Genomic DNA, 277,291 nt, shown 5'->3' with positions numbered 1-277,291 from the left:
ATATTTCAAATTTTACCAGATTATTACATTTGTTACAGTGATCTGTGACCAGTAATCACTGATGTTACTATTATAATCGTTGGGGGGGTGGTGCCAGAAACCACACCCATTTAAGATGGAGAACTTAACTGAGAAGTTCTCAATTGACTGACTGTTCCACTGGTCGTCTCCCCATCTCTCTCCTTCTTCTTGAGCCTCTTTTTCCTGGAGGCAGCAGTACTGAGGTTAGGCCAATTAATAACCCTACAATGAACTCTCAATGTTCAAGTGAAAGAAAGAGTCAGTCTCTCACTTTAACTCAAAAGCTCGCAATGACTGAGATTCGTGAGGAAGGCATGTCATAAAAGCTGAGACAAGCCATAAGCTAGGCCTCTTGTGCCAAATAGTCAAGCTGTGAATGCAAAGGAAAAGATGTACCAGATTCTTGGTACAACCAAGCCTCCAGAGGAAGATAGCCTCCTCTTTCTTTGCAGGGTAGTTAGAATGGAGGCTGATTATCTCAATCTGTTTAGAGATTGAGCTGGCTCAAGGCTGGACTGAAATTTTGGAAAGCCTTTTTCTACATCTGATTCAACCCTGGTGTTAAAGTGTAGACATTTAGGGTTCCAGCAGCCTTTTGGGTGAGATCGAGTATGGGGAATTGACTGGGCTCAAGGTGAGTCTTGAACTCTACCCTTGTCTGCTCAGCACTCCTAGACTGACACAAACTCTGTCGGGCTCATTAGAGCCCGTCTGCTTGGCTCCTTGACTTTGGTCAGCTTGAAAATTTGGCAAATGTCTTAAGGGCAGGATGTTGGTATACATTTTGCCCCTTCTTAGAGACACTCAGCCTTCCATTTTCTACTTTTCGTTTCTTCATTCCGAAGAAGTTTCTCTACCTTTTAGTAGAGGCCCGCTGCCCAAGTACTTCCCCTGGATTCTTGGGCTTTTTGACCCACACCCAGAATGAGTCATTGCCCAGAAAGAAAATGCAGCTACACACCGTGGGCTCATTTCTCTCTCAAATTCTCCCTTCTCTAAGATTTGATCTTTTCAAGACCTGATTTCTTCTCCATTATCTTCAAACAGTAGCTGCAATCTACTTCGTGGCAGGTCCCCATGTGGGAGTGGTGAGCAGCAGGCCCCCCGAACTGCTCTCCTCCAGCTCCGTCCTGGGACCTGCCTCTGTAAGGAACTTGCCCGGTATCTAAGTCCTGCTTCAATGACAGAGGGCTGACCTCTCTCCTTCCCTGCAACCTGCCAGTGTTGAGTTCCAGACCCCACACCAGCGTCCCTCTGCATCTCAGGCCAGAGTGAAACCACGTAGGCTTGCTTTGTTTTGTTTTGTTTTTTGTTTTCTGAAAAGTAGTATTGCCTGCCTTCTAAATCCTCCTCTCTCCCTGTTGATAATTCTGAAGTGCTTTGTCAGTTCCAAATCAGGCATGAAAGAAGGCTCATTTTGACATTCATAGATATATTTCCTTCTGTCTTTCCAATTATTCCTGAAATAAAAGCCTTCATAGCCCTTTTGTAGGTTGCATTCTCTTTTGTAAATTATAAATGAGTCAGTTTGTGACTGTTGGTAAGCAGGGTCAAAGATCTTTATTAAAAACGGAAATGGTAGCTATTTTATAGTTCTGAGACTTTGTGCTCCAGTTGCATGGGTATCAGGTGTTTTCTATGCCTGGTCTCATTTAACACAACAGCCCTGTTCACGGTAGGGCTGGGGGGATTACTGAATACACTTTGTCAGGAAATGAAGCTGAGAAATATTACATTGCTCATTAGTAAGTGGTAGAACTAAGATTCAAAGTCAAGTCTGAGTCCAAAGCCCTTACTCTTTCAAACACAGCTTTGCCCTCGGCCCCTAAATCTCAGTGTCTGATGTCACAAACAATTTCTAACCTCACCCCATTGTAGTCATCGGAATCACCCCCAAAGAGACTGTGGACGACACAGAACAGTCCATCACCCTGACTGAACAGTTAAAATGCAGTGACACACAGAACATTTGTAGTCGCTGATAACAAAATTTAGGACTATTACACCTAAGTACCAATTAGTGGCTGAGAACACACAAAGAAGATTGAGGCTTTTATGTACCTTGTTGTCTCTAAAAAAAAAAAAAAAAAAAGAACCCAGATTCTTGGTACAACCATTAGTGAGTTGCCTCTCCCCTATCCTTTCTGCATGCTGCACATCCCCTTCACACTGCCCATTTCCCACTGGAGCAGAGGGTCTATGTTCTATTTATCTTTGTATCCCTAGCACTTAACGTTCCATAAATTAATATGCACGGTCTTCCCAACCTTAATTTAAGTTTAATGATGGCAGAGACTGTCTCCTTTTATTTCAGTCCCCAGACTGTTGTTAATTACTCTCTGATTGCATAAACCAGAGATCTCACACTATCTCAAGTAGTGGGGGTTTACTGGAAAAAACTCATTGCAAGGATGGAGGCCGTTATCATTCAGGCTTCGAAGAATAGCACCATTCACAGTCTAAGCTAGCTCTAGGGGCCAGATTAGCACGTTTGCTCCTCCAGCAGGAATTGTTGGATCTAAGGATGCTAACCTAACATGCCGCCATTAATATGACTCCTATTTTATATTGGTTCTCTTTTATGTCTTGTCTACACCTGTTACCAATTAGCTGACTCTTTCTCATTCAACCACCTGAGGGAGAAAATCCAATTACCTTATTAATTATTCCTGTTAAGTAGAACGTTTTAAACCAAGACACTTCATAGGTTTCCAGGTGCCCACCTCTGTCCTAATTGGTGGTCTTCTTTAACACAAAAACAATCTAGCAAAAGCCTACTTCAGTTAGCTTGGGACTCTCAAGGAGGAAATATCTGTGGGCATGGCAGTCCCTGGGACTGGCATGTCCATTAAAGGCCTTACACGAAGTTCAAAATTTATGTTTATATAAGTTATCTGAAGGGAGAGCCAGAAGAATTTCATGACTGTGTATAATTTAATCCTGTGTAGTATATCCTGGATATTTGGTGGGGCCTTAACATTGAGCTAGTGTACAAATGTCCTTTTCTTTTATTTGTAGCTGTCATTGCCGTTTTGAGATTCTGGAAGAGTTTGTGAACCCGTCCCTTTCTTCACAGTTAGTTCCATGCTTTTGGCTAAAAAGCCAGCTCTTTCTGAGGTTAAACGTTTTTCCCTTTGGATCCTAGAGCTAAGACACTTTATTTTTAAATAACCATTTACCAGAGCAATATGTCCTTGTCTCTCTCTGAATCATTCAGTACAAAAATAAGCAAATTCATATTGTCCTGAATTGGCCTTTGAGTGTTATGTTTGCCTTATGTCTGTTTTTTAAAATTCAACGTTAATTTTTGTAGACATTTCGTATATCTATTAATATGCGACATACATTATTTGATGTAGTCCTCCTAATACCTGTGAGGTAGATATCATTATTATTTTAAAGATTAAGAAATTAGAGTTCAGGAAGCTTAAATAATTCGTCTCAGTTTATATAGCTGGCGAGTATGATGATAGAGGTGTAAAGCCCATAGCTGTCAATTAAGTCATTTCCCCCACCTACGTTTAGTCATTTTCCAGACTCTTTCAGAACACTGGACATTATCTGGAGGTCACAGAGAAGTAGAACCGCCTTCCAGCTCCTCTCTTCTTCATGCTCTCCGCTCTCCCCTCCGTGCTCTTCACCATCTGACGCAGCTGACTTGAGTTCTCTTTGGTTCTCGCTAGACAACAGGGTTTGGTGCCCAATATATGAAAACATTTCTTGGAAGCATAAACAAATATGTAAATTTAGATGACTTAATAAGTCACAAGACCAGATATAATCTGGGAGCTCTGGAGGGAATAAAAGGGGGGAAAAGAAATTTTTGGCAGAGAGACTAAGATGAAAGAGAAAATAAAGGAGCTAAATAATGTTACATCCTCAGTTTTTCCTAGATCTGGCTCTGTGTACATGATTCTCAGAGTGAAGGGTCCTTTTAAGAACTGATAGCCAAATTGAGACACTCTATAAAATAAGAAATACTGTTCAAAATATGATGGGCAAATCCTGGGGAGCCGCCGTGCTTGGCTTTGTAGTGAACACAAGAGGGCGCTAGGCTCCACAATGATCCACAGGGCCACTAAGGCCTGCATCTAGCATCGTGGCATACATACAAATAGCAGCTTTCAAGTGATATTTCTCTCTCTCTTTTTTAAAGATTTATTTGTTTATTTGAGAGAGAGAAAGAGAGATAGCAGGGGCTGGGGCAGAAGGAGAGGGAGAATCCTTGAGCAGACTCTCTGCTGAGTAGGGAGACTGAGGCAGCGTTTGATGCCAGGACCCTGAGATCATGACCTGAGCTGAAATCAAGACTCTGCCGCTTAACCAACTGAGCCACCAGGTGCCCCCCTCAAGTGTTATTTCTTAAAAGTTATATCAAGTGTTAAACAGGAACTTATATCTACCCCTAATTTAGTAGATGCCAGTCTCAGTTAATTTGTGATTTTTTTTAATGCCTGAATGACACTAATATTTCTAAGGAAATAAAAAAAGGTTTGGTGTGGCACAGGCACATAGAAAGATTGCAGAAGCGTTGGTGGGTATCACCTAAGCTTTCTCAGTGAAGAGGGAGGCTTAGCAAAGACTTCAAATGTTGCCGTCCCGTGAGAAGACCCAAATACTCACATCATCCTCGCTGAACACCATTAACTCTTCCAACCATCTAACCCCCATGCCCTAAGTCCCTGCTCACAAAGCAACCTCTGGAGATTATTTGGCTTCTCATGGGAGGTCAGTGTCCATATACGGATGCTCAAGGGCAAAACAAACTTTAAAAATTCTTATTTCTTATGGCAAAATGAAAGTGAAAATATTATAACTATTTGGTGGCAGTTGTATTTCTTGTTTTAGGAGGGTCACAGGACAAGGAAGATTTTAAAATAGTACCCCAAGTTTGAAGAGAACCATCAGCAGAAATAAAAAAGAGATGAGGGACTATAGCAGTTAAGGTTTTGCCATGAATTTGAGGTACAGACCATTTGTATAGGTGACAGCTGTCAACTACAAGTATTTGGAGATGAGGTCCTTTATGGTACCAGGAGAGATGAGGGAGAGAAATACAGGTTAAGGAACCACTGGCACGGGGTGCAGGGGGTTGGGGGGATATTGCATGCATAGGATTAGTAAGGACTAGTGTGGAGAAAGAAGAAATGAGGCCTGAGGACAGCCTTGGGGGGTTAGGAAGCAAGACCCAGAAAAGGCAATGCATCAAGATCCTGTGGCCTATCATAGGGGAGGAGAGATGTCTTTTGGAAAGGAAAGGAGTAGTGTCAAGCGCTGCAGAGAAGACCCAAACTGTAAGGACTGGATTTTCCTGTTTAAGATTACTGGTCACAGTCAAGAGAACAAAATAAGTTTAGGTAGAAGTCAAATTCCAAGAGTTTACCAGTAGGTGAGCCAGAAACATCTTGTCATACCAGAAAGCAAGAAAACTCAAGGATCTGGAAGCCAGTTTGAAAAGGTTAGTAACTGGCCAAAGACAAATCAATAGGAACATCAGTAAAGATGTATCAATAAGGATAGTAACTGTACTAGTTCTCTGTTGTTGCTATAACAAATTACCACACTTTAGTTGTTTGAAACAACACAAAGTTGCAGTTCTATAGGTTAGAAGCCCAACACATGTCTCACTGAGCTACAATCAGGACTGCATTCCTTTCTGGAAGTCTTAGGGGAAAATCTGTTTCTTTGCCTTTTCCAGCTTGTCTTTACTAGCATGACTTTCCAAGAAATGCAAGGGGGCTGCCTGCAGTCCTTGACTCATGACCCCCTTCCTCCATCTTTTTGAAGATGCAAATGCTGGGTCCTCAGATCCCATCACTCTTGACCTCCTCTTTCTTCCTCCCTCTTCCATGTCTAAGGACCCTTGTGAGTACACTGGGCCCACTCAAGTAATCCAGGATATCTCCCTATTTTAAGGTCAACTGGTTAGCAACCTTGATTCCATTTGCTGCTTTAATTTCTCCTTGCCATAAAATGGAACATATTCACAGGTCCTGGGGTCAGGATATGGAACATGGTCTACCACAATAACTACAATAGATTGAAACACATCAAATATGTTTAAACGCTGAGGTTCAAAATGATTCTAAGACAAACAGAGCTCACTGCCAGGAAACTGGCACAGTATTTTGAAGACAGATAAATAAAGGGAAATGATCAAGTATTCTGACCTTCTTGTACAAACTTTACCTTGGTAACCAAGAAGTGGTTAAAGGAAATTTTTTCTTTATAAAAGTATTCCAGCTATTACATTAAGGGAGAACTCCATCATTCCCCAATCCTCCGTGAATTAATGGATGTGGACAATAATGATCAATGACAACTAACATCACAAAAATGCAACAGACATCTGGATACTCCGTGCCTACTGACAAGAATACAGAGCACCACCTATGACTTCTTAAAGCAGCAGATCCTAAAACTGGTGAAGCCTCCACATCTAACCACCCATTCATTTATGGAAAAAACAGAGGACAAAGGAACACATTCAACAACTCCAAAAGATGCAGTAAACAAAATCCGAACTGTGGGAAACTCCACAGAACAAATGAACACAACATAAAACAAAACAACAGAATAAAACCAACCAACCAACCACCACCCACAACAAAACCTTATAAGAACAACAATGAAAGATGGAGGGAAACTTATTGTTAGAAGACTTAGAAACCTCAACGGGTTGTGATGGGTGGGTCTTATTTGGGTCCTAATTTATAGGCAATAGGAGAAATGCGAACAATAATGGCATAATCAATATTAAACAATTGTTACTTTTTTTTTTAGGTGCTACAGTACTGGTTTTTTAAAAAATTATTTCTTTTAGAGGTATACATTCGCAGATTAAATGATATGATGTCTGGATTTGCACCAAAATAGCCTAGGGGTAGGGCAAGGGTAGGTGGGGCAACAGAGGAAGCAAGCTTAGCCACAGCAGGTAACCGCTGAAGCCGGCTGTTGTGTACGTGGAGTCTTTCTTTATACCGTCCTCTCTCTTTTTAAAATGATGGGCAAAGAACCCAGGCTCTGTAGTCAGATGGCCTGGGCCAAATCCATCTACTGTGTAACTCATAGGATTAAAAGGAGATTTGAGTGAGAATATGTTTTTGTGGTACAATATGCATAATATAAAATTTACCCTTTAACCGTTTTTAAGAGTACAATGGAGTGGCATTAAGTACCTTCACCATAGTGTGCAGCCATCACCACTATCCGTCTCCAAAACTATTTTTAAGCATTCCAAACAGAACCTCTACTCATTAAACAAAACCTGCCCATTCCCCTTGCCCCAGCCCCTAGCAACCTCTCTTCTACTTTCTCTCTCTATGAATTTGCCTATTCCAGGCGCCTCGTATAAGTGGAATCTTTCCAAGTTTGTCCTTTTGTGTCTGGTTATTTCACTTAGCCTGATGTTTTCGGGGTCCATCCATGTCATAGCATGTGCCAGAATTGCTTTCCTTTTTTAAGGCTGAATGATATTCCTGTGTGTGTGTATCACATTTTATTTATTCATTCATCTGTTGAGAGAATATTTTATTTTTTAAAAGATTTTTATTTTTGGGGCGCCTGGGTGGCTCAGTGGGTTAAAGCCTCTGCCTTCAGCTCAGGTCACGATCCCAGAGTCCTGGGATCGAGCCCCACATCGGGCTCTCTGCTCAGCAGGGAGCCTGCTTCTCTCTCTCTCTCTCTGCCTGCCTCTCTGCCTACTTGTGATCTCTGTCTGTCAAATAAATAAATAAAATCTTTAAAAAAAAATAAAAGATTTTTATTTTTTTAGAGAGAGAACAGGGGGAGAGGGGCAGAGGGAGAGAGAGTATCTCAAGAAGACTCCCTGCTGGACATAGAGCCCTACACGAGGCTCGATCCCACAACTCTGAGATCGTGACCTGAGCTGAAACCAAGAGTCAGACGCTTAACCAAAGAGAATATTTTGAAAGCATTTTAAAAAGCATGTGGCCTGGGGCACCTGGGTGGCTCAGTCAGTTAAGTGTCTGCCTGTGGCTCAGGTCATGATCTCAGGGAGCTGGGATGGAGCCTCATGTCAGGCTCCTTATCCAGTGTGGAGTCTGCTCCTTTCTCTCCCCGGTTATGCTGTCTGTCTGTCTGTCTCTCTGTCTTTCTCAAATGAAATAAAATAATTTTTTAAAGTATTTGGCATATAAATGAGCATTCTGAATGCCCCAGTAATTATTTTTAAGGATTTTTTTTTTTTTAAGTAATCTCCACATCTAATGTGGAGCTTGAACTTACAACCCCAGGTCAAGAGTCGAATGCTCCACTGATTGGGCCAGCCAGATGCCCCTACCTAGTAATTAATATTGTTACAGGAAAAATGCTAGAAGAAACACACCAAACTTTTAACCATAATTGTAATAGAGCAGAGGAATTCTGTTTTCTTTTCTTTGTTTTTTCTATGTGCTTTGCATTTCTTGGTAATGTGGTTTGGTCAGTGAAGATTATTGTAAATACACATACACCCATTTTAGCTAGTCTTCATTCTTTCTACCAAACTATTTTTAAAAGGAGGTAGACATGTTGCCTTATCCATTTTTTTAATGGTCTTTTTTGAAAGTGTAGACTATAGTCCATTTTGCTCTGAGAAAGTGCTGCATTACACTTTGTGCCCAGTGGGTGGCAATATCCACACTTGAGTCCGTCTGCCACTTATTCGGTCATAACCAGAGCCCCTAGTAACAAACATTCTCGTGTGTTACCGTCCTAGAAATGAAGGCCAGTAGCTATCTACTTTTCACATACAGTCTTCTATACTGCCAACGTCAAGAACACCGGTTCCAGATTACATCTGTGCCTGTGAAGTCCCACCTTCCCTGATTCTAATCAGCTGCCTCCATGGCCCCCAACCGTGCCGGTCATGGAGTTGTCAGAGTCATGCTGGTGACTGGGAAAGCGGGGAGCAGAAGGTAAGCAAGGAAAGAAAGAAGCTGATTTTCCCTTCTTTCTTCAGTTGGGAAAGAGGAAAGACTTTAATATGAAATGAAGTTTAGCATTTTTCCTCATATAAGACATAAAGTTTTAATCATGGCTTGGCACAAGACATGACCAGTTGATTTTTTATGACTTAAGAATAAGGCTGATCCTGAGCTCGTCTACACCAAAAGGTCTGAACCAATCATCAAAATACATCAGTACTCCTGTACCAGATGGTGAACTTTCCAGCCTGAGCTCCTTCATGTACCTGCTACACTGTTACTTATAAACTTAAGCAAATCAACAAACACAACTACAAAATGAAGGAAATGAAAAATCAATGAGAGTCACAGACTATACGAGAAATCCACACAAATCAACTTTATAAACTTTATAAAACTAAGGAAATGAAAAATTAGTGAGAGTCACAGACTATATGAGAAATCCACACAAATAAACTTTATAAACTTTATAAAAATTCCATTCATAATAGTGAAAAAATGTTAATAACTAAAGACAGGAGATTTTGTCAAGGAAGTAATTTAAAAACTCTGGTAGTGATAAAAAGAATTAAAGCAAGACACATCAGTATGAATGGGGAGGTTTATGCCCTATTTAAGAAAACAACATTCAGGAAGATATTAGTTACCAGGTTCCTTTTTCTCAAAGTGTGCTCCTGAGGCCACCCACTCTACTAAGAACTCAAATGTGGTTATCACTTGCACTCCTCATAGCTGGGTAGCATCACCCATATTTACTAATGAGCAACAGAGGTTAGAGGGGTAAAGCGTTCAGCTCCTGAGGTTCCAGAGTTGCTGAGTAGAAGCACCAGAATTAAAACATAGGCCTGCTTTACTCCAAAGCCTATCTTCTCCACCAAACAAGGCTGCCCACCAAATAACAGGATGCTGGTAAGAATAATTTAATAATAATTTAATGTACTGCAGAAGCAGGCACCAAAAAATAATGTTGTAAACAGTACAAAGCTATAGCAGAAAAACCTGATTATTTAGTCTGGCCTGACTTAATCCTCTGCTTCGGAATGCCAGGAAGCTCCAGAGACTGACATGCTCTATTAGCACAACCTTAAATCACAGTTGTGGTTTTTGTTGTTGTTGTTGTTGTTGTTGTTGTTGTTGTTGTTTTTAAGTAGGCTTTAAGCCCAGCATGGAGTCCACTGTGGGACTCAAACTCATGACCCTGAGATCAGGACCTGAGCCCAAATCAAGAGCTGGATGCTGAATTGACTGCACCACGCAGGCACCTTTTCACTCACAGTATTTTTAGAGCAGGTACTTGGGCAGATTTGCCTGGCATTTGAGCAGTAAATGCAGTCCACACCCCATGGCCCATTGGATGGATCTCAGCGCAGAAAGGGAGAAGATCAGACAGCAGCACTGGAGGTGCTGGCGCTGAGAAGGAACACAAGTCTAATAAAGAACCCAGAGGAAGCTTCCGTGTGGATTCACCTGCTAGCTCCACTCCAGCCCCTACGTGTAGCTCTCCTGCCACGGCTCCTGTAACGCAGGTATCTCCAGCTGTGCGGCAGTACCCAGCACACCACTGTGAGGAAATTGCTACCTAAGCACAGGTTTTCGGTAACTGAACGTAATCTGGAGAGTATTTTTTAGGGAAAAAGGCAAAAAGTGAAAATAGCATTTGGCATTTGTTTTGCGGTGAGGCTTGTATCCTTCCCTGGGAGGCATGTCTGTGCAAGTGGCCGGGCTTTGACTGCGTCTGTGAGCATCTCTGCTTTATCTTGATTTGTTTTTTGCATCTGTTAGCAAGATGTGTCCTCAGGCATCAGAAAAACCTAAGAGGGGTTATGTTTTTGGTCTAGGAACGTTCAGTAAATTTACCATGTAAATTAATGGTAATAGTTTCTTCAATTTATGCCATTCCTGCTTTCTGAAGTTTTCATAAAAACACTCTAGTTGCAGGGGTGCGCTGGGTGGTTCAGTCATTAAGCACCTGCCTTTGGCTCAGGTCATGATCCCAGGCTCCTGGGATCAAGCCCCACATGGGCTTCCTGTTCAGCAGGAAGCCTGCTCTCTCGGCCGGCTTCTTCTCTCTCTCCCACTCCCCCTGCTCTCACTCTCTCTCTGTCTCTCAAATAAATAAATAAATACAATCTTTTTTTTAAAAAAAGAAAGAGAAAAAAAAAAAAGAACACTCTAGTTTCAGATAGCTAAGGAAACCTGTACTCTGACTGAGTCCCCTCTGCTCCTGGTGAAGAAGCACAGAGATACTCTAAGCTTTTCTTTGGTGGTTACATTAGGTGACGGTAAGAACTGCCCTGGGGAAAATCCTCCAGCCCGACGTGGTCAGTTCACTGACAACACCGAATCCCTCACCCTTGATTTTCTGCCATCGAGCGGGCGTTAATCAGCATTATGTAGACCAGTAACATGTTGTGGTTCTGCCAGTGTCCCAAATAAAAGTAACTCCTACAACAACAACAACAAATATATATATATTATATATATATAACATTTCCCTTATAACATTATAACATTTACATTTTTTATTAAAGATTTTTATTTATTTATTTGACAGAGATCACAAGTAGGCAGAGAGGCAAGCAGAGAGAAAGGAACGGAAACAGACTCCCTGCGGAGCAGAGAATCCAATGCAGGGCTTGATTCCAGGAGTCTGGGATCATGATCTGAGCAGAAGGCAGAGGCTTTAACATTTAGGCACCTAGCCTAACATTTAATATTTTATAGTTTAATGCATTTTAAAAGCAAACTTACGGAACAGCACAAAAGACAGACAACATTAAAAACATACTTGCATGTAGGACAACTCAGAAAAGTATAGCAAATGGGGGCGCCTGGGTGGCTCAGTGGGTTAAGCCTCTGCCTTCAGCTCAGGTCATGATCTCAGGGTCTTGGGTTCGAGTCCTCCATCTGGCTCTCTGCTAGGCAGGGCGCCTGCTTCCTCCTCTCTCTCTCTCTCTGCCTGCCTCTCTGCCTACTTGCGATCTCTCTGTCAAAAAAATAAAATCTTTGGGACGCCTGGGTGGCTCAGTTGGTTGGACGACTGCCTTCGGCTCAGGTCATGATCCTGGAGTCCCGGGATCGAGTCCCGCATCGCATTGGGCTCCCAGCTCCATGGGGAGTCTGCTTCTCTCTCTGACCTTCTCCTTGTTCATGCTCTCTCTCACTGTCTCTCTCTCAAGTAAATAAATAAAATCTTTAAAAATAAATAAATAAAATAAAAATAAAATCTTTTAAAGAAAAAAAAAGTATAGCGAATGGATAGATCTGCTGTATAATAAACGCTACAAACACCATTTAGTTGCTGTCAGTAAGAAATTGAGTTGTTTTTAAAAAAAAAAAAAAATCCAAATGTTGGCATTGTCCAGAAAAATTTAACAGATTTATTTATAATTGTTATAAAGATGAAGTGCTGAAACCTGCTCACTGGAACATTTTTATTTGCATTAATGCTTTATGTACCCGCATTCATATTAAAGATTCACACACAAACGAAAATGGAAAAACTGCTAATACCTGATTTCTGTCCCTTATTTTCCACTTGGAATCATATACTTAGGTACATTTTGACCCTGTGGGGAAAAATATCTGACGTTCAGAACTACCAATAATAGAGAGATTTTTTTTTTTAAAGAATGAAATATTTTCCACTATAGTGGATTTATTTTTTTCCACTATAGTGGATTCTTAAGCACGTTCTCCACCTACGCGGCATGCTAGCTGGACGTCTTCTGGCATAACTGTTACATGCTTGGCATGGAGAGCACACAGGCTGGTGTCTTCAAAGAGGACCTCGAGAGAGGCCTCGCTTGCCTCCTGCCAAGCGCCTACAGCTGCCCTCTGGAAGCACAGATCTGTTCTGAAGTCCTGAGCTACTTCTTGCGCCAGACGCTGGAGAGGAAGTCTGAGGATCAGTTCAGTGGACTTCTGCTAACGTCTCCTTTGGGCGGCGCGCCGCAGTACCGAGCCTGTAACGGCGAGGTTTCTTCATCTCTCCAGTAGAGGGCGCACTCTGGCAGGTGGCTTTTGTAGCCAGTTGCTTCCTCGGTGCTAATTTGCGGGCAGTCTGTGCCTTGTAGGAGCGATGGTAGGGAGACCTCCTTACCTACCCCCTTCTCCTTCGGCTGGAGGTCGGTGAGCTAGAGGAGGCGCGGCGGCCACTGCGAACACAACTGAAAGCATAACGTTTACTTTTAAAAATTACCCTAAGTAAAGCCATATGAGTTTAGCAACAAAAATTTCCACTTTTAAAAAATCCCGTGTTTTTTGCAAAATTGATCAAGATTTGCTACTCTTGCCTTTGCTCGGGACTGATATCCCCCAAAGCTCCCGGTTTCACTACCACAAATTATGAATGGTTTGTGGATGATTCTGCTGTTCCCCATTGGCATAAAGACAGGAAGGACTCCGGTCGAGAAGGCACATCTCAGATTTTTTATCCTTTTGTCCTTTGCTTTCTTTCATAAGTGTTTTTGCCTGTCATCCCAAGAGTTAGAAACTCTGGGGCACCTGGGTGGCTCAGTCGTTAAGTGCCTGCCTTCAGCTCAGGTCATGATCCCAGGGTCCTGGGATCCAGCCCCACACTGGGCTCTCTGCTCTTCAGGAATCCTGCTTCTCCCTCTCCCACTCTCCCTGCTAGTGTTCCCTCTCTTGCTCTAGTGGTAGAAGAAGTAACACCCACCTCCAGATTAACAATTAATTCAAAGCCACCCACTGAGTGAATCATGAGATTTCTAGCACTTTCACTCAATGGGGCTCCACCTCTGGCTTGAGCTATTAGCTGGAAGGGAGTCCAGGAAGATGAAGAAAGGAAAACAAGTTTTCCTTGCTTGCTTCTAGGGTCAATGCATCCTTAAATTGCACATTTAAAATAATTAGTATTCGAAGAGAAAAATGTCTGATTTTTCCTCTTTTTTACCATTCTGAAATTTTTAGTCTGTGCTCTTGATTTCTCTCCTTTTAGGTCCATGAAAGAGCGCACATTTATCCAGAGAAGGCTGGGGCCCGCGTCAGAGGCTGACCGCCTGTGCCTGGGATCTTAGCCAGCTGCTTGAGGTCAGATGCACCATCAGCAGGAGCAGCTTTGCCTGAAGTGAGAGGGGCATCTTCTGAATGAGAAACCAAGGTAAGATAATCTATTTTTCAGGGCCTCTTTCTGAGCGTACCCGAAATGTATGAAACAGGGATAGGCTCTGATGTTGTTAGGTTTAAGGCCCAGGTGCCATCTCTGGTCTCAAGGAGATCCTTAAAAACAGGCCATTAGTGGTGAGTGCTTGCAAGGCTCCAGCGGGAAAGGCACTCCAAGTAAAAAGGATTATGCTACTTAACAGGCACATTTTGCACATTCCAAGAGGCTGGGGGTGAGGAAGGAGCATTGATGAGTGCTTTGGTTGTGTATATTATGGCATAGGAATGTCACTATAGTCGGGTTACAGCAGCCAAAGCCTGAATTAGACCTGCACGCATTAGCCATTGGAATTGTTGGAGTCTCTTAGCAGAAAATAAAGCATTCCCTGGATGTATGGATGTTGGAAAGAGTGATGCGCGAAATCCATCCAAGGCTCAGAGTTGATGGGTGGAAAGGGTCCCTAACCTGTGGCAGATATAGTTAGGCTGCAGGTGGCACACTTTGGAGGGGGTGTTGCCCCATCCCACTCTGGGGAAGGCAGACTAGTGTATTTATAGCACTCAGCAAACCGTCAGGATCTCTTGTCTTCCTATTGTAGCAATTTTCTGTAGATGGTCTCCAGGGCTAAGACTGTCTGTATTTGAATTAAGGTTTCATTATTACAGCTTTTCTATCTCGGATAATGGAACAAGCTAGCTTCTTCATGTTGGTTTTGATAATGTGTTATTTGAACTTGCTCTGGCCTGGTTCAGCAAATGAAGCTTGCTTGCTGTCCTCTAGAAACACAATGAAATGCAACACTCACCTTAACAGCTTTGCCAAAGACTTGATCAAAAAGATGCAATGCTCTGTGACCTTGGTGAGTCTTTGAGCCTGTCTTGTTATAAGAATCATATTAATAATACTACACTTGTCATGATAATATGACAGGACTATATATTTTTAAAAATATTTTATTTATTTATTTGACAGAGAGATACAGAGAGAGGGGGAACAAAAACAGAAGGAGTGGGAGAGGGTGAAGCAGGCTTCCCGCTGAGCAAGGAGCTGGATATGGGGCTCAATCCCAGGAGCTTGGGATCATGACCTGACCCAAAGGCAGATGCTTAACGACTGAGCCACCCAGGCACCTCAGGACTATATTTTTTAAGCTAGGAAAAAAAATTGTCCTCTGGAAGTTCCTGGAAGTCTACTGTCTCTGGAAGTAGAGGAGTCATCAGTACACCTTCAGAGATTTCCTTTGTTTTGAGAAAAATACCAGAATGGACAAATTTAGTAATGAAAAGCAAATATCCAGTACAAATACATAAAACATTGCATGTACCAAAGCGCTTAATCTTCCTAACACTGGGAATATAAGTTCTAGTTAACAAATATTTATATAGGACTTACTATGTACCAGGTATTGATCTAAGTGCTTTGCAAATAGTAACCCCTTCAATCTTCGTAACAACTCACATGACAAGTGTGAACCAAAATTACTTGCTCAAAGTCACATGGCTAGTAGAGAGCAGAGCCAGGATCCATACTCAGGTAGTCTAGCATCAGAGTCTGTGCACTTAACCACTGTGCCAGGCCACTGACTCTGAGTGTGGTGTCTGCACCATAGCCTCGAGTCTAGGAAAGTGTCTGGGCCACAGCAGGTGATCAAATTTACCGAAAGGGTGGATATGAGCCTCACTGCCTGCACCATTCGAAAATACTATGCACAATGACAATTCAATCCTCTCAACAACCCTATAATATATAGGTACTATTATTAGAATGAGCATATAATGTATCACCAAAATCAGGACACTGTTACTAATTATAGCCAAATAACAAACATAAGCTAGAACTGTCCCAGATAAACCAGGACATACGATGACCTGAATAACAATAACAATAATAATAGTAATAGTAATTATTATTATTATTATTATACCAATGATGAAACTGAAGCATGGGGAAGTCAATTAAATTGTCCAAGATTGGATGAGCCTGGTGGTGGGTATTAAGGAGGGCACATATTGTGTGGAGCACTGGGTGTGGTGCATAAACCATGAATCTTGAACACTGAAAAAATAATTAAATTTAATTTTTAAAAAATTGTCCAAGATTACACATAGGTAAGTGATGGTGTCAGCCCTGGAAGCCCAATATTCAGATTCTAGAGTCTTCAGTAGTGACTCTGTACCAGGGAAGTGAGACAGAGGCGGAGTGTTTTCCTTAATGTCACACAGACAGTTAGTCCCAGAACCCATGCTATTTTTATTCATATACTTCCTCTTCTAAGATATTTGTACCAGAGATCATTCTTGAGTCTCGTTTGTCCTCCAAACCACCTTTGAAGGAAGAAGTTCTCTCCAGGAAACAAACATTCTCCTACATGGGGATCTGCTTTGCTAAAACTTTGGGAAAACACTCAGGTGATATTTATTAAATTTTCATTTATAGATTTTTGGATTTTCAGCCATCTTTCTGTTACCGATTTCTAGTTGAAGTCCATTATGGTCCCAGAGCATACTTGGTATGATTTCAATTCTTTCAAATGTGTTTTGTTTTCTGGCCCAGAAAATGGTTTATCTTGGTGAATGTTTCTTGTGCCCTCGAGTGTGTATTCTGTTAGGGTTGAGGGAGAGTTTTCTCTCTCCCGGTAATTTCATCCACCTTTGCTTTTTGCAATTGGAAGCCAGGTAATTAGGTACATACATAGTTATTGTTATGTTGTCTTGGTAAATTATGCTTTTATCATTGTATAATATCACTCCTGCCCTTGGTAGTATCCCTTGTTCTGAAATTTACTTTTTCTGATATCGGTCTAAGTTCCCAAGCTTTCTTTTGACTAGTGTTTGCATGGTATATCTTTAACCGTCCTTTACTTTTAACCTAGGTATGTGTCATATTTTAAAAGGGTTTCTCATAAATAGCATATAGTTAGGTCTTGTTGTTTACTCAATCTGACAATATCTATCTTTTAATTAGTATGTCCAGGCCTTTCCCATTTATATAATTGTTGACATTGTTGGATTTAAGTCTGCCCTTATATTATTTTGTTATCTGTTTCTTCCTTCTGTTTTTCATTTCTGTTTTCCTCTTTTCTGCCTTCTTTTGGATTATTAGAAACATTTTTTTTGTATTCCATTTTAACTTATCTGTTGGCTTTTTATATTGTATCTGTTCATACTTTCCCCTTTAATAATTATTTTAGACTATGTATACATTTTTAAACTTACACAATTTAGAGTTAATATTTACCAGTCTAAGTAAAATATAGAAGCCTTGCAGCTATGTATCTTTTATATATATATATACTTCCTTTAACTCCCCTATCCCTGAACTTGGCTATAGTTGTCATTTACAACACATGTATATATACTGAAAATCCCACCAGATAATAATTTTTGCTTTCAAAAGTCATACATATTCCAAAGTACTTAAGAAAAAAATAAACTTTTATGTTTATATACAATGTATTTCATATTTATATGAACAGATAGTTACCATTTCTGTTGCTTTTTTTACCCCGGCAGATACAGATTTCCTTCTGGGATTCCTTCTCTTCAGCCCAAAGGACTTCTTTTCACAATTCTTTTGGAGTGAGGCTGTTGGAAACAAATTCCATTAGTTTTCCTTCTTCAAGAATGTCTTTTATTTCACCTGCATTGTGGAAGGTAATTTTTTCAGGCTATAAAATTCTGGTTGACAATTCTTTTATCACTTTAAATATGTTCCTCCACAGTCTGTGGCTTCTGATGGGAAAAACTTCATGGTTTTCTGATGAGAATCCCATAGCAACCCCCTCGTATGTAATGTATCCTTTTTCTCTACCTGCCTTTAAGATTTTTTTTTTTCTTTTTTTACAGAAATTTGACTGAGGAGTGTCTAGGAATGGTTGTATGTTAATTTATCCTGTTTGGGGATGGTTGAGCTTGTGGTCTCTCTAAATGTATGTCTTTCACCAATTCTGAGAAATTTTCAGTTATCTTTTACCTTCAAAATTTTTGTCTATGCCACATTTTTCACCTCTCTTTCTGGGACTTCAAGGAAACTTGCGTTCAACCTTTTGGCAGGTTTCTGAATCTGTTAATTTTTTTTTTTTCAGTCTTTTCCCCTGCTCTTTAGAGTAGATACTTTCTATTAATGGGCTTTCAAGTTCACTGGTTCTTCTCTCCATCCTAACATGAAGCATATCCAGTGAAGTTTTAATTTCTGATACATATTTTTTAGTTCTGAGGTTTAATGGCTTCTTCTCTCTGCTGAGGACTTTTATCTTTCCATACATGTCAAGTATGTTTCCATATATGTCAAGTATTTGAAGAGAAAGAGAGAGAGAGTGCACAAGCAGGGGGAGCTGAAGAGAGAGAAGCAGGCTCTCCACTGAGCAGAGAGCCCAACTCAGGAACTCAATCCAGGAAACTTGTGATCATGACGGAGCTGAGGGCAAACACTTATCCCACTCAGGAGCTCCTCACAGACATTTAAAAACATTATTTATGGGGCACCTGGGTGGCTCAGTGGGTTAAAGCCTCTGCCTTCAGCTCAGGTCATGATCCCAGGGTTCTGGGATTTCTGGGATTGAGCCCCACATTGGGCTCTCTGCTCAGCGAGGAGCCTGCTTCTTCCTCTCTCTCTCTCTCTGCCTGCCTCTCTGCCTACTTGTGATCTCTGTCTGTCAAATAAATAAATAAAACCTTTAAAAAAAACATTATTTACTTTTCACACATCCTTTATGCAGACTCTTGGACAAATGTAATATTGGAAAAAATCATTGAGCCTCAATTTTTCCTTCTGTAAATTGGGACTAATACATTCTGCCCTACTTATCTCATAGGATCACGGCATTTCTAAGTATGATGTACAGTTTATGAAAGGCATTTGTAACATGGAACTGCTAAACAAAGATAAGATCTTAGTTTTTAGGGATGCCTGGGTGGCTTAGTCAGTTAAGTGTCTGCCTTCAACTCATGTCATGATCCCAGGTTCCTGGGATCAAGCCCCACATCTGGCTCCCTGGTCAGCAGGGAGTCTGCTTCTTATTTTACTTCTGCCCCTCACCCCAGCTTGTCCTCTCTCTCCCACCCACTCTCTCAAATAAATAAATAGAATCTTAAAAGAGAAAAAAGATGTTAGTTTTTAATTTTTTTAAGTTTTCTTTTTATTTAAGTAATCTCTATATACAAAATGGGGCTCAAAGTCATGACCCAGATATCAAGAGTCACATGCTCTTCCAACTGAGCCAGGTAGGCACCCTGAGACATTAGTTTCAAAAACAGTATTTCATTTTTATCAGGAAAATAAAAGTAAAAGAAAGAAAAAAAATCACCTAAATTTCTAACAAATACAACTCCCATTAATATTTAATTGAATTCCCTTATATTTTTTGATACATAGTGTTCTTAAAATAATTTTATCATATTCCATTTATAATTCTATATCCTGTTCACTTTTTTTATAATAAGCACTTACTATGACATTTATATAACTGTAAAAATTTTTATTATTTTTAAAAGATCTTATTTATTTGTTTGACACAGAGAGAGAGAGCACAAGCAGGCGAGCAGCAGGCAGAGGGAGAAGCAGACTCCTCGCTGAGCAGGGAGCCCAACATGGGGGTCAATCCCGGAACCCCAGGATCATGTCCAGAGCTGAAGGCAGCCACCAAGCGACTGAACCATCCAGGTGCCCCTAACTGTAAGAATTTCTAATAACCCTTTAGTATTTTCTTGAATAAGCAAATGCCCTTTTTCACTTAATCTATGTTAATTTTTCTTTCATTAATATGGATGATGATGCATAGAACATCTTAGTGCATAAACTTACCCCTCTTTATTTTTTTTTAAAGATTTTATTTATTTATTTGACAGAGAGAGATCACAAGTAGATGGAGAGGCAGACAGAGAGAGAGGGAAGCAGGCTCCCTGCTGAGCAGAGAGCCTGATGCAGGACTCGATTCCAGGGACCTGAGATCATGACCTGAGCCGAAGGCAGCAGCTTAACCCACTGAACCACCCAGGCACCACACTTACCCATCTTTAAAATGACTTCTTTGGGATAGAATTTTTTTCTTAAGATTTTATTTATTTGTTTGACGGAGAGAGCCCAAGTAGGCAGAGTGGCAGGCAGAAGGAGAAGGAGAAAGAGAAGCAGGCTCCCCACTGAGCAGGAGCATTGAGAGTTCAATGTGGGGCTCCATCCCAGGACTCTGGGATCATGACCTGATTGGAACGCAGACATCTAACCAACTGTTACCTACTTTTCTCAAGGGAAGTATTGTCAGCATCTGTGTGTACCTTTCCAGAACACAGACTATGAGTTTGTTCCTCAAAAGGGAATTTGGAATGTTTGCAATTTGCCTATGAAGAATGTCTCTATTAAAATACTGTACTGGTTGTTTAAAAAAATTATTTCTGTTAAGGAAAAAAAATCTCACCCGTCATTGTCTCTGAGAGTTAGGAAGGGGTGCTTCTAGTTCATATTTTCTGTCCCAAAGAAAGCACTGAAAGCCTTCAGAACACCTTCCCTTTTTGGAACAGTCACCTGCTCCCTTTGGCAGATTCGGTGGCCTGGAGTGGGGACAGCCCCATCCTGCATGACCCGCCCCACATGCCCAGGGTTCTGGTGCTCTGGACTATCTGGATAATTAAGACATACTCCTTCAGGCAGAGGTGCAGGACAGTACAGATGACCTCGGGGTCATGTTCAGTCTTGTATTTTATCAACAGAAAAAAGGAGAGTAGCTTCCTTTGTCCATCCTGTGTCTCAGTGTTGTCACACTTCAGTTTCCTTTTTTTTTCCTTAAGATTTTATTTATTTGAGAGAGAGTGAAAGCAAAAGAGAGAGAGAGAGAAAGTGCACAAATAGGGGAGGGAAAGGCAGAGGGAGAAGCAGGCTTCTTGCTAAGCAGGGATCCCGATGTGGAACTCAATGCAGAACTCAATCCCAGGACCCTGGAATCATGACCTGAGCCGAAGGCAGAGGCTTTAACCCACTGAGTCATCCAGGTGCCCCTGACACTTCACTTTCTTCATAAATAATGAAATGGTGATGACAACGATGAAGGGTCTGTCCCAGGCAATCCAAAACACCCTCAGTTTTGACAGATCATGAAACAGTCTTTTCTAGGGGCACCTGGGTGGCTCAGTGAGTTAAAGCCTCTGCCTCTGGCTTGGGTCATGATCCCAGGGGCCTGGGATTAAGCCCTGAATCATACTCTCTGCTCAGTGGGGAGCCTGCTTCCACCGCCCCACCCCCTCTGCCTACTTGTGATCTCTCTCTGTCAAATAAATAGATAAAATCTTAAAGAAAAAACAAACAGTCTTTTCTAAAACTACTAGGGTTTTTTTTTCTGCCTTGAGTTATACAGATGATTACAACACTCGCCAGTGGCAAGCTACTCCCTCCCTCACTTTTTCCCAGCTTCCTTGAGTCAGCATATATCACAAGTTTCCTCCATGAAGTTGATTACTCTGATTGGTTTCCCTCACTAACTGTTGTCACAGGAAGCATGGTTATCACAGGAAATTTCATAGCTGAAGTCTGTCCTCAAAAATTTATTTAAATCAAGGGGCGCCTGGGTGGCTCAGTGGGTTGAGCCGCTGCCTTCGGCTCAGGTCATGATCTCAGGGTCCTGGGATCGAGTCCCACATCGGGCTCTCTGCTCAGCAGGGAGCCTGCTTCCCTCTCTCTCTCTCTGCCTGCCTCTCTGCCTACTTGTGATCTCTCTCTGTCAAATAAATAAATAAAAAAAAAAAAAAAAAATTTATTTAAATCAAGAATTTGTGGTTTCTAGCACAAGCGGGGTAATCCTGGGTCTCCCCACCCAACCGCATCATGGTTTTAATGCCCTTTGTTCCAAATGGTGAAATCAGGCTGGTGGAGCATCCCAATGGCAAATTGGGGGATCAAATTCTGAATTTGGGGCTTGGCTAAGACATCACTGTCCCCTGGATCAACTGTATTTTATCAATCATACCCTCTTTAAAAATATATATATATATATATACCTTAAAAGATGATTAAAATGGCAAATTGTATATTACATATATATTTTTTACCGTAATAAAAAAAGTCATATCAGATAAAAAGCTTTACCCTGAACTTCCTGTTCCCAGATCAATAGAATACCAAAGAAAGAACTGTAGAGATCCCCTAAACATTTTGCTTGTTAAAAAAACAAGCAAACAGGGGCACCTGGGTGGCTCAGTTTGTCCAGCATCTGTCTTCAGTTCAGGTTATGATCTCAGAGTCCTGGGATCAAGCCCCATATCGAGCTCTCCGCTCAGCGGTGAGTCTGCTTCTCCTTCTCCCTCTGTGATCTCTCTCCTCTCTCAAATAAATAAATAAAATCTTTAAAAAAAAAAAAAAAGTAAGCCAACAAAATTTTTGGTTGTTAAGCACTTACTCTTTATTCATTTATGCCCTAACTTATTTCAGAAAGAGTTTGAGGCAACTTTAAAACTACATAAAATATAGTAAGGCAATATAAAACAGAAGTAACATAAGAACTTTTAGAAAAAAAGAAACGATGATAATTTTCAAGATAATTTGATAACTTCAAAAATGATGTTTTCAAAATAGGGTAGAATCATGACATAAATACAGATTTAAAGTGAAAATATATTATTTTACTCATGAAATTGGGTCACAACCAGTTTAAAAGAGAAGTTGAAAAAATGAGATATTTAAAGAGCAGGAATATTGAAATGAATGTACATTCATTAAGGAGAAGAAAGCCAACTGAACCTCTACTAGATGGGATGGAATTTGCATGTCTATACACAGGAATGAAGTCTGCATTGCTCTCAGTGAACTACAATTTACAAAGTTACATAATGGCTTCCAGGTCACTGGAATCACAGAACATCCAGAGGGGTGTCCTGTAGAGTATAAACAATGTATAATTTCCAACCCAACACACATTTTTTGTTACACAAAAAATGTTGATTTGCAAACCCAACCAATGAATCATATTTCTTTCCTAATCCCTGTAATAATCCCATATCTGTCACGATCTTTTATAATATTACTATGGTAAATACTTCAGAGTAGAAACATTTTTTTCAGCTGTGTGAGTTTCTCCCTTTATCATTTTGGATGTTTTCATCTATTTGCACAGTTTATTCTTTTCATTATTTAAAATGAAGACTGAGAATGTGATGTGCCCATGACACTAATGAACTTGCATGAGCTCTCACATCTGGGGAACTATAGATTCTTGGGACATTTTGGCAGCATCAAGCTATTAGCAAAAAAAAAAAAAAAAAAAAAGATGAAATTTAACGCTGTCTTTAAAATTGACTGTTGGCAGGGCACCTGAGTGGTTCAGTCAGTTAAGTGACCAACTCTTGATTTCAGTTCAGGTCATGATCTCAGGATCCTGGGATTGAGCCCTCAATGGAGCTCTCCCTGAGCCTGGAGCCTGCTTAAGTTTCTCTCTCTCCTCCTTGCTTTCCCTGCCCTGCTCCTGGTGTGCGTGTTCTCTCAAATACATAAATCTTTAAAAAATAATAATAATAAAATTGACTGTAGCCCTCCTTCAGGAGAAGTTATAAATTAAGTCAACCAAAATTCATGGGATGTGAACAAAGGTGACTGCCCTTACACCATAGTTCAAAGTCATAAGGTGAGACCTTCTATTGGCCAGAATCTACTCCAACTCTCCCTTCAGTTTATTTAGCAAAAGAATTGTGTAAGGTTTTTTTCCGGCGAGATAAACACAATACCAGGCAAAGTGGGTGCAAGGCAAGATTTATTAAAAACGCTCTCCGGCGAAGTTTCAGGGCTCAGGAGAAGGGGAGCCAGGAAAGTTGCGCCGGGAGGAGGTGGGCACCCTCGGGCGAGGTTCCGCCACTCTGGAAAGCAGAGTGGCGGAAGTCGCACCCAAGGCAGGGAGGAGGGGGCTTTTAAGGTGTCTCGGAGGAAGCTCAGGGGTCTTTTGGAAGTTTCCCTTATTTGGATATCCCGCCTGCTCATCGGGATCCCATTGGTCCACAGGAGCCCGGGGCGGGGGTCTCAGATTCCTGCTTGGGCCTTTGTTCTCCTGTCCGAGCTCAGGTCTTTTTTTTTTTTTTTTTTTTTTTTTTAAAGATTTTATTCATTTTATTTGACAGACAGAGATCACAAGTAGGCAGAGAGGCAGGCGGAGAGAGAGAGGAGGAAGCAGGCTCCCCGCTGAGCAGAGAGCCCGATGTGGGACTCGATCCCAGGACCCTGAGATCATGACCCGAGCCGAAGGCAGCGGCCTAACCCACTGAGCCACCCAGGCGCCCCCGAGCTCAGGTCTTGTGGCGGGAACTTTCGCCATCTTTGGTAGCCCCCTTCCTGCCAGCCCAACAAATTGTATGTATCAGCCCAAACCAGTCCTCAAAAAATTCAGATCAAGGGAGAACTGAACCCTTCAAATTACTCAGAGCATTTAAGCTGAGAAGATGAATAGTTTGTCCTTGTTACTCAAATTGTGTTACGACTCTAGACTCCAACCCTATCCACCAGGCAAGTAGATTTTTCCTTTTTCTGGAGACTTCTCTCCTTGGATCACTTCAAGAAACTTTAGAGATGTTTATTTAATACAAAGGGTCAGTCTCAGTTACTATTAGCCCGAGGTAGGAAAAAAGGGAAAACGGTTGGTCAGAAATTCAATTCTTTTCAGCTAGTGCTATTTACTGCCACTAGGTGTCGCTAATGAAACCTGAGTTATCTACCCCACAATGGTCCAGTTCGCTTGAGATTTTTTTAAAAAATAGATTGAAAAATATAAACACAAATGTAAAATCCCACCGTTAAATGTCAAGATATAACGAGGTAACAATTTACAAGAGAAATTTGAACAACCAAGTACGTGCATTACCTACTGTTGTCATCTATCTTCTCTAGATCTGGGCCCTTACCAATTTACACCCCAGGCATTAGTGGAGCAGATGAGGAAGGAAGGGCGCATACCTCCTGGAATCCAAAAGCTTTTGAGTAACTGGGCTATTTGTTTTGGGATTCATCTGGACTCTTGCATTATCACTTTTTTTTTTCCCTGTCCTACTGAATCATTCCTATCAGCAAACAAACATACTACAATATCTCCCACTTACAAAAAAAAAAAAAAAAGAAAGTCTACCTTTGGCCCCAGATCACCTCCAGTTTGTCTGATTTCTCTGCTTCTGTTCAGAGGAAGATTCAAGAGTTGATTATCCTTACTGTCTCTACTTTCTTTCCTCCCATTTTCTTTCCATCAGGTTTTATTCCCACTCTGTACCCTGAAAAACTCTTTTCCCTCCTGTTGCCAAATCCAATGCTCCATTGACTCACAGCCCTCATTGATCTCGATCTCTTGATTGTAATTGCCAGGGTTGGTCAGGCTCTACTTCCTACTGAAACCCACTCGCTTCTGGATTGCCCTCTCCTGACTTGGCTCTGACCTCTCTGGCCTCTTAGTCTTAGTTGACTCCCCATCACCTTCATGATCCACTCCCTACACGCAGCCCAGTGGCTTGGGATACCATCTGTAGAGTAGGATTCCCAAATTAATATCTCATTCCTGACCTTTCCCTCAGCCCCAGCCTCCATATCTAGCTGCCCGCTTGACATCTCCAGTGTCATCTAACAGTTGTTTCAAGCTTAGCCTATCAATAACTCACTTGCATCTTTCCCTTCAAAGCCTGTTCCTCCTCAAATCTTACCCATTTCTATAAAAAACATCTGTATTTACCCAGTTGCATAGGCGAAACACTGTAGAGTCATTCTACACTCTTTTCTCCCAGATTCCATCACCAAATCCAGTCCAACCCAACATCAACTCCTATTGGCTTCAGCTGCAAAACAGGTAATTTCTCATCATCTCTGATGTGGTTTTTTTGGAGTAGTGTTGGGGTCCAGAGCCAACAGCCAAGAAAGAATTCTTGAAATATCTGTGATGCAAAAAGGTGGTTTTATTTGAGCATGGAGACAGGACCTGTGGGCAGAAAGAGTGGCTGTCCAGGACTGTGAGGAGCATCTGATTATATCCTTTGGTGTTGGGGGAGTTAAAGATAAGGGAAATTGCAAAAGGATTTTCATATGCTAAAGAAGACTCACAGGATTATTGGAGGCCTGGCTATTGTCAAACAATTGTCTTTTCCTTTAGCAAGACATTAACATTAAGGTAGTTGGGAGTCTCCAGGAGAAACATTATATGCTGCCTACCTTAAGTATTTGTCAATGGGGGGCAGGTTATAAGGAAAGTTAATTTTAACCACATTTTCTTCTGCCTTTGTTTCCTATACCATTTCCACTCTCATACCTCCACAAGATGTGTCTCCACCATCTTACCCTGGTACCAGTCGCTCCTCCCTAACCTTACCCACGACATGCCAGCCGTTCTTTGCAGGCCAAACAGAAGGAACTGTTTCCAGAGAACTGATACAACAAAGTAAATCACATCAGGTCGCTCTCCCCTCTTCAAAATGTTCTAATGGCTTCCATTTCACAGAAGATAACATCCAAATGTCTTACCATGAGACATCACCTAGGTCTTACTTGACCTTCTTCTGGTTATCTTGTCCCCTATAGCTCTCGGGTATCTTTCTACCGCTCATCTCACTCCAGTCCCAGTGGTCCTAACAGCTCCAGGAGCCACCATGGGGCCTTTCTCTGGCCACCCAAGCTCAGAATCCTTTTCCTCCTTTAGGGACTGGCTCTCAGGGGGCCTCTTGAAAGATGCCTCCCCTGGTCATACTGTCTAAGATGACATGCCCCTCCCCACTGACCTGTTCTATTTCTCTCCTTAGGCCCCAACACCTCCTGACCTTAGGTTATATGTGAGCCTATTTGTTTATTATTTGCTTTGTTCTGCTACAAATAGAGGTTAGATTGAGGTCAGTGATGTAGGAAAGATATTAGGTTTCAAAGCCAGCGACCAAGAAAGAATTCTTGAGACATCTTTGGTACAAAAAGATGGTTTTATTAAAGCACAGGGACAGGACCTGTGGGCAGAAAGAGCTACCCTGGGTCATGAGAAGTGGCCCACTGCATACTTTCAAGTTGAGAGAGGGTTAGGGACAGAACAAACTTCCAAGGTATTTTGGAAACAAGGTTCCAAGGACCCTAGGAGCGTAGCTATTGCTAGGAAAGGTCATTTATTACTGTTTAGTAAACAAGTGGTCCTGAGACCCTACAGACGTCTCTCATGCTTGGAGGAGGACAGAGGAGGCCGATTCCTAACATGTCTCTTGAGGGTGCGGGAGATAAAGAAAAAGGGAGCTTCCAAAGGAATTTCTATATGTTAAAGTAGATTTACAGGATCCTGGAGGGTCGGGCTGAGATACCTTTGCCCTCAGCAAAGTCGAGGCATCTCTGAGTCCCTAGAGGAAGGTCACTCTGCCTATTTCAAGGACTTAGCACTGGGCTATAAGAAGTAAGGAAATTTAATAATTTTTCTTCTGCCTTTGTTTCCCGTATCAGGACTTTGCTGAGGGTTTTATCTCCAGACTAACAGCTGAGACAGATACTTACCATAGCAATGAATGGAAGTGCAGCTGGCTCTAAATGGGGACAGACTGTTGGAATTGAAATTCAAGGCTCCGTCAGGATACACTGATTTGGGCTGTTAACCAGAACTTACCCGGTGGTGAAGCCAGTCTCTGGGCCTCTGAAGCCAGTTATCTTATCTACTCCCCAGATGCTCCCTTAAAGCCACTCACAAACGTTTCCAACATACATTTATTTATTTATTTATTTATTTATTTTTAAAGATTTTATTTACTTATTTATTTGGCAGAAATCCCAAGTAGGCAGAGAGGCAGGCAGAGAGAGAGAGAGGAGGAACTAGGCTCCCTGTCAAGCAGAGAGCCCGATGCAGAACTCAATCCCAGGACCCTGAAATCATGACCTGAGCCAAAGGCAGAGGCTTAACCCACTGAGCCATCCAGGTGCCCTACTTATTTATTTTTAACATTTTGTTTTTATGTAATCTCTATACCCAACATGAGGCTTGAGCTTACAACCCCAAGGTCAAGAGTGTCATGCTCTACTGACTGAGCCAGCCAGGTGCCCCAAATGCTTCCAACATTTATTTATTTATTTTTAAAGATTTATGTATTTATTTATTTGAGAGAGAGGCATAAACATGATCGGGACAGGAGCTAAGGGAGAGAGACAAGCAGATTCCAAGGTGAGTCGGTTGCAGGGCTTGACCGCACAACCTTGAAATCATGACCTGAGCTGAAACCAAGAGTCGGAAGCCCAACCGACTGAGCCTGCCAGGCACCCCAAATATTTCCAACATTTAAATCGTCTCACACAGACTGACACTTCCAACAGCCAACCCACATCTATGGTTATGACAGCATCTTACAAAACATCCTTAGAAAATCAATGAAATTTTTTGTGTTCAAATATTTAGTTATTAATTGTCAATTGAAAACCATTTTAATTGGTTTTCTTATTAATACACAATTGTTTTTGGTACAATTTACAAACCCACTGATTAAAAAAAAAAACAAAAAAACAAAAAAGCCACTGATAATATCCCTTAAACTATCATCCCAAACATTTTCGAAGCTCCCTGTCTGAGGTAAAAATGATCCCTACAAATGGGCCAGACAGTCATCTGCTACCCTTTTTCCATCCACTATCAGATCATCTGTGGTGACAAGACTGATTTTGCCACAGATAGCTTTGACCCCAACGTCTGATACCATCTCTGGCCATCCAAGTAAAAAATTTTAATGAGCTGAACCGTTGATGAGCTCATAATTGCTGGTCTATCATCATGCGTCTGGGTCCTGGGTCACTCAGAAAAAGAAGTATATGTCCCTAGGCTCACTCTGGGTGCTCCAGGCCAACACCAGAGTCCTTTAATGACATAGCTCTTCAGGTGTAAATACACACATTTTCCCCAGAGACATCGCATCACAGCCAGGGTAGCTGGGCCCACAGAAGGTTACTGACCACAGCCTCAGAATGTCCTAAGGAGTCTTCTCTACCCTGACCTCTGCATCTTGGAGTTCACAGTTGGGGGAACGCTTTCTCTCTTCTCATCCTCAAGCCTAAGGCTGTTTTGTATCTATGGATGTGACCTTCCTTGGGGTAAGGGAACTTGCCCATTATTACATAACCATCAGTGGTTTTTAGGCAATATCAAATAAGCCAAAAAAGCAAACATGACAAAAAGTACAAACTGCTTTTACTTGTTTGAAGAGAGGGAGTCACCATTAACTGCAAATATGTAACTTTGAAGTAAGTGAGTAGGACCTCACAGCCAGAAGACAAGCAACAAAAATTAACTATTGTACCTGGCTTGTGCTGGAAAACAAGTAAATAAAAATGTAGGTGGTTCTTAATCTTTTAAATTATGTGCTAATTACACAGTTGTTCAAAGGGTAAGAGGAAAAAAAAATCTCCTGGGCCGTGAGTTTCCTGCCTGAGGTTTGGCGTGAGGTGGGGTGGGGGTGGAAAGCAGGGCTCGGTATATTGGCTAAAAGGTCAGGAAAAAGACCACTGTCATAAAATGACTCTGTGAAGGAGTTGGTGCAATTAAATGTCAATCTCGTGCTCTTCTGTTCCTGCCTAGGAAGTCTGTAGAAGTCCTTTCTATCATCTTGCTTTGAAACCTTTGCTCTGCTCCTTTCAGTTTTGCGCTGCAATATTTTTTAAAGACAGAAGGACAATTTGAAGGGAAGACTGATACCATGGTGTATGGTGACTTATGGTGGCTTATTTATGGTGAAAGCCCTCACAATTGCCTAAGGCTACTTTCCCTCACAGTGTTACCGGGATGAACACATATATGATAATTGTGATTATATCTTGATAACTCTAATAACTTTGATATTACAACTTCAAATCACATCTGAGTTCTTCAACTTTTTTTTTTTTCCAAAGTCATTCTTGTTATCTAGATCCTGTGTAGTTACATATCACCTTTGAAATCAGTTTGTAGATTTGATTGGGATTCTGTTGAAACTCTCGATAACTTGTAGAGAAATGATATGTCAGCATTAATGGGTGTTCACTGTATGAATATGGCATCTTCATTTATTTCAGGTTGATCACTTTATCTTAACAATATTGTAATTTTCAGAGTATAACTCTTACACATATTTTGTTTAATTTAATCCTAAGTATTTCATGTTTTTTTTAATGCACAAAGTATTGTTTTTTGTTTTTGTTGTTGTTTTTTAAGGATACTAGTGGGATAAATGACTGGTATTTAATTATTTACAAAGTACTGTGCCAAAACTTTTATTTGTTTTTCTTCAAAGCACCCTAATACTGACAGATGGGATAGTGTATAGAAAGATTTTAAGGCATAGATGTTAGTCAAATGACATTATTATATCATTTTACCATTATTCATCTTTATGTCACTGTTATGTCATAATGACTATGTCACCGTTAATCTTTTCAGAAAGCAGTTGTTGGAAAGCGATGGAATAGCTGAGACTTATCCGAGAAAAAGCTAGGAAATCGAGAACACAGGCATCTTCCTAAAACTGCTCCCTAACGACAATGTATAAGTTGTAAGACGACTGAGGAATCTCCTATAACCCGGCTTTAGTGAGCATCAGCACGCATGCGGTGCTGTGTGCAGGGACTCCATCCACTCCTAGTTTTGGGAAGGAGGAGGAAGAGGATCTGGAACGTTTTTCCATTGTAGGAATCTCTTTGTTGATGTCTGCTGAGTTGCCACTCATGGTCAGTTCATCACTAAATTCACCATTAACTTAATCATTTATGTCTTTATCAGTCAGGAACCAGCTCATTCCCCACACAGACTAGGTCCTTCGCAGAAATCATCTTCCTCTGGTGTCACCTGTTCTAATGACCCACGCAACCACTAATTGACCTAATTGGTGACTGACAACTTGTTATCTCTGTGGTGACACTCTCTTTTGCTTGGGTCACCCAAGCCTCAGTGTCTGCGACTTCCTGACTTCCTGACACCCCCACCCCACCCCCGCAACGCTGCTTCCTGGGGCAGTGACTGGCATTTAAACTATCAGACTGCTTTGGGCTGAACTGTTTAATATTTCACACCCTCTGCTCTGTGTGACTCATTCTATCCGAATAGGCAGCCTGAGCTTTGTTGTGCCTCTGGTTTCACTCTGAGCACACTCGAGGCCACCTGAGGGACCCCTGAATGCCATTCTCTAAGGCCCACACAGACCCCCCCCCCTTTGGTTGCAATGCCTTAGGGAGTCACGGAGCAGAAAAGGAAAAACATCTGCTACCTTGGGCACAGGAAACCAATCCCTGACCCCCATACATCCGAGAGGTAGCACCTCCAGCTGCTGAGGGCAGGGCAGAGAGCAGGAGTGCTGAGTCGTCCTCCTGCCTGCATTCCAGCCAGAGTCCCTCCTCTGCAGGGACAGAGAGGGGTTGGGGGCACTTGGGGGCAGCACAGCAGGGGCACTCCTCTTCTTTAGCCTGGGTGGAAGTACTTGCTGGGCACCTTCATGCTTTTTGACCCTAGCACTTGCTCTCTGGATCCTTTGGGCTGATATCAGGACTTGAAAGCACAGGAGCCTCAGGGCTGCATCTCTCACATGTTTCTAGAGTGAACACAAACTACTGTTGTGAAGATCCTTCCCTGGCCGGGACGCTGCGGCTAATCCTTCTGGTACTTTTTGTGAATTAGAAAAGGCAACCCTAGTCAGTGATATTGTAATAGCATCGTATGGGGACAGATGGTAGTTACACTTATAAGCATAGGAAAGTATATAGAGAAGTTGAGTCACTATGTTTTACACCTGAAACTAATTAATGTGCCAAAGAGACCCCCCCAAAAAAAATCCTTTCCCCAAGGCTCTAGACTGCCATCTATTGGAAGGTTGTTGTAATAGACACGAGCACGTACAGCCAAGGTGAGGAAGACTGGCTCTCTGGAGACCTGTGCCCTGTGGTCAGATGGATGGGCGAGGGGATAGCAGGTGAGGTACGGCTTCCGTGACTTCAGTGGCCTGGGTGAGCCCCACAGTCCTGCAGAACTGGCATGTGGGCAACAGCAGTGACAGAGCAAGCCCCATCCTGGGGAGCCCCCCGCAGATCACAGACATGGAGACCTCCAGAAGGTTGGGCGTGCGTGGTTCTGACGGAGGCGCGGCTCTGGGTTTGGCCCTAGTGCCACAGGCTTCACGGAGGCCGCCCGCATGTCAGCAGAGAAAGGAGGGAGGTGCCAGATGCGGGGGAGCGCAGGAGGGGTCTTCTGCTGCGGAGCAGCAGTTAGAAATGTGCTCTGCAGCAGAGATGGTGTGTGAGTAGCCCCAGGTCTCCACTGGAACCGAAAGGCTCCTGTGGGGATGGGGGTGAGGTCTGGAGGCCCTATAATTCCGCAGGCTGGGGCTAACGCCAGCTAACGCTAAATAATAGTTGCTATTATTTAGTTGCTATTATTGTGGCCAGTTGTGCTTTAGGACGACCACCTGAGAAAACACCTGTTAAGCCATGAATGAAAATGAAAGGGGCCACCTGCCCAGGAATGCAGGCAGCCTCCAGAAGCTGGAATGCAGCCCTGCTGCCATCTTGATTTTAACTCAGGGAGACCCATTTTGGACTTCGGACCTCCGGAAATGTAAATTCGTTTTAAGCCACCACAGTTGTTGATTTGTTAAGGCATCCATAAAAAAAACGATCAGAGTAGGTATACTTGTCTTCATTTAAAGGTGAGAAAACTGAACCTTGAGCCAGGATCAAAATCTAATTCTCTATTGCTTCGATGACCATACTTTCTCTATACTCCACTGATGCTCTCTTAAATTTTTATAGCTAATGTCCTTACTGAAATCATCATCAAATATTTAACTGCTGGGACAACTACTTTAGAAAGAATAGCTAATGGCATACTTCTGAATATATCTGCTTGCTACAAATGATTTGTCGACAGAAAATAAATCATCAGCTGAATCTTCCCTGGAGAGTTCATGAAAAGAAAACCAGAATGTCCAAATTTTCCCTTGGAAGCTCTCAATTCTAAGGAAACTTTAAAAAAAAATCATTCTTTAGCTTACTTATTCACTTGGTTGAATTTATAAATTGTTCTATGTACACGTGATAGTATATTGGTCATAATAAGATGGATGACATCATTAATTATTAGGGAAATATAAATTAAAACTGTAATGAAATAGCTCTATATATTCCTAGGATGGTTGAAATTGAAAAGACTGAGCATACAGGTGTTGGTGAGGTTGTGGAGAAACGGGAACTCTCATTATATATCTACCCTATTACCCACCAATTCAACTCTGAGAAATGTCTCTTAAGATGTATACATTTGTCAAAATTCATCAGAGCATTTGCTTAAAACCTTTATGAAATTTATATCTCAAGATTTGAAAAATGGGGATGGATGGGTGGCTCAGTCAGTTAAAGCATCACACTCTTGGTTTTGACTCCGGTCCTGATCTCATGGGTTGCAAGAACTGCCCCACTTTGGGCTCCTCGTTCAGCTCAGAGTCTACTTGGATTCTCTCCCTCTGCCTCTTCCCATGCTCAGATGCACGTGTGCTCTCTGTCTCTCTCTCAAATAAATAAATCTTAAAAAAAAAAAAAAAAGATTTAAAAAAAGAACTGGGAATTGAAACAAGAACCTCTCCTCCCCCACACCCCCACACTGGGATTCTTCAAATGATCAGTGTGAATAGAATCAAGACTTTTAAAATGGAGACAAGTGAAGTGGTGGAAAGAGGGCCAGGCAAGAACCAGAAGCTTCCTTGTGGTCTCAGTCCCTTCCCTGACTTAATTGTATACATAAACTTGTGGGATTCATTTTGTCTCTATGGGTCTCAGGGTCTTTATCTGTAAAATAAATGAACTGCCTTAGATGACCTCACAGTTACTTCTAGCTCTAAAATTCTATTATTTATCATTTTAAGTGGTGAATCAGATTGCCTTAGAAATTTCTACTTGATAGAACACTGCTTTTCCACCAAACTCTGATTCTAATCTGTGATTCAGTTGATACCAGGTCATTGGTAACATAACTCTCAGAGATTACATTTTTCTATGGGAAACTTGAATCCTCTTTATCAGATAGTTTCCAGGAATATATCTTTGAGAAAGAAAGCATGGGTAACATACATTCAGATTATGGGCATTTTCCATATTTAGATTTAGCTCACATGTATATATTAATAGAGATATGGGCTTTACTAAAGAACATGCTCTTTTTAAAGCTTTGAGGGAAAGGGTAATGTGACCGCAGTAAAAATACCACCAGACTAAAAGGCCTGTGGCTTCAGACAAGCCATTCACATGTTCAACGGACATGTGGATATCTGCGCCATCTGCTTGCCCGCAGTTGTTTAAGGATGACTTGAGGTCTCACCAGATAGGTAAAGCATGTTTTAACTTGCAAAATGTTATGCAAATATAAAGTGAGTTGTTCTTAGAGAATAAGAAGCAGGCAGAAACAAGTGCCTAGGAAGGGGCCATTCTACAAATGAGCTGAGGTCTGGTCAGTACCAGTACATCACTGCTCTGAGGAGATAATGAGACAGGCTTTTTAAGACAGAGGTCAAGGTATTTTAGGATTTCCTTGGTTTCAGGGACTCATAGTGATTTCAGATGCTTCCTGCGGTCCCTCAGCTCATCTCCAAATTGTGTCAGAAGAAGACCCAGCCTCACCCCATGTGCACAATGATGAGCCTTTGGTTTGCCAGATTGGATGGGGAAGACTCACAAGAGCTGACTGTCCACGGCTGGAGGTAGGGGAAGAGCCACAGACGGTTATTGGGGGAGCTGACTGCGTAAGGCTGCTGAGACTCTAACCACTGTGGAGAGAGGATGGAGGTGGAAGGGTTGGAAGGGAGGGTGGATTGGTGGAGGGATGACCCAGAGAAAGATTTACAGAAGGGGAAGGTTGTCAGGAAGGGGAAGGAGAGGGAGGAATGGCGAATGGCTCTCTTCCACAGAGCACAGACTCTTCCGATACACTCTTGATATCCAATGGTGTTATTTCTCTGCTGCTTTAGTTCCAAGACCTATAACGGTGTTAGCCATACAGGAATGCTTAGTAAGGGCTGGCTGAATGAACTGAATGGGTCCACAGCAAACAAGGATCAAAAGGCAGCACTGACAGCTCCTCTTTGTCCCCTCTGTGCCCGGAGAAGGAAAGTCTTGATTCCTTTCTCCGGTCCTGGGGGCAGGAATAAAGAAGGATTCCACAGACTAACACAGCCAGGCACCTCCCCTATTCAAAACATGCATCATTAATTCCCCTTTCCTGACTATCCAAACCTAAGAGGCATACTTGATTCTTTCATTTCCTCTACATCTAATAGCCACATCAGCAGCACCCCCGAAATGGTTTTTTGAATCTTTTCTGTCTTTGCTGTGGCTCTTTCCCCAAACCCCATCATCTCCCATTGGGACCCCTGCTCTGGTCTCCTAACAGGTCTCCCCGTGTCCTCTCTGCCCTCCCATCTGTGGTCTACCCAGCTGCCATATGATTGTTTATAAAGTCACTCCTCTGACTGAAATCATCTAGTTGTTTTGAACTGCATGTAGAACAGTACCCTAATTCCTAACCACAGCCTTCGAAGCCCTGTGAGAACTGACCTCCACTTTCCTTCTCTGCTGTGTTACCCACCCCTCTGCCTCACTCACTTTCCTATAGCCATGCTGGGCTTCCCTCTGTCCCACAAACTTGCCAACTCTGTCTGTGTCAGGATCTGTGCTAATTCCCCAGCCCCAGCTTATGTGGCTGGATTTTTCTTGTCATACTTTCCCAAATAACATGCCTTCCCTTGGTCACCCACTATACTCTATCTCCTCATATTGTTTTATTTTCCTTATAGGACTCTAATTTATATCTGGAGATAGCTTTAACTGTTGTTTACTTGTCTCTCTGTTCATCTTCCTTAGAAATGTGCCCCCTCCTTGAGGAGGCAATTTTAAGTGTTGTTGACAGCTGCAACCTCTGTTCCCAAATGTTTCTGGTACCCCTGGTAGGCACTAAGTAAATTTTTTAGAATGAATGCCTACTCACCAAGTGACCTTCTGACTCTAGGTTTCCAAATAGACTGCTTATAGAGAATGTGCCAGCCGGAGGCCAAGGATGTCCCCTGTTTCCTTTATTTTTCATATAAATAAATACATGCAGGTTTGCATTTATATACTTCAGCTTCTGTGAGATTAGTTAATATGAGTCTGTCCCTAATAGATGGATTCTGTCTTGAGGCACTAACAAATCAGGTGCCTGAGCTTGTAGACCTGAGAGTTGTGCTCCACTCTGAGAAGCATTACATGAGGAAAGGTACCCTGCTTGAGTGAGCACTGACCTTCCACGCATGACCTTTATAGCCTTACCATGAGTGTGCCCTGGGCTTCTTTTTGGGACTTCTCAAGGAACAGAGAAGAGCTTCTGATGGAGAAAAGTCTCCAAAAGGGAAACGAAGGCTGTATAAATATTCAACAGGTCCTTCATCTTAAGCATTTGTATTTGTGAAATCTTTCAATTCTATCCCAATGTCACTACCACATGGGACCCTCTTTTTCTCCTATTTTCCATAGCACAACTGAGATAAGCCTACATGACTGAAGAACAAGAAGGAAGACAAAGTAATAGCTACTGAGTGCTTTAGTATGTATCAGGCACAAGGGCTTTATAAATGTCTCACCTAAAGCAAGATTTTTAAAAACTAAGGGAAATGAAGATAATACAAACTATGTATAAGACTTGGATTTTCAGGATAACACAAAGGGTGAAGTTGTCAAATCAAACTCAGAGGAGATAGAGATCTTTCCCAGTAACAAGAGTTACTAATAATTTCAAGAATACAGGTTATTTGGGGCACCTGGGTGGCTCAGACAGTTAATCGTCTGCCTTCGGCTCAGGTCATGATCTCAGGGTCCTTGGATCAAGCCCCATGTCAGGCTCCTGGATCAACAGGGAGTTTGCTTCTTCCTTTCCCTCTGCTTCTCTACCTGCTCATACTTTCTCTCTGTATCTCTCTGATTCAGATGAATAAATTTTTTAAAATCTTTTTAAAAATATACAGGTAATTGTGAGGGACAGGTGAATGCTGGAAACTCTGGCCCATGAAAGCAGCTCTCTGGGTCCTTTCTTGCTACATTAGAATTTGCTCTGGTCCAGAATAACATATGAGATCTCTAAGTCATACGTGTTGTCATCACCAAAGCAAAAGAACAACTTGGGTCGTAAAACATCTCAGTTTTATACTCACATGGTTACGTAGTTTACATGTGGTTTTTCAGGGAACTATGCCCCATAAAGCCTTAGATTCCAGGTGCATTTTTCATAAGCCATCCTAGCCTGACCAGTCCATCCTGCTGAAAAGCTTTTCCCAGAGAAGTGCTCTCTCATTAGTAAGTATCCATTTGTTTCCTTTCCAGGAGGCATATCATTAATATATTTACAAGGAGATTTGATCCATTCAACTGACTTTATTTTCCTTCCTTTCTTCCTTTCTTTCCAGTGACTTCTCAGAGAGAAAGAGAATAGTCAGCTGCCAACCCTTTCTTTCCTCCAAAGAATAGGTTTTGGTTTTAAGAATTCCACTGAAAGCAGTGCGATAATTATTTTCCTATGTCCGCAAAGCCTTTCACCTCAAATGAACTCTTCCCCCATCCAGGGAGAATAGCACAGATTGGTAGCTTCTCTTTAACCAGCTTCCTTCCTGTTAAGCATCTGCCTTCAGCTCAGGTCATGAGCCCAGGGTCCTGGGATGGAGCCCCAAGTTGGAGTCCCTGCTCAGCCCGGGATCCTGCTTCTCCCTTTCCCTCTGCCCTTCCCCCTGCTCCTGCTCACTCTCTCTTTCTGTCTCTCCTCTCAAATAAAATTTTTAAAAAGTCTTAAAAAAAAAAAAGAATTTGTTTTTTGACCAGCTCTCTTTTTTAAAAAAATTATTTGAGAGAGAGCAAAAGCTGCATGAGTGGCAGAAGGAGAAGCAGACTCCCTGCTAAGCAGGGAGCCGGACACAGGGCTCAATCCCTGGGCTCCAAGATCTTGACCTGAAAGGCAGAGGCTTAACCAACTGCGCCACCCAGGCACCTCTGGACAGCTCTAAATAGCAATGTTTTGTTTCTTTTGTTCTGCTGATAGACATCTACCACCACCAACCCATAGGACCCGGGTGATGAAAGCAGTGTTAGCAAACTGAGTCCACGTTCTAGTCAAATGTTCTTGAAGCCTCCGCATGTGCCTGCTAGAGGATGAAAAAGATGTGGTCTCTGTCTTCAGGGAACTCACAGTCCACTGGGAAATGAAAACGTGTCTAGCCCCACATCCTCCGACGTTATGAAGTCACCTTGCCTTTAATATCTAAGTCAAAATGGCTTGTGCCCTCAGAGAGGACAGAAAGATTGTGCTCTCCCTAATGATATTCTGGAACCAATTTAAAACAATCATTTGTTCCTAATACACCAATAAATAAATAGTAGCAATGGAGAGTGTTTGGTACTGTAACAAGTGGAAGGAGGAAGTAAATAATAAGTTCTAACTGGAGATGTAAAAGAAGGCTTAAAGACTAGACAATGGTCAGATGAATGACTAGGAATTTGTCAAGTGGGGGAAGGGCACCCAAGCATCAGGCTTAACATATACACCAGAGAGAGGTATGAAAAGACAAAGACTACCTGGGACCTCCTGATGGTTTAGTATGACTCAAGCATTCTGTAAAAGAGAAGACTGAAAGGGGGCAAGGATGGTGTCCTACACCGAAGACAGCTTACTGTCAGCATTTGCTAAACCTAAAAGAAAGTCAGGGATACTGTCCTAAACAATCTAGGAGTATCCCAGACAGGGACAGCACTAAGGTCAGGCAGTTAAGGTATTTGTCTTGGTTATAAAATTTCAGGGGCCACCAAAGCCTCGGTCATCAGGATCACATTTTAACACAAAAGTTTAAATAAAGATAGGATCAGTGTTGAGTTTTCCTTCCTTTTACCTCAGGCTCTAATATGGCTCAGCAAGGCAGTTCTTTATCTAAAATTCTGGCATTTGTTCATAATGGATTTTTTGGGCACTGGTTTTGATTTTTTAAAAGATAGGGCACTAAAATATTATTTATCTTGATGACTGAAGGATTTTTGCAAGGGGGGGATTCTTTTAAAGTTTTTGCATCTGAGGTGAGTGCTTTACTCACTTCGTCCTAGTCCCAGTCCTGATTCCGGCCAAATTTTTATCTGTTACCTGGATCAAAGACCCTGCGTGTCACCCTGGCATAAGAACCCTAATTAGAAAGGATAAAATTCACAGCACGTGGTGGCTGATGGGATATGAAAATAAAAGGAAGGGAGGAGTCAAGAATTTCATCTTGGAGAAAATTATGCTCTTGGCAAATTTATAGATTACTGGGGATGATAAATTTGAAGAGAAATCAGGATCATATGATAAGATTTATAAAAGTAGATCAACAAAGGGCTCTGAGATATAGAGAAGCTATTCGCTTTCCCTTTGGAAAAAGAATTTGGAATCTAACATGTTAACAGCATCTGCATAAGTATGTGTCAGGAGCATACAGTCATCCACAATATAATATACTGAAGCTGGCAGAGCTGTTCTTTAACAGGAACAGAAGTGTTGGATATCTGGTTCTCCTCCCTCTGTTTGAAAGACAAGAACATCCCAAAAGCTGTCCATGGGGTCAGGAGTCAGGAGCAGGTGGAAGAAATGGAAAGACTTTCTTCTGCAGGGAACAGAGCCCCCCCCCCCCCCCCAGCTCGTCCTCTGCCCATCAACTGCAACTGAAATCAATTTTCCTAAAAGGAGACTTAAGGGGTGGCCACGGGCTCAGCTAAATGAAGGGAGAAGGGAGAGGTCAATCAGATTCTCATCAAAGAGCTCAACTAATCTATCTCATATTTGAATTACAGCCTCCCCTGAGCCTCCTTGGCAGGTACCAGCTATCATGCCAGTGTTTCATAATTGCAGGCCATTGAATAATTGGCACAGTTCACCTCTCTGGCAAGACTTGCCTGCCAGCTCTGTCCCCAGGAGCCTGCAAGGACCGGAGGCATCCTGGGGGGGTTGCTGCTCTCCGTCTCCCATCTCACACAACCCCCCCCCCCCGACTCCCCTCACTCCTGCGTCTTCAGCCTCCTCCTCTTTCTGGTTCCTTGCCTCCTGTGGAAAACATGCTGTCTCTCTCTCCCCCACTTCCAGCCACCCATCCAAGTTGGGCTACATGCTCCTTGGACAAGAGGCAGATGGCTGGAAGCAGAAAGGAAATATTTGTTCTGCTCAGATAAATACATAAATGGCAGCAAATGAATGTATAAATAAAACAATTCTTTCCTTGACCCTTTCGCCATCTATAGCCGCTCCCCTGTCTGTCCTTGTCTCATCTCCTAGCATTTGGTGCCTCCAAGTCGTTGGGTCAAACACTGGACCCGTTGTCTATCTCCACGTTGGTGAATGATCTCCCCAAACCACTCTGTCCCAGCCTCGCCATGCTACTTTGGTTGCAAGACTCAACATGCCTTTCTCCTCCTTGAGAACTTCATCTGTGCTGTTCTTCTACCCAGAACGTTCACCCTCTGCCTGCTGTCCATCGTGCCCACTTGCCTCCTGCTCAAGTGGGCACCATGGGCAGCAGGCAGAAGGTGAACGTTGTAGCTGGATTGTAGCTGAAATCTTAGATCCTTCAGGGAACATTTCCTGGCTCCTTAGCTCCTGGGGCCCCCTGCCTGCCCTTCTGTGCAGCACTGAACACATCTGTGTGCATTTGATCAACAGCTGGCTTCTGCTGGAGACAGCATGTTTCATGAGGGTAAACTGTGTCTGGCTTGTTGGCTGCTGCCTCCCTACCCAGTGCTGGCGTGGGAAGAGATGAACAGATATGTGTTGAATATTTGTTAAGACTCATCTTAGGGTTTAAAGTAGGCCTAAAAGAGATGATTTTTTTTTAATGATTTTATTTATTCATTTGAGACAGATACAGAGATAATAAGAGTGTTCATGAGCAGGGGGAAAGGCAGAGGAAGAAGCAGACTCTCCACTGAGCTAGGAGCCCAACGTGGGACTTGATCCCAGGACCCAGAGATCATGACCTGATCGAAGGCAGACGCTTAACCATCTGAGCCACTCAGGTAGGTGCCCCTAAGAGAGGTGATCTTATGTAGGGTTTTTTAAAAATTATTTTTGTTAACATATAATGTATTATATGTTTTTTTGCCCCAGGGGTACAGGTGTGTGAATCGTTAGGCTTACACAATTCACAGCACTCACCATAGCACATGCCGTCCCCAATGTTCGTAACCCAGCCACTCTATCCCTACCCTCCACCGCCCAGCAACCCTCAGTTTGTTTCCTGAGATTAAGAGTCTCTTACGATTTGTCTCCCTCCCGACCCCATCTTGTTTCATTTTATCCTTCCCTAGCCCCCAAAAATCCCCGCCCTGCCTCTCAAATTCCTCATATCAGGGAGATCATATGACAATTGCCTTTCTCTGATTCACTTTTTTCACTCAGTATAATACCCTCTAGTTCCATCCATATCGTTGCAAATGGCAAGATTTCATTTCTTTTGATCGCTGCATAGTATTCCATTGTGTGTGTGTGTGTGTGTGTGTGTGTGTGTGTGTGTACATCTTCTTCTTCTTCTTCTTTTTTAATACCACATCTTCTCTATCCATTCATCTGTTGATGGACATCTAGGTTCTTTCCATAGTTTGGCTATTGTGGACATTGATGCTATAAACATTTGGGTGCACATGCTCCTTTGGATCCCTACATTTGTATGTTTAGGGTAAAAACCCAGTAGTACGATTGTTGGGTTGTAGGGTAACTCTATTTTCAATTATGCAGGGTTTTTTTTTTTAAGATTTTATTTATTTATTTGACAGAGATCACAAGTAGGCAGAGAAGCAGGCAGAGAGAGAGAGGAGGTAGCAGGTTCCCCACCGAGCAGAGAGCCCGATGCAGGGCTTGATCCCAGGACCGCAGGATCATGACTCGAGCTAAAGGCAGAGGCTTTAACACACTGAGCCAACCAGATGACCCCAATTATGTAGGGTTTTTAACAAAGATTCTTAATTATTATTTATTTATTTATTTGAGAGAGAGACAGTGAGAGAGAACATGAGCGAGGAGAAGATCAGAGGGAGAAGCAGACTCCTCATGGAGCTGGGAGCCCGATGTGGGACTCGATCTCGGGACTCCAGGATCATGACCTGAGCCGAAGGCAGTCGTCCAACCAACTGAGCCACCCAGGCGCCCCCAGAGATTCTTAATTCTGATGTGTGAACATGTCCAGGGGGCATTTCTTTTCTCACAGTGATTGAGGGGTGCCTCTGCTAACTTAGTGGTCTGAGGCCAGACCTACCAGACATCCCTCAGTGCTCAGGACAGCTCCCTGGAGAAACATTTTGCAAAGATCTCTCTACCTGTGCAGGGGAAATGTGTGAAATATGGAGGAAGAAGAAGTGGAGGTTGAAATCAGAGTGACTCGTAGGAACACTATTGCGATCATTTCAAATCAGGAGCTGGCCAGGCAGCTGGGGAAGAAGCCTGCACTAACTTGGAAGGTGACAGGTTGAGAGGTAACTAAGAAATAGAAACAACAAACTCTGTGATCAGTGACATGAGTCCCACTTCAAGGAAAGAGAAGGGATGTAAACATGAAGGAAGGTAGACAGGTATAAATGTGAGACCTTGGGCAAGTTACCTAACCTCTTTGTGTCTAATTTCCTCATCTGTAAAACAAAGATAAAAATAATACATCACAGGGATGTGAAGATAGCAGGAACTGGGTTAATTCATATAAAGTGCATTGCCTGACATAGGGGAAGCACTAGGGAAGTATTTGACATTGTAGCTGTCGATGTATAGATAAATAGATATGTAGAAATATTAATAGATAAGTGGTGGGAAGGATACATGAGTGGATAAATGGAAGGATGGACAGACAGGTGGATGAATGGTTGGATGGATGGTAAAGAAATTGATAAATGAATTTTGAATGTGGAGGATGAAAGAGAGAGCATGATCCCTGCATTGTTTTTCCAGAAGCAGTTTTGAGCACAGATTTGAGCCATTCTACCAACAGTCTCTCCCTTCTTCCTTTATGTGCCACGACCAGGGTACCAAGGGGGCTTTGGTTTATGGAACAGAGTCATGACAAATGACAACTGACCCCGATGGGGCCACTGGAAGCATGCAGTAGGCAAGAGGCTGAATGACAGAAATGGGTCACAGATGTCCCCTGTCCTGGGCCATGTGCTATGTGAAGGAGCGAAGTCAGACAGTTCTTTGCCACTTTGGCTCAGGGTATCACAGCCTCACCATTCTCAGCTCTCGGGACGTTTTGTCACTCACCCGCTTTCTCTGTTCTGCTGTTTACAACATTCACCATCGAACAACACATCCAGTACATTACCTCAAAAGACATGGACCTGGGACTCAGAACACCTGTGCTCTAACATGGACAATAAAGCTAGTTTCTGGTCTTGAAACTAGTTGGTCATGTCACCTCTCTAGCTTCCGTTTGGGGATATGTAAAATAAATGGAGTGCACTAGAACGTGCCTAAAGTTTCTTATAGCTCTAACACGCATGCACCTGCAACCTGACTGGACCCTTCTCTCATTGTCCTTGTCCCTCAACTCAACACTCCTCTCTGTATCTTCACCATTTCCTTGGTGTGCAGTGCCCTCCTCTCCTTGTGCATCCACTAACCTCCTAGACAGGTGTCAAATGTCAGTGCTACCTTCCCTGTGAATCATTCCTTCACACCCTCCAGCTTAGATGCTTGCTCCTCTGTGTACCCAGCTACTGTGTAAAGCACCTGAATTACAGCAATATCCTCTGGGACTTGTCCACATGCCCCTCTTCCCCATAAGGTGGCATGCCTTTAATGCAGAAATTACATTTTGTATCACTCAGGGCTGGAGATCAGAGAAGAGAATCCACTCCAAACAGTTCAACCTGGAAAGGATTTACTGTAGCTATTATATGGCTTATGGAGTCATGCGGAGGGAAAAGTAAGCTCAAGATTAGGCTTTCAGGAACCACTCACAAAGCCACTCAGCAGATACAGAGCCCTTGCTACCTCTTCTGGTAACAGGAAATCTCCAGCTTCCCGACAGTACCATCTTTCTCTCTGCATCTATTTCATAGGCAAATTCTCAGAAAGAGCCCAAGAGTCTGTTAAGCCATCCCCATCCCTGTTTGGACAATGTTTTTTGTACCAGGGCCACCCCCTAAACTTCTGAGCGATCTGGAGATTGATGGCACTGGAGTCGGGAGCTGAGTGTGGTCCAAAGAACTGTAGCCAAAGGAAGTTCTGTTCATTGGACACAAACATGGTGGAAGGGTCTGCTGGGGAAGAGGGAATGGCCACTACGTTCCCTCTTTCCTTTGGCTGAGAGCAATTTTCCCTCTGCCAGTAGGCTTCTTAGTGATCTGTGACATGTCTGTCACCTGGCAGGGTATCAATTACATTTAAATCTGCTCTTACCTCTAGCAACCTTTTCAGCTTGTGTCTTATATAGAGCACCAACCACTCTCACAAAAATAGGCCAGGATCATAGAATCTGGGGCATCGGAAGAGGTTCAGGGGTCATAAAAATCCGGGAGTTACCAAATACTGCTTTGTAGCAGAAGGAGAAAAATCGGACATTGTATCTAGCTTTGTTTTATCTAAATGTATTCAATTTAAATACAAAATGGCCCGAGATTATCTTTGTCTTCCTATTTCTTTAGTGATAAATGGTATTTGTAGCTCATAGCTTTTTTCTGTTTGGGCTTTTCTTGGCAAAATAACAATGAGGATGTCGTTGTTAATCATCCCTCTGAGTTGCTTATTGATTTTTAATCTATTCTGATCACGTCCCTAGAGGTCTATACCCCCAGCTCCGCCATGACTTCTTTGTCCGTTTCATCCTTCATTCCTGATCATGTACCAGGATACAGACTTCAGGGTCTCAAGACACTGAACACGTACCCGGACGGGTGGTAGGACTTCAAGAGAGAGAGTCACACCTTCTTTGATTCTTTGTCACAGGCCCATCTCATGTCACATCACACAACTATTCTGACACTCTGCTGTTCTGAATAAGGCCCGGCTCACATGTGAGAAAGGAAGCTGTGTGTGTAGCTCATCTTGGTGTATTCTCTCTACTTCGGCCAAGGTTATTTCCCTCTTTCTCTTATCACTTAAAATATGTGTTCCACTTGTATCTATCCGAACTCCAGCTTTCTTTCTACCTGTATCTGTTACATTTCCAGGACTTCTCTTCCTCTAGTGCTTCTGATGATCTCATTTCTCTTAAATCCAAACTCACTCTTTATGATAAGGGACGGGAGTCTATGACCTCATCTATCTTTTGTTTGCAAGCAATTTGCTTATCAAAATACATGTTATTTCACTCAAGGCTGCTCTCCTGGGCCTGTAAGCCCTCGGAGCCACTTCCTTCACACCCACCCCCAGGGACACAGAGAGGTCTGCTCTGTGTCCCTGGGGGTGGGTGTACCCTGCAAGCTGAGCTCCTCAGACTCCTGTGTCTGCCATTTCCAGCTGGACTTGTTGGGTGGGAGGTGGGGCTAAGGGAAAGGGGGGAGCCTCAGGCTCTAGCACAAAGTGTTTCTCTTCTTGGTGGTCCCATCACTGCCCAACAGGTGCATCAAGCTCCCTGCTTCTATCAGGTGACCCTAGACCTTGGTCCTCTCCCCTATCTCCCCTCAGCCTAGGGAGCTCGAGAGGCTTCTTGATGATGATGCTCTGGGTCATCCCTGCCATAACCATTCAGAGAGATCTCTCTTTTCCAGGCTGGACCTCCGCTGATATAAGGATAAATTCTCAGAAGCAGGGGCACCTGAGTGGCTCAGTCCATTAGGCCTCTGCCTTTGCTCGGGTCATGATCTCAGGGTCCTGGGATTGAGCCCCACATTGGGCTCCCTGCAGCAGGGAGCCTGGTTCTCCCTCTGCCCCTCCCCCCTTCTCCAGATTGCGCTCTCTCACTCTCTTGCTCTATTTCAAATAAATGAATAAAATCTTTCAGAAAAATTCTCAGAAGCTGAATTATGAGGTCAAAACCAAGATTTTTAAAAGCAAAATTTAAAGACATTTCTTCCTGCTGTCTTTCTCTCCCGTAAGCCCTCCCCTCTACCTGTCGACCTCCATATGTAGCCAGGCCCTTCTCCTGTCACCCCATCTCTTTACATGTCTCAGCCTCTGGGCATTGGACTATCCCTCTGGTCACATGACACTTAAAAATTGATAAAACAAAGAGGTAAGGGGGAAAACCACCACTTCCTGGTGGTAATTGATATCTATGCTTTCAGAACATGCTCAGGCAAGTGGAAAGAATAAGCAATTATCTGGATCATTCAAGCAAACATTAACTCCCCTTTATCTGGCATGAGTGAGTGCTGAAAGAGAAGGAAAATTAGAATTAATTATTAACATCTTTAAAATCGCCAGAATCAGGTAGAGAGTAAATGAATTCACCACTTTTTTTTTCTTTTTTAAAGATTTGATTTATTTATTTGATGGGGAAAGAGGAAATATAAGCAGGGGGAGGGGCAGAGGGTGAAGGTAAAAGTAGGCTTCCCACTGAGCGGGGAGCCCGAGGTGGGCTTGATCCCAGGACCCTGAGCCACCCTGGCACCCCACCACTTCATTTTCTATGAGAGTCTCCTGAGGGAATGATGTCTGCTTGGCCGTTGCAACACCAGGTTTTTAACTTTGGTAGGAATCCACCAAGGAGTGAAGTGCCCTTTGCCATTTGTGGAACTGAGCCCGTTGGTGGCTTTGACTCCGCACTGCCGGGTAAGAGGGCTCGGGCACTGCCTCCCAGGCCGTAGAGATGGGTGCTGGGAAGCTGAGCCTGCTTCTTTGTATCGCATCAGCCTCGGCTCTCAGGAGAAACGAAGCCGTCACCCAAACTTGGGGAAATGTCTGACTTCGGGTTGTAATTTACCAATAAAAGCTATCAACTGTCTTTTTTTTTTGTTTTTTAAGATTTTATTTATTTGAGAGAGTGGGAGAGAGAGAATGAGCATGAGAAGTGGGAGGGTCAGGGGCGCCTGGGTGGCTCAGTGGGTTAAGGCCTCTGCCTTCGGCTCAGGTCATGATCCCAGGGTTCTGGGGTCAAGCCCTGCATCGGGCTCTCTGCTTGGCAGGGAGCCTGCTTCCCTTCCTCTTTCTCTCTGCATGCCTCTCTGCCTACATGTGATCTCTGTCTATCAAATAAATTAAAAAAAAAAAAAAAAGTGGGAGGGTCAGAGGGAGAAGCAGACTCCCTGCCGAGCAGGGAGCCCGATATGGGACTTGATCCTGGGACTCCAGGATCCTCACCTGAACCAAAGGCAGTCGCTTAACCAACTGAGCCACCCAGGCATCCCTATCAACTATCTTTTATAGGCTCCTGATTTATCTTCAGCTTTCTCAGGATTCGTGGCCCTTTAAAGACTCGGCTCACTTAGCAATACATCATAGCTATGAAAAATAGATTTTATAGCAAACCATTCTTTAAATGTAAAGGTAGAGAGGCAGTTGCAGGGGCAAGAGCCCTGATCTTGGAGTCTAGAGGTCTGAGTTTGAATTCTGGCCTTGCCACTAACTAGCTGAAGATTCGAAACCCCCCATTTAATCATGGTGAGTTTCTTACCTATGAAGAGCTGTGAACGTGAATACATTAAGGTCATTAAGAGTAACATACAGGTGCAAACTAATAAATAGATGAAATAACACACGTGTTAGGGTAACAAGGTCGGAGCCACCATTGACATTGGTGTATATATGAGGGATGGGGGACAGGATCTGAAGGCCATCACCAAAGGGACTCTCTGTTTGATGGTGTGCTTTCCCTATCAAACTATGAAAGAGCCTGGAGAGGCTTAGATGCGAGCATAGCCCGTGTCATCTGCCTCCTCCCTCATTTTCCAAGTGAGTTGCCAGCAGCTCTCCTCCCATAGGGCTGTAGGGGCAGGGCACCCTCAGCAAGCCAGAGCCTGTCTCGGCTGACAGGTAAGCTCGGGGGCAGGGAGCATGATAAATGCGAACCACCGTATGGAACGGAGCTGGAAAATAACATTATCCCAAGAGCAAAGTAGATGTCATTTGTCATTTAACATGTGGTACTACGGGAACAAGGCATTTTTACTGTCGTTGAAGCTTTGTTTTCCCAGCCAGAACACTCATTAGAAGAGAACATCTAGAAACAAATTTACCAGCTTGCGGTTTGGTTCTTATAAAAACCGGACTAGAGCAACCGGCCTCAGCCTGCCTCAGCCTCCTGCCTCCCTTCCGTCCCCTCGAATAGCCAGCAGACCTCCCCCTTCCCTCCGTGACGATGAGCCAAGAGTCACAGATGTCCCTCAGACAGCAGTTTCCTCCTTAATCTAGGAGGGTTTTTCCGAGTGGTTCTAGAATTATATCATCCACTGAGACCATGAAAATAGCATGGAAGTCAAAAACAGATTGGAGTTTAATGAACTGGTTAATGAAACAAGTATTTGTTGGGTGCCTTCCGTATGTCAAGTTCTCTTCTAGTCAGCATGCTGAAAATACGCCAGTGAACCAGAGTTGATCCTGACCCTCGAGGAGCTTATAGTCTGGTGGGGGCAGATAGATACCCATGGGACATAAATCATAATAAGACAGAAAAAGAGGTTGGAGAGTGACTGTTTCAGGTGAAGTTGTTAGGGAAGGTATCTCTGAAAGACATTTGAATCGAGACTTGAATGAGAGGAGGGAGAGGCTTACCTGTTCTGGGCAGGGGAGACAGATCCCACAAGGCAGGACACGATCTTGCTGTGTTTGTGGAATGGCACCCTCTCCCCAGCAAAGAGTGTGAGGGGGAGAGTGCATTGGAGAGTGTACCTCCGACCAGTGAGTAGCCTTAGAACTTCTCTCAACTAATTTAATCTCTAGGAACCCTATAGTCCTTGTAGTTATTAGTAATTCTGGTTACAGGGACACCCGGTGGTTCAGTTGGTTGAGCATCTGCCTTTGGCTTAGGTCAGGATCCTGAGCCCTGGGGTCGAGCCCCCGGTTGGGCTCTCTGCTCAGTAGGAAGCCTGCTTCTCCCTCTGCCTGCAGCAATCCCTATTTCTTCTCTCTCTCTCTCTCTCTCTTTCTTTCTGTCAAATAAATAAATAAAATTTTTAAAAAAGAAAGAAAGTACAGACAGGAAAGAACTAGAAGCAAGGCCTGGGAATAATAAAACACCATCACCCACAAAACCAGACTTGTTCTTGTCACTCACCTTGATTTCCCTCTTCGTGCCAGATTTCTTCTCTCTCTCCACAGCCAGGCTTTACCGGCTCCCTCTCCACATGGACCTTCCTGAGCCCTGGAGCTTACCCACTCAGCCCAAATGCTGGCTGTCTCCCTGTCCACTCCCTGGTCCTGTTTCACCCCTGACACCAGACTCAGCACTGCTCCAGAAACAGCCTGCTCTCTGGAAATCATGAGAGACTCAACCATGTTTAAGGTTCAAGGGAAGGACAAAACTGGGAGTACCCTGTGCACTGCCCGGCATGTTTTTCAAATCCTCCCTATGTTCTCGGACCTTCCGGGCAGCATGCCAATCAAGGGTTCTTCTCTTTTGTCCCTACATGTCATCCACTTTGTTCCACCCCACCTCCACCAGTCTTCTCCATCTCTCACCCTGTGCAAGCGGGAGCGCGAACTTTCTCCCAGCTTCCAGAGCTGACTGAAGTCTCAGCAGCACCCATCCACCCACGGCAGTCTTCCAACAGAGATCCTCCAGACACAGTACCCGCTCTCTGAGAGGGTGAATTGTCTTACGTTCCAATTCTGTCTCTGAATTGCAATTCCAAATTTCTGTGAAAGAATGTCTGATCGGCCCGCCTGTGTCATAGGCTCACAACTCTGGTCCAGTCAGCGTTGGCTGGGGAAGAAGTTCCCTTTGTGGACAGGGAATTTGACAGGACAATTCCTAGAGAACGCAGCGCTTCTTTGGAGACAGGTGAGCAGGTACACCAAATGTGTCTGTTACTGTCCTCACATGTAAAACGGAGACTGTGGCATATCCTTATCAGCTAAACAAAATAACATGTGATAGGGGGATAGGTGCATTCCGCCATCTCTTGCACTCAGTCAACGTGACTTGTTTCCTCTTTTCAAGAAACAAACCAACAAACACAAAAGATCTCTCCCTTGATTTTCCAGAATAATCTCAGCTTCAGTATGATGCCCGGTTATAGATTGTGCATATAAATTGCTCATCTGAAAAATATTAGTCATGCTAGGTATATTCAATGTGTACAAAATATATATATATGTGTATACACACACACACACATATACATATATTAGGCAGAAGTATCTAGATTTTGTCCCATCTCTCATGCCTTCTCCTCTCTTACTGGGTTTATTTTGGTGTTGTCTGATAAGATTGTGCCCCTTCCTCGTCTGCCCCTACTCCAAGGTTCTAAACTATATATCGCGGGCAATTCATTGGGAAGAACATAGAAGCAAGGGTGGCGATTGGCTTTGAAAAGGAGAAATTAAGGAGAGCCACAGGAAGAAAGGTGTTTGGCCAGATTTTTGAGAAGGGTAGGAAATGCAGAAGGCTTGGGAAAGAGCATTTGGAGAACTGTCACCACAGGCTATGATTTGGATCAGCTTTAATGGTATTTGAGAGATGCCAGTAAGATTGGAATTACTTCTAATTACTCTTGGCTGCTGGACTCAGACTGCAACTCCCTGTTGACACAGAGCCAGGTGGGTGCCTGGGATTTACTTGGTCTGCATATAGATAAAAGAATCCTTTTGTCCAGGAGATTGCCATATCTGGGGGACTCATGGCTTAAATGTTTAAATGAAGGTATGAAATGATTAAAACATAAAATAAGACAGTCTACCGAAATGTATGAACCTGAGTACAATCAAAGGTTTAAGCTCTATCCCAGGGAGGCAGAGGCAATCGTGAGTCACAAAATCTCCAACCAACTGCTGCTTTCTGGGCATGAAGAATATTTACAAAAATTATAGAGAGTCCTTTGACATTAAGACAAATAATCCATTCTGTGCAAAAAGCAAGCTTCCTCAAGGGAGTTTCCAAATAATAATTTTGCTTTTCCACGGTGCAAGCAGGAGTCTTTGTTGATGTGAAGGCAGCATGAGAACGCCTTCCAGATCGCTCATGCACCCTTTCACAAACCATCTTTGATGAAAAATTAAACAGAGACTAAAAGACTTCCTGCTTCATAGCTAATGAGCTATGTGAGGCAGGAACACATTCCGGAAACTTGAGTCACATTGAAATTTCGCATCTGAATTCCTTTAAAATAAAATAGGTGCTTTCTAAAATCTTGATTATAAAAATGATGTGTACTATGGAATACTAAGTGAGAAAGAATGAGGTAGCTATGTTGACATGCAAAAGTATTTATTATTTGGTGGTTTTTTTTTTTTTTTAAGAAACACTTTACAGAGCAGTATGTTAAAGGGATCATGGTGACACAGACAAACACTCAGGGAGGCCCAGCAGGTAATAGAAGTGTGAAGGGCCAGGTCCATGACAACAGATGCCACGCTGATGGGGTTGTAGAAAAGTACTATTTGGGTAGCTATACAACCTTTTAAATTATTGTGTGGGTCAAACCAAACACTGTACTGGGCGTATCCAGCTCCCCTAAGGCTATTTGTAAACAATAATTTAAAAAGCTAACTCTGCTATGTATATTCTCTTGTAGATGTGTGTGTGTGTGTGTGTTTATAAATACAAAATAAAATGCCTAGGAAGATACATATATAAATTTTTCTTGGGACATATCTTTGAGAAACCAAACTTGGGGAAGGGGGCTGGTGAGAGAATATGTTAAAGGAGACTTTTGATGTTTTGTTTTATCACTCTATTGTTTGACCTGTGCGATGGGGATGTATTATGCCTTACAGAAAATAAAAAGTAGAGGTGCCTGGCTGGCTCCGTTGGAAAAGCATGTGACCCTTGATCTTGGGGTCGTGAGTTTGAGTCCCACCCTGGGTATAGAGATTACTTAAATAAAGAAATATTTTAAGGGTACCTGGGTGGCTTAGTCAGTTAAGTGTCCAGCTCTTGGTTTTGGCTCAGGTCATGATCTCAGGATCCTGGGATTGAGCCCTGCACCAGGCTCTGCCATCTGAGGGGAGTCTGCTTGAAGTTCTCAGTCTCTTCTCTCCCTCTGCCCCTCCCCCAGCTCTGTGTCTCTTCTCCTTCAAAAATAAATAAATAAAATATTAAAAAAGAAGAGGCATTACAAAATAGAAATTAAAAAGTAATTCATAAAGATCATAATAGATATTTTGGGAAAAAAATGAATAGATGTGAAAAATCACTTATTATCTCATAAAGTCATTGTCTTTGTCTGCTTGGGACTGTCATAACAAAATACCAAAGCCTGGGGTAGCTTAAGCAGACATTTATTTCTCACAGTTCTAGAGGCCAGGAGCTTTCAAGATGCGGGTGCTAACATGGTCTGTTCTGGTGAGATCTCTCTTCTTGGCTTGTCCATAGCTGCTTTCTTACTGTATCCCTTTTTTATTTTATTTTTTTAAGATTTCTTATTTATTTGACAGAGACCCAGCCAGAGAGGGAACACAAGCAGGGGGAGTGAGAGAGGGAGAAGCAGGCCTCTCACCAAGCAGGGATCCCAATGCGGGGCTTGATCTTAGGACTCTGGGATCATGACAGAGCCAGAGGCAGATGCCTAACAACTGAGCCATCCAGGTGTCCCATTCTTACAGTATCTTCACATGACGGAGAGAAAGAGCTCTCACACCTCTTCCTCTTCTTTAAAGGGCGCTACTCATTTTGTGAGAGCCCCACCCTCATGACCTCATCTAAACCTAAGTACTTCCCAAAGGCCCCACCTCCAAACACCATCACAATAAGGATAGGGCTGTGGCACGTGAACATGCAGGTATGTGGGTAGGGGGACACAAGCAGGTGGGGGGACACAAGCGTTCAGCATACAACAATCATATTTTGGTATCATTCCTTCCAGTCTTTTCTTTTTGTTCCAAATATATTTAAAATAGTTGGGATTGTAGTGTATAGATAGTTTTAGACATAGTTTTATATCCTGTCATAAACCTTTTTCCTTGTCAGTTTTTAGCATGGATTATCACCTTAAGATAGTTTCATGTAGATGGAATTAATGGGTCAAAGAGCATAGACTTTAAAAAAATGTATGCATATTGTTAATGTGTTTTCCGGAAAGGTAGAATCAATTTACAGTTTTGCCAACAGTATATGAAAGTACTCATTTTCTGTTCCCTTGCCAACATTGAGAATTATCAATTAGAAATAATAAAGACTGCTATTTGATTGTTATTTTTAAATCTTTTACGGAAGCATAAAGATAGATACAGAAAAGTGTCTGATTATCACAAGGCAAGCACACCTGAGTACTGAGCATCCACAAGAAAGAGAATGTACTCTCCATCTTCAGAATCCCCCTGACGCCCCAACTCTGTTATTACTGTCACAAGAATAACTACCATTCTGACTTCTAACAACAATAGATTAGTCCCACTTTTTTTTTTTTTTTTTTTTTTTGGTGTAGGATTCTATTTTATAAACACAGTATATCACCATGTAGTTAACTATTCTGCTATTAATGAACGTCTGGTACTTTCTTGTTTGGGATTAAGAACACATTCTCTCCATTTCTTTTGGTGACTACACGTATGCATTTTTGAGAGGCCTGTCCCTGGAAGCAGAATTCCTGGACTATATGTTCTGCTTCAGTACATACTACAGAGAGCAATTTCCAGAATGGTTGTATCAATTTTGACTTCTACCAAGTGTGTTTAAGAGTACTAGCTTCTTCTAATTTTGGTTAATACTTAATATTATCAGTCTTTTTTCACCTTCGCTGCTTGGCTGGGCTGTGTAGTGATACATCATTGTGGCTTTAATTTGCATTTCTTGGTGATTCAGGAGGCAGAACAGCTTTTCAGTGTTTGGTGATCATTTGGAGTTGTCCTCTTTTGTAAATAGTCTGAGTATTTTGCCCATTTTTTTTTTTTTAAAGATTTATTTATTTATTTATTAAAAAGAGAGAGAGCACAAGCAACGAAGAGGGTCAGAGGGAGAGGGAGAAGCATACTTCCCACTGAGCAGGGAGCCTAACATGGGGCTAGATCCCAGAACCCTGAGATCATGACCTGAGCCAAAGGCAGACACTTAACCCATTCAGCCACCCAGGTGCCCCTTGCCCATTTTAAAATTAAGTTTTCTGTCTCATTGAATTATATAAACTATTTTTATATTCTAGGTTATAATCCTTTGTCAGGTATCAAATATCTTCTACTCTTTGGGTTGCCTTCTTCCTCTTTAATGGTATTTTGATGAATAAAGGATATATACTTTTTTCTTACCAATTTTTTTAAGTTAAAAAAAATTTTTTTCCCCTTTCTGTGATTTGGGCAGCAGCATATATTCAGTTTTTTTTTTTTTTAAAGATTTTATTTGTTTATTTGACAGCAGAGATCACAAGTAGGCAGAGAGGCAGTCAGAGAGAGAGAGAGGAGGAAGCAGGCTCTCTGCAGAGCGGGACTCGATCCCAGGACCCTGAAACTATGACCTAAGCAGAAGGCAGAGGCTTTAACCCACTGAGCCACCCAGGCGCCCACATATATTCAGTTTTGATTTTTTTTTTTTATCCAGGATAGTTAATGTACAGTATACTATTGGTTTCAGATATACAATACAATGACTGAATAATTGTGTACATTTCCCTGCACTCACCAGACAGGTGTGCTCTTAGTCCCCATCGCCTATTTCACCCATCCCCCCAACTGCCTCCCCTTTGGAAACCATCAGTTCTCCATAGGTCAGAGTCTGTTTTTGGGTAACTCTCTTTTTTAATTCATATTTTTTTTCTTATTTTTAATTGAAATATATTTGACATGTAACATTGTGTAAATTTAAGGTATAAAATATGTTAATTGATATATATAACGTAATAGGATTGCCATTGTAGTAATAATTAGCACCTCTATCATGTCACATAATTATCACTTCTTTTTAATGTTTGGAATAATTATAATCTAGGCTCAGCATATTTAATGATTATAGTATTATATTGTTGTCTGTATTCATTTTGCATTAGCAAAAGACATATATTTAATAGATTCCATTTATAGTTAATGTATGTTGTGTTCACTTAAACAAAATTTGTACAGTTGAAAGGCCTGAACATATTTTCCTCTTACTAAATTTTCAAATTTTCATCCTTTGATGCTCAGTGAGATTGAATTTTCTTCTTTTAAAGAAATTTCCTTTGGGGGCACCTGGCTGACTCAGTGGGTGGAGCATGAGACTCTTGATCTCGGGCTTGTGAGTTCAAGCCCCACTTTGGATGTGGAGATTACTTGAAAATATAATCTTAAAAATAAATTTCCTTTGGTCTTTTGGAATTAAATTGTCAGCCCTTATCTTTTGCTTATTTTTCTATAACTATATTACTGTTATCTTATTGATCTCTAGAAAATACTTACATATTAGAAAAAAATTGCATTTTTGCTCCTAGATATTTTTCATAACTTGTTAGCCTTGTGATTATTTGTAATATATTTTTAAATGATTTTATTTATTTATTTCACAGACAGAGATCACAAGTAGGCAAAAGGCAGGTATAGGGAAAGAGGGGGAAGCAGGCTCCCTGCTGAGCAGAGAGTTGGGCGGATACAGGGCTGGATCCTAGGACCTGGAGATCATGACCTGAGCCAAAGGCAGAGGCTTAACCCACTGAGCCACCCAGGTGCCCCTTTGTAATAGATATGATATCATATATATATATGTGTGTGTGTATTTTATATATATATATGTATATATGAATATATGTATATGATAGGATATAGATAGATAGGATATGTAATAGAAATGATAAATCTTTTATTTGTGATTATTTTCCATTTACTTTAAAACTCTGTGAGGAAAAATATTTTTCCTCTAATTTTGTGGTGTTTTGTTTTTATTTTGTTTTTTTTTTTTTTTTTTTACATCCAGTTCTTTGATTCATGTGGGACTTATTTGGATGATATTGTGAGATGAGAATCTAAACTGCTTTATTTCCCCCTAATACCTAAGTCAATTTCGCTGTTTATTAATGGGATGATTCTTCTTTATCTAGTTGATTTATAAAACTTCCTTTATAATAGAGTTGGTTTATATACTTTAGTTTGCTTTTTAGTTTCTCTTCTGATCTACTGATTTGTATGCCAGTTCTAATGCTGCGATAAAAAAATTTAAGTTTTAGGGCACTTGGGTGGCTCAGTGGGTTAAGCCGCTGCCTTCGGCTCAGGTCATGATCTCAGGGTCCTGGGATCGAGTTCCGCATCGGGCTCTCTGCTCAACAGGGAGCCTGCTTCCTCCTCTCTCTCTCTCTGCCTGCCTCTCTGCCTACTTGTGATCTCTCTCTGTCAAATAAATAAATAAATAAAATATTAAAAAAAAATTTAAGTTTTAAAGTCTTTGTGGGCTTTTGTCAGGGGCTAGGAATGTTTTTCCATCATTTTTCATCTTTTTCACCCATGATTTTGGCTATACTAGTTTGTTAGCTCTTCTGTGTGGGTTTTTTTTTTAAGATTTTGTTTTTATTTATTGATTTCACACACACACACACACACACACACACACAACGCAAGTAGGCAGAGAAGCAGGCAGAAGGGGAAGGAGCTGGGAGCCCAATGTGGGGGTCAATCCCAGGACCCTGGGATCATGCCCTGAGCCAAAGGCAGACACTTAATGAAATGAGCCACCCAGGCACCCCGTTTAGTCTTCTGGACAAACTTTAGAATCTCTTTGTTTTATTTTGTTCCAAAACAGTCCTTTGAGATTCTAGATTACAATATTTTAAACCTATAGGTTAACTTGTAAAGAGCTGTTTCTTTCTCTCTTTAACATTTTGTCTTCTAAATACATAATCTAAGAAGAAGTTAATAAAATTATTAAGGGGACTATTTTTTACAAATTTAATAAAGGAACTATGTAAAGGGCAAGGTGTAAGGAAGCCATTGAGAGAGTACAGTACCTCAAGGCTAGAAAGAGAGAGGGCCAGTTTTATCCCTACACATAAGGAGAAGAGAGGCAGGGTCCTCACCCAAACACATGGAGCATATCTTGTTGAGGCCAACCCAACAGGGTCTGCACCTTTTGTGAAGACTGATGTCACCATGCAGGTGAGAAGCTGGGAACACTAGTAACCCGTGCTCCGATGCCCCCTCCCTCTCACCTGCTGCATGTGCTTCCCAGCTGATGAAACCAACCTGAGTCCAGAGCGCGAGAGGGCCTGCTGATGAAGTCCAAGGGTTCTGGGGTTGGACCTGCATCAGAATCACCTGCGGGGCTCTTTGAAAAACAGACTTTGGATTCAATGGTGGTGGATGGGAGATGGATTTTAGGGTTCTAACATGTTCCCAAGTGTTGCTGATCTCGCTCATCAGAGGCCCACCCCGGGAGAACTGCCGATGACGTCTGGCACAAAGGAAGGTAGAGGATGGTGAGGAGTGGGTCTGAAGAGGTCAACAGAATATACCAGGTACACTCTCTAGTCTCATTAGTGGATCAAATAGAATATATGTTTAAAGTGCTTGTCATGCCATTGGTGATAAGTAAATGTCCCCTTCCCTTGACTTTGAACCCACAGATTGGGTCCAGAATGCTCTTAGACTCCTCCTGGCCTTTTTGGCTTCTTCATCTGCCTTGTTCAGAGCTCCAAGACCTGAAACAGGATTCACCAGGAGCTTGACTCTGAACTTGGCCTCAGCATTTAGTTTCTACAGCTTCTCACCAGCTCAGACCATTCCTGAGTCTGCCTCACACTTGCCCAAATTCTGACCCTGGGACGTGTTCTTCTCTGTGAGTCACTCTAATCCCAGTGTGCCAACACTCTCTCTAGTGTTGCTGACTGATGCTGAATCTCTCTTTGGTTCTGTGAAAATTAGTGGAAGGGAACCTTGTTTACAATAGAATTGGGAGGTCAGAATGGGGAGCTCTCAGGCCCTACCACTCCTTGCCAACTGCAGAACCAACAGGAAGAGACATACCTAGGAAGTCCCTAGCACGTTAGCTATTACTTTACTACCCCCAGCAGTTGGAAGGAAACTTCTCCCCTGACAACAGCGGAGCCAATGAAAACCCATAACACTTTTTTTTTTTTTTTTGAGCGAGCTCCACAACCAGTCTAGGGTCCAGAGCAGGGAGGGCTTGGATGCAGGACCCTGAGATCAAGAGTCCACCACTTTCAAGTCTCCCAGGGGTGCTAAAAGAAGCCACAATACTTTGAACTTCCAGTTTACCCCAACGGGCCTTCTGTTTATAACCACCCTCCCAGCTTCTCCCTTTCCTCTCTAGAAGAGTGATCCTCTCTTTTATCCTCTGCACTTGCCTATAGTTTTGCTGTTGCTGGCTTGTCCTGGATTGTAAGTGTCTGCTATTCCTGAAGAAAACCCATTTTTGTTGGTAAAATAATCGGCAGGTTTATTTTTAAGGTTAGTTATCTAGCCTTTTTTTTTTTTTTTTTTAAAGAATTTATGACCCAGCAATTGTGAGATTTTTTTGGAGAAAAAGAAAGTTGTCTATATGGATGTTTTCTTTTTTGGCTCCAAGTGGGTAAACAAATACAATGACTTTTTTGAGGGTATAGAAAATTTTTTTGTATTTCAGTGGAAAAATCTGCATTGTCTATAGCATACCATTTCAAATTTCTAGATTCTTGCCCGAGTCCTTGTGTTTGAGCTATTTTGAAACTCTTTGTAAATTGTTGGTAACTGATAGATGTATAAATTCCATCCTGTCAGGTAGTGATTTTAATGGACTTCCTCCCCTGTGTAGAAAAACTAGTTTGTATTTGCAATTATTGTGTGAGATAATAAATGTTTCTCATTATGTAAACTGGGTTTTCCATCACTTGCCGCTGAAGTCCTCCTGGGAGACATAGCCCTCCTAAATTGGGGTCAGTAAGACTTCCTGCCTATCCCACGGGGCTGTTCTTTGAAAGCACTTTGAAAGGTGTGTGACAGTTTTCTGAAGGATGATGTACAGTATGTGGGAGGTATGACGCGGAGGCCCCAAGGTGGCTGGACGCTCAAATACCCACTTCTCTGAGTCCAGAAATTAGAAAAGAAATTAGTTCATATACACTCCCTCTAGGCTTTAACATAGTTGCCGTGTTGGCTTTTGATAATAACTACAAAACCAGGTCTCACCTGTTTGCAGTAAATTGGAAAGCAGCTGTTGGAATTCAAGGGCAAATGGTCAAGTTGAAAGACCACCATGAAAAGCATAGTAATCAATATTCAAGGTTTAATTAACTCCTACTGCATTTCATTACCAGTGTGTCATCTGTGTTTGATTATCTGCCTCTGTCCTGCAGGTGGTTGAGTTTCTAGCTCATTGTAGAACTGAGTGCTGGTTTCCAGCAAGATATCTAAGGCCCCTTTGTCCTCTCTAAGGGGTACCACTTAGTTTGGGCAAGCTTTTAGCACACAAAAAAGTGATTGTTTATTAAATTCCCTTTGATGGTTGGTGTTCCTATAGAACCCTTCTTCCACTGCTCCCTCCCTCCAAAATAGTGGCAAGCACTTGGAAATTAGAGTCTAAATTCTTTTTTTGTTTGTCTGAGCATGTTCTGAAAATTGGGTTAGAGTTAGGCTTTATTAGCACTCGGTCTTTCATCCCTAATGTCCTCAGTCTCGGAGCAGCATCCGTCGAATGGACAGAGAGGAGGAGACATCATCAAAACAAGTTTGTTTTCTTTAGTGTTTGAAATCCTGTGATCAGAGTCATAGTTTGAGCCAGTAGGGGCTGGGCTCAGGCTAGCTAATCTTCGCTATGGTTCCCAATGATTTAATACTAAATCATTTTAAAAAGCCATTGCAGACTCCTCAGACCTTCTATTCCCAAGCACAAAACTCTAATCAACCAACATATCCATGGATGTATTGTGCTGTGCTTAAAGTTCTTTTTTAAAAGGGTGAATGTGTATTCTCTAGTTCCTTCTGATTTCAGATAATGTAGTATGTATGTTTGCTATTGATAAGACCTTCTCACTTCCTCTTCCTCTTCCACTGTTGTGTGTTTTAAAGCCAGTAGTGGTTCTCAACTCTGACTGCACACCAGAATCAGAAATATAATCAACGTATAATCAGTGTAAGAATTATTAACAATGTATCTCACTTTTTTTCCCACGCTGAGTCTTAAAATCCAGCGTGCATTTTATCCACAAAGCTTATCTCAGTTCAGACCAGCCACATTTTCAATGCTAATAGCTCTGTGAATCTACTGTGACCGTATGGGACAGGCCAGATCTAGACTAGGAGAATAAATGATTTTAAGAAAATAAAGAAGTAGGTGGGGAGTAAGAGCATTCTGAGAGTCTTGTCTTACTCTCAGGATTGGGTAGGTAGTAAGATACAGATCCTGACAAAAATATCAACCAGTCACCATGAACACAATGGATGAGTTCCAAAAGAGAGAAAAGTAGAACCGATCGAACAAAAGCAGGAAGTGAAAAGAGAATTCAAGAAAATAAACAAGAAATCATGGCTGATAGTTTTAAAAAGATCATAGTCTGGTCCAAACTTTGGAATACTGTATTATAACTTAAAAGAATAAGGTAGGTGGTCTCTGAGGGCCCCTGATGATCCCTGCCTACTGGCATTTATGTCCCTGTGTCATCCCTCGTCCCGGAGTGTGGCTAGACTTATTGATTCTCTCCTAATGAACAAAATAAGACAGAAGTGATGAGATGTCACTTCCAAGATTAGGTTATAAAAAGGATTTGGTTTCTGTCTCGGACGTAATGTCCCTCACTCTCTTAGATCACTGGCCCTGGGGAAAGCCAGCTGCCATGTCCTAAGGCAACCTTGCAGGGAGGCCTTGCAGGGAGGCAAAGGACTGAGGCCTGCCAACAACCGGAGTGAGGCTAGGGCTAGGGAAAGTTTGGTGACGGAGCATATCGGAGATCCCAGAGTGGCTTGAAAAGTGTAATACGTGCTGGGAATTAGGGCAACTTGAAAGGTTTTCAAGAAGTGGATACTATGAATGGAAATTTTTTTGGAAAAGATTTTATTTATTTGAGTGAGAGAAAAAGTATGTGCCCAGGGGGAGTGGGGGGAGAGAGAGAGAGAGAGAGAGAAAACCCCAAGCAGACTCCCCGCTGAGTGCGCACTCCCATACAGGACTCAGTCTCATGACCCTGAAATGATGGTGAGCCAAAATCAAGTTGGATGCTTAAATGACTGAGCCACCCAGGCTCCCCTTCCCTACTTCTACTAGCTACTCTTTGCCTCCTGCAAAGGAGCCAGAAGCCCATCCTTAATATCATATGACTAACCCTAATCCTAGTTTGAGAATTTCCCTATTTATTTATTTATTTGACAGAGACACAGCAGGAGAGGGAACACAAGCAGGGGGAGTAGGAGAGGAAGAAGCAGGCTCTACACCGAGCTTAGCTTAGCGACTGAGTAACCCAGGTGCCCCTCCTTTTCTTCTTTGAAGCTGTCATGGCAGGTCCGCTGTGTTTGTATCACACTTGACCAGGGGCGGGGGGTTGTTGGGGATGGTGGGGATGGTGGTGGTAGTAGGAGCGTGACGTCAGCCTTCAGATTCAGAGAGCCCCAGTACTTTTGTTTTTTGTTTTCCAGATTATTTATTTATTTATTTGACAGACAGAGATCACAAGTAGACAGAGGCAGGCGAGGGCAGGGGGCAGGGGGAAGCAGGCTCCCTGGTGAGCAGAGAGCCCAATGCAGGGCTTGATCCCAGGATCCTGGGATCATGACCTGAGCCAAAGGCAGAGGCTTAACCCACTGAGCCTCCCAGGTACCCTGAGAGCTGCAGTTTTAAATGCTTACTTTGTCATTTCCTATCTCTGTGATTAGACAGGCCATTGTCAGGAAACTGAGTCTCAGTTTCCTCAACTGTCAAATGAGAATAACAGTACATGTCAAACAGATGGGATATAATACACATGTAATAATTGACTGTTATTATTACTTACAACTGAGAATGTTATTTTCTATAAATCTGGATTCCTAAACCCAGGAAAATTGAGTGATATGTCCAGAGTTAGAGCCATATCTGCTATTTAAGTTAGAATTTTGAGGGACTCCTGTGTGGCTCAGCTGTTAAGTGTCTACCTTCGGCTCAGGTCATGATCCCAGGGTCCTGGGATGGAGTCTTGCATCCGGCTCCTTGCTCAGCAGCGAGCCTGCTTCTCTCTCTGCCTCTGCTGCTCATGCTCTCTCTCTCACTCTCTCTCTCTCAAATAAATAAATAAAATCTTTAAATAAATTAGAATTTTGTAAGTTATGCTCACAAAATCCTTCTCAGGATAAAATAAGTGTTGCAGGCTTGAAGACAGAAAAGCAATGGAAATATATATATCCACCAAAGACAAAGACAGGACCTTTGGTAGCTGCATTTATGGAGCCATCATTTTCTGTCAAAGAAACCCATTTGGATAAGAAGCTTCCAGCTAAAGCACTTTAGCTATTGGTTTGGCAGCAGTAAAGGGCATGGTGTTGGAAATTTTAAACACCCTAAGATTCTGAAAAGCTAGAGTCAGGATTTTTGTTCCTGGAAAAGTGATGTTAGATTGTTTGTCTGTTTATATCCAGTAAGACTATTAGCCACTGATGGCAATGCATCACTGCCGTCTGGAGATGTTTGGGCATTCTTCCTCCTGACTGCAACATTTTTTTTTTTTTTTTTTGGACACCTCAGCTTTATGTAAATGAACTAATTGTTGCCAATGAACAATTGTTGCCAATACAGTATTCTGATCAGTTCTCAGGGAGGAAGTTATGGGATATAGCTGAAAAGTCCAGGGAGCCCTATACCCAAGCTGGCGGCTTGGAGACACCTTGATGTAAGGGATAGTGTTTGATCCTCACTAACTATGCAACTTGACCTGGTCACCAACCTCTCTGAATGCCAACTTCTATATCTTGGTTTCCTGCGTCTGGCCCATAGTAGGTTCTTCATAAGTGTTTTAGGTGTTACTGTGCCTTAGGTTTTATTCTCCCCATTTTTCATGGAGGAGATTGAGTGAGGTTCAGAGGGGTTAAGCTCAAGGCCATGATAAAATGAGTGTTTAAACCAGGGTTTCTCAACCTCAGCAGTATTGACCACATAATTTTGGAGCAGATAATTCTCTGTTGTAGTGGCTGTCCTGTGGATTTAGGGTATTGAATAGCATTTCCAGAAGTCAATTTAAGGCTAATTGTGAAGTCAGAACATCTTGTCCTGAGTTTCCCTCTCTTGCTTTTAGGCCTCTTAATCTATTAGTGGTTCCCTCTTTGACTTCTAGCCACTCCCCACCCTGGTGCCCACTGATTTCATGGTCCTCCTTCCTCCATCAGAATCCTCCTCCTACCTTCAGATGGCTTGAAGTTGTAGCTATTAAAAGTTTGTTTGGCTGTTGTTTAGATCTGCCTTTTATTTTTTAAGACTGAGTCCAACATTTTGAATGAAAAGCATGGATGCCCCACCGGCGGTTCTCAACGGGGGCTGTCCATTCAGAGCACCTGTGGCATATTTAGAAATGACTCCCTAGATCTACGACTGGGGACTCTGATTCAGATGGGGAGGAGGTTGGGAGTTTTAAAAGCTGCTCCATTGATCCTAACAGGCTAAGTGCAGAGAGGCTCTTCAAAGGCATCAGAGATCACAGACTGCATTAATAGTGCGTGTCAGTCAGCATCACCAGGAGAATTTTGTTGACAAACAAACAAGATTTTATCAGAAGCAAGATTCATTAAGCCAGTAATTCTGGAGCTGGGTCCCCTGGTTCATCTTACCAAGTGATGGATGTGGTTCTGATATGAGGGGCCACAGATCACCTGTGTTGAAACACTGGCAGGAGCTAATTTTTTTGGAGGCATGCTGAGCACAGCCATGTGCAGAACGCAGGAGCTGGGGTAAGAGGCGATGCATCTGAACCCCAATTTTCTAGTCTGAGAAATGAGGATACATCGGGATGGATCTTGAAGAGTTTCCATGAGATGAGACCCTGGTAGAAAGCTTTGGCAAGTGTTGTGTTCATTCATATTATTCATGGATTAGAACCTCAAGCAATTTTGATGATTATTTTTACTAAGTTTTGGAGTTTTTTTGTTTTGTTTTGTTTCAGTTAAACCTAATGGTATAAGCTATTTACAGGTTGCCTTTTTGGGGACAGAGGGATCCTTCTGAAAACCAGACATAACCAAGTTGGGAGTTGCCGGGGTGCCAGACAGCAGGCGCTGTGTGTCTGTCTGCCTCTCTTGCCAGACTGAGGGCTCCTCCCCAGTGCCTAATCCTCTTCTGGGCCTTTGCAGGGCTCTGCACACCTTTGCTGAATTGGTTGACTGGTCCTCTGAGTTTGCTAGAGCTACCGTAACAAAGTACCACCAACGCAGGGGCTTCAACAACAGATATTTATTGCCTCCCAGTTCTGCAGGCCGGAAGTTTGAGATCAGTTTGTCAGCAGGGCTAGTCTCTGCTGAGAGCTGTGAAGGAGAATCTGTGTGAAATCTTTCTCCTAGCGTCTGGTGGTTTACTGGCAATCTCTGCCATTCCTTGGAGGCATATTACCCCAATCTCTGCCTTGATTTTCACATGGCAGTCTCCCTTTGTGTGTATCCATGTTCATATTTCCCTTTTTTGTAAGGACACTAGTTACATTGGATTAGGACTCATCATAATGACTTCATTTGAACTCGGTAAACGTCCTATCTCCAAATAAGGCCACAGCCTGAGGTACTGGGGGTTAGGACTTAAACACGTGAATTTTCAGGGACATGCTTCAATCCATAACAATGGTCCACTCAGTTGGGAATTGAAGACACCATGCAAAGCCAAGATATGGATTTTCCGTTGCAGAGTGAAGAACATTCGCCAATCTTGCCACTCCCAGCCTACAGTCTGAACAACACAAACCCATCATCATACTTGGGAAGATAAATCAAACCCACTACTACTTTGACGGAAAGTCTCCATATGATCGCTAGTGAGCATCCTCTTCCTAAACAGGGGGCAACACCTTCTACATCGATTTGGCCAAAGTCCCTGCCATAACACTGTGGGATGTCCCTACATGTTTGCTGACATTATGAGGTCTTCATTTCTCTACTGTGAACATTTATTGTGAATGTGATTTCTCCTTCTATTAGCCAAGGCTAATAGACTTTCTTACTTGCTTATCATTAAAATAAGGGTAAGTGCTTAAAAACGCATGACCACTTGGGTATATATTTCATGATGGCTAATGACACTGCAGGCAGACAAGAGGATGGGAGATGACGGATGTGAAGATTCTATATGCCATTGAAGGGTAAGGCTCTTAAAAAAAAAAAAAAAAAAAAAAAAAAAAAAGATCGTGAATACACGGACTTGTAATTACCTGATTTGAGCACAGCCTCACTAACCTGTCTTGGGTATTCTGTGAACAGCCATACAAGGGCTTCCATATTAGCTCCCTCAGTCTAACAATGCACGGGCCCAGCAAAATGTTGCTTTGTTTCCCTGAAAGCAGACATGTGGGTCCTGCCATGAATACACAGCCAAGACAGGAAAGAGAACCTTGGACATGCACCTGCCCAGCCCACTCTTAAGAACCAATAATACAGGTCATTATTTTAAGGAAATTTGTAGGTAGGCAAACCAGGCTTCAAGTGTAGAGAGGATGTGCAGAAGAGCGAAAGACAGCCTTCAGACTACTATCCCATGAGAGTCCTGCTCCCAAGATTGAGTGTTGCCTGGCATCTGGGCACTTAGACATAGGCAAGGTTCCCACAATTCCTTAACTGCTGAGTGGCTCACTGTGCCTGAAGTGTTTGTGCAAACAGTGCGGCTTATGGTGAACACCTGCTTGCCTTCTGGGAGTCTGGAGCTGTAGCATATGCTAGGCAGAGAGAGCCTGTGGAACCGGGCCCCAGGAAAAACCCCGAACACTTAGCCTCCCTAGTTAGCAGCACTTCACTGGGTTTTTGCAACACTTATAGTTGGAGAAATGAAACCTGTCTTGCCCTTTGTGACTCTGTGGGGATCCAGACCTCGCCCCATGCGCCTTTTCTTTTTGCTGGTTTTGTGTTGTATCCTTTTGCTGGAATAAATGATAGCCATGAGTATGACTGTGTGGCGAGTCCTGTGATCCTCCCAGTGAATCTTCCAACATGGAGGTGGTCTTGGGGGTCTGTGACAGAGAAGAGCAGCTGTTAGCTGAAAGACAAGACTCTTTAAGCCAAATGCTTATGAAACTTGATGCTTAACGTGGTTGGAACTTTTATATTATTTTTTTTAAGATTTTACTTATTTATTTGGCAGACAGAGATCACAAGCAGGCAGAGGCAGGCGGGGAGAGCAGGCTCCCTGATGAGCAGAGAGCCCGATTCGGGGCTTGATCCCAGGACCCTGAGATCATGACCTAAGTCGAAGGCAAAGGCTTAACCCACTGAGCCACACAGGTGCCCCTGGAACCTTTACATTATTAAGTGACAGCACTCTAGCTGAGACAACAATAGAATATAGTTTGCTATATAAAAAACAATTTCCTGGATTATTAGGAAAAGGCAATCAAATAAGCGGGAGACTCTTTTTTACCTTTCATGGAAAACAAGCCTAAGAAAACCATGAGGGAACTGGAAGTAGGGGCCAAGTGGCTGACATTAATTAGAAACCATTTCCCCCCCCCTTTCCTTAACCATTAATTGGCACCTAACCTCAGGTCATAATTTACTTGAAAAATTCAATTTTGTTTCGAAGACTTGGACCAAGTTTTGTTTTTTGTTTTGTTTTGTTTTGTTTTGTTTTTTTTTAATGCCGGAGGGACAGACACTGTAGAAATACAGACAACCATTCTCTGAAGCTTGAGGGCCATCCTGGACAAAACTTCAGAAGACTGTAATTTTAGACAGCCACAAAAAAGCCCTCTAAGAAAGGAAAGCAAAAATGAATAATGAACAATGAGCATGCAGAAAGCTGAGGATGAGTGTCCTCAGGGAATGGTTTGCTGGAGCTTTGATTTCTAATGTGCGGTTCTCAGATTCCTTTGAAGTGAGTCTCTCATCCAGCCTCGGTGTTTCAGAACTTGGAACTCGGTGCCACAGCTGGAGTCTCTCCAGGCACTTTTTACCAGAGGGATCATTGTCACGGTGCTCGGGGCAGACCCAGGAGGCAAACGACCTGCGGCCAGATATGCTCCTGAGGGAGCATTTCCCTTCATCTGTGGCAGAGCCCACCTGGCACTGAACCTGGTCGCTCCAGGCATCAGCATCAAGGGACAGTTCGCGCTGTTCAGCTATGGGAAGGACAACTCCAAAAGGCTCCTGGCTTTTGTGACTTGTTTGTTTTCACTATGGAGTGGGCAGAGAGCTGACTGCAGCTGTGTTAGCGCGGAGGGCAGATCCAAATGGGATAAATAGAAATGCGTTGCTGGCAACCTTTGGTATACACAGCATGGCCTAAGGAAGCAGAGACCAGTGGAGATAGGGAATCCATTCCTGGCCTCCAACCCGGGTACCACTGAAATGTACATACAAGAAATTTACCTAGAATGACAAACTGTGTATTCAAGGATTGGTTATCTAATAATCCCAACTTTCTGGAACCCAGGAAAAAAAACAAAAAACTTAAAAATTAAGCACAGAGGTCCCTGTACAGCACAGAGGTCCCTGTACAGTCAAAAAATTAAGCACAGAGGTCCCTGTACAGTCACAAAGTCAATATGCTTTCCTCATTGCTTAAAGTACATTTATTCTTGCTTTACATTTAAAAAAATTCTGTCTTTAGTCTCCACTAAACCTGTTCTCAGTGGACATCAAAACCTTCCTCAAGAAAATAACACTCTTTATTTTATGATTTGTTTCTCTATGTAGCTTTTATTTTTTTTAAAGATTTTATTTATTTGAGAACAAGCGAGCAAGTGAGAGAGCAAACCTGAGCCGGGGGTGGTGGGGGGCGTGGGGAAGGCAGAGGGAGAAGCTGACTCCCCACTGAGCAGGAGCTCCTGACCCAAGCTGAGCTGAAGGCAGAGGCTGAACCACAGAAGTTAAACTGACTGAGCCACCCAAGAGCCCCTCGAGGCAGCATTTTTTAAATGTTGACTCTTCTTTCCCTCTCCCTTGACTTAAAAAAGGTGGGGTGATTGAGGTGGGGTGTCTGGGTGACTCAGATTGAGGTGAAATTCACATAAAAAAAACCTAACCGTTTTAAGGTGAGCAATTCAGCGGCATTTAGAATACTCAGTGTTGTGCAACTATCATCTCTATCTATCTTCAAATCATTCCCATCAGTCCACAGTCAAAGCTCATACTCACTGAGCAGCTCCTCCCCATTGTGCGCCCCCCAGCCCCTCATAACCACAGAGCCGCACCCTCTGGATTTCTATGGATTGAGCAGGACATTCTGGACATTCCGTATAAGTGGAATCTTACAATTCTTCTGGGGGCCTTTTGTAAAAGGCTCCTTTCACTTAGCATAACATTTCATCAAGTTTCAACCACATTAGGCACATCAGTACTTCACTCTGTTTTATGCTTAATATTCCATTAGATAGATATCCCAAATTTTGTGTATCTATTCATCAGTTGAAAGACATCTGGGTTGTTTCCGCTTGTTGGCTGTTACGAATGATGCTGCCAGGAACATTCATGTGTCCCCTGACTTTTATCACTCTCCACAATGGCGATGAGAATAGTACCTATTTCCCAGGACTCTTAGGCTTAAATGAGAAGTAAACATTTAGAATAGTGCCTGAAACAGGGTCCAAGTTCAAGAAATCCTTGTTCTTCTTGTTTTAGTGTTTTTTAATACATGAGAACTCAAAAAGTATCAGGAGTCAGTTTGCATCAGGGCGGATAATTTTATACACCTCAGTAATTCTTGAGGTCTTCATTGTATCATGTCAATAATCACTGTAAGAAGTATGGCCCTGAATCATTAGGGGAAGTTTAACAGTGAAACTGTTTTCTGGGTAAGAAGGCAGGAATAATTATACCACACTGGTGCATTTCCATCCAAACTTAGCATTGGGTATGGGAAATAAATATGGCCTTACAGGGACCTGCAACAGAATATCTTTTTTAAAGTAATGAGCTATGAGTTTTCAGAGGATAAGTCAGGTAGTAAGGGCCTTTGAGGGCTATTTCTCAAGCTGTAGGTGGTGGGGGGGAGGGATGTAAAGGAACATTCCAGCATGTGTGAGCCCAGCAGATTTGCATGGAAGCACGAAGACCAGAATGGATATTTGTACTGGAATTGAGGTAATAGCCAGGGGCAAGGAAGATTCAGAACAAATGCCGTGAGCTCCGTGAAGGGAAGAGTGGTGACGCCATGGCAGGTGATTGGAGCGCTGGGAAGGCAGCTGCCTCAAGTGAGGGCGCAAGGGACTGCTTTGACACCCAGTGTCAGGTGTGTTGTGTCACTTCTATGTTCAGACAGGTTTTCCTTATCCTTCGGAATGAAAGGAGATACAGCAATGCTCTGGGCTGCTTTCTCCTACTGCTGTTAACAGTAGGAATGGGTTAAGGTATGCTATAGTAACAATTCCAAAATCTCAGTGATCCAACCTCAAATGTTTATATTTCACTCTTCAGCTCAGTTGGGTCCATACTACTGCATCATTATCTTCCTCACCCCCCCCCCCCCCCCCCCCCCGGAGGCAGGCAGAGGGAGCCGTTCTCTGACAGCAACAGTGCTGGTGCATGTGGTAGAGAGGATATTAGCAAAGCAAAGCAAGGACCGGCTCTTAAAGCTTCTGCTGTCATTTTATTGGCCCAAGTAGCCATATGACCAAGAACGACTTCAGTGGGTGGTGCGGATGGGGTTGTGGGTGGGAGGAAGGGGAGTATAATTCTCTCTTGGTGAAGGATAGAAGATGATGGCTAAAAGTAACACAGTCTACACTATTAGCTAATTGAACTCCAGCTTTTTGTTTTGTTTTGTTTTTCTGTATGAACCTGTGTCTCAGTCGATCATAGCTGACAGTTGGCTGGTAACTGCTTTAAGTGTGAATGGACATGTGCCCCAATTCTGGCCAATGAAACATGAAGACCACCAGGCTGGGGGACTTGTGGGAGAGGTTTCTTTACTTGCAGAATGTGACTCAAGGAAGGTATATTCTTTCCTGTCTCTGAACATGATGTTAGTAACTGCTGTATCTGTACCACATCCAGTCTGAGGAGGAAGCCCTCATTGGTGAACTTGGCAGAGAAGACAGACAGAACCTGAGTCTATCGCTGACATGCTTGAACTACTGAATGAACCAAGAGGGAAGTCACTAGGTCTGCAGAACTTCCTGTTATGTGAGATAATACGTCTCCTTGTTTAAGTGATTTTTAATTTATTTTCTCTTACTTGAAGCCAAAGTATTCTAGTAGACAAAAAGAACATACTTTCACCTTGCTAAATGAATTTTGATTGTAGTTTTGGGGAAAATATGTTTGTTTGTTTGTTGAATGAACAAGTGATAAAACATCTTTTGTGTGAGGAATACTGTGCTATGTGAAGGGAAGACATTCAAGAAGAATAAGAAAAAGTGTTTATAATTCAGAATGGAATATAAAATGAGCATCCAACTAAATATGGGCAAGAAATGATGGTGATTTAGATGGCAGTGCTGTTGCTGGTGGAGACTGAAATGGGAACTTAGGGGGATTGGTGAAGGACGAGGCCTTCTGGTTTACTCCATAACTACAGAAACACATCAAAGAGGATGTAACATATGAAGCTTTTTTCCTGCCAACACATTTGTTGGAGCTTTGAAGGAAAAGGCAGGGTGGGTGCCGAGGCTTGGCTCTATCAAATTCTAACCCAACCTCCTCCTAACGTGCCTTTCTGTTGAGGCTGAAGAGCTGAAAAGCACATTTCCCAGCCCTCCTTGTGCTAGATTAGTGAACGTGATTCGGAATGTACCAATCAGATTCGTTTATGTAAGGCATGAGCTGGGAAATGAGGTAACAGAGTTGGAGAAGCAGGATTCGAGGGATATGTTTTGTTGCTGTGGCTTGTGGAGGGAGGGGTGTGGTTCTGGCAGTCCTGCCAAGTCTTTCTGGTTTGACAGGTGGCCTCCTGATGGTGGCAGGAGTGACAGAAATCCTAGCACCCCGGCTCAGCAATGGCTGCTACCTAAATGCTTCATATGTGTGGGCTCTAATTATTATACTTAATATTTACCATAAGGAATACTATAGGGTGTCTGTGTGCTATGAAGAGAGTCCCTAAAGGATAATAGAATGTTCAGCCTTTTTTCTTTTCTTTCTTTTCTTTTTTTTTTTTTTTTTTAAGATTTATTTATTTACTATAGAGAGAGAGAGAGAGCACAAACAGGGGGAGCAGAAGGCAGAGGGAGAAGCAGGCTCCCTACTGAGTGAGGAGCCTGATGTGGGACTTGATCCCAGGACTCCGGGATCATGACCTGAGCTGAAGGCATACGCTCACCTGACTGAACTACCTAGGTGTCCCTCAGCCTGACTTCTGAGGTAGTTTCGTCCCGAAGGAAGTATTGTTTCATGGTTCATCATATAGGACATTAGTGTCCCTTCACTTCTGTTCCTTTCTTATAAATAGCCCGTACTCCCACAGCATATTGTGTAAAAAGACTGGTGCTGTCGAATGCTTGAGAGAAAGCTAGACTGTTGTCATTAAAGATGAGCTGTCTTCCTCTAGAACATCCCAGAAATTTTCAACATCTGATGAAGAATGCTAGGAGAGTGAGAATGATCTCTGACCTTTAGTTGCACTGATATTATCTGAATAAGGAACTGTGTCTAAACCAGGAAGCCTAACAGTGTTGCAACTCCCGCTACAAGGATAAGTTGATGGCGATAAATAAGAATTTTTGATCTGGAAAAAAAAATTTTTTTTGATCCAAAAGTTAAAAATGTCGACAAAGACATGCAGGAAGTGACTCTTTACTTTCCAATTCCCAAAATAATTTCACCCTTCTCTAAATACATTTTTGGTACCTCTCTCAGGACTTTTGTTTGTTTCTTTCTTTTCTTTTCTTTTCTTTTTTTTTTAAGATTTTCTTTGACAGAGAGAGAGAAAGAGCACACAAGCTGAGGGAGCAGCCGCTTAACTGACTGAGCCACTCAGACACTGCCGGAACATTTTCTATTTTTTAACTTTGTATTGGAGTTATTTATATCCATTTCTGATCTGCCCAATATATGACACTGTAAAAGCATTGAGGGCAGGGACACCCACTGATTCATCTTTGGATCTCTTAAGTGCCTGCTAAGAATGGATTCTTTTACAAAGGAGCCTGTCAATCTATATTTAATAGAGGAATTGGTGAGTTCTTATGCAGTCCTTAGCCATGAGGACTAATACTTCTGTGAATGAATGCTGACAAGGTGTTCCTATGTGACTACATACTTTGTTTCACATGCCAGATTAAGGAGAAAGAAAAATGGGTACAGGATGGGGAAGGTTGTATCAGTGCTTCAGACAAGGGTTTCCTCCACCTCGCATTCACAGTGACAGTGACAGAAAGAGGACACTTTAAGAAGGTAGGAGACCCACCTCTAATTACCCAGAGGCTATATGATTACAGATAAGATGCTAGAACAAACTCTCTCCTCCTCCCTCTTAAGAGGGATTGATGAGGTGATGAACTATAGTTCCTTCTCATCACATTTGTCTTGTAGTCACTATTCTAGAACAATGAAGCTCTAATCATATGATGATTTAAGATCTTTATCTTAAAGTGGCTTGAAGTTCATATAGCCCCCATAGTAATTCTGTATCACCTATCACCTACATGTTGATACCCATCTATCAGTAACAGCTTCCTTTTAAAAAAAAAAAAAAAAGATTTTATTTATTTGGCAGAGAGAGGGAAGGAGCACAAGTAGTGGGAGTTGCAGGCAGAGGGAGAAGCAGACTCCCCGCTGAGCGGGGAGCCTGATGTGGAGGTCCATTCCAGGACCCTAGGATCATGACCTGAGCTGAAGGTGGAGGCTTAACTGGCTGAGCCACCCCAGGCATCCCCAGTAATAGCTTCCGGAAGCACTGTGTTGAGAAGGATTCTGAGGCCCTATTTGGACTCAGTAGGAAAGACAGCCTTGACTTAATAGTGATGTCTGGCATGAGGCAGGGAGGGGAGTAGCAAATAAGCCAAGCTATGTCACTGCTGATCCAATCCAATGCCTTCACTTCACAGGAAGAAAATGAGAAAACAGAGAATGGTGCTCTCAGAATCAGGAAGTGGTCATGATGGGAGGGACAGGAACCCAGGTAGTCTGACTCGAGAGGCCTCTGGACTTCCCCATCATGACATACTATTACCATCAGCTTCTTTTACCATCTAAATATGTACATTTGAGAGACATTTGCTTACCAATTATGAATTTCAGAGGTTTAGAACATTCAGACAACTCTGAAAAATTCCCACTGTGGTGGGTATGTTTCCAAAGAGAAAAAGTATTTGTTCAACAGTTCAAAGAGGGTCTTCAGAAACTCCTACTATAGAACCATTGATCTCCACCAGAGTAGACATTCGGGTCCTTGATTTAAAATAAAACTCCGAGGAGAAAGCTAATTTAGGACATTAATGAGATTTCAAGAATAATTAGCTCTGCATGGGATTCAGCTTTCATTTTTTTTCCTCTTGTTTTTGGGAGCTCGTGAGCCTGGAAGCTTATTTAGGAGAAGAGGAAATGAAACTATGAAAAGGCACAGTACAATTCCTTTTTTCCTTGGAGGCAAAGCACAATATGAATATGAATAACTCTCACATCCCGTCAAATTAACCGCTTCAAGTACAAATAGAAAAAACAAATAGACGCACTTGGTTATTTGGAAGAAATTGAAGAAAAAGCCAAGAACCGGTTTGCTAGTTTCAACAATAAAATCCTATGCAAATAACTTCCTTTAGGATTAAAGGCTTGTCTCCTGCAGGAAAAAACAAACCAACCAACCCCACAACAAACCAAAGAATGCTAATGAAACAGGGTGAAGAGTGGGAGGTGGAGAGTGGAAATGAAAAAAAGAAAGAAAAAAGGGCTTGAAGGGGGAGGAAAGAGCGAGCTTCTCTCCTAGAGAAGAATTACCGAAAAATGGAAGGGTTGGGAAAACAAAGTCTGAGCTGCTCAGGCACTCCGGGCTGGGCGTGGGCAAGGTGCTTCCTTGAATTCATTTTGAGTGGTCCGGGCACCTCCCAGGCATGTTCGTCCAGCTGGCGTTCCTGGGGTGCGGGAGGGGTGACTGAAGAATTCTGGAGTCATTAGATTTTAGATCTTCTCCACTAAGTTTTTCCGTGTATGCGACGCGGGCAGCTTTCAGTGAGCTCATTCTGCAGCGTGTCCGGATCCTCCCGCCCTCGCTAAGCCGCCTGCCAGGTTCCAAACTACAGTCCCAGACATTCCGCGACAGGGATAGTTCCAGAAAGCAGAAGATGGAACGCGGTGAATTAAATGTGAATAGAGTGGCTCTGGCGGGAGACTTAGAAACCTCAATATGGGGCTAGCTGGGAGACTGGAAATGCCTCCAGTGCCACAAGTGATACGCGGCGCTGGAATTTAACATTTTGGAGCCTCTATTCTGTGGGGAGCACCAAGCCCAGCGAATCACACTCGTTGGGCAGCTGGGTCAGGTAGGTTAGTTGGGTCTTTGGGGAGGTTAAATACCTTGCATATTCCATTTCCTTTGCTTGGAACGCCTTTTTGGAGACTGAGGTGTGGTAGCTCCTTTCCCTGGTTCAGGAACCTGCACAGAAGCCACCTCCGCCAAGAGACCCTCAGAACACTTCGAAACTCCCAATGCCTACTTATGAAATGAAAACTCCGCACAGCAATTACCCCCGTGCTCATAGATCATCGCATTTACTCGTTTGTTTATATTTATGTATGTTCTTGTTTATGGTGTGCTTCCCCTTAAAAGCTCAGCTCCTTGAGAGCAGGAACCTGGTGTGCCTTCATCACTGAAGCGGAGCCCGCATCTGTTCCAGGCGCACACAGTAGGCGCCCAGTAGAGGTTAATTTCCTTTCCACCCAGCCACCTGCGGCCCTCGACACATCCGCAGTCTCCAAACTAGCCCCAGGTGATTAGCTGCTGCGTTCTTGGTAGGATCGAAGGAGGCGGAGGAGCGAGTGAGCAGTGAAGTCCGGTGGATTTCCTTGTCCCTCAAGGAGCTCCAGCAGTTTAACTATGATGCTCTTTCTCCCTTCCCTCTTGCACACGAACAGCCTAACAAAACGACCACACTCCCCTTAAGTCCTCTCCTGGCACCCCGGCACGAATCTGCACCCACTGCCTCTGGATGTTAGGGTCACAGTCTTGGGCGGGTGACCCACGCCGATTCTGTCCGTCGCCACCCGATGCCTGCAACCCTCCCTTCACTACGTCCCCCTGCCCTCCTTTGCCTCTGACTTCTCAAGAGGTCGAGTCCTCTTTGCCCGTTCGCACGTGTGTCCCCTGGAACCGTCTCCTTAGACCAGCCCCTCCCGCGCCGCCCTCGCTTCTCCCTGGCAATGCCACTCGAGGAACATTTATTAAGCTCCTACGGCTAGCCTGCCAGTAGCTCCTTTGCGACGCTGCTGCAGCTCTCCTCTCCCTCCTACTCTCCCATCTTGCCGGAAACCGGAGTCCCAACTGCCATGACGGCGTCATGGAATCCGCTCGCTCCTTCCCAGGGCGTCGCTCCACCTTCTTCCTCAGGGTCGACTCCTCATTGGTGAGATTGTGGTCACTCAGCCGCTCTCCCCGCCCCCCCAAGTGGCTCCGCCCCCAGGGCGGCCACAGGCTCCTCCTCCTCGTCCCCGCCCCTCGTGCAGCTCCTCGGGCTACTCTACTGGCGGCGCGCGAAGTTCTGGGCAAAGTACCGGGAACTGGCCGTGCGGCCGCAGCGCCTTCGAGCGAGGCAGCGCAGCGCAGGGGGGAACCCCAGCGCAAGGCGGCCAGTACGCGGCGCGGGCTCCGGCCCCGCTGTCCTTCCACGAGTGCCCATCCCCGCCTCGGTCTCCTGCGGCTGGCACGGGAACTGTCTGCTGCGCGTTGCCGGGGGGACGGGAGAAGCGGGCTTTGCCTCCTCCCGGGTCTGCGGACGAAGCCCGGAGCCGCACACCAGAGAACTAGGCGGTGTCCCCGGCGGCGGAGCGTGCAGGTGAGCGCTGGGACGCCCGGCAGAATGGTTCTGGGGTGGTGGGGGCCAAGGGCAGTGCGCTCTCCCAAGGGCTGCGATGTGGGGGGTGCCACCAGTCGCCGTGCGAGCAGGGTCTGTCTCCTGTCGCCCAGGGAAGAACCGGCTCCTGGGGCAGCCCCGAGCAGGGGAGATGGCTATCGCGGCCGGCGCCAGCTCCGGGGAGGTAGGACCGGGGTCCTGCTCCGAAGGGGACGGTTTGACCGGGACTGACGGTGAGAAGACGCGGAGCGCAGGAGCCTGAGTCCGGACGCCTGAGGGTTGGGAGAGGAGAGGTAGTCCTGGGCAGCCAAGAGGCGCGGCGCCGGGGCGAGAGGCACAGGAAACCTGTGTAAAATGGGCCGAGCGCAAGGCTTGGCCACATCCGCGGGATGGGGCGTGCTTGCAGGCGCCCGCTTGCCTGCATCCCCTTGCTCGGATTGCCCCACTCCCAGTTCTCCCCGCCAGGGGCACCCGCCCCTTGGGCGTCCCAGCGCCCGCCCTAGGAAACGTTTGCAGCCTCTGGAGTCTCTGCAGGGCATTGTGGTAGATCGTCCAGGTATTTATTTCTTACCGGGGCAAGCCGCCCTCCTTCGTTAATGCAACTTGCCGGCCACCTTGTGCACACTTTTACTCTTCCTTCTCCATCTCACAAAGCATCAGTCTCAGTCGGGACCCGGAGCTGAGGGGACTCTGAAGTTGTCGCTTTTGGCGTGTCTGGGAACTGTGCTAAGGCGCATCTGAAGCTCCCTCCATCACCCCCCTCCCCGATATTGCACCTACCCTCACAGTTTGAGAACTGGGTTGGGCGTTTATAAATATTTTAAGCTGCAGCTGTATCTTTACAGAGGTAAAGATGTAGGCCTGACTTCTGATCATTCCCACTCTATATCTAAGCCTCATACAAGGTGAGGTTCTCCCTTCTGGCCAAGGGACACCAATCAGGCAGGCCTGGGTTGAAATGCACCCTAGCTAAATGACTATTTTAAACACTCCCCCTCACCCCCTAGCGTGCTGGCACTCATCCTTTTTGGTGTTCCTCATAGCACTCCTTTCTCTCAGAAATTATCTCCTTGGGCTGTTTACTGTCTGCTTTCCTCCACTAGAATGGAAGTTCCAGGAAAGCAAACACCCTATCTGTCTTGTTCATCACTCCACCCCCCAAGTCAACAATAGTGCCTGACACACAGTAGATATGCAAGAAAAAATTATGAAATAAATGAATAAGAACTTCTGTGTAAAATATGAAGAAAGGTGACTTCATACCTGGGTTTGATTTTCATGGTCACTTATCCGGTATTTTTTTTTTTTTTTTTTTCCTATTTGGAAAATTAACAAATACCAGTAACTGCTATAGATTGAGTACTTAATAAGAAATCGATATGTGCTGGAACTTTATATAGATTAGCTCATTAAACATTATCATAGTCTTGTTATTAGCTAGTTTTTTTTTTTTTTAAGATTTTATTTGAGGGTGAGAGAGAGCATGAGGGGGAGAAGGTCAGAAGGAGAAGCAGACTCCTCATGGGGCAGGAAGCCTAGTGCAGGACTTGATTCCCAGACTCTGGGATCATGACCAGAGCCAAAGGCAGTGGCTTAACCAGCTGAGCCACACAGCACCCCTATTAGTTAGGTATTTCTAAGCAGATGGGAAATACCTGCTCTAGCAGGTTAGCCAATTTCCCCAAGATTATCCTGGCAGAACTAAAATTCAAGTTCATTTTCTGTTGTGCTGGACCACATCCAAGAAAGTAAAATACAGTTTTCACTATTACAACCAATAGATGTTTAGCTTTATTTATAATAAAAACTATTGCTTAGTCAAAAGAATATTTGGTGCTTTATCATTATTGAGATAGAGTTTCAATACTAGCTAGTAGTTACATTGTAGCTACACCCTAGCAAGCTGCCAAAGGTTGCGTTATCTCATTCAATCTTTACCATCATATAGGCAGTGTTTTGAGGTTGTCTCTGTTTTTCAGATCAAGAAACTGCAGCCTAGGTTCAAGAACTTGCCCCATCAATACTAAATTGCTGAGCTAGATTTTGTTAATAGTCTTTCTGACTCTGAATCTTAGCTCCTTCCATGATACGAAATCTCTACTGCTCCCATGATTTAATTAGTTGTTAACGATGGAGTCCAATGATGAGTTAAAAGCATGTGAGGTTGGGCTGTAAATTTACCGCTGCTGGTATCAAGTGTCTAGTTGTATAGTTTTCTGAATTGTTGAGACTCTTACTGCCATTGATTTTTGTGGTTGAGTTTATGGTTTGTGGGCTTGGTAGATGGGGGACTTTTAGTAAGGAGGAAAGGAAATAATTTCACTTACATTGAAACTTTTACCGAAATCTAAAGAGAAATCCGTTGGGTTTTACCCATTATGGTAAATGAATTCTGAATGCAGTAATGCTATATGTCCCTTAAGGAAAGTTCTGGAAAGCCAGCTAGTTGTTCTTTTTCCATGTGTAGAACTGAGGAGAATCAGAAACTACAGCTAATTCTAAATGCTTCTGCAGCAACCTTTTAGTAAAATAACTACGTTCCAGCTTTTTGTATTCTTGTAGGAAACTGAGGGCAAGGAGAAGTTAAATAAGAGTTTCATGGTTACCACCTAAAGGGCTAATGGCAAAATAGAGGTGGACAGGAATTTGTGATCCTTACCCCCCCCCCCACTTCTATTCCAGTTTTAGGGGGTAGTATAACGTTTTCCCCTTACATGAGGGTCTGAATAATCCAATTTTATTTATAATGTGCTTTTTTGAAGTGCTATGTTTTTAAATTGTTAATTCCATTTCAGGAGTACTCCAGGGAGGGTTGGGGAGCCCTCCAACCTAGAATACCCACAGAAGTAATGGGAGTGTGCGTACAGAGGAGGATGGAAGCTGTTCAGCTGAAAGAGCCTTCCATGGATAATTGAGAGTTGTTTGTAGTTCCCTGTAAATTTCTCTTCTGTCTGCATCTTATTCATTAGCTTCTGAGCTCTCTCTTCTGGAAAATTCCCTCTTGAGTTCCCGATCACTAGTGTTCAGGCCACGCTCATGTGTACCCCAATTCTTGGCACTATCCTCCTCAGCACCTTTCATATCGATCGATCCTTTCCTGTTGCCCCTGCACCATGATCGATACAGGGTCTTAGGGACATCTGCACACGGTGCTAACGTTATTTACAGGTGGATGCTCCTCTCTCAGGCTTTCCTGTATGTCACAGTCAGGTGAATTCTTTAAGTGCTGTCATTATGTTGTTCAGAGTTCCTGTGTGGCTTATATAGTTAATAATAATGAAATTAATAAAAGCAGTGCTGCCACACTTCTTGTGCTGTACCGTCTTGTGTGAGTTATTCCTTTAACTCTCAGAGCAACACCAGAGTAGGCACTGTGATTATTTTTTAGATTATTTTTAAAGATTTTATTTATTTATGAGAGAGAGGGAGAGAGGAAGAAAGCATGTGTTTGGAGGAGGGCCAGAGAGAGAGGGACAAGCAGACCTCCCTTCTCCCCCACCGCCGCTGGTGAGCCTGATGTGGGGCTCCATCCCAGGACCCTGGGATCATGACCTGAGCCGAAGGCAGACGCATAACTGACTGAGCCACCCAGGTGCCCTGGGTAGGCACTATTTTTATACCCAGGTGAGGATAGTAAAAATTGTACTCCAGATGAGGCTGCTTTACAGCTAAGACTAGATGGATCTGAGACCAAAAACCCAGATCCTTTCTGTCCCCATTTGAACCTGGAGCCCTTAGCCTAGAGTCTGGATCGGGCAGCCTGGGCTCAGTGCCCACCTTGACCCTTCATTCCCCAGCCCTGTGCACAGGCAGCCTGAACTTTTTTCAGCAATGGAGCATTTTGGCTTTGCACCTACACTCCTGTTGCCTAGAAAGCTCTTTCACTGTTTTTACTGTGAAAAACTCAAGTCTTTCAAGGCTGAACTCATAAGCCACTTCTGCCAGAATAATCTCTTTGAACTCAATCTCTTACAGCATTTAAAAAAAAAAAAAAAAGTGTGAGTCCCCAGTTCAGTTTCTGACCTTTGAGTATGTGGATTTCTTTCTTTAGAACTCTGTTCCTTTCATTCCTTCCCCATTTTTTTTTTTTTTAAGATTTTATTTATTTATTTGACAGATCACAAGTAGAGAGGGGGGGGGGGAAGCAGGCTCCCCGCCAAGCAGAGAGCCCAATGTGGGGCTCGATCCCAGGACCCTGGGATCGTGACCTGAGCCAAAGGCAGAGGCTTAACCCACTGAGCCACCCAGGCACCCCAGTACTTCATTCTTTTAATTGCCTTACCACCTCCTTGATGTACGTAATGCCGTGTTTTATTTATCCATTTGCCCTTTGATGGGATTGGTCTTGCTTAGTAAAGCCTCCTTGAGTGGTCCTAATGTGCAGTCAGGAACTAAACCATAAGTCCCTTGAGTCTTGTTTATTGTCCTGTCTTGGGGCTAGAGCAGTGTTTGGCACAAGATAGATGTGTAAGAAACATGTGAGTGAAAGGAGCATTTTACCAAAAGTATAGCTCCTGTTACATCAGTGTCCTCAAACAATGTCATTAAAAAGTGATCCTTGTGATTGATTGTTTAGATCCCAATCTGAGCAACTGTATAACTGCTAAAAAAGAAGATAAGGAAATTTGAACATGGATGCAGTGTTACAATTTTTTAAGCATTTGCTTCAGAATAATCTGCAGTTAGGCAGGAAGTTTAGAGGGAAACAGTAGTGATGACTGAAGCTGGGTGATGAATTCATGGGTTTTTTAAATACTGTTTTCTATTTGCTGTTGACTAGGGTGGCCATTGGCCATGTGTGGCTGCTGAGCACTTGAAATACAGTGAATCCTTATTGCAATGTGTGACAAGTGTAACATATAGGCTGAGTTTCGAAGAGGTAGGACGAAAAAGAACGTAAAATCATCTCAATTTTTGTTTCTATGTTCAAATGATGCTGGTTTGGACATACTACAGTGATATATAATTAAAACCAATTTCACCTGTTTCCTTTTACTTTTTTTAATTGGCTACTTAAAAATTAAAATTACATATATGAGACATACTACCTTTCTGTTGGGACACTGACTTTCAGTGTTGGGAAGTGCTGTATACTTTTACATATATCTGAGATTTTGCAAAATAAGTTAAAATCAAAGACATTTGATTTTTTTTTAGAAGTCTGAAGTAAAATGTTTTTTATAAATGACCCCTCTTATAGGAAAAGATTGAGAAATACTGATTTGTTTGGAGATGAGTCTTTGTAGAAGCTTAATAACAAATGGGCTTGCAGTGTCATTCCTGGGCTTGCTTCACCTGTGTGGGCATTTAAAACCTCTTTGACAATAAAACCTCTTTGACAGCAGCATGAGGGACTTGTTCCTTTAGTGATTTATCTGATTCTTTTGTTTTAAAGTTGATGAAATATTTCCCTCATCTTGGAAAAATAGAGAAAATGCAATGGTAATGTCATTGTTCTTACTCACAGTGTTTATACCCTGAAATTGAATTTTTCTGGACTTGATTTATAATCACTCTGCCTAAATCTGTTTGTTTATGAGTCAGAATGCGATTGTTTCTAGGCTCCCCAAGACCCCTGGAATATGAGCAGAGTATGATGCTTAAATAATAATAAGTGGATTTATGGCTGAGAAGCACATTGCTTTCATATAAAATTTCTTTAGAGGAGCATTATGTCAGTTTCTGGATGTCTGTGTTTCCTCACAGAGAGTGGACGTGAATTGAAAAATAGCTTTAATGTAAGTAGAACAGAATCAAATTGCGACGAACAGCCCAAGAGATCATCAAAGGATCTGTAACTGTCCATATAAAATCAGATTTATTATTTTGTTTACTCTCTACAGTTAACATGTTAAAATCTGATTTTTTTAAAAAGATTTTATTTATTTATTTGACAGACAGAGATCACAAGTAGGCAGAGAGGCAGGCAGAGAAAGAGGAAGGGAGAGCCCGATGCGGGGCTCGATCCCAGGACTCCGGGATCATGTGGTTAAGCGTCTGCCTTCAGCTTAGGTCACAATCTCCAGGTCCTAGGTTCGAACCCCCTGTCAGCCCGTATCAGGGGAGTCTGCTTCTCCCTCTTCCTCTGCCTCTCCCCTTGCTTGTGCTCTCTCTTTCCCTCTCAAATGAATAAATAAAATCTTTTTAAAAAGTGTTTGTGTCAAACACTTTTCTCCATATAATGTTTCTCCACTTACATATTAAAATGTAGTACCATTGAAGATTCCCATACTTGTTTTCTTTCTTGATATCAAATACTGTAATACAAGAACTTCATAGTTTAACTTCTATAAAACACATTTTTCTTTCCCAAATTGATTGTGGTAGACAGTGATCTGAAATGTTTCAAAGCAAAAGCTACATAATATTATTTTTTAAATCTCACAAACATTATTAAACTTGAAGTAAATGCCTCCCTGGAATGAAAATGGGAGTGGGATTTCTGCTCTCATACATAAGAAGTATTTATTGAGGACGCACACTGTGTCGGGTGCCAGACTGTGTACTGGGGATGTGGTAATGAATAAACAGATGTGGAACCTCCCTTCAAGAAGCTTACAGTTTAGATAGGGAAGGGAGATATTAACACAGTCACAGAGAATTTGTTAATTACAGTGGGGCTTTGTGGCTCAAAGGGAACCGAGTCTGGATTGTAATTGGGACTCTGGGGAGAAAAGTTCCATTTTTCTGTAGGTCATGATTCAGGCTGCTGATTGTCTAACGAAGGAGGAGAAAGAGAACGGGGCTGGGAATCCTCAGAGGATGACCGAAGCAAAACCCTGCCCTATTTGTGTCTTTTTGCTGCTTGCGTTGCGGGAGGGGAGGCCAGGTGGAACTGAGTGGGAAGAGGAATTCAGTGTTTCTTTTGAACTTTTGAATTGCTTTCTATGATGCTACACAGGTTTATTTGCTTCTGGGAATTGAATCCGAAGTTGAGTTTTTACCGCCTTTGTAACTGAAATTGAACGAGATAAAACAACCTGTTCTCTAGCATAGCCACGAAAGTAGCTGAAAATCACTTGCTGGTTCTAATTCCAAAGTAGCTCATTGTCTAGTAGCTGAGCTGCCATAAGTCTGGGGTATTTGAAGGCCTCCAAGAATATAGGGAAGACCCACTTGGGTTTTTCTCATGTGTTCAGAGCTGCTTCAAGCAGAGTTCTAGTGCATATGGGATTAACTAAGGTGTCCTTTGGAGCCTGTTGGCATCCTTAGGGAATGGGGAGCCATGCTGCCTTGAAAGGCAGTGATGATAATTACCAAGTAATGGAAACAGCAGTGGCAGCTAGTAACAGAAGCCCTTGCTGGGTGCCGCAGACCCCTTAGATCTTTGGATAACTTGGGAGGTGGCTGTCATCGTCTCAGTTTGCCAGTGACCAAACTGAAGCTGGGGAGCCATTACTGGTTCTTTGGTTGTCCAGCACCCACTCACCCTTCCTGATTTCCATTTGAGGAATCACTTCTTTGCATCTGGTTTGCTGAGACCAGAACAAGGGCTCCATTCTCTTGGACCCCGGGTGGCCCTGCGAGCCAGGCTGGACGCTGGGTCCAATGCCAAGGGCTGTGGAGGTTCTGCTGCTGAGGGTGTGTCCTGACTAGATCATGCCTGTCTGTGCCACATGGTTGTGGTCTGGCTTCCATTCCTGTGCAGCTGTGCCAGGGCTTGCCTGTCAGCTCCTCCTAATTCTTTAAGCTGGTTGTGGCGAGCAAAATGGAGACTCTCATGTCAAGGAGAGTGTGTTATCAATGAGGCAAGCAGTTAAAGGTACTGCAGACAGAAGATACCTCCGCTACCCATGTCAGCTGACTCCCTGGGACTGATAAGGAACTGAACCAGAGGAGGTCTACTGGGCAGAGACCCATTCAATCCCACGATAAGGGGAGGATTGGGACGCCTGGGTAGCTCAGTTGGTTAGGTGGTTAAGCATCTGCCTTGAGCTTAGGGCCCTGGAATCAAGCCCTACATCTGGTCTCTGCTCAGCAGGGAGCCTGCTTCTCCTCTTCCCTCTGTCTGCTACTCCCCCTGCTTATGTCCCCCCTCTGTAATAAAAGTCTTTAAAAAAGTGGGGGGGCATCAAGACTCTCCAGACCTGACCCCTCTATGTCTGACCATGTAAAAAAGGCAGCTGCCAGTAAGGCTTGCCGGATTGATCTCAGCAGAATGGATCCTTCCTGCTTGAACATAAGAAGCAGTTAACTGCCGAGAGCTGACCCAGACCAGACCAGAGCCAGGCCTTATCTCAACTGCGTGCCCACAGACTGCATGTTTGCTTTCTTAACTTCCTATACTCCTCTGTTATGTGTTTGTTGTGTGGCCTGTCTTATGTTCTGCTCTGTGTGCTGTGTAAGAAGCCAAGTTTAATCACATGGTGAAATGTCACTGAGTTTGGAATCCTGAACTTGCTTTAGAATTAGGATTAACTTTGCGTTCTGACTAAATAAAGCTGGGTTTAGAAAGACGACTCATGTGTGTGACTTCCTAGTGTGCTCATAACTCTGGTGTTTTCCCAAAATACTTTTTTGGGGGTTTCATTTGCCAAGTTGGTTTCTTTGACTTCCTTGACTTTGCCTTCGACTTCCTCTTCCTCTCAGAGAACCCCTGGTTGTCATAGGCCTGGAGAGGCTTAGGTAGTTTACTGACAGTCACAGAGGGGAAAAAGTGAACCAGCATGCAATCTGATCATTCTGCTTCTCCTGCCAGATCCTTGACCAGAGGGCCCCTTGGTGTGGGGAGAGCCCTGGACCAGGAGCCAGAGAATCAGCAGATGGGTGCCATCCCAGCAGTGTCTCTGCCTCTGTGGCCATGGGCCATTCACCACCTTTTTAAGCCCAACTGGGAGGACAGGATGAGATCTACCTATATCTAAATAATTCAGAAGATTTCCTCCCCCATGAGATTTTTGGACCTATGTTTCTCAAGGCCTTCAGTTTGAGGTTTGAGGTATGGTCTGAGACAGTGGTTTTCCAAAGTGGGTTCCAGGATTTGCTGTGTCAGCATTCCCTGGGAACTCTTTAGAAATGCAGATTCTTGGGCCTTCGCCCAGACCTGCTGAAACTTCTGATTCTCTACCAGTGGACCCAGCAATCCAAATTTTTGTAAGTCCTTTGGGTGATTCTGATGCACACAAAGGCATTTTCATTTTTAAAAACAATTTATTGTGTATAAGGGGCTACCTAGAAGCAGAAAGCATGAAAAAATTGGTACAGTGCTGCTCTCAGGGGACAGTCATTCCAGGACGCAGATGTAAAGGCAAAATTGTGAGAGACAAGAAGGGGTGGGTGCCGGCTGGGAACACAGTATTGTCAGGTTGGAGGAGCATGGAGGCGCTTTCGCGGAGAAGTGGGCATTTGAGTCAAGCCTCAAAGGATGCATAGGGTGAAGGACGGGAACAGAGGGCTAGGTAGAAAGCACATCCTACAGCGAATGCAGGGTGAGTCAGGGCTGTAGCATTTTGAGGAATGAGGAAACTTCCAGAGTGATGATAAGAATGGTTTTAAATGGGGAAAGTGAAAGGATATGAGAACAGAGAGGGGTCCTGAATCCCCGGGAGGGTTTGGATTTTATTCTGTAGACAGGGAATACAGAGGGGACATGGCGGGAGCCCTCTTAGAGGAAGTATCCTAGTGCTGGTGGAGAAGGTCCGAGGTTCGGAACACAAGCACGGCGAGCCTGACCTGGAGTGGTGACAATGGAGAAGAAAGGAGAAAGACAACTCAGAAATATTGGAAGGTTAGAATGACAGGCCCTAGGTATTCTGGTGATCTGGGCAGGGATAGGGGGTGTGGGGACATTGAGGGAGAAGGCAAAGATGATTCTGTGGGAGATAATAACCGGCGTTGGTACCAACAGATATAAAAGTTGGAGCCTTATGGGGCGCCTGGGTGGCTCAGTGGGTTAAAGCCTCTGACTTTGGCTCAGGTCATGATCCCAGGGTCCTGGGATCGAGCTCCGTGGAGAGCCTGCTTCCTCCTCTCTCTCTGCCTGCTTCTCTGCCTATTTGAGACCAAGAAAAAAAAAAAAGTTGGAGCCTTACATCATACCTTCCAGAGAGATAAATTCCACATGGATTGAAACTTTCAAGACAATAGGCAACAAATCAGGGCTTTTGTTTTTGTTTTTGCTTTTCCAGACAACTGGTTGATAAACATTTACCCACTGTGATAAACATGTACCCACTGTGGATCATACATAAAAAGTATCTTTTGAAGCATGCACACAAGAGGTTGGTAACGTCAGATTCCCCGAGAAAGGGAGAGTGGTGGGAAAGGACAGGTGCGCTCAGGATTGAAATCGTACCTCTTGAGTTTTGTTCCACATCAGTGTGTTATTGTGCAGTAAATATTAAAGCAAACACATAAAGGAACTTTAGAGTTTCAGGCATACGTGACGGTGTTATTTAAGGTGCCATGAATGCTCTAAGGGAAAATAGGAAGATTGAATAGATTTTAGGGAAAAGGAAAGCTTTTGGGTTTGAACATGCTAAGCTTGAAGTGTCTGGCTGGCATCACTGGAAATGTCCAGCGGGTAACTCAGAGGAGAGGGCGAGCCTGGTAATCACCTCTGTGAGTCAGCCAGGCTAGAAATTGTGGCAGTTGAGGTTTCCAAGGGAGGCTCAACCTGTACAACCGTTTGGGTGGGTCTCACGAGAGAAGGTGAGGGAATAGATGCATGTGGTCCTTTGCGGAAGGCCGGCTAAGAGGTAGGTCGGGGAAGGGCAACTTGTCCGAAGACGGAGGACCATAAACTGATAATAGTAGTAGCTTCCTTTAATGGATTATCTACAAAAAGTGAGGCAGTCTTCTCAGTACTTTTTGAAAGAACATCACTTAATTTCCTTCTTGCAGCCACCCAGTGGTGGTGGCAGCGGGAATGTTGCTTTCCAGATTGCCAGTGAATCAGGTGAGTAATTCCAAAGAATAAACCAGGAGAGAGCTTCTGGTGCAGGAGAGATGTGAACAGAGCAGGACCTTGAAATATGGTAAGATCATAAAGATCAAGACATTTTAGGCCAAGGGGAGGTTGAGCAAGGGCTGGAAGAGGTGCTGTCTGATGTAGCTGGAAGGTAGCAGTTCCGGGGAGCTTGAGGGCAAGGCAGTACCCCGGCCTCTGCAGCTGGGAGCCACAGAATGTTGTAAAAATTGGGATATACTTTCATCAGTATAAATGCTCTCTTACTGGAGAAGTTACTTGGTGTTCCTTGGTGGGGAGGAGGGATGGTGGGAGACAGGAGAAGTTATGGTCAAACTTCAAGCTGGATCATGTTGGTGGCTCTAAGGACAGGTGTTTGGGGTCCCTGCAGACTGGAAGTGTGGGGCTAGTACCAGCTCGCACTTAGTCGGTTTTCTGACTCTTGGTCAGTTTGCCTATGTGATGGCATATCGTTTATCTTTTTTCTTTCATCTGTCAGTAAATTATGGGCTACAGCCTCTATATTCCAGGAGGCTGTCGATGGGGAATAAGGAAAGTGGAAGTGAATGAAGAGAAGGATTACTGGCCGGCATATATTTTTACGCTAATGTTTTATTTATGAGCTGTGCTGAGACATCGTCTTCCTGTCTTAAGACCCAAGCGGCCGTGCCTCTGTTCTTCAGAGAGACTCTGTGTCGGCAGTTTTTTTTTTTTTTTTACCTTGTCAATGTACATGTACACAGACAGCGTACGGTTTGCCCTAATTAGGTGTTTCTCTCCATCTTTTTCAAGCCCCATCCTGTCTGATGTTTACTGTATGTATATCCTTAGGAATAATGCCAGTATTGAGTCAAAAAGGAAAGGGGTGGCAGCTGTGGCCTAAACGTGGTTCAGAGAAAGAATTGCATGGGCTTCTTGGTGCAGACCTGCTAAGGAGCTGTACGTACTCCTGACTTGCAATTCCTGTTTTTCTAGTAGCATTCCAGTTGGTCTGTTACTTTCAGTGCTGCACCATTTGTTCCTGGTTTAAGGGCCTGGAAATCTCTTTGGTTCTCTGGCATCCCAAGGTTTTATTTTCACGGGTGTTTGCAGATAAGCGTGGATGGGTGTCTGCCTTTTCTGAGGCACAGATGAAGACACCTTGTCTGACTAAGGCCTGGGACCAGAAGGACAGAATGTTGGAATCTGGGTATTGATAAACTGTTTGACAGAATGGTCCTGAGGGGTGCCCTGATTTCCCTCATTGCTAAGAACTTGACAGATTAGTTGGGCCAAATAAAGCCACGTTCTTGTGTCTTGTTCTAGCTACTTAGCTCACACTGATGCTTAGCATATCATGGCCTTGTGCACCTCCCTGCGGCTAGTACTGTGTCTCCTCCATGCTCTCAGAGGAGTTGTGGGAGAATTGGTAGAGGTGAAGGGGACTCCGGAGGAGATGGAGCCATGGGGTTGCTAATGGGGAAGGAAGCCAGCTGGAGGAATGTGGCCCATTTGATTGGGACTCACAGTTATCCCCAAGATCTGTCATTTTCTCTGGGGCGATGGTTCCAAGCTCCAGCAGCTCCAGAATGATCTGCAGGGCCTTTTCAAACACAGCTTGCTGTTCCCCAAGCCCTAGAGTTTCTGATATAGTGGATCTGTGGTGGGGCTCGAGATTCTGCATTTCTAACAGGTTCTCAGGTGATGCTGCTGCTGCTGGCCTGGGTACCGCTTTGAAAATCCAAACATTGGTTCAGTAGGCAGAAGACTGAGTCTTGACAGCCCAGCGTCTGCTCTGACTTGGGAAAGGACCGGAGAATTCTGGTTATCATCATGGCCAGGTTATCATAACCATAATTTTTAGGGTATTTCCACATTTCTATATCACATTGATCTACTTTGCTTCTCACAACAAAATAACACTGTGAGGTAGTCAGGAAAGGTGTTAACCTTGTTGCATAGTTGGGGAAAATCTGACTGCGGACCTTGGGTAAGGTGAGTCACTTAACCGAGGGGCAAATTGCAGAGCTGAGACTGTGTCTAGATTTTCTCATTGTAGCTGTTGTGGTCCTTATAGTTTCACTAGCTTTACCTCCAGCGAAAAGCTTAGAGATGAGCTACTCCGAGAATGCTCAGACTTTGTTTTAATCACTCTCCCGACTCCAAAATAGGTTTTCATTTTAAAACAGTTTTAGATTTCCCGAAAACTTGTAAAGATACTGGAGTTCCCTATGCCTCACACTCAGTTTCCCCTATAGTTACTATCTTACCCAAGGAAGGTTCATTTGTCTCAGTTAATGAACCAACACTAATACATTATTATTAACCAAAGTCTCTACTTCATTTCGACCTCCTTGGTTTTTACTTAATACATTTTTGCTATTCCAGGATCCCTTATTTTTTGTTTTTTGGTTTTTTTTTTAAATTTTTATTTATTTATTTATTAAAAAAAAAAAGATTTTATTTATTTATTTCACAGAAAGAGAGATCACAAGTAGGCAGAGAGTCAGGGAGAGAGAGAGGGGGAAGCAGGCTCCCTGCTGAGCAGAGAGCCCTATGCCGGGCTCGATCCCAGGACACTGAGATTATAACCTGAGCCGAAGGCAGCAGCTTAATCCACTGAGCCACCCAGGGGCCCCAGGATCCCTTGTTTTTTGATGACCTTGATAATTTTGAGGCAGGCTGGTTGGCCATTTTGTAGAATGGCCCTCAGTTTGGATTCGTCTGGTGTTTTTCTCATGACTAGACTAGGATTATGTGTTTGGGGGAGAAAGATAACAGAGATGAAGTGCCCTTCTCCTCACACCAGACTGAGGGTACGTACTGCCAACATGATTTATCACTCTCCATGTGACTTTGGTCAGCCACTTGAGGTGCTGTTTGTCAGGGGTCTCCACTGTGAAATTACTCTTTCCCCAACTCACTTGTGCAGGCCACACCTAAGGAGTGGGGGGTTGTGTTCACCTTGAGGTTGGAGTAGCTACATACATTTTTTGGTGTTTTCTGCATGTTGGGTTTGTCTGTCCCTCATTTATTGATTTATTCAGTTAATATTTATATCTGTGGGTTCATGGATGTTTATTTTATATTTTGGGTTATGACCCAGTAATTGTACCGGTTTTGGCTTACCAGCTGCACTTCCAGTTGGTTCCTCTGTTCTTTTGACCTAAGCCCATCATTGTCGACTTTTTTTTAGGATGTTCTTTCTTTCTGGAGCTACAAGTTGCTCTAGATTCATCATATATAATTCCTGTGTCAGCCCTAGAACAGTGTTTTTGGGTTTGTGGTTTTTTGGTTTTTTTTTTTGAGATTTTATTTATTTGTTTGACAGACAGAGATCACAAGTAGGCAGAGAGGTAGGTAGAGAGAGAGAGGGAAGCAGGCTCCCTGTCAAGCAGAGAGCCCAACGCGGGGCTCGATCACAGGACCCTGAGATCATGACCTGAGCTGAAGACAGAGCCTTAACCCACTGAGACACCCAGGTGCCTCTAGCATAGTGTTTTTAATGTTGGTCTTGATCCACTAAATTGATTTTATCATCTGCTACCTAAGTCACTACCCACAGTGAAAACACAGACCCATTTCTGGGTTTAAAATGAGGACATCAGCATCTTAAAAGGTGAGATGGCTCACCCAAGGTCATGAGTAGTTGGTAGCAAAGCCGGTGCCAGGACCAGGTCCTCTAGATTTCTAGGCCCGGGTCTTTTCTATCATTTTCTGTTGGCAACTCTGCCATTCAGAACCTGGGTCAGCATTCTCCCACCTTACTCACGTGCCTGTGCGTAGGCAATCAGACCTGAACTCAGCTTGATATACTGCTGTCTGCCCAGGATAGGTAAGAGAGCATACTAGCCATATTCCCTGGGGAGACTGCCCCAGCAAGTGTGTGCTTTCCAGTCTGAGTGGAGTTGTGTAATGTGAATGACTTAATGAACCCACAGAATGTGACCATTGCTGTCAGCACTTCACTACTGCGGTTCTCCATGACTGGTCTGTTTTGCAGAGAAGTGGGAACAGAAGGGAGGCTCCTTGAACCCAGGGACTCTTCATTTGAATTCTCCGCTTTCAATGGGGTGGCAAACAGAACGGAATTCAAGCAGCAAAACCTTCAAAGTTCACTTCATGCTATTATGAACTCCTGGGATGCACAAAGAGCTGAACAAAAAGGGTTTTGGTGTTCTGAAGACCCAAGCAGCCTGTTATTAGGGTCTGGTGTGAATAATCAATTACACCACAAAGCTTATTTTCGTGGGAGGAAATAATCCAGTCACCAAAAGGCTCCTAAGGTGCTTGGAATAATAAATGACAAACTTATTTCATATCCATTTCTCAAAATCTTTAATTTCAGAAGATATTTTGGGAAAAAGAATTTAATAATTGAGGGTGTGTGCTCTGGCTGAAAAATTATTTCTATAAAGAAGTTTAAGGGACTAGGGCAGTAGTGATGCATTAGGACATTTTATTTGTAAGGAAGAGAAACCCGTCAAGCTTAAAGACAATTTAAAAGAAAATTTGCAGGGTGCCTGGTTGGCTCAGTTGGGTAAGTGTCTGACTCTTGATTTCAGCTCAGGTCACGATTTCAGGGTTGTGAGATTGGGCCCTGTGTGGAGGTCTGCACTCATCACAGAGTCTGCTTGAGATCCTCTCTTTCCTTTTCCCTCTGCCCCTGCCTCCACTTGTGACCTCTAAATAAATAAATCTTTAAAAAAAAGGAGAAAATTTGGTGGTGTATGTTGCTAAAAAGTCCATGAGTAATGCTAGCTTCAGGCATGGCTGGATCTAGGGACTCACACCATGTCATCGGGGCCTTGTTTCTTGCCATCTCCTGCCCTGTTTTTATCTGGCCTCATTCTCAGTCAGGCTTTCTCCACCTGAATACCTCTTGGCAGGTATTGGCTTATTTCCTACAAGCCAAGTGACTAGAGATGCTTATTGCCTCTGGTTGTCCCTGCCTTGACTCATGCTCCTAATTCTGAACCAGTAACTGGGGCCAGAGTTATCAGGGCTGTCATTGGCCAAGTGTGGGTCTGATGTTTCCTGTGGACAGGGCAAGGGATGGTTCCTCTGAGGAAGTTTGAGGTGCTGCTACCAGAAAGATGAATTGGCTGTACAAACAAGAATAATGGATGTCCATTTATAGTTTTATGAACACTCGGGTAAATGCTTGATGGATAAGTAAATCCTCAGCTCTTTTTTTTTTTTTTTTAAAGATTTTCTTTATTCATTTCACAGACGGAGATCACAAGTAGGCAGAGAGGCAGGCAGAGAGAGAGGGGGTGGGGGGAAGAGAGGGGGAAACTCTGGGCTCGATCATGACCTGAGCTGAAGGCAGAGGCTTTAACCCACTGAGCCACCCAGGTGCCCCAAATGCTCAGCTCTTATGCTCTTTATTCATTTGTTTATTTAGTCCCTTCCCAAGCTACTCATTTATTTCGTGGACTTGTGAGTTCTTTTAGAGAACTTGATTAATGTCTGGACTTGACTGCTAGCCCTTGTTAAGCCTTCAGCAAACACTTTTCTTGCTGTTAATGCTAATTGCAAGGCCAATTTCAGCTAGTCATGGCTAGATGATGGTAATCCTTTCTTTGAACCTGTTTAACCATGTCGGTGTTCAACAATTAATGATTGGTTTTGGCTGAATGGTCAGCATAGATGTCTTTAATAAATCTGCTTTGCAATTGGGGGGAAGGGAGGTAACGTCTGATCATTTTCCCTTGGTGCTATTTCTAGCTCAGGTCATTAGTAGTTAATTCTAATCCTTCCTTCTGTAAGGGGAGACCAGTATTTTTTATTATTACATGAGCCAAGAATTATTTCCCAGGTTTAAGAAAAAAATTCACCTGCAAGTTTGATTATTCCAATCTCTTGCTTGTTTTCCTTGTTGCTACCTGCTTTCTGCAAATTTCACTGCTTATTAACACCTTTGCCTGAAGGCAGATAAGATCAAGGAGTCTCTGTAATTAAAACTTTAACAGCATCCTGTCTTTTTTCTTGTTTCCTTCTGAAGGGGCTACCTCCTTGGCAATGTTTCTGTGCAAAACCAGTTTGTACATTGACCAACATAAACAGTGATGGATTATCTGTGAATTTCAGTTGATCATCTTTCTCCTGTCTCTTACAACAGGAATTTGAACGTTGGCTGCAAAATCATTCCCTCTGGGAATTGCCTGGACTTCAGATCTTTTTCTTTGTCTTCTTCTTAAGCCCTGTTGAGATCAAGTTAAATATGAGAGTAATGTCCAGTTCAAAAGAGCGTTAAGTGTTAGGGTCTGTTTATTAGTCTTGGAGGGGGTGTTATTTTTATACTTCACAGCCAAATGGAAAATGTATTTTGAAAAATGTCTTCAGGGGTGTCTGGGTAGCTCAGTTGATTAAGCATCTGACTCTTGGTTTCAACTCTTGTCATGATCTTGAGGTTGCGAGATCGAGCCCCACATGAGGCTCCACACTCAGTGTGGAGTCTGCTTGAGATTCTCTCTCCCCGTTCCTCTGCTCCAACCGCCCCTCAAATAAATAAACCTTTCCCAAAAAAATCTGTTTTCATTCACACAGATAATTGTGTTTACTCTACCTTTATTTTATCTATTTCCATGTTTGTTTGGAACACTGCTTTACCAGTTCAGTGCCATCAGTTTTTTCACTTCCATTTTGAATCTCTTTTTATCTGGTTATGGTCAGGATTCACAAAAACTGTTTTGATGAGATTTCTCATTCATATATATATGCATATGTATGTATGTGTGTATACACACACACACACACACACACTATGTAAGCAGGGCAGGCCTTTGTATTACAAGAGTATTTTTAGAACACTAATGAAGTGGAAGGGTTTGTGTTTCATTTCCCTTGGCCTTCCTCTATTCAGACACCTGCATTTGCCATTAATTACTACTCCCATGGTACTCTTTCTTTGTCTGTTGTGCAGTGTTTTAAAATAATACTGGGAGGGAAGCAAGGTTTTGAGGCACATAACTGCACTGGAATAAACAGTTTTCTTTTCTTTTTTTCCTTAGGAGCTCCACAGAAGGCTCCTATAAGAGTAATAGCTATTTTTGTACACTTTAAGGAGGTTCTATTTCTTTTCATCTTTTCTGCAATCTTCGCTTATTCCATATAGCTGATCTCCTTGGTCACCTCAATTCTTTTTTTCCCCTCCCTCAATCAAACAAGCCTGAGTACCATTTGTGGCTCCTGCATTGTTTCGGAAATAGAATATTGCTTTTGCTGGGATCTCTTTTTAATTGTAGGCTCTTGGGTTAAACCAATGCCCATTAGTTGGGTTTACAAGTGTCAGATAATCACCATGATATTTTAAAAAGCATTTATACATGAAGGGCATTTAAAAAGAAATATATTCCCTTTTGGAGGTTTAGCTTATTGCTTAAACTTTTTTATTGAAGTAGAATATATGTGCAGAAAATTATATAGAGCACAAATGTATACTTTAATGAGTTTGCGTAAGATGAACACAGCTGTGTAACCAGCATCCAGGTTAAAAACAGAATATTATTGGATTCTTACGAGTTCCCCTCATTTATCCCCCATCCCTATCCCTATCCCATCCCTATCCTCTCTTAATTTGTAACACTGTCAGATTAGCTTTGCTTGTTTTTGGAATTTACATAAATGGGATCATATAGTCTCTTTGGGTGTGTGAGATTCATTCATGCTTTGGTGCGAAGTTGCAGTTCACTCATTCCTGTTGCTATTAGAATTTCACTGTGTGACTGTACCAGAAATTTACTTATCTATTCTTTTGATAAGATTTGGGTTTTCCCCATTTTAGACTGTTATGATTAATGCTGCTGTGAACATTCTTAGGTGAACAGCATGTGTGCTTCTGCTGGCTGTCTGTATCTAGAGGAGAATTTCTAGGTTACAAGGTTGGCATATGTGTATCTTTAGTTGATTTCTCCAAACAGTTCTCTAAAATGGCTGTACTAATTTACATTTCCTCCAGCGGTATATGAGATTTCTAGTTGACCTATACCACGCTTGACATTCTTTTTTTCATTTCAGCCTTTCTGATGGTTGTTTAATGGTATCTTGTGATTTTTAGATTACATTTCATTGACTAGTAAAGAAGTCAATCCTTTATTTGTGGATTTATTGGGAATTAACATATTGCTTTAAAAATACTTTGATGTTATTACATTGTTCGGTCATTTAAGTCATAGGATTTTGGTGTTAAAACAAACAAGTATTAAACAAAAAAAGGATTTATTACCATTTATTGTTATATGACCTTCATGGCCCAAGAACAAGTTCCCAGATCTTTATTATGCCCATCACTAGATTTACAGTGTTGTTTTGGAAGGTTGAGGACACACCTACAATTAGATATTCACAGTTTCTGAGGCGCTTGGGTGGCTCAGTCAGTTAAGCATCTGACTGTTGCTTTTGGCTCTAGTCATGATCTCAGGGTCCTGAGGTCGAGCCCCTAGTTGGACTCTCTCTGTGCTTCTCTCCCTCTGGCTCCCCATCCCCCCAACACCCACTTGCAAGGCTCTCTTTCTCTTTCTAAAATAAATCTTTAAAAAAAATTCAGTTTCTATTTCTACTTCAGTCTTTTGTCCCACATTAATTGAGTGAATATGTTGGTTATCTTAGGGGATGGTAAGTTGGAGAATTTGGTTTTATACTTTATGAAGCTCTAAAAATGTGCCCTGGGCTCCTCCAAGGAAGGAGGGAACAAGTCCTATGAGAGGAATACAGTATAGAACATATATTTCGTAAACATCGAAATGCCTTTGAAGTTGGCTGTCCAAAAAATTTTGTGAGTGGAACTAGAAGGAATGGGTATTTCCCCAAATGTGGCTCATTTGGGGATAGCAAGCAGCACAGAGTGGCTGGGTCTTAGGATGTGCAGAGGGATACAGAGGAAGAAAGTTAAAGGGAGCAAAATAAATTTTCTTTTAATATTCAGAGAGTGACTACTGATATATAAAGGACCAAAAACAATTCATTAGAAAAAGCAAATTAAAACACACTGAGATACTGTTTTTCACTGCCCTGTTGGCTGAGATTTAACAACAATGTTTGACAAGAGATTTTATTGACAAATGTGTGGAGAAATTGTCTCCATTTATAGCTGGAAGGAGAATAAATTGCTATAAACTTTTATGGAAGGCAATCTGGCAGTCTTTTTCAAAGTTGAAAATGTGTATACTTTTTGACGCAGCAATTCCCTTTTGGAAGTGTATCTTACAAATATGTTTATACATGAGCAAAAGGTTTTAACAATAAAAGATGGGAGATAACCTGTATGTGGGAGACGGGAAGATAAAATCATGGTTCCTCCACTTGATGACTTCCTGAGCAGCCAGTGAAAAGAATGGGGGAGCTCTCTATTGATACATGGAAATGAAACAATCCCCAGGATGTATTGTTCAATTGGAAAAAAAAGGTGTGTAGTGGCGAATAGTATGATAGCTTTTATGTGAAAATTGGGGGAAAATGTACATGCATCTGAAAAGTAAATAAATTGATTTTATTAGTTGCTCCCTGCCAGGGGAATTAGGTGGTTGGTGGGAAGGAATGGGAGACTTTTCACTGTATAGCCTTTGGCAACTTTAGAATTCTGAGAATGTATTACCTACTAAAAACAAGTAAAATTATTCCCTGTGACCCCCTCCCCCAAATAGGAAGTGAGATCACACAGGACTTTCAATTGCAGTCTAACAACTGAATTTTTGTTCAGTTTGTTAGCATTTATAAATTTCTTTCACATGTATTCCTTCTTTTCATTTTTATAATAACTGAATGAAGAAGCAGAATTTATTTTTGTTCTGGAAATAAGAAACCTTAGGCTAAGGTATTTTAAGCAGTTTTCATAAAATCTTCTAGTGGCTGATACTAGATTTGGGACAAGCAAGTGTATTGTTTAAGAGAAATCATTTACTAAAATTTTAATAAATGGGCAAAAGCAAAATGTGAGGGTAGTTCCAGGCAGAATGAATATGTTCTGAATGATAGTAGATGAAGCTGTGATTTGAGAATTTATTAGCAATTTTTACCTGTATCCTCTGTTAGCACTGTGATCCGATCTCAGCACTTCAATCTAGATTAGAGCTGGGTCTCAAACTATCCCTGGGTGAAAAAGTTGAAATTCATTAAGAAAGAAGTGGTTGAAAGCTTGATAACACTTTGTTTAATGCAGCCTGTGGATTTGTTTGTTTTGGGGGGTCTGGAAGTATAATCTCATTTTATTGATGGGAAGGATTTGTTTCTCACAAACTTTAGTTGATGATGGCAAATTTTGTGTGCTTGTGTCTGTTCTGCCATGATCTTGGCAAAGACCACATGAGCAAATTATGTTTCTTCAGCTGGATTGGGCCCCTTCCTTTCAAAGTATTTTTTTTTTTTTAAAGATTTTATTTATTTATTTGACAGAGAGCGATCACAAGCAGGCAGAGAGGCAGGCAGAGGGAGAGGAAGAAGCAGGCTCTCCGCTGAGCAGAGAGCTCGATGTGGGGATCAATCCCAGGACCCTGAGATCATGACCCGAGCCAAAGGCAGCGGCTTAACTCACTGAGCCACCCGGGCTCCCCTCAAAGCATTTTTTTAAATAAGATTTTATTTATTTATTTGAGAGAGAGAATGAGCATGCACAGCATGAATATGGTAGGAGCAGAGGAAGAAGCAGGCTCCCCGCTGAGAGGAGAGTCCAACGTGGGGCCCTGTCCCAGGACCTTGGGATCATGATCTTAGCAGAAGGCAGATGCTTAATCGACTGAGCCACCCAGGTGCCCATTCAGAGTATTAAATTCCTCTTTTATCAGAAGCGAAGGGTCTATTCAAGTAAGTGTAAAGACTGAAACTTTCTAGAATGGCTTGAGAACCAGTTCCTACCCACTTGGTCTTACTTGACCTTCACAGCACCAGGTGAGGCGAAAGGCTATGGGGACACGACTCATTCCAGTCATACCTATAAGCAGTTAGAACATGCTGTTGAGTGTTTAATATTGGAGGCTTGAGTGGAGGGGAGGCATCGATGAGGAGAGAAAAATATGTGAAAGGACATGCTCAAGATCTCACTCTTTCAGTTAATGGAGCCAACCACGAACTCAGGTACCAGAAATTCAGCAGAACAAAGAGAATTTATCTTCAAAAGCAATTTCATCACTAAAAGAACTAGACTGAGAGGAATGTAATGGCTAAGAGGGGAAAGAATTTTTTAAAAGTAGAGGAACAAAACAATCTATACTCATTGAAGAAATAAAATTTGGATAATAAAGTGAAATTATGCAAGTAGCTTAAAAACATTTGGGAAAACCAAACAATGTAGAAAAAAGGCCAGATTCACAAGGAAGAATACGAAACAATCTACAAATTTTGAGTCTAACAATAAGACCAAGTTTATAAACAGAAACACCTCCTATGAGAAACATATGCATCCTGTGTACCATATAAAGATGAAAGAAGATGCTTATTTGCTAGTTAAGGAAGATGGGGAAAAGGGAACGCATTCCCTGGTGTTTTACTCTTCATTGCTTCACAACAGCAAGAACATGGAATGGGCAGGTGGGAAATAAAGCCAGAGGAAACTGATGACTTTTTAAAAAAAAAATTAGCTATAATCTAAATTCACAGATGAAATGCAAAAGAGGTTTATAATAGTTATTACTGGATGGTGGAATTACAGGTGCTATCAGTGTGTGCTTTTCAATAATTTTCTGTATTGTCTAAAATCTCTAAGTGTGATGAATATGTATTACTTTTCTTAGTCACAGAAAAGAGTGAGTTTAACCTAAAGCCCAAGAGGTTTTGTTGAGATAAGAATTTCCTTTATTGCAGACTTTAGGACTGGGGAAGATTACGATCCCTACACCCTCTGTCCTCATTCCTGTTACAGGGACTCCCTGGTCTCTGCCCCGGTCTGAGGCCGTCCACCTGTACATGGGTCCCCACCATCTCTTGCTTACTCAGAGACTTTGCGCTGTGGGTGGGTCCCCTCTCTCCTGCACTATCCGTCTCTCTTTCACCTAGATTATTCCCATGAAGCTCTAAATGTACAAAATGTATCCTGAATCCAATCCCTGCTCACCAGCTCCTCCCTGCTCTGAGCCATCATTGTCTCACCTTTGGGCGGCACTAGTGTCCTAACTGGCCTCTGTTTTCCTTCCTACCCCAGCAGCCCGTCCTCCACACAGTAGCCTGTGCAAGTCTAGGATGGAAGCCCCATGAGGCACAAACTCCATGTCCTGTCCACCACTGTGTCCCCAGCGCTAGAAAAGCAGGTGTTCAGGATACTTTTGTTGTTAGAATCGGTGAATCCCTGAATGACGTGGTGGTGCCCAGTCTTATGGGTTGGTTTGTTTGTTTGTTTGTTTGTTTGTTTTTTGGGGTTTTTTTTGCCTTCTTAATGGGGAACTAATTGGTAAATTAATGTGCTACCGTCTTTAAGCAAATTCACGAGTAACTGCACTGGAATAATGTATTTATTCAAAAATAATTTGAGGGGAGCCTCTTCTGGGCCAGATACCATTCAAGTGCTGGGGTTATGTATAGCAGTGAACAAAATAAAGTCCCTGTTCTCATGAAACTTCTGGTGATCAAAGGACATCATGGGTTTTGAGGTCATGATTACGGAGGGGATAACTACATTGTCCTTATTTGCCTAGTTGCTTTATCCTTGACTCTGTCCCCTTTAGTACCATTGGCAAGAACCCTTGGCCAGAGGGACCCCTTATCAGACCTGGTGTGATATTTCTTAGGCTTTAAGAAAAAATCCTTTCAGAGTGTCTTCTGCCCTTATTAATTTTTAGGTAATACGGTTTGGCTACTACAGACTTGCTAAAAATTTCTAGGTTTGAATTGAAAGAGAATGTGTCAATGCAGAATGATTTTTATTTATGGTCAAAATTTTCAGTTCTTTTTCCTGTGCTATTTGGACAGAACCTAAGTTTGTCTGCAGACGGTGCGGTGAGAAGGATTGCAGGGCTCCTCTTTGGACCCCACTCGTGCCTCTACTTTTTTCCCGATCTGTGTGAGAAAACTGGCCAGGCCCCATTGACTGATATGGTTGGAACAGTGAGAGTGCTGTTTGTCTAAATGCCTTCTTTGGAGCAGACATGCCTAGGTGAAGTGGGTCTGTAGGGAATGTGTTTATATGAATTCAAGTGGTGTAATGTGATTCTCGGTGTAAGAGTAGCTGTAAAGACTTTCATAATTATATGGAAATTGAAAGCTATTTTGGTTTGATGCCTTACCTTGAGGTTTTGACACACTTATGGAGAAAGGCTTAAAAAATAACAGTCTGTGTTGGTACAGAGAATAAATAATAACTTCATGAAAAAACAATCCAAAATGTTTGACTGGAAAGACTTTTCATCACTTAATAAAGCAACTGGTTTATTCCTGGGATTCAGGATGCTGTTTTTGGCTTGAGTGACTGTCTAATTGAACATCTTAGCTCCTTTGTTTGCCTACATGGAAACTGTAGCCATGGGGGAAGGTAGTAGAGTGAAATACAATGTAAGAGAAAGAAAGTTCTTGAGTAGAAAAAAGCTTCATGTGATTTACTGGGGCTATTGCCCCAGTGTTACTCAGACCCTTTCTCTGAGTATGTTTTAAGGTCTGCCCGAATGCTGTTATGTTGATTAGCATGAAGGTGACTTTCTTTGCGAAGCGATTTAACACTGACCAAGAGTTATCTTGGGCTACATGTGGTATCCTTCTAGTTCATGCCGTTGAGCGTGTAAAGTGGTGCCAGATGGCAGTGACCATTTATAAAGAGCCTCAATTATGCCTTTGCCTAAAGCAATATGCAGTTTCTTTCATTCATGCAACATTTCCCGAGCATCTGTTATGCCAAGTCCTAAAATAGGGAGTGGAGGTAAACCTGCAGCTTCTGTCCATGGCCGTGAAGTACTTAATCAGTGGCACAGTCCGACTGCTGTTTATTATGCTACATTCTTTCTCTGTTAGTCTCTTTGGCTTTCATATGGATAATAATAAACCCTCAATTAATAAACTCCTATTTAAGATGATGATTGAAAATCTGGTCATAATTTAGTAGGCAGGCTATACTTGAATAAGAGGTATTAAAACTCTAGCTCTGAGCAACCTTTCCTACAGGGATAGGAAATTAGAACTTGCTGGTATAATTCTCCTTGAAAGAAACCCCAGAGAAGAGTTGCCTGGTTTGAAGAGATACGGGCAGACTCCTTGGCAGTGCCGGGGATTGGTTGGGTGTTGGGAATCGAGCTGGAGATGGGTCACTAAAACAATTAGAATGATGACATAAAACTACTCAAGAGTGGGAAAGTTTTCACTTTTTAAGGTGGTACTATGTTTGAAATATCCCAGAATTATTTTGGGTGAGATGGAGGAGGGGGAAAGGGAATTGTGTGTGTGTGTGTGTGTGTGTGTGTGTGTGTGTGTGTGTTAGATCCAGGAACACTGACGGTACTCTTCTTTATAAATTTAGTTAATGATTTGCAGATTTTAAGGCCAGGGAATCCTGGAAATTACTTAACCATAACCTCGTTGGGGTTGATGTAATACAGAGAATTAAGAACGTTGTAGAATTTTGTCTATAAATATACTTCTTCCTGGCATGAATTATATTGAACTAGATGAAACATTTTAATACTTAGTCTCTTGAGATGGCTTATGTGAGGCTTTCCTTATCAGTAAAGCAACACCAAAAATTTCACCTGATTTCACATATTAAGGATGTTAAAAATAATTTTTCAAACATGGAAGGTTAGAACTTAACCTTCTGAAGTTTCAGTCTTCTATCATGCATTATACTGAGTGACAAAGAAGACACAAAGTAGACCTAGATACCCAACTGTACGGTTAGTGGTTACATGACATTGGGCAGATATGAGTCTGTCTATGGGCCTCAGTTTCCCTGCCCCTAAAATAAAAGACTGACCTCCTGATGTTTTACTTAGCTTCCTAAATTCCTTTTCTTAATCTTGTGATTCTTGATCCTAACCCCAAATCAAATATTAGTCTTTTTCGTAGAATTTTGTGCCTCATTCTGGTACCTGGGTAGTTCAAGTGCCTCTTGACTATTGCATTCTAACAATATCCATGCCTGAGCTCTCTTTTCCAAGCTTGGAAGAATGGGAGGAGGCCCCTCCACATTCACTCATATTCTTCCTTTTAGTTATTTGGTGATATCCACTTATTAGTATCCCCAAGAAGTGTTGCTGTCAACAACACAAAAGCTCTCTACAGTCTTATTTGTGCTTGAATAACATGATTCCCTTTTATGTTTTAAGAAAACAAAAACAGTTGAGGTCTTGCTGGAAGTGTTTACTCATTCAAGCCGAAAGACGTACTGTGGGTGTTATGTCTGATTTCTGAGAGCTTTTGCAGCAGGTTGGTGTCTAGAGTGTTTTGTCTCTGTTTATTTGTATTTGTTTAGACAGAGATTAATAAAGAGCTTTTCTTGCAAACCATGAGGATGATTAATACATGTTTCTCCCCTGTGGTTCTTTTTGTCAGCCCTTACATGGAAGAAAGAAGTTAAAGAGTATTGTTTCTTTCAGCTCAACTCTTACATCTTTACCAGTAAACTAGGGAATTTGGGGAAAAGAGAAAAACAGAACATGGGAAATAATAAGGTTTAGGTCATAAACACTAATAGTCTTCTGGCTTTTGTAAACAATTTTTTTCTGCCTCTAAAAGTGTTTTTTTGTTTTTGTATCCACATTTATAGTCATGGACTGTAGGTATTTCTTTAATATTACTGTATGACCTTTTTGGTTTGCATTTACTTTTCATTTCATTTTGACCAGAAGCCCTATGAAATTTAAAATACAGATCCTCTGTGCACAATTAAAAAAATAATTATGTGTACTTTTTTACTTAGATAAGTAGTTTGTTTGTTTCTTCCTTTTTTTCCTTCTTCTTCTTCTTCTTTTTTTTTTTTTTTTTTTTAAGATTTTATTTATTTATTTGACTGACAGAGACCACAGGTAGGCAGACAGGCAGAGAGAGAGGAGGAAGCAGGTTCCCTGCTAAGCAGAGAGCCCGATGCTGGGCTCGATGCCAGGACTCTGGGATCATGACCTGAGCCGAAGGCAGAGGCTTTAACCCACTGAGCCACCCAGGCGCCCCCTTTCCTTCCTTTTTTAAAGGAGTTGCTTTTCTTTGAAAACACTTTTATTTTTAAGAAACTTGAAAAAAGATCACTTAAGGATCCACTTATGTCAAGCCATGAAAGATTTTTACATAAGATTTTGATTGCTTTCTTTGACAGTCAATTTCCACAATCCCAGATTTCTTCATTTCTCTCCTCTCCACTTTCTATTCCCTGATGCCACAATTATCAGTAATAAGTTAGGAAGCTCAGTCTCCCTCCTGCCCTCCCTTCTTCCCTAGAGCTCTTAAGATTTACTGTCTTAATAACCCTTTTTTTTTTTTTTTTTTTTTTTAAAGAGAGAAAGCCAGCACATGAGCAAGTGTAGTGGGGATGTGGGGGAGGGGGGTTGGGAGCAGAGGGAGAGGGAGAATCTTAAGCAGGCTCCACACCCAGCACAGAGCTGATGCAGGGCTCCATCTCATGGTCCTGAGATCATGGCCTGAGCCAAAATCAAGAGTGGAATGTTTAACTGACCAAGCCACCCAGGATCACCCCCCACCTTCTGGCAACTTTTAAATATGGAATATAGTATTATTGATTCTGTCACCATGCTGTATATTACATCCCCAGGACTTACTTATTTTACAACTGGAAGTTTGTATCTTTTGATTCCCTTTACTCATTTTGCCCATCCCCCCAACCCCTACTTCTGGCAGCTGCCAATCTGTTTGGTATGAATTAAGTTCTCCTTCCTTTCTTCCTTCCTTCCTTCCTCTCTCGCTCCCTCCCTTCTTCTTGCTCTCTCTTTCTTTCTTTCTAGATTCCACATGTGAGTGAGATCATACAGGATTTGCCTTTCTCTATCTGACTTATTTCATGTAGCATTATAACCTCCAGGTCCACCTGTGTTGTTACAAATGGCAAGATTTCCTATTTTTATAGCTGAATGATATTCCATTGTATATAAATATCACAACTTTTAAAATCCATTCATCCAACAGTGAGCACTTAGGGTGTTTCCATATCTTTGCTATTGTAAATAATGCAGCAATCACCATGGGGATGAAGATAGCTTTTTGAGGTCATGTTGTGATTTTCTTTGGATAAATCCCGGATGTGGAATTGCTGAATCATGTGGTAGTTCCATTTTTAACTTTTTGAGGAACCTCCGTACTATTACCCACAGTGGCTGCACCAACTGACATTCCTACCAGTAGTGCACAGGCTTCCCTTCTCTTCATAGCCTTGCCAATGCTTGTTTCTTGTTTTGATGATCGCCATTCTAATAGGTGTGAAGTGCTGTCTCATTTTGGTTTTGATTTACATTTGCCTGATGATTAGTGAAACTGAGCATCTTTTCATCTATCTGTTGGTCATCTGTATATCTTCTTTTGAAAAATGTCCATTTAGATCCTGTGCCCATTTTTAGTCAGATTGGTATTTTTGCTATTGAGTTGCATGAGTTCTTTATATATTTTGGTTATTGACTCCTTATCAGATACAGGATTTGCAAGTTTCAAGAGAGTCCATTTTTGACAGTGGTGGTGGTGGTTGGTGGTTGATTAGAGGTTAAATGAACAAATATTAATTGTAGAGCTTTGATATAATTTCATCTAAATGTAATTTTGATCTATTAAGATTTAAGTCTTTAAAAAATATGAAACTAATTTTTTTTTTCAACTTAGGTTTAGTCTCTTGTGATTTTTATAACTTCGCTTTTAGCTGTTAGGCATTAACTTTAAACAGTCTTTTGTGGTGATCTGAGTTCCAGATTATATAACCACTTTAATTCTGAACACACTTGTTCTGAATGGCCCTCTTTGTTTCCTTCAACTCTACCTTAGGCCAAGAAGTTTTATATGTTTTGTGTTGAACTTAATTGTCTCTGTTTTCCCCTTTGAGAGCTATGGTGAGTTTAAGTTTTTGTTCCCTACCTGGATTTGAGACCAGGTATAAGGACTTAAATAAACACTGTGTAGGCATTTTGATTCTTGAAAAATCCCCTTTCACTAGTTGTTTGTCTGTAGGTCTGCACATTGGGGTGGGGTGAATATTTGTTCTGGGTATCTTGGTTGCATAACGAAATATTTTCTGTGGTTAGGAAATACAGTGCAGTAAAGTTATGTGTTTCCTTAGGAACTTTTTTGCTGGTGCTTTTGCAGAATAAATACTGAGTTCATCCCAGGACCCTGAGATCTTGACCTGAGCTTAACTGATTGAGCCATCCAGGGGCCCCTGGAGGCTGTTTAAATAGTGCAGTCTGGTCAGTCTCTCCGAGTGGGGCCAGATGTCTGTGTAAGTGACATGTCAGGTGAGTTCTTTAATGTGGTGATCACACCATTCTGAAGCAGATCACTCACCAGCTGTGATATCTCTGAGCTTTTCTTGCTTTCTCTTTCTCTCACTTCAAAGGCCTGGTCCTATATGTACCAAAAAGTTGAATGACTTGGTTTTAGAATATCAGAGCTTGTTGGTGTGACAAATCACTTAGCCTCAGGAGAAAAAAAAAGGTGATTTGCTCCTCTGGGCTTAAGAGGTCGCCCTTATTATGATATAAAGGAGAAGGAGATCCTTTGGAGTCTAAGAATTTGAGCGTTGGAAGGAATTTTAGTTCCATTTTCTCATTTACAGATAAACCGAGACCTAGAAATAACTGAAATGACCAGCGCCTTAGTTTTGATTCCCCCTGAAGTGTAGCCTAAGCAAGAAGTTGAGTGCACATAGTTTATCTGGGGGGTGATCCCAAGAAGCAGGAATGAGGCAGCAGGGAAAGAGGCAAGGAGGAAGGAAAAGCCAAAATAAGAATGTGTGAGCTGATACTGTAGGCAACTAGGGCTTGGTTCTACCCCCAGATTCCGCCTTTGGAAAGGAAGGACACTAGAGCATTTACACAACCGGCCCTGTTCCCTCCTAGTTGAGGTTGTAACCGAGGCCATTAATGCTCCCACGTGTTTGCCTTCAGACTGAGCTGGTGTCCGTCCATTTTCAGAGAAGGCCCTGGAAAACCAAGGAGATCCCTGTATGCCTGTGGTGGGAGTCATCAGCTTGTATCTATCCCACTTGGTACTCCTTACCATGACTATGGCTGAAATCAGAGCTGGGCTAGGGGACTGCGATGGGGGGCATCAAGAGTATCTGCTGCCAACACCAAACGTGGGTTGGTTATATAAACCACAGCCAACAATATCATTGAATCAAAGGCTGTGAATGGTAAGAAAACTATTCGGCCAAGTAAACTTGGATGGCTATTAAATATGAGGCACACCTAATATCAGGGATGTTAAAATGCAGGAAAAAACATTTCCTAAAATGGATGAAACAGTATATGATGAATACTGTGAAGCTGTGCATAGGTTGGTATGTCTTATCATGGAAAGATGTCCTATTCAATGAAATCTGTAGAATGCACATGTAACAACATGTGAATATGATTCCATTAATATAAACAGATCAGTAAATTCTAGGTGGATTCACACCAAACTTCTAACATTAATTCTTCCCAGAGTGGTGAGATTACTTAATGATGGGGAGAATGTACAGGGAACCAAGAAACTTACAAGGAGAAATAGAGGCCCAGAGAAATCATGACTTGGTAGAGTCTTTTGGTTAATCATTAGCAGATCATGACAATCATGCCTAAAACTTTCTCCTGAATATTGTTCAATTAATTACTGTTCTGTTGACAAGGGAATGGCAGCCACCACTAAGAACAACTGGTTTCCTTTGCTGAATTATATGCAACCAAACGTTCTGTATGTACATCTCAGAAGAGCTTTTTTTCCAGAGAGCTCCCCCATATGCCCTTCCAATTAAGATGCGTTAATCAGAGTTTCCTAAGTATCCTTTTCTCTATTTTAATACATTTTTGGAAGGAGGGTAGTGAATGTTAATATTTCACAAATTTATAGGAATTCAATTTTCCTTTTATTTCATAAATCCTATATTACATCGTTATGGAGCTCTTACTTAGAAAGACCTTTAGAATCTTTGAGTCCAACCTCCATGGGACATTTTGATCCTCTTTAAATCCCTTGAAGACTCGATGGTTGTTGTGAGAAATGGGGAACCTCCCATCTCTGTTTTAGACAGCTCTGAGCCTCTCTACAACTCAGCAGTCTGGCCTCTGTAATCCAGATGGTCTTGTTTCAACAATTTAAAAGTATGAATGGGGCAGGAATAACGAGCACTGAGACTCTGAACGCAAAGAGCAAGCCTTTTTTGGGGTGCCTGCTGGATGCTATGGGAAAGAGAGAATTTAGACAGTTCTTAGCATCACTGCCTCGGCTCCCACCTGCTTCTACCGCTCATCCGCCTGAAGTACATGATGAAAAGTGAGGGGAGCAGAGCAGAGCAGAGAAGGGAGAAATCACTGCCATCTGGGGTGGGTAAGGTGGACCCAGAGCCTGTCCTTAAGAAGTTCTAAAGAGAGGGACTTTGTGCTCATGTGGCCTTTTGTTGCTTAAGAGCCCCAAAGTTTGAAAGCCTTTCGTGACCTTCTTGTTAATCAGTTAAGCTTAACTTGTTTAACAAAAGAAAATATTTTGACTAAGCAAAGTAGCAGATAATATTTCTCTCATAATGACTCATATCTTGAATGCAGTATTTTGCCTTCCCACATTTTATAAGTAATTGAAACTTATCCTTTAAGAACTGTGGCAATTTTTTAGAAAAATGGCCAGAATTCTCCTGACATTGATAGATGGGGTCTGTGTGCCTTCCTCTTGAATATGAGTTAGTTTGTGACTGCTTCAGCCAATAGAATATATCAGAAATAACACTGTTGGACTTATAATATTAGGTCATAAAAGGCCATCCACTTCCACCTGCTTCTCTTGGGAAATTCTGGGGAAGCCAAGTGCGGTATAGAAATAGCATGACTCTGAGGTCCACGTGCTGGAGAAGCCATGTGGAGGAGCTCCCAGGCTCGTGAGGGAGCCCTCTTGACGTCCACCCAACTGGGCCTTCACGTGACGCCAGCCCCTCCTGGTATCTGAGACCCTGAACCAGAATTGCCCAGCCAAGCCTTTCCTAAGTTCTTGACCCTTCCCAATTACACGCCATGTAAAATAGTTGTTCAAAGTTGCCAGAGTAATCTGTTACCCAGCAAGAAGAATTGGAACATGTACAAAGAAAGAGAGTATTTTAAATCAGCTGTGCCTTACACTTCTCTAAAATATATTATCTATACTTTTGAACAGAGTGCAGACGTAATTTGAACCTCACAATATAGTTATGGCCTTTAGCTATATAATGAGCTAGACTGCTCAGCTTTTCAAAGTCTTGCACATACTTTTAGCTTTTTCTTTCCCCCAGCTGTCAGTAATCATTTCAGCATCTCCAAGTGTGCCATTTTCAAGACGTGAAACCTCATGTTTGGAATATTGTGTTCCAGTGCAGGCTATACATTTCATGAGAGGTGGGTTTTTTGTTGTTGTTGTTTTGTTTTGTTTTTTGGTGAGTGCTTGCTTTGTGTTGGGCATTTTTTAGGTGCTTCATGAGATGCTAAGCTTTGAGAGAGCCGTGACTTTGCCGGAGGTGTAGCCTTCGTTCCTAGAATAGTGCTTGTTGCTCACTAAGCCTCTGTTGAGTGTGTAGGTACAGGACACTATGGTAGACAGTCAGAACACACACTCACCATGGACTCTGCCCTCAGGGGAGTGAGCAGGATGGAGAAGGGGCAGGAAACAGTGTTGTGGGAGATCAGTGAATGAATTGGAGAGGCTCAGCCTGGAAAAAGAAGACTTGCTTGAAGGAGGGAAGGCCTGTTATGGGTAAGAAAAATGGTGCATGGTTTGAAATAAAGTGGATTTGTCTTTTGTCTCTTTATTATCAAATAGTGCCTTAGGTGGACTTGATCAAGTAACTTGGCCATGGCTGTTTTGGCTGACGAATGTTGCTTGCTCAAATACAAGAAAAAAGCTAACCATGGAATTCCTGAGGGAAACAAAAAAGTTCAGATGTTGACTCTTTGGGACAGAATTATTGCTATGTCTTTTATGGTTTCTAAAATATTTTTGATGACAGTGTAGATGTAGGTTGTTCATTAATTTATATGTCACCATTAAAGAAAATAAAAGAAGGAGTCATGTATCTCGCCAGATATGAAGAATAGAAACACAAACACCATTCTGGGGTACAAACATTTGGATAAATAGAAGCTTACAGAAGAGCCCGTGTCTTTTAGAAGGGAGACATGGGTCGGGTTTATTGAGCATTTTAATTCTTAAATAAAGGCTTTTTTAACATCTGAAATTTCTTCTTGTTAGCACTGCCACTGTGATCTCCGGTAAGCTTAATGCAAATAGGAAAATAGTAGCTCTTGATCAAAGTTTTATCCTAAGGTTGGGCGCTATTACAGCCACATTTGTAGATCAGAAAGTCATATTTTATTTTTATTTTTATTTTTTATTTTTTAAAGATTTTATTTGTTTATTTGACAGAGAGAGATCACAAGTAGGCAGAGAGGCAGGCAGAGAGAGAGAGAGAGAGAGAGAGAGGAGGAGGAAGCAGGCTCCCTGCTGAGCAGAGAGCCTGATGCGGGACTCGATCCCAGGATCCTGAGATCATGACCTGAGCCGAAGGCAGCGGCTTAACCCACTGAGCCACCCAGGCGCCCCAGAAAGTCATATTTTAGAATACACAGAATGCGATCACCCCATCCCTCCAAGTCAGACCGCTTTTTGGTTTCTGCCCCATAAAATTGCTTTCTTTAATTATTCTTGACCTCAGATCTACAGACTTTAATTTCTTTCTTGGTTTCCTTTTGCATTTGAAAGGAGATTGTTGACTTGTTATAGCTTCGTATTCACACGGGGAAGACTGGTTGAGTAAAGGATTCTTAATTTGGCTATTATTGCCTCTTCTGGTTTGTGTTTAACCTGAAACACAAGATAAGCGTCATAAACGGACTACCCTAGAGTACAGTGATGTGTGTTGAGGAAGATTCAGAATGGACCAGCCAAAGTCCCATCTGTTTATAATACTGACTGTGGGTAGGGCCCTTTTCAGTAGTCCATCCCAATTTAGTTGTGACATTGTGAAGATACAATCAGCATCAGGGAGCATGAAAGCTCTTCTTAGAGTCACATTTCCATTTTATTAAATTCTACTTGCCTGGTTTCCTTCAAAATTGAATCTGTTTCTTAGCATGGCTCTAATATTAGATGGGTTTCCTTGGAGATATGCATAGATATAGATTTATAGCATTAACCCTGATCTTACCTAGTTTAATGGCCTTCATAGAAAAGTATGTTCTTATTTAGGTCGTTAAGATTTCCACAAAAGCAAATATAGAAGCTGCAGAGATGAGATTTGTGGTGATGCATTTCTCCTTTTGAATTTGGTGTTCTGTCATAGAGGCGATTTTGAAGGTAGAGATAAGGATGGGGGGAATGATGGCATTATCAACTATCACAACATCTAGGTCTTCCAGAAGGAACAGATCTTGAGTACCTGGCAAATCCCAAGCTCCATCCCAGCAATTTAAGGAATTCCTATGACCATTGAAAGAGAGTGAGCGTGTTACTGACACTTTCTATTTATTGGTAAGAGGAAAAGGGTTCTGCTTTCTCAGTTGTAAACTTTGAAGACTAGAGAAATCTAGAAGGATCCTGGGAGGGAATTTGTGACATCTTGCTTAGAGAATTGAGGTTGGTTTTTGTTTTTGTTTTAATGCTGGCCAATGTTTCCTCCAAACCAAGCCAAACACAAGTGTGCCTCCCTGCCGAAGTCTAATCTGCAGAGATGCAAATCGACATCGTTCATAAATCGTGAGACAAACCCGACATAACCCCTCAGTAACTATTTTTATAGCCCTCAGGCTGTTTTCTTTGGTCATGCATTTCAACAAATGTTTCCTGAAACTACTTTATTTACATCTCTGGGTATGCATATGCCCCATTTCTTTTCTGGTTCATTTCCGTTTGTTTCCTGTTCTATATACTTTCTGCTGATTACTAAATACTGGATTGTCAGATGGCCGGAAAGCAGAATCCTGGGAAGTTGTATGTGGGCCGGTCCTCCCGCTCAATCATCTTTGCTGGCTTCTACACCGGCCTTTTTTATGATTTTTGTTTTGGAATGAAATGGCTGAATGAATGAACAGACTGAAATGTTTCCCCCTGTAGGATGAATGAGCAGATACGCAAAGCTGCCTGTGTGCTGTAAGCATTCTTGTGCTGCCTGCCGGGGTGTGATGCGCTGTGGTCTGACCCAGAGCACTGCGGAGCTTGAGCCCGAGTCTTCAGTGTGAATATTGCCACTTTGCGTGGTGTATTTACGCACCACGTAAATTGCGTGGTGCAATTACGGAGGCGGCAGAAATTGCTTAAGTCCTAAAACCAGGCGCTGCCGCAGTCAGGATAGAGTAGAATAAGGAATTCGTGATATATAGCCCTTGAAATAACCAATAAGTTGGGGAAATTTGTAAGTTATGGGGGAAAAGCTCCCAACCTTGCATCTGATCTGGGTATTTCCTGTGGCCCCTGAGTCCCGAGCTGCAGGGAAGATGGGCTTTTCAAGATAATAGCATCTTATCTTCGCAGAAGGCAGGACAGAAGTGGTGAGCACAGCATTGCACAGTTATTTGTAACTCAAATCTCTTCTCACAGCTGTAAAATCTGAGCAGCAACAGGTTTTGATTTGCTTTGGTTTGGGTGTTTTGGTGGCATATTTGAAGGCCGAGTCTGACCTGAACTGATAGGAGGTTATTTATGGTGGTGGTTGTGGTTAATAGGAATTCCCTACATTTCTCTATACTGTGTTTGTCTATGAGATGCTGCTCGAGGTCCTGCTGGAATGGCTGTTACATGATATACATACCCTACTCCCTTTCTAAAATGAAAAACAAAAAGAAACATAATTCTGAATGTTTCTGGCCTCAAAGATTTCAGCAGAGGGTCAGAAGACTTGCACCTAACAGGGCGAGAAATGGCCATCGTCATAGAAACCGGAAACTTTTGTACTTTGCTTTTGTTAGAATTTCACGTTTCAGGGACTTAGAATTTTCTCTTGCCAGCTCAATGAGACCTCATACCAGGATGTTCCTATTCTGGTGAGCAGCAGCATGGAATGTGTGGATTGTCATGTGACCGAGAAGGGGCCTGGAAGGATCAAAATCCAGGAAACAAAAGAAGCAGAGTGTTTAGAGGGGAGTTAAATTTCCTATCTAGACACTGAAATTTCCACAGTCATGAATTTCATCACCCACGGCTTCAAGTGGGCTTAATGCTGTGTCTGGGGGCAGGGGGTGGGGAAGACACCTCTTAGTTTTATTTGAGCTCTGTATTCATTATTGCCATATGTGAGAATGTCTATACTTCAACTGACTAGCTCATAAATTTGGTATAGATTATTCCATACTCTGCAAGTTCTGTTCTTTTCAGGTAATCCATTTTTTTTCTTTATAAAATTTCATAAAATAACTCTTGAGTTTTTTTTTTTTTTTTTTTAAGGTTTTGTTTATTTATTTGACAGGGAGAGACTCAGCAAGAGAGGGAACACAAGCAGGGGGAGTGGGAGAGAGAGAAGCAGGCCTCCCACTCAGGAGGGAGCCTGATGCGGGGCTTGATCCCAGGACTCTGGGATCCTGACCTGAGCCGAAGGCAGGCGCTTAATGACTAAACCACCCAGCTCCCCAACTTCTTGAGATTTTTTTAAGGTAAATTTACTTGAGTCAGGGGGACTCAATATAAATTTCTGGTGGTGCCCAAAAGTAGATGAAGCAGATAAGCAGGGGACCCACAGAACAAAGCTGCCTCCCATGCTGTGTTACATGTGACACAGAGAAACTCGAGCAAGATTCAGCCTCGTGTCCTTAGAGAGTATCATTGTGGGTACAGATAACTGTGAAGCCTGTCCAGCTGGCTTTGCCTTTAGGGTAAGTGGACTACAGTGTGCAAGGCAAGGTTGGCAAGGATCAGGTCAGAACTGGAGAGGGTCAAATACCGCCTCTGCATCGGTGGACTTTATTTTGTATAGCATGTTGTCACAAGGTTTGCATGTGGAAGAATTCCACAAAATGATCTGTTACGCTTCGAGTAACTAAATATATTACGTTAGATTACCTATCTCTTCTATGAGATGGTAATGTGGACAAGAGGGAGTCGGGGCCAAAAATTAAGAAAATATAAAAACGAGAGAAACTTAAAATGGAGGAAAAATATCTGTTGCATCTATTTTTTTTTTCTATCTTCAATTTGAGAACCAGTTGCATCATTGGATTTTCATGGGGGGAGCACTTGCCCCCATTCATGGGCTGTAGTGGCTCTAAGAGCTCAACCTGAGAGCAAGAGCCCTAGACAAGATGAGGGCGGGCACACGTTTGCCTAGCGGAAGGATGGGCCCAGGGAGATGCTCTAGGAGGGCGGCTTTCGTAAGCATGTAGGGGACAGTTTGGCAGGGAGAGCCCAGTGGCTGACAAGCGAGGTAGGAGCTATTGTCATCATCTAGGCAACAAGCAGTAATTTCTATCTGAGCCTGGCAGGCAGTGGTGGGAAGAGGAAAAAAGGGAAATGCTGGAAGCAGAAATTTAAAAAAATCTCTTAGATGCAGTTTTCTCGTTTCATTCCTCAAGGGCATTTTAAATTGGTAAGAAGGAAGACCCAATTAGGAGTTGTCTGATAGCAGACGGAGTTTTCGAGGATTTTCCCAGGGCTCAGGGCCACATTGTGTGTGTGTGTGTGTGTGTGTGTGTGTGTGTGTGTATGCACGTGTATTTGTGTGTGTGTGTGTATATATATGTATATATATAGTACATATATATTTGTGTATGTGTGGGTATGCGTGTATGTGTCTGTATGTATGTATGTGTGTGTGTGTGTTTGTGTGTATATATATATATATATATATATATATATATATAAATATATATAAATATAAAGTTGTCTGCCTGGAACTATTGTGTAGGCTAGTAGAGTTCTCCTTTTTTTTTTTAAAGATATTTATTTATTTGACAGAGATCACAAGTAGGCAGAGAGGCAGGCAGAGAGAGAGTGGGAAGCAGGCTCCCCACCGAGCAGAGAGCCTGATGCAGGGCTCAGTCCCAGGACCCTGAGATCATGACCTGAGCTGAAGGCAGAGGCTTATCCCACTGAGCCACCCAGGCGCCTTAGAGTTCTCCTTTTTAAGGAATCTTTGGATTCCACAAGTGTTCAGAAATGTGAAGAGTGGTTTGGGTGGTGTCAGCTCCCAGTTAGTAGCTGTGTCCTGATTTCCTTTGATCTCTTGGCTTGTGGTGTGCCCTTTGGGGGGACTAATTGGACATCCTCATTCACTGTGCCCCATCTCCTTGGTGTCCGTGACCTTCCCTTCCACGCCACCTCAGCAACCCACTCCATGACCATACCCGGGGACTCTGGCTTCTGAGATATCTTCCCTCTGTCAGAGCCTCCACATTTCTCATTTGCTTTCTCACACTAAACCTGTTCTTCAGACTTTGTGAATTTATTCCCTTGATACCCTGTTTCTGTCTGTCTGCACTTGACTTCCCCTACTCCTTCTCTTTCTCCCTGGTATACCTGGACAGCATGGTCGGTGATTTTGATTATCTGTCAAAGGGACAGCGATTTCCTCACCACCAATCTTCCACAGAAGTACTCAACTCTTTTTTCACCTCTGAATCAACACCACAGCCTCTTCTATCTCTGTACTCACTCTGTAACTGATCGCGGGCTTCCTTACAAAGGTATGGTTTTCATAAGAGACTCTTAATATCAGGAAACAAACTGAAGTTTACTGGAGGGTTGTGGGGAGTAGGGTTAGGGTGGTTGGGTTATGGACATTGGGGAGGGTATGTGCTGTGGTGAGTGCTGTGAGATGTGTAAGCCTGATGATTCACACACCTGTACCCCTGAAACAAATAATACATTATATGTTCATTAAAAAAACCCACAAATGTATGGTTTTAAGCTTACCACAACACTTGATATTACTTGGAAATCTCTTTGCTGATCTGAGGTTTGTACTTTTTCCCATTTTCTGGAGCAGCCATTCTAAACCTTTATTATTCTCTTCAAGGATGCAGCTTTCTTACACGACCTCATTCTCAGCATTTGAACTTGTCCTTGTTTTATCTAGAAACAGAGGTCCCTAAGAAGCAACTCTCCCAACTTTATATACAGCCTCCAGAGTTATTGATGTTTCCCTCAGTGTCATTCCATTCTAAATCCCATGTCCCAAGTCCTCCTGGTGCTATCCTGCCCGTCTATAACTTTTGATACTGTTGACTTTTCTATCAGTTGGGTTGATTTGGGCTGAAATTATAGAAAATTCAAACACAAGAGTTTTAAAGATTTTATTTACTTATTTGACAGAAAGAGACGGCGAGAGAGGGTACACAAGCAGGGGGAGTGGGAGAGGGAGCAGGATCCCTGCTGAGCAGGGAACCTGATGCAGGGCTCGATCCCAGGATACTGGGATCGTGACCTGAGCTCAAGGCAGACGCTTAACGACTGAGTCACCCAGGCGCACCCAAACTCAAGAGTCTTAAATAAAAGGCTACATAGGAACGCCTGGGTGGCTCAGGTTAAGTGATGACAGACTCTTGATTTTGGCTCAGGTCATGATCTCAGCGTCCTGAGCCCCACATTGGGCTCCCTGCTGGGTGTAGAGTCTGCTTAAGATTCTCTCTCTCACTCTGACCCTCCCTGCTTGTACTGGCTTGCTTACTCTCTCTAAAAAGAGAGAGGCTATATAAAAGAAGTCTGGAAGTAGGACAGTTCCAGATTAGCTTAATTTAATGGCTTGACAGCGTCACTAGGACCCAGTATCCTTAAGCTCTCCTCCTGCCAATCACAGCATGTTAGCTGTATTTCCTCTTCAAACTGACCCTGGACTCCCATTGGCCAGGAGTGCACCACATTTCCTTGCCTAAGCCAATCAATGCCAGGGGAATGGGATTTCCTGATAGGTTTGGAAATGTCTAGGTTTCTAGCCTGGATTTGGGGAGGGGATTAGGCTCCTTTCAAATACATAACTTTTCAGTGTCTGAACAAAACTGGAATTCTATTAGCAATGAAGAAGCCAAGGAGAATGGCTGTTGGGGACACAGTTTCTAGTAGCTTCTACACCTGCTTCCTAAGTGCTCAAAGACTTTGCTCTTTTTGAATTTTGAGCACTAATTTCCTTCCTTCTCTGAATATTCTCTTTCTATATGTTGGCTTCCTTCATTGACTTTTCCTCCTTCCTATTAAATCTTGGCTTTCCTGGTGCAGTCACCTCACCATGTCTTTTTCTTGATGGGTGGTGTTTTCCAGAACTTAGTCACTCCTATGATTATATCTTATAGTTCCAAATCTGTTCTTCAATCTGTATCTCTACACTGACCTCCGTCTTTTGAGCTTTATTTCCTTTCTTGTCTGTTCTTGTGTTCTGTATCTTGATTAATCATATCATTTACTTACACCAAAGAATTTTCCCTCCCATCATATACTTCTTCATTAGTAACAGAATTTTGCTTTCTTCCTGGGCACCTTGCCTAAAAACAAACAAACACAAACAACACAACAAAGCCTCATTATCTAATCTTTCTGGAAGCTAAGTATGGCCATAGGACTAAGATCTGGCCAGTGAATCTTACCGGAAGTCTCCTGTGGGATTTCCAGGAAGGCTAAAAAAAGAAGCTCTTTGGCTGGGAAATAATGACCTTTTTGCCCAAATTTCTTTCCTTCTTCTGGCCTTCCAATTTGAATTATCGCTAGAGTTTCAGAAGTCGTCTTTGACTCTTATGTGATCTTGAAGATGGAATTCAGGATAAAAGGATGCTGGGCTCTTTGTGACCATAGAGCTGCATGCCATATTAGCTTTGGAATGCCTTCTGGATTTTTTCATGGCATGTAAACCCTTATTTATTTAGGCCACCATTTGTGTGTGTGTGCATGTTTGCACATGTGTGTGCGAATTACAGTTAAGTATATTTCAATGCTTGTTACCCAAGCATTGTTACACACAGTAGTTTTTCTCCCTCTCCCTCACTACCCACATTCTAATTCATGGATTATATTTTGGAAATAGCTCTAGGCCCTGGAAACAGTAATATAAAACCAGGACAGGAATAGCCATTCTACACTCACAGATTTGTTAAAATTCAATAGTTTAACTATACCAAGGGTGGATAAGGACATGTAGAATGGAAACCCCTCTTTTGTCTATGGGCATGTAATTTGGAGCAACTACTGTAGAGGTTAATTTGGCAAGAAATAGCTTGGTTTAAGATGTTCAAACCATATAACTCTGTAAACCAGCAGTTCTATTTCCAATATGTGAAAGTCTCATAGATATGAACAAGGAAGTAGATACACTCTGTTCCCCACTCTGTTGTTTGTTAGAAAATTGGAAAATTAGAAAATTGGAACCAACGTCAATGTTCATGAATGACATACGGATGAGTGATCGTGTATTCAATCAACTAAATTCTATAGAGCTTAAAATGAAAGAACTAGGGCTACATGGGTCATGACAGATAAATCTCAAGAATAATGTTGAACAAAAAGTCAGGTTGTGGGGTATATACAGCATGATGCTGTATCCATTTATATAGTTGGAAATATATAGATGTTGATCCATTTATATAGTTGGAAAAAGTACAAATCAAATTTATTAATCTGTATCCTTCTCTTTTACAACTGCTGTTGTTGTCCCTATTCAGGTCTCGTCTTTCATCTAGGACACCAGTCAGAGCTCAGTAATTTATCTTTTCTTAAAATTCCCTTCTAACTCACTTTAAACACTGCCAGCCATCCAGTCCTCTGCTTAAAAATCCTTTGGTTTTCTATCACATGTAAGATAATGCTGTCCAGGGGCGTCTGGGTGGCTCATTTGGTTAAGCATCTTGATCTCAGCTCAGGTCTTGATCTCAGAGTTGTGAGTTCAAGCCCCATCTTGGGCTCCATGCTGGTCTATGGAGCCTACTTAAAAAAAAAAAAAAAAAAAAAAAAAAGATAATGCAGTCCAAAATTTTAGCATGGTATTTAAGATTGTTTCTAGAATCATCTCCCTTCACATCTTCCCTACCTTGTAGGAATCTGTCCTTCAGCAGGTCCTCAAAGTTCCTGTGCCTATAGCAGTCTCTCTGACTGGAATGACTCTATCCTCTTTCCTCATTCCTTTTCACTTGGCCCAAATATAAGCTTTCAAGGCCCAGATCTAGAGTCATCCTTTGTTTAGAATACTTTCACCTTCCTGCTCTTGGACAAAATTGGTAGTTTACTCTGCTCTCTACTCCCAGGACTTTATTTTTGCTGTTGATATAAGAACTTGGCATATTGTATTACAATTTTTTAAAAAGATTTTATTTATTTGACAGAGAGAATGAAAGCAGAAGCAAGGGGAGTGGCAGGCAGAGGCAGAGGGAGAAGTAGACTCTCCACAAAGCAGGGAGCTGGATGCAGGACTCAATCCCAGGACCCCTGGGGTCATGACCTGAGCTGAAGGCAGATGCTTAATGACTGAGCCACCCAGGTGCCCTTGTACTGTAATTTTGATCTCGTTGAGAGCAGGATATTTGTCTTCTGCTTTTTGAGGTCCCTCGGACATTTTTGCATATTTAGCCCACGGTCTGTGGTCATTGAAGGTTATAGCAAAAGAATGTAGTGGTATTTTTCTTTTTTTAATTGTGAGAGGAAAAGTTAGCCCTAAATGCAGTTTGTATGCAGTGTCTCAGCTTTCTTTGGAAAATTCACACATATTCTAACACACTGAGCTTCAGAAGGAAGGCCTTTTCAAGTTCATTTTTTACTAGAACTGATAGCCTGAGATCCATTCATTACAAAGTTGATTGACATTGAATTTTAGGGGAGTGATAAAAAGGATTGCATTGGAGATATAAAAGTTAACTTCCCAACCAGGAGAAAACGATGAATGAATTAAATGGTGATTAAAAAAGATTCCCTCCTCAAGACTGTATGTACTTTTTTTGTTTTGGGATTTCTTTTTCTTGGTGTACATAGAGACATAGACTTCTATAAAAATAGGATTCTCTTATAAAGACTGTTTTATAACATTTTTTAGCCTAATCTCTCTGGAGTAGTTGCTCATGTCAACTAATAGAGCTTCATCAGCATCATTTTTTTAAAAAAATTCAGTCATAAATTACATTCTAAATTTCATAAATGTTAAGTGTACAGCATAACCATCACCCAGATTGATAGAGAGAACAAGTACTAGTGCAGCAGAAGGCTCTCTTTTAGCTCCTCTGTGCTGATGAAATGGTTCTGTGTGTTAGTTGTGGTGGGTACCTGGATAAAGGAATATACCTGTGAGAACATTTTACAGACCTGTACACACTGCACACACATGCACACAAAATGAGTGCATGTAAAACTGGTGAAATCCGAGCAGACTCTGGTCTGGAAAATTGTATTGCGCCAATGATAATTTCCTGATTTTGGCTGATTATATGGAAGATATTACCATTAGTGGGAGCTAGGTGAAGGGTACACTGCACACTTAGTTTTGGCAACTTCTTGTGATTCTATGATTTTTTTTTAAGTTAAAAGAGTCTTCCTCATGCCTGTGTTATTATTTTAACGGATATCTTATGGGTTACTGTAGAGATACATAAAAGTTTATATGACCGATTCTTCATTTTCTGGAGTAAAAATGAATGTGTTTTTCAAAGGGGTCTTATCTTGAAGAAGCTATTACAAGGTTCTTGAAATCATTTTTCATGACTATGTACAATTTTTAAGATCATGCAGTTCATAGAGTGAGACAAACCTGTGCAGTGGGGATAATCAGCTCTCCCAGGAAGATGGCATTTCAGCAAAATTGTAATTTCTGGCTTTTCCTGCTAGAATTTTCTTGCCTAAAGCCCAAGGATATTGAACTTTGCACCAAGAAAGAGAAGATATAAACGGACGTGCAGCCTAACTAAAACATAGGTCATTACATTGTTTCTCAAGGGTGAAATATTTCTAGAAGATTCACTCAAAGGTAAGCTGCATGGTAAACTCAATTTTACAGGCTTTATTTCAAGGGCAAAGCCATCCGAACAGTTACACTAAGTTTTCCTGGTATTGTTTATTCTGATTTTTTTTTTTTTTTTAAGTAAGCTCCATGCCCACCTTGGGGCTTGAACTCATGATCCCAAGATCAAGAGTCATGTGGTCTACTGAATGAGCCAGCCAGATGACCCTGTTCATCCTGATTTTTAACCTGATTTTAAGAAGACCAGCCTGGACCCAGGCTTCTGGAAGCCATAATGTACTCCGTGCTCCTCCTCAGTGGTTGGGGGGAAAGTAGATATATTTTTGGCAAAGCACCTGTTAAGTGAATGTTGTTTTCCATTTTGGCTCAGCAGGTACCTTATACTCTAATAACTGATGAAGGTATTTTTTGTTGTTGCTGTTCTTAGGCACTTGTTTTCGTTTCACGTCTATTACTGGTAGTTTGTCTTCGATCCCAGGAACTCAGTTATTGTCATTAACTCAGATACAAGAGGAATATAATGAAAGATTTCTGCATCTCAGGTGGCCAGCAAAGACTCACACTTGTCAGTGAGATAGGCATTGAGCATGCTGTGGTTACTTGTGAATATTTGGATAAAAACATACTGAGGTCATTGATACTGATGTTTTTCACAAGGCCTTCATTGAAGTGGTGAGATTTACCTTTTCACCTGTGAAAAATTACTCTCACATGACCTTATTTCCCATCACTTCCAAACTCTTACTTTTGACTCCAGCTGAGAAAATTGACTTTCTCTCCGAGTCCCATTTTAGAGCAGTGACACATATGGCCTGCCTTTTCTCATCAGCTTCATCACATTCTGTCTCTTCCTTCTTTTAAACTTTGCTTTTCTCGTCTTATCAATGCAGCTATTTCTAGACGAAACCACTGTAATGCCAATGAATCTTAGTATTTATTGTTTTACTCTTTCTATTTATGCTGTATGTAACTCTTGTATGTATCTTTGCATAGGTATGTTTGACTCTGGCTGGAATACCAAATTTTGATAGCAAAAGCAGATAGTGATTAACTTTGTAAATTGCCCATCTGTTTACTTGTCTAGTAACTCATTATGTAAACGTTGACTTCAGAAGAGAACTGGGAACATATGCAAATACTTGCCTCACCTGGAATTTAAGATAGATTAATTATGAAAAAGCAACTTTTCTTTCCTTGTACAACATGCTTAAACTTTTGCTTGACTGTTAGTTTTCCTTGGGAACAGGAGTATAATCAGAAATATCATTAATGACCTAAGTGTTCCATATCGCGGGGTTATTCAAGTTTGGTTTTTCTAGACAGGCCTACAATTATTAGTCTCTTTGTGGTTTTCTGGGTATTTTTGTTTTCCTTTACATGTTCTGTTTCTTTGAAACTATTCATAAACATAAGATGTGGTTATGCATATGAAATTTATTTGGCAGATTTTGGGACTCAATCAGAACCTTTGAGAGAGAAGACATTCCAAAGGGCTTTTGTTTGCATGGTTGCTTTTTGCCTTTATGGGTCTGTTGCTTTTGAACTCTAGGACAGTGTTAATAAATCATCGAGCTGAATTATCTCATATTTGACTTCCTTTTGGGGAGTTTGCAGGTGGTACTAATAATCTTTCCCTCCTTGAAAACGGGTAATGAATGTCCTCTTTATTCTCCATTGTAACCTTGGGCTGTGAAACCCCCTCTCAGCTGGGCCCCAGTTCTGCAGGCATCTGCCTGCTTGGCCTGTTATTACTCCATGATTCATTGCTGGCCTTATTAAACTATTTTGGGCAGCAGCCTTTCCACTCTCCTCTCGTGAACCATGAAGGCTAGAGTTGCTGTAGCAGTAGAGACCCAGAGTGGAATTTGCATGTGAAGGAAAGAAGTTTCGCTGGTTTGGAACATGGCCTTCTACCTCCTAGAACAGTAGGGTGTCTGCCCTGGGAGGCCACTATGTGTCATGAAATGTTTCTTTTGTTTTAAAAAGTGCTCCCAGAAAGTTTATCCTTGGATGTCTAGCATTTAAAATATTTGGATATGAGGCAATGTAGTCTCTCCACCACCCCCAGATTTTCTTGCTTTTTCTCAAGCATCTTCATGATCCTGGTTGGTGTTGGTGGTCTTCTCTAGCTCTTCTATTCTAACCCGTTTCAGATTCATAGACGCACAGCATGAACCCTGGCTCAGAAAGGCAGCACAGTACTGCGGAGAAGGAGGTGGCCTTCCATCAGACAGGCCTATGTTCAGATCCCAAAGATGGTGGGCAAATGACCTGACTTCTTTAAGGTTAAAACAGGAAACATTGGCACCAACCTCACAGGGTGGTATAAGGATTAAGAGGAGACATGGAAACACTAGGGAATGGGAAAACTGGCCGCTGGTTAGAACCAGTCAGTAGAGAAAGTTCTTTGGCCTTTGTTAAGGAGACATTATAATTTGTGTAATCTACATGTTTCATGTTAAAGATCAGTCACTGAGACCCAAAGAGGCTGTGCTTGCTTGGCAGCCTATAGCTGTACATTGGAAGAGCAAGGATGAGAACCCAAATATTCGAATTCCTAGTCCAGTGGTTTTTCCATGATACCACATAACCTCCCCATGTGTTACTGGCTCAGGGCCACATTTGAACCATCCTTAGCCTTGTTCATGGAGGTCTTATTTGTTGTTCATCAGGAAATACTTGTTTCATGTGCTGTTCCTTTGTTTCCTTAGCATCTTAAAGAAAACAGATGGAGAATGTGTTAGCTTCCTATTGCTGCTGTAACAAAGCTAAATTGTTGAGTCTTGTGGCTTTAAACCATACACATGTATTCCCTTATGGATCTGGAGGTCTGAAGTCTAAAATCAGCTTGTCATCAGGGCTGTGTTCCTTCTGGAGGCTCTTGTGGAAACTTTTTTTTTGCTTTTTCCAACTTTTCCAGGCTACCTGCATTCTTTGGCTCAGGGTCCACATCTCGTCTCATTCTCCACCATCCCATCTCATCACATTGCAGGCCGCTAACGGGTCACCTGCCCCTCTCTTAGAAGGACCCTGTGCTTGCATTGGCCCTACATGGATAACCCCGGATAACCCTCTCATCTCCAGGGCCTTACTTTAATCACATCTTTTAAGTCCATTTTGCCATATAAGGTAACATTTGCTGGGTCCAGGGATTAGGCTGTGGATATATTTGGGGTTGTTATTCTACTTGCCACAGACAGGCATCTGTCCTATGAGCCAGAATTCTCAAATCATCCTTTTTCACTTGTATTTCTGAATGTCTCAAAATTAAATCACATCAGTTTGTTCCCATACATTTTTCTAGCCATTTACTCTCCTCCCTCTGTGCCCCATAAAGAATTCCTCCTTTTAGAATAAACCTGTTCTAGAAATGGAAGGTACTGACATCACCCACTCAAATGACTATTCATACTTGTTGGCTTACTCTGATGTTGGAGGGGCAGCCATTGGAGAATGGTTGTCTGGGAGCATCTGTACAGCTCACTTTCTACCTCTGAACATATACTTCTTAAGAGAATATTCAGTAATTTTTAGAATTAAAAAAGAAAAACAAACTTTGGGGTGCCTGGGTGGTTTAGTTGGCTAAGCATCTGCCTTCTGCCTGGGCCATGATCTCAGAGTCCTGGGATTGAGCCCCGTGTCAGGCTGCCTACCCAGTGGGGAGTCTGTTTCTCTCTCTCTCTTTCTGCTCCTGTTTGTGTGTGCTCTCTCTAGCTCCCTTTCTCTGTCAAATACATAAATACATAAAATCTTAAAAAAAAAAAAAAAGAAATCTTCCGATTCTACCATGTATGATACTGGGGATTTGGACTACGAGACATTTGCTTTCCTCTTTTTGGATACAGATTTGTTTGAATTATTGTCAGCAGAAATCACACTGATGAATTTATTTAACCAGGGGTCCTTCCTCTATTCCTAGGATCCCTAAACCCTTAAAGACTCCATGGAAGGCCTTTATGGAGCTGAACCTCTTGGGGCTGGGCAAAGCCATAGGATTGCTTTTCTGGAAAGTCTGCATTCTAACTTTCACTAGACTTAAAGAGGTTAGTGACCTAAGAGAGGTTAATGATCTACTCAACTGATGGCAGGTAGATTATTTTCCTTTTCCCCTCGATGAGTACACTGGAAGTGTACACTGCATATTTTTTTTGTTTTTAATAAATGATGTGATCTTTTTTTAGCTTCAACTCCACTCCCCTCATTCATATTGAAATAGACCTCCCACTGAAGCCCATGTCTTTTTTGCTGTCAGCAATAAAAGGTTGATTCTGTGTCTGCTGGCATATTCTGAGATATCTTTAGAACAAACAAGATATGGGAAGCCTTTGTTAAGTGTAATCTGAATCTTGGGTAGACAATATGTGATTTGTGTAGACAGGATTGAAGGTAAGAAGTGTTGTGTTCTTCCCCCCATATCTCCCTGAACACGATGTTTGATCTGTAGTTTTTTTCTTTCAGTACATATTTCTTGGAACTGAAAACTCATTTCCTTTAGTGTTTTGCCATGTATTCCCCACTTTGATCACTACTTACCTTTTCTTCCAACTCCTTGAGTTTCCTCATAAAGAATGTATGATGTGTTCCTACTTTTTATCATTAACTTTGTCTTCACCTTTACTTTACCCTTACCTTGCCGTATGGGAATGAAAAGGATGAGGATTAACTTTTGGAATTTGCTTGATATCCGTAAGTTGCTAGGTAGATGAGACTTAAGAGTAGTAAAGAAATATTGTATATGCATAAGGCAAAATCGCCAATGAAATCCAATAATTTGCTAACTGGGTCACTATAAGCAATTTAAAGCTTAGTGAGCAAAACCTAAAAGACCAAAGGTGATTATTTGTGTTTTATGAGTTAGAAAGGTTTTTTTTTAAATTTTATTTTTAATTTTTTTAAAAGATTTTATTTATTTATTTGACAGAAAGAGATCACAAGTAGGCAGAGAGGCAGGCAGAGAAGGGGGGGGGGAAGCAGGCTCCCCCTAAGCAGAGAGCCCGATGTGGAGCTCGATCCCAGGACACTGAGATCATGACCTGAGCCGAAGGCAGGGGTTTAACCCACTGAGCTACCCAGGCACTCCTCAGAAAGGTTTTTGTTTTGTTTTTTTAAAGATTATTTATTTATTTATTTGACAGAGAGATCACAAGTAGGCAGAGAGGCAGGCAGAGAGAGAGGTAAAAGCAGGCTCCCCGCTGAGCAGAGAGCCCGCTGTGGGCCTGGATCCCAGGACCCTGGGATCATGACATGAGCCGAAGGCAGAGGCTTTAACCCACTGAGCCACCCAGGCGCCCCCCTCAGAAAGGGTTTTAAAAGCAATTTGGAAATTAAGCTCAGAGGACTATGAAAAGGAATTCAGGAAGGTTAACTGATTTAGCAAGCCAGGTTTGTAGCACCAGGTAAAAGAGGGAGCCTTACATTGAATGGACTCTCCTTTCTTTCTTTCTTTCTTTTTTTTTTTTTTTTTAATAATTTATTTCTTTATTTGACAGAGAGAGAGAGAGAGATCACAAGTAGTCAGAGAGGCAGGCAAAGAGAGAGTGGGAGGCAGGCTTCCTGCCTAGTAGAGAGCCCGATGTTGGGGCTCGATCCCAGGACCCTGAGATCATGACCTGAGCCGAAGGCAGAGGCTTAACCCATTGAGCCACCCAGGTGCCCCTGAGAATCTCCTTTCTTGATGGGTTCTTATCCCCCTCTTTTTAAATGTATGATATTTTGGAGATAATTATTCCTTTGGCATTAAACAGGACAGATACAAATTCTCTTTGAAAACTGTGGGACATTATGCAAAAATAATGCTTAAATATTATGAAAGGAATATGTTGCTTTTGGTAAAAAGCATTTTCATTTTCATTTAGAACAAGAATTGAAGTCTCCTTTTGGCTGACTTAACCATTTTATAGATGGGGCAAAAATGAGGTCACAGTAGATGGTTTCTACAGCATTATACAACTATTTAGTGACGAAGTTGATGATAAAACTCAAGATTCCAGAAACTAACCCAGTGATCTTTTATTATAGCATATTGCCTGTATTCTATAGGAGGAGAAGAAGGTTGAATGATGTTCAAGGTTGATGATCTACCTTGTAGATCAAACTATGGTGAAGTAACCCTATACCCGCCGGCATGGCTAAAATTTAAACGACTGACAATACCAAGTGTTGACTATGATATGGAGCAACTGGAGAGGTCAGGAGGCATGGCTGGTGGGAGTAAAGAAAGACACAACCACTTTGGAGAGCAGTTTGGCAGTTTCTAATGTTAAATACATTTACCCTAATGCCTCGGAGTTCTGCTTCTGTGTATTTACCCATCAGAAAGGCCTCTATACGAATGTTCATTGCAGCTTTATTATAACAATAGTTCATATGTTCCTCAACTGGTGAACAGATAACTTGTGGTATATTTATACAGTGGAATACTACTCAGCGACCAAGGGGAAGGGATTGCTGATACACTGTGGCTGGAAGTCAAGAACGCATTGAAGGAAAGAGAGAGACACAAAAAGAGTATATTCTGCACAATTGTATTTATGTGAAGCTCTAGAACAGACAAAACTAATTGATAGGGTTGGAAATCAGAAAGGTGAGTGAGTGTGGGAGTTGACTATAGAAGGCACTTGTGGGTGAGGAAAGGGTTCTGTCTGTTGCTTGAGGGGGCGCAAGTATACACATTTGTGCAAACTCATCACACTGTACACTTAACAGGGGTACATTTTGTTGCATATAAACTATACTTCAATATAGTCGAATTTTTTTAAAAATAAGAAATACGATTATGAGATGCTGAGGTGTCAAAAGCAAAGCACACTTGGTATAAGGCAAAAAATATTTTTACCTTGCCTTTGAATTTTCTGTGGTTCTATTTCATCACCCAAACTTGTGGTCCTTCTGTTGTCATCCCCTTGGCACTTGTCTGAGAACACAGATATAACTACAAGCAAGCATACCATTGTGAAAAAAACTGAACAGTCCACCCATGCACATTTCCATGAGCAAGTTTCTTCTTTTCTGGAGGATATTTTGCCAACTTAAACCGTAATCATGAGAATCATTTAGAACTTCAGTTATTAATTCTTGTTTAGTTACCAAAATTTTACCAGCATCACTATACATGCAAATAAAATAATACCCGGAGAAATGCCAAGTGTTCTTGGCATTTTTCTCGAGGAGGAAGTTTAGAGGATTTGTAGACTGAGTAGGTTGAATTTATAGCCATCTTCTCTGCTAAAAAATCTAAAAATAAAAACGTTGGCATCATGATTGGTGTTCTGAGTCAGATTTTAAATCCTGTAAGCCTGTAGCTTAGCAAAATGCTATTCAGAAAACCCTAAACTGCATATATAATGTATCCTTGTCTTGACAATTCTCCTGCCAGCTTCTTTCAGAGATTTCTTTCAGCAATGTCTGAGACTAGAATTGAAGTCATAGGAGTCCCCTTGAAATGAGTTCTAGACCTAAGATGAAAGCAGCATTGCTTCTCACTGAGTCAAAAATTCCCAAGAGCTTTCCTTTAAGTGTGTTAGAGGATTATTAAGTAACTTTTAGAACCTAAGGTACATGATGGAGATTCTAACTGAGTAAAACTGATTTTTGTTTATTCATGTTTTCTTTTGGCAACAAAATAATGCCAGTGCTATTATTTATCACACTTTTGGCTATAGTACTTTCATATGGTACATTTATTAGTTCATTTACAAAAAAAAAAAAGATTGAGTACCTATCACATGATAGGTATTTTACCTAACAGCACGATATAAAGAAGAAGAATGATGTCTGTCCTCCAGGAGCTTACTGTTCATAAGGAGACATGCAAACAAATACTTTATTGTGATGAATGTGATTGCCAGAATCAGGTGTGTGGAAGAGCAGCCTGGTGTGTGCCTGCCTAGGAAGGTTAAGTCTATCCAGTCTAACTTGTCACTTTAGGCTAATCTTTCCTTATTGATCTTCTGCCTGAATGATCTAGCCGTTGATGAAAGGGGGCATTAAATCCCCTGCTATTATTGTATTGCTGCCTGTTTCTTCTCTTAGGTCTGTTAATATTTGCTCTATCTACTTAAGTGCTCCTATGCTGGGTACATAAATATTTACACATAATATATCTCTTGTTGGGTTGACTTCTTTATCATTATATAATGACCTTCCTTGTCTCATATTACAGCCTTTGTCTTAAAGTCTATTTTGTCTGATGTAAATATAGCTACTAAGTTTTCATTTCCATTTGCATGGAATATCTTTTTCCATTCCTTCACTTTCTGCCTGTGTGTGTCTTTACTTCTGAAGTGAGTCTTCTTCTTTTCTTTTAATCCATTCAGATACTCTCTGGAGAATTTAGTTGATTTACATTTAACGTGGTTATTGGTAGGTGTGCACTTACTGCCCTTTCATTCATTATTTTCTGGCTGTTTTGTAATTCCTTTGTTCCTTTTGTTCTTCTGTGGTTCTCTTCCTTTGTGATTTGATGCTTTTCTGCAGTGGTCTCCTTGATTCCTTGTCCTATATCTTCTGTGTATCTGGAAATGTCAGGGAAGAATGGATAGAAAGCCCCATTGGAGCCACACCCTAGATGTGGCTAACCTGCGGTACTCACCATGAGGGCAGAAGTGGCTGCCACAAAGGCTCAGAGACAGTTGGTGAGAAACTGCGAGTGAGTGGGTGTTGTTGGAAGGTGGATTGTGAGGTGGATAGTTACGGGAATTGAGGCTTGTATGTCATACAAGGCTTGAGACCTCTTCTCTTAAATTGGTAGTCCTCAATCCTGTGCATTTTATTTATTTATTTATTTATTTATTTATTTTAAAAAGATTTTTTTCATTTATTTGACAGAGAGAGACACAGCAAGAGAGGGAACACAAGCAGGGAAAGTGGGAGAGGGAGAAGCAGGCTGCCCACAGAGTGGAGAGCCTGATGTGGGACTGGATACCAGAACCCTGGGATCATGGCCTGAGCTGAAGGCAGATGCTTAACCGACTGAGCCACCCAGGTGCCCAATCCTGTGCATTGTAACCATCTGGAAAGCTTTTTTTTTTTTTAAACGTTCATCCTTAGATCCCAGAACCATTGAATTAGTATCTTCAAGAAGAAGACTGGAGCGTGTTTGGTTTTTTAAATGTCCGCAGATTCTGACTCGCAGATTATCTATTATTTATAGGTAATGAGTATCTACTGAGGAAATTTGAGCAGGGGCATGTCATGCCCTGACATGTTCAAACCAAGGACTGGAGAGCTTTTTATAAACTGGTGTCCGTCTTACGAACACTGTTTCTATAGCTGCAGATAGATCACTGTCATTTCCCTTAACTCCGAACACCAAGAGGGTCATTGTTCTAGACATAAAGAAATAGTAGGTTCCAATTACCACCACCTATCGAGCCCTATTATGGGAGTCACCTAGTCATCGTGTCTGCCTCTCCACCACACCAGGGCAAAACTAAAGGCTGATAAGCTTTTACTCTATAGCTATTTAAGGATTGTTTTAATGCAACAGAAAAAGTGTTATGTCTTTTTAACTCCAGGCATGTCAGCCTGTCTTAAAAGTGATCCAAGGAAGCTGAGACAGTTCTTCTACTCAGCCTTTTCTGTGTCACAAATATGGGTCAGATAATGGCTGTGGGGTTGCACGTGTCAAAGCGGCCAGCTCTCTGAACTGTAGCCACACTGAAGTGTAAAGGAGGAAAGCCTGATTTAAATAGTTATTAGAACCTACTTCTCTCCTTGCTTTTTTCCTCTTCTGCAGAACCCTGCGATGGCCTCTGCTACAGACAGTGACAGAGAAAGACAGTGGAATGTTCCCAGGTGAACAGGAACTGTGGAAAGCCGTTTATAGCCCTAAGAAGCTAGAGATTTCTCCTAAGGGGAAGTTTTCCTTCCTCAGGAACTGAACCTGAAAGAAAAGCTGTCCATGTAGAAATCACTGGAGACCTTTTGGTACTTCTCCCTTCAAGCAGGCCTGCCCATTGGCCTCTTGTGGGAAAGAAAATTTTTGTTGTTCATTGAGAGACCCAGAAAGGAGAGGTTTGGAAAATATATTGGGTTTTTGAATATCTGGGCTGGAATTGAGATATTACTTCTAGTCTTGAAAAGGCATCTGGCCATATATTATAATAGGTGGGCACCCTTTTTTTGTGTTCCAAGACCTAGACAACAAATAAGAAAGTCAGGTAAGTATACTGACCTCGCCACCCTCCATCTACACTGGGCTGCATGTTGAAAGGGGTGACTGAGGAGGGTTTGTTGTTATAGCTGCAGGTCAGTGAAGAGCCTACTGGGAGATTGTTTCTTTCATCTCTTGGCCCTTGTTAATCAGACCTCATGCTCACTTATACAGTATTTAAAACACTGAACTCTGTAGTCATACAATTTATTTAGCAACCTTTAATAATGTTTTTTGAATGTTAATTATATGTATAGGTCTACAGTGCTCTTAGGTTGTAAAGATTGGACGACATGTATAAAAACGATTAATTGCTGTACCTCTTCCCTTGTCCCCTTTACATGTATGTATGTATGCAAATAAAAAGGAAATGGGAAAAAGAGGACATTAATGGCAGCCAAATAGGGCTGATCTGTATTATGGCCAAAGGGAAAACAGCATAAGCAACCAACCTGAGCCAGGACAAATCTGATTCCTGGGCAGAACCTCAAGTAACACTGTAGATCTAAATATCCAGGGGAAGTGGGACCTTGTTGGATGTGGAACAGTGTCCTGACCACTGGTGCGTTGGCGAGCCTCTTATAGAGACCTCGGGGCTGCAGATGAAGCTGGAGATCATTGACATCATCAAAACATTTAAAAATGAAATGGCTGGGGCACCTGGGTGGTACTGGTTGAGCACCCAAATCTTGATTTTGGCAGGGGTTGTGATCTTGGGGTCGTGGGATCCATTCTTGACTTGGGCTCCATGCTCCCTGTGGATTCTGCTTGTGATTCTATCTCTCTGCCCCTTTTCTCACTTGCATGCTCTCTCTCAAAAAAAAATAAATAAAATCTTCAAAAAATAAAAATTAAAAAAGATGGAATGGCTGTCTCAGAAAGTAAGAAGATCCCATCAGTGTGTCTGCACCAGTTAAACCTAGCCTTATACAAGGTGGCAGACATTGAGGAAATGTGTATTTAATAAATACCCACATGACAGCATTGGCAAGAAGCTTCACACTGTTATTAGAGTCAGTAGTTCTGTGGAGGAATCCAGAGTGGGACCATAGCTATAGGGTAAGTCACAGCTTGAGAGAAACAAGTGCGAAACTGGGTAGACTCTCACTACTATACCCACCCTGCCCTTATTTTAAGTGATTATATCATCTTGAATACATTCTCATAAAAGTATTGAAAATATATTAATAAGGAAGAGGGGGGGGAAACTCCCTTGTTTTGATAGCCAAATGTAGCTCGCCCCTCACTGTCTGGTTGAGTCTTAACTATTGTCTTTATTTTCAGTATACATTTTTCCAAATTTTTCTGCATTTTGTGTTTAGCATGTTTCTTTTAACATGAACAGGTTACGGGTTAAGGTTCTTCGTAAATGATTTTAGAGGCAATATTAATCCTGGTAGGATATAAGAGGCAATATTATTCCTGGTAGGATATAATATATTCTAGTCTTAATTTGCTTAACTTTTCCCCTACTGTTGGACATGAAGGTTGTATCGACTTTTCCCCTGTTATAAATATTGAGTAAAAGGTTTAGAGTGTTTTATAACATTTGAATAACAGTTGCTCAATAGGTTTCCCAGATCCTTTTACTTATTTATACTGTAATCAATAATATGTGTCAAAATTTGCCAAAACTTCCTCTCCTTGGGTATTGATATATATATATATATATATTTAAAGATTTTATTTATTTATTTGACAGAGATCACAAGTGGGCAGAGAGGCAGGCAGAGAGAGAGAGAGAGGAGGAAGCAGAGGAGGAAGCAGACTCCCTGCTGAGCAGAGAGCCCAATACGGGGGGGGGGGGGGGGGGCAGAGGCTTAACCCACTGAGCCACCCACGTGCCCCTGGGTATTGATATTTAAAATTACTTTTCTAGGGGTGCCTGGGTGGCTCAGCAGTTAAGCATCTGCCTTTGGCTCAGGTCATGATCTCAGGGTCCTGGGATCAAGCCCCGCAGCATGGGCTCCCTGCTCAGCGGGAAGCCTGCTTCTCCCTCTGCCACTCCCCCTACTTGTGTTCCCTCTCTCCCTGTGTCTCTCTCTATCAAATAAATAAATAAAATGTTAAAAAAAAATTTACAAAATAAAATTGCTTTTCTTTCTGCACATGTGGAAAATAGTACATGCAGTGGGATCTGCAGAGGATGGGTGCTTTTGGAGGGAAGCAGGGGTCGTGCCCAGGGCAAGTGGCAGGAAGCACAGCTGAAAAGTGGCAGGACCTCAGACATCGCAGCAGTTCCCCAAAATCTGTGTCCCCCTCCACCGGGTCGCCCAGCCCACGCAGCCCATTTGTCTGATTTGTCTCTTTATGTGCCTCTTCTTTGCCTCTGGCTGTGCCTTACGGCCTTAGTGTGTTGTCTGTCTTTCTGTGTCGCATTCTCATTTCTGCATCTGCGGCTGGCCTCTCTTTGTCTTCCAGCCCCTCTCTGTCTACGCACCCTGCTGTCCCATTCTCTCTGCTTTCCCTGCCTATGGTTCAGAATAGACCCCCGGATATCCCACGTGTCTCCCAAGTTAAGTGTCCTTACAGTCAGCCTCTTCCCCCTTGTCTGCTTCCCAAATTCTGGACAAAGAGAATCACGTCGGTGCAGGTGAGTCAATACAGTGGCTGCCCTTGGTTTGGGGGACTCCGGTGGCCGGGGAGGGGCTGGCTTTCAGAGAGAGGGGTGCTAAGGAGAGGAGTCCCTCTCACAGGTGCCTATAATGAGACTGTGGCACGTCCTGCCCCCACCTGCCCCCACAACCGGTCATGGTGAGCTCCTCTCTGAGGAGAGAATTCAGCAAGCAGGCCTTGTGTTTTTCCTGGGCCTTTTAAAGGAAGAGGTTAAGTGCAGACCCTTTCTTGATCGTTTCCATCCATTGTGATAGATTACCTATCTTTTAGGATGAGATTTGCCATCCCTGAAGCGGAGAAGAATTTGCTGAGTTTGCCCCATCCCTGACATTGTGTGTGTGTATGTGTGTGTGTACGCACAGGGGAGGTGAGTGAGGCCTACGGCAGACTGATGGCCGCACGTACAGGTTTGCCTTTTCTTTTTCTTTTCTGCAGTTCCTAAAACTCTAACTCATCCAGACTTTTCATTCATTTTTCTTTCCTTTTTTTTTTTTCTTTCTGTATTGACTCTTAAGGTAGGAAGCTCATTTCGTATTCAGAATTAACCATGGGGTTTTCCACAAGGAGGACAATTGCTCACTCTGACCCTGGAAGGCCCGGGTCAGCACCAGCATTGGCAGGCCATGGCAGGTGCGGAGGAGACAGAGCCTTCACCTGAAAACCTGAGTTGGGGCTGGGGGGATTAGTGCTGACCTCAGGGTTGATGGCAAGGCTGAGAGTCAGCCTGGAATGAGATCAGACTGAAGAATGGGGGCCGAGCCGGCCCCGCAGGGTAAGTCGGAGGAGAGCCAGGAGGTGGTGGGAGAAGAGCTGGGGGGTGGCCTGAGTTAGCACTTGCTTCCCAGCTCTCCTGTGGGGTTGCTGGAATAATCTATCCCCTAAGGTGTCGTATTTCTTCAGTTGTTCGATGAGTGATGCCTATTTATGAAACCACATTCTACAGGCATCAGGGGCGTCCACTGAATACTCAGTTTCCCTCCCATCCTGGCCACTCGGCCACCCAGTTCCCTGAGTGAAAATAGTTCTGTGGTTGAGGAAATTGAGGCACCAAGAGGCAGATCTCAAGGTCACACTGTGGCTAGGGCAAGGCCATCTTTCTGCCACCCTAGTCTGTGCTGTCCCGCTGCTTCCCGTTGGAATTGTCTGGAACACAGTCCAGACACTGAAGCATTTGAGGATAGTGATGATTATTTTTTTAATCATCTGTTTTCTATTTTCCACCTATATGATATCTTTTCTGAGGCCAGGCCATTCCTGTTAGTCCCTATTGCAGTGTACATAAGTTACTCTAGGGTATTTTTTTTTTTTTTTTTTTTTTTTTAGATTTTATTTATTTATTTGACAGAGAGAGTACAAGTTGGCGGAAGGGGCATGGGGAGAGGGAAAAGTAGGTTTCCAGCTGAGCAAGGAGCCCGATATTGGGCTCTATCCCAGGACACCGAGATCATGACCTAAGCCGAAGTCAGACACTTAACCTGCTGAGCCACCAAGATGCCCCTATTCTAGGGAGTTTTAAAAATAAGTAGCAGATACAATACTAATGATGTTAAAGGTACAGAGATTTCATAGATGTCTTTGAGAGGCTTGCTATGTGTAGCCTCTCTGCTATCTGTCAGACTTAGTAGTAATGAGGAATGAAATCTGTGCTGACTATAGAAACATACAAGCAGTTGCTGAAATTCACTACTTTTCATGTATCTTCTCTACAAAATGCGTTTTTAAAAATTCAACAATATAGGGATGCCTCTGTGTCTCAGTCAGTTAAGCATCTGACTCTTGATTTCTGCTCAGGTCATGATCTCAGGGCCGTGAGATCAAGCCCTGCATTGGTCTCCACACTTACTGTGGAGTCTGCTTGTCCCTCTCCCTCCTCTTACTTGCATGCCCCCCCCCCCAAATAAATAAATAAATATAATCTTTTAAAAAAATTCAGCAATATGACTTTCTATATGAATGTGATAGTTCAACAAAGGTTTAAAAAATCTTGCAATATGAATTCTTTGGTTTGCTTTCATTTCCAGATAAGCAGACATTTACTGAAATTAGAACTTTGTGGGGGCACCTGGGTGGCTCAGTTGGTTAAGTGTCTGACTCTTGATTTCTGCTCATGTCATGGTGTCAGGGTTGTGAGCTCGAACCCTATGTCTCTCTTGGATGTGTGTGGAGCGGCTTAAGATTATCTCCCTCTCCCTCTGCCCTTCCCCTACCTCTCTGCTCACATGCGTGCTCTCTCTCTCTCAACACCCCCCCCCCCAAAACAAAACAAAAGAAAACAAAACCAACTTTGGGAGAGTAGCAAAAACCACAGATTTCCCAGCCTTAGAGGTCCTTGTGAAAAAGGATTCTTTTGTCTGAATGGGAGTAGGGAGGAATTCCCACAGCGGACCATGGCCTGTATTTGTCCACCAGTTTAGAGCACGTGGGGAATGATGGGACCAGAGCATTCCCATCCTGTTTCCTGATGCTGCACTTGGGGTGCTGCCACTCTGAGCTACATTCTGGAGTTGACTTTGAAGGCATCTTCCCCCTATAAGAAGTGCCATCATCTCTCTACTTTAAGTGCATTGAGTAGGTCTCTCTGGGCTAGCTTGAGTACAGGATCATGAGTTAAAATATTTCTATAGAAAAATGCTTTGAGTTTGAAACAGCTGATTTAGAATACCTTCTAAAACATAACCTCTCGAAAGTTGGAATTATCTGTGCTTGCTCAGTTTTATCCTGTTCTTTTATTGCAGACAATAGAATCTGGGGTGCTCTTTGGACTAGTGATGGGTGGACTTGTGTGAATATTTTAACCTATATGGTGGTATTTCTGAGAATTGAAGACATAGTAAAAAAAAAAAAAAATTTTTTTTTTTTTAAATGTGGGTGTGAGTCATTGCTGAATGTAAAGCAGGAGTACAGATCGAAGATCAGCCAACCGTTTCAGAGCTTGAAAGTCATTTTAACATCACATCCAGATTTGGCTTTCAGTTGTTCTGTAAAGGTTTTAATTAGACCCAATTGCTTATAACTAGGGCCTTGGTAATGGAAGCTGTTACTGCTACCCACATAGAAGAATGCCTTTGAGATCTTGGAGGGGGGACCAGTGTTTCATTTCTGGGTCTGAGTGTCAGCAACCTCTCAAATGAGGAGGCGTGTCCACATTCTAGTCACGATTTCTAGGATGACTAATGTGGCAGGCAGGGTTGACAAGTCTTGGGATTTATATTGGTATTTCCACGTGTTGAGGTTGCCTTTGACCTTTGACTTGGCTATTTCATTCTTTCCTTTCCATAAGTTCATTAGAGATTCAGAAGCTTTATGTAGACTAATCTGAAAATGTAGTCTTCCATGCTGATGTTATATTACTCATTGGGTTTTTTTATTTTTTTATTTTTTAATTTAATTTACTTTTATTTTTTTAAAAGATTTTATTTATTCATTTGACAGAGAGACACAGTGAGAGAAGGAACACAAGCAGGGGGGGTGGGAGAGGGAGAAGCAGGCTTCCTGCTGAGCAGGGAGCCTGATGTGGGACTCAATCCCGGGACCCTGGGGTCATGACCTGAGCCAAAGGCAGACGCTTAACGACTGAGCCACCCAGGTGCCCCTCATTGGGTTTTTTAAAAGACTTATTTATTTATTTGAGAGAGAGAGGCAGAGAGTGAGAGAATGATTGGGAGGGGCAGAGGAAGAGGGAATTTCAGGCAGACTCCATTCTGAGTACAGAACCCCATTTGGTACTCCATCCCATGACTGAGATCATGACCAGAGCTGAAGCCAAGAGTCGGTCACTCAACCAAGGGCACCACCCAGGTGCCTGTGATCATTTATTTTTAATTGAATATGCTGTATTAAAGCACTTTCAGAACACAGATAGTTCTTTTTTGAATCTTAGGACTAAATGCCAGTGTCACAGCTGGTGTCGCATTTGACTCCGCAAAAGTAGATTTACCCCATGCCAGTGGTTTTTGTGGGAAGAGATTGATAACTATATGTCTGATTCTATTTGATTCAAAGGTTATTTTTAGGAAGAGAGGATTTTAAAAATTGATACATAATTTCACATACCACAAAATTTACTCTTTTAAAATGTGTCAGTCAGTGATTTTTTAGAAAAATATTTATTTGACAGAGAGAGAGCACAAGCAGGGGAAGTAGCAGGCAGAGGGAAAGGGAGAAGCAGGCGCCCCACAGAGCAGGGGGAGCTCAATGTGGGACTCAATCCAGGACCCTGGGACCACGACCTGAGCTGAAGGCAGTCACTTAACCAACAGATCCACCCAGGTGCCCAGTGATTTTTTTTTTTTAAATACATTCACAAAATTGTGTGATGGTCATCATCATCTAATTATGGTACATTTCTAACCACCCCAAAAGGAATCCCGTTCTTCCCCATTTTGCCTATCTTCAGGCCCTGGCAAACATAATCTACTTTCTATCTCTATAGATTTGCTTATTGTGGAAATTTTATATAAATGGAATTACATAATGTGTGACACCCCCCCCCCAAATATTTATTTATTTATTTTAATAGAGAGATCACAAGTAGGCAGAAAGAGAGGGGAAGCAGGGTTCCCGCTGAGGAGAGAGCCCGATGTGGGGCTCGATCCCAGAACCCCGAGATTATGACCTGAGCCAAAGGCAGAGGTTTTACCCACTGAACCACCCAGGCACCCCTGTGTGCCCTGTTTTATCATTCTTCCTTCACTTACATGTGGTTCATCCACTTGTAGCTTGACTCAATGTTTTATTCCTTTTTACAGATGAATAATATTCCATTGTCTGATCTCTTAGTTCGGGCTTCTATGACAAATTACCACACACTGGTTGGCTTAAATGGCAAGCAAACATCTCTTTCTTTTAGTTCTGGAGTCTGGTCCAGAACTAATATATCTGATCTGGAATCAGATATATTATAAAAGTTTGACCACTAGCTCTATTTTGGTTTCTTAACCATAGACTGAAACTTAAAACCTAAGTCAAAGAACAGTTCTGAAAATTAAATAACATTATATATGTGAAAGCATCTAGCATAGTATCTGGGAAATGACAGGTACCAAATAAATATCTCTTGCCTTTCCCATACCCTTCTCAGAGATGCAAGAAAACTTTCTTTGTGCCTTATAAGATCATTTTAAATTCTTCTTTAAAATCAGCCTTCCTCAAGTTAGAAACTGTTTTCCCCAAAGTTATCATATAGATTAGTATTAGTGAGTTTTCTAGTCTATTCTATAGTATTGTTTGTAGCACAATGTTTTAGACTTTGCTCACTACTTTATCCCCACTGTCTAGAGTTGTCCCTGACTGATAGTAAATGATCAGTAAACATTTGTGAAGTAAATACTTAATGTCGACCCCATTTTCTTGGGATTCCCATTACTTTGGTGAATATGTGCAAATTGCTTGAGCTGTGTTTTGAAGCCTACATAATAGTTGTGTGAGTACTTAATTTCTGAGATAGTTTCCACAAGATTTCTTTGAGCATTTTGTCCAGTTAATTAAGAGTGCCTCTCTCTGAAGTGCTACTTCTTTTCTCCAAATGATATTTTACTTCCTATTCAGATGTTTCCTCTTCAGGGCAATTTCAGACTGAGGTAGAAAAGATTGAGTCTGAGTATAAACTTTGGAAAACAAGAGGGGAACGAGAGCAGGGAAGTTGGGTATATGTGATAATGTGAGACCAGGGAGGGCCTTTTAGGGGACTGTTGGGTCAAACAGGGAAGCATGTTCCCAGTTTCTGACACTTGCTTTTGGTTTTTATGTGGTTTTCATGGTTTCTTGTGGTTTCTCTAGACCAAGTCTAGACATGAAACTGTAAACAAAGAATGTCTAAGTGTTATTTACCAGCTGTTGTGTGCCTAATTTATAACCAAGAAGTGATGCCTATGCATGTTAAACTACTATCTACATGATGGATAAACCAACCTTTAAAAGTAAGAGTTCAGATAATTTCATGGACTCAGGATAATTGAGTTTTAAAGCTAGACAGGATTGTCACGCTGAAGGACTATTAAGTGTCACCTCAAAGAAGACATTCCATGGTCACATGTGTTTGAATGGCTTCAACAAAATAAACAGGCATTTGTTTTAACTGTAGGACTTTTCAGCGCCTTTAATGTGCCAATGTGTATTACACTGTGTCTTCAATAGTGAAGGTAGGAGCAGTAATCACCAAGATCACTGGTCTGTGGGGACTTATATTTATTTCACTGCCACAGAGTACCCTGTTTACCAGAGCACTTTTTTTTTTTTTTTTTAAGATTTTATTTATTTATTTGTCAGAGAGAGAAAGACAGAGCACACATACAAGCAGGGGGAGCGGCAGGCTCCCTGCCCAGCAAGGAGCCCTTGAGGGACTCCATCCCAGGATGTCAGGATCATGACCCAAGCTGAAGGCAGATGCTTAACCGACTGAGCCACCCAGACCCAGGTGTCTCTAGCAGAGCACATTTTGAGTAATTATGATCTAGGGTAGCTCCTTAATTTTTCAGGCATGAACTCTGATTCTGAGCTGCTATTTCTGGGAAGCCATGACTGTTAGTACATAGAAGCTGCTTGTGTCTCTCTGTTGTGCTACTAAAAGACCTATCCAAAAAGGAAACATTTAAAGTAGGAGCTATAATCAAACTCCTGAAACACCACAAATATGTATATATAACTTATAAGATACTTTATAGCTTCTAAGAGCTACATATTTATTTATCTTTAATCTGTTATGTGTATAGCTTGGTTTGTGTAGGGCCTGATAATCTCTGATCTAATGAATTTACAAAATTTGATACTTGCAGCTTTTACTCTGATATGTACTCCTTAAAATAAAGGACAGGAAGAAGCAGGAGAAGGCCACTGACTTCTGTGAAATAAACAGAGCTCGGAGGCTACTTTGTTCTGAGTTGTCAGATAGGCATGTTATGGCTGGAACGCATTCCTGGAGTTCTTGGCTAGAACAGTGTGATACAGGCTCCTCTCTTCCCCTCCTAGTTCTTCCAGATGCCCTCCTTCCTCCCAAACACTCCTTGTTTCCAAGTCCCATACAGTCTGTTTCTTGAACTTTCTTTAAAGAGGGGGGTGAGTGTTGTGGGGAGAGTAGAGAGAGAGTCAGAAGGGGACTTGGTGCTCGAGCTGCCTTCACGTCCAGCGAGCGCAGTGGCCTGATGTGTCACCGCTGTGGTGGAGAAGCCTCGCAGGTGGGTGCTCGGTGTCAGTAGTTTCCATTCACACCTCCAGTCTATAGACCCCAGCACCATGGCTGGTCTTAACTCTGTTCTGGAAGGGTGGCCACCTCACCCTGTTGGGAGGCCTGATGCAGGCAGATTCTCTCTCCGGGATCCTAACGTGTTTCCAACAAGGGAGACAAAAGCCAGAAAGAAAGAAGAATCAGAGAACGCAGAGGATGGGCTGGGGGTATCTGAGTCCGAATCCGAGGTTGGTGAAGTTGGGGGAAGTAGGTAAAGCCGGATCAGGTGACCATTTGAGGACAATGAACTATTCAAGTCAGAAAGTAATTGCTTTTTCATTTTTATATCAGTGACATGTGTTCCTTATGTTTAAAAATCAAGCAAAACAAAAAAAGGTCAAAGGAGAAATTAAAATATTACCCCCAAAACCTCAACCAGAAAATAACCAGTGTTGGCCTTTATTTCAGGCTTGCCTCTATACCTGTAGTGAGAGAGATGGACAGAGGGATGGACAGATAAATGACAGGCAGAAATAATTGTGTAAGATTGAACTCATACTAAATGGAGTTTTATTTTTTATTTCTTCTTTTTTTTTTTTTTTAAGATTTTATCTGTTTGAGAGAGAGAGAGCAAGCAAGCACAAGTGGTAGAGGAGTGGAGGGAGAGGGAGAAGCAGACTCCCCACTGACCAGGGAGCCTGACACAAGGCTGGGTCCTTGGACTCTAGGATCATGACCTGAGTTGAAGGCAGGTGCTTAACTGACTGAGTCACCCAGGTACCCCTAAACGGAGTTTTAAAAGTAAAATATTCTAGTTGATCTTACTTGAATTTAACAAAAGGAAAATAAATTGCCAATCTTCTGAAAAGTCATCTTTTATCTGAAGAGGGTTAGTTCTCCAAGTGCAGAAGAGAGATGAGCACCTCCAGCAGGTTTGGGAGTCAGAATGATTTGCGCATGCACTAATAGTATGATAAACAATCTGTCGCTTTTGCCCAGCATCCCTACCCTGGTTTCAGATGGTATTCACTTGTTTTATTTTTACTTTGTTAGGATTTATACTTTTGACCCCAGTAGTCATAATTCCCCTGGTTATTCCCTGACTGCTTCAGTCATAATCAATGCACTGTTAACCATTGGTCTTTCTCCATGGCTTGGTCATTCTTGGTCATTTAACGTGTGGGGGGGGCTCATTGTCTTTAAGATTCGTTGGAAAAGGGTGTTTGGATGCCATGTTTTCTGAGTGGGTTTATTTTTGGAAGCGGTTGCCTATTGCCTTTAGTTTTGAAACACAACCTTGCTATGGCCCACATTGTCTTCTAAAGAGGTGTCAGAGTCTACTAGCAATTTATGAGAACACCTGTCATGAATTGGGAACTTTAAGGAATTGGAGGCAAACAGACATTGGTTCAGGCAAGCAGAAGAGGTTATTATACTGGGCAGTGGTAAATTAAGTTGGTAAATCAGATGTCGGATTATGAAAACACTTGAATATTAAGAACCGGGGAGACTGGCTGTTTTCTCCATTAACTTCTCATTTCCTTGCCAAATCTATAACTTTACGGTAGGCTGAATGACAGTTCCCCAGCAGCTTTGTGGAGCTGTTTCTAGGACTTTGTAAACAGTGCAGGAACCCCCTTAAAAGGCTTCTCGCCTTCCCTCCCCACTCTCTGTGAAAAGGCACCTGGCTGGCCAAGAGTGGATTTTGTTGCCTTCTGAAGATAGTAGAAAATGGTAAATATTTTCATCTACCAAAAAAATTAACATCTGATAATTGTGTGGGCTAACATCTTTCTGTTGCAAAATATGATCTTTGCCTATCACTAACTATTGTCTTAAAACTAAGCAGCCATTATAAGCCATTCCTAAATGACACATGACCTTTACACATCTTTTTATAACATTCCTAATGGGTTATGAGTTGGAGGATCTGATCCTTTTAAAGAAGCTATCTCCATTCTGAAATAGTTTAAGGTACCTGTTAGTGTAGGTTGGGCTTATTACTAAAATTCCCCGCTGACCTTATGCAGAAAACTACTAGCTTGTCTCTCCCTGTAATTCATTCTCAAACGGTGGAGGGAATGGGAAAGAAAGTGGCCCAGGTGAGTTACTACGTTTACATTTTGGCATCATCCTTTATGGTGACGCAGCTGCACACCAGCCATTGAGTTTTTCTAGTTGGTAGGGGTGAGAACACACCTGGAAGATTTCAGAGGTGGCGATGTCCTGAAGGTGTTCTCACTTCGTGCCAGAGAAAAGCTGGGAGGAAATCAGGGGTTTAGGATGGTGTGGTAAAGCTGTGTTGTCTAATGGCAGCTACCAGCCACAAGGGACTATGTATATTTAAATTACTTAAAGTTAAATAAAATTTAAAATTCAGTTTCTTAGTTGCACCGGCCACATTCAAGGACTCAACAGCCACCACCTGGGGTGAAGAGGCCTTGGTATCAGACAGCGCTGAAGATTCTATCGGCTACCTCCAGTTTCTGTGCTGGTCATGGTGTCATGAGGTCATGGTTAGGGCTCATTACAGTCTGCATGAGTTAATCTTCTGGCTTTTTCCTCTCCATCTCTCTGCTTTCAATCATTCTTTGGCTCCAACTCAGATGATGAGGGACTGCTCTCTTTATTGCCTTGTTGGCACCCTCTGGTCTCTAAGCTTAAATAGGCTGCTGGGAATCCTGTGTGTGGCCCAGGTTAGATCTTTGCACTGAGGGTCAAGTAGGCAATGGTATGGCCAAGGCCCAAGAGCTAACTAGTGTTCTTACTGAAGGATTCAATGGGACTTGGGATTTTGACTCTTTTTTTTTTTTTTTAAAGATTTATTTACCCATGAGAGAGAGAGAGAGAGAGAGAGAAGGGGAGAGGAAGAAGGAGGGAAACTCGAGCAGACTTCCTGCTGAGCGTGAAGCCCGATGTGGGACCCTATCTCATGACCTGAGCCAAAGCCATGAGTCAGATGCCCCACTGACTGAGCCACCTAGATGCCACTTGACCCTTTAATTTAACAACAAAACTGCTCTTCAGAAATGTATCTGTCCCGGACTTTTACTTCAATTCCCTCTTTGACTCTGGGTGTATGTTCTTGATGGAGAGTATGGTCCTGGTTCTGCCCTAGTTGTACTCCCATGATTGACCTTGTGACCTCAGTAGGAATGTTTCTGTGGAAAGCTGAGAACTCACTCCCAGCCTAAGCAACTGATAAATGCCAAATGATGAGTGAGAAATTCTGTGGTCTGTGCTAAAATGTATGTTTAAATGGTTCTTAAGGGTTTGTTTGCCTTCTCATATTTCCCGTTTTAGATTCCATTGTCCCTTTTGTAGTCTGTGACCATCAGGTACACAGCCACCTCGATCAGCTGACTGACCCACATGCTCTACTGTGTGCTTCATGTCCATGACTTTCTAAGGCAGGTCTCGCTTTGTTGACCAAGAGGCCTGCTACCAAGTCTGACATATGTGACAGGAGCACGATACTCTGGTAGGAGGAGCCTGCTGGCCTGAGAGTTAAGAGAAGGGGGTATTACTGCTGATTGAACTGTCCTTTTGATCCCATGTTCCTACGCTTCCCACCCAGAGTAGGGTCTGCTAAGGCTTCCAGGCCTAGTGCTATGATGATGTGAATCTGTGTAGCAAACAACCCCAAAACTTGGTAAGTTAAGACATGAATATTTTATTTAGCCCTCAAATCTGTGATGTGAATAGGATTGGGGGTTGGGGGGAAGCTAGAGTCTGCTCCACTCAGAGTTGGCTGGGATGTGAGAAGGCTGGCAGGGGGATCCTCTAAAGACTCACTCACGTGCCTGAGAGTTAGTGGCGGTGTTTGGCTGGTGTGGGGTGTGGCCTCAGTTCTTTTAGAAACGAACCCCTCCAAGTGTTCCTTCTGCACTGCCCAGTCTGGGCTTCCTCACATCACGATGGCTTAGTTGAAGATGGAGCATCCTGAGAGACACAGCATCAGACGGAAGCTGTGTTCCTGTTTCTAAGGTAGCCTTGGAAGTCACACGGAGAGGGGGTCACCTTGGCCATAATGACAAGTTCAGTCAGGTCCAAGGGAAGGAAACAGTGGGGAGTGTTTGGGGATGAGGTGTATATTGGTGTCGTCATCTTTGAAAACTGTCTTCTACATTGGTAATGATGAATCAGAATTGGCATCAGCTCTCTTTAAGCCATAAATATAAGCCTTGAGATCTGACCTGTGTCTAGAAACTGGGGCACGTTGCCTTTCCAGGAGAGGATTGTCACTGCTCTGTGCTGGAGCGGCTTGTGGGTATGAGGGTGGGGGGTTGCCATTTGCATAACACTGGGACTTCTTTGATGAGAGATGCCATCTGAATACAAAACAGGTCATTTGAAACCCCTCCAGTGTGTTCACCTCCCTGACTCAGCCTAGGTCTGCAGTCCATTGGGGAATTCCAAGTGAAGAGCAGGGGTCTGGCTGCTGACCCTCATTTTTTAAAAAATGTATCTGATGGAATCCAGCAGGAGTTTTGATACATTATTTTCATCTCACATTCTGACTTTGGGTTTCTTGTAATTTCTATTGCTTATTAATTTTATAGTGCCCTCAGAAGACACAAACTTCCAAACAGGATCCATCCAGACTTAACATGATCACATTTGATAAATGGGGACAGATAAATGAGAATATTTCTTCTTCAGTTTCTAGATTAAAATCGATTCTAGCAGAAATCTAGTAGCTAGTGTAAGGGGGCGAGGACACATGGGTCATCCATTTGATAAATAACATGTCACACGCCGGGTTCTGTGCCCATTGTAGGCGATGTAAAAAATAGAACCAAGAAAGAATAAGACCCGGCCTTCCAGTTGTTTCTGGTGTAGTCACTCCTGGAGAGAAAAAATACCCCGGCGTTGTTGGCATGAGTTACAGAGACAGGTGCTTTTACGTTTTTGTTCCCTTTTTAGCTCTCGTCTCCTTACATCCACCCCAGTTTTAAAAAATCTCTTCTCTCTGCCTTTTCCATCCAATTCTCCTTATAATTTTGTTCCACTTGCACAGTTTAAAAGTGTTGTGTGTTCATTTTCTCAGCCCTTCCCTGAGGAGTAAAACTTCCTGTATTGCTTTCTCTCCCCACCTGCATTCACCGAATTAGTGAATTCTTGCTTTCCTTAGAGCCTTTTAAAACGCCTTGCTTATTACCGCCCCTGCAGTTTTGGAAGGACGCCCCCAAACTGTATGTAGAGAAATTCATTTGATAGAATTTTTTTTTATCAGCTTAGTTTCTTCCTCCTCAGGTTATTTTTAGTTAGATGCCCAGACGAACTTCAAGTGTGCCCATCTGATACATCAGCCCCTGGTATTTAGTTTCTTGTTACTTGAGAAGGTTCAGGTGGCTCTTAGGGACCATTGTTCATGTTTATATTTAGCTTCCTGTTTACATTTCTGAAAAGACAATTAGTAGATTTTTACAGATGATAGAGAAGTTTTTTAAAAATTTGCATTTATGTTTCACAGTGACTCGGTCGATCGCCTTTTTAGATAAGTACTGCAAGGCAGCCTGTGGTTGCCACTTGTTAAAACTCTACCCTGCTTCCGCCAGCAGTTGTCAGTTACAGTTGGATAACAACACCCACTGATAAAATTCAAACCACAAGATGTTATTTTAAGTTCTTGGGTGGCGCGCTCTCTTCTTACCCTTTAAACTGCTAAGTCACATCCTGCTTTGCATTTTAATTTGCTATAAATTAGATGCAGGAGACGTAGGTCTGGCGTTAGATACTAAAATGAAATTTAATGCCAAAATAAAAGAAGGCGGTTTTCTGTGGAGTAAGTCTTGCTGTCATTCCTGGAGGCCAGATTTAGGGCAGTGGTTCTCAACCCTCAAGGTGCATCAGAATCACCTGGGGAGCTTTCCAATGCCTCCCCCACCCCCCAGGGGCCCAGGCCTCAACCTGGAGCTCCTCGATGAATGGGTTTGGAGTGGGGCCAGACTGGTATTTTGTAGAAGCTCCCTAGGGGGATCCTGTCCTGCAACAATATTTCTCAAGCCTGGCCGCAGGAAACTCCCCTGGGGAGTTTCTCCCCACAGACTTTCAAGCTTTTGCTCACAAATCCAGCCCCATTGAGCTCTTCCCTGTGACTGCCCATAACCCCGACTAGATGGCCCATGGTGAACTGGGTTCTGTCTGGCTTCATCTACACGCCGCTTATTTCCTTGATCAGAGTGGTTTCTTCCTTGCGTTAAGCTTTGGTCACTTAGTTTCCATCCATCCTTTATGGGTTAGCCCTGGATGCCTAGTAGGTACTGTATAGATGTATCCTGAGCTCAGTTTTCATCAGGGTAGCCTTTCATTCTCCTTTGGCTTCTTGTGTTTTCATAATCACTTTCTCCCTCTTGAGAAATGGCAGGGCTAGTCAGAGTGGCGAAATGGCAGGAGGGGGGAAATCCAGCCCGTTGCTGGTTTTGAGGGTCAGGCCTGGAGGAATTGACCTGTGGACTCCTCCTTCTGCAATCAGAACACTCGGTCATCCTGTTCCTTAGTGGTTTTTAGGGCCCTGTGAGTGACAGATGCAACATGAGGGGGGCTGTCCTGCTGGAGAAAGTGATCGTGCTTAAAGGAACAGATCTTTAGGAAAAGCCTGCTAAAGAATATGGGATTGTTTCAGCAGAATATGCCCTGAGAACTGGAAAATAGTAGCTTTCTGAACTTTGTCGAGTGGTGAGGATTCTCACTGCCAGTTTTTCAGGGGCTTGTTTCTGGCCCAGGATGCTGACTAGGGGAGGGGTGGGTGACGCCCTCCTGTGGAGGGGTACAGAAGTTACCAGGACTCCTAAGTTTAAGTCATGCTGCCTTCTTAGGGCATACGGTATTGGCACTCCAGCTCTGTAACTGACAGACACCCAAATTAGGTGGTTTTAACAAGATTGAAGTTTATTTTTGCCTTATATAACTATCTAAATGCAGTGATCCTTGAGTGGGCATGGTAACACTATTCTCTTCAACCAATGGCTTTCATTTCTGGTTCCTGTCGTCCCTGTCTCTCAGCCCTTAGAAGAGGACAGAGAACAAGTGTTTATCTCTTGTTAGCACATTGTTTTCGGCACCTCACTGGCAGAACTTGGTCATAACCCCTTTCCCCACCCCGCCGTGATGCTGCATCGATGACTGGAAATGTAGCTTCTAATTAGATTACCTTGTGCCCAACTATAACTTAAGAGTTCTCTTAGGAAAGGAACGGAGAATGGCTATCAGTGAACCGTAAGCCAGGGGATGCGTAATAATCTGCCAAAATATGAGATCTACCAACTATCACCCCTCTTGATTGGTTTGGTTAAAAATACATTAAACTATTAAAAGGAACCTCAGATGTATTTCTCATGCTATAAAGTCATGGTAGGACACCGAAGGGCTCCAACAGACCATGTCATGTTTCTACGTTTCTGGGGAAGGGAGCCAGGAGTTGGAAGGGGTTGTGGAAAGTGGACATCTAACCATAACACAGGGCGTGTTGACAAATGGGTTTGGTTTGTGGGGCAGCCTCTTGGCATCTTTGTAAACAAGCATGTTTGGCAAGAATTTCACCAATCTGGTCAAGAGAGTTTGACTGAAGTGTAATGGCAAGGAAGAAATGTTAAGACCTGATTGGATAGAGCACGGTAGGCATCACAAAGGTAAGAGCACTAACAGAGGAGAACTTCAGTAGTAATTCACGTAGACCCCTGGGAAGTGAGGTGGTTATGTACCGTCCACCTTAGTGCAGCCTATGAGGTTCAAGCAAAGTAGACACGAGCCATGAACACATGGGCATAGATATGTAGATACAATCGTCTGATCATCTCACCTAGAAGGTGAGGGTTGTTCTCATGGCTAAAATATGATTCTAGAAGGGCGTATTTTGTTTTAATGAAGCAGACCTATGAAGATCCAGACCTTGAGGGTGAATCACTGGGGAAGAGGGGGAAAAGCCACAGAAGCGCTGCTGCAGTGGGATCAATATTATGGATTGCGGGACAGAGGTTATGGATCTTGTCTTTCTCTCCTAGACTGTAAGTCTAGGGCAGCTGCCAGAGGTACTGATGGAAGCACCACAAATCTCGTTCTGCTCATTTCTGATCAACTCTTGGCTTGTTTTGCCAATCATTTAATTTTTAAGACTGAGAAAATAACACAGGGGTTGACATCTCTGGATTTCTTTCTGATCCAACAAAGATGTGTTGGCCAGTGCTATAAAGTGACAGGAGCCAGGAGGTGAAATCCCTGAAGAAGCATGCTGTGGGCATAGCCATGTACTCTAGAAACATTTCAACCATCGGGATGAAAGAGAGAAATGAGCTCTCTTGAGGCCAAAGACAGCATGGGAAGGAGACCTCAAAAAGAAGGGATGGTTAGAATGTTCTGAAACTCCCATCAGTGTGGCTCAGCAATCACAATTATTATTGTTACTATTGCTACCAGTCTTGGTTAAGTTTGCTTTCCCATAGAATGTAAAGATGAGGAAAAATGCAGTCCCCCATTAGATGTAGACCTAACACCTAGTGGTCAGTGTGTGAAGAGTGAATCACTACAGGAAACAGAAGACAGGCTTTCAGAGAACACGAAAGTACAGCAGGGGTTCAAAAGAGACCCAAACTGGAGGTGGGTGTGGTTTCAGAAAAGGTTTAATGGAGAAGATGACATTTGAAGTGCTCTTTGGAGGGTGGAGGACATTCCCACAGAAGGAGGCGAGAACGTGCTTCCTAGGGTGTTTCACAGAGGGAAACTAGCCAGAATCAGTCAGAGTGGGTTAGTTGCAGGTGTTTCTATCTGCTAGAACACAGGGTGTGCTATGTGAGCTTTTGGAGATGAGGTATGAGTGGTAACAGCCAAAGTATAATGGAGTGACATGTGCCAGGTACTGTGTCAAGTGCTTTCCATGCATTATTTCAGTCTTTCTTCACAAAAGCTTAATACTATCATTCATTCTCTTTTCGGATGAGACACAATTCAGAAGCTTTGTAACACACAGTGAATAGTAGGTAGAGCTGAAGTCCAGAGCCAGCTAAATTTAACCGAAATATGAAGGGCTTGGGGTTTTTAACCTAGTTCCAAGACCAGTGGGAATTTTGAGCTGAGGAGAGACACTGGAATCTTTTGGTGAAGGTGAGTTGGGCAAGGGAAAGTAAGGTGGATTGATGTGATGGGAGACACCCTCAGCAGAGGTGTAGGGCGGACGGGTGCTTATGGCGACGGAAGAATGGGAAACTGGTTGCCGGTGCTGAGGTGAGTGTCAGGTCAGAGTTGGAATCTACAGTATTGAGAGATCTGGGCAGGGGGCTTGGGGTGGACCAGGAGACAGTGAGTGTCTTGGAGTCAGGGAGCTCAACCCAGGTATCCCCATGCAGGAGTGATGAGTTTGCACTTGAAGTAAGCAGTAGACTTCATGTTCCAGTGATAAATCCAGGCTGTGGTCTAGATTAGGGTGAAGATCGCAAAATGGGTAGACAGCTGCTTTACTGAAATCAGGGGCATGGGTAAGATGACAAAAAGCTAAAGTTCCGAGAAAAAAGCAGATGAAGGACAAAACTTTAATAAAATGCCTGTGTGCCTGGGAGATAAGAAGAGGAGCCAGCATGCCACCCATGGAAGAGGAACGAACTAAGAGTGTCACACGTGCTGGAATAAAGTCTGCATAACTCACGTCAGGAATGAGCTGAGGCTTTCAAAAAAAATACTGGAAAGCTTCAAAACAGCTTTTCAAACATATATCCAGAGCCAGGTGAACAAATGAAAGTAAGGTTCTGGTGTGGAAACTTTCTCTTAACAAAACATCAGGAGTGAGAAGAATTATTCCAATTGCACTTTTTCTTCCCCCTCTTAATCTATTTTCTAAAGGGGAAGCACCAGCTGAAAAGACTTGAATACACACAAGAGGAAATTGAAACCCAAGACAGGGGAAGGGAGTAGGAAACATGTACCTCGCTCTGGGAGATGAGTTCGGGGTGTCCGTTCAGACCAAAACACACCAGGGGACTGAGTTCCTCCAGTCTTCACAGAGCCTCTGAGAGCAAGCTGTGCTGTATGAAAGAGGATGTGGTGGGTTCCCAGTGGGTAGATGCTGTCAAGATTATTATAGAAAGAGAAAGGAAATTTCTGAAAACTCTAGAACAGGGCTTCTCAGTCCTGGCTGCACATTGGAATCATACTGGAGAGCTTTTACTAAACTGTTGCTGCCCACGTCCTACCCCTAAATTTCTGATGGAAGGGCTGTAAGGACATTCCACCACCCCTTGGGACATTCCCACAAGCACCCAGGGCTAAGAGTCCCAAATGCACGCTGATCAGTTCTGTCCATCCATTGCAGAATTCTTTCACGTAGTATTACGAATCAGGTGAACAGTTTACAATTAGAAAAGGAGTTGGTTTGGGTGCCTGGGTGGCTCAGTTGGTTGGGCAACCGCCTTTGGCTCAGGTCAGGGTCCTGGAGTCCCGGTATTGAGTCCCACATCGGGCTCCCAGCTCCACCAGGAGTCTGCTTCTCCCTCTGACTTTCTCCCCTCTCATGCTGTCTCTCACTGTCTCTCTCTCTCAAATCAACAAAATCTTAAAAAAAAAGAATGCAAGAAAGTAAAGGAGTTCGTTTGGGTTTACCTAAAACAGGCTGGATTATTCTAGTTTGCCCTTGTGGTGGTTAGGTTACCAGATCGTAAAAAAATGAATCAAGAATTAGGAAGATCACTGATAGAGTAGACCTTATTTCTACCAGTCGACCGGGTCGTCCACAGCTCAGGAACTTGTCCTGAGAGAGCGAGGATGGAACGATAATTGAGATCTACAACCTTGGGAACCATGGGGGGGAGAATGGTGAGAATATGGAACTGCTGAGGAGGACACAGCCTGATGAAGTCACACCAGCAGCAAAAGGCACTCTCTTGAGGGAAGTCGGCAATTGGGGACATGGGGGGAGGGGTAAGTGCCAAGAGTGGAGCCCAGGACTAGGGGCTCTGCATGGGGGCAAAGCCCTGGGCATCAGGGTGGCCCACTGGTATTGCCAGACAAGAGGGTTTCTGGGAGCATGCTCCTTTCCCGTTTTTTGAGAAGGATGTCAGACTTCTCAAAGTGTGTTTGAAGTATCCGCTAACGTAGCCATCTTGTGATAGCCTTGTGAAACTAAGGTCTGAGTCAAGAGCTTCTCTTCTGGTGAAGGATAGGATTCATGTAGGTGTATGACATGGAATTTTAACAATAATCACTTGGACGAAAAATAATCATCATTTGGAAACTACCTCTACCTCCGTCTCCATATTTGCATGCAAGTGCTCCGTCCTAGGAAGCCTGCCAGCTTGGAGCCGTCCATCTGTACACTCGGAAAGGCTAGTGTGAGCAGCTGTGGCCACTAGGATCTTCCCCAGTTGTCCTGTCCTTTGCCTTTCTTCACCACAGGTACCTTTGATAGGCTACTCTCTGATTCTGTGAACTCTTTGTCTGTCTGTCCCTCCCACTCTCACTTGTTCTCAGCATCTCAGAGGCATTTGGATGGTCAGGTTGAGGCTGGGGCTCCCCGACGAGACAGCATGGGGGCATCCCGGCGAGCTGAGGAGAAAACTGCCCACTCTCAGGACATCTTGCCAAGAGCAGTTCACATAACTTTCTAGCTAAAAAAACACATTTTTTATTGAAATGTCTTATTTCACAAAGTATTTGAGGTGGTTCCCAAGAATATGCACACAATCCAGGCAAATAGGTGGGTAGTTGAGAGAATTCGAGCACAATGGCAGTAAAGGTAAGCTCATCTTCACCACGGTGGTTCTCTGTCCCTCTGCGCACCCCAAACAAAGAGGGATATGGTCTCATATATAAATTCCCTGGTCAAGGGGTGCCTGGGTGGCTCAGTGGGGGTAAAGCCTCTGCCTTTGGCTTGGGTCATGATCTGAGGTTCCTGGGATTGAGTCCCGCATCGGGCTTTCTGCACAGCAGGGAGCCTGCTTCCTACCTCTCTGCCTACTTGTGATCTCTGTCTCTCAAATAAATAAATAAAGTCTTTAAAAAAATAAATAAATTCCCTGGTCCAAAAGCTGAGAACAAGCCAGTCATTTAGGAATGACACTCTGATCCTGAGACCCGGCTATTTCATTTTCAAGGTCCTTTAAAGAAATCCTTGTCCAAGTTGATGTGGCCATTTTGAAGAGGAATTTGGACTATCCAGCAAAGCCTTACCTTAGCATAGAGTCATTCCACTTATTTTAGAAAATGATGCCACAGCCTCACAAGGAGCAGACCTGCAGCTCTGTTTTTAAAAGCAAAGAATCAGAGACGAACTAAAGGAAGAATAAGTTAAACAAGGCATCGTCATACCACGAAACTGTGAGCACGAATGAGCTACAGTGTATGTGTAATAGTTGTGAGCGAATCAGCCAGCTGCAGGAAGAAATGTATGGTATGATCCTATTTATTTGACTCAAGTTTTTAAAAGCCAGAAAAATAGTAGATATAGAATATTGTGTGAACACGATGGAAACCTGTTGATGCTGGGTGGTAAGAATGTGGATATTTGCACATATCCTTTTTTTAAAAAAAAAGATTTTTATTTATTTATTTGACAGATCACAAGTAGGCAGAGAGGTAGGCAGAGAGAGAGCAGACTCCCGGCTGAGCAGAGAGCCTGATGCAGGGCTCGATCCCAGGACTCTAGGATTGTGACCTGAGCCAAAGGCAGAGGCTTTAACCCACTGAGCATCTGGGCCCCCCTGTACATATCCTTTTTATTTTTCTGATTCCAAGAGCAGAGCAGCCATGGTGATGTTGTACACCAGAGTGACCATAGATAGCATCGTACACTGGCTAGCTCATCAAGTGATGACGGCCCTGTCCACCTTTCATAGGCTTTTATATGCATCAACCCATCTAATCACCTCAACAACCCCTATGGGGGAGACCCTTTCATTATTTCCATTTGTCACACGAAATACAGAGGATCTAGAGAAGCTAAATATTTGCTGAAAGCCACTTAGTAAGGCTGGCTTTGGACCCAGGCAGTTTGAATCCAGAGCCCATGGCCTTAATTATTTTATTATTTTCTTAAAAGATTTTATTTATTTGACAGAGAGAGACACAGTGAGAGAGAGAACACAAGCAGGGGGAGTGGGAGAGGGAGAAGCTGGCTTCCTGTCGAGTGGGGAGCCCAGTGCGGGATTGGATCCCAGGACCCTAGGACCACGACTCAAGCCGAAGGCAGATACCCAACAGCTGAGCCACCAGGCGCCCCTCGTGACTTTAATTATTATACCACTCTATAAAACCTCCCGATATCATCAAGTGAGTTGGTGGTTTATTTTTGTATGTATGATCACTTGCATTGTAGGCAAAGGGCACAACCCAGAGGGCAGTGCAGGCAAAGCGGTTCATCAGAGGTGAAAACAATGCCATTGGGCCAGCTCCTCCATCAAATGACCTAGCTTGAGCTATGTGCATGCATTGTGTTACCTTTATAGGGGTGCCTGGGGGGCTCAGTCATTAAGCATCTGCCTTTGACTCAGGTCATGATCCCAGTGTCCTGGGATTGACCCCCGCATCGGGCTCCCTGCTCAGCAGGCAGTCTGCTTCTCCCTCTCCCTCTGTTGCTCTCTCTGCTTGTGCTCGCTCTCTCTCTCTCTCTCTCTCAAATAAATCAATCAATCAAATCTTTTTTTTTTTTTTTTTAAGTTACCCTTTTAAATCATTACTGATGCCCCTCAGCCCAGGATCCCCATCAGAGTCACCTGTGGAGGTCTCAGGAAGTTCAAAGCCTGGCCCGACCACAAAGTCCAACACACTAGATCATGGGCAGGGCCTGGTCCCCAGCATTTTTCAAAGCTCCCCATATAAATCTAATGTGCAGTCCGAGTTGAGATCCACCGCTCTCCAGAGTCTGGACAGTGCAACATTCAAGCTTATGATACTTGGCGAGAGCTTCCAGGGAGGACACTTTGTGTTGAGGATCAAGGACAGATCCAGATAGGGTAACTCTCTTGATCAGACTGCACTTAATGTCTCATGAAATGAAGGCCCCTGATCAGGAAAAGGGAATGCCTGGACCTCCACTGACCCTACCATGTCCACACAGGCCTGTGTAGGGTGGGATCTGTCTGTCCCACTAATGTCTTTTAGTTTTCTGGAGGTTGCCGTGGTGATTCAGCATGGGAGTGGGGACCAGAACCACGTGGATTTGGTATTTGCCAGGCCTGGCTTAAAGGCATCGTTAGGCAGCAGGACAGAATCTTCCTCAGAGGAGAGCTCAGGGTCTATTTCTGACAAATATATCCCAGAAGCCTCAAGATTCCATGGGGAGAAGAGTCTTAACCTCGGGCAGTGATACTTAAACTTGTGGAGAACTTCCTAAAAACACATTTCTGGGTCCCACCCTCAGCCCCTGCTCTGTGGGCTTTGGCAGGCTCTGAGAACTTGTGTTTCTAGCAAACGTTTCTAACAAGATGATGTTGGCACTGCTGGCCTGAGCACCACCTTTTGCAAAGCACAGGCCTAGGATAATAAAAGAGCTTTGGCTTTCTACCTACTTGTTATATCACAGATACACAGAGAGGAGGATCTGCTTGGGGTCAGAAAAGCAGGGTTAAGAACGACCAGCTCCGTCACACACAAAATCCCATAGAAACTGTGTCACGTGTACAGGATGTTAGGCCCATCCCCAGATATTCTGATTCAATCCGTCTAAAGTGGAGCTTCCAAAATCCGCATTTTAAAAAAGACCCTGGAGATGGGAAGAAGGTGGATCTGGACGCTTTGGGAAATTGGACTTGGCTATACAGTTGGGATTGACTGTGGGTGGGTTGGCAACTTTGAACCCAGAAAGGCCAATGAAGGGATAAATTAGCATCAGCCTATGGAGAGGATTTCAGTACCTTTGGTGCTCTTCTTAGGAAATCTGCCGGTAACATCTGTTAGGTGAGGACAGAATCCACATGCCTAGACAGGTGCTCGCTTCGGCAGCACATATACACATGCCTAGACAGTCTGCGAATGCTCCCACAAAGAAAAAGCTGGCCGAGACCACTGAATGGCAACTGGTCCACAGAAATGTCCTGACAGACTGGAATCAGGGGTCAAAACTAATGTGAGGAAATACAGTAATAAAAAATAATAGGCAAGTCCCAAATTTCAGCCAAAGGAAGGAAAGGAGTCCTTTCCTGAGAGAAGAGCCCAGCTTCTCCACAGCTCCTACCGCATTGGAGTCCTAGGGAATGGTGGGGATGGTGTGTGCTAGAAAGAGGTGTGGGTGTCCCTAGAGCTCAGGCAAGTGTAGGTCGTGGTCGTAGCTGTGGCGTGTACGTGGCCAGGGAGGCTGGTGTGCCTGTCCTTCCCGCTCTAGCCAGATCATACCTGGAGCTGGTCTTGAGGTCTAGGCACCCTCTGCGGGGAAGCACAGACAAATTAATGTGTGTTCAGAGTTGGGTGGCTGTGATCATTAGGGTCACATGAGACACAGCAGATGAAAATGTGACTGGTCTGGAAAAGAAAAGGTTTTCCGGGTGGGATGGGGAGCAGTAGTAGTTCCAGTACAGGAGCTGATGGAAATTGTTAATCTTGCCCTCTGTCACAACAGAGGGCAGGTCTGGGAATAGTCTCCTCCTAGTGAGATAGATTTCAACCCTAAATGAAACACCGTCTAGAACAGACTTCTTTGGAGACGAGTTTGGCTGTGAGTCTCGGGATTCACCACCCCCAACGAACAGTCAGCACCGTCCCTGGATCAAGCCAGCCGTCCAGGTTGTTACAGCAGATTGACCAGCATGACACACAGAGGTCCAAGATCAGCCATTTGAGGGCATTGTGGCTAGAAACTTCCTTCCAGAAACCTCTGATCAATTTATGGATCTTAGAGCCAAATGACCAGAGGTGTACTGTTGGTCATGTAACATCTTGGAAATTAAGGAGTTTCAGCAGGCATCATTTCTAAAAAGATGCACATCCAGGATTTGAATAATTTTCTTTTACCAAAGAAGACTGGAAGACCAAAAGTGGATATTCCATTACGAATTTTTTTTGGTGTTAATTTGGGACATAATTCTTCTATATATTTTACTGGGAGATTTTAAACTAACTGGAACTATATGCCATCTGGTCTTCGTGCAAATTGTTTTCAAGGATAGAAGGAGAACCTTGTTTCTTGGCCAAACATGACCGTGTGTGTGTACAGACCGCCAGGCCTAATAGAATAATAACTACCTGTGTTATAGGTCATTGTTTCAAACCCAACTAGTTAATATTGAGTTGCTTCCTTGGATAGCCAATGGTGACGAATAATGTGACTTTTATCTTTTTGCATTTGTGTCTTATTCAAAGTAAGCATGCTGGTTTGATGGTTTAAAAATCTGTTCACATTTGTGATACAGATTTGGGGAAATGTTAATATGTTTTAAAATTCTGCAGAATCCTTATTTGTTTTTGGTTGCCAGGAGAGTATGGGATCTTACTTGGTGCTGTGTGTGCCACTTCCAGGAAGCCAGGAGAGGAAGAAACTGAACTGACATCTGTTGAGTGTCTATTCTATCCACCCCAGACACCTTGTCCTCATTTTTCATCTAATCCTCAAGATGCCCCATTTCCTACATAAAACCCCTAAAGATCACGGAAGTATTCACACATGTCAAGGTGTGCATAGAGTTTGTAATTAGAAAGCACTAAATGCAAACTTAGGTCTGAGTCACAGGGTTGCTTCCTTGGATAGCCAAGGAAGTCACATACATCTTGGTCTGAGTCACATACATCTTGGTCTATGTATCTCCTTTGCATCTTTGCCCAAACTCTATGTTCTTTTTAAAGTGAAAATGGCCAGAATAAGTCTTAAAATCAGCCTTTGTGACCAAAAAACTTGGCAGTGCCTTGATCATTTGTTCTTCCCGATTCTTGGTAGAAGTCAGAGTTCTCTTTTCCCTACTGGATGTTCCACGCTTGCACGTCTCATGCATTGGACTTGTAGTGGGAACACCATTTCCTGACCCACCAGCTTCCCAGGTGAGTAGCAATGATGAGAGAGGACCTAGCTCATTGCAGAAGCACATTTTTAATTAATTATTTATTTTTAAAAAGATTTCGTTTATTTATTTGACAGAGAGAGAGCACAAGCATAGGGAGCAGGAGAGGGAGAAGCAGGCTCCCCACTGAGTAGGGAGCCTGATGTGGGGCTCGATCCCAGGACCCTGGGATCATGACCTGAGATGAAGGCCGACACTCCCTGTCAGAGCCTCGGCTTTTACTAGGTCAGCACGCTTAATGACTGAGCCACCCAGGCACCCCCAAGAAGGGCATTTTTCAATTGACTTAAGTGCACTGAGCTTCTCATCCCTGTTGGATTTGGCTACCAGCTGGTTCGTTGAAATGAAAGCAGATCCCACGCTGACTTCTGTCATGCATTAAACGTTTGTATCAGGCAGAAGGCACAAGAGCCGTCCTACAACCTGCTCCCGTGAGTTTGGGAAGTTCCAGCTGTCTCTCTCCAGGGCACAGACAGGTAGTCCCCAGACTACCTGACAGGTTTACTTGGGGCAAGTACCACAGCATTCAGCAGGAGGATTGGCCCCCCTACCTGTCAGATCAATGGCCAAGTGGTGGAAGAACCTTCTGAGGAGGCTGCAGGTGTTCTATTTTTTTTATTTGGGTGGTGATTATTTCAGTATTTGCAGATGTAAATTTCATAAAGCTGTCTGTGTGCTTAAGATTTGTTCACTTTACTATATGGAAGTTATGCTCAGTAAAAAAAAAAAGGGGGGGGGATAAATGATTGCCCTTAAGTTATTCACAACTTGTGAGTAGGAAAACTATTATATTTTATACAAACCCCTTGAGTTAGAGGTTTTCCATGGAAGGGTCCCTGCAAGAGGAGAAGGCCCCGCAGCTCTTTCACAGGTCCCCGTACCCCTGAAGCAGGGGCCTTCTCTCCTGGCCACTATCCATCACCCCTAAGGGGTCCGTCTTCCCCATTTTACTAGGTTGGCACTGCGAAGTCAGCTAGTTGGAGTAGGAGACACCAACCTTTCGTGTGGCTCCTCTTTGTTAAGGTCCTCTATCGTGGGACTCCTGTCGGGGTCTTCCCTCTGAGGACCCGCAGGCCAGCCCTTAGGTTCTCCAAGATTGACACAATAACTGCCTTATTCCACAGGACACCCTCATTCCTGAGACACCTTGGTCTCAAGCCTCTGTTGCCTTCACGCTCTATTCTACCCTGTTTTAAGTATTTCCTTTTCTCAGATTTTGACCTCTTTTGCCCTTCATGCTGTAAAGAACTGAATTTTTTAAAAAAAATTTGATTCATTTATTTGATAGAGATTACAAGTAGGCAGAGAGGCAAGCAGAGAGAGAGGGGAAAGCAGGCTCCCCGCTGAGCAGAGAGCCCGATGCGGGGCTCGATCCCAGGACGCTGAGACTACAACCCGAGCCGAAGGCAGAGGCTTAACCCACTGAGCCACCCAGGTGCCCCAAGAACTGAATTTTAACTGGTGATTTTAACTGAATTTCTCATGAGGCTAGGCTCGAAGGTTCTGGGGGATGAAATAAGATATATTTCCTTAGGTGATAATCCCAGACTCCCTGGGAGATGGATGCGGGAGAGGCTGGAGTCTCACCCTCTCTTTTCCCTGGAGGAGAAAAAGAGGCTTGTGGTGAGTGCAGAGGCCTTACCTCAAAGTACCAACTTAAATGAGTATGGGGTTTGGCTGGCTCCCAGCCCTGGCCCTGGTAGCTCTTTCCTCCAAGGTGAACTTTGGTGGAGCTAAGCCATAAAGACGACCCTTTGTATCAGTTGCCTCTGGGACAGGGTGATTGTGTTTCTAATTTGGCAGTTTCAGAATTGCTGGGACTCTCTCTTACCCGAGTATCCCATTCTGACCCTTCTGCACATGTTACAGACCACCCCTTGTGGTGTCTCTTGTCCTGAGCCCTCCCTGTCAGAGCCTCAGCTTTTAAAAACATGACAAAAATGCTGGCAGACACACACAGAAACCCTTTGCTGGCGTTCCGGATCTGCTGTGGAATCGGTTGTCATGGCAATGGCTGCCCCCACACGAAGTTCATCGTTTGGGGTTCCCATCATGGTTTTTTTTGTCCTCTTTCTTCAACAGCAATAGCCAACATGCTATTAAACCAACTATTAATATATTCGTACAACCTTTCTTGGCAGCTTTGAACTCGACTGCATTGGCTTCTAACTTCGGGTCCAATTAGTCATGCCCCACAAGCCAAGCTAACTTTGTGAAGAGGCTGGTGTTGGTTTGGTTTTATTTAGTCTTAGTTATTGTTGGATCCAATATGTATGAATACAGAGATTTGGGGGGTTTCTATGAAAGCAGCATACGAATTGAGTTCTCTGGCTATACACTTACCTTAATTTTATTTTCTGACATGATACTTCTCATTGGCTTGATTTTAGTTGATGGCTTTGGCATACTCCTTTGTTTTTGTTTTTATTTAAATCCCAGTTAACATACCAGGTAATATTAGTTTCAGGTGTACAATCTAGTGATTCAACACTTCCTTATAATACCCAGTGCTCATCAGCATACTCATTTTTAAAGAACTATGTGTCCATGAAAAGCATAGGAGATTGAATACTTATTAATGAACCAGAGGTTTAAAATAATATCCAACTAGCTGGGTCCTGGTTATATCATGTTATAATTATATAACATGCTTCTTTTAAAATTAAGATTATGTGAACACTAAGAGCTAAATAGATTGAAGATATATATATATATATCTTATTATATATAATATATTTATATAATTATATAAAATTATATATTTATGTATTATATATGATATAATCATATATTATGTATTAAATATATTTATGTGATATATTTATTATATATATAATCATATATATATATATAAAATTGTTGTTAACATGCATGGGAAATTTACAGAGTTTGTTTGAACTTAGTGTGTCAAATAAAAGGCTGGCCTTCTGAAGCCAAAACCAAACATGTTAGTCACCCTTGACTCAGGGCTGCGGATGAAGGCAGTGGTTGAAGGAATGGGGCAGGACCTCCGTGAAGCTGGCTTACGATGTGCCCCCTACTGAATCTTTCTAGGCAGTTCCTCAGTTCTGCTGGGTCCCAGAGTTGGGCAGTAGCTGGGTGGGCACCACACCCAGCTATTAAAGGGTGCTCATTTCCAATACCAAGGTGAAAGGTCTGGCGTTTGCCTGAAAGCCGTCTCTTGCCAGCTGCGTGGTTGGGCAAGTTACCTAACTTATCAGAGACTCTGTTGTTTCCTCTGTAAGAGTCCTCCCAGCAGACTGTTAATTAAATGAGATCATGTGTATGGGTAACCCTTACTATGGGACTTGACAGTAGGTAGTGTGGGCACTCCAAGGTGATTATTGTTTCAGTTACTGGGATACTATAGACGATGTGGGAAATTCTGTTTTCCTTCATAGTTTTGTCACACTATGTAATGATGTTTAAAAAGATGTCTCCAAACCTTTAGTAGAACAAATCTTCCACCCCATCCCTCCAAAAAACAGTTGTGTGTGTTTTTTTTAAAATTATAGTGAAATACATATAACATAAAATCATCATTTAGCCATTTTCTGTTGTTAAGTTTCGTGACATTTAGTCATTCACAGTGTTGTACAACAACCACCATTATCTAGTTCCAGAACATTAATCACCCTAAAAGGAAACCTCATAGCCATACCCTATTTCCCAATTCCCCCAGCCCTTGGCAACCACTACTTGGCCTTGTGCCTCTATGGATTTGCCCACTGTGGTTATTTCATATAAATAGAAACATACATATGTGGTCTTTTCTGTCTGGCTGCTTTCACTTAGCATAATGTTTTCAAGATTTATCCATGTTGTGTCTTGTATCACTTCACTTCATTCCTTTTAATTCCTGAACAATGTTCCATTGCATGGCTATGCAGTCCTAGTCCATTTGGGCTGCTATACCAAAATGCCACAGATGGGTGGCTTATAAGCAACTGAAATTTATTCCTCCCAGTGTTGGAGGCTGGGTGCCCAGAATGAGGATGATGGGCAGAGGGCTCTCTTCCAGTCGTGGAGTTACTGTATCCTCACATGGCAGAAGGGGTTAAGGAGCTCTGTGTCATCTTTTTTTATAATTAATTGCTTTCATAAAGGGCTGTGTCCTCAGGACCTAAGTCCCTGCCAAAGGCCCCACCTCCTAACACCATCACATTGAGTTTAAGATTTTTAACACATGAACTTCGGGAGGACCCAAACATTCAGACCGCAGTGTACACCATATGTGGTTTTTCTTTTTTTTTTTTTTTTTAAAGATTTTATTTATTTATTTGACAGAGAGAGATCACAAGTAGGCAGAGAGGCAGGCAGAAAGAGAGAGGAGGAAGCAGGCTCCCTGCTGAGCAGAGCCCGATGCGGGACTCGATCCCAGGACCCTGAGATCATGACCTGAGCCGAAGGCAGCGGCTCAACCCACTGAGCCACCCAGGCACCCCTGGTTTTTCCATTTATCAGTGGATGGACATTGGGTTGTTTCTACCTTTGGCTACTGCTAGTAGCGTTACTGTGAACCTTCTTGTACAAGTCTTTGTCTGAATACCTGTTTTCAGTTGGATCAGACGAAAATTCTGCTTCACTTTTTTAAAAACTACCGAACTCTTTCTAACTATGCCGTACCATTTAATGTACGTACCAGCAATGCCTGAGGGTTCCAGTTCCTTCCCATACTTGTTATTTTCCATTTTTTAAAAAAATTAGACTTATCATTTAGTAGGTATGAAATGGTAACTCTCATCGTGGTTGAGATGGCTTTTTATAGTTCTGATTTTGTATGTGTCTGGATTAAAATTTTCTTACTACTGTTCTTAATTTTGGCATATTGCAAAGCTACATGAAAAACTCATTATACATAATTTCCAGTAAGAGATGGGTGTAGAGCATCTTTTCCTTCACAGCTCCTGATACAACTAAGCATAGTGGCTCCTGTGATCTGTACTGTAGACAATGGGGGGATAATTATAGATGGTGTCTGGTGCCTCTGATCTTCTCTGTAATCCTTTTCTTTTGCTTTTAGAGATTTCCTCTGGGTCATCCAAAATGCTTTTAAAACATACTGGATAAGAACTGAGCCATCTGTCTGCGTGGGACTTCTGTACTCTTGGCTCCACTGTCTTCGGATGGCATTTTGACCACACCAAAGCCAAGTGACCCACTGCTCATGATGAGTGACGAGAAGAACCTTGGGGTGTCCCAAAAACTGGTCTCACCTTCAAGGAGCACAAGTAGCTGCTCCTCCAAGCAGGGAAGTCGACAGGTAAAGTTTAACCAATGCAAATTTTAAGATGCAAATTTATACCAAGAAATTGGCCAATTAAGATGTGTGCATTTACTGGGGAACCCCTACTTCTCAGTGGAAGAGCGTTTGCTTTCAGTCATACCCTAATTACATGAGAAGAGTAAACTTTAGGTGCTTTTAATAAGGCAGCTTGAATGCTTACCTGATAGGAAGGATCTATAGTTGGCTCTTTGCATTATTTTTTTCCAATCCTTGCAACTCTCCTCCAACACAGATATGCATATCCCTATTTTCTCCCCGAGGAAGCTGAGTCGGACCACCTGAGTTATTGGCCCAAGGATACACAGCTAGCAAGTGGCAGAACAAGAAGTCAAAACTCAGTCTGACTCCAGAGCCCACACTTTCCTTTGTACCATACTAACAAAGACAAAAAACCAGTCACTGTTCCAGTAAGTTTAATATTTTCCTGCCTTCCTCTACCTTCCCCTTCACCACAGATTGCCATGTGGGTGACTCTGAGTCTCCCTGGGGGAGGGAATTAAAGCCACAGAGAAGTGGTCAAAGGAATTCAGTAGGAAGAAGAAAGAAGTGAAACAAAGAGCTGAATATGGAGCGCCTGAGTGCCAGTCGTAATTATATGTTATTTCTTCGTTTTCTTTCCAAGAACTCTCTGTTGGCAGAATTCACTGGCTTTAGGTCAGTGGCAGTAAATGCACGTTAATCATTATAATTGTACCACCTTCGGTGAAGTAGAGAGTGGGCTGTCAGGAAGCTGTGGGTTCACGACACAGTGGTCTCTGAGCCTTTTCAGCATTTGCTGGCTGTGCTGGCATTGCCTTTCCTCCACGGGAAGCTCTGGCCTAAGAATTGGCCCAGAGTCCTTGGTTCCAGATTTGGAAGCAACAATCCGGCAGCCTCCCACCTCAGGCATGCCTGCACATTCTGACGCATCATCACAGGTCTCTCCATCTGAGCACTGGCTGGGACAGGGAGCTGGCCACTTCCCAGTGCTGCTTCGTGTCATTAGAATCTACGATTCTAGACAGGTCAGATTTTGCCCCAGGCTGGACATTTTGGGAGCTCTCCAAGATCTCCTGTGAGGGGTTAGGAAGACAAAAGATTTTTTTAGCACTGTAATCACTTCTGTCTGGGGTTTTAAAAAAACGACTAAAACTAGTCCTTGGCTAATGCATCGTGGCCCCTTTGGAGTTCTGGCTTCAGAAGGGTGAGATAGCTCATTCAGCTTTCCATGGGGTGCTTCTCTCCCTGAGCCGAGAGTCTGATGGGGATTAGAGCCTGAATGTGGGATCTTTCCCTCACCCTTTGTACCTAGTCACATTTATTGCTATGTCCTTCTTGGATAAAGAGAAGGAACATGATTCATTTAAATGGCTGGTGCTTATAACAAGTATAGGAATCAGAGCTGTGCGGTGACCTTCTATAACTGAATACTACAGGAATTTTCTTTAGGTGTTGTTACTTGAATTTTCTTTAGGTGTTGTTACTTGAATTGATGAACTTGGTTTTCGCACAGCTTCTTCTGAGCTTGTCCTAAAGATGGAGAGGAATGTGCAGAAAGCCTCAATTTTTTCCTGCTTAGAATGGATGGCCATTCAGCTCTTCATTCATCAAATGGTCATCTTCTATATTTAGGATCTCCCACTTTACAGTATGTGTAACATTGCTTTATACACATAAACGCTTCTAGGCAGGGCAGGTGGATAATTTAGTAAGTTTATTCCAACTCTAGACTGAATCTAGTTCTACAGGGCATGTTTAATTTCAGGGACCATTTTCTTATTCTGCCCACTTTCCCATCCTTCTGTCAGAGGGAGGTGTTCTGTCACAGGAGTGGCTTAGCTCCTCCGTCCGTGTCGTTCACCTCGACAAGCCATGTCTGTTCCAACATCACAAGCTGTCCCAAGGTCGTCTTTCATTCTCTAAAGGTACAGGCACCTTGGAAGTTCGACCTTCATGGCTCTGAGGGAGCAGAGACGTATCCCATGATCTCACAGATGCTAAAGATAGTAACACTGTGTTTCTAGTCACTTCACTAGAAAGTATGAGTTCAACACTTACAACTTCAAGATTTATATAATAAGAAATTTAATGTGAGGAATGTTGAATTCTAGCTGATAAAGATAATCTGTGCAACAACCTACTTGTTTTTTAAAGCTTCAGTTTAAAGCCACTATGAGGCTGTTCTTTTCATTTCGTGGTGAGGAGGGGGTGGGTAAGCCTGATGGTGACCGTGTTGGACCGTCCTAATGCTGGGTTTTCTCCTGTGCTTTAGAATTATGCTTTAGAGGGTCATCTTGAGTTTGTTTCCCCATGTTCTTTCCTAGCACCCGCCCTGCCCTACCTAGGGATTTGCTATTACCTGCTTCTTGCCTCCGAGGACCCCAACCAAAGCCAAGGGTTATATTTGCAGCTGGAGGCTTCTGTTCCATGTCAGTGATAGAATGTCCAAGATCCACTACCAGGCCAGCATACTTGGCCCAAGTCTGATTGTAAGGCTGTGTCTGCCTTCTGCCATCTCCCTGGAAAAGGCAAGATTTTTTTTGTTTTTGTTTTTGTTTTTAAAGACCCCATTTATTTATGGGACAGACAGAGATCACAAGTAGGCAGAGAGGCAGGCAGAGAGAGAGGAGGAAGCAGAGAGCCCGATGCGGAGCTCAATCCCAGGACTCTGGGATCATGACCTGAGCCGAAGGCAGAGGCTTTAACCCACTGAGCCACCCAGGAGCCCCGATAAGGCAAGTTTTAAAGCCCCCTTTCACTGTGGTATGGAGCTCCCCCCTCCACATTTGCTTATTTCCAGCTGTGAGCCTAACTCAGGTCCCAGACTTTTCCTATGGACATTTTTGGCCCCATTAGCCCACAGAAGCAGAACTCCTAGACACTTCTGTCTGCAATTTCTTTTGCATTTCTATTTTGTGTTGATCCATGGAGATATTTAATTTTTTTAAAATCACACAGACATATACACTAAGCCCCTACATGTCTGTAACTTTGTATATTTTTGCTGTTTTGGACCTGGGGTGGTGACAAGAGAGGGTCACTGAATGCATGCACTTACAATATAATCTTGGCTGAAAGACTCTGTCATCTTAGGTCGTTTTACTTAAATTCTCCTCTAGCATTGCTAGGTGACATTGAGAGTATATGTACTCCGGCTACACTGGCTTTCTTTCAGTTCCTTGTGCTGAACTTGCTCTTGTCCTTGTTTCTTGAACTGAATTTGAACTTGTCCTTCCTATCCCAGAGTCTCCTCACATGAAATCATGAGGAACTATGCATTTAGGTAGAGGTATTCTCTATCTGTATGTCTTGTTAGAAAAGCTTAAAGGACAGAATGATCAAGAATTGTGATTGGTGTCTTTGTTTTTGCTTCTGATCTAAGACAGATTTGACAATTTAGAACATGAATACCCAAGAAGGGTTCTGTCATCTTTTAGCTTAAATACTAGGGCTTTTGAAATTTAAATATAGCATGCCTCATTTTGTCAGTATGGGAACAACCTATAAATATAATCTTATCGATATGATTTTGGGAGGAATGTATGCATTGGTGATTAGAACTTGAACTCTCCAGCCTCGGTTCCAACCATTCATTGGTTCTGTGACCTTAAATTCTTAAACTTAAGCCTCTGTTTTCTCATCAGTAAAACTAAAATAATAATAGTTCTTTTCACATAGATTATCATGAGGGTAAAAACTGAAACATCTAATCCAGGGTCAGACTCATAATGGGTCCTGAGTTAATATTAACATTCACTTTTGTTATTATAGTTAACATTAATTCGAACTTCATTCTTATGTGTGGAGAATGTAAATACTCATAGAGAATAGTTCTGCTTTTTGCCCCTAGGAGCTTCTACAGGCATTGTACATGTATCTACCCAGTACTGGTTAGTGTTGTACAAAGGTCCACAAAAGTATACAGTGTATATGTGAATATATATTTTTAACATAAAAGTGCCTTCCTTTATACACATTAACAAAATACTTTTATTTATTCCTTTATTTTCATTCTTTTTTTTTTTTTTGAGAGAGAGTGCATGTGTTATGGGGGAGGGACAGAGGGCAGAGAGAGAGAGAGAATATCAAGGAGGCTGCATGCCTGGTGCAGAGCCGGACACATGGCCTTGATCTCACGACATTGAGATCATGATGTGAGGCGAAATCAAGAGTAGGACGCTTAACTGACTAAGCCACGCAGGTGCCCCCAAAATGCTTTTTGAGAAGACGGTAATAGGATATTTAATGTCTGGGCTGCATTTGCAATCTTCAATATCTGGCCTGATCCGTACCTAAAACAAGTGAAACCAGTTGGTGAATCCTCACCCCTTTCCTGTTCTGTTGGGCCTTGTGCTCTCATGGGTATAAGTGATTTTTCCACTTCCGTGCCAGCACCTATCTGTTGGGAGCAGCTGCTTAGAGCTTTGTGTTGGGGAGGATTCTGTGGTTGAGTCTGACTGTTGTAGGAAAGAACCCCATGTTCTCAGCTCCAGCCCGCGGACATAGGCAGGGTGAATGGCAGCACAGGTGTCGCATTTGTCGCCCATTAGCGATATTGGAGGGTTGAGATCAAGCCCTCTCTGCTAGAGCTTTATATTATGCTGTTGCAAGAACTTTAGGCAAGTGAAGTTTGCCTCAGTTCTTGATCCATGAAATGGAGACAAAACTCCCCTCCTCCCTCTCCAGGGTTGTTACGAGAAAAAATGGAATGTTTTTACTGGCTAAAAGAGTTAAAACTCTTTGGAGGAAGATCCTCTGTCCATTTATGAAGTTCTCACAATTACAGATCAGCTCCCTTTGAACTGAGGCCCGTTCCCGAGCCAGAAGGGAAATGGTCTTGTGTTAGGAAACCTGACAGTCTGCGGAAGAGATGAATCTCTTTGAAGAAAAGCAGAACATCCTTCTGGTATAGTGCCTTTGTCTGGAGGACGGGAACCTCTTCTCCCTGAGAAAATCCCCAGTTAAAGGAACCAGCTTACCCAAGGAACAGGCGGTCAGTCCCTTCTGACTGTGTTACTCATACCCTATTTTTTGTAGTGTGCTAGGTCCGTCTTTGCTTTAGTGTCCCTACCTGTTACAGGCTTTGCTTCAGCTACCCCTCTAGCTAGATTGAGTCATATGAAACTGTTCTTCCCTTTTGAATTTTGTGGTTTTTCTGGAAAAGAATCTTCATTTATCACTCTAATTTTTAAAAAAGATTTTATTTATTTATTTGACAGAGATCACAAGTAGGCAGAGAGGCAGGCAGACAGAGAGGGGGAAGCAGGCTCCCTGCTGAGCAGAGAGCCTCATATGGGGCTCAATCCCAGGACCCTGAAATCGTGACCTGAGCCGAAGGCAGAAGCTCAACCCACTGAGCCACCCAGGCACCCCATCACTGTAATATTGTTAAAGTAACTTATAAAAATAATATGTACTCCCTGCATATCATTTCCAAGGTAAGTGCAAGTCTGTGTTGAATTGCAACACTTTAATTCATTTACTTTTAATGAATGCTGTTGGTAGTTCCAATTAATTGAATCTGGGAAATGACCATTGGTTGTGGAGGTCACTGGTGCCATTGTCTAGTGGGAGAGGTAGGTGTGAAAGGCTGGTTAGAGCTCATTCTCATAGAAGAGGAGCAGAGAAAGAGGGCACCCTGATTCTACCAGGCCCCAGACAGGATTTGAGATAGGCCTTCACATGTTCCATTTGGGAACCTTGAGTTTGACTAATGCCAAGCTAAACATTGCCCTTTCCTCTGCTCACGTGGATAACCCTCTTTTGATTGATTCATTGGTCAAAAGAGTGTATACGTCTCAGAATCCTGAGTTTCTATTCACACATCTTTTTAGTCCTCATAGTACCTAGCACAGGGCTTTGCACATGGCAGATGCAAATTATTGGACAAATTTACTGAATGCCAACAGCAAGAATCCATACGTTAGAACAATATGGCCAGGTGGGCATAGGGGGGTGGGAGCAAAATGCCCACAAATTTCCGAGCTCCCTCCTTCCAGGGGTGTATTGCGAGGGTCTTCAAAAATGAACAAAGGCCTCTCCATTGAGTTTCTTCTGGCAAATGATGACATTCCTAATCGCTTTCTGTACCCGTGGTCTCTGAACCAACACCCTGTTCTAAAGTATGGAACAGACGTCAAGGTGTCTTGTTGCAACTGACCTGTATTCACATGGGCTCTGCTTTTTTGCTCGCTGGCTGACCTTGCCGCATTACCTAAAACCTCTGAGTCTCAGTTCTTCAGCTGTGAAATGGGGATCATTGTGCTTACTTTGGAGAGCTAAGTGAAATAATAAATATGAAGAACCTAGGGTAGCACATGGCAGACATTAGGTAAGTGTGGATCAATGAATGAATAAGCATGCCATTGCTAGGTTGAGAGATAATTATTCAGAAAGCTCTGTGGATATATTAAGTAGGTTAAGGGATACCTAAGTGGGAGAAAGAATTGCTATTTCTGAACTTGTAAAATATGAGTAATTTCCTCTCGCCTTCTTTCCACTGCCCCCTTACATTTCTTTCCTAGAACTTTCAAAGTAACACATTTCAGAAACCAGACTGTGCTAGATAAAGATGAGTAAGTTTTGTCTTTACTGAAACAGTCCGGTATGCCCATGCTTTAGGCAACATCTATTAAGAAGCTATCATTAAAAGACCCTGGGCAGGGATATATGACGCTACCAAGGGCAGGACAGCTGAACAGACCACTAAAGTTAAGAAATCGGCACTGTGGGGTGCCTGGGTGCCTCAGTCATTAAGCTCAGGTCAGGTCATGATCCCAGGGTCATGGGATCAGGTCCCGTATCTGGCTCCCTGCTTGGCGGGAAGCTTACTTCACCCTCTTCCACTGCTCCTGCTTGTGTTCCCTCTCTCACTGTGTTCTCTCTGTAAAGTAAATAAAATCTTAAAAAAAAAAAAATTGACACTGTGAGGGAGACCGCTTTGTTAGGAGAGCACGCTTCCTTTCTTTCCTAATGTGTTGTTAGTATTTGCTAGATAGTAAGTTAGGAGTCAGGGAGTGAATCCTTTCAAAATAATTGGCAAGTGTTTTACTCTTGGTTGTAGGGGATTTGAAATAGAGAGAGAGAGAGCCATTGCTAGGTAAGTCTCCATACAATTATGCAGTTTGCTCTGGTCACCCGCCTGGCCCTGGGCTAATCTGAGATGATGTTTGAGCTCTCCCAGGGTCACCTGATGAGGGTGTTTTTATGCAGGCTATTAGATTATGTTGTACTTCCGGGAGCCCAGGCTGTCTGGGTTTGGTGCCAGAACCCGTAAGACTTGAGGCTGAGTGGGAGAGAATGTGCCATGGAGTGAAAAGTGAATGAAAGCTCTAGTGCTCCGGTGTTTATCGAACTTGCGTAGTCCTCGGGTATTGAACATGCTTCGTCCTACTTACTTCTTTTATGTAATCATATCTTTAGAGACACTGAGATTTAACATCTGCCTTTTTAAAGAAGGAGCTGTATAAGCACCACAAGGAAGATCAACCAGTCAAGGAGGAGAGACTTCAGAATGTCATGATTGTATCAGTCATTACGCTGTGATGGTCACAAAAGATGACAGGCGACAAGCATGAACTCCCTTGGGAATTGGAGGGCCCGAATTATAACCTCTGACTGTTTATAAACAGTTTAACTTTGCACAAGTTTTTAAACTCTCTTTGCCTTGGTTTCTTGTAAGGCTGTGCAAATTACACAAAAGGCTGCAGGCAGTAGATTCTGTGTAAGTGTCGGATGCATAAACCATTGACCTTCCAGAAGCAGGAGTCCCAAGAGCCCTCACGCAACACCTTATGGTGACTGCTTCCCCACTTCCTCCTTTCAGCAGCCAGCTGGGTGGCACAGCAGTCACATGGCTGGGCTGCTTCTGTCTGGGCTGGTCTGAAAGGAAGTGTTAGTGAGGGACACCAGAAATTAACAAGTGTCTGTTAACATTTTTATAGCTCATGTATCCTTTCATACTATCCCTTGGAATCTCAAAACAACCGAGGGAGGTTTGTATTATTTTCTACACTTTAGAAAGAAAATATGGCTCAGAAATATTAACTGACTTGTTTTGAGTCACACAGATTCTAAGTGGTAGGGGACCAGGCAACCAGCTATTGGGAGAACACCAGATTTTGGATTTCGTTAGGTACTAGAAAGCTGCTTTAGACATTCATTCAAGTCCCACGTGCCTTAGGTACAAAAGATTGTTATTGAAACAGACCCTCCATAGGGAAATACCTTTGTGGATGTAGGGACGAGAATAATGCAGAAATGGTCTTAGGATCCCTGAGGTCTCTCTGGAGCTGCTGTTCTGTTTTGTTTTTGTTTTTTGTTTCCTGGTGGACCCAACAGAGCAAAATAATTAGTTATATGTTTCTATGTTAGCTTTCCAGATTCTCACTTACTGGCCCTTTTATTTATTCATATTGCCTACCTTTTGGTCATACCTAAGCAGGTCACACTGAAAAGAGGAAGGGCAAAAATACAAGGCTGAGTTCTCAACGTGTCCCCACTCTGTCTTGGAAAGAAAAAAGCAAACAAATGTTTGGTAGAAGAGGTGAAGACTTCAGCTAAAATGACATATTTGAGTTGTCAGGGCATCTTTGTTACTCTCCACGTCCACAAATGATAGACTGTCAGCTACATTCCACACTGTGAAAAAGAGGAGAAATTGAGCTCCTTAAACACTTCTGGAAGTTGCTAGACTGTTTAGTCTGTTGTGCAGTTGCAGGATGACAAGCACAGAAACTATATTCCAGTGGGATTTAGAAATACTACCTTGGGGGGTGCTTGGGTGGCTCAGTTGGTTAAGTGTCTGCCTTCCGCTTGGGTCATGATCTCAGGGTCCTGGGATCAAGTCCTGCATAGGGCTTCTTGCTAAGCAGGAAGCCTGCTTCTCTCTCTCTCCTTTTTCCGCTCTCCGTGCTTGTGTTCTCTCTGCCTCTCTAACAAATAAATAGTATCTTTAAAAAAAAGAAAAAAAGAAATACTGCTATGAGAGAGACTACATGCGGTGCTTTAAGAATTCAATTTATTTCTTTACAGTTGGTATCAGCCATAGTGCAGTATATATGAAAGCAGAACAGTGACCCCAAAGCTTTTCTTGAAAGCACAGCTTACTGGCTATGCAGTTACTGGAATTTTCCTCTAGAAGCTATACATGCAAATATAAACTGAACCTACTCAACAGTTCTTTCCTAGGGAGGGAGAGTCTAAATCAGCTTTGGTGCTATGCTGATATTAAAATGCTGAAGGCCCAGAAATGACAGTATAAGAAGTAGGATGGTGGCAAAACAGAAGCCTTCTCTAGAATAATCTGACAGCCTCCCTAAGTCCTCTACATGCTGGCTTGCCTTCAAGAGCAGCTGTGTCTCCCTTCACATCTGTACACAAGCCTGTCTCCCAACTAAAGTCACCTTCTGTCTGTCCCATGTCAGAGCGGGCCCATCCCTGGCGCATCTCTGGCTTCCTGGTTCCTTTTGTGGGGGAATGGTGTCTCCACCTCCCAAATGTTACATCCACAGCCTAGTCCTTGGAACTTATTTGGAAAGTGGATCTTTACAGATATAATTAATTTAAGGATCTTGAGATGAAGAGATCATCCTGGACTATAGGTTCAATCCTAAACTCAGTGACTGGTGTCCTCATAAGAAGCACACAGGGGAGAATACAGACATGGATATGAAGGCAGAGGCAGAGGTTGGAGCGATGTGGCTCCAAACCAAGGATGCCAGTAGCCACTGGGAACTGGAAGAGAGGAGTAATGCTTTCAGTGGACTGAATGTTTTCGTCCCCGACCCCACCCCCTTTCACATGTTGCAGCCCTAACCCTCCTACTGGTATTTAGAGGCAGGCCTGCAGGAGGTAATTAGGTTTAGATGAGGTCCCGAGGGCTGGTGCCTTCAAGATGGAATTAGTACCCTTATAAGAAGGGGAAGGACACCAGCTCTCACTCTCATACACCAAAAGGCCATGGGAGCACAAGGCAGGAAGGCAGCTGTCTACACACCAGGAAGCAGAATCTCACTGGGAACCAAATCTCACAGCACCTTGATCTTGGACTTCCCAGCCTCTACCAAGTCTGTGGTGTTCTGTTACAGCAACCTTAGCTGATACAAACACATTCTCCCTAAGAGACTCCAGAGCCGCTGTGGTTCTGCTGAGCCGTTGACCCCTGTGTCCATATTCCTTTGAGTCCCAGCTCAAGGCTTCTTCCTGAGGTGGGTCTAGCTCATGGAATTTTGCTTGAGAACTCTGGTAGCACTTTCTTTTGAATCTCCCATTCAGCATTTTCCAGTCTTCAGCCTCGTATCTCTTTATTTTAATATATGCTAACTTCTTAGAAGGCAGCCCTGGGTTTTCCATCTTTCCATCTCCAGTATCTGGTGCTAAGCCTCAGACCTCTGGGTAGAGCCTGCCTTATTAAATGGAAGGCCAGTTACGAACCAGACTCTAACTTCTGTAACACATAAGTCATTCCTTCTTCGATTCGCAAGGCTCCCCGGGATGTTATCCAGTCACTGGGTTCTCATTATGAGAACGTTATTCTTGTACAGACTGAGGAGGAAATCGCTGATGATTTGGATCAGAGACAGGATATAGGGACGAGAATAATGCAGAAATGGTCTTAGAGCCTATTCTGGTACCTACTCCTATGATTCTAATTATATGTACATCAGTTAGCCAGAATGTGTCTCTACTTTGATTGCAATTTTCAATTAGCTCTGGGGGAAAAAAAAAAAAACACAGTTTTGAGCACCCTCACCAGAGAGAACACCGTTATCAGCTAGCGCCATCCAGCAACGAAGAGGGTTTTCTTCAGGAGTTGTATGCCCTGTAATTGGAGAGCAGATGTGTGATGTCTGAACACAAAGAGTCTGTGGTTCTCTCCAGGCTCAGACACTGAAGGGCAGAACTCTATGATATGCCAAAGACAGTATGATTTTTTTTTTTAAGATTTTATTTATTTGTCAAAGAGAGAGAGCACAAGTAGGAGAAGTGGTAGGCAAAGGGAGAAGTCTCCCCGCTGAGCAGGGAATCTGGGTGAGGGGTTTGATCCTAGGATCCCTGGATCATGACTTGAGCTGAAAGCAGATGCTTCACCAACTAAGCCACCCAGGCATCCCTACAGTATGATTTTTTTTTTTAATGAAAAGGTAGTAAAGTAAAATATTAAAATGGTGCTGGAAGGTATACAACAAAGAGTGCAAGAGAATGTCCCCACTTTGTGCCTCTGACTGAGTTCCCTTTACAGAAGAGTCTGCATGGGAGAATTTCTCTTATATCACATGCACCTGCCCCTGTGTGGAGAGTGAGCCTGGGGGCTCTTCCATGAGACTAACTGCCCCTGTGACAGTGAGGGAATTCTTAGAAAAGGTAGTGGGAAGGGCACTAGGTCGGAGTCCTCAGAAGTCCTTCACTCATCTTCGTGGTCCTACACAAATTATTTCTCATAGCTTCCTCATCTCTCAATGGAAGGAGCCGGGGAGATGACTTCACATTCTCTTACAAACTCTGAGGTTTAAAAGAATGACTCCATGACTCTGCAAGGGAAAGCTAATCATTCCTTCTGTACCCAGAAAACTAAATAAACCTGGAAGAGACTCTTGAGTCTCTTGAGCGCAGAGTTACCCTGTCCTCACTGGCTAACACACGCGCCTGTCAAGCGCGGGAACGTGAGACAGACTGATTGTGCTGTAGGGAGAGCAGTGCCCGGCGGCAAGGAGCCGGACTGGCAGGGCAGCAGGTGGTCTTGGGTGGCCTCTAGTATCCTCGTGGGTGATCTTGTCAGAGTGGATGTTGGGCAGAGAGGTTCTGTGTGCCATCTGCAGACCACAAATGGGGCCGCCACTTCACAGTGGGTGCTGTTGGCCAGACTCTGTGCACCTTCATTACAGTCATTGGAGACACACAGACCATCAAGCAGTTGTAGATGATGGGCTGCACAGCCTGAGCCCAGTGACATTTGTAGGTTTGGTGTCTCCATCTTTAACAGTAGGTGCAGCTCTCGAGAGGCCCTCTTGCCAGAGAAGAGCATCACAGAGAACAGAGTGCATGAAAGATGCTGTCCACAGCCTTGAAGGGCTTGTGTACCTTTAGGGGGATTTTTAGCAAAATTCATAACCCACAAATATATTCGAAGATCCTTAAAAAAGTACAGATGTCATTACAGCCATAACTGCTGAGTGCTCAATAGGGTTGAAATCATCATTATATGTACACTAAAGTTTATTTTTATTAATACTACTTTAATTATAAACCCATCTGTGGTTAACACAATTGGAAAACATTTTTCTCTTATTTGGATCTCAGGTGGAATTAGCAACGGAGCTGACACAGCCCTGGCTTTTTTCTCCTCCTTGTCGGTGTCTGCGGCCAGTGACCCTCCTTTTCTCTCCCTGACATCCCTTGCAAGCACTCACCCCCAAGACTGAGCGCATACTCTCCCATTCTCCAAGTCATTAAGGCACCAGTGTTTTGGTCTGTGACAACCCCAGGAATTAAGACTTAGTACTTTTTGAGGACTAAGGCCTCTGGATGTTTGCCTCCCTGCCTAGGCATGGGTGGGGGAGCTGTGTGTCTGGGTGGGAAGGGAGAGGAAAGATATGGCCCTTGGCAGGTCATGACTCTAGGCCCCATGTAGCCAGTCTGGGTGGGCTCTTCCCTGCTCAGCCTTCCTTTTTTCTTCAGTCTTCTCACTTAGATCCTTACATCAGAGACTGTACCTGAGGTTACTAGATAGAAGCTAATGCTATTGGTTTTTTGGTTCGCTTTTAGGAGACTTTATCAGCCAATATTTTATTTTATTTTTTATTTTTTTTAAAGACTTTATTCATTTGAAAGAGAGAGAGGGAGAGCACAAGCAGGGGGGTAGGGGTGGAAAGAGAGAAGCAGGCCCACTGCTGAGCAGGAAGCCTGCCACAGGGCTGATCACAGGTCACCAGGATCATGACCTGTGCCAAAGGCAGACGGTTAACCCACCGAACCACCCAGGCACCCCAGAGATACCCTCTTTTAACAAGCTTTTACATTCACAATACAGTATCGGTAACTTTTGGCATAATGTTGTACAGGTGATTTCTAGAACTTACTCATCCTGCATAACAGAGACTTCGTGCCCATTTTCTATGATACGAATTTGTGAAATAAGATTTGGAAGGGATTTTGTGGCTCATTTATCCTGAGCACCTTCCTGGTCTCGGAATCCCCATCTGCTAGCTTCCGATGGAGCTCTCCAGTGATGAGGAAACTGGCCAGAGAGGGGCCCATGTTGTTTTTGTTATTGTTCATAGCGTTAATTATTAAATAATCGGGTGATCGGTCCTTCATCAGCACTGGGATCCAGGGCCATATAATTCTTACCCATTAGTCCTGGTTTGCCTTTCAGAGCCTATCAAGTAAAAAACCCAGTTCTTCAAGACAGCCTGGTATCCTAGAGTGTGGCTGCTCTAAGTGGGCCTGTGGTCCAGCAGCAGTGGCCGCACCTGGGAAGGTGCCAAAGCGCAGACCTCGCCCCAGAGCTGCTCGACTGACATCTGCGTTCTGACAAGATCTTCAGTAATCAGCATGTATGTTACAGATTGAGAAGCACTGCATTAGATCACACACACCATGCCCCCAACGAATTTGTTCTTCTTTTTTTAAGATTTTATTTATGTATTTGACAGAGAGACAGCGAGAGTGGGAACACAAGCGGGAGTGAGAGAAGGAGAAGCAGGCTTCCTCCCTGAACAGGGAGCCTGAAGCAAGCCCACGATGACTGAGCCACCCAGGAGCCCCTAATGTGTTCTTTCAATTGTTATTGCTCTCAGGCCTGCTGGTGCTCAGAAATTTTAGTTGAGGAATAAACAATTGGACAAGAAGTAACAATTACAACTCTGTGATTGGATGTATGTACGGAATCGGTCTGGCATCATTTAAAGCTGTCCTTATAGTAACTGGAAATCTATTGACAAGTATTTGCCTTGGGTGCTCTTGGTGGTAAGTATTGCTCCTGGGTGGCTCAGTTAGTTAAATTTCTGGATTCTTTCAGGTCATGATCTCAATGTCCTGGGACCAAGCCCTGCATTGGGCTCCATGCTCAGCAGGGGGCTCTGCTTGTCCCTCTGTGCCCTACCCCCCATCATGCTCTCTCTCTCACACAAATAAATAACATCTTTTTAAAAAATCAGAAATGCCTTTAAAATCATTAAACTTGTTAAGTTATGCTCCATGTGATCTAATGCTGGGTATTGTTTCCTTGTGAATTTTAAAAACCTGAGAAACCGATTAAATAATCTAGAGCAACCCACTCCCCAGTCATGCCAGATAGGGAGAGGCAGCCACAAAACTTCTTCCCCAACACTCTTCAGCTGCAGGAAGAATGGAAGTTTTAAGTCACTTTCTATTTCTGACATCACTGCAAGGACAGCGCCGAGAATCCAGCATTTGAAAGTCGCAGAGGAGACGTACACTGTGGAAACAGCTGTGCCGGGCGGGGGGGTCGGGGGGGGGACGCTTCAACTCGTGCACTCAGCAATATGGAAATGAACTGTGCCAGCTCATGAGCACAGATAAATGCTTAGTTGCCTTTCCAACCACAAAGCAGCTTTCTATATTTGGCACTCTTTTGACATTCAGTAAAACAGACTGAATTTAATGCCGGACGACAGTGCCAGACTGTCTTCAGTTAAACTGAAGCGAAGACCTTAGGAAGCTGCTTTCCCCAGCCCCTGTCACATTTCTCTCTCCATCTGATACTCATTGTGGGCTTTCGGCCCAACAGCCTCAGGACACGACATCAGCCCAGCCGTGCTGGGCTAAGTCAGCAGGGCCTCGATCTTCCCCGGGAGTCCAAGGCCACCCTGTCCTGTATCCTAGGACATTCGGCTCAAGGTGCATGTTCTAATTCCTGGTCACCAGGTGTGTGGAACAGAAACAGCTCCTTTGGGACGCCTGGTCCCTTGAGCCCAGAGAAGCCAGCATCTTTGCTTTTTTCTGTCCTGAGTACCAGTTCACCCCCGTTCCAGCACACCTGATTAAAATCCCTCATCCTGAGGACTCTGCTGGGCCCTTTTCATACCCCCTTGGCTCCTCAAACTCGTTCATTCAGTGAGTATTTTATTCAGGCCCCATACGTCCCCAGTAGTGAGATTACTTCATAGAGGACTTTGTTCCTGGTCTCATGCAACCATGTTCTGGCTCAGAGAGACTCATTTGTGAGGTTTGTGGAGGTGCTGATGAGGGAGAGACTTTGTGCCCCAAGGAGAAGGTTTGGGGCAAATAAGAACTCGCAGGTTGAGAAGTAGATGGGGCAGACATTCCAAATACAAAAAAGCGAACAAGCCAAGAGTTGGCAGTGTTAAAACGCACAGGCTGATTTCCTGCCCTTGTTCAGTGGGACTGCAGAATAGGAAACATGGTAGCTCTGAGCAGGACCCCAGACCTTGCTTGTCTCTACCCGTAGGGCAGTGTTCCCTAACTCCTTCAGACTGCTTCAGGATCTTGGCTGCTGCTTGGCATTTACTCTGGTTCATCATCAGTTTTTATATATTAAAATTATAGCAGAATATGTGTTATAATACGTAGCAGCATGGATAACAATGGAGGTTCTGAAGTCAGGTGGCTTTACTATTTGCTGGCTTTATCACGTTAAGGAAGTTATCTAATGCTCTCTTCCTCATTCCAAAAATTTCCAGAAGTTTCCACATTCCAACAATAAGGATACTAATCCAACCTCACAGGATAGTGCAAGGATTAAGTATCATAATGTAAATACAGTGTTTAGCACACAACCTGGGAGATACCTAATGCTTAATATATTTAGTTATTGTGTTTCATGTATTTGTTCAACATATTTATTCATACCTACTGTGCCCTATTAAGTAGTGAGCAAGGCAGAAAAGATTCTTGCTTTTATGGAGCTAAAAACTGTTCTCCAATTATTTTATGTTATTATTGTTTATATGTTCTTGTTTTAGTCGACCCCCTTGGGTAGTATTTCCTGGCCCTATCCTTTTGTGTTTTAAATATCAGGCTGTATAGAAGTATGGGTACGACTTAATACTTCCTTGTTAACCATCTATCTAGCTCCATTTACTTGGTTTGAGAACTTATCCATTTTCTTGGTTGAAAGCCCAATAGCTAATAAACCTGGGAGAATTATTTTATTTGAGAGATATATATGTATATATATATATATATATATCATAAATATCACATATATAGCAAAAATTTTAAATATATATATAGATCATTGCTGGTGTTCTAAGCAATGTAGGGTTTTCCCCATAACTGTTTTGAGGAGAAAAGACCAAAGTCCTAGGATAAAAGTAGGGAAAAAATATCATGAACTAAGGAGACACTAAGTCATTTGATAATAAATAATACTACTTTATAGTATTGATAATAATATTGATAATGTCAATAATAATTATTGATAATAAATAATACCCTACTTCAGTAATATACAGTTGATGTGGGTTGGCTAATTTAGGAAAATTTGAGAAACTGAACTAAAATTTTGGAAGGGTTTGCATGGGTGGAGAAGATCAAGAGAAGATTCTGGGAGGCTCGAACAATATAAATAAACCACCAAAGTGGAAATGCAGACAAGTATTGCATTATATTCATTTGTATATTGCATGGAGTATAGGGCATAATGGGGCCCCATAAATGATTATGGAAGTGGAAAGTCTTGGGAAACCAGGTTGGATGAGAGCTTGGGTCTGTATAGTGGCTGGGGAACAGAGAGGAAGGGACAGAGAAGATAAACATTTTGAGGATGAAACCAACAGTACTTACTTATAAGAAAATTAATTAAGCCCTCTCAGTTCCGAATGATTTCACTGCACCATGAGGGCATAACATTTCTTCTCACAGAATCTGTGTCAGGTTCAGCAGTGGTCCTTAATCCCAGCAAAACAATATCCTTTTATTGTGACCAATATTTTAGTGACCCTTTACTCTCCTCAAATGAAATTCATTATTAATTCATAATGAATAATAATTCTGAAAGTATCACCGTAATGATTTGCTGTAACATAAAGGAAAACTCAGAGAAAGTGGTTAATATTAAAGTATTTATTTTAAAATATAGATGTCCACATATGATCATACCAGAAGATATAATGATGTGGTCAGATATACTTATATGTAAATCATGATAGCTACCAATGCAGACCCATACGGGTGTGTTGTGCTAATAACTCAGATACCACAAGTGACACGGCCTTCAGTGACACGATTCTCCAGAACGGCGGGTGATGCTTGTTAAAGTCCCAAACAGAAGGAAATAGAGCCTCCCCTCAGTTACCCGGTAGTTGCAATACTAAGAATTCAAAGGGTCTAAAAACCTTGCAGAAATACTTTGGTATAGATGTGAAACAGAGTCAGATTCTGTGCTCAAGAAATTATAAACAGGTTTCACCTACAAAAAAGTCCACTAGCACTTAGTGGGAAGTGGGGCAACTTTTTCATTGTCTGAGATGGAGGCCCTGTGGGACTTTGACCGTCCCTGGATCCCATCCATTAGATCTGGGGAGCCGAAACAACTGGAAGTACCCCCACCACTTGGCAGCCCGCGAGGGAGAGGACTGCCCCCACGGAGAACATTGGCTCTCAGGTTTCAGCCGGGTAACTCAAGGATGGTGGCAGACAGGAAAGCTGGAAGGGGAGGATTTGGGTGGCAAGCCCAGAAAAGGAGCTGGCTGCAGAGCTTTCTTCCTTAGTCGAGCAGAGTCTCCACTTCCTTAAATACGTCAAATCTGGCTTTTCCAACCTGGTGAGCATTTTAAGTTCTGAGCCCAGGTAGAAAATAAAGTGAGGAAAAAAGACGATATGTTGTTTGGCATAAGTGCAAACCATTTCTGGCTTATTTCCTTTAAATGCTAGCAAATGCAGTCTGATTCCCTGCCTTCCACATTGGCTCATTGGCAGGAATGTATTAGGTCTCAAGAATTCAGGAGAGATCTAGTTCTAACATGAATCCTTGAAACATTTTTGAAATTTAATTCTTGTTTTTCTTTAAACGATAGATATGATCTCCTTCCATTTTTTTCCAGTTTTGTAAGATATGCAATTAACATCTAATCCCCACTGGCATTTGCATTCTGCACAATTGAATGTCTTGAGCAGACATGCACGATTGTCTAGTATTATCACTACATGTTGCCTTCTGCTTGGGTGTTTTAAACAAATGGAAAGGACTTGATCCCCTGAGAGTACTTCCCCCAAAGATTTTTGAGCCATTGATTTCCATTTAATTTAACAACGGTAACAGGCACATATCCTCTCTTTCGCAGATAGGAATGTGCTGTATTTAACCTGTAAATAGCCATTTGGCCCAAAGATATTGGGCACATTTCAAACGCATGCTGACTTAAAATATTCCAAGGACATAAATCGGTTTGCAGTCTTATTCTAAGACCAAGTTTATTGATTAGCCAATCAGATGTATACTATTCAGGACAACAGATTGAGCATTGTGAGGAAATCAGAAGTGAACTAGATGCTTTACACCCTCAAGGAGTCTGTTGTCTAGGAGGAATGATAAAATCTCACATATAAAAGTAAGTGGTAAACCACTGGAAAGGTAAGATGGAGTGTGGATGAAGTTTCTGAGATGAAATAGTAGTCTCCTTTGAAGAAGGCTTCCTGGAGGTGGTGGAATTTTTAAACTTGACCTTAAGAATTCATTAAAATTTTGGCAGGTAGGACATGTTAAATTTTGAGGAATGGCTTTATAAGCTGAAATACATGTGAACAGAGGTCATGAGTGTGTGTGCATGTGCATGTGGCTTCTCATTCCTTAATAATACGCATTCTCCATGTATCATCTGGGTGTAATTAAGTGACTGAATAATTGGTGATGTGATAAAGAAATCTCATTTGATGTTGCTGCCTTTCTGAAAAAGTCCTCCAATTTAAGAACTAAATATGTTTTGCTTTTTTCCATAGAAGAATTTCCTTTTACCACTCTAGCTCTTGGGATCCTACTACTATTTCAGAAGTGTAGAATGTGCCTTTAACTATATTCACGGTAAAGGTAAAAAGGTAAAGGTAAAATCAGATAGAAGGCAGATCTGCCAGGATTGTCATAGAGTTCAGTTGCTAAAGTAGAGAGGTATTCTCGATACCACGTGTTTCTCAGGTATTGAACTTGAGGACAACACAGAAAATGAGCCAGGAGACCCCAGACCCCTCTGGTTCCATGCCCTTCCATTAGACTGTTTCCAGTGGCTTGAATCAAATTGCTTCTGCTCCCTGGTGCTGGTCCAGACTTACTACTGTCCATCTCCCAATTCCTCTGGCCTCTACCTGTAACCCTCACCTGTAGTCTGGACATTTGACTAAGAGCACTTTAGTCAATATGAACTCTTGGCGAAAAGGACATGTTTGTCTCATGGAGAGATATCTGCACCCCACATTCATTGAAACTTTATTCACGGTAGCCAAGACAAGGAAACAACCTGAGTGTCCATCCGTGGATGAATGGATAAAGAAAATGTGATACACATACAAAAGGGAATATCATCCAGCCATAAAAAAGAAGGAAATCCTGTCTTTTGCAGCAACATGGATGGACACCAAGTGCATTAGGCAAAGTGAAATAAATCAGAGAAAAACAAATACCGTATGGTGTCATTTATATGCAGAATCTATAAAAACTGAACTCCAGGAAAGAGAGAGTGGAATGGTGTCTCCTAGGAGTGGGCAGGGGTGGGAATGGTGAAATGCTAGTGAAATTGTACAATCACCCAGCTCTAAGTTAAGTAAGTTCTGGGGGATCTAATGTACAGCACGGTGAGTATATGCCTTATTATATTCTTGGGACATTGTGAAGAAAGTAGATCTTAAGTGTTATCACCATACAAAAAAAGGGGGTAGTGAAGGGGGGAGGTGCTGAGAGGAGGGGTATCAAATCATCCCATTGTATACTTTAAACTTGTATATGTTATATGCCAGTAATATCTCAAAAACATTGGAGGGGTGGGGAAGGACATGTTTGTCAAAACTTAATTATGTGTTGGAAATGTTTCTCTCTGATCTGGATGGTAGTTACTGATGGTATAGATGTATAAATTCATCAGGTCGTACTTTTAAGATTTGTGCTTTTCATGTATATTAATCCATTAGTAAGATAAAAATGCATTATCTTGGCCTCTAAAATGGATATTGCCAACTTTGGTCTATCTTAGGGCAATTTTGCAATGATTTGTGCATTTTCATACACTTAAAATAAATTTTCAGAATTTTTAGTGTTTTTTAAATCCTTCTCAGTCAATGAGTTGACGCTACCTAGTCAACAACAGAGGATTCATTGTAATAACAATGTAATAACATTGTACCTCTTCAAAATTACAAGCAGCTCAGTAGAGCAATAATTGCTTTCCAAACAAATGTTTTTGAAACGGAAGAAGGATGTGGCAGACATTTCTGAAAAAAGATGAAAATACTTGTTTCAAAAGCACCTTTTTAATGCTTCAGGATTTCCAGTACTTAAATAGCTAGAATTTAAAACAATTACCTTGCAACTGACTCATTATTTTGACCAAGTTGTCATGTTTACCAGCTTGCATTCAGTCTCCTACTTTTCAGCCAGTACTTAAGCCAATTTTCCTATATTCCCACCTGATGGCTGTAGCCTTTGGTTAAAATTCAGACTGAAGTCTAGCGGTGAGCAAGCAGTAACTGTGTGATGATGTAAAAGGGAACAAAAATAGAACTTCCAGTAAAAGTTTTACCGTGAACCGTGTTTCAGCACGAAAGAGAGAAAAATATTCCTTTCTAGGAGAGGGCTTTTGGGAAAAAAAAAATCAAATTTGATGCCATTAAATTATAGCATTAAATTCATGAGGTCCAGGACCTGTTTGAAAATTAAAGTTTAACTTCTTCCCCCCAGCAAGCCCAGCCAATCTCACCATCTCGGATGGATTTACCAATAGGATAAAGTAGCTTCTTTTTTTTTTTTTTTTTTTTTTTTTTAAAGATTTTATTTATTTATTTGACAGAGAGAAATTACAAGTACACTGAGAGGCAGGCAGAGAGAGAGAGAGAGAAGGAAGCAGGCTCCCTGCTAAGCAGAGAGCCCGATGCGGGACTCGATCCCAGGACCCTGAGATCATGACCTGAGCCGAAGGCAGTGGCTTAACCCACTGAGCCACCCAGGCGCCCGGATAAAGTAGCTTCTAAATGTTGTTACTGGTTTTGAAGGTAGCCATTTAGCACGACTGTTTTATTGGAACAGGACAGCTGGGAAGTGGTGGAAGGGCTGAGAGGAGAAATGAGCTACACCCAGGAGCCAGCCATTCAGAAAGGATTTTTGCTGAAAAAGAGGAAATGGCCCTTGAAAGGTTGGCACAAGGTAAGACATTGGCCTTGGACTCATCTTTATTTGCACCCACTCAGTACACAGTTTGTTGGCGTGTATAGTGTATATTTAATTTGAAGTTGAACATTGGGACCAAGGGAAGGGTGCATGTTTAAATGGGATGCCTTAGTGAATTACCCTTTTCTTCCCTACAGAGATTTTTCTATCTGGACAAAGGAATCTTGAAATATGCCAAGAGCCAAACTGATGTAAGTCTTCTCCTTAATCGAATATGTTATTAAAGAATTCTGAAGTGCTCATTGTTGTCAGCCTATGGATGAGATTGTACACATTGGGGGATTGCATTTCTCTGAACTGGAAACCATAGGGGGTAATCGTTCCTTCGCATGGACCAGAGGTGCCAGCTTCCCACGGTCCCAGCCCTGGGTTCTGGGTGGGCTCAGTTTGCCCATCAAGTCTAGGTGGAGGACTCCTCTCAACACCCCAGTGGGTATCCAGGGGTCTGTTCAGGTCTTAGGGTTGGGTTGAGGGGTCCTCTGGTGGGAAAAGACATTTTCCCAGGAAGCTAACAGGAATAAAACATAGGACAGGTATCACTCCCACAGTTACAGTGACCGAGGGGTTTGGTGAAGAAGGCCCTTGATGAAGGGGATAGGAAGTTCCCTGTTGCATTAACATGAGGGACACAGCCTACAAGGGCTGGAATGACTGTTCGTCCTGTCCCTTGTGCGGGTCCTCCTCTTCCCTGGCACATCCCGCATCCCTTCTTGCTTCCCTCGCCTCCTAGAGCTCATGTCCTCGGGTTGCCTGTAGAAAACCCGACATAAGTCCTGACGCAATGGCTTGTCTTAGCCTCCCACCCTTACTCCCCTTCTTAAATCACTTCCAGATGAATTTAGAGACTGGGAACTAATTCTGGGGAAGTCAGTGCAGGTAGCAGGTGAATTCATCGCCATGGGGGTCCATCCATGGACTTCCTCCCTTGCTTCCTTACTCACTGGCTGTGTGAAGAAAGCACTTGTTGCTTAATCCCCCATAGACTCAAACAGGTAATGCATGCACAGCACTTAATTCAGTACCCGTTCACACTAACTGCTTGGTAAGTCATCGTTATTACGCTTGTATTCGTGGATGTGAAGGGGAGGCTAGAGGAGCATCAGGGATGTTACTACTGTTTTTAACACCCTGCACCTCAACTGGCCCTCTTCTCACGCCTCTGCAGATCGAGAGAGAGAAGCTGCACGGCTGCATCGATGTTGGGCTCTCGGTGATGTCTGTGAAAAAGTCATCAAAATGCATAGATCTGGATACCGAGGAGCACATCTACCATCTGAAGGTGAGGCTGCTTCCCTGGCGTGATCTTCTGTCCCATGGTTTCTTTCGGTTGCAAAGGGATTGTAGTTAACAGTGCTAATTGGTAATGCCCTTTTTTAATTTCAAAAGATCCAACCAACGTATAGAAGATCTTCATTACCAAAGTTATTTCTAACAGACAGTATTGATATTTGGATGGACCGTCTCACAGGCTGCCAGAGGGTTAGCATCCTCGTTGCCCACCCCGTAGGGACCACGCCCCACACATACCATGATTATGACACCAGTCAGTAATTACTAAAATTGTCATGTTTCCAAATAACTCCTCCTTCCCCTAGACTGTAGCGCCTTTAGTGAAGAACCATGTACCATGGGTTAAAGTAGGTTCCCTGCAACACAGTATTTACCGCTTTAGCTAATTTTATAGGGATTCCAATAAAATTCTCATAGTACAGTGAGTGTCGGGAACTTTCCTCCTAAAGTATGGGCTTCCAGTTAGTACCTCTGAAAGTGCCTCACTCGTCCCTTCTGCCCTCTCCTCTGCTAGGTGGTAGGGTCCAGAGGTCCACATCTGGTTCAGATCTTGACCTGGCTACTTACAGGCTATTGGCCTTTGGCAAGTTTTTTAATCCTGAAAGTCTCTGTTTTCTCACCATCCTTCCCCAGAATGGGAATTATTATAGTGCCCATGTTGTACTGCTGCATGGAGGAAACTTGGCGTGATGCCCAGCCTGCTGTAAGCTCAAGAACTTTAGTTTTTGTGTATAATTATTAGAGGGGACCAGAACATGAGGAGTTATTTGAGAGGATTTTAAAACTTTTTTCTTACTTTGAGCAAATTACTTGGAATAATGAGCGTGGGGGTTGGGGGTTGGGAAAATGAGCACGAGATGGTGAGCTCCATGTCTTAGGATGCCCCTGCTCTCCTCATAGGACCTGTGTGGTGATTACACAGGTATATGCCTAATACATACATGTGGTCAGTCATGCTGCTACCTAGCCTAAGGCCTGAGCAAAGCAGGGATTCTCACCCTTGGCGCTACTGATGTAGTGGGCTGGAGAATTCTTGGCTGTGGGGTCTGTCCTGTGCATCAGAGGGTATTGAGGGGTATCCCTAGCCTCTCCCCACTAGATGTTGGTAACAAACCCCTTTAAGTTATAATAGTCAAAAAATTGCCAAAAAAAAAAAAAATAAATAAAACAGCCCACTCTCCCACCCCCTGTCTCAAAGGTTGATTAGTCTCCTCTAGAAGAGTGTCACTTGTGTCTCCATGTATTTTCAATGACCCCTACTTAGTTCTGTCTTGACATGGTCAGGTTCATCCACTATTTCACATAATAGAATAAAAGTAATTATTCATTTCTAGGTTTGGAAGAACCCGAGTGCTTAAAATAACATTGTGTGCTAATACCATGACAAACAGTTTAGTATTTCTCTGTGTTGATTTACTCTAAGTTCCGTTCGTGTTTCTTGTTCATTTGATTGAAAGTGAGCTGTGAGTGTTCATGTAGGTGCGAGCTATTGTCTGAGGGTCCTTGTTAGTTGCCTCAGTCAGGCAGCTTTTAAGTGGCGGCCGCCCAATCCCATTATCTTATTTTCTAGATGAGTAATCTGGGCAGCCGAAGGGTTAAGTGGCTGTCCACCCACGGTCCTATATCTGCTGGTGGGGTTGGAACAGAATGCCGGACAGCTATTTAATAAAGTGCTTTGATTCTTCTACCTCACTTAACCAATTAAAAAAAATGAGTGAAGACGAATGTTCTGGGCGCTGATTTTTAAGGGCCTCTGAGAGCAGATCAGTGCAAAGGGTGGTGTCAGATTTCTGTGAAGTTCCTGCCATAAGCGTTTCTGGGAAGTGAAATACATTTCAAAGACATAATTTAGGGAGAATAAATAGATGTCTGCCAGTTGGTGTTGCTTTTTCCTGTAAATGAAATATTCAGTAGCACCTGGTGAGGGGGGCAGTTTAGGTCCTGCATGTCCTTCTAACCAACACAACATACCTAAGAGCTGACCTACCGTTTCCTAAATGAGTGAGTGATGGCTACAGACATCTTTGCTCTCAGCAGTGATGATAGGAAAGATTTGAACAGATTGACCTGGAGTTTGCTTCTTGGAAGATAACCTACCATGCATCATGTTGGGTGATTTTAAGTTGCCACTTCAGGAAACTCTATTCCAGTATATAGGTATCTATAGTTTTCCACTTTGAAAATATTAGTACACCCTCGTACACACAAAACATGGACTGTGAAGAAAGATCCAGTGTGTAGGTGCTTGTTACATTCTTTCTAGTACTTTTATGAACATTCTAATTACTTTATAATAAAAGTTGCTAGTTATAAACATTATTCTTCCTGCAAAGAAGACACAGATACTCATTTATGGAGAGAGTAGCTAGCTGTTTGTGTAGGTGTGTTTGAAAAATCTTGGAAATGTCCAATAATAGTTTTTCGCATTTTTTTTTTCTATTTCCAAGTACAGGGGAAATGTGTTTAAAAAAAAAAAAAAAAACCTTCACATTCCTCACCAATGTGTTCTTTGTCAGAGAAGATTAACAAGGTTAGATATTTTGGGAAGAATTTACAAATTCGGGGTGCCTGGGTGGCTCAGTGGGTTAAGCCGCCGCCTTCGGCTCAGGTCATGATCTCAGGGTCCTGGGATCGAGTCCCACATCGGGTTCTCTGCTCAGCGGGGAGCCTGCTTCCCTCTCTCTCTCTCTCTGCCTGCCTCTCTGCCTCCTTGTGATCTCTGCCTGTCAAATAAATAAATAAAATCTTTAAAAAAAAAAAAAAAGAATTTACAAATCATTCCAGTTCAGAGAAGATTGATCTGAAAAGTTTGAATTATAGAAGAGTTTAAAAAGAAACATGGTGCTAATATTTTCAGTAAGAATGGAAGTGGGGACAAGTGAATTTGGGAATATTTTGAGACAGATCAACATGAATTCTAGTTTATTTGTTGTTTAATTTAAGTGGTAATGTTTTGCTTTCTCAATAATAGCATGACAATTGGACCCTTTCATTGAGAACCTAAGTGAAGCTTATGAAGACCATTTTTATTCTCCATTTCCTTCTCAAACATATTCCTATAATTCCACATAAATTTAAACTAAATGAATAAACTCTTATTTCTACATTTCTACACGGATCAACATGTAAAGAGAGGGCATCTCAATTTAATGAAGAAATTGTTTCTTTAAGTGAGTGACACTCTTGTTTTTTTCTTTTTAATCAATTTAGGTCAAGTCAGAAGAAATCTTTGATGAGTGGGTATCCAAACTCCGCCACCACAGAATGTATCGTCAGAATGAAATCGCCATGTTTCCACATGAGGTTAATCATTATTTCCCCGGATCCACTGTCACAGACTCAGCGTCTGGGGTCTTGGACTCCATATCAAGTAGGAAGGTAAGAGTTTGCCAATAATGAATCAAGAAGAAGGTGGTGACTTCGTGCAAGAGAGTCCCCACTGGGGACTCTCTGAGGAGGAAGGGCTCGTGGGAAAGAATCTCTTTGCCCAGCTGCTCAGAACTAGGGCCAGAGGAGCATCTGTTGTCCCTGTGACAGTAACTGAAAAAACACAGGGAGGAATTTAATGGTGTCTCCAGCTCTCCCTTGACCATTCTGACTTAGGTTTTCTTCTCTGCTTGTAAAATGAAGTATGCATGTTAATAGCCGTATAGGATTATGAAATTTCTCAACATTTGTATCATAATTTGGGTATGATTATCATTTGACTGAAGAAGAAATTCAGGACTGCAGCCCCAGGCATGAGAGCATGGTATGGCCAGGCTGAGGTGATAGCCAGAGCTTGGGGGTCGCTAGTGGATTGCTTTCTAGAAGCTTCTTTCCCATTATAAGTCAATGGCTTCTGTTAGCAACCAGCTCACTCTGTTGTTCTTTATCCTAACGTGTCCCCATGGGGCTTTGTTTTCATTTATAATGTGCTTTTGTCATCTGTGGAACAGCGTAGCAGTATATCAAAGCAGAACTCGATTCAAACCGGAAGCAATTTATCATTTTCTTGTGCTGGTGAGACGCGAGTTCCATTATGGTTGCAGTCTTCAGAGGACATGGAAAAATGCTCCAAAGGTAAAGTGACTTGAAACCTCTGCTTCTTTCTGTCATGGCTCTCAGATGGCACTCGTTGAGTATTCACACCTCGGGTGAATTTTCCTGTCACTAGTCTACATTTCCTCTCAGAGCTTGCTCACTGAGTTTGCACAGGTGATGACCAAACGATACTCTCCCTGCAGAGCTTCCCATCTTCACCTGGCTGTGCATGCAGACAGGTTTCCTTTCATATTCTTTAAGTACCCACGTCTGATTTCCATGAGGACCTACTAAATCGCTGTCTCCATGGGTGGGCTCTGTGCAGCTCTCCGGTTGTTGTCGATGTTATTGTTTTTAAGTACCCAAACTGACTCTGTGTACATCCAGGATTGGGAGTCATGGCTCACGGTGAGTGGGTGAACCAAATGGAGATCCCCACGAATAGGAGTTCTCTCCCCTAGTTGCACACACAATCACCAGAAGAGCATTTGAAAGGCAAGAATACCCACTCTCCAGAAGAATCTTTAATTTGGTCTGCACTTGGGCCCTGGCATCACTGATTTTCTGCAGTTTCCCAAATGACTCTGATAAGGACTCAGGATTGAGAACTCTTCCATAAGGAAGCTCAGTGTTCTCAACCCTAATGAGCTAAGAACCACACAGGGAACTAAAAAACAAAACAAGTCACCAGTGGGATTGGGGATGTTTTGACTTAATTATCTCCAGAAGGGAGTCAGACATAAGGAATTTAAAGAATTTCCCCTGTGGATTTTAAAGCAAAGCCATGATTGAGAACCATGATAAGAGAAAGATGCCAGGTCTTGAAAAGTGCATTTTCTCTGTTGAATGCAGATACTATCACATGTGGGGCCTTATAAGATTTGCCCTCCCAGTAAACGTCACTCAGGAGCTTCACTGAGTGACATTTTTGGCACAGGTATTCCTTGAAGTGTCATCTCTGGGCCAGCAGCACGGGCCTGGCTTGCAAACTTATCTGAAGTGCGAATTCTCAGTCGGAATCAGAAACTGTGGGCGGATCTCAAGGATCTGTGGTTTAATCAGTTCTTCAGCTGATTCTTTTTTTTTTTTTTTTTTAATTTTATTTATTTATTTGACAGAGCGAGATCAAAAGTAGGCAGAGAGGCAGACAAAGAGAGAGGGAGAAGCAGGCCCCCTGCTGAGCAGAGATCCCCCCAATGAGGGGCTCAATCCCAAGACCCCGGGACCATGACCCCAGCCAAAGGCAGAGGCTTCAACCCACTGAGTCCCCCAGGCGCCCCCCAGCTGATTCCGATGAGGCCAAAGTCTGAGAGCCTTTGGGTCTTGATTTCTCAGTGGAAACGGCCACCATCATCCAACAAACAGCAAATTAAGGACTGTCTTTTGAGTTAGGGACCAAGAAACTGGTGTGAGAACTCTTAGGTCCTCTCAGGTCAATGTGCAGACAATCACCACTATCTCATGTGGGTCCCTGATTGACAGGTATCCTTGGAGACCAGTACAACCTTCATTTTTTTTCATTCATTTACTTGTCTGGAGTCCTCAGAAGCAAAGAATGACACCCTGTTATTGCAATATTGGGCATAATGATGCTAATGATGGGAGCTGATTTACTTACTGCTGACCAGGGTACCAGCACTCCAAAAGCATGCTGACCTATGTCAGCTCACAATTACCCTATGAAGGGGTGTATAATTCTCTCCCTTTCCCAGATGAGGACACTGAGGCACAGAAGTGATATAATTCGCCCAAGATTCAGAGTTCAGGAAGTGTTCAAACCAAGGCAGTCTTGTTCTTCAAATCTATGACCATCACCATAGCTGTGCACTGCCTCTTCTGTAAGAAAGGAAGAAGTAAGATTTCGTCTCCATACAGATATAAGTCAAGTAGTAGAGAGAAATTTAAGAAGTATCTGGCACGAGCATAGGGCAGCCTGGGTGCCAGGATGAGGGCTTATGAATCTTCTTTTTGCTTTTGTCCCACAGACCTGGCGCACTGCCACACATACCTGGTGGAAATGAGCCAGCTCCTGCAGAGTATGGACGTCCTGCACCGGACGTATTCGGCGCCTGCCATCAATGCCATCCAGGTCAGCCAGATCCCTCTGCTGTTTGCACTGTGGTGTTTTTCTGCTTCCCTCTCTCCTCCTCAGCCTCAAGCTAACAGTGGGACGTTGTCCGGTCTTGGTTGCTTCCGCCACATTCCAGGGGACGGAGGTGGTCACTTTGCTGTGCAGTTTTCCCTCTTCGGTCTGGGAGGCCTTATTTTCTGTGCTCTCTCTCCTGTTTTGAAACAAAGGGTACAGCTTTTGAAAGTCCCAAAAAGGAAAAAAGATCTCACAGGAGGTGGCGGTCCAGAGCTATTGGCAAAGACACTACAGGAACGCTGCAGGTAACCGCTGCTTCCCCTGCTCTCCGGGCTGCATGCTGGGGGCTGCGGGGACTCCGATGGGATTTTCTGCAGTCTTGCTCGCTAATAGCCTGTGCAGAGAGAAATTCAATCACTTCGATTTTCTGGTTGCTACAATAAGCATGTAATGGAATTGGGTAAGGGGAAATGGCATGAGGATGGAAGGAGTTGGGCCCTTTCTTGGACTTAGGTTTCCCCTTCTTTAATGCCAAACCCACCTGCCCTCTTCCCTGCTTGCATGTGTGCTTTGTCCCACCTCTCCTGTGGCCAGTCAGGGGATTCATCATCCCTCTGAGCCCATTGGAGTCTCTGGAAATGGGACATTGTGCAGACTCTCTTTTGCCTCTGTGTCCAACCCCCCAGACCCCCATCAGAGTTTCACTGTGTTACACTAGCTGCCAATTTCCTGAGTGCACAGCTAAGCCAGAGGCTAAGATTTGCATCTCAGCCATTGCATATTAAATGGGGACATTGTTAAGGTCACATGAATCAGAGATTTAATGGATAAGTCATTGTCTATACTCATGTATGTTCTTTGGTTCAAAGCACTTTATGGGTTGAACGTCAGTACTTTCAAAGTGAAGAGTGATTTGTGTACAGACATGTGAGAAGTTAGCTTTTTGGAAGCACCGGATGCAAATTAAGGAAACATTCTAAAACCTAGCCACGGTTCACAACCTAGGTACTGGATGGCTATTGCCAGGAGGAAGGAATTGAACAGAAATGAGAAAGAGTGTGGCAGCTTTAGCTGTCATTTCCAACCTAGAGCTTTAATGGTTCAATCATTTGCAAAAGAATATGTGATTTCTCACCCATTTTTATTTTGCAAGAAGCCAGAGCAAGTTGCTAGAGAAAGTGCTTTCCTGGGTTTTCATTTATTTTCTTTTAAGTTATCACTCGGTAGAAAGATTTACCTATAGGGGCGCCTGGGTGGCTCAGTGGATTAAGCCGCTGCCTTCGGCTCAGGTCATGGTCTCAGTGTCCTGGGATCGAGCCCCGCATCGGGCTCTTTGCTCAGCGGGAGCCTGCTTCTCTCTCTCTCTCTCTCTCTCTGCCTGACTCTCCGCCTACTTGTGATCTCTCTCTCTGTCAAATAAATAAATAAAATCTTTAAAAAAAAAAAAAAAAAAAAAAAAAAAAAAAAAAAAAAAAAAAAGAAAGATTTACCTATAAAATGTTCTTCTACAAAATTCTAATTTTAGTACCAAGTAAATATTCTAAGCCTCTTGCATCTAAGAAGGAATGTCTCCCTTTGGTGTCACTTCAGGTCCCCAAACCTTTCTCTGGCCCAGTAAGACTGCATTCCTCCAATCCTAATTTGTCAACATTAGATTTTGGAGAAGAGAAAAATTACTCTGATGGCTCTGAAACCTCGTCAGAGTTTTCTAAAATGCAAGAAGACCTGTGTCATATTGCCCATAAAGGTAAATGAGTTTTCTTTCTTCTGGATGTGTTTGATGAAAATGTCAGAGGCATGTCTGGATATGGGATGTCCTTGGAGAGGGGATCTTAGTTGGTTCATCTTCTGCTCTAGTAGGATTTGGGGCAATCTAATTTTTATTTTATTTCCCTGTACTAGGGAGTGTATTGACAGGAAGTTTCTTTTTTAAGCCCCTAAGGGAAAGAGTGAGAGCATTCAGTATTCTTTAACTCACATGCTGCTGGTGGCGGTATGGATTGGTGCTTTTCTGGAGAGCGATATGACATTATGTTTCGAGCTTAAAAAAAAAAAAATCTGCCTATCTAGCAATTCCATTTTGAAGAATTCATTCATAGAAATTACTTTAGAATTTATCCAAATAAAGAGATCTCTTATAGCATTGTTTATCATATCAAAAATTAGACATAGATGTTCAATATCATTAGCCATTAGGAAACTGCAAGTTAAAGCCAGGATGAAATATTACCATACCCCTATTTTAGCTCCAAAAAGATGCAAATGCCGGTGAGGACATGGAGAAACTGGGTCTCTCACCTGTTGCTGGTGGCAATGCAGGATGGTACAGCCACTCTAGACAGTGGTTTGGCAGCTTTATATAAAATTAAACATCACTTACCATATAAATCAACATTCACATTCCTGGCCATTTATTCCAGAGAAATGTAAACTGAAGTCTATACAAAAACTTAGATGTCCATGTTCAGAGCAGCTTTATTTGTATTTATTTGTATTAGCTGAAGATCGGAACAACGCAAATGTCCTTCAACAGGTACACGGTTACACAAACTATAGGACGTCCTTACAATGGAATACAGCTCAACAGCAAAAAGGACCAAATAATGATGTGTATGCATAGCTGCCTGGGGGGATCTTGAGGACATTATGATGAGGGAAAATAGCTGGTTTCTAAAGGTTGTGTAGTGTATGTTTCCATGTATTAACACTTTTGAAGTGATAAGATGATAGGAATAGAGATTCGTGGTTGCCAGAGCTCAGGGAAAGAGAGAAAATACGGCTGTGATCATGAAGGGGTAGCAAGAGGGATCTTGATGGTAATGGAAGGTTCTGTATCCTGATTGTGGTGGTGGTTCCATGAATCTACACATGTGATAAAATTGCATTGATGTGTATTTACACACATAGACACAATGAGAGCACATAAAACTGGTGACATCTGCGGGCGAACTACAGAGGTGGCCAAGGTCAGTTTCCAGGTGTGGATAATGTAGTATAGTTCTGTAAGATGTCACCACAGTGAGAAATGAGCTATAGGGTACCCAGCACCTCTCTGTACTGTTTTTGCAACTTCCTGTGAATCTATAGTAACTTCAGAGCAGAAACTATTTTTTTAATGGAAATAACCTAAATGTCAAATAGGGAAATTGGATTTTTTAATGTAATATAATTATGTGATAGAAGAGTCAACAGCACAGGAATATACATATGGAGCACACAGCTCTGAGGTCGGGTATTCACTAAGTACTTTACATGCACTGTTTCATTTCACTCCAGCGGCAGCATGTGGAGCAGATAGTATTGTAATCTTCGTTGCACAGATAAGAAAGCTGTGGCTCGAAGAAGCTGAAGAGCTTCCTGAGTAAGAAAATGGTAGGAAGTGACCCACTGACACTTGAATCCAGTCCTCCTGGCCCAGCGTCCGGTGTCTCACCGCCCTTACACAGGGCTACTTTTACAGACACAGAAAGATGTTCACAACACACCGTTGAGTAAAAATACGTTGAGTAAACAATGTATAGGTAGGATCCTGTCCATTCGGAAAAAATGAACTATATAAATTTGGCACATAGAGGTGTATTAAACAGTCTGGGAAGATCTACACCGACATTTTAATGATGGAGACTGGACTTGCAAAGGCTTGTTATCTTCTTATTGCTTATCTTTTTAAAAAATGTGATGTATTTATCATTTTTTAAAGGGGCAGATGGGTTTAAAAGTTTTAAATGGGAAGGCAGTGGGGTGCCTGCGTGGCTTACTCAGTTAAGCATCTTACTCTTGACTTTGGCACTTTGGCTCAGGTCATGATTTCAGGGTCATGAGATCAAGCCCCTGCATCAGTTGGGCATGGAGCCTGCTTAAAACTTTCCCTCTCCCTCTGCCCCTCCCTGCCTTAATTTTTTTTTTTTTTTTTTTTTTTTTTTGGTAAATGGGAGGGCAGTGCTTGAAGTGAAAGGAAGGAAGATACGGGCTCTGCTGCTTTATTCCTCTGGCCCCATGTTTTTCTGCCACGACACTGTTGAGCCTTTCAGGTCTCCCTTCCGTTAGCCCACAGTTGTACGAGAAACCCTTTCATGTTCTTTACAAATCCTCACCTCAACCAAACTCGTGTCCTAGTTGCTGCAATTGGTGTTGCCTTTTAGGCTTTATGGGAGGAAATCCCTGAAAAAGAACATGACATTTCAATAGCACGAGCTGTCAGGGCACGTGGGTGGCACTGTTGGTTAAGCGTCTGGACTCTCGGTTTTGGCTCAGGTGGTGAGGCTGTCTTGGGCTTGCACTCGGCGTGGAGTGTCTGCTGGAGATTCTCTCTCCCTCTGCCCCTCCCACTCATGCTCTCTTTTGTGCAAATAAATAAGTGGATTTTTTTTTTAAAGATTTTATTTATTTATTTGACAGAGAGAGAGATCACAAGTAGGCAGAGAGGCAGGCAGAGAGAGAGAGAGGGAAGCAGGCTCCCCGCTGAGCAGAGAGCCCAAGGCGTGGCTCGATCCCAGGACCCTGAGACCATGACCTGAGCCTAAGGCAGAGGCTTAACCCACTTAGCCACCCAGGTGCCCCAAATAAGTGGATCTTTAAATTAAAAAAAAAAAAAAAAACATGAACTGTCTTTTTACAAATGAGAGGATAATGCATCCCACAGCAGGGATATCCTGCATTTTATCACGGAAGAAGCTGCTCCCTCAGCAGAGAGAGAGGTTGCCATATGGAGTTCAGCCCCCAATGCCTTACCCCTGCAGAGCACTCAGCCTCCTGGACCATCTATAATGGCTGCGGCCAGCTGCTCTGCCTTTCAGGCTTTGTCAAAAAACAGCTGGCCGCAGAGCTGCCACACGCCTAGATGAGGTCGAGATCTGTGCTCCCAGAAAGGTCCAGGTGTGCTTACTCAACAACAGCAGCCTTTGCCCTGTGGGCTCACAGACTCGAATTGCACCGGGAGCCCAACAGGCTGTGTTTCCCTGCTGTGGTTTTCAAGTACACTCGCATAGACTGAAGGGTCTCTGGGAGTCCCTTTCACACAGGCTGTGACTTGGAGTCCTCTTGGGATGGAGACACTGCTCAGGTTTGTCCTCAGTCCTGCACGCTTGTGTGCTTGCTCACTTCCATACATTCAAACTCAAAGCATCTTGACCTTTCCTTTCTTCCTGCCTGAGCCTGACCTGGTCAAGGACAGTTTTTGTGATACTTTCTTGACTGTATGACTAATCTATCCACTGTGATTCCAGGGAACGTGAACTAAATGTAGGAATTCCACTGATGTTGTAACATAGTCTGTGTTACTTACTTTTTCTTTAATTTGTTATATGCCTCTGTGTTCTCTGCTCTTTAGAAGATTAGATCAAAGGTTAGACAACCTATATATACCCATCATAGGTGAAAAAGTCCTTATATATTATAAATGGAATTTGCTTTTTATGGCATATCTCATTGGTTCATGTGTCTGGCTTTGAACATATGTTGACACACATTTAAGTAAGCAGAGAACAAAATACTAAAACTTAAAAGTCATTAAGGAATTTACATTGCATGTATTAAGTATTACATTTCTCCAAATATATTTCACAGAACACTTTGCCCATAAAATGCTTTTAAAAACAAAAGAATTCCATGGTTAAAAATGTTTGGAAAACCCTGCTGACTATGGTCCCCTTTGAATTTGCCCAAGAACAGTAAATATTAAAGGCCCTGAGAAGTCCTGCATCAGAGAAGTCTATTGGCTTTGTTTAAGTCAGTGATTTTCAATGTATTTGGAAAACTTTCCCTCACTTCCCCAGTAGCTGTTGATACCAAGAACTAAAGTTCTTGAGAAACATAATGCAGGAACATAGTAAATAATAAACCTTTATGGAGCTAACCCTCTATACCATCTGAATCAGAAGGCAGACATTCATTCTAGGCCACTCTGTTATGACTAGCTATAGAATTTTTAGCTCACCAATTAACTTCTCTGGGCCTCAGTTGCCTCATTTGTTAAATGTCCTAAAATATGGGGTGCCTGGGTGGCTCAGTTGGTTTAGCAAACTGCCTTCAGCTCAGGTCATGATCCTGGAGACCCAAGATGGAGTCCTGCTTCAGGATCTCTGCTCAGCAAGGAGTCGTCTTCTCCCTCTGACCTCCCCTGTCTCATGCTCTCTTTCTGTCATTCTCTCTCTCTGTGTCAAATAAATAAAATCCTTAAATAAAAAAAAAAATCCTCTCTTAAAAAAAAAAAAAAATTGTCCTAAAGTAGTTCTCCTGACTTTTGGGTCTCAAATTCTGTAACTATTTTCTGTGATTGGTTATTTTGTTCTGAATAGAAAGAATTCATGTTGTTGCTTATTGTTACAAGAAGGTTTTATGAGACAGTGTTCTATTCTTAGCTGAAATAGAAATGACTGAATATGGTGAGCAGTTCTAGGATAGAAAAGCAAGGACTAGGATAGGACCAGGGTCCTCTGGGAATGGGGCATTTATGTTTGACTTTGGAAAGAAACAAGGCTTACTGATACTTTCCTGAAGGCATTTTCAGACAGGGAAATCCTGATTTATAAATGAAAAGGTTAAAAGTAGAACAGAATTAAACTGTATTCCATTATTTAGTATTCTTTCATTTTTGATTATTTTCCTATGTTGAGTTTTAATTGTTGGAGGATCATTTTCTGAAGTGTTTTGAGTTTCTGGAAGCATTGGATAAAGAGCCAAGCATATCACAGTGATATCATTTTCATAGATTAAAAGCTAGAAGCTATACAGAATTTAAAGAAAAGCCAGATCATTTATCAAGCATAATTTAGAATCCAGCATAAAAATATACTGAGCACTTACATTTATGAAAATTATCCAGAAATAAGTAGGACCATTTAATCAAATTACCTAATGTATCTAAATGAAAGAACCATTTGGATAGAATATCAGAAAGTACTTTAAAACCGTGGATATCTTGTGAGGTTTGAAAATGAGAGGAAGCAGATTACAGAAGTTAAAGCCACCCCAGATATTTTAGGTATGTTATCATTTCGAAGAAAATTCAGCAAAAAGTGCTTTTCATTAAAAAGAAACTGATATCTTGGTGGCTCAGTCAGTTAAGCATCTGCTTCAAATCAGGTTATGATCCCGGGGTCCTAGGATTGAGTCTCGTGTTGGACTCCTTGCTCAGGAGAGAGGGAGAATCAGAGCCTGATTCTCCCTCTGCCTGCTGCTCCCCCTGCTTGTGCTCTCTCCCTATCTCTGGCAAATAAATAAAATCTTAAAAAAAAAAAAAAGAGCGAAAGAAAAGTAATGAGTCCTAATGTGGGTTGGGCACTATATGATAATATGTTTTCTCACAGTTTCCTTAAAGCACTCATGAGATAACGGGCATTACCCCCAACTACGGATGTGGAAACCGAGAATTCGTCCAAAATCTAAATGACAACCAATTGGTAGAAGTAGGATTTTGGTTTGCATTTGCCTTACTACAAAATGTCTTTCCCTTCTGCCACACTACCTCTGTGGACGTGGCGTCCATGGCATTACTGTCTTCCCCCAGACTTCATTCTCTTTGATTCCCAGAAACTGCTAGAGAAGGAGCACGTTCAACAGTAGAGCTCAGGTAGTGTAAGAGTACATGTGTCCTTCAGTACCAAACATGCTAACTGCACTCTCGCCGTCTAACTCAACAAAAGAATATCATGGAATCCTGTGGAAACCAGAAAGGTAGTGGTCCAGGAGTCCGTTGTATGGGGCGTACAACGTTCCATTCTGTCAGAACTCAACCTGCGTCCCACTCTCTTGGTACGGTGAGAGGGTCTGAGAAATGGCTAAGGACAGTCTGGGAAAGATGAGTAAACAGAGATGCCATGATTGCCTTTCGAAATTTGAACACCGAATGAACGAATAAGTAGTGCTCTTTGCCAGTGAAGAGACACAGAGGGAAATTTTGGCTTGGGCACAGGAGGACTTCCTTCCCTGCAGCAGATCCTAGTGGCAGAGTGGACTGCTTTAGGAGACAGAAAATGGTCTGAGAAACATGGTCCAAAATCACAGGCAAGGAGGTTTGGAGGCAGAGAAGAGTTGATCATTCCATATGGTGGGTGGCCTTAGTGATCTTTGGGGTTCTTTGTAGCTCTGAACATTGAAGACTTTCTTTCTTTCTTTTTAAGATTATTTACTTATTTATTTGAGACAGAGCGAGCGAGCGAGTGAGTGGGTGAGCAGAGAGGGCAGAAGGAGAGGGAAAGGCAGATTCCCGCTGAGCAAGGAAGCTGATGTGGGACTTGATCCCAGGACCCTGGAATCATGACCCAAAGGCAGACACTTAACTGACTGAGCTGCCCAGGCACCACCACCAAAGCCTTTCTATGTGGTTTCATTTGTTGCCAGCTGTCCATAGATGTGATGCATTCATTTGGATCGCTCTGTTTTTGTAAGTTCTTTCTTTATTTTTCTCTAACATCATGTTAGAAATTAGTAAGAAAGCATTCTGCCACAGAGAATATTCCTCACCTCTGGGATCCTGTGTCTTTAGCGGTTAATATAAATATAGTCTCCTGCAAGCAGCCCCTCACAATGGCTCTGCATGTGCTGGGCCATCAGGCTGCTGCGAATGACAATCTTCCTGTCCTCTGAGTGGCCTCACCAGTCGTTTAAGAAATTCAGTTGGTAGCAATCCTTTGTCAGGTGGTTTAGGAAGCACTTTACACATGAAAATTAGATATCGTGACTGTATGACTTTCTCTTTATTTTATGCCCACCACAGTCTTAATCAGTTCTCCATTTTCTTTTTTTAAGATTTTATTTATTTATTTGACAGAGACACAGCAAGAGAGGGAGCACAAGCAGGGGGAGTGGGAGAGGGAGAAGCAGGCTTCCCACCAAGCAAAGACCCCAACATGGGGCTCGATCCCAGGATGCTGGGATCATGACCTGAGCCAAAGGCAGACACTTAACCGACTGAGCCTCCTAGGCACCCCAGCTCTCCATTTTGAACCAAGGAGTGTGTATTCTGCCAATTTTAAATGGAATCTTCTCATCAGGCTGAAGGCTTTGCTTCACTGCAGGCTGTCTGGAGGCCAGAGGAATGGATCTGGTAAAGTGGTAGCCAGCTGAGTACCACATTTACTTAATCTAAAGCAATAAACATGACAGTAAAAACTTTTTTTTTTCTTTTGTAACAATGTAAAGTGACAGATGTTCCCTAGACTTATTGTGGTGATCGTTTTGTAGTGGATACAGATACCAAATCATTACGGTAGACACCAGAACTCATAGAAGGTTAATGTCAATTGTAATAGCAAATTAAGGAAACTTATACCAAAAGACCAAAACAAAACAAAACAAAAAACCCATGGTAGTGCAAAGGTGTTCCCTCCCGGGACCCACTCAGATGGGCGTGGGTATCCTATGGAGTGTGTGTTAGGGGTGCCTATCTACTGGGATGTAAAGTGTTAATCGCGGGGCTCCTTGCTCCCCAGCTGAGGCTGCTCTTCCACTGTTAAACAAATTCTGGTCAGTCCCTCATTCATCAGACCCTGTACCCTCCATGCCTGTTATTGACAAGTGTCGTTCTGGCAAGAGAACGAAGTACTCTCCTAAAACCTGCATTCCAGTCCCCACCACTTCGACTCTCGTGTGTTGTTTTTATCACCATCACTCTTACTATGGCAGTAACACTTATTCTTTATTATAGGCTGCCCATGGGGTTAAGTGCTATCCCCACACTGTCCTCTTTAATCCCCATAACCATCTCATAAAGTTAACGCTCTCATGACCCCCATTTACAAATGAGGGAAGGGATGTTCAGGTACAGCATGCACTGGCCCAGGGTCCTGCAGTGCCTGAGCGATAGAGCTGGGAAGAATCCAGGGCTGGTTCAGAGCCCACACTCTGGGTCACTCTGTTGTGCAGCCCATTCTTTTGCTCGACGGAATTGTTTAGATCAAAGCGCTAAGTGCGTTCCTTAGATATTTTTGGAAAATTTTTAGGACTTGTTTGCCTTTAGTACCTATGTACCCTGTCTTCTGTTGACAGAAGGGAAGAAATGAACTGTTCTTACTAAACTAAGGAAACTGTGTGCATGAGTGTGTGTTTAAGCAAACCGTTTATTTGTACAATGACTTTCCGAAGATGGTCTAAATCCATCACTAAACCACAACCTCAGACAAGTTCAGCAACAACTTGTGGAGAGACGCAGTTGTCCTTGCGGCTATGGAAATGAGGGAAGCAAGTCAGTAATGCCTATTTAGTTCTGCAGTACTGAATCAGCCACTCTTGAGTGACAGTACTTCCAAAGATGCAGCCCCGTGGAGTTCAGGAGTGTCCTCTGACAAGTGTGTCTCTGCCTCTTTCTTCTTGCTACCTTTCTAAAACAAAATGTAATAAAGGACACCGGAAAGATAATGTTTAAATGTCATATCCATGATCTGTAAGTTAGATGATTCCCCCATTCCTAGGGGATAACTCATACAAATGTGATCAAAATTTGATGAATTTTTTTGCTGTATTTGTTCGTGGGTTCTAAAAACTTCAGTTCTGGCATCTGCATGCCTAGCGATGCTAAGCTTTCATGGGGCTAAGTGCACACCAAAGTGAACAGAGCAGCTGAATGCCAAGTTCAGAGCCTGGGGATTCTGGATAAAGCAACTGGAAGACTAACAAGAGTGTAGGCAACACCCTAAAATAATTTCAAATCGACAGAGTAGTTGCAAGAATAATACAAAGAATTCCCACAGATCTTTTACCCCAATTTATCATTTTCAATATTTTGCCACATATATCTTTCTTTTTCCACACACACTATATGCATGCACACACATAGGTGTTTCTTTTTCTGAACCATGTGAGAGTAGGAATCCTACCTCGTTTTTTTTATGCCTTTATACTGTAGTATCTATTTCCTAAGAATAGAGATAGTAATAGGGACGTAGCCACAGTGCAGTTGTGAAATTCAGGAAATTTAACATTGAAACATGACTTTGAACTCCCCTATTTACCATGTTCAGATGCTGTCAGTGGTCCCAATAACATCCTTCAATAGCACATTTCCCCTTCAGTCCAGGATCGAACCCACGATCATGTGCCGCCATAATTGTCATGTCTCTTCAGTTTCTTGCCATTGGGAGCAGTTTCTCAGCCTCTTTTTCTTTGATGAAACTGATGCTTTTGAAGGATACAGGTCAGTTTTTACATAGATGTTCCTCCTTTTGGAGTGGCCTACACCTGGCTGGTAATACAACACAAACCAAGGTGTATCTTCTTCAGAATATTACACCCGGAGGCACACAAGTCCATCTGAGCCCCACCGGGGATTAATTGTGGTCACTTGGTTAAGGTGCTATCTAGTTTCTTGGTTTCTAGTTTCATGACTCCCCAGTGACCAACGGGCTTTGTTTTCAAACAGTTTTGGTCTTCAGGGATAGAAACAAAATTAAATGCTGATAATGGAGAATCCAGAGCTGTTTTTTCAAGTGTCAAAATATCTTGATAGGTCATCAACTCCTAGAATTGTGTAGTCGGTAGGGGGTTTGGAATCGAAAAATAAGTACCCTGTTAAATTTTTTTAATAGACTTTTTCAGAGCAGTTGTCGCTTCATAGCAAAATGGAGCAGAAAGTACGGAGTCCCATTAGCCCTCCCCCTCCCACCCACCCACAACCTCTCCCACTACCCGCATCCCACCAGCGTGGTCCGTTTGTTAAAATCCGTAAACCTACAACAAAGCAGCATTATTACCTAGAGTCCATAGTTTCAGTTAGGGTTCACTCTGGGTGTTAGGGTTCACTCTGGGTGTTGTACATTCCAGATGTGTTCTTTAAATGTCAACTTAGAGTGTCCCTTTGCTGTACTCTTCAGGCACTGTTTGGGGCTGTTACTTTTCTAAGTTCCTTCCTAAGAAATACGTGTCTCTGTGTCTTGCATTTAATTATGCCTCTTCCTTTACTCCTTTTTATAATGGTTATATCTTTCTAGTTTACTTCACTTTAAGGTCAGCTTTTAATACCCTGTCAGCTGAGAGAGAGAAGATGAAGCTTCTGATGGAACAGGATGTCTCCTCCCCGCCCTCTGCCCAGGTCATCGGCTTGAAACACGCCTTGTCATCCGTAAGTCGCATGCCTGTGTCACAGAAATGCCTGACCACCTGGCCAAGCTCTTGAATCTTTTTCTACATTTTCTGACTCTGTCTGTGCTTGTGTTGAAAATTCATGAAAAAACTAAACAAATTATCCAAATTCTGTTTTCACCTTGTATCAGATCTGCTAATTCTGAGCGCCAACACCGAGCCTACCTCCAGTCTTGGTAGCTCGTATTTCATTGAGCGTTAGAGACTTTTAAGTTTGATTTCTTTCCATTTATCTTGACTTTTCTGTTTCTGTAAAGCGTTTGTTGTGTGTTTGTGTGGGTCTCCAGACATCCGCTTCTTACATCAAAATCTGGCAGTTTGGTGGAGGTTCCTTACCAAAGACTTCTCAAGCTTAGACTGACTGCAAGTGACAGGGACCAGGCGGTTATTTTAAATTCTCTGCTGCCCAGCTCTGATCCGGTTTACCACTCCTTCAAAATTGTTTGGAAGTGATTTGATATGATTTGGTAATATAAACGTTTAGCTTCTTTTTCCTGCATGGGCACAAAGAGATGAGTCATAAGGAATGTCAGATAATCATTGTGTTCTCATCCCAACAGAAAAATCACAGTCCAGCCCCACATGTTTTTCAGTCCGCTCTTCTGTTAGTCACTCTCCAGTTTCCCCATGATTCCTGTTGGGCTCCATTCAGGCGCAGTGTCCTAGGACTCTCCTTTGAACAGCTGGAGTTGTCTGATTGCTCACTCTGTATCTATCGGAAAGCTGGAGGATTTTAAAAATAGCATACCGTTTCTGTTATTTCTATTTATTTTACTTACTTATATATTTCTTTTATTTTTATCTTATTTTATTATGCCCCAGTCTTTGCTTGTCGTTTCGAATCCCTACTGCAAAGAGAGTGTGTGCACACACGGGAAGTCAACTGCTGAAGCAATACAGAACTTTTTGTTTAGGGCTGGGTTGGGGAGATGAGTTTCAGGATCTTGTTTTCAGGAGCGGATTCAGCCTTTGAGAGAACTAGAAAATATCCATTCATCTTTTCAATTCATGATATTACTGAGAAAAGTAAAGTAATGATTGTGGTATGACCTTAATGGGAAACACATTACATAGTACATATTTGCTGTCGAAAAATACTTAAGGAATATCTACTCAGTTGGCATTCCAAGTATGTTATCTTTGAAAGAAATAAAAAATAATGTGGACTTAGTCTTAATGTCGTCTACCCTGAGGAGCTTTGGGTTTTCTAAGGTCAGAGAGAAACAGCCCTTTTTGGATTGCAGTGGACAGCTAGCTGCGTACTGGGTGCTGTTTAGGTTTGAAAGAAGTGAGGTGGGTTCCCTTTTTTTTTTTTTTTTAAGTTTATTTTTTAGTGCTACAGAACATTTCTTATTATTCCCGGTCTTAATGGTTTTTAGTACTTTTAGAAAATGCTTCTGATGCGCTCCCCCCGACAGGGGTCTTCTCTCTCCTGCTTTCCTCCGTTGGAGGTCTGGCCTCATTTTCTTAGTCTGCTTGTCTGGTAGAGGGCATGATATCCTAGGCCAGAGTTGTTACCCTTCTAAGGAGTTTATTCTCTCCTATGTTCAGGATTTTTGGAAACTTAAGATAAAACAAAATGATCCTTTCTTTCCTCTTTTGGCTTGAATTCTGGATTAGATTCAAGACTTGTTTTTTAAAAATAACATTTTTAGTGTCATCGCAGGGTATCAGAATGCATGTGTTTGGGCTGTACGTGCAATCTTGGCATTCTTCTCTCTTCTGCCTGTGGTTTACAAAGGAAAGAGAAGCTGCTAAAATAACACATTTTCCAGACCGTACTGCCAGTCTGGCCACTGGTATAGATTCTGGCCACTGATGCTAAGATGCCAGCAACATGTTGGCCAGAAAAAAGTGAGTAGCCCATAGAGATTGTTACATGTACATGTGTGTATTTACTCAGTGTACATGTGTGTATTTACTCATTTACATTTACTCAGTGATTCCTAAATGATCCTGAAGAATTTCCAAATAATCCATTCCATTCCTGGGTATTAAAAATTAAAACCAACATCCTGTCTGAGATTTAGGCAATAGATCAGACCATGCCAAATCCTCCTATGATCTCAGCAGGTAGGCCCTGTGGCACTAATGGATGGGAAAGACTCTGAGCTTCTGGGACTAGAGCCTGGAAGATAGACAGGACAGATCTTCATGCAAGCACCTGGGGAGCCGACTGTGGGAGGGTCTGGGGGGACAGTCAGGCACACTTGTCCCTTTCCAAAGACAGATCATTTATAAACATCTTCCTCTACCTTTAAGCCAGTTCCTTCCCCTCTGGGATGTTGGGATAGAGAATCTGACCTGCCCAGGGGAGGGTTTATACGTGCCCACCTCCCTCCCCCCATTCCCAGGGCCCTGGACCTTAGCCTTTCTCCAGGTAAGTGAAAGTGCGTAGTTGATTTTCCATAAAGTGTCTTAGTCATGAAGAATGAATAAAGCAATCATTACCTATATTGGGAGATAATAAAATTACTCCTCCACAAAATCCTACTTCCAAGCATACAACCTAAAGTCCAGTTCAACTGGTATGAAAATTAAATAACATTAAAAGATGTCCAGTCATAGAGGTGGGATAAGAGAAGCGTGGGATCATAGAGAGAGAGCTGGGGAGGTAGGGCTGTGGAACCACTAGCCCTAGTAAGAGCTGAAGGTGTTGGTGAATTCCTTCTCCACGGAAAGCAAAGCCTCTCCAGCCCCTTCTTCCATCCCGGGAAGTGAAACCAGAGAAGGGACATCACTTCCAAAGTTTAGTGTCTTTGATCTCCTTGGCAGCTCAGAACCGCATCCTGTTGGATAACATTCAAGAAGAAAGTCCTGGAAAGTGCCCTGCTAAGGGCTCCGTCCTCCTGGCCCCCTGCTGTGCTTTTCTGATACATCCATTTATTAACAGAGCCCCACTATTTTTAACATGTTCCAGGCCCTAGCACAAAACACAGACCTTAAAGAACGCTTACGCAGAATCCATGCTGAGTCTCTGCTCCTCGATTCCCCCGCTGCTGCCAAGTCGGGTGACAGTCTGGCAGAGGTGGGTAAGGCTTCTCGCCTGGGAATGTTTCCACGACCGCCACCCCCTCACCCGACAGCCTCTGTCCGTCCCTGTGCCCCTCTTTTCCCTGGGGAGTGGGGAGTGGGGAGTGGTGCTCACATCTGTACCCGCCCCGCAGCTGCTTCAGGGTCTGAACCCCGCACCCCAAGGCTTTCTTACCTACTCCTGTGCTAACTGCATTGTTCAACTGCTCCCCCCCACAGAAGTTGTCTTCCTTTTGTATTTCTTTATCCTCCTAACAATCGCCTTCTTTTCACTAGTATTCCTAGAGTGGGAATGCCCAGAGATACTTTCTTCTGTTACTTCTAAAGAGGCCCCCTTTCCTCTGCCATGTGGTATCCAAAGTCTCTGCTAGCGTCTTTGCCCCCTCTGTGACATCCCCTCTCCCTTTTCTTTGTGGCTCTTCCCTTCTTCTCCTATGATTTTTTTTTTTTTCTTTTAAAAAAGCGCAGCAGTACCCTGTGAGGGAAAAAATACTGTATTACAATTGAAGTGTCTTGGTCAACTAATAATATGTTAAAATAGCTTTTCTCGAAACTCAGGATGTTTATACAAAAGGTTCCTTGCATGTGTTTAAAATTAGAAACCGCAGAAAAGATACAAGTGGATTGCTCAAAAAATAAGTAGAAAAGGATAATAAGGCTTAAAACTGTTTTTAACTATCATATGTATATGCCTGCCTCAGATATGCTGTATTTCTCATTAACAAACTTATTAGACTGAGAGTATTTATAATGAAAAGAAGGAAGGTAATATACAAGGCTTGTGTGTGTGTGTGTGTGTGTGTACATTTTTAAAAGGAGTTTCTAATGTTGAAGCTTAATCCCTCTTCCTCCTTTTCCTATCCTCAAAGAAAACAAAGCCCTCACACAATCCTTCACTCTGTGGGAAGCCCCAGGAGACTACTGGCTGATATGGGTCAGCGCCAAGGACGAGGCCTGGGCATCTGCAGCCACGGGGACCATGGGCTGGGCCGCACGCCCAGGGGACCCTGTTCTCTGACGAGGGACCTAACTGTCTCTGCAGAGGCTCCCAGGCTGCTGTTACTTCTGAGACGCATTAGTTGACCATGGCCTTCCTCTGCGAACTCACTCCCCACGAAGAGATCTTTCCAGTCATTTTAGCCCAGACTAAACTGAATCATCTTTGAAGTTGAGCACCTGAACATTACCGGACTGACCTTCATTTTAGGCCTGGGCAAGGGAATGTGCGTGGTTGCTGAAGCAGGGCGCAGTCACTCTGACTGGCCGTCGCTCAGTGCCGTTGGCCACCAGGAGCCAGGGTGTTCCGTGGGGTTGCATACTTGTTGCGAAGCAGTGCTTACCTTTTAAATAGTACTACCACCTAATTGTATTTATCAGCTTAAGCAAGCTGACCCCTCATTTATGGCTCTATGTATTTATGCTTAGTGTGCATTCTTGGGGCTGTTTGCATTTTGGAAAGGAAAGTATAGAATCATAAGTCTTTACGATGCATGTTCTTAAACTGATCTCACAAGGCATGTACCTGAAGGCTCAAATGTCCTTGAGGGGGAACAGTGGTATCCCCCACATTCACACTTTCCAAAACAATCTTCTGGAGTCTTGATGATGGAGTGTTCTCCTTGCTGCTTCCTCTTATAGGGATTTTCTGTACTCCATGTCTTATCCTGCTTTTCACTTGAGTGACTCAGGCTCACTTTTCCAGAAAGGGAAGAGACATTCTTGTCTTCAGGAAACCAGAGAGTGAGTGGAAGTGGCCGCCCCAGAGCCTAAAAATTCCATTCCCGCTTTTTTTTTTTTTTTTTTTTTTTTTTAGATTTTATTTATGTGTTAGAGATTACAAGTAGTTGGAGAGGCAGGCAGGAAGAGAGGAGGAAGCAGGCTCCCCACTGAGCAGAGAGCCTGATGCGGGGCTCAAACCCAGGACCCTGAGATCATGACCTGAGCCAAAGGCAGAGGCTTTAACCCACTGAGCCACCCAGGTGCCCTTCCCGCTTATATTCTTAGATGGCTCCCAGACTTCCCAAGCATTCTGTCAGGGAATGACAGTCCCCACAGTGGGGTCAGCCCAGGGTGCTCTCTTCTCTGTGTTTCTGTTTTGTTCCTTACCTCTGGGTTGTGCAGATTACCCATCTTTGGCATTGAACCTGGCTCCTAGATTCTAAAATCCCCCCTCTTCTATCAGAAATTACTCCCACGTTCTATTAAGTTCTCCTGTTTTGTGTTTCTGAATGTGAACATTTAATATTATCAGCTTATTAGTTCTTACATTATTTTAGATTCCAAATGAAAGGCTAAGTGACTTTGGGTGGTAACATTCTACTGAATCTACAGTCCGTTTAAGAGACTAATTAGGCAAGAACTTTAAAGCAATGTCAGAGAGGAAGGGAGCTCCTTCTAATTGCCTCATGGCTAGAGTCCATATGCAGTTGAATGCATTAACTCACAAAATCCTAACCACAGTTCTTTGAGGTAGGTGATGGTAGTTTCATTTTAGAGACAAGAAACCAGAGAGGTTAAGTAGCTTCTCCCAGGGCACACAGCTAGGTAGAGACCTAGTGGGGATTTCAGTCCATAGCTGGTGAGTCAGAACTGTTTTCTCAGTAGGATCCACTGCTATATATTGAGGAATGTGCCAGGCCAGAAAATAAGACCTAGTGAGGCTCCAGGAGTGAAGATACGCTGGGGATGGTGTGAGAATGGACGGAATAACTATCTCAGGCATAAACACCATTTCGTATAAAAGAAACATATATGATAGAAGAGGCTTGAAAATCAATGGCGAAGAGATGGATTATTCAATCAATTTTGTTGGCACAGCTCAAAAGCAATTTGGAAAGCAGTTTAAATCCTTCCGCTGCACACTAAAATGAATTGCTAGTGAATTAGAGTTAAATATAAAAACTGAAATTGAAAGATTGATTTAAAGATTTATCAAATGGCTAGAGTGAGGAGGACTTCCTAAACTCGGAAACAATAGAAAAACTAAAAAAGAAAGGTTGACTCAATCTGATGGGACTTTTTAGGGAAAAAATGGTGTGTGTGAAAATATAAGGAGACAAATAATACACAAGGAAAAATATTTTCAGTGAAAATGACAGACTCAGATATTGTGAATTAGGTGATAATGTCTTTAATATGTAAGTAATAGGTAATCACAAGCAACTGAAGACCTTAACAAATGAATGGAAAAAGGGACACAATTTACCAGAAAACCCAAACACAGGTTTAAAGAAAAAAAAAAAAAACTTTGGACTTTGTGATACTTAAAATTTCACAAGAAAGTGCAAAGAAATGCAAAGTTCCCAAGTACCCTGATCTAATCTCCCCCAATGTTAACATCTCTACAGTGAGATTTTTTAAAAGAAAAAACTGTTGACCTAATTCTTAACAAAGAAATGCAAATTAGAACAATTAGATAACAAGAATTTTTCTAAATTATATTATTACTTTATGCCCTTAGAGATTTTAGAGAAAACAGATGTTCTCTTATTTGTTAATGTAATTAGGTAATATTTATATTATTATAAACGTTTTTAATAATTCTACTTCTGGGAACTGATTCTTTTTTTTTTTTTTAAGATTTTATTTATTTGACAGGCAGATCACAAGTAGGCAGAGAGGCAGGCAGAGAGAGGAGGAAGCAGACTCCTGCTGAGGCGTGGGGGTCTTTATCCCAGGATTCTGGGATCATGACCTGAACCGAAGGCAGAGGCTTTAACCCACCTAGCCACCCAGGTGCTCCCTGAGAACTGATTCTAAAAAATAATGATAATGTCTCACTATTTACAAAAGACATTTGCAAACATGTTCACCATCTTTACAAATTTGAAAACACGCTTAATTTCCAGTACATAAAAGGGTCACTCCGTAACACCCATTTATAATAAAGTATTATCTATCAACTAAAGTTAATGTCTCAAAAAACTAACAACCTGGAAAAAAGTTTATACTGTTAAATGAATATAGCAGATTATATAAAGACTATATATAGTGTGATCCCAGTATTTCAAACTTAAATCTATGTATCCATATATAACATTTACACATATGCATACATACACACACAAATATTTTAATATTAAAAAATATACCAACAGGCTAACAGGGGCCACATCTGGTTGATGAAGCTTTAAATAATACGTATTTTATTTACATTTTTCTGTACTTTCTATTTTGAAGATGAACTACTTTTATCCTTAGGATAAATGTTTATTTTTTAAAAAATTATTGTGGTACAGTGTTAGGAGAAAGTTTTTAATATATATATTATATATATATATATGTTTTATATATATGCACACACACATACATATAGACCATTATTTTAAAACAAAGCAAGACCACATGTATAAAAAGGATGGGAGAGAAATGTATCAAAATGCTTATAGTGGTTTTAGTGTGATAGGATTATGAGTGTCCCTCTCCTTCCCTTTTCTCTGTTTATCTTTTTTTCAATGTAAAAAATATAAACCACAATTCAGGCCTCCTAAACTTTTGGGGAGATTGTTGAACTGAACTGTCCAAGTTGATATTTACAAGCATGGTCCCATATCTGTAGGGTAGTGTGCTGGGGCATGGGGCTGCTGTAGTCCCACTGAGTTTTCAGTGGGTATTAACAGGAAGTATCTGGAGGGGTGGAATGCCAGAAGGGGCTAGGGCAAGGTGTATTATTTTCCCTGTTGATCAGCCCATCCTGATCCACCAGTCTAGAAGGAGGGTGATAGAGAGTAATGAATTAATGAATAGCATAAGTAAATAAATCATTAGAGTCTTATATGGCAGTGGCACATCAAGACAGGAAGATTCTGTTGTTTCGGTGAGCACTGAAGGAGCTCAGTTATTCCCTATGGCGTCTCCTCTTTGGAGGAGATGTGACTTTCCCTTGAAAGTTGTTTGTCGATCCTTAAGTGATCTCTGTCAGGGCAGAGAAGAAGCTTGCTTTTCACAGGCTATATAGACAGTAAAATAGGTAAGACCTTTGAATGACCAGGTATCCTATTTAGAAACAATCCATGAGGAGGGGATAGCCCTTTAAATGTGTTCCTGAAGCAAACATTCCACACAGGGACCACTTTGAAAATCTGCTGTGGCCTCCTGTTATCGTATCCCCATCTTGGATATAATTTGATTTTGAAACTGATGAGTATAGCCTGAACTCATGAAAAAACTTCTGGAAAAGACATAATCCGCTTTTACTTTTGTTCCCCAGATTATTCTGGGACTCATTTATCAGATGCACAATGATGCAGAAGCAGTTCCTTTATCTGCCCTGTAAGAAACGTAAGCTGGAGGGAAGTTCAGGGCAAAAGTCTTCTCCTCGGATTTGAAGGAATCGAGTCATCGTGTCCTGAGTCTGTTCTCATTCCTCAAGGTCCAATCAGGTGTCACCTCTTCTGTAAAGCCCTCCCTAAGCCAAAGCCTGAAACAGAATCTATCAATCTCACCTTCCTCTTCTCCTCTGTAGTACTTTCTATTCCACAGTCTTGGTCTCCTGTGTTGGGGGTGTTCTCTGTGCCACTCTTTCAGGCCAGAAACCTTGTCTTATTCATCTTTCTACCTCCCCAAAGCCAGCATAGAGCAGTTGTTCAATTTGTTGAGTTGTATTGGATTTGCAGTTGCAAACTGACTAGAAAGCTCATTCCCAAACAAAGTAGTTCGGTCCTTCCCAGAGGGAAGGTTTAGACCCAGCCAAGTCGGGAAGGGAGGGCCATGCAAGGTGAGAAAATCACGATATGCCTCGATGTTGTTTGTCGGTGTTGTTTGTCGGGAGGCTTACAAAGCGGATTGGGAGTTTCCTTCCCTCTCAGAGTCATTGTGTTAGAGAGAGACTGACAAAGAGTATTTATCTCATTCAGCCATGAATAATGAATGATCTGCCACCAGAGGCACTTCTGGGGCAAAACACTGTATTTATCAAGGGATGCCACAAAAGCAGCATGTTGGCCTCTGGGAGAGCGTGGTGGCAGAAGAAAGCACGTTGCCAGGAATCAGCCATGCAAGGACATACACTGAGTACAATTCTGAAGAAATTTTAGAATGAAAAGAAACATCCTGCAGTGGTAGAGAATAAGAGGATATGATTCAGAGAGTGTTGGAATTTTCCCCCTCTTAAATGGAATGAAGACTGACCTGGACAGTCTGCTTTGGCGTTGAGATTTGTTGCATGTACCTAACCAATGATAGTGCCTATGAAGTGAGGGGCCCTTCATTTCTCATTTTGTTTTGTGTGAGGCTTGCTTCTTCTCAACTTGGGAGCTGACCTCTGCTTTGAGCTGCTTGTTTGCATGCACCTGTGACCTTGTGTCTTGTGCAATGAAATCATTTGTTTATTTTGCTTCTCTTGAGACTGTTTCTAATTATATGCAATTTTGTGTTTGTGTTTTAAATAGGAAAACTCCAGAGATGACAGCCGAGCTCTGGTCCATCAGCTTTCCAACGAGAGTAGACTCTCCATCACTGACTCCCTTTCCGAGTTTTTTGATGCACAGGAAGTTCTGTTATCTCCCAGCTCTTCAGAAAATGAGGTTTGAGCCCTGTTTTTAGTTAGGTGCCTAAAAATCTCTTTTGTTGCTTTACTTGTTCAGTAAATACCTGGCTTTAGAAATACTTAACTCAATGGCCTCTTTCTACCATTACATTCTGAGAATCTTCCTGTAACTCCTACCCCAAAAAACACAAAAAGATACAAGACCTTAGGGAGGAGGTTGCAAAAGTAGAAGGTGTTGGGTACTACCTCATTTCTGTTACTTGATTTGTTCTATCTCTTTTCAATTACTTGTTCATTATTTTAACTATTAGCTGTTTGATAATGTAATTTATTTCTACTGCAGGACCCAAAATTAGCATCTTGGGTTTTTTTTAATCAGTGAATTTATCAATATTAATTTATAACATGCCATTATTATATTATAATTCTTATAATATAGCTATTATAATAATTCATTTATAACATATAATAATATTGTCTTAAATTGATGCATAAAAATCTTACTTTCCTGAACAAGCAAGTATCATAGTTTGCATTATTTTGTGAAAATGCAAATTGATAATTTTACCCCTTTAGTATAGAAGTACTAATCTTATTTAATTTTCATAGAAGATTCTTTTCTTTCACAAATGGTTCAAAGACAATTTAGAACTCATTCCATGCAAACACATGTGTAAATGCAGTGTGAATTAATAAGAATTTCTGTAATACTATAGTCTCAAGTTAACTTATGCTTTATTTGGGATAACTGGTCAAGAAAGTATAAACATTTTAATAACAGGTGTTTATTATGAACACCTTCTAGGCAGATTGGTGTATGGGTCTCTATGAAAACAACCCAAAATTATTTCTGGAGGTTTATAATGTGGGCTTCAAGATGTTTGATAATTTGGAGTAAAGGTGTGATGATAATCTGGTTTGTTTCTTATTCTAATGTATGTTTCTTTTCCCATAGATTTCTGAAGATGACTCCTATGTCAGTGACATAAGTGATAACCTTTCCTTAGACAATCTCAGTAATGACCTAGATAATGAGAGACAGACCTTGGGTAAGATGTAAATTATTTGATGTCTGAAAGCTTGGGTCTTCACAGAATACTAACAAGCATATACAGAGTATCTGCTGCAGGCACTGAACTGTAACACATTCTGTATAAGAAAAGATATGCTCCCTTCCCTTGAGGTTTATGTAGTCTAGGCAGGAGACAGCACTCATGTGTGAAAACTATATTCATTCAGGTTAATTTGTCAGCTCATAAAAATGTCTATTTTTTAAAGTGAATGTATACCAATGATCATATAAATATCAAAAATTAGTCCAACAGATACCCCTGATATGGTTACATTTTCTCTCAGCAAACATATTAATATATAGCTTTTTGCCTTTAGGTGCCTAGTGGTTTTCATGATTTAGGAATTCTGTAGGGATCATGTAACAAAAAGGTCGGGTCTAATAAATAAATAAATACTTGTTTATTTATTTTTAAGATTTTATTTATTTATTTGAGAGAGAGAGCAAGCATGAGCAGGGTGAAGGGCAGAAGGAAAAGCAGACTACCCACTGAGCAGGAAGCCCATGGGGCTTGATCCTAGGACTCCAGGATCATGACCTAAGCTGAAGGTAGGCACTTAACTGGCTGAGCCACCCAGGCTCCCCTCTAAGTGGTAATTTAGCCTCAGATTCTTCAAGGTAACATATTTAAAAGTAACTGCTACCTCCTAGAGGGGAGGATGGGGCTGTCAAGGTATCCTGAGATATTCCTTTATTACTGCTTGATCCCAAGAGCAAAGTGATGCCCAAGAAATATTACTTTGTACTATGGGATACCCAGAGTGTCTCCCCAAACAGTCCTGATGTAGGAGCTGAAGAAGCAGACTAACATCTGTTTAGGAAGGTGTCAGCCCTCTGGACAGTTCTCTGCATGGATCCTGTACCATCAGATGTGTGTTGGGGTCTTGAGGTTTGTCTGTATCACATAATGGCACCACCTCTTTTTATATCTATCCAGAGGAGAGGGACCATGTCAGTGCTTTTTCTGTGTTGGTGCTTCCCAGGTTAGTTAGTATGTGTGAATTACAATGATGATGAGTTGCCCTCTGAAGGCCAAAGAGCCTACTCTCTGGGGACCATGAAAAAGGCAGGTAATTTTACTATTTTCTAGCAGAACATCCTTATAGCATCAGACCTGCTAGAAGTTTGATGCTTATTATACTCTATCTTGCTTGAAATGTTCCCGGAGAGATAAACCCTTTGGTGGAAAAGTCTGAGAACCAGTGGCTCAAAGGAGAAAGCCAATAATATGGGAGCTATTTGTTTTTCTAGAAAAACAAAGAGGTGAATTGAAAGAAGATGAAGAAACATCACATTCCCTTGACACACAGCTCACACACTAAAATGGCCCTCTCGCCATGCAAGAGGACGACAGACAAACGCTGAAGCCCTCATTCTCTTTGAGGCCTTGGGGAGGGACCAAGGGGAGTGCAAGGCTAGAAGGTTGAGGGGGTATAGTGGAAATGGAAGACTTGTCCCAGAACATAGGACTACAACTGTGCTGAGCTGACATCAGCCAGGAGAAGCATTGAAGCTAGGGCCAGTTCACTCCATCCTGTTCCACAGCCATTTTGCTGGAATGCTGACCAACACATTGCCTTGGCTTTAACAAACACTGGGCCAAAACCAGCTTTCTTCTTCAGCAGTATTTAGAAGTAAAAATAGGTGTCTTCCAGTTTAACTGTCTCCACTGAAGATTAGACTTCTAAACCTCAGTACTCTACTGAAAAGACTGGATGTAGAAATAACATGTGCATCATATGACACACTTTTGCCTACAAAAGGAAATAGGGATTGAATCCAGTTCTTGATAATTTAAGACCGGAGAATTTTTCTGAGTCCATAAGAAAGGCTAGATATTTAGAGTGCTTCCTGTTGATTTTTTCCCTCCCCAAATCAGGAGGCAAATATTAGGATTCCCTGTCACTATGATGGGTGTTGTGGGAGGTTCCGGGCTTAGGAATATGGATTCATGACCAAATTCTCTTGGTTAACCTCAGCTCTCCCATTCACTGGTACTGTATTCTAGGGCAAATTACTTAAGAGATGATATATGTAAAGTATATGTAAAAATATGTAAGGTAATATATGTAAAATTCTTGAAGACCTGCTGCTCCAGAGTAAAAACTAGATAGATACTAGTTATTTGTAGATAATAGTCATCATGTAGTGTTGTTTCAAAATCTAGGTTAGTGTAATCAGAGAAAATATTTTGAGATGATGTGGAAAAACTGTTCTTAAAAATTACTTTGATTGGGCGCCTGGGTGGCTCAGTGGGTTAAGCCGCTGCCTTCGGCTCAGGTCATGATCTCAGGGTCCTGGGATCGAGTCCCGCATCGGGCTCTCTGCTCAGCAGGGAGCCTGCTTCCTCCTCTCTCTCTCTCTGCCTGCCTCTCTGCCTACTTGTGATCTCTCTCTGTCAAATAAATAAATAAAATCTTAAAAAAAAAAAAAAAAAAAAAAAAAAAAAAAAAAAAAAAAAAATTACTTTGATTTACTTGGGTAAAAATTACTTTGATTTACTTGGGTAAATCAGATTTTTGCTTATGTCAAGCAATTAAATTCAACAATTAATTGGATGCTTAGGTTACTGTGAAACTGCTAAGTATGGTCCCAGTTTCATACTTTTCTGTTTATCAAAGCAGCCTCTTTATTCAGAGCTATTGGCTTTACAATGAGTAAATGTTAAATATTTATTTTTAGTAGATAAATATATGCAGATAAAATGCCCCTTCCTCCTATGTTGGTGAGATTTTGTTTAAAAATAGGCTCAGTTGGGATGGGAAAAGAATGTCAGAGCCTGAGCCAATGCAAGTGTCACAAAGGAAAAGACTGGTAGATGCAAGTGTTTGTTTCATCAATGAACCACATGGTCTAAATTTAAAGATAAATGCCAAACAGTGATTTGATTGTAAAACAAATATAAAAAGAAAGAAATATATCCTGGTTAGAAATAGGAAAGCAGACAGTTCAGGAAGGAAGTATTTATGAAAGCATTCCAAATCACCCTAGGAATTTTTTAAATGAATGTTGAAACAAGGAAATAATACTGTCCAAATTTCAAAAATTTGCCCAAAATTGAAAACAAATGATAATAATCCCAGAAAGGTCTCAAGAGATGGACACACATGTGCTGCTGGTAAATAGGAAATTGATACAGCGTTTTTGAGGAGCCATCTGATCCTATGAATCAAATGTCTAAAAATGTTTATAGTCTTTGACATAGTAATTGCATGTCTACATATCTGAAGCAAATACTCAGAGATATAATCAAATCTTAAGAATATAAATAGTCACTAGGGGATTTATTTAATTTAATTAATTTATTTATTTATTTGCCTCATAGCAAAACATTGAAACAAATCTATAAGCCCAATAATAGAGGAATGATTTAGTAGATTATGGCATATTCATAGCATGAATTTCTTTTACAGTCATTACAAATGATATTTTAGAAAAATGCTAAATAACATGGAAAAATAATTAAGGGAATAAGCAGAACATAAAACTAGCTGTGCTATATGAGCTCTGTGGTTGGAGAAAATACTACATGAAAATATTCCAAAATATAAACAGCTACTATTCGTAGGTAGTGGGATTAATGGAAGACTTTTATTTTCATTACCATTTTTTTCTATAATAAATAATCGTTGTTATCAGAATTTGAAGAGATATTTAAAGGCTTTAGAGTTTTTAATCAGGGATGCCTGGGTGGCTCCATTGGTTAAGCGACTGCCTTTGGCTCAGGTCATGATCCCAGGGTCCTAGGATGGACACAGCATTGGCTCCCTGCTTCTCCTTCTTCCACTCCCCTGGCTTGTGCTGTCTCTCTCTCTCTCTCTCTCTCTCTCTCTTTCTCTCTTTTTCAAATAAATAAATAAAATCATAAAATCTTAAAAAAAAAAAAAAGATTATCTTTAAAAAAGCAGAGTTTGTAGTGCTTTCTAAAAATTAGAAGAGTCGGGGAACCTGGGTGGCTCAGTGGGTTAAAGCCTCTGCCTTCCACTCAGGTCATGATCCCAGGGTCCTGGGATAGCTCCTCATCTGGCTTGTTGGTCATCAGGGAGCCTGCTTCCCTTCCTCCCTCTCTGCCTGCTTCTCTGCCTACTTGTGATCTCTGTCTGTCAAATAAATAAATAAAATCTTAAAAAAAAAAAAAGTTTAAAAAATTGGAAGAGTTTAGGAACATCTGGATCGTTCAGTTGGTTAGGCATCTGACTCTTGATTTCTGTTCGGGTGTTGATCTCTGGGTCAGGAATTCAAGCCCCCTGTCGGGCTCCACTCTGGGCATGGAGACTACTTAAAAAAAAAAAAAAAAAAAAAAAAAACACCTGAGAAGTTTAAAAGTATAGATAGTAACTGCTAGGAGCATAGAAATCCAGTTTCCAGTTTTACCCTAAGTATATTTAAGCTTTGTGGCACTGGCTTCTGAGTAAGGGACTTGAAGACCTCCCTGTGAGTAAAGTCTGTGGGGCTTAGCACACGTCATATTCGGTGCTTAATCGAGCTCTGCGTCCATTCTTTTCATTGTCTGGCTTTCAGTCCTAGATATCTGAGATTAACAGTAGAATCGACTACTTGCTGGGTCAGGTTTTTATTTCTGTGTTTTTTTAAGTAATATAATAAAAAGTCCTCTACAAACCATGGGGCCGAATTCCCTTTCAGGGCCTGTGCTTGAAAGCGGCGGCGAAGCCAAGTCCAAACGAAGAACGTGCTTGCCGGCACCGTGCCCCAGCGCCAGTGCCGTCAGCCTGTGGAACATCCTGCGGAACAACATCGGGAAAGACCTGTCCAAAGTGGCCATGCCGGTGGAGCTGAACGAGCCCCTGAACACGCTGCAGCGGCTGTGCGAGGAGCTCGAGTACAGCGAGCTCCTGGACAAGGCCGCCCAGATCCCCAATGCCTTGGAAAGGATGGTGAGGACTTAACCTTCCCGCTGGGTGGTCCTGTCGTCCCCCCCAGCCTGGCCGCCCCCAGGCCCTTCCCACGGCCCAGCAGAGCTAAGCCGGGCTGAGCCAGAGCTCTGGGCGCGCCTCTGCGCATCGTTTGGATTCTTCTGCGGATGGGTTCCTGGCTCACCAGCCTCTAGTTCCCCTGTGCCTAGTGGTTTGCAGTCATGTGTCAGGAGTTGGCATTTGGTGGGGAGTTTCTCTGTGTCAGTGCCTCTGGGTAGTTCAGCTCTGAGGTGTCACACTTCCTTTTTCTCCAGAGCCTTCCAAGGGATTGTCCCGATATGCCTGACTGGAAACCATATTTTGAAGGCTGTCTGCATGTTTATTTTTTACTATCCTGGGTGGACAGAATTTAATTTCTCAAGCTGTTTTTCCTGTCTAGGGTATATTTCCCTTGAGAATGCTTTGTTTATTCTTGGAATGGTCCCACAATCAACTAGATTTTTGAAAATAACATTCGTAGTGGAGGCTTTTACATAAGATGATTGTTCCAACCCTACTCTGATGCTATAGAGTAAGTTAAAAAAAGAAAAGGAAAGGGAAAAAAAAAGTCTCATCCTAGAAAAATTCACCTTCTGTTCTTTACTCGGTATTACTTCTGATCAAGTGATGGGCTGGTCAGTGAAGGGTTCCCCAGGTGTTTCTCATCTTTCCCCTGTCTTGTGGGGTGGAGAGAATGGACCCTGGTGGTCGGGTGATGGCCAAATCAGCTCTCTCCGTGACTAGCTGACTTTGTTCTTTGACACTGAGTGTCCCTTCCTCTCTCGGCTCCCTCGTATGTTACCTGCTTCACGGTAAGGTCATTGTTGGTATGGGTGGCTGGACCTCAGTGTCTTCCCCTGCATGCAGTCTCTGTGCTGGGCATTTGCTCGTGGGCTAAATTGGAGTCGGCACACCTCCCTGGGCTTCGTAGACCTGACCCCAAGTCGTCCTCTCACTGATGGAGGACACCATTCTTTTCTAAATTCTAAGTGTTTCCTAGTTTTGACCCTTACTGAAACTTCTTTACATTAGTGATTTGAAGATGAAGGGACATGGATGCCCCTTCATCTTCTGTGGGTGAAGAGAGCTATGGACAAGAGATGCATCCCAGGGGGTGCCTGGGTGGCTCAGTGGGTTAAAGCCTCTGCCTTCGGCTCAGGTCATGATCCCAGGGTCCTGGGATCGAGCCCCGCATCGGGCTCTCTGCTCAGCAGGGAGCCTGCTTCCTCCTCTCTCTCTCTCTGCCTGCCTCTCTGCCTACTTGTGATCTCTGTCTGTCAAATAAATAAATAAAATCTTTAAAAAAAAAAAAGAGATGCATCCCACAGTTCCACAGTCTCCAGGGACTTCTCCGTCAAAGAGACTTTTTGATAACTAATGATAATAAGACTAAGAAAAAAGCTGCTGTGTGTTTTTTATCTTCTTTATTATTCTTTCCTAGAGACTTTCTGCTGAACAAAGGGAGGCAGATGGCTTCTAAAGCAAGTGTGGAAAGTCAACATTTGTGGACAGCTCTTTTCTTAAAAGACTGACTTTAAAGATTAAAATATTCTTCATGGTGTTTCATTCTTATAGAAATTTAGAGACTCTTAGAGTATCAGCTGATTGATTGGTGGACTTGACCTTGAGAAGGACTTTGAGGGAAGGCTTTGCATTCCAATACAATGCCCCTGGAAGGGAAAGGACAGGAAGGCGTTGCACAAGAACCATAGCTGTGGGTTTTCACTGCTCTGCAGGTCTGCTCCTGCCCCTGCATGGGATCCCTCTCAGGTCACCAGCCTAAGAGGGGGTTGCTTCCATGTGCCTGCTCCCTCACTCCCTTCTCCCCCCAGCATTAGGAATGGCACCAGATTCTGTTACATTTTAAAATGTGCCGGTGATTCAGGCTTTATTCAACATTCCATATAGACAGTGTGGGCTTACTGTTTAACAGATAACCAACATGTGGGGAGTCAAAGAGAGGCACAGATCCCCAGATTTCCAGAACAAAGACAGAATTGAGCAAACTGAATTGATTTTTATAAGCCTCCAGATGCTCTACGATATTCTGTAGTGTGAGTGGAAAAGTGGGTCCTATATGCAAAAGGCTTAAGAAAAGTAGTGTGACTAGTGAACATTTATGAAAGGCGCTCAGCTTTCTCCCCCAGTATAAGAAACCTCCTGAAATGTGCTGGGGAGGGGAGGCCTTGAGATTGTTACTCACTGGTAGAAAGGGGAAGTTGCTATCACAACCTAGGTTCGATGTTCTGTACTTGCCCCTCCCCAAAAAAGACTAGAAAAATAATGTGTCTTTTTGGTGGCCTGAAAGGAGAACTGATAAAAATGCTGAGAGTGTCACAGAGAGTGCTTATTTCATGTTTATCTATAGCCTGTCCTTCCTTTGCCTTTTGATTTTTCATTTTTCCTCCCAGAAAAGCCAGATTCTCTCAAAGGCACTGTGTCCTGTCCCGTGGTTTGTTACAGAAAACTCAGGAAATTGCTATCACAGATTTTCTTTTGTCAAAATGAGTTTGTAGGTTTCCACGGTATCTAGTTAGGAATGGTCGCTTTTCCTGAATTCTGAGGGGAGTTTGGCTCCTTTAATATATTTTTCTCTCTCCTTCCCGAGAATTAGGATTATTACCAGGTTAGAGCTACTGGACTTGGCTGAACAGCTCAAGAACAGGGGAACTCACTTGATAAATATCATCCTCTTAAAAGCCTCTACCAACTGACATTAGGACAGATGGGCCATTTGCAAATGTTTGCTTTGTTTGTCTTTGGGCCAAAATGAACTTTATTTAAACCTGCCACTTTAAACCAAAGTTGGTTTGGTTGTTTCTAAACCAGAGATAAATTGTTGGCTTTTGAAAATAAACCATCAAGGGAGAAATTTGTTTTGTTTATATCTTTGTTTGTTTTAAAAAAATGTTTGTTTGTTAAATAATAACGTTCTTTCCTCCCTCTCCTCAGGTGTACGTGGCCGCCTTCGCTGTCTCGGCATATGCGTCTAGCTACTTCCGAGCTGGGAGCAAGCCCTTTAATCCTGTTCTCGGAGAAACGTATGAGTGTATCCGTGAGGACAAAGGCTTCCAGTTTTTTTCAGAGCAGGTGGCTATCTACCCTTTTTGTTTGTTGTGTACCCCTTTATATCAGCTTGCACTGAAGGAGTCACTCACGCCTTCCATTACATGTGCTTTTGAAATATTTATTGTCTGCCTTTCACAGGCTTTAAAGCTACCGAGATAATTACAGTGCATTTACACATAAAGAGAAAGAACGATTTCCCTTCCACTGAAACCTGACCACCCCCGTGAGCAGGAATACTTGCGAGGCAGAGCCCGTCTTTGACAGCAGGCATCAACAGTGCCCTCTGTGGAAAGCCATAGGGAGACAGATTTTCAAAGGGTGAAGCATTTGCCCAAACTGATCTAAAGGTTTAAAGTGTGCACCCTTACTCATTGACCTTGTCCTTCTGGGGTATGAACGTCACTATGGAAATGAGTAGCACCAAAAAAAGACATCATTCTTGATTTTAAGAGGAATCATTCATTCATGTATTTATTCATTCAATCAATAACTATTTCTTGAGCGTGTAAAGCCTACCTAGCATTGTTCCAGGCGCAGGGAGACGGCAGTGGGATGGGGGCTGGGGGCCGGCAATGCCTGTTTTCATCTGGCAGGTGGACATACTTTATACTGATGTAGCCTGCATTCCTGGAAGTTCATTGAGACTTAACCACGTAAGCATTAGCAGATAACAATATTCGAGAAGAAAGAGCAGGGTCTCTGGGGTCAGCCTAGGTTCAAATCTCAACTCTGACTCTCACCAGGTTTGTAACCCTGGGGAAGTCGCTTAACCTCTCTGTGCCTCAGTTTCCTCTTTAAAGCGGAAATAATGACAGTGGTTACAGACCTCAGATGGCTTTGCGATGATTAAATGAGATACTCTCGACCACGGGCTCGGCGTGGTGTTGTATGTGGAGGATGAAGTGTGATAGGAGTGTTTGTGGTCGTGATTGATACATGACACCATGGTTTGGAATAGTGGGATACTGGAACATCCTGAGTGTCTGTCAGTAAGGAATTGTTTAGCTGAAATAGGATGTCCTAATACTGAAAATAAAAAAGACTCCTCTCACCTCTAGTTAAGACAACAACCCAACATGTCCACCCTCCACATATCCCTAAATGTCAGCCTGGGAGCATTAAACACATTTGCTCAGTACATTTCTCTCCTGCCAGTTCTTGGAAAACTGAGGGAAAATGGGTGGGATGCTAGCATGTTGTTTTCCTTCCTGTTACCTTGCTGCCCCCTTTGTCAATGGATTTGCATCCCGCAGGTAGAAGTGGAAAGGCCTGTAGCTGAGGGACTTAGGAGGCTGGTGCTGGTCTTCATTGTCGAGGACAAGCAGTGTTCTCTAAGACTCAAAGGCAAAGGAATATACCACAATCCCAAAGCACATTTTTAGTAGGTTTCCAGTTAGAAGCTAAAACAAATTAAATACGGATATCGAGGAAGTGAGAGTTAAATCAGTAGTTAAAAGGAAAAGATAATTCGATTCAAATTCAACTGGGTTATTTAAATACCAAAGCTAAAATGGAATGGGAATAAATGAAAATATGATTTGGTAACCATGGCATTATATGCACTCATGTGCGGAAATAACAGCCCGAAATAGCCCAGAATACAGCAGACAGTCAGGACAGGATGAATGGTGTAAGGAAAGAGTAGTAACGTGGGCTTCGCGTGAAGCTGAGCTTCCATCCCGGGAGCCCCCGGCGGGGCAGGGCCAAAATCAGGATCTGCTTGCGCACCTCCAATGGTGGCACGGAGTGAGAAAACAGAGCTGCTGGACATGCGTGCACAAAAACAGAAAGAGCATTACATAACTCAGTCTTTGGTTCCGTGAAATGGATCCCCAGGAAATAAGCAAGAAAGAGATCTGGTCATTGTTAGCAGTATAGGGTGTGTGGGTGTAATGGAGACCTGTTTTCCTACCCTAACCCCAGCACTTCTTCTGTGTGTGGCTTCAGATAAGCTACTTAAACTTTCTGAGCCTCAACAGCGTCTTTCTCTCTAAAACAGGAATGATAAGGCTGAACTCAGAGGCTGCCGTATGGCTCAGGTGAAGGGCTACACTGAGGTATAAAATACTCCCACTGAAGACAGTGAACGTTCTGCTCTTGGCTGTTGCTTTCATCTTGAGGGCAACTTTTTGAAAGTGCTTTTTACTGTGCCATGTTAAAAATAGTAAGTGAGGTGTATAATTCGAGGGGTTTGAAGCAGGCAGACTGTCCCTGGCGAGTCTCTAACAGAAAGTCAGCCATGTGGGCTCACCAGTCCCCATCATGCTGGGAGCCCAATCATCTGCCTGGAATTTAAGTCTTAGGGCCTCAGAGAGCTGGTTCTTTGAGGATACCCAGGAATGGAAGCATCTCTCAAGGACAGAGTCGCCTTAGCTAAGCCTTTAAGAAACCGATCTATAAACTAGAACGCCCTTCTGTGCGTTTGCTCTAAAGAGTAGGCCTGACCTGGGGACCCGCAGGTTTTGTTCACAAGACCAGGCATCCCTCTCCCCATACACAGATGACTTGGGAAACCAGAATTTCATCACTGGGTGAGCATAGAATGAAAAGGAGAGGCAGCTGTTGAATTTGAGGTGCTCAGCTGCCCACGGCCCCAGGAGTGGTAGGGGTTTGGGGCAGGGCTGTCCATTTCGTGGCCCCCGGGAGACACATCAGCTCAGCCTCCTGCGCTCCCTCTTCCAGCCTCATTTATGCTGACCTGCTGACTCACTGCGCGCGAAGACCATCTATGTCTAATTTCTTAGACTTAAGACACACTGAAGAGCACGCTGGGCTGCCTGGTGGGTTGCATGTTGGTACCTGCCGGTACGGCTCTTCCTGCTCCTGGCCCAGGAGATCTTCTGCCTTGAGGGAGACAGCACATGGCTCCCAGCACACATTACATGCACACATTACACATCGGCTTTCAGAGCTCGGGGCCTGCTTTGCCTTCTGGTACCTTCTACAGCGAGTCGCGTGTACTGAATGACTAGTAAGCTGGGTAGGACTCCCAAACTAGTACTTTTCGGTGGGATTTTACTCTAACAAAGATGCTGACGGAACTCACTTACCCCAGTGAAAAGAAACTAGGGTAACTCGGCTCTTCTCTGGAGTTTTCGAGATTTGAAAAGCTATATCTATCCTTTACTCCAAGCCTTTGGACGGTGTTGTTCTGTGGTTTGGGTGGGGATGTGGTTGTTCGAAGTGGTCAGTGGCTGAAGACACTGAAATAATTGCTTCTTCACAGAGTTTGGCTCCACACCAGCTTGCTCTTCTGTGTCGCCTCTCACCCCAAAGACCCAAAAATGCCCCATCAAAATGACTCATGCGGTCAGAAACCAGAGGAAGCACATGGCTGCTCAAATTTTCCTCAAAACAATGAACAGTTAGGTTCAGAGTCCTTTGTGCTTTTCACACTCGCACAGACTCATTTGATTTTCAAAATACCAGCTGTGTGGCAGGTGAGGTGAGGATGAGTCAAAGGCAGGGAACCCGAGGCCTGGAGCATTCGCCTCTCCCGGTGCCCACTGTTTCCCTGCAGTGGTCTCCCTCCCTCACCTGCCTCGGGGTCTCTCGTAGGTGTAGTTACTGTGCTCCGAGCTGCTGGGGTCATTGGCTTCTGGTGACAAAAAAGCGCTCCGTATGCTGATCAGACTCTGGAACTTGGCCTGCCCTTCTCACTGAGACCAAACGCAGGTAGGACTTTGTGCCCAGCTCCCATTGTGCTCTGGGGCGTGGCCTTTGTGAATAAGCAACGTTCGAGAGTAAATCATAAACATTCCTGTCCTGCCTTCCACCCTCCGGCTGTAACACCTTCTCCGGGGAGGACTTTGATGTGCCGAGAACTGTGAGTCAGCCTTGGCCGTCTAAATAAGCTCGGAAAAGGGGGAATTCAGACAGGAATTCCCTTCAGTAGACTCATTAGCTGGTGTCTTGTTTCCACAGCCAGTTTCTCACCCAACAGCCAACAGCCAACTTCCTTTTTCTCCTCAGGGATCAAGTGTCCTACCGACAGGTTCTTCCTGACTTGTTCTCCTGCCACCTGGCAGACAGCTAAGCAGCTGGCTTGGAGCATCATCAGAGATGGGATTCAAATGAGACTGGTTCAGTAAACTGCTTTCTGTTAGCGTTGCTTCTGTTTGTAGACCTTTGGGAAAGGTCTGGTATCTAAAGGCTGTGCAGTTAAGCTATTCTAAAAGATCGTTCCTGATGATCTGGAACTTCAGTTCTCGGATGACTGTTGGGGCCATTATAACCATTTGGTCTGGATCCCCTGGATCCCCTCCCCTAGCCACGTGCTGTTTAGAGTTTAGGACTGAAAAGTTAAATGAAGTTCTTGGCAGTCACTAACCCATAAAAGACTCAAATGAAGTCTTTTTTCCCCTTTGCTCCCTGGCCTCAGCCCTCCTTGCTTTTCTGTTACTCATCGCGGGAACTATGAACAGACATTCTTGGATGGACTTATAAATACCATGCTTATCACTTCTCTCCCTGCGCGCTCATTCACAATAAAATAGCTCTGTTATCTATTAGCAGGCAGAGTTTGTCACTACTGATTAAAGTGGCATCTTATTTAAAGAGGTTTTCAGAAGGGAGATTCAGGATGTTCAAAGAGAACTAACAGTAGATCAAATCCAAGGCTGCTAAACCAGCCTTCTGGTTTAAACCTCCACTCTGGGTCAAGTTATCATTTAATGTGTGTTTTGTTTCTGCTTTTGAAAAGAAGCCATAGGCTTGTCAAACAACGTGATGCACGCTGAACATGCAGGAAGGGAAAATAATTGGCAACTGCCTTCTCCCCAAAAAATCAGGCCAGCAACCTTGGCATCATCCTTAATAGCATTTTCTTAGAATCCATATCCTGTTGATCAGCAAATCTTGGGGTCTTCCTTCAGAAGCCTTCCTTCCACAGCCAGCCATTTTCACTGGCTCCCCCACTGGTGTTGGCCTCCAAGCCCAAGCCAGGGTAATCAATGACTAGGATCATTGCAGTAGACTCATTAGCTGGTCTCTTTTTCCACAGCCAGTTTCTCACCCAACAGCCAGCTCCTGCTTCAAAACAGGAGCAACACTTGCTCAACACCCTCCAATGATTTCCCCTGTCACTTGGAATAAAATCCAAAGTCCTGGCCATGGCCCCACAAAGCCCTCTCCCCTCCTCCCCAAGATATTAGTCCCGGAGAGGATACCTCTCCCACCTCTGCTCATTCAGTGTCAGCCGCACTGGCTTTCTGCCTCTCTTAAAACATACAGAGTGTTGGCTAGCCCTGAGCAGTGCTCATGTCCTCTGCCTCTGATGCGCTTCTCCCGGTTTTCCACACGGTGCACTTCCTTATTTCTCCTAGCCCCAGACGATTCTGTGGTACAGAGTCCTGCCCCTACCGCCCTGTCTGGAATAGCGCTCCCACTTACCATCCTCCCTACTGACAAATTTCTTTATCTATGTTATCTATTTCTTTATTTCCTTATCTATCTCACCCACTTATGCACCAGAATGTTTTCTATCCCCAGGGATTAGGACATCGAGGGACACATCAGAGGCAGGCACCTGAACACGCAGGCACCTGCCTGATTTCTCACCTGGCATTCGTCCTCCCTTCTACAAGCTGTCCTTCAAGGCTGGAGGCGAGCCAGGCACTAGGTAGACTCTATAGTTAGGTCTTTGGGCAGCTGCCGAAGTGATGTATTTAAGGGAGACTTTTCTAAATCTGAAAAAGATATACTCACAAATACGCAAATATTAAAATACACTCTTTCCCCATCTGGTTCTCCCCATACCACTCACCTCTTATATAAAGTACATTTAAAACATAAATTAAACATGTCAGGTCAGGGTAAGAAAGTCCTGAGAGATACAAATAAATGACAGGAATTCTCAACTAGTCAGGGAACTTGCTGACTTTGGGCTTGTAGAAAGAAAGCTACATAAAAATTCCTGAACAGTAAGGACCATATATACTAAATTCCCAAATGTTTGGGGATCTTTACCAGTTAGAGATTGCTCTGATTTGGGATGGAGAGGAGGAAGCAGAGAGGGATGCTAGAAACCCGTCTAAACTGGATTTACCCTGTAAGCTGACAGACGCTGTCTCCTTCAGGGCTGGGTCAGTTCAGACTCAAAATCAAATAACTTTCTGAGTTACATCTGGGTTAAGATGTAACGGAAGAGAAACTCAACCAAATCCAACACTAAGGTTATATTGTGCTCGTCATTCTCTGTTCCAGTAGATTTTAGAAAGATTTCTAGTTTTTAAACAGGGTACATCAAGAACAAAAATACCCCCCCCCCCCAACCATCTTTATTTTCACCAATATAAGAAATCCTTCTGGAAACATAAGCAAGTGACTAAACAGGCTCGAACCACTGAATCTACAAGTTAATACATGATCTGTTATGGCAGAATAACCAAGGATTTTCCCCCAAAGAAAGATTTTAATTTTCCAAATATAAAAGAGTCTACGAGGATCATACGTGAACAAAAATCTCTTATTCCAGGTTTTATGGTAAAGATGAATAACACACTGGCAGCTGAAGAAAGCTGAAACTCTTACTAATAAATAGATCCAAATTAAGAATTTCTACAACATTTCTTTAGAAAACAAAAATTAAATGATGAGTCTTGAATTACCCCCTTTCAATGGGCCTTCAAGTTAGTCAAAGCCTTAGTATAATCTTCTCCCAAATGGCTGACATCCACTGGTGCTGGGATTTGAAGAGACACTGAGAATTAGATTTAGAGCATTTTGAAGTCAGAGGGACCCTCAGACCTCATTTTACCATGACATAAATGAGACTCAGAGAAATTGGAAGTTCAGACTCAGAAGATTCTTTGTCTAAATATCCATGCGATGGGATCTTAACGGTGTGTGGAGGCTTTGGGGAGGACCAGAGCCCAGCTTTGAAAGGGGCCATAGAGAGACAGCTGGGACAGAAAGGAAAAATCCTCTGGATTCGAAATCAGAGGACCTTGGTTTAAAGCCACCCCCAATTAACCACGTAGCATTGGAGAGGTTCTTTGTTTCCTAATGTATAAAATAAGACCAATGAAGACATGAGGTCAAGGTCACCATGATGACTAAATGGAAATACTACTCATGAAAAATGGCTAAATTTTAGTCCCTGCCCACTTCATACCAGCACAAGATCCTGTAATTTTATGTGTCATCTTTACATTTGCAAAACCAGTGGTATGAGCCTTGTTTTATAGATGAGGTAGCTCAGGCCCAGAGACTTAAAAACTTGCTCAAGCCCCTTCAGCCATTAGACGACGTTGCCGAGTTAAGACCTGCATCTCTGGGGCTCCAGAAGCCCTCCCTCGTTCCCTGATGCTAGTGTGGCACACGGCACATGCTCCAGAAATGTTTCATGAATAAATACCTGTTGTGAGAAAATATATCCATGAAAAAATCAGACTTCACTTCAATTTTCCTGGGAAGCTTTGTAAACTTCTTAAAAGCAATGTGCACCAAATAAATCACTCCCAAAGGCCCTTTTAAGCCAGAAAAAAAAAAAAAAGCAAAATCATTGATATTTGACCATTGAGATTTATTCGTTCAGAAAACAGATTTTGAACCCACATAAAGGTCTTCTGCTAAGCACTGATTCATGTGTCTGACACAATAATTTTAAAAGGTCAAAGTTGAATTTTTATGGGTGTGTATAGATTTTATGATATGATAGGGCTTCTTTTATAGTTCATGTGGATAGTATATTTATCCCAGTTTTATGGGATTTAAAATTATTACAGAAGAGATTTATAGTTTGTATATACTGTACTTTGCTTTGATGTTTGATTTTTGTAGCCAGATTTGGCCACACCTATGAAATGCCACATGCTTAATCAAGACTGCAAACCCTGCATTTTTTACCACATTGTTTATGTGGGAATGACTATGATCTACTTTTAATTATCTACTTTAAAATATACCTGCGTTCTGGGGGAAGGGGAACGTTCCGTAGCTCCTCACCTGCTGCACTGCGGAGTAGGTGGGGGGAGCGGAGGAAGAAATCGGGTGCAGGTTGTCTTCCGTGACTTAGTTTTATATGATCCCAAGGTGTAGTAGTTAACTCCACTATTTTCACTGAGAGCTGTTGGGGGAAGAAGGGGGAACAGGAATGCCTCATTTTGTGACATTAAATATCTCCAAGGAGTTCAATGACAAAAAGACAATGAAGGCCAGAAGAAGACTTAGGCTTCTAAACCCTGCTAAAAGTGAATATTGCCCTAAAAAATCCCATAGGGGGTACCTGGGTGGCTCAGTTGTTAAGCACCTGCTTTTGGCTCAGGTCATGATCCTGGGGTCCTGGATCCCCACACTGGGGCTCAGGCCTGTTGCTCCCTCACCTTCTGCCTGCCGTTCTGCCTTCTCGCACTCTCTCTCAATCTCTCTGTTGGGGGGAGAAAAAGTTTTTAAAAAAGAAAGAAAATCCCATAGGCACAGAGAGGGGCTACATTCTTTTTTTTTTTTTTTTTTAAAGATTTTATTTATTTATTGGACAGACAGAGATCACAAGTAGGCAGAGAGGCAGGCAGAGAAAGAGGAGGAAGCAGGCTCCCTGCTGAGCAGAGAGCCCGCTGCAGGGCTCGATTCCAGGCCCCTGGGATCATGGCCTGAGCCAAAGACAGAGGCTTTAACCCACTGAGCCACCCAGGTGTTGAGAGGGGCTACATTCTTAAGAGGCCTGTGGGAATGAAAACCATCCAAGGGATAGCAAATTTGCATCTCCTGCCTCATATCAGATCTGGCATTTATATACCTTGAGACCTGAAAGATACGTGGACTATTGAAATCTTTGTCTCTACTTTTCTTCGGGTCAAGTTGGTAAAGTTGAAATTCCGTCAGTTACATGTGCTTGCGGAACGACTCTAGACTAGCCTATCCTATCCCAGAGTTCTCCACAGAAGGAACAGGCTCATACAGGTGGTTTTCAGACCCTGTTCCTCATTACAGCTGAGGGTCCAGGGCAAGGCGAGTGACTGGAGATGGGTCACCTCCCCACTGAAAACCGCTGATTTACTAAACCTAAAGTGCTGAGGTTTACGTCTGTTTCTTTCCTGTCGGTGTGTTTGGGAAACACTGCTGAATTTTTCTGATGTTGGTCTCTTGGGTAATATACAGACGTTAATTAGACTGGATGCTCTAAATGTAAGATACTTGCTAAGAAGCAGCCCAGTCAGAGAAACTTTGAAAAGCTGCTGACAGCATTTGTCTGGTTTCACTGGTCCTGAACTGTAATTGTAATATGTACACCGCTCACTTGCCTCGAGTTACTAAGGAAATGAGGAAACCCAGCTAGGGAGCTGGGTTTTCTCTTTAACTTCTTCATTAGTGAACAGCACAGAAGTAATGACCCCAGTGACAAAACCCAGAGAAATGTGCAGCAGTCTCCATTGTGGGGAATTCTCTTTCCTGGAACAAAATTACATATCTACTCAAGATTTTTTTTATCTTGGGCGCCTGGGTGGCTCAGTGGGTTAAGCCGCTGCCTTCAGCTCAGGTCATGATCTCAGGGTCCTGGGATCGAGTCCCGCATCGGGCTCTCTGCTCAGCAGGGAGCCTGCTTCCTCCTCTCTCTCTCTGCCTGCCTCTGATCTCTCTCTGTCAAATAAATAAATAAAATCTTTAAAAAAAAAAAAAGATTTTTTTTATCTTGACAGAAAATGAATTAGATGTTTTCCTTAGCAGTTGACTAACATTTCTTCAATAATTGCTTGGATCTTTTATATAGAAATATTATTCTTGGGGCGTCTGGGTGGCTCAGTTGGTTAGGTGACTGCCTTCAGCTCAACTCATGATCCTGGAGTCTGATGATCAAGTCCCGCATCGGGCTCCCTGCTGAGCAGGGAGTCTGCTTCTCCTTTGGCCTCTACCCACACACCGTGTGCACGCGCGTTCTCTCTCTCTCATTCTCTCTCTCTCTCAAATAAATAAATAAATAAAATTTAAAAAAATAAACATTATACTTTTAAAAATTTTCTTGAACCAGTCTTTTTTTTTTTTTTTTACGATTTTATTTATTTGTTTGAGAGAGACCCTGCTTTTGTTCTTACATCTTTCAAAATGTGTCTCTATACCCAACATTTATCTCTTGGCTGTTTTTCCTGTACTTCGGGAGGCTTCCATGCACCTGATTTCTTCTCAGTCCTCAGCAAGATGAGCAAATTGGGGCTGGCTGTATGAAGAGCGCCCTCTTGAGGACCGATTTGTTGAAGGAAAACTGAAGTTTTCATTCACTTAGACACTGTACACTGTGTCACCTCTCAGGGCAAGGGCGAAGGAATGGATTTCATGAGACACAAAAGTGAACTAATTTTTTGTTTTCTGGCCTTTGTTTCCATCAGGTCAGCCACCATCCACCTATCTCTGCATGTCACGCTGAGTCTGGAAATTTTGTTTTCTGGCAAGGTAATGTGCTCATATATTTGGCCTGCACTGCTTTTTGTAATGTTCTAGAGCTATTTTATTCAAGAACTACTGAAGGTGCTTATGAATATGACAGGTAGGCCCTGGACTTGGGCCTTATTGTATGGATCTACACCACTTGGCATTCTTGCCTGTCACCCCTGAACAATTACCAATACCTGTCTACTTCATAATTAAGGATTCAGGAAAATAATCTGGTTTTTCCCTTAAAACAAAACAAAAAAAATTTCTCCATCTGTGTCTGGGCCACTGCCACTTATTTCTGTAACTTTTTCTCTATTTCCACAGCAGCTTGAAATGCCTTGTGTATTCAAGAGACACTAAATATTTATAGGTATTTATCAGAGTCTAGACAACAGGGTTCTTCTTGCTTTTGAAAAGTTTTGATTTTATTTCTGAACAGTACATTTTAGATTGCTGACTTTTTTTTAGTTTTGCAGTTGTCTCCATTTGTATTTTGGATTTGGGAGGAGGGTGGATTGTTCTGAAGAATAAGTAAGACTGCAAATATTTTCTAAATGGATTAATTAATTTTGTTAACTTATATTTATTCAAAGGGCAAGGAAAATTTGAGCATCCTGGTTTTTCAAACAGTGAGCACACACATCAAACTTTAAAGCATTTTTCTCTGTCAACAGTGATGACACTTGATTTACTCCTTTGCCATTAAAAAAAGCTCCTTCCTCCACCCCAGTTCCCAGCCAACCAGTTTCTTTCTCTGGAGACAATATTACCAGTTTAGGGTACAAGTACTATAGTACTTTTTCTGAATCTTCTAAACTATTAAAGTTTAGAAGTGAAGCTTGATTAGAAACACCTCTAACTTTCACTGAAGCCCTCTGGGAATAATTCTTATAATATCTCTAACCTTCTAATTGCTAAATGTCTTTGACCCTGTAAGCCCTTTATTATTTTTTTTTAAGTTACGGATAATATGGATTTCCTCCAATTAGTTTCTGTGTGCTCCTTACTTTACATGACAGTTTTCTCCTTGGCCCTCTTCTTTTCTTCCTCATCAGCCTTTTCCTGGGCAATCTCACCTATTCGCATAGGCTCACAATTCCCAAATCTTGCTTTTTAAGCCAATCTGACATTTCTCTACCTTTTAACCAGGTTGTTTAGGCCATTTACATTTATTATCATTATTGATGTAGATGGATTTAAATGTGGCCTCTTAGTATTTGTCATCTGTTTGTTTTATCTGTTCTTTGCTCCCCTTTTTTTCCTGCCTTCTTTTGAACTGAGTACTTTCTACGATTCCATCATATTTCCTTTGTAGACTTCTTAGCTATACCTTTTTGTTTCATTTTTTAGTTATTACTTTAAGCTTTATATTATATATGTTTAATATATCATAAGTCTATCTTCAAGTAATAATATGCCACTTACATATAAGAAACTTATACATATACTTCCATTTCCCCTCTCTTAACATTTGTAACTATTGCAGAAGTAATGTTTATTTATGTATGTTATAAACCCCACAATACATCATTACTGTTTTCACTTTAAACAACAGTTTTCGGGTGCCTGGGTGGCTCAGTGGGTTGAGCCTCTGCCTTGGCCTCAGGTCATGATCTCAGGTCCTGGGATCGAGCTCAGCTTCCCCCTCTCTCTCTGCCTGCCTCTCTGCCTACTTGTGATCTCTTTCTCTGTCAAATAAATAAATAAAATCTTTAAAAAAACAAACACAAAAACAATAATTATCTTTTTTGGGGGGTGACAACTTTATCAAGATGTAATTTGTATATTATACAATTCACTTAATTAAATGGTATATATAATTCAGTAATTTTTAATATATTCACAAGATTTTCCGATTATCATGACAATCAATTTAAGAACATTTTTATCACTCCAGAGGTGCCTAGGTGGCTCAATCAGTTGATCATCTGGCTCTTGATTTTGGCTCATATCATGACGTCAGGGTCATGGGATTGAGCCCTATGTTGGGCTCTTATGTTCAGTGTGGGGTATGTTGAGATTCTCTCTCATCCTCTCCCTCTGCCCCTCCCCCTGTTTGAGCTCTATTAATAAATGAATGAATGAACAAATGAATGAACGAAATTCTAAAAAAAAGAGAACATTTTCATCACTCAAAAAAAAAAACACCCTTTAGCCAATACCTATTCCCACCACAAATTCCAATTTCCATCGGCCTCTTCCATTCTTAGGCAACCCCTTACCTACATTCTATCTCTATAGATTTGCCTATTCTGGATATTTTATGTAAGTGAAATCATATATATGTGGCTAGGGGCTGCCTGGTCCCAGGCCTATCCCTCTCCTGGTTCATGGCCATGGTCCCCTACTGGCCTCCCTACTTTCACCTTGGCTCCCCCATGGTCTGTGTATTGTCCTGCAGCAGTCTGTGGGATCACCTGTCTATGCCACCCTTTTTCTATCCTTTTTAAAAATTCTATTTCTATTCTACTCTCTCAATTTTAAAGATATTTATTTGAGAGAAAGAAATTGAGAGAGGGAGCAATCATGAGCAGGGGGGAAGGGTAGAAGGAGAAGCATGATCCCTGCTGAGCAGGGAGCCCGATGCGGGACTCGATCCCAGGACCCCAAGATCATGACCTGAGCCAAAGGCAGACAAGCTTAACTGACTGAGCCATGCTCTACTCTCTTCTTCTGTTTTTCTCCTTGTTGGTGCCACCATTTATGCAAGTGAGACAGATATGAAATAACCGACAAATTCTCCCTGTTGTTCAGAATCTGCATCTAATTTGCCAACTAGTTCTGTTTCTACTTCTTTCGGGTTTTGGGATCATTCCCTTCTACTCTGTCCACTACTGTGTTAGTTCACTTTACCCTCACTTACCTCTTGACCAATTACAGCAGCCTTGTAACTTGTCACCTTCCTTCTCATCTCTTATGCTACTGGTCCACTAACTGTATTTCTCCCAATTGTCTTTGCAAAGTTCATATATAATCGCATGCATTTTCTGTCTAAAGAAATATCTCATTTCCCCCAAGGCATACATACCAAACTTCTTTGCCTGGCTTCTCGAGTCCATTGTTCTTGTGCTCAATCTGTCTCTCTGCTCTTCTTTCTAAACAATCCAAGACCCAAAGGACAGAAGCACACCCTGTTCTTTTACACCTCTCTCTCTCTTTGGACAAGCTGCCTTCTGCCTTCTGTCACTTTTTCTCTGCCTGGTGAACTCCTGCTTATTCTTCAAAGCCTGATCTAAGTTGCCCCTTCTGATGCTTTCCCCAAGAGTGTTGGTCATTCCTGCTTCTCTGGCTCCATTTAATCATACAATGTACCTAGCTATAGCCTGTGCTTCTCTGTTTGAGCATTACTTGTTTTCACTTTTGTCTGCCTTTCATACCATGAGTTATTCTAAGAGAGGGACTTCATCTATAATTTTAGTTTTCCTGATTCTGTCCCAGATACTCAGTTGGTACTTGTATTGAATGAAATGTTATCCTATAATGTAATGGACTTTATTATGGAGAGACTGTTCTATATAGTGATTATTTTTCCAGCCCAAGAATTCTTTGATCTGTGTAGCTTTCCTGCTAGATATGCACTAATTGATATTTCTTTTCAGATGTGAGATGGAAAAACAAATTCTGGGGCAAATCCATGGAAATTGTTCCTATTGGCACAACCCACGTGACTCTGCCAGCGTAAGTTCTTCTGTGGTTGGGAACTGTGTGGAATTTAAGGCCAAGATACAGCTTTAGGAATGGGATTCCCGTTATACCCCATGGTGTTGAGTATGTGGTGTTTTGTTTTGTTTTGTTTTGTTTTATTTACTTAGAGAGAGAGAGAGAAATCTTGAGAGGGGAGAGGGTCAGAGGGAGAAGAAGATTCCTTGCTGAGCAGGGAGCCCGATGTGGGACTCAATCCTGAGACTCCAGGAGCATGACCTGAGCCGAAGGTAGTTGCTCAACCAACTGAGCCACCCAGGCGCCCCCTTTTTTTTTTTTCTTTTAATTGGTTTGACAATAAGTTCAAATGTAGCTCATTTCGACAAGCTCACATTTTCTTTCCTTCCCATGGGAATACTACCTAGAAACCAAAGTTCCCTGAACAGAAGCTTTTTAAAAACTTATTTTTACTTCCTAACAAAATTAGGGATGGTGGTTTTGCTTTAACATCATTGACCTACCTCACTGTCAAAATTCTTTTTAAGAAGAACATCTTGATTCTACAGGGATTACTGACCCTCATTTATAAAGCAAAGTGGCTGCAAGGGTGGCTTCCAGGTTGGGGCCCAACAGGACTCCGATGCTCGCTTACCAGTTGCAGATCCTTGGGCAGGTTCTTTAACCTTCCTGAGCACTCGTTCCCTCATCTACAAAACAGGACCACCTACTCTGTAGGACTGTTGTGAAGATTAAACAGACGATATCTGTAAAGCACTGAAGAAAGTCCTTGGCACAGAGTCTATGCTGTGTTAAGTGTTTGGTCTTATTACCATTATCCTCATAACTGGTATATGACTCTGAAAGTAGTACCTGAATACTTTCTCATCATAAAAAGGTATAAGATATGTGTATATTAAGATTTATATGTAAGATAGTTATGTGTCTCTGCATAGACTGTATACATACACATATGTATATGTGTGGGGGGAGAGAGAGGAGATTGTGAGATCCCCACACCTTCCCCATTGCTCTTTCCATCTCTAGTCTGATGACTTAGACAAGTCACCTCTGGCTCTCAGTTTTCTCCTCTGTCAAAGGAGAGAGTAGGTTTTTCCAGGAGATCACCAGCTTCTAGTGAAGTCCCTGGCAGCTTCCACAGTGCCCAGCTCTGCCCACCGTGGCCCTCTGTGGCCTGCATGTCTGAGAGCAGAAGCTCAGGCTGCCCAGCACAGCTTAGGTCCTCAGTCAGTGTTGGTTCTGTAAATGAAGGAATGAGTAATTCATCCTGGGACTTTATTTTTTTTAATAGCAATATTTGTTTGCATTTGCTGCTGGCTCTTCTGGGAATTGTTAAGGACACTGTTGCCTCCTTTTTAGCTTCGGAGATCATTTTGAGTGGAACAAGGTGACCTCTTGCATCCATAACATCTTAAGTGGCCAGAGATGGATTGAGCACTATGGAGAGATTGTCATCAAGAACCTGAATGATGACTCCTGCCACTGCAAAGTGAATTTTATCAAGGTAACCCAGGTGGCCTCATGAGGTTGACCCTGGAAAGGCCTTGGCAGAGCTGGGGCCCGAGGGCACAGGGCATCTCAGGGAACTTTCCACCTTCACCTTTGTGCCATCGGGCAAGCAATGCCAGGGGCTCCCCGGTGTCCCCCCTCCCAACCTCTCTCACCTCTATCAGGGCCATGGCCCCTCTGGCCTCCCTTCTTCTACTCATACTTCCTCATGGTCTGTCCTCAAGGCAGTGGCCAGAGGGACACTTTTAAAACATAACTCATCGTGTTACAGTATGGATGAACCTTGAAGACATTATGCTCCATGTAATGAACCAGACATACAAGGACAGATACTGTGTGACCCCACCTGTGAGGTATCTAGAGCAATCACTCGTAGAGACAAAAAATGGAATCGTGATTCCAAGGCCTGGGGAGCTGGAGAATGGGAGTTAGTATTTAATGGACACACAGTTTCAGTTTGGGAAGGTTCTGGAAATATATAATAATGATGATTGCACAACATTGTGAATGAATGTGCGGAATGTCACTGAATTGTATGCTTAGAGATGGTTAAAGTGGTACATTTTGTTATGCATATTTTACTAGGATTTAGAAAAAGAATGTCATGCTGTATATCACAAGAATTCCCCCCCAACTTCCATCTTTCCCAGTATAAAAGCCTGCCTCCTGACATTGGCCCCCAAGGCCCTGTGCGGTATGCACTGCCCCCTCATCCCGATGTTCACACACGTGCACACACATGCACACCTGCACGTATACACACATGTGAACACACACCTACACGTGGTTCTGTGTCCGCACATGCGTGCACGCGTCCACCCACTCCTTTCTCTCCAGTCTCGGCTCCCACCACGCTCCCTCTCTCTTCCTTCCCGACCATCCTCTGACCACACTGGCATTTCTCTCTCCACCTTCTTTTCCTCAGGCCCCTCTCCCCAGACCCTTACATCATCAGCCCAGCCTTGTTAGTCACTTTCTGTCATATCCCCTTTTCTTACAAGTGTTTACTCCCGCCCATAGTTAACTTGCTCACTGTTGGTTTACGTGGGTATTTTCATTTTCAGTCCCAGTACCCTCCTCACTGCCCCTGACTCCGGAAAAGCAAAAGCCTGAGCTAATCTTGCTCACTGCTGTGGGCTGATGTCTGGAAAGGCTCATGAACATTCATAGGGTACATGAACAGATTGGCCAAAGGCGAAAGCAAGGAATAGTCTGCTTACCTTTGCAAGTGCTTTGATTCCCTTAGATTCCTCTTGCCCTTAAAAATTTCATGGGTTTAAAATGATCTTAAAGGAATATTTGCATTGAATTAAGATGAAAATCCTAAGCAGAGAGATGAGGCTCTAACTGTGGAATTTCACGCAGTACCTCTCGGCACCACTTAGAGCTGCTGGGGGACTCGATGGAGAGCTGGTTGGGGTCTTTCTTATATCCTAGATTTCAGACCAGGATGTAGACAGAGAAAAAGCTAATGATGTTTGGGGTAAAGTAAAAATGAACCTGCCTTGAAAACGTCACGTAGGCTCTCTGCAAAAAGAAGCAAAGGGTGATCTGGGCTAGGGCTCTACGCTCCTGTTCCAGGTGAGGGCCGTGGCTTCTCAGCAGCTCCGCCAAGGAAATGGGCTCGAGTCCCATTTCCACCATCCACTTGGTACTCACACACTCAGGGCCAGAGAATCCATTTCTGTGGCTACGAGAGAAAAGGGAATTAGAATACTGGATGTGCCTCTGGTGTTGGAAGAGAATCTGAAAACAGATGCAACCTTCCCAGTGGAACGCGAGCGCCTTCAAGCCCTGTTGCGTCCCACCATATTGCCAGCATTGGATTTGTCAGGGGCAGCTGTAACAGAAAATCCGACTCCCGCTTCAGAATACACTTAAGAACCTAGACAGTGTTTGTTTCCCTTTTCCTCCATGTTTATGTAAGTCGAGACGTCAGGTCAATGCTTCTGATGTAGCTCTGAGATGCTGCTGTCCCCTGGCCTTCCTCCTGTCTTCCCCATAAGACACAGCATGGGGAAACCAGACCACCAGAATATGACCCCAAAATGCCGCTCAGTTTTACTGGGTTTTTTAACTACGGATTCTGTTTGGGATGAAAATAGCACTAGGAGTTTTGATTTATGAGGTAATGCCTTCCGTTCTTTCCTGGGGATTTTTTAGGGCAGGTAACTGGGAGACTGGGGGGAAAAGTCAACTCTAGGGAGTTAGACCCCCCTCTGCTGGCCAGCTTGTGGTACTGTATGAAACCCGCAAGGCTGAGCCGGACTGAGCTGCTCTCAGATCAGGACTGATCCACAGGGGAAACATGGGTCGCATCACGTTCCAGTGGATTGGATGAATAAATCTAGTTTGGGGGAGAAATGTTGTAGAAACAGAAAATGGGTTGCTTTACAAAGGAACCCCCTTTGTTGGTTTGCAAAAGACTGTCTAGTTCCTGTTGAGAAAGAATATATATGAGTTAATTTTGTCTTAAATTGTAATAGAGCCATGGTGACGTCCACGGAACAGCTTCTCCAGACAAGCGGGCTTAGGAGCTAACTATATTACTTGGCTAATGTGTGAGCCCTGAGCCTTTCCTTCTGATGTTGTGTGTAGCAAAAGAAGAGAAAACCTGTATCTCTCACAATGTCGACTGTTGGGTCACAAACTATAAATAAAGGGTTAGATGTTAATTTTTATTAAGTAATTAAAAGTATGATTTTTTAAAAAGCAGAACCCAGAGCTAGCAAATTATATGCAATGTAGAGTCATTCCTATGCTTTTTTTCTCTGGACTTTTTTTTTTTTCTCTTAGTATCTGACATTAGTTGACTCCAAAGTATTAAATAAATAACTCTCATTGGAATCCTAGGCAAAATACTGGAGCACTAACGCCCGTGAAATTGAAGGCACAGTATTTGACAAGGACGGAAAAGTGGTGCATCGGCTGTTCGGGAAATGGCATGAAAGCATCTACTGTGGGGGATCATCCTCATCCACGTGTGTCTGGAGAGCAAGTCAGTACCCCGGCTAATCAGTCTCGGGCACGGGTTGGTGGGGAGGCACGGCCAGAGTTGCTGCAGACAGGCTGGACTCCATGTCCACCGTCCCAAGTCTCCAGCCTGTACCTGCTTAAATGCTGTTCAAGCAACCAGCCCTTCATTCACTCCCCAGTCCTTTCTCAACCTCATCCTCGTGCTTACCAACAACACCTCAGTTGGCCTGCTAGGTCCTGGTTCTTAATCCCAGAACAAAGCCATTGTTAATCCATGGTCACTTTCTCAGAGGAAGTCTTCCAGGCTACGCACATCACTCTCGTGCCTATCCTGGGCACTGAGAAGGAATGTCAGTGAAGTACAAGAGGTCATCATAGAGTAAGAATGAGTAAAGAAAAAGCAGTTGCTAGACAAGAGTGACCTGGGGCTTCTATAAAAGTTAGGGGCCTCCCAGATTCACCCATTACCATTACCACCGCTGATCTCTCCTGTAATTCTAGAAAATACTGAGCCCTTGAAGTAGCTGTGGGGAGGGCTAGGGAAGCCAAACCTTCACAACATGTCCCCTCAAACATTTTAAAACTTTTGTCCATCTTCTAATCTGATAGGTATATTTCCAAGTGTTGACCATATTATAAACTATTGTTCTGAGATACCAACAGTTGTATGCTTTAGGCTGATCAAAGTAAAACAAAAAAAAACATTCTAAGAGTAACTTAAACCATTAGGAGGTGTGCTATTACTTAACAAGTAAGGGATTGGATGGCCCCACAGTGGTTATACAGACAACTTACCTGTGTCAAAAGCACAGACCACTGACAACACATTCCTCTACTCCCATTATGGCAGTGATGTGTCCCCTCATGGGTGTAAAATATTTATCATGATTCCATATCATATCCCCATGTGACAGGTCACTAAGCAGGAGAGTAGCCAGAATAAAAGAGCTATCTTCTCTTGTAGCCTTTCAGTTTTCAGGAAACCTTTACTGGGATTCCCCAGCAAAGGAGTCACTAAGTTTTGTCAGCCTCAAGTGGGTCCAAATCCATCCAGTCAAGGGCAACTGGGAAGGCAGAAAAGATTCAGATGGGCTTAGATTCACCCCCTAGGCAGAACACAGTGCCACACGAACAGATCAGTTTCCCATTAGCAAGTAAGAAAGGGAAATAACTGTAGGGTAAGCAACCAACAGCGTCATTTTCCCTGGATGGCAGCCATATATAGCATCCACTGTCACAGAGGTAGCCATGAAGCTGGCACGAATTGGCACTAGCGGCCACCTTCCTAACTTTAGAAGTTCAGAGAGGCACTCACTGTCCTTTGCTTAAAGTATGTTTTGGAGATGAGAACAACCTTCCTCTCTGGGATGTTAAAGCAACGGCTGGGCTGAGCACGTGGTGGGTGTGGGCTGTACGCTTGCTGTGGTTGCTCACTGACTTTGTGTTTGTGCCTTGACCATGAGCATCTCTGGCCCATCTTCAAGAAGAACCACTGTCTTGACTCTGGTGGTTGGGCTGGATTTGTGAAGGAACAGTAGGAAGCTTTACTACTATTTTCATGACTAGGATGCACAGGACATTAGACTTAAAATTAGACAGAAAGGACTCCCAAGGCTTGAAAAACTGGGTTTGCAGAACAGTGCTTGGAAAGCTTTTGTATTTGTATGTGAGAGCAACTCCTGCTAAGACTAGAAGTGGACTTTATTAGCCTACATTTGATTTACCCAGTATATAAACTTGGTATTTTTAGCTTGATTTTTAGCTGGGATTTAAGTTAGGGCAATACACTTGGATATACACTTGCTATAATGAATACCACAGATCAGGTGGTTTAAACAACAGAAATGTGTTTTCTTGCAGTTCTAGAATCTGGGAAATCAGAGATCAAGGTGCTAGCAAATTTGGGTTGTGGTGAGAGCTTCTTCTTGGCTTGCAGATGGCCGCCTGATCAGGGCTATACCCTTTGGACCTTATTTAACCTTAATTACGTTCTTAGGCTCCTTCTCCAAATATAGCCATACGAAGGGGTAGGGCTTCAACATAAGAATTTTGAAAGGATACAAACGTTCAGCCCATGACACTGCCCCTGGGCCCCCCCAAACCTCACCTTTCTTACATGTCAAATATTCCATCTTAACAGCCCCCCAAATCTCAACTCATTCCAGCATCAACTCTAAAAGTCTAATTCTTTTTTTTTTTTTTTTTTTTTTTTTTTTTTTTTTTTTTAAGATTTTATTTATTTATTTGAGAGAGAGAGACAGTGAGAGAGAGCATGAGCGAGGAGAGGTCAGAGGGAGAAGCAGACTCCCCATGGAGCTGGGAGCCTGATGTGGGATTTGATCCTGCGATTTCGGGATCATGACCTGAGCCGAAGGCAGTCGTCCAACCAACTGAGCCACCCAGGCATCCCTAAAAGTCTAATTCTTAACTAGATATTATCTAAATCAGGTACAGGTGAGACTTGAGGTCTAATTCTCCAGCCTCTCCAGCTCTGAACCCATGAAACAAAAATGTGCTTCCATATAATGACAGGACACCCATAGGATAGACATTCCCATTCCAAAAAGGAGAGAGAGGAAAGAAGAAAGGGGCGATGGCTACCGGGTAAGTCCCAAACCCAGTAAGAAAAATGCCATTAGATACTAAGACAGCAGATGATACTTTTTGGCTTGATGCCCCACCCTCTGGATGCATGGGGGCAGTGGCTCTGCTCCCAAGGCTCTGGGTGGTGGCAGCAAGGCAGGTCAGAACTTCTGCGGTAGCCCCGCCCTTTGAAAGGTGGAGGCTGCCTTCCCCCCTGGGCCTGTGTAGTCTGGACCTGTGGTGGGAAGGGCAGCCGAGAGGTTCTCTGAATCACCTTTGCGTGTTCTTCCCTTTGCTTGAATGATAACACACATTTGTGGCTGGAGAGAGCGAGGGTCCCATCCTATAGAATGCCAGCCAGCCAGCAGCCTTACTTCCTTTGGTCCCATATTCTCTGTGCCCTTCACCTCAGGCAGCATTTCTGCTGGTGTAATCCCATGTTTATTCCTGGCTTTTGCTGAACTAGATTTAAATTTAAATGTGTAAGATTTAGAGGGAAAGAGTTGGTAGAAAGAAGGGCAGGCATGTAAGAAAAGAATAACCTTGACCGCTTGCTAGGGCTTCAACACTATTCTAGGAACTAGCCAGAGTTCCAGGAGGATTTGACATCTCTTAAATGAAAAATGGATTCTCCAGAATCAGAGTCTTGTTAGTCAGGAAAAAACGGACCCAGAGTTCTTTTTAACATGTTTATTTTTATAAAATTATTTTTATAGCTTACACAGTGTAAAAACTTCATGGTGTTACATAAATTCCCTATATGACCACACAAAAGAGGTCTTATCCTTGTAGGTAGAAGAAAACTTCTAGAGAAAAAGATTTATAGAGGAACATTCACCACCAGTTTGTTAGCCAGGATTTAGAGCTGAGAGAGAAAAATTATAGCTGGTCTGGGATGAAAAAGAGGCAGGAATTAAGATGTAATGTAGATGAAAGGCAACTTAGAGATGAATGATTTCTTTTTCTTTTAGATCCCATGCCAAAAGGCTACGAGCAATATTATGGCTTCACACAGTTTGCCCTGGAATTAAATGAAATGGATCCATTGTCAAAGTCTTTATTACCACCTACGGACACTCGATTTAGGCCAGACCAAAGGTAAGCACTTTGTAAAAGATCTGTATCCCCAGAGATGTAAAACTCGTTGGGAAAAGTCTTACTGACAACTCCCACCCCACCAGAGGCGCCCAAGAGAGACAAATGTCATCAGGAGTCGAGGCCCAGGGGGCCTTGAAGCACTCAGGTCATGAAAGGAAGGGACCCAGGTCATTGCTCAGTAGCACCTTATTTCAATTGATTGAAATCTCCAAACATGTGTTAATTTTTAAGAGTTCTATTGCACACAACAAGACAGAACTTACTGTATATCTGGAAGAGTGAGAAGCACCCAGCTCCCTTACCCCTCAGATTTCACTTATTTTGGCACATAAAAATCTAACTTCTGATCCTGTGTTTGCTGGCAATATGCTGTGTAAACCTTCTTAGTCTCAGTTTCTTAATCTGTAAAATGGAAACTATTCTCTGTCCTTGGGCCTATTTAAGACTCAAGACCCAGAAAGGAAAAAAAAATTATATATTTGACTTTATTTTAGGAAAAAAATCCTTCTTCGTGGCAAAGTAAAAAAAAAAACAAACAGTGTGTATATATACACACACACACACACACACACATAAGTATATACGTACATATACACACATATGTATATATGTTTAATATTTTATATATTTTTATATATGTGTATATACATATATATACATACCAAGAATTAAATAGTTAAATGACAAACAGAAATGTGTATTTACAATTCATTTAATGAATTGGTTCCAGAAATCAAGATGAACTCATTAAAAAAAATGGACATCGGAAAATGAACCGTTCACAAAACAGGAAATGCAGCTCTCAAACATATGAATAGGTGCTCAGTGTCCCTGAAAGAAAGGCATATTTTTAAAAACATGTTGACCTATGAATTCATAACCTACCAGCTAGCAGAGATTCAACAGTCTGATGGGCTCCAAGGCTCCCACGGAAGGGCGTGGTGAGGAAGCTGGTGGGATGAGGGATGGGGATGAAAGCGACAGATTCCTTCTTAGAGATACAATTTTTTGAACCTTGTATGAATCACCAATTCCACAAAGAGTATCTTCCCTAACTACTGCAAAATACTGCTTTTAGGCTTGGAGAGGGATCTTACAGGTAGGGAATCTCCAGTTCTGGACCCATCATTCTAGTAGTCATGATGACGGTGTTATCCTGGAACCTGCGTGTTTCCCCCCCTTCCTGCCCCAGGTTCCTGGAGGAAGGGAACATAGAAGAAGCTGAAATACAAAAGCAGAGGATCGAACAGCTGCAGAGAGAAAGGCGGCGGGTCTTAGAAGAAAACTGCGTGGAGCACCAGCCGCGGTTTTTCAGGTGTGCACGCCCAGCACGGGGGCTCCTAGGGACTGGTGACCCTGGAGGCTTCTATAGGAGGAAAGAGGACAAGAGTGTCCCCTCCCCAAATGTGAGCGTTCTTGGTGTCTTTCTTGCTCCAGAGGCCTAAAACCTCTCCTCTGGAACACGGAACGTGCAAGTGGTCTAATGCTCGGTTTGCAGAAGTTCCAAAAACACTCCAGTTTGGATTTGGGACACTCACTCTTCCTTTGAAAGTAACTTGCCATGAAAGGACTTGTTAAAAGTAGACTCCAGGATTTAGAAGGGCATCAGAGAGCATCAGCTCTTCACCCCCTCTTTCTTATTACCTGAGAAGAAACAGGGGCCCGGGGAACATAGGGGCTCTACGGAAGGCCCCAGGGAGATGCCCCAGGCTGGGGTCTAGCCTTCCTGCCTACATGCCAGGGCTGTGTATGGCCATAGGGGCTTTTTTGTTTGTTCATTAAAAAAATAAACAAACCGGGCCCATGCAGCAGAGGCTTGCCCTGCCCATTCCACCCCAGTCTTATTTTCAGAGCAGCCTGGGTTTTACTGTTTAGTTTGTTGTTGTTGTTGTCATTATGTTTTAATGGACAATAGGAGTTAGCTACTAATCTTACAGCAGCAGTAGTAGCAATTAAGTAACTGTATATTCCAAAATAGCAAAATAGCAAAAGAGCAGCAAGTAACGTTTCATCCCCAAAATATAATGCTTTTTTACGTTTTTAGAGTCATTGTGGATTTTGTCAGGTGCCTTCTGATCATTTCCACCAACTCAGGTTACAAGCAAATGAAAATCATTCAACTGGCCAGAGTTTCATCCCAAAATATTCAGAACTTTGTTTATATATTTCATTTATCTTTATTATTTTGTTTATTGTCAATTAGCCAGCATATAGTACATCATTAGTTTTTGATGTAATGTTCAATGATTCATCAGTTGCATTTAAATATTTTAAAAACAAGACTCCTTTAACTATTTCTTTTAAAGACAACAGATAGATAAAGGGATAGATGAAAATAAACAAACAAACCTCTTTTTTTATTTTGATCTATTGACTTACTGACCAGTTGATAGATATTCACAAATACCCTTAAGTAGGCCAGTTCTCTTTTTTCTTTCATAAGTCACCCAGTGTCATTTTTAAACCAGGGAAATCTACATTTATAAAGATGTTCACTGCCCTGTTTTTTAGGATCATTAAAGCTTGCAAGTAACTAAGTTGTCTCAAGAACTAGGGAGGGAGAGGCATTGATTCCATCTATGTGAAAGCATCAGAAGTGACTTCATAAAGGCTGTGGAGCTCTGTGGAAAATGAATTAACATTTAAATGTAAAATACAAAACCTTACCTAGGCTGTGGTGGCCACCGTCTAGAATGGAACTTGAAAGGACGGAACACAGCTGCAGCCGCCTGGCCACGGCTCTTTCTCCTCTGGATAGTCTGGGAAAGTGTCAGAGTATCAGATGTGCCAAATAAGGGGCTGGAGAGGAGGCAAGAACACTGAGCCATAGTGGTCCTAGCACAGAGGTGACCGAGAGGCACGTGGCAACAAGGAAAGCGTCAGGAATTCCATGTGGAAACTACAGTTGGGACAACCTGGGATCCTCTGTGTCACAGTAAAGTGTCTGCTAGGCAGACTGGCCCAGTTTAGACACATCCCTTTATCAGAAGAGGGAAACCAGTGTGACAAAAATCTATGTCCCCAAGAGTGTAGGAAAACAGGCAGTCTCTCCCCTTTTGCTTCGTAAAACATGAAATATCAGACAAAGTTAGAAATACATGCAACCTTTGACATAGCAGTTCCATTTACAGGAATTTTCAATGTGACTGTACTCATGTGCATACAAAATTACATATTGTTGCAGGCCTACCTTCTTATTATTAACATATGTCTGGTTTAGCTAGAGATTTAAACAACCTCCTAAAAGCTCACCAGTAAGCTACCTGTTAAATTGTGGTCCATTTCTACAATGGAATATCATGCAACTGTTTAAAATCAGGATTCCTTATGGCCAGAGTCACCAGATGTTTCCTATAAAAGATAAATGGTAAATATTGTTAGCTTTGCAGGCTGTAAGGTCTTTTTTTTCCTCTTTAAGATTTTATTTCTTTATTTGACAGAGACAGAGAGAGGGAACACAAGCAGGGGGAGTGTGAGAGGGAGAAGCAAGCTTCCCGCTGAACAGGCATCCCAATGTGGGGCTCCATCCCAAGACCCTGGGGTCGTGACCCGAGCTGAAGGCAGACGCTTAATGACTGAGCCACCCAGGTGCCCCTTCAGGCTGTAGGGTCATAGTAGTATCTGCCCAAGCCCCCTGCACAGCATAAAAAGCAGCCATAGACAATAGTTAAGTGAATGGATGTGGATGTGGTGGTGTTCCAGTAAAAAGGGATTAAGATTAAAGGGGATCTAAGTATAAAAAAATCACAGAGATGAAAAACAGCACAAGCAAGATAGTCAATAATATTGTAATACTGTATGGTGGCAGATGTCCAGTGGTGACCACTGATAGAAGGACATGTATAGAATTGTTGACTCAATATGTTGTATACCTAAAACTAATAAAACATTGTGTATTAATTCTACTTCAATTTTAAAAAACCAATAATACAAAGATAGGCAGAAGGCAGGATGTGGCCCTTGGGCTATAGCTTGCTGACCTTATTGTGACAATGGAAAATGATCTCCAGTAGATATTGTTCTGTCAAAGTCTCAAGGGGTGGGACGCCATACAGGGCTGTCTTTGTGTAAAAAATGGGAGGCGTGGAGTGTGCACGGGTATGCATGCACGCTCAGACATGCGTGAAATCTCTCTGAAAGAATGAAGCATTGCCTCTGAAGAAAAAGGACTAGGAGTCTAGGAGATGGGAATAGAAAGAAGACTTTTAGCTATCCACCCCTTTGTACCTTAGGAATTTTTATCTATTTAATATATTGTCTAGTCAAATAATAGTGAACCAAGGCTGTGCTCTCCTCACTCTTATGTCTTCCAATTCCTTTTGTTTTTAATGTCAACTTAGAACTTGCTGTGAACAACCCAGCTGATTCCTAGCTTTTATATAGTCACACCCAACATGGTGGCCATCATCCCAGCCGTGTTTTATACACTGACAACTCTTCCCTTATCCATGTTTCTCTCAGAAGCACCATTTGTCATAGCCTGTAAGTTTGAGAAACGCAAGTCAGGAGTAACAAAATGGTTTCCAAGCTTCCTGGTCCCTCACGGTCCCCAAAGGAGACTGTCAGGGATATTGTGTGCCCATGAGAATGACAGCCAGGCCCCTGGGTGGTGGTGGTGGGGGGGGAGTATGGGGGAGATGCAGAGGGGGAGATGGGGAGAGGGAAAGAGAAAGAGAGAATATGACAATATTTTCTAGAGCTTTCAAGAAATTCTTTTACCTTCACAGGAAATCCAGTGATGACTCCTGGGTGAGCAATGGCACCTATTTGGAACTTAGAAAAGATCTCGGTTTTTCCAAACTGGACCATCCTGTCTTATGGTGAAAAAGGAAAGAAGAATGATACATCCTTATACTTATCCTGCATTTGCTTTCTGAAGCCACAAACCTGTGTCTATGTATTTAGAAGAAGAAATTATCTAGAATGATCACCTGTGCTTAGCTTAGCATTGTAAGTAGTAAAGTATGTCTTTTCTTCAATAGGTTTCTTTACAATTTCAAATGTTATCACAATTGTTTATATGAATGTAGAACACCTTGATAGTTCATTTTATATATAAACTATTTAATAAAAATGCAAGATTGAATGTTAATGTGTGGGTTAAAAAAGAAGCTTTAACACTAATTTTCCAAAGGTTAGGAAAATTCAAATTAAATTTATGCCTTATAAAATTGTGTTGGAGACAAAAATTTATCCAGGTGCATTAAGAAATATGAATACCCAAGGTTACTCACTCATGCATAAGCTACCCGAGTTTAATTTGGTAACTCGGATCTCTTTTTGGCTCCAGTGGCTCTGGAATGGCTGGTAGGAAACAATTCTGCTGGTGCTGGAGTCTGAAGAATATTTGCATTTGCATTTTGGTGGTTGGCAGGATGGTACAAGAGTAGTGGAATGTATGTTTTTAATATCGAACAGATACGGCGCCTTCCTGAAGAGGAGGAAGCATTTGAGCTCATCCCTCCCTAGAGGTGTATTGCCTTCTTTGCAAAATTGTACCCTGTTATGCAGAGAAATTGTCATCAATCTGAGACATTCCCATTAATTAAATGCTATAGTGGCATCCCAGAGACATGGTAGGAAATTTCTCCTTAGTGAGAACTGAACTCTTGACAAGTTAAACTATTTTCTGCTTCCCACCCCCACCCCTGGGTTCCTCACCCTTTACCATAGCTCTGTGGAGTATGGGATGTTCCAGTTTAGCCTAAAACATACAGTGCATTCCACACAACAGTTTGACTTTCTAAAAGTTTAGCAAAATATTGGATTATTTTAAATAATGCGTTTTTCTTAAATACTGTTTTGATATTTTCTACCTCTTAATAACACCATATTTTAGATCTTGTATAAAAAGTTTGACCATCTGCCTTATAGACAATGTAGAGAATTGATGTTCTTCTTTGTGTTGTGTTCTGATAAAGCTTTGTCTTACCTCTTTCCTACACTTTCCTCTTACTCATTTTACTCTTCTGTGAGTTTTGCAGCAGTCTTGAATAATACAGATTACAACTACTAAAAGGGGAAACTTTGTCTTTTTAAATATGTTACTTTGATGTACAATAATACAATTTGTGCAGTAGTTGAAGTGTGTTATCAAAGCAAAGCCAACTTCTGCCCAGATTACATTAAAACCAAAGCCTAATTTTTAAGCCTTTTAGTCTAATGTCCATAACAATCCTATGGAATATCAAGTATAATGGTGTAGTAAAAAGATTTCTCCAGAAAACGCTTACAGATAATTAAATAATTTCAGAGCGTGTAGAATTCTGTGAACGAAAAGTAGAATAAGTGATGGGAAAAAAAGAATGCATTATTTTTTCCAGTGTCACACCAAATAAACAAGTAGTTGGACAGCATTGCATTTTCAAAACGGAGTTATTTAAAGTGGGTCAGTAGCCTTTTGGACTCTGCAAGTGATTAGCATTTAAAAACAATAAATGGCTCATTAAATATTACATTCGTTCCTTCCATATCAGGAAATCAAGATGAATACAATGTGAATATCATTTCCATTTCTAAGCAGTTTAGATGACACAGTCCAATTCTTTGGCATATGTGCTTTGTTCTTTTCTTTTCAAGCATGTATCCGAATTCTCCTCACACACAGGAAGAAGCATTCTGTAGATTTAAGGAGACTCCAGGGAAAACCAAATCTAGTTTTCACATTATGAAGGAAAATGCAGACTTTGAGCAATACTGACTACTAAATAGGCCTCCTCCAGAAGCTCGCTCAAAAAAGACCAAAACAAAACAAAAACCCACCACAAGAAAAGCAAGACAGGCAGCCTGAATGGCTGTAGCTTTGTCATACAGTATCTGGAAATGTTTTAATTCTCCCGCTATTTCAATTGATCTTATGCTTTATTTTGGAATCACAAGCATAAATACCACCTTGGTAGTCATCTTATTTGAGATGCAAGTGGAGATAAATTAGAATAGGATATGGAACCATGTGCAAATTTAAAAAGCTACTGGTCAGGTGCCTCGTTAGCACAACAGGTAGCGCGTCAGTCTCATAAAAAGCTACTGGTCAGGAGTACCAGCCCTATAAAGGGCGTTCCTAAAATTTAAATAGCTTAGTGGTGCATCCTGTTATTATAGTCTTAAAACTACCTTGAAGGGGAAATGGTTTCTTTTCTCCTTCAGTCCCTTTTCTCCATAGCACCTCCCCATCTCATCTGTAGCTCAAGGGCTTTTGCTATTTTTAAGGCAAAGAAAAGAGAAACGTGTTGTTCTTTGGGAAGAATGAGGGTAGAATTCAGCTTTCTGGACTTTGAAAATCCCAATCCAATAATTGTGATCACCGTGCCATCTGAGATACCTGCTTTAACCTCCATATTCTTCCTGATTATTCTATCCCAAATTGATGGTGAATTACATATGTATTCTTGAAAATGGAATTCTGGGCAGTTGACTACCTTGTACTTCGGATGTGCCTGTGGCCACTATCGATTACCCCAAGCTGCAGGAGATCCTTCTGGAAGAGTCCAGCAGTGGCCTGACAGCAGATCAGTCCGGTGTGGCCTGACAGCAGATCCCTTCGGCGGCAGGCCCCAGAGCAGAGGCCGGTATTACCCTGAGTCAAATGTAATCATCGGAATCCCACTGAGGCTCTCCCAGCCCTTCACCCCCCAAGAAGTCAGTCTGGTTCCGGGACTAACTGAACAGCCGAGTTCACTTTAGGACAACAGTCCAGTTCTCCATCAAGTCGCTAGAGTGCCCCAACAGCCCACAGTCTTTGTGTGCTTCCCATGGGACTCTCTGGAAGAGAAAAATACACAAGCTAAAAAAAAAAAACAACAAAACAAAACAAAAAACCTCTTCATGTTTACTTCATTTGAGCTGCTGCTTTTCTTATATTCTCCTTTTAATTACTTCCAGTAAATCACGTGCTTGGGCTTCAAGGACTGTCCCTCATCCGTTATTTTCCAGATTTACGATGAGTGGTCTTGTTCTGCTATAAGCAGTCTCCACCCTGAAAGAAAAGAATTAAGTTTTTATTTGGCAATTGAACCTTGCTGTTGGCCTACTACATATTCAATGAGTTATATTATGCCCTCAAGCTATCATAGAATTTTCTCCGACCTTTTAGTTGTGAGTAGGAGCAATAAAGTTGTTGTTCTTATGATGTTAGGAGTAATAGTTCCAATGTATTAGCATAATTTATTTGAATGTCTTTAATTTTGATATTAACATGGGCATAAATCTATTTTTGCTACCAGATGATAGCTATTTTCATGCGTTAAACTTCCCTCTGCATTGTATAAATCTGTTACTTGCTGTTAGTCTTTATTTTTCTGTGTTGGAAATATTTATCACAGGAGTATCTGTAAATCATGACAAAATCCAAACCATTTTCTGAGACCTTTGTTGTGCGTTACATAATGATAAGTTGCAAATTTATTTTATTCATCATGATTTTATCTTCCTCGATTACCTTCAGAGGATACTATTTTTTTTAAAGAATATCTGTAAATCTTCTATCTAGCTGTGTATAAGATTATTTTCTGCTTACATCCCACCCTTCCACTCATATACCCGGTTCTCCCCAAAACGTTTGTGCTAATTTGTTTATCCCCCTCATATAGCTTAGTTGATGGTGAATAAATAACATGGAAAAAGGGCCATCTTTGTCTTTGTTTTTCCAGGTTAATGAGTATTGGTGGCTGCTGAAGGGGAGCAAGACTCTAAAGTAGGGTTATCTAGAAATACGCCTGGTTATCTAAAGTGATAGAGAGGGGCGCCGGGGTGACTCAGTCTTTGGGCACCTGCCTTCTGCTTGGGTCATGATTCCAGGGTCCTGGGATGGAGTCCCATATCCAGCTCTCTGCCCAGCAGAAGGACAGCTTCTCCCTCTCCCATTCGCCCTGCTTCCCTCTCTCACCATCTCTCTCTCTCTCTCTGTCAGATTAAAAGGTCCCCCAATAATGGGTCCGTGATTAAAGGAGCGAGACTGATACAAAACGAAGGTCAAGCAAAGCTTTATTCCGCACCAAGCATCAAGAATCAAACCGAACGTTCGGGGCTGCGCCTCTTACAGAGAGGGCGACCTCTCTCTGCTTTATAGACTAGCTTTTGAGGGCAAAGGCCATGTGGTTGGGCATGGCCATGCACAGGTGGCCAATGAAACTGTAACACACAGAGAAAGCTGCACAGTCATGCTAGGTCACACATAAGTGACCAATTGAATTACAGTTTACCCTAGTAGCTATTTGAACTAGCCTATCACCTTGGTCAGAATTGGCACCCAAAGGGGGAGCCCATACTCCTTGGTAACTAGGGAGACAGTATGCACTCCCCCACTGATTGGATGTCTCCAAGGATGGTCTGACCCACCCTTGTATTTGGGCTTTGTTACCTGGGACTGGTTTCCGGGACTTGTTTTTAAGTAAGTCCCCTGGGGGAAGGGGGGCAGGGACAGTTTAAATTTTACTGCATAAACAACAAAATGACTGTTTAATCCAAGATGGAATCGCTCTGGCTAAATAGGCCCTTACAAGATAAATAAATAATCTTTTAAAAAAATAATAATAACGTGATAAAGATATGAAGTAAGAATACCCTGGGACATAAACTGGAAAGCCATAAAATTGCCATAATACAAATGTAGGTCCCTCAGCCCTTAGGAGGAGGGACCTGAGGCAGCCAGAGCCCCCAAACAGCCCCCAAGGAACTCCCTGTGTTTACCCCAGGACATTATGGAAAGAGGGTGCTCTGTGTGCCTTAACATGAAAAAGGAAACTGCTGACTGCTCTTACCAATTTAATGGCCCTTATGAATGATTGACTCATCTCCTCCTCCCATATGCAAGTTGTGTCCTTTGCAATGCCTGGAACATTCTTAACCTTCACTAAACACCCATCTGGTTCATTGACATTATTTATCATGGTACACAGGATGCTGGGTCCCAGTATTAAGGTCATAAACTCACATCTCTGTATCTCTAAGAACACTTAAAGAGACAACCAAAAGCAATTTATGAAACTTGATTGGATCGCGGCTTAAAAGAAAAGAAAAATAATTTTCTTTTCCTTCACTGATTATTTTGAAAATAATCAGTGAAATTTGCATAGAAACATAATGAAATTCTTTCCAATTTTCAATATGTGTTGTTGATACTGCCTGTTGATCTGAATCAAATCTGCCGTCAGAGGAGGACCATTTTCCAACATTATTAAGAATAACGGGTTATGAACACTAAAGAAAATCTTAACAAGCAACCAACCTCAGAATACTTTAACATGGTAGCCATTGCTGAAATACGTCTTCAAGCATCCTAAGGTGTCAACTTTGAGGAGGCAATCAAATTTGGAGGTACGGGTTCTAGGCCATTGGTTTTACAAACTCAGTCATACAATTTTCCAGTCATACTGATAAAGGGAAGGCAAGCTGAGGACAAGGCAGAAGCTGACACCCCACAACACCCCCTCCCCGCCCCCGGCCATGGGATTTAAGTGGCATTCCTCAGGTACTCCTGGCTACCCTAAGGAAAAACAAATAGTTAACTTACAGAGATCCCAATCCTGAAAGACAGGAGTCTTCCTTCAGTTTACAAAAGTCTTAGCAATCTACAAGATGGTCTAGCTTCTGGAAGGGAATGTACATACAGTTCAATGTCCTTATAATCTGCAGCTGATTGACTGATACTTGAAGCCCAGAGAGCACAATGTTCCTCTAGGAAGCTCCCAACTGTCTCACTGTTCATGCCTGACTAGAAGAAAAAACAACCTTAACTTGACAATGGTAGGTCCTCTTTAGCATGTGAAAGTTCTTTTGAAACCTCCCTCTCCCGTTACCTCCTCCAACCCTGTAGTATATAATCAGCCACCCTCCTGGGGCAGCAGCTCTTTCTACCCACGGGTCCTATCCCCATGCTTTAATAACCCCCATTTTGCACCATAGATGTCTTAAGAATTCTTTCTTGGCCTGGGGTGGGTGGAGCGCCTGGGTGGCTCATTGTTAAGCGTCTGCCTACCGCTCAGGTCATGATCCCAGTAGATCAAGCCCCGCATGGGGCTCCCTGCTTGGCGGGGAGACTGTTTCTCCTCCCACTCCCCTTGCTTCTGTACCGTCTCTCATTGTGTCTCTCTGTGTCAAATAAATAAATAAAATTTTAAAAAAACAAAAAGAATTCTTTCTTGGTCATAGGCTCCAGACCTCACCCCACCCAACCTCACCTATACTCCAAAACCCCATCAATACCTTGGAATACCAGCACTAATGTGACTGATGGCCGCCATAACCCACAAGTCCGGACATCACCATCCCCCTCCACACCCAGACAAGGGTTTCTTTTCATGGACTTAGTAGTTGGGGTCCCTGCAGGAAACAGAACCTAATTCTGGTAGTTCAAGAGAGGAAAATGAAGGGGCTACTTGGCTGGGGGAAGGCATATCAGCAAAGCAGGAAGTTGTTAGCACAGCCGGAAGTAGCTGGAGCTTCAAAGAGGGGAAGGGCCATTGGGAGCTGTAGTGGAGGTCCACCCAGTCTCTGCTAGAAAATCCAGCCCAGAGGAAGGAGGAAATATCCCAATCTCTGTCTCCTCCGTCCTTCACCCTGGTGGCCAAACCCAAGTAAGCCTCGAACTCACCTACCACCACACTCCCCCTGTTCTTGGAGCTCAGCCCCCAGGGCAGTTGGGGGGAGGGCCCAGTAAACAGCAGAACAAGCACCTGGATCTTAAACCAGAGGAGCTCCTGCCTCAGCTTAGGGAGGAATCTTCGGTAAGTAAATAGGCTTAAGAGCCTCTTTTTTCTTTTTTTTTAAAGAGGCAAGAATTTGTAAAATTATTTTGGCTCCCGGTTATTTTACCAAGGATAAATTATGATTAACTGTACTTTAAAAAACAAAACAAACTCCGGTTCTCTGTGATATGGTTGTCAAAGTTTTGATGAGCTAAGAGCAGCCTCTCTTCTTTGCTAAATGCCATTATTTAAACAGATACCAGCCTAGGAAAGCTTTGTCAACTTCAGTGATTCTCAAATTTGAATAATGTGCTGGGGTAATTTTATACACAAACACACACACACTTCCCAGGCAGCTATGGTAACAGCTATGTTTCTTTTCATGAAACGTTGTATATTGTTTTTGTACCATCTCGGAAGTGTCAAGGTAAAGGCCTTGTCACCTCTTTCTCCTGTGACACCTCACGGGAACTATAAAAGGGGCTTCCACAGAGAACAGGCAGCAGCAGCTGTGGTAGATCCTTCGAAAGAAGTTTGCCCAGCTGGGATGGTTGTAGACACTGAGAATACATAGTCTCCCATCTTGAGGGGCTTCTGGTCCGGTGGGAAGCCAGTGAGTTGGTCGATAACCAGCGTGGCAGGAGAGCTCTATATAGAGGACACCCAAGTGATGAGGGGAGAGGTGATGGGGTCTCATGGATGTACACTGAGAGGAGGGACAGACCTCAGACAGTGAAGAGAGCAAGAGGGCTTGACGACAGGGAAGCCCAAGACTGGGGGTGAGGGGGAGATGCCCTGTATGACTCACAGTTCCCCTTTGTGCCAGTTAGGCCACAACACTGCTTCCCAACGAACAACACAGTGAAATTTTTGATCTGTCGCAGTATCTGGGGTTTCCTCAGCCTGGAGCCTCGAGGTGAAGGATGGGGAGTGCTCACAAACAGCCCTGAAGGGACCGAAGAAGGCCAAGGAAGGCACACCCAGCGCAATGATCTCGCTTTTCCTCCTCCACCGCAAGATCACATAAGCCGCCGCCTCCAGTGCTTCCCCCACCCGCATGTCCAAACACGGGGAGGGAAAGTGAGGTCATGCCTGAAAAATCTGAGGGGTTGATCATCTTTCTAGAAGCATTACCAGAGTAGGGTGTCTGAATTATATGAATAGACTAAATTTTCTCATTTTAATATTTTATTGTGGTAAAAATTTTAACCATTTTTAAGTGTACCGTTCAGTGGCCTTGGGGGCACTTGCGTTGTTATGGGATCATCACGACGACCCAGCTCCAGAATTTTTTCACTCTCATACTGAAATTCTGTACCCATTTAGATTAAGTTTTAAGCAAAATTGGATCTTGATGCTATGCCCCCCCCCAAAATGGGTCCGTGATTAAAGGAGTGAGACTAATATAAAGCGAAGGTCAAGCAAAGCTTTATTTCACACCAAACAGCAAGAATCAAACTGACTGGCCAGGGCTGCACCTCTTACAGAGAGGGCGACCTCTCTCTGCTTCACAGACTAGCTTTTAAGGGCAAAGGCCATGTGGTTGGGCCTGGCCACATGTAGGTGGCCAATGAAACTATAACACACAGAGAAAGCTGCAGTCATGCTAGGTGACCAATTGAATTACAATTTACCGTAGTAGACATTTGAGCCAGCCTATCACCTTGGTCAGAATTGGTGCCCAAAAGTTGCCCAAAGGGCAAAAGGTGCCCAAAGTCCTTGGTGACTAGTCTTTGGTGACCGTATGCATCCCCCCACTGATTGGATGTCTCCACCTGGCCTGACCCACCCTTGTATTTGAACTTTGTTACCTGGGGCTGGTTTTTAAGTAAGTCCCCTGGGGGAAGGGAAGCAAGGACAGTTTAAGGGTTAAAACAACAAGGGTATTGTTTAACCTTATTGGAAGCCTTTTGCTAAATAGGTCCTTACACTTGAGTTAATTTTTTTCTTGCTAATTAGGATGTGAGGGCTCATACGGAAGACCAGATCGGATTTTGGCAAGATGGAAGCACTGAATTTTCCTGACTTGGGTCACACTTTCACAACCCCGCTGAGGTGGTCGCACAACAGCGCGAGTTAGCCATCCCCATTTAACAGATGAGTACACCGAGGACCAGAAGTTACGCAACTTGACCCAACTCTCACAACTGGTCAGTAGCAATCTGGGGATACACCACTGACTTGTCCGAATCCAGCTCCTGCTACAGAGTGAGATGTGAACAGTGTAACCCCAACAAACACCCTTTTCCCTTCTCAGTGTTAAGAACTTGTTCTCCAAAGATTTTTTCAGGCTTTGAAGCTGACACAAGCAGTTCAAGGACGGGAAAGAACCATGGGGTGGGACTTGGGAAACCTAATTCTAGTTAGTGGTGAGAACTGAAGTAAATCACTTGCTCTCCACAAATCTCATTTAGCCCCAACAGCACATGGACAGATTATCCTTAAGTTTCTCTCCGTGCTGCCTCTTTGTGATCTTGAGAATAGGTGGAAATGTTCTGCGGTTGATCAACAAATATTCATGAACACCAAGCATGTGCCAGACGCCGTCCCTACCCTCATGGGGCTTCCCTACAAATTGCAGACTCTGCTTTAAAGGGTTCTTTTCTATTTTATCCTGAAAGTGGAATAATTATACAGCTACATGGAAGAATGTCACATATTCAGAAAAAGCTGTCCGTTTTTGAATCATTGTACTTTTCAGAAATCAAAATTATCTAAGAGTGAGCAATTGTCACAAAGCCTCTTGAGAGGGTCCTTTGCCTGCCCACATTCATCCAGCCAATGGTACAGAATGCGGGAGTTTCTGTTCTCCTGGAGCTCCGAGTCTGGTGGGCAGAGGGTGGGGTGGAGAGGGGAGCAGGAAAACAGACAAATGTGCGATGTAACAGACACCAAGGGTTGTGGCGACAGACCCTCAAGCCCAGTGGGAAGGCGTCCAGGAGGGTATTGTTGTATGTTACATGGGGTGGTGAGGGAGGGTTTCACCTGGTTCAGGACTTGAAGGACTTGGAGGTAGTGTAGAGAAAAAGCGGAAGAAGGTTTTGGGTCCTGGGAACAACACAGACCAGCCTGGGCCAAGTTGTGTCGGGTGCAGCTGGAGGAATGGCCAGGAGGCCAGTGTGCGTGGAGTGCAGGAGCGGGTGAGTGTAGGAGGGAGGTGGGTAAGTCAAGACGAGCGCTGGGAGGTATTTGAGGTCAGTGGGCTTTGGTTTTTACTTGGAGTGAAATTAAAAAAGTCATGAAGGGGGAGCACCTGGGAGCCACCTGGTGGCTCAGTGTGTAAAGCGGCTGCCTTCGGCTCAGGTCGATTCCATCCCAGGGTCCTGGAATGGAGCCTCACATGGGGTTCTCTGCTTGGCAGGGAGCCTGCTTCTCCCTCTCCCTCTGCCTACAGCTCTCCCCATTTGTGCTCTCTCTCTCTCTCTCTGTGTCAAATAACGTTTAAAAGATTTTTTTTTTTTTTAAAGTCAAACAAAGTAGTGAGCAGAGGAATGACCTGATTTGACTTCTCATCTAGGGGAGACTAGGAGGCACAGGCAAAACCAGGGAGCCCAGGCCAGAGAGAGGTGGTGGCGGTGGTTGGACCAGGACAGAAGTATTGGAGGTAGATGGAAGCAGGAAGAAACTAGAAGTATTTTGAGGATAGGATTAGTAAGATTGGCTGACGGGTTGAATTGGGGATATATAAGGAAAGAAGTCAAAGACAAATCCAAGTTCTGTGGCCCGATCTTCTAGAAGGATGAACTTGCCACGAGCTGAGATAAGGAACACTGTGGACAGAGCAGATTTGGGTGTTCTTGGTGAAAAATTAGGTAGTGATTTTCTTCCAAGAGGAACTCTTCAGTAGGCAGCTGGATATATGTGTGTGGTGAAGGGTAATGCGGCTGGACTGGGCTTATTCAAACCCTGCACATGGGAAGGAAGAAAAGACTGGCCGTTGGCCATCTCCTGGGAGATACCCTCTGAGCCTTTGGAATATCCCTCCAGATAAGAGTGGCTTCGTTACCCGGGACCTTGGCTGTTCCAGATAATTTGGGCTAAACATGTGTTTTATAGTAGGGACTTTGGGTAACCCTGGTATAACTTTGACCTCTGGACAAGTCAGAGACTAAATAAGTATAGCCAGGCACAACGGTGCTCCCTGCTTAGGTGACCGACCCCGGATACCAGACTTCCCTGGCTGACGGTACTCTGAATATATTGTCACACACCATTGCTGAGATTTGTCTTGTGAGAAACCAGGAGAGGTTCCAGACTCCACCGTCTCCCTCATCCACACACTCATGGGGACCGAGTCCCGGCCAGCCTACCTGTGAAGTCCTTCTTCCTGAGCCTCACTGTCCCTGCCTCAGGTGGGCCCTTGTCAGTTCCTGCCTGGCGGGCAGAGTTCCCCGTCCTGCCTCAACCTCTAAGCTGCAAACAGAGCGGCTTTTCCAAACCCTGGTCCTATCATTACTCTCTGTGTGATCCTTCTCTGCTCCAAACACCTCAGTATGGTGTGTGGGTACCGCAGTGACCACAGGCCCGGACTTTGGGGTCCGAGACACTCGGGTTTGAATCCCGGCTCTGCTATTCTGAGGGTCCGCTTCCTCAGTTCCAAACTGGAGTTCATCCCCAGGGCAGCTGGGAGGAGCACTGCGTGCTGCCCTTCACTGAGCGCTTGCCTGGTGTTAATCACTAGTTCAAGGCTCCTTTAGTGTTGTGCTTTACCTAGGAGGAAACTGAGACCTCGCTCATGGTCATGATCTCCTTCCTGCCTGTTAAAGGCAGGAGGCAGGTACTCCTGGCCTCTGGGCGAGCACTTCTCAGAGAGTGGTCTGGGCACCCCTTTGGGCCCTCAAGACCCATCCAGGGGAAGCGCAAGGTCTCATGGTGGCATCATAATATTAAGACACTATTTGGGGCGCCTGGGTGGCTCAGTGGGTTAAGCCGCTGCCTTCGGCTCGGGTCATGATCTCAGGGTCCTGGGATCGAGTCCCACATCGGGCTCTCTGCTCAGCAGGGAGCCTGCTTCCTCCTCTCTCTCTCTGCCTGCCTCTCTGCCTGCTTGTGATGACTCTCTGTCAAATAAATAAATAAAATTAAAAAAAAAAAAAAAGACACTATTTGGCCTTATCACTCTCATCTCATGAGTGTACGGTGGACTCTTTCAGAAGCTCTGAGCCGTGAGCATGCAGCAGATCGATGCAGAAGCAGGTATGCTGTGACCAGCAGTCTCCCTGTAAGCCAGACACTTAGTGATGTTTGCAAAAATGTAAAGCGATGTTATTCTTTGCTAGATTTGTTTTTTTAATTTACTTTTATTTTATTTTTTAAGATTTTTATTTATTTATTTGACAGACAGAGATCACAAGTAGGCAGAGAGGCAGGCAGAGAGAGAGAGGAAGGGAAGCAGACTCCTTGCTGAGCAGAGAACCCTATGCAGGGCTCGATCCCATGACCCTGAGATCATGACCGGAGGTCATGAGCTGAGCCAAAGCCAGAGGCTTTAACCCACTGAGCCACCCAGGCGCCCCTTGTTTTTGTTTTGGAAACTGTAGTTCTGTTTTGTTGAAAGTATGTTCTTAGTTAACATACAGTGGATTTTTTATTGATATTTTAAATACATTCATATTTCTAAAGTGCTCAGGTTGAATTTCTAATACAGTGAACATCCATAGATAGAACCAGCCTAAAATGTAAGCTCTCCGGGAATCTCTGTAACTTTTAAAAAGCACAAGGTTTTCCTCGAGAGTATAGAGTTTTTAAGAGCATATTTGGTCTTGAGACCTATGAATAACTGTGAGTGAGAGCACCAAGCCGTACAGAATACGTGTCATTGCCGAGGGCTCAGCAAATGGTCGTGTTCACTCTTTTGTGGGGCTGCGTACATGAGTATTAAATTTACCAACTTCTGACTCCCCTCAGTCTCCTCATCACCACCCCACGTGCCCCGTTCTGTCCTGTTAGGCTGAGCTCCTTGCAGTCCTGGACCCCCACACCGGTGCACACTCTACGCCACTTCCGCCAAACTCCCACTTCCTCGCCACCAGCCACCAGCCTCAGCTCAAGCACCTACAGCTTTTAGAAGACGGTTTTGTGTCCAACGCTCCCACTCTAACTCCCTGTCCAGGCCTCTTCTCACTGAACCATGTAGGCTTGGGCAGAAAATGGAGATTTTGTTGATTTCCTTGGAAAGGTTTTATAGAGAAAGGTTTGTGATTGACCACCCATTCTGTTCACTTGAGAAAAAGGCCCTCATCTTGGTACATGTCAGTTTCTCCAGCACGAGAGCGATATACACAAGGAAGATCATGGGCCTGGCTAGGGTTTCCCAAAATGTGGTCTGGACCCCTGGCTTCCAGGTCACTCAGGCATAATATGCAGGTGGGGTAGGAACCTAGGGGTCCTACCCCACTTCATGACTTACTGAGTTGGACTCTGAGGATAAAGCCTGGGAATATGATTATTTTCTAACTTGGTGAAATTATATCTCCCTAAAACTGTTCAGACAAATACGCACATATTTAATACTACAGTCCTGAAATATGTTCTTTGACTGCCACCAACCAGTAATACGGTAGGTAGTGTTTGTAAGTCAGCTATAGGTTGCTTCTTCCAATTTATTGGGCTAAAAATAAGCTTAGATAGCGAAGGAAGCTTTCTTTTATTCTGCAGTGTGTAGGGCTATATTCTAGCTGAGAATAGGATTTTTAAAAAGAAAGTCTTGTGTTGATTTGGGGATTCTTATACACAGTAAAGTTGGAGAACCATTCTTCTAGATACTGGTAGGTTCCAGAAGAGCCCACCCTGCCATCCATGGGACAGACCAAGATGACTAAGAATTATGAGAGAAGAACAATGAGAACCATGAGAGAAGAAATATAGCCTAGAAGGAATATCGGCCACCTGTGGACGCTTCACAAAAGAGGATTTGGGTCTGTTGGGATGGGGATCAGGGAGGATTTCACAGACGGGACACCTGAATGGTTTTGAATGGGCATTTCTACATGGTGAAAGACAACGAGGGTGCTCCAGGCAAGGAAAATAGTGTGGGCAACAGGAAAGAAGTGTGGAAGTGTGTGGCACAGACATAGAAGGGCACCAAACCACCCAGCACCTTTTGCTTTGATGTTATGCTCAACCAAGAAGCTTCTGGATATTAATTTGGCTATTTAGCTATTTCTCTACAGGATAGTACACATGCATTTTCCAGCCATTGGAGAGACATTTTGTGCATACTGCATTACAAACCAATAAACTGTTACCCCGATTTAAAAAATGACCTTTGGTGTATCAATATTCCAGAAAGTGTCAGGTGGCAAAATTATGTTTCTAACCCTTTAATGTGATTCCACAAGACCTGACCCGCCCCCAGGAGGCTGACCAGATGAATCAGCTGACCTTCAGACCTCCTGCCTCAGACACTGTCACCCATTCATCCTCCTTCTTATGTACTGACAGAAATCGGGTCTTTTCAGATATGGGCAGCCTTGTGTTTGAGAGGAGGCCAAGCCCATCCCTGGCCCCGGCCTCCTGATCAGGCTAAGCCTATATGGCAATAATTCCTCTGGCCAGTGACTGATTTAGGAAGCCACATGAGATGCAGTTGTGGGCAGCAAGAAAGAGCGGGGAGGGGATTTGCTGGCAGCTTTAGAAATGTTTTCCGGGGGTGCCTGGGTGGCTCCGTTGGTTGAGCGGCTGCCTTTGGCTCAGATAATGACCCCGGGGTCCTGGGATCGAGCCCTGCATTGGGCTCCCTGCTCCATGGGGAGCCTGCTTCTGCTTCTCTCTGCCTGCTGCTCCGCCTGCTTGTAGTCTCTTTCTCTCTTTTTGTCAAATAAATAAAATCTTTTAAAAAAGGAAAAGAAAAAAAGAAATGTTTCCCAGTTTCACAAAGGGATAAAATAAGGACAGTCGCCCTTCCAGCCGTGGACAAGCACTTGTGTGGATTGTTTCTGCAGTCATCCTGAAGGACAAGGCGAGCCTCAGGACAGTGCCAGCCTGAGGACAGTGCCAGGGGGCTGAGAGTGGCGATGAGAAAGAGCAGGCAGAGCCCTGGCTGTGGGTGATGTTGCTGGGTCTCCGAATCAGCCTTCCTCGAACTGCCCTATCTCTGCACGTCTTGATATATGAAATGACACATGTCCCTACTCAGTAGGCCATTTGTAGCTGTTTTTTTTTCCCCCAACTGAATGCACAGGCATGGTACCACCCGCACCCCACAAACACGACATACACTGTTGTCACTTCCCAGACCTGGGAATGGAAATTAAGGTGTCACCCAGCCTTCTTCCCATGCCTCTAGAAACTGGAATATATTTATGGAACTAGAAGATTATACAGCATCCCACCCACTTCCATCAAAAAGCTTATCTTTTCCTCCTCAGGGACCAGTGACTTCCCCTCCTGAGTGTGTCTCCGTGGTCCCGCCTGCCATCCCGCAGTTACCAACCACTCCTCACCTGACCACCTTTTCTCTGGCTCAGTTTCTCCAGCCTAAACTCTCTCTGTGTATCTTTCAGTGTCTGCCACTAATCGTATGCAGAGTTCCAATTTTCCAGAAATGGGTCACACCCTGGTGTGTAAGGTTGTCGTGTCAGGCCATCTCCTCAGCTACTGATGGCTCTGTAAGTGCCCACACTTGGGTCCTCGGCCCAGGACTGCTCCACTGAGCTGGGACCTGGGCAGAGGGTCACGTGGTTACCAGTACGACAACTTGTGCAGGAAACCACTCAGAAGAGGCTCGTGGACGGTGGCAAGCCTTGTGAAGTATTGTCTGCTCAGTAAGATGGCAGTTTACCAGATGTCCCAACAGTATTGATTCTCCCCTTAATCCAAAATAATAGAAGTTTTGGTTGGGCACATGGTTACCAGCTAGTAACATTTCCCAGGGTCCCGCTCGATGTGGCTGCATGATCGTATCCTGACTATAAAGTTGTGAGCAGAGGGGATATGCGCGGTTTCTGGGGACTTCTGCTTCCCTGCAGACTGTACACAGACAGAATGATGAAAGCCAGAGCAGCTGTCCTACACTTGAAGGTAGAAACTGCGTGTTGGCAAACCATCAAGGGCAGTGGACCTGGAACCCAATACCCAGGGTCACCAACTTGTGTTGATTTGCCCAGAATTTTCCCCGTTTTAACACTGAAAATCCTATAACCAGGAGCCTCCATGGTCCTGGACAAACTGGACAGTTGGCCCCTACTCCACCGAGCTGCTACATCAGCTCTGGGCCCCCTCCTCAAACTCCTGTTTGAGAGAGAGCCAGAAATAAATGAAACACTAAGCCCTTCCCTCTTGATGAAGCCACTGTATCTGGGGGTTTTGTCTACATTACCCTCTCCTGTCTCCTAATTAATACAGATACGTTTGGTCTAAAGAACCTGTTGACTGATTTTTTGTTGTTGCCCCCCACCCCAAGGTCTGATGTTACTTAGCTGGGCTCCCAAGACCCCTCCGACTGCTTGGCCCACGTTTATTTGTTTATTTGTTTATTTTTTAAAATCACATAATACAAGTTCTTTGCAGAAAAATTAGGAAATGGAGTTTGGTTCCATAAACTTTTTTTAAAGGCAAAATAAATGCAAACAATAAATACCACTCATTAGGATTTAATCTCCTGTGACACCTCTCTCATATCAAAGGCACTTGAGCTGTGCTGGTTATCTGGAGGTAAGAGGGGGAGTGATGCTTCGTGGGAGCAGAGGCCTTCAGCTCACAGACAAGTATGGCCTTGTTTTTCTAGAAGCCACTTGCAAGGATGGCCCTGACAGGAGCCAGTGACCATCCTCTACATCTCTGGGTTTTCCAGGAGAGGCTTAGTTTCAAGTATCCTATCTCCTCACCCTAAGAGCCATTTAAAACCCCAAACTTTGAGTGGTTAGATTTCTCAGCTATGTTTCCTTTGCTGCTCCCTGCTCCTGGCTGTAACCCTAGGGTCGTCGGGCAGACCATGGATATGGTTTGTGTTCAGATCACATGCAGGGTAAGATTTGGGTCTATCTATGGGCATAGCAGAAAACTGCAAAGAACTTCCAGGGTATCCAAATTCTGTTGATTGATTAAAATGTTTTGTCTACTTTTCATTTATCCTAAAGTGTTCAACCTGTGGAGGAGGCCTGGTAAGTCATTTTCTATAAAAGCTTCTTTGAAATTTATATTCCTCATGGTCATAAAAATAATTTGTTACTTTTAGAAATAGAAAAAATTTAAGTAATTATAAGCTACAAGGAAAGAATAAACTGGAAATTTCCTGAGTTTATAACATCCTGGGAAAATGCTCTTAATGTTTTGGCATATAATTTTTCACTTTTTAGTACTTCTATTATACACATTTCTATATAACACAAATAAATAAATTTGTGGTCTTTTAGGCAATAAAAGGACACAACCTGTATCATACTGGATTGGGAAGTAAATCTTTGGAACTGGAGGTAGGAATAGTGACCCAAGAAATGGCAAAGTGAGGCCGACGCTAAACTGACACTTTTAGTGTCCATCTCATGGGTTCCTTTGTGCAATAGCGGTTTCTGTCTGCTCCAGGAGGCTTTAATTAAGGCAGCCCATTAAGGCTTTACTTTTAATTGAAAATTTTAATGACATAATAGCAATTCTTGATGAGGTGGCAAAGACCTGGTCATCAAACGAAACCTAGGGTTTGCTTCAAAATAAAATGGTGGCCGGGAGAGGGGAGGGGTGGAGGCAGATGAAACAGAATTGTCCATGAGTTGGTGATAATTGAAGCTGGATGATGGATGGATACGGGTAGTTTATTATACTATTCTGTCTTTGATACATATTTGACATTTTTCTTTTTAATTTTCTTTTCTTTTAAGTAGGGTCCGCATCCAATGTGGGGCTCGAACTCATGACCCAGAGATCAAGAGTCGCACATTCTACTGACTGAGCCACTCAGGCACCCTGAGGTTTGACATTTTTTATAATAAAATGTTAAAACAAATAACCGTTAATCCCAGGAACTGGCTTACAGTGAGAGACGAAATCCATCTTCCCATTTCTGAGACTTCTCTTTTCCAAGAGGCCCACCACTATGACCACTGTATTGTCATCTAGGATTAATCAGCACAACCAATGTGTCCAGCATCCAGGAGCTCTTCCTTACCACAGTGCATCCTTAGCAAGGATTCCAAGAGGGAGGTCAGGGCATGTGGGGGTTGGAGGGAAGGAAAAGCAACCTTGAGACACATTTTGCAAGCCTGAAGAATCATGGAATTCTAGTTGTTTCACAAATTGTGTTGATGTAGCTTTCTATAAACACTGTGGTTTTTAGGCAAATTATTTAATCTCTGAGTTTCAGTGTCTAGGTCAATGAAAAGAAGAGAACCGCTTTGACTTCACGGCACAGAAATAAATAACATGTAGAAAATGATCTAGCAGAATGTCTGACACACAGTAGATGGCCATTATTCATGCCCTTCCCTTCTGAATTATTAAGAAAGCTCTAAGAAGGTCTTTGCCTTCCAAGACTTAACAGAGAGGTAGGAAGATAATGTGACCATACAACATTGTGTAACAGGATGAGAGAACAATTACCATAAAACCTGGTATTGGAATTCCTCTTAGGAGAACTGTCTTCAACAGGAAAATTAATTTGAAAAACACTCTGACACTCCAAGCATGTGGCTCAGCTGAAGACAAACCACAGAGACAGCAAAATGCCAGTGCCACCTATTGTGTAATTTTTAGTTGCTTGTTGCCTTTTCGTGTAAGCTCTCTTTATTTTCCCAAGCATTTACTAGCATCTTCCACACACATATGCCTCGTGGAGGTGATATTTGTGTAAATGAAAGACAGGGACCCAATTCCGTCGTTGGATCACCCCCAAAGACAGGAGGGACTAGGTAAACATAGGGCAGTTTGCAGACCCAGGCTCTCAAAGCCAGACATGTGAGGATGAGATTGAAATCCTGGGAAATGCATGAAAGCTTTGGAGAGGTCCTGGTTCTGGTTTGAATTTTTGAATTTGAATATTTCCAGGTGAAATATGAATTACCTAAAAAGAAAAGCAAGTGACCGTGATCCTATTTGTGGGACGTGGCAAATGAGTGCTGCTGCCAGGAAATGACTTGCAGAGAGAGGGCGTCCTTGGAGGGGTCATGGTGGAGTTACGGGGGAGACTGAGGGTGGACAGTACCTGGAACACCCCATTACTCAGACTGCTACAAGGGAAGAGTCTCTTAGAAACACCATCTGTTCCCCTCCTAAAGAAAGCAGGATAATTTATCGCCTAGACCCCACATACCCTCAAAAGAGATTTGTGTATCTAAGAGATACACATGTATGTAAACACAGGGAAATTAAAAGAAAGAAAGATAGCAGAAACCATGAAGAATCAGCAAGGAGATGGTTGTACTGGGGACAAGAGAAGATGTGGCTGTGGTATTTGCATCTTCCAGCATTTGCATCTACCCCAGGAAGTAGGAATCACAGAACTTTCTACAACTGACAAAGGGAATTGGGCCAACTCAGAAGGAGCATACAAGATTCTAGAAAGAGTTCCTTCCAAGAGATGTTTTCATCTGTATCTATGTAAACATCTTGTTACTCCGAACCTAAGGGCCCATGTCATCACTATTTCAGAAGAAACAGAAAGGCTACTAAAGCCTTTAACTTTTCTTTTTTTAGGGAGGTGGGTAGAGAGGAGAAGAGAGAATCTAGAGCAGGCCCCACGCCCAGTGTGGAGTCTGATATAGAGCTGGACCTCATGACCCTGACATCATGACCTGAGCCAAAATCGAGAGTCAGACTCTTTACTGGACCACCCATGCACCCCTATAAAGCCTTTAACTTGTAAAGGTGGGTGAGAGAGGGAGCTATACTGACAAATTACTCTATGACTATGACTGTTAGTCTTAAAAATTCTTTAGATCTGCATAATATATCTGAAGCTGAGTCTCCATAAAACCTATGAAAACAAGAACCGATTACAAATCAGTAAAATGGAAGAAGAGTGTGAATTGCCATTAAAGATGAACACAAAGTGAATTAGTCATGAACTGTATTAAAATGAAGGGCATGGATATATGGATTTATGATGGGCACTAAAATGTGAAAGAATAAGAATAGTACTTTATCTTAAGCTATCAAACTTAATTTTTTCAATGTGTTTCAGATACTGGCTATGTACGTTGAGATGTCTAAATCATAAAGTAGAATTATAGCCTAAGTGATCTAAACAGCAATGTAAAATTAAACATTGGGTTTGTTCCTACCCAAGAACTTACACGTGCCTGACTGGAATTGCATTTATAATGAAAATATGTTTTTATTGTCACTGATGAGCTTCCAAGAGACTAAAGACAGACTCTTCAGAAATGGAGGTGGGAAAGAAAAGTTCATTCTGTTGCTGAGTTCCATCTTGTACACCACCAGTGCCTGTAGCCTCCCAGACCACAAAGGCGGTTCAGGGTTCAAGAGCATGATGTCCTCTAACAATTCAGTCCTGTACCCTAAACAGCACCTACTGTTGGCCTCATCTCATTCACATAGGTCCTTGAATGGTGTTGGGTATTTTATTGTTTGAAATAATCCAAGTCTCTGGCTATTGGATTCTTCATCTTCTAAGATTAAGTCTCATGTCATGAGATACATATATATTGTTCTCATGTCATGAGAACAATACATAATTGTTCTCTCATAATTGTTCTCTCATGCATATGCATACATATATGTATATATATGCATATATGTGTGTGTGTGTGTGTGTGTGTGTGTGTGTGTGTGTATGACTTTAGCATATAGCAGGAGAGGCAACAAACCAGAAAAAAAATGTCCCTCCAAATTCTAGTGACCTGGATTGCTGAAGAAATTGCTGAAGGATATGGAAACCCAGTTCTAAAATCCCAACAGCTTTTGCAATGAAAGAAACCAAGTTAGTCACAGGAACTACTAGCATCTATGAGAAATACATCCATAAAATCAGCAACCATACCTTATCAGACAGCAAACATATGCCAATTATTTAACTGTGCCATTTGCTTAATCTAGAATATTCTCTAAGCAACAGCCACTTGACTGCTCATTCATTCATCTATGCATCCAGAATAAACTTGGGGAGTGCCTTCTCTGTGCTAGGCATTCTGAGAGGTTCTGGAGATGTAGCAGTGAGCAGAGGTCAGCATGTCTCTCCCTCTTACAGAGCTTACATTCTAGCTGGAAAAACAGCCATTAGGTAGTTACACACCAATGAATTAATTACAATGAAGAAAGTTACTAGGAAGAAAGATGTGAGCATAAATAAGAGAGCGCTTCTTAAGGCTGTGGGTCAGGGAATCCTGCCAATAGAAAGTGAAGTTGAAGCTGAGACCTGAAGATAAGCAAGGGGCAGCCACACAAGGAGTTAGGGACAGAGTGGTACTTGCAGCTCTAGGTTCTATAGAAAGGAGCTGAGCTGGAGATGTGGACTGGAGGCCCAGAAAGTCAGGTCACCTGCCCCAGGTTACACGGTCTGTAAGATCCAGGATACCATCTGGTTATACCAATTGCACGGGGCCTGTTACAGGTTCCAAATTAAAAAAGCTTTCTTAAAGTGTCCATGAATTCCAAAGCTCACAGGAATTTGACTTAAAGTTCTCTATTCCAGGGAGGCCTTCCTTGGCCACTCTGGAGAATTCCAAACCTTTGTCCCTCCTCCCTCTATAATTCCTTAGTCCTCTCTTGACTTCTTTCTCTGTTAACATTTGCCACTATCTAACATGCCTATGTTTTCTTTTTCCGATATTTTTTTCTTTCTCTTGTTTTCTGCAGTCAGAGGAGGCTGTGCTCAGGTGTAGTATTTTTTTTTTAAGATTTTATTTATTTATTTGACAGAGAGAGAGAGAAATCCCAAGTAGGCAGAGAGGCACGCAGAGAGAAAAGGGGAAGCAGGCTCCCTGCTGAGCAGAGAACCCAATGCAGGACTCGATCCCAGGACCCTGAGATCATGACCTGAGCCTAAGTCAGAGGCTTAACACACTGAGCCACCCAGGGGTCCTGCTCAGATGTAGTTTTTGGGTTTTTTTAGTTTGTTTGGTTTGGGTTTGGGTTTGGATCTTTTGGGGTTTTTTTGTTTTTTGTTTTTGTTGTTTTTTTGTTTGCCTACTTTTTTTGGGGGGGGGTCTTTTAAGGTTTTTTCTTTTCTTTCTTTTTTTTTTTTTTGGCCTTTGTCATACGTGGTGTTCTCTGAGCTTCCTGGATCTGTGGTTTGGAATCTAACATTAATTTAGGGAAATTTTCTGTCATTGTTGCTTCAGCTATTTCTTCCAAGTCTTCTTTTTGGTATTCTCATATATGTCATACCTTTTGTCATTGTCTTAGAATTCTTTGCTATTCAGTTCCTTGTTTTTTTTTTTTCCAGTTTTTTCCTCGGATGTGCCCATTAAATTAGCATATCAAAGGCATTCTTCCCTTCAGTTACAATGTTTCTGATCTCTAGTATTTCTTTATAATTCCCTCTCAGAACTTTCCTCTCTTTGCTGACATTGCTCTCAGGTTCTTTCTGGAGTGTTTTCTAACACCAACCAATTCACCAGTCCTTCAACACCAAGTGGGTGTCCAACAATTTAATTCAGTTTTGACACCAATTCCCAGAATTAGCACAGACCCACAGGTTAGGCACTCAGTCCCACAAGATTGCCCCCACCTCCGACACCAGTTACAAGTATCAGGTCCCCAGGCCACCCATACTTTTGGTTAGCTTCATCATAAATTTGGAGATTCCTACCACTCCCTCCTCGGTCTTGATAATCAGTAGAACAACTCACAGAATCTAGGAAATCACTTTAGTTACTATTACCACTTTCTGACAAAGGATACCACTCAGGAACATCAAAGAGAAGAGACACATAGGACAAGATGTGGGGTGAGAGGCCAGAAGCCTACATGCCAGTGTATGACCCTCCTAGCCCTTCAATGTGTTTGCCAACCTGGAAGCTCTTCAAAGCCTATTGTTTATGGGTTTTTATGGACGTTCCATTACATAGGCATACTTGATTAAATCACTGGCTATTGGTGATTGAACATAATCTCTAGTCCCTTTCTCCTCTCCAGAGATCATGAGTGGGGTTGAGTTTTCCAACCTTCTAATCACATGGTTTTTCTAGTGAGCACCTCTCATCCCAAAGTTATTAGGCTCCCCTCAACCAAAAGTTATTTCATTAACATGCCAAAGACACTCAGCATTCAGGAGATTCCAAGAGTTTGAAGAGCTCTGTGCCAGGAACCACGGACGAAGATCGAAGATCAAATATTTCTTCATATATTACAATTACTCATCTGTTTTTGAATGCAGTCTCCTTTTTTTTTTTTTTTTTCATCAGAACCCTCAGCATAGTTGTTTTAAATTCCTGGCCTTTGATAATACAAACATCCCTGCCATATTTGAGTTTGTTTCTGATGTTTGCACTGTCTCTTCACGCAGTTTTGTTTTTGTTTGGTTTGGTCAGGTTTTGCCTTTTAGTATGCCTTGTGTTTTTTTGTTTAAAGCCGGGCATTATGTATGCACTGAGTGAAGAAACTGTGGTACATAGGCCTTCTGTGATGTGGTGGTAAGGAGGTGTAGGGGAGGGCAAAGTAGTCCATAGTTGTGTGAGTAGATCTCAGTCTTTCAGAGAGCCTGTGTAAGTGGGCTGTGAAATTCACAAGAACTTCTCATCCCTACCCCCTGAGGGGGGGAAGCAGGATGGCTTGAGGAACTGAAGTTGGGTATTTCCCCTCCCCTAGGTCAGTGAGGCTCTAATAAAGCCTCAATAGCTTAGGCCTTGGTGAAATAGATCGTGTTGAAGGCAGTTAAGGAGAGTGTTAGGAAGAACTGATGCACTGGTATGGTTTTATACAGTGACTCTTCTCCTTTCCCTGCTGGAAGCTTTAGAAGGTTTTTTTCCAGTATTCACTATGAGAGCCTGCTAGAGGTCCTAGAAGTAAAACTCACAAAAGTATAGAAAGTTTTTAACTCTTACACTTGTTCTCTGTGAGCTTCCAATAATTCATCAATTCTAGACCAGGTTTTCCTCCCTGGCCATGGTTCCCGCAGAGGGTTCTGGGTAGTTGTGATTCTCTATTTTGTCTGTCTCCAAGACAGCTGTTTGCCCCATGACCTTATTTCTCAACAGATCCAAGAAAAGTTATTGGTCTTTCAGTTTGTTCAACTTTTCACTTATTGTTAGTACGGCATGATGACAGCCAAGTTCCTTATATGTGAAACTGGAAACTGGAAGTGTTTTCTCTATTTTCCTGTCTATTGTCATTTTACCCATTAGAATATGAGTTTCACGAGGTCAGAGGTTCTAGTCTGTTTCCATCTGTTGTTTATAGCTGTATACCTCATGCCTAATCCAGTGCCTGACACATATGAGAGCCTCAGTGAATATGTGTGTTGAGTGCATTTTCTCCGTCTTCATTCATTCTTTTAATTAACATAATATATAATACAACTTAATATAATTGTCTTGGTTCTTTTGGGCTGCTATAACAAAATATCAGCTTCTAAACAATAGGATTTGTTTCTTACAGTTCTGGAGACTGGGAAATCCAAGATCAAGGCAGATTTGGTGTCCAGTAAAGGCCCATTTCATGGTTCACATGACAGAAGGGGAAGAGAGCTCTGTGGGATTTCTTTTGTGAGGGCACTAATCCCAGTCAGAAGGCTATGCCCTTGTGACCAAATTACCTCCCAAAGGCCCCACCTCCAAATATCATCACACTGGAAATTAGATTTCAATAGATGAATTTTGGGGGGAGACAAATATTCAGTCTATGATACAATTTAACATAATTGTATAATTGTATAATTGCTTATATAGTAATTATATAGTAGTACAAGCAATTATACAATTTAGTATAAGTGCTTTATGCTTGAACTGCAATGAAAACCATTTGCTAAGCAAATTAATATGGTGGGCCAGATCAATTCAGGGCAGTGCTCCCAATATTTACCATATCATGGCACGCATAGAAAACAAAGTGTTTCTGTAATAACCAGCCAGTGACTCATCTCAAGGGCTGAAGGTCTCGATTTCTAGGTCCACACATCACCCGCATGCTATACTGTTTGGAAAACTCTGCTTTACGGGTAATGTTTAACCCACTAAGGAGACAAATATCTCTGGCTAGACCTATGTGAAAGATTCCCAAGGACTAAAGAGAGCTAAGGCCAGGAAGGAGGAGAATGGTGGTAAAGATCCAACAGTCAGTTTCTCTTATCAGATAAAGTCCTCCCCAGTCTGCTCTCTGCCTATCTTTCCAGTCTCAGTTCTCCACTTCTGCCCCAAACCCTATATATTGCTGCACCTGCCTGGCTCATGCTGTTGCATTCTTCCTACCCACCCTAAACATTAGGTCCCAGGCCACAGCCAGGAAGTCTTTACCAGCCACCCCCATACAGAATCCTGTCCCCTAGGTTCCTGGGATTCGGGTCCACAGCACTGCATATGAGCTTCTGACCCCGAATTTTAAAGTTTGAAGTAATCTCAGAGACTGAGTCCAACCTTCAGTTTTCAGATGAAACACATGGGGCCCAGAGAGGCAGAAGGACTGTGCTGGCCTCAAAACCAGCTGGGGGCAGTCTTGGGACATGTGTGTGTGTCCTGGTGCTCTGTTTTTCCCACTACCCAGTGTAATCTTGCTTTTGCTAATCATGACATTTGATCATTTATTCACGGGTGAGAACCTACTCATTGGAAAGTCTATATGATCTATAACAACTGCCAGATGGTCCTTAATAAAACATTAATAAAGCAAAAGCAGATGGTATTTAATAACATATATAATAAGTATCATACAAACATGCCTGAGAGTCATCAAAAAACACTTTTTCTGGACTCCCTAATAACAGAGAATCATCAGGCAAGACATAAAAGAGGAGAAATCAGCCTCTAAATTGTTAGCTTGGAAAATGTTTTAGGTTTTTGTAGATATTATAGATAATAAAAGAGTAAAAATTTTTTTTTATCCTGATGTCTTAGCCCAGCAATGATTGTCATAAGGCAATTTTAGAAAAAATGACAAAAGCTTTAATAGAAACAAAGAGAAAGTTTTACAACTTTCTCCTTCCTTAAAATTTTGGCTTAAGTCAGGCTACCCAGTTTTCCCATTTTCCTAGAAAAAGAGGTTTCTAGAAAACATAAAAATACTGCACTTTAATATATGGGCACTAAAAATCATGAGGCTGATCTGAGGGGTTGTTTCAGGAGTCAATTAACCTTTAGGTTAATCTGTTTTGATTGATAATTAATTTATGTGAAGGTAAAAAGTTGAACTTTCAGAATTATGTTTCAGTGTTTGACTTCCCCAAATTCACTTACTGGACAGTAGTTGAGAAAGTTAGGATTTGGACTCGGAGCTGAATTTAAATCCTGGTATCAACTATGCCAGACTTGTAAGCTGCCTCTCTAGGATTTAGTTTTTTTCATCTATAAAATAGGGATAATAATGCTTCATAGAGTTGTACAAAGATTTAGTGAAATAATGTATGTGAAAGACCATCCTGGACACAAGGTGAGCATTCAAAGGATACAGCAATTATAGATATACAACCTGGTGCCCACTGCTCTAAATAAGCTAAAAGTAGCAAAGTTGAGAAATATCTAGTGGTTTCCAAGCTTTCAGCTTCTTGATCAAACCCTGCTGTCCCAAAAGAATCTGCATCAATTTTTATGTCTTTTGCAATTCTTTGTTGCATTGTGAGTTCCCTTGGGAATATTGGCATTCCAATCTACTTCTAATTCTAGAATGTGCAGCTAGTCATTGTTACAGGGAATGTTCAGCATTAGCCTGGTGCTCGCAGGGTTTTTCTGGTGGGGAGGGAGAAATAAGAAATGAGGGAGTTTGCAAGCATGTGTGTTGGATTATCTGGATCCTGTACTTCAGGGTCCTGATCAAAGACTCGTCTTCCCAAAACACATTTCCACACAACTTCCCCACCCAAATCAGAATTCCTAGTTTCTTTAACAAGCTTCTTTAGCAAGTCAGTCCTCAAATAGTCATGAGTTTCTTAAGCTTTTAACTGGCTGCCCAAAGTGATGGTGGGATGTTCTTGTTTGGTTGGCTTTTGGTGTGTGTATTAGAATTCTCTAGAGACACAGAACCAATGGGATACAGGTTGCCCTTGAACAACCCAGGGGTGGGGGTCATGGTTAGCTTTTGACTCCCCCTAAACTTGACCACTAATACCCTACTGTTGACTAGAGTGCTTTACCAATAACGTAATCAGTTGATGAAACATTTTATATGTTATATGTAGTATATACTGCATTCTTATAATAAAGTGAGCTACAGGAAATGTTATTAAGAAAAGCACAAGAAAGAGAAAATACATTTATCATACTGTATGTCTATGTATTGAAAAAAATCTTCATAGTAGTGGACTCGCCCAGTTCAAGCCCATGTTCAAGGGTCAGCTGTATATTTACATATAACTATGTAGATATATCTGTATAGACATATAAAATTTCCTGGGAAAATTTTTCTGTGTATCTGTGTAGAACTACAGATGCAGATATATCCTATTGGTTCTGTTTTCTTCTATATATAGACATTGGGATTATATCTATATGTGAGGAGATTTATTTTAGGAATTGATTTACATGATTACCGAGGCTGAGGGTCCCACAATCTGCTCTTTATGAGCTAGAGAACCAGGGAAGCTGGAGGTGTAATTCAGTACACGTCTGCAGGTTGGAGAATCAGGAATGCCAGCATCTGAGAGCAGAAGATGGATGTCCGAGGACTCAGGCAGAGAGAGGAAATTCACTCTTCCTCCTGCTTCCTGTTCTCTTCAGGCCCGCAAGGGATTGGATAATGCCCACCTGCATTGGTGAGGGCATCTGCTTTCTTCAGTCTACAGATTCAGATCTATTTCCAGAAATACCCTCACAGACCCACCCAGAAATCATGTCTAGCTGGCTCTCCAGGTATGGCTTAGCCCAGTCAACACATAAAATTAACCATCAGCGTCGATGTTTTTATTGTTTTTAATATGGGATCGTTAGCAGAGGAAGTGCGCTTTCTTGAATTGGGAAGTCTGTGTATGGCTTTGCCCTCCCGTGTGTAGCTACTTCCTCAGAGAAAACTAGCCTCAGGGTAAGGTGACAGGTACAGTTCTCCTGGGGGAGAAATGAAGCGCAAAGATTTCAAAGTAGGCTGTTAGAAAAAAGAAAGTCCACCTCTCCTGACAGTTTGAAACAAAGTAAAAACCTTTCATGGTGTCAAAGGTGCCCAGACGTGGCAAGGGCTGAACTTCTAGAGCTCTTTTCCCTTCCACTGTTCAGACTAACAAATTTATTGTACTGGTGTTTCTTGCCGTCAGTCAAGATTGAGTCAGATGCCAAGAAAATTTTTTTCTTGCCAACTTGCTTTTTCCATTGTAATTAGCCTTTTTAAGAACCTTACTAAATCACAAATGTGTATACAATTCCCACTCTCCCCCTTCTATTAAAACTCAGTGAAGATGTTTTATCAGTAATAACTGTTGAAGATGAAAATCCCCCCTCACCCACTTTAGCATCAGTTTCTCCAGTTTCCTTAGAGATCCTTTAAAGCAGGTGTAGGATGAAGAAAGGTTTAATTTTTTCATATTATGTGTTATATAACAGTCTGGATTGCCCTTATTGGGATCCTTTATAAAAATGAGGAATTGTCTCCCTCCCGATCCCATCTTGTTTCATTTTTTTCCTTCCCTACCCCCTATAAGAGACTCTTAATCTCACAAAACAAACTGAGTGTTGCTGGGGGATAGGGGGATAGGGAGAGGGTGGTTGGGTTATGGACATTGGAGAAGATATGTGCTATGGTGAGTGCTGTGAAATGTGTAAGCCTGATAATTCACAGACCTGTACCCCTGGGGCAAATAATACATTATATGTTAACAAAAATAATTTTTAAAAAATGAGGAACTTGGCCAACACCTATTTGTCCTCAAAAAGCGATTCGAAGTGGAGTCTGCTATGGCTCTTGGGAACTGACT

At 42.7% G+C, this 277,291-nt stretch overlaps 1 protein-coding gene and 2 long non-coding RNA genes across 17 annotated transcripts; 2 read left to right on the top strand and 1 right to left on the bottom strand.

The window, feature by feature from the left end:
- Positions 1 to 13,700: 13,700 nt before the first annotated feature.
- Positions 13,701 to 46,925, top strand: LOC131829518 (uncharacterized). 6 transcript variants are annotated; one of them, XR_009352882.1, is made up of 8 exons: positions 13,701 to 13,785; positions 13,909 to 14,070; positions 17,586 to 17,726; positions 19,590 to 19,746; positions 25,806 to 25,867; positions 34,609 to 34,727; positions 40,920 to 41,073; positions 46,677 to 46,925. It is a non-coding gene; the product is annotated as an uncharacterized LOC131829518 (long non-coding RNA). The 6 variants fall into 6 exon arrangements; XR_009352881.1 differs by having other exon boundaries at positions 13,707 to 14,070; XR_009352886.1 differs by lacking the exon at positions 46,677 to 46,925 and adding an exon at positions 45,751 to 46,662 and having other exon boundaries at positions 13,707 to 14,070.
- On the bottom strand, positions 15,049 to 49,250 carry LOC131829519 (uncharacterized). Of its 2 annotated transcripts, none has more exons than XR_009352888.1 (3): positions 49,194 to 49,250; positions 17,557 to 17,657; positions 15,049 to 15,311 (listed from the first exon to the last, which is right to left on the bottom strand). It is a non-coding gene; the product is annotated as an uncharacterized LOC131829519 (long non-coding RNA). The 2 variants fall into 2 exon arrangements; XR_009352887.1 differs by lacking the exon at positions 49,194 to 49,250 and adding an exon at positions 18,046 to 18,426.
- Positions 49,251 to 74,141: 24,891 nt separating this feature from the next.
- Positions 74,142 to 253,675, top strand: OSBPL3 (oxysterol binding protein like 3). 9 transcript variants are annotated; one of them, XR_009352880.1, is made up of 24 exons: positions 75,892 to 76,032; positions 161,828 to 162,067; positions 183,285 to 183,401; positions 183,563 to 183,616; positions 184,591 to 184,704; positions 187,926 to 188,093; positions 188,654 to 188,777; positions 190,724 to 190,827; positions 191,037 to 191,129; positions 192,415 to 192,571; positions 202,749 to 202,879; positions 205,820 to 205,927; positions 212,322 to 212,456; positions 213,375 to 213,468; positions 218,136 to 218,386; positions 221,357 to 221,494; positions 231,796 to 231,859; positions 235,441 to 235,519; positions 236,861 to 237,005; positions 239,864 to 240,008; positions 243,541 to 243,667; positions 244,860 to 244,982; positions 248,395 to 248,617; positions 252,576 to 253,675. XR_009352880.1 is itself a non-coding variant. In XM_059171384.1 (24 exons), exons 4-24 carry the CDS (start codon positions 183,321 to 183,323, stop codon positions 248,489 to 248,491), a joined length of 2,532 nt encoding a protein of 843 aa, XP_059027367.1. In that variant the 5' UTR covers positions 75,892 to 76,032; positions 161,828 to 162,067; positions 175,870 to 175,947; positions 183,285 to 183,320; the 3' UTR covers positions 248,492 to 252,292. The 9 variants fall into 9 exon arrangements, 8 of the variants coding, with proteins under 8 accessions (XP_059027363.1, XP_059027367.1, XP_059027366.1 ...); XM_059171384.1 differs by lacking the exon at positions 252,576 to 253,675 and adding an exon at positions 175,870 to 175,947 and having other exon boundaries at positions 248,395 to 252,292; XM_059171383.1 differs by lacking the exon at positions 252,576 to 253,675 and adding an exon at positions 175,446 to 175,626 and having other exon boundaries at positions 248,395 to 252,292.
- The last annotated feature ends 23,616 nt before the right edge of the window (positions 253,676 to 277,291 follow it).

The sequence above is a fragment of the Mustela lutreola genome, chromosome 4 (genome assembly GCF_030435805.1).
Source record: "Mustela lutreola isolate mMusLut2 chromosome 4, mMusLut2.pri, whole genome shotgun sequence".
In the NCBI taxonomy this organism is placed as follows: domain Eukaryota; kingdom Metazoa; phylum Chordata; class Mammalia; order Carnivora; family Mustelidae; genus Mustela; species Mustela lutreola.
Note: the sequence above shows the minus strand (reverse complement) of the source record. Positions and strands in the feature narration are given on the sequence as shown.

Bases quoted from the DNA above. Each gene is read 5' to 3' on its own strand.
- OSBPL3 (XM_059171380.1), top strand. From the start codon at position 161,972: ATGATGAGTGACGAGAAGAACCTTGGGGTGTCCCAAAAACTGGTCTCA. The intron at 183,617-184,590 runs GTAAGTCTTCTC...ACGCCTCTGCAG, and splicing joins ATGCCAAGAGCCAAACTGAT to ATCGAGAGAGAGAAGCTGCA. The intron at 213,469-218,135 runs GTAAGATGTAAA...ATTCCCTTTCAG, and splicing joins TAATGAGAGACAGACCTTGG to GGCCTGTGCTTGAAAGCGGC.